Genomic DNA, 288,358 nt, shown 5'->3' on the forward strand with positions numbered 1-288,358 from the left:
CGGCGATAAGTTGAAACCCCACACCTGTTCTCCAAAGCGTTGCGTACATTGCAAAGAGGTCTTGCCAGATGATGGCAGCCACGAGTGCTATATTCAACCTCTTAAGCCTGAAACACATGACAAAAAATACATTTATTACGATTTTGAAACTATGTTTGAAAATGGCAGGCATACAGCTAATTATGTATGTGCAATGACACACGACGGCGAGACGTTTGAAGCAGGTGGTACAGAATGTGTAGAGCTTCTGGTTAAACACTTTAGACGTACGAAATACGCAGGCTTTACATTCATAGGACATAATTCATCGGGCTTTGACAATTTTATACTGGCGGAACACCTTGCAAAGGAGGGGTTAACACCAAAAATTATTATGCAAGGATGTCGTATATTATACATGTACGATACTGTGTTTAGACAACGTTTTGTCGATTCTTTCCAGTTTATCCCAATGTCTCTGGGAAAATTACCCTCGGCGTTAAACCTGGGTGTGTGTGTTAAGGGTTTTTTCCCCCACCACTTCAATAGATTGGAGAATGCAAATTACGTGGGGCCCTATCCGGCAAAAGAGTTTTACGGTTATGACACTCTCAGTCAAACCGAGCGCTCTAGATTTGATCAATGGTACACAGGTGTATCAGGGGTCTTTGACTTCAAAAAGGAGCTCGCTTTTTACTGTCGGAATGACGTGATTATTTTACGCCTAGCGTGTATAAAATATCGTGAAGAATTCATCGAATGTACAAACATTGATCCGTTTAAATCAGTGACACTTGCTGGAACGTGTATGAAGGTGTTCAAAACTAATTTCCTTGCGCGTGACACCCTGGCTCTCACACACAGTCACGCATACATTAATCAGTATAAAGCTTTCTCAAACGCGTCTATACAATGGCTGGAGTTTTACGCGAAGAAACAGAACGTGGATGTCCAACACGCATTGAACAGCGGCGAAGCCAGCTTCGGACCCTATCATGTTGACGGGTATTACGTGAGTGAAGAGGGTGTCAAGACAGCTTTAGAGTATTTAGGGTGCTTTTTTCATGGGCATTGTTGCAGATTTAAGGATGAAGAAATTAATCCCTTATCAAGAGTGTCTTTCGGGGCACTCAGGAGACAATCGGATGATAAACTAGAAGCCCTTCGTAAAGTGTATTCCTTGCGCGTTATTTCTATGTGGGGGTGTGAGTGGGAGGCTGCGAAACAAACAGATCCGACAGTGATACAATTTATGAAATCTTACGAAGCGCCCGAGAGAATGACGCCTCGTGAAGCACTTTATGGAGGACGTACAAATACGTACAAACTATACCACGAAACAGCCGAGGATGAGAGGGTGGATTATTATGATTTTACATCCTTGTATCCGTACGTACAATCATGTAAAACTTATCCTATTGGCCACCCTAAAATAATTTTTAAGGTTGTCGAACCTATAGAGAATTATTTTGGGCTTGTCAAAGCCACTGTCCTCCCCCCTCGCAAGCTCTATCACCCTGTTCTGCCTTACAGAAGCGGTGGTAAGCTATTATTTCCTTTGTGTAGGACTTGTGCTGAGAGCCGGATTCAGACCCCTCAATGCTGTCACGCGGATGAGGACAGGTGTATGACAGGCTCGTGGGTTTCCATCGAATTACAGCGAGCTATTCAACACGGATATGAGGTGTTGAAAATAGATGAAATCTGGCATTTTGAACAAACATCTGACAGCTTGTTCAGTGATTATGTTAATACATTTCTAAAATTCAAGCAGGAAGCCTCTGGCTTTCCCTCACACGTGGTGACAGACGCAGATAAGCAGTCTTATGTCGACGATTATCTTGAAAACCAAGGGGTTCAACTGGACATTTCTAATATTTCACACAATCCGGCAAAAAGATCCATAACGAAGCTAATCATGAATACTCTTTGGGGTCGCTTCTCTCTTCGCAGCCATCTCCCCAGCGCCGAGCTTCTGACAGAACCTGAAGAGTTCACACAGCGTCTTTTTAGCAATGCGTATGTGATAAAACATTTCTCTTTTGTATCTGACTCCGTGGCTTTAATCCAATGGTCTTACGCGCAACAAGACCCCTCTCCGACTCGTGATGTTAACGTGTTTATTGGGGCATTCACCACTGCTTACGCGCGACTCGAGCTCTATAATCTTTTGGATAAATTAGATAAGAGAGTCCTTTATGCCGATACAGATTCTGTTATCTTTGTATCGAAAAACGGCGATTGGATTCCTGAGACAGGACCTTATCTCGGTCAGCTCACGAGCGAATTAGAACCGTCAGACTATCTGGTTTTATTTTCAGCATCAGGGCCTAAATCTTATGGTTTTGCCACTAAAAATGGGCATACGTGTCTCAAAGCTAAAGGGATAACGCTTCACGCTAAGAACGCACAAATAGTCACGCTGCAGAGTCTGATAGGTCTTGTGCGCTCATATGTTGAGACAGGTGTCAGTACGCACCTGCTCGCTAGCACGGACACCATCACACGCAATAAGTCGCGCTTCACGCTGCATAATAAAACAGTTGTGAAGACGTTCAGAATCGTGTATGACAAGCGTGTCCTTCTACCTGACTACACAACATTACCTTACGGGTTTTAACAATATCTGTGAATATGTGTGAAACAGATGTTTTTGACTATAGACTCAGACATCCTTTTTCCGGGGTTGTTAGCGGTCCAAGCAATAGCGGGAAGACTTTTTTTGTGAAGACTCTAATGTATAACTCAGACAGAATGTGTTCTGTGAAGTTTGATAATTTTGTTTACATATATACATCCTGGCAACCTTTATACGACGAACTGTTGCATGCTTTTGATATTAAATTCATTGAAAATATCCCCAAGAAACTGGATGATGAATCTTTATTTCCTCGCGATAAAAGATCCCTTTTAATTTTAGATGATGTCATGTCTCAAGCAGCATGCAGTTCTGAAGTCGAGAGGGTTTTTACACAGTACACCCATCACAATGGGATTAGTTGCTTATTATTGGTGCAGAATCTTTTTTTCCAGGGTAAATCTACCAGAACTATAGGGCTTAACGCAAATTATTTAATAATATTTAAAAAACCCCGAGATAAGCAACAGATAGGTGTTTTGGGTCGTCAGATGTTTCCTGGTAATACAAAATTTTTCATCGAAGCGTACCAGGATGCAACCGAGAGGCCTTACAGCTATTTACTGATAGATTATAAACCGCAAACACCTGAAAGATTTCGTCTCAGAACAGATTTACTGTCAGACTATCCGGCGGTCTACGTCCAGAAAGGGTGTTTAACATGAGTTCGAGACTTTCCAGAAATCTGTACCTTTTGAAGTTATTATACAAGAGCTCACCCAGACAACGAAACGCTATTCTCCATTCAGCACCTGACGAGCTTATACTGGCTCTCTGCGAAGTCGCACTCAATATTCTTCATGGTAAGATCCCTCTAACAGCGAAACAACACGGATCTTTAAAAAGGAGAAAGACTGAAATAAAGTACGTCGCTAATAAAAAGATCAACATAACCAGAAAGAGGCGCATGATTAATCAAAAAGGAGGGTTTATCTTGCCTTTATTATCAGTAGCTCTGCCTTTCATATCTAGTCTGATAACTAGAAGCTAAATCTGAAGAGAATGGATCATACTGATAAAATGTATCTAGTGCCAAAGCATCAATTGGACAGACTAAGGTCTGCACAAACACCTCGCGAAAACATACACACTTTTGTGGAGGACCATCTGGATTCAGCTATTAGAGAGATATTGCAGAAACATGATTTGAACACGTACGAGAAGGCAAAACTTTACACCAATGCTTTACAGCGATATCTTAGTGTGGTGAAACACAACGATATGGAAAGTAGCACACTGACCTTCACACACCCACCCGTTGAGACCGAGACCAGTGAGATCGCTCATGCATCAGATAGATCTGAGGAAGCCCCTGATGATGTAATCGTATCTGAAGTATTAAACAATGTACCACAGAGAAGTTTAAAAAATGTGAAATATATTATGGATAAAATGTCCAAAGCCAAACACTTGTCTTCATGGACAGATAACGGGGAATTTGTTTATAAAGGGGCAATCATCCCCGGATCCCATGTGTTTGATCTGGTGAAAAGTGTGACGTCACCACAGATGATACGCGATAACAGGCGTCCAGTGGGGTGGCATGCGTTTCTGGAGGCTTTTGCCAATCTGCACATACCTTATTCGACTGTAGCCAACCATCATGTTAGGCACATGATCGAATCGCTTAAAAGAAAAACAACAGATGATAGCTTTGGAGATGTACCGTCGAAATCAATGAAAAAACGAGGACATCGTAAAACACCACCGCACACCCCTGATGCAGCTGTATTTAATTCTTCTAAATTAGACAGTAAACAATGGTTGGATTTTTAACAAATGATTTTATCTATTTTACCCAATGTGTGTGACTTATCCTATTTCATAAGTCTATGAATTTCATATTTTTTATTTTAAAAGATGTATATTGTGTTGTTGCTTTTGTGATGTCAAATAAAAGGGGAGAAACACATCATTCGTTTACGTGTCATTTTATTCGATACATATGCACATACACCATGAGTTAATACGTCTGATATGTTTTACCAGTCTGTACACACTGTATACACTTGAATGATTTCCTATCACAGACACGGGGTTTCAATTTTTTTACAAAAAGAGATACCATAGAGTCATTTTTTAACAGATTATCATTATGGTAAAATTTCATTATATTCTCATACTCAAAACCTCGAGAAATATGATACAGAAAAAAAACACAATGCTGTCCACAGGTAACAGAAGTATAATCTTGCACTTGTCTGGTAGAATAATGAACTTGTGTAGAATTATTTTTTAGAAAATCTTGAATAGACCTAGGAAAACAGTCTGCATTCGGAGGGTTGCCGAAGCTGTCAAAGAAACACGCGACACCATTTCGACCTACGTGCATCGCCACCCAATGTTGCCCCGGATCACCCGATGCGTCTGTATTAGAGATTAACAGGGCCGGTGTATCTACCAATGGTGCTTTGGGGAGGTAATCGCTAGGAAACACACCTAGAAAATTGATGTCACAGAAGTTATCCATGATTTCCGTCAACTGTACAGTATTCATTTCAAGCCCCCACGTCAGTGGTGTTCAGCGAGCACCTGTCTCCGGTTTGATATTTCGAGAAGAGAATCGTAGGTTGCATAAATTAAAAGATTGACGGTGTGTTCAAGCGGCTCTCTAAAACGCACTTCTAATCTAATATTTCCCGATCTAATTAGTGACATGTGTTGCCCACATTCGTCATCGGGCGTGAGATTGAAAGCGTAGAGTGTGTATCCATTTAGAAAATCCTCCCTGTCTATGGCCAGCGGCTGATTCTTCAAATGTCTACCGGTCGCAGACACCAGCTGGTAAAATTCCCTAACGGCGTTACCTAAATTATATTGGGGTTGAAGAGGCCTATTAGGATTCGAGACTCCATCTGCGGTGAGATTGAGATACTCTAAATTAAAGTGCTTAAAAGCAAAAGGGTTTTTGTCATAAGCCCCTGTGAACGCCGAGTTATCAGTCATAGCTAAAATGATAGATTTTGGAAGAGTGCCGAGGAAGAGATTCTCGTGGTTTGAGACGCGCGCCCCTGCTGGTATGGAGAAATTTTTCACACAGACACGGTCTATGGGGTATTTGGCTGTCGCCGAGAGAAGCGCTTGTGCGTGCCCCAAACGCACAGCCGGTGACACGCTCACTCTCTTGACAAAGAGTGAAGCTGAGAGAATTTTTAGCTTGTAATCGATGGCGTCGCCACTCATCAAGCAGAATGCGTCTTTTGCTCTGGTTAGGCGAATACGGATATCAACCCCGTTCAATAATAGTTTCGGTTGAAAGAACATATCACAGTGTATCGGTGCTAATAACTCCACCACATTACTGGCATTGGTGAACGCGGCTCTTTTTGTCAAACCTTCGTTGCCGGCTCCAGGGATAGTCGAATCCATACTCCCGGCCGTATCCTTAAAAAAAAGACCTGCTGAAAAGTTGCTTTCTAACGTGTCTCTCCCATAATTAATGAGCGTTTCGATAATACATCTATAAGGGTAAGTGCTGGACGGTTGTGAAACTAGACGGTCCCCCAAAGACACATCAACCTGTGAGAAGATTGTCGCCGCCGGGTAATTGAGAACCGTCACTGGAGCTCCCTCAGGACAATCGGACCCGTCCGGCATAGTTATTTTGACACGGGTAAATAATAATGTGTTATTCAAATCTGTGTAATCTTCACCCGTCCCCGCTATGAAGAATTCAATCGGAGATAAATCAGAAATAGCCGAAATCGGTGGGTATTCGATGTAGGTGTTCTTCTCAATAGCTGTTTGTGTCAAAGGGACGGTAAACAGATCCAGCTCGGATTTAACACATTCGTCAGACATGCAATGTAGCAGAGACATGTTTTTTATTTTTATTTTTTAGAATATAGTATTGACTCGTCTTTTTAATTTTGTGGTTCTTTTCACACGCTTCACACGAGTTCTTCTTTTGATTTTTGCGACTGAGCGTTTTTTGGTGACGCTCCTGCTTTTCTTTATGCCATGACCACGCCCCTTTCTCATACGGGCCCCAGGCGGCTTTAATCGTCTACGCCCCATCACCATCAGACCATGCCCGCTCTGACCGTCATCGTTGTTATATGACTTTGCTAGGGCTGTGCTAACGACGTCACTCACTATATTTTTTGCTGCGGTTTTCATGTGTGGTTTTGCTATACTGAACCCTCTCCTAATAAGCTCCTAACAATCTATACAACCCTCTAAACAAACCACCGATACCTGATAAAAAACCCCCACCGTACATAACACCGCCGCCGGTGTATCCGGGGATACCATTTCCGGTTTGCGCTTGGTAGTACGAGACGTAACGCTCGGGATCCGGCTGGTATGGTGCTAGATAAGCCATTTTTTAAAACAGGTGTTGCTTCACGGGTCTAAAGTGTAGTTTAGATACAACCTTCCCGTAGGTGAATGGGACGTCTCTGTTTAAGTCGTCTTTAATCTCTATAGTAATCTCGTTAATACTGTTTTTATTAAGGCGCACGTAGTGTGACTTGTCGTACCTGACACTGACAACTTTGTTAGTCTCACCTTCGATGTGTACTGTGCCTAGTAAAGGTACATGGACATCTCCAACTGTCTGGCACTCGATTATATCAGTGTATACATACAATGTGTAAAAACCCCCACTTATATCAGCCTGGAACGGAGCATATGCGATGTGTGTGTCTCGATGTTCATCCGAACTGTTTACAGTTTCTATAGAAACCCCTGGTTTTAAACCCAGGATGATAGCCAGCTTGCCATAAAATGTCAGCGACGTCCCGTGAGGTGCTTTCAGAAATACCTTATTCTTTATACGGTCGTAGACGAGTCGTACCGCCGGGGGGAGAGAGATGTTTATATCCCTGAGTAAGATGGGTACATCCTCAAAATACCCACATTTCAACGTATACCGATTTGTTGATAATTTTAGAGGTTTCTGAAACGCATCACCCCTAACAGGGAGCTCGTGGTTATCCTGCAGCAGACATTGATCACAAACAATAACAAAAAATGCGTCATCCTCATTAAATGCATACCACGTCAACGGGTATTCAAATTCGACCAATGCCACCTCCCACAGGCCTTTTAAAATTATACTTCTGGCCAGTCTAGTTCTGTAATTGGATATACAATTCTCAGGATAGATGCCACTCGAGGCATTGCACGGGAGCGTGACATAGAACCCCTCCTCAGACATAATTCACATAAATGACACCTGTCACGAATTCACTACGGCTTTAAGACGGTTTGTAGATCCATCACCTGCTTTTCGGGGACCCAGCTGTTGAATTTTGTAGGCCAGCCAAGCCACTTGACGAGAACGTACTTGACTTTTCCACGACGTTGCTTGTCCAGTATTTTTTCAACTTTGAAAGCCGAATTATTACTAACTATAATCCTCTGTAATTCTTGTTCATAAAAACAACCTTCAATCAAGTCCCCGTCATAGTCCTGTATCCGATACACGACCGGATTTCGGGGTATACACGCCGTTATGGTGAAGTATTCTTCAGTATAATTCTGTTCGTACCCCTTTGCGAAAATATTACGGGTTTTAGATACTCGTACAACGTCTCCAATCGAGAATTTAAACTTGGGTGTCTCTTTACGTTTTTCCCCATATAAATTATTAAACACCACATTTTCATTTTCCTTATCCACATCCACTGGTCTCATTTTAATTGACTTGTGGTAGCTTGAATTATACCCATCTGTCAGGTCTTGCAATATGTCACAGTAGCGTTTGGAATTTATAGCTGTCAAATAACGCCACATTCGTCCTTTTAAAGTTCTATTAAATCTTTCGACCACACTCGCTTTTAAATCGCTGGCTGTTGCAAAATGATGTATGTTATATTTTTTCATCAATTGCTGAAAATGTTTATTGAAAAATTCTGTACCCTTATCTGTCTGTAACTTGACAGGTATCTGCCCCTCTCTCAAAATAGACGTAAAAGCTTTAACCACTTCCGGTCCGGTCTTATTTTGCAAAGGTCTGGTCCAACCGTATTTACTGAAAACATCTATAACCGTAATTATATATTTAATACCCTGATTGTGTTTAGAACTAAATAATGAATAATGAGTCAGATGGCGAAAGTTGTCAAGATTTTTTTTTTTTTTTTTTTTTTGCAATCACACGTATATATCATCAAACAACAAAGGCTTTTTTTTTTCTTTTCTTTTTTTTCGTGTACATTTATTTATTTCAGGAATATCAATTAATTTTTTACAAAAACACACTTTTTTTTTTTTTTTTTTTTTTCAGGATTTACAAGCATACATAATGAATTAAATGTCAATCATCCAAACAGTAAAATAAACCTCACACACATTTCAAAATTTCTCTCCAGAATGTGTTCAAGTAACAGGTCAATAATTTGGGGGACATCCGACCCCCTCTTTCTTAACAATCTGCAGACATCAGTTACATATGTACAAAGACATACAATGTTTCCTATTCTAAGAGAGTTCTGACATTCAGGCATTAGTTCGAGGATGTTTTTGACAGTCGTGTACGCATCGGAGTTATGGCTGACGGATATGTTCACCATGTTATTCCAGTCGCTCGATGACTCGCGTGCAGTGTTCATATGACTCATTAACTTCGCTAGACCTGTATCATCCATAGTCGCGTGGGTATTTGTTGCATGATTATCATCGATAATCTTGTAGAGCAGACTTGATACCCCGTGTTTAACATGCGATTTAAAGAAATACTTGGTGATCCAGAATGTGCAGAGATTCCACATTTTCACACAGCGGTAGACTCAGGTTTTTCGACTGCGACGAGTTTCCACTTATCGACAGCAGAGTAGATAATCTCCTCGCAACTTTCATCCACAAGTTTCTGTCTGATAGATCCTAGGTGTTCCACGATGTACATCTCATCCCGGAGTTCGAACAAAATCGTCTCGATAGACCCCTGGATTCTTTGCAGGTGCGGAGTAGTTCCATACAGAGTCAGAGCATGCGCCAGGATATTTTTTAACCCATGGCTGAGGACCTCCTGTCTGATCTCGTCAAAACATCCATAGAAGTAATAGGGACACGGCTCAAATAAACAGGAATGTCTTGTCTGGGACGGACGATCCACAGTGCAACCGTCGCATGTTTGCTTCATCCGCTTGTCTATTAAAAATTCCAATATGATGGCTACAACCGCCTTAATAATCCTATGACCGGCATCCCCTATACACGCATCCGGTTCGTCACCGGTCGTGACGCCAGGGCTCTCGTAGACTGCTGGGGGTGGAGCCGCAGAGGATGCACCAGAACCATGACTTGTGAGGAATGCAAGGTTGTGGTATCCAAAATCTGTACAAAATTTATTCAGCCAGTCGATGTTTCTCTGTGTACATCCATTCGATGCATCTGACACCCCCAAAACCGGTGATAATCCTATTGGTGGGTATCCATCAATAGTTCCAAGAGGTGAGTAAGATGAGGTGACATCTTCCTGAGACATTGTTGTGAGTGTGAGCCAGACTGTCAGTATGGGGAGGTATTTAATGTTTGTAGAGTGTGGGAGGAGCTATATGAACACCCCTCCTGCTGGGCGTGCACCATTCAGGGTGAAACAGTTTGACTTTGATGTTTTTGTACCTCTCATAAGCATCGGACCATTGAAAAAGCTTATGTATTTTAGAAAAAATGTCTTCCAGTACGGGTAAATCCTTCCATTGAAACATAAATTTTAAATCGTAGTATTCTAAATGTTCACTCTCGGTAATGGGCCATGAACACACGGATGCATCCTTTCCGAAATCACTGCAGAGTATGTATATGTAATCCTCTGCATATTTGTGGACATGATCAGCGAGTAGTCTGTATCGTGTCCCCATTGTTAACCCGCTCCACTCAGCAATGAAAAGAGGCTCGTCTCCTCCGTCTTTCAAGTCTCTCCAGACTTTTGTATAAAATAAAATCCAATCTCGCTCCGTGAACATCAAATCGGGGTCTTCCGTCATATTCGTTGTAAACTTCTCATCACCGTCCACGTTGCTCAGTCTAACTTCTCGATTGTTTTTATCAAAATTGTACATGCACGCACGGCCACCTGACAGGTGGAATACATATTCCACACGCTCCGCTGGCTCGTGGAGAAACCTCGTTAATGAAGGACCGTGTTTTTTCCGTGGTGCCAAAGTCAGATCCTCCATAACCTCATCAATCCTTCTTTCAGGAGTCTTGGGGGCTGCAGTGGCCATAGTTTTCTACTTGAATAAAAAAAATCACAAGTATTACGCTCTGAGCTCGCGCTCGTTTTTAAATCTCTTGTGACATCACACCATGAGGGTGTGGTTTGTGTATGACGCTAGGGTCCTCCCTGTGCGGTGTTTTCCCACACACGTCACGTGTGGGTGTGCCGTGGGAGGAGTCAGGGTGTGGGGTGGTGTACAGACTTTGCTGTCATCATTGCTGTCAGACCTCCTGTACGATCAGATGTGTTTTTTATCGTGCATCCCGGAGATTACACTCTGTGCTCTTTCACACATGTTTAAACACAAAACTGGTTAAACTTATCTTCCTCTTTCAACGTTTTGCACAAACGATTATTTGTCTGATGACATTTTAACACTAACACTTATAAGAAATACAATTTATACTTTTAACATTTATACACTGTTTTAAAACTGGTTTTGAATGTACAACAGACTTTGATAAAACACTGAACTTACCTCGTCAACCTTACGGTCAACCTTCTTAAAAATAAATAAAAAAAATAAAATAAAAAAAAGATTTGAAAACACATTGTTTTAATGTTTTTCAACATTGTTTTAATGTTTTTCAACATTTTTTAACGTTTTACATTTTTAAATCATAAAACTCTCACTGACACACTTCAAATCCTCACAACCCTGAGGGGAGGGGTGGCCGGAGGGGGTGAGGGAGGTGGAAAGAGGAGGGGGGGCCGTGGGAAAATTCCCACGGTCCAGGTGTTCAGACCGGAAGTGGGTGGGTGGGGTAGAAGGGGGCGTGGCTTGAGCGTGGGAACCATTTTATTGGGCAATAAATCACTCAAAGTGATGGCTTGTGCCCTTATACCTCTCTCTAGTGTCACTAAGGGAAGCAGAAAGTGTCCGACTTCACATCTCCGTTTTCAGCTCCACCCCGCCTGCATGCGGCAACTCTCGCCGATCGGTTACATTCAGCCGAAGCCAATGTCGAACACACCTTATGGCTGTTTCCGAAAGCTTAGGCAGCTGAATTGTTGCCTCGCTGCCTTATCAGGCATGACTTTGCAGGCAGCGAGGTATTGAATGTACCCCATGAAGCTGATTTCATGTCTTTAAAGTAAGTGTAAAGCAATATTAAATATGTGTTCTGAGTTGTGTGTTGTCACACCACGGAAAAATGTGTTATTAACCACCCACACAAGTTTAAATGATTAAAAAAACAGCAAGTAAATGAAATAAGTTGTCAAAATCTTGAAAAAAATAAGCAATATAGAGGGGTGCATTTATGACGTAGGCCAACCGGCAGTTAGCATCACACTTGTTCCCTCGAAAAAACCTAATAAGAATTTTCCATAAGCTTTTGGATTATCGCTAAAAACAACCTCTGTGATTAACAAAAGTTTGTTATACTTGCACGTTTTGTCCACCAAGATAATTATCACAGATGAACACAACTTCTATGAATTTTGAAGCCTAAATGCAGTCGCCAGAAGTAGAAAGCTAAAAGTAGGCTATAAAAGAACTACACCACTTTCCCATGAATTCTACGGAGCCCCTAAAGGGACGTGGTGGTGGAAAAAATGGAGGATGGGAGAATTTTTTTTTCCAAATCTTTTGCGTTCCCTCGCAAAACTTTTGCGTTCCCCCGAGAAACTTTGCGTTCCCTCGCAAAACTTTTGCGTTCCCTCGCAAAGATATTTGCGTTCCCACGCAAAAGTTTTGCGTTCCCTCGCAAAGTTATTTGCGTTCCCACGCAAAACTTTAGCGTTCCCACGCAAAACCTGTTGTGATCTCGGACAGACACTTCCTGTTTAATGTCCCGCTGGCAGTGCTTCAGAGCTCCGTACGTTAATGGAGCGTTTCATAGTGTTTGAACTTGGACTCAAATTAATATAAAGAAATGCGGTCCGTGCTTAACTCAAGGAGTTCAGTGAAGTTGGCAATATATTCAAATAGGCTATTCGAACTTCCCGGATCTATATTCTTGAGCTAAACGTTGTTAAAACACAAACGACACCTACAATCACAGTTAACCATAGACACAGCCCAATTCTCCTCAAAACGAGCTTTATAATATAAATTTATCTCTAAACAACAGCCGATTGAGACAAGTCCAAATAAGGGGCCGTCTGCAAAGTGCAAATCCCCAAACCCTTCTGCACATTTTATATTATTAAACATATTCTATAGCTTCACTATGACACACTGTAGCTACTGTCACCAAATTCAGTTCACACATCACCGCTCTCCTGCTGGTTATACTACACGTAGTTTGTTAAAAAAATTCATAATTGTTATGATGTTTTATTATGAAATAAAATCAGTAACTTCACAGTTATACCGTGTAATGCTATCGAAATTCAGTAAGCAAATATAATGCAAAAGCTATGGTTGTGACTATTATGTTAGCTGTGCATAGTACCAATATAATTTGTGTAAATAATAGGCCTACTTATTTTTTATGTGCTATTACTTCCCATACTATCTTTCTTGTAGCTCAAACAGTAGAGCATTGGTGCTTGCAATGCCAATGTCATGGGTTCGATTCCCAGGGAAAAGCAAGAACTGATAAGAATGTAAATGTGTACCTTTGGATAAAAGCGTCTTCCAAATGCATAAATGCAATTAAGTGTTCTATAACCAATATTAGAGCAGTGATGTGTGAACTAAATTTGGTGTGTTACAGTGAAGTTATTGAATATTTTGCATAATATAAAATGTGCAAAAGCAGTGTAGTATGACCAGTGGGTTTTGAATATGAGTTGATGCTGTAGTCGTTTTTTGGGTTATATTGCACTTTGCAGATGGTCCCTTGACTTGTCTCTCAGCCGCTTGCACATAAAGATCCATTTAGCCTATATTATAAAGCTCGTTTTGAGGGGAATTGGGTTGTAGCTCGTTGTCTAGGTTACTGTGGTTGTAAATAGGTGTCGTTTGTGTTTTAACAACGTTTAGCTCAAGAATATTGATCCGAGAAGTTCGAATAGCCTATTTGAATATTGCCAACTTCACTGAACTCCTTGAGTTAAGCACGGACCGCATTTCTTTATATTTGAGTCCAAGTTCAAACACTATGAAACGCTCCATTAACGTACGGAGCTCTGAAGCACTGCCAGCGCAACATTAAACAGGAAGTGTCTGTCCGAGCTCACAACAGGTTTTGCGTGGGAACGCAAATATCTTTGCGAGGGAACGCAAATAACTTTGCGAGGGAACGCAAATATCTTTGCGAGGGAACGCAAAGTTTCTCGGGGGAACGCAAAAGTTTTGCGAGGGAACGCAAAATATTTGAAAAAAAAAATTCTCCCATCCTAATTTTTTTTCCACCACCACCTCCCTTTAGGGGCTCCGTAGAATTCAACGTCAATATCATGAAGCTTCCTACAACTCATTAAGTTTTATATAAAAACTTTTTCCCAGGACGTTAGAATAGTTTGTAAGAGCACAATTATAACCATAACGATGGTGTAAAAGTGGACTGAGCTTATCCGTTCAGCGTGATGACGTTTACAGTAATCTCCTCGACAGCCTCTGTAGTCCCATTTAGCCACTTGTTAGCAACCACTTTTTTCAAGACACGTAACAGCTTCAAAAAATCACGAGTGGGGTAATGCTGATGTATTTTATGTCATAGAATAAAATGTGAAAGTGTCTTGAGCTTGTGTTCACCACAGACCTTATTTCAGCCATTTCACCAAAACCCCATTCAAAAAACCTATTGACTTCGGCAAAGTAGAACTGGAAGTGCTAAAATGCTAACCCCACTTCCGCGTTTTGGTCTACAAAGTGATGTCATACCTGCACCACTCTATTGCGCACGGCTACGTCATGCACGTTCTCGACCCCGCGGTCACGGTACGAAAATACTATTAAAGCTTAATTTTGGAAAAAAACTTTGTATTACAAATCTTTATATTACTTGGCTTTTTATTAATGCAATACAGTGAATGACAGCCGTCTGAAGTCTCCCAGTGGCTTACATTATTGTGTCAGTTTAGTGTTAGTGATTAATTTACAGCAAAACAAAAGACAACATCTATGCTTTCAAGTCCGAAAACGTAGTCGGTTACTAACGTAACCTCGGTTCCCTGAGAGTAGGGAACGAGTATTGCGTAGCTATACGCAGTGGGGAAACTCCTTTTCCTCGAAATTCTGAAGCTTAAAATGTAAAACGCATTATGCAGCTGCACAGCTAGCACATTGAGTGACTGATCACTCATTGGCTGTGCTGCAGCAACTGCACATCCAATGGAGCGGGCGGCTATCATTACGTCATACATGTCAGAGCCCGCCACAAGGGGCGTGGCCAGAGCCCATAAAAGCCCCTGAAATAGCCATTATAGCAGGTTACATCGACTGAAGCGACATACTACCATGCTACTCAGTGAGGCCGGCTACGCAATACTCGTTCCCTTCTCTCAGGGAACCGAGGTTACGTTAGTAACCGAGTACATTCCCTTTCGAGAACAGTCACTTCGTATTGCTTAGCTATACGCAGTGGGGACGCCATGCAAAACTCCGCACTGAGTAGCTGGTTGAAACCGCAGCTCGAGAACTCTGAGCCCACAGAACCAGCCATAACCAGTATATAGTAAGAGACCGCACACCGTCGGGCCTCAAAATATACCCAATATAATGTAATGTCCAAACATCCATGTTTAACCCAATAACTTGGGGTCTTTAAATAAAGGGATAAGATAACCGGCCGGAGGCGGGTTTTATAATGAATGAATGTGTGCTTATGACATTGACATATCATGTGGATAAGACCGGACACCAGTCGGGTCTAAATCATACAGAAAGGACCCCTGCCTGCAGGGAGGGTACCTCCATGTTATAGAACTTCACGAATGTAGAAGGCGAGGACCAACCGGCCGCCGCACAGATATCATGAATAGGAAAACCAGAAGACCAAGCCCAAGACGAGGCCATGCCTCTGGTCGAATGAGCTCTAGTCCCAATAGGGCAAACCTGACCCACTGAAGTGTATGCCAAAGAAATAGCATCAATTATCCATCTGGATATCCTCTGCCCTAAGGACCATGGAGAGGTCCCAAGACGGAACAGACGGAGGCCTGGGTAGAAGGGGCCCTGCCTTCATTGATCGTGCTTAGGACGTTTTCAGGAAGGTCCCCGGTAGGGGTGTAACAATACATCGATATGGATCGATACATCGATCAAAAGTCTAACGATACGATGCATCGATGCCACACATAAAATATCGATTATACGGTACCTTTATTTTGACACTCTCCACATCCTCACGTAATTTTTCTCAGCTGAAATAGACGCCTGACAAGATTGACTGAACCCTTTGTCACAAAAGCCGGTATTTTCCACTGTCAAGGCATGGCGAGTTCATCTTTTACAGCAGAAACGACAAGCACCCTTGTTTGTGAAACAGTGCGCAGTATTCAGGTCAGGTGACAAGCCTGCTAGTCACTTTGAAAAGACGCGCTAGCTGAGAGGAGTTTCGTCAAAGCTGATTAAAAGTGATCGAGGATGGATTTCAACGAACTTGATGAACCTGTGATATCTTCTTCGGGGCATAAAAGGATATAAGATCTGAAACTTTTTCACGGAATCTTGCTAAAACAGCAGGTTAGTGGTGAGGGAAAAGCTCTCTGTATCGCGTGTACGTTATTCACAACAACAAAGTTTGACAGGCGTCTAGATGTCAGCTGAGGAGATTAACATTACAAAGATTAAGTGTTTTATTAAGTATCGTAGCAATTACTAGGCTTTGTTTAACTCTGAAACATGAAATGTGGAGTTATCTGCTTTTGCCACACACAAAAAATATATAGCTATAGCCTATATATAAAAAAAAATACTTTCAATGCACTTTAATTTAATAATTTACCTGTATTTTTTTTTTTGTTATTATTACTTAATCAAAACAACCTCTTCTGTTAGTTCATTTGCAAAAACAGATAACTCTGTTTTTACTTGTAACTTGTAACAAACAACTTGTAAATGTCCCAATTGGGAGAGGGTGTGCAATTTTCAAAGAGTTTAATTAAACTTTCATATATTTTTAGATGCATTTGTGAGTTAATAAACGTAACTGGTTGTGTAAACTTGGCACATAATATCTAAATATCGATAAATCGATTGATAACCCTGAATCGAATCGAATCGTAATCGTATCGCGGAATTTTTTGAGGTATCGGCAATAATCGTATCGCTGGCTGAGAGAATCGATATCGTATCGTATCGTGATGAACTGTCCGATTTACACCCCTAGTCCCCGGGTACCCGTTGAGGGGCCACACATGGAGAGCCCATAAATCGGGTCGTGGATGCCATACCGTCCCTTCAGCCTGCGTGAGGAGATCTTTCCTCAACTGGACAGGCCAAGGGACTCTTTCCACCATCTGAACCAGCTCCGGAAACCCACGGTCTGGATTTCCAGAGCGGGACTACCAGAAGGACTGGGCATCCGCTCTCCCTGACCCGTTCGATAACCTGGGGTATCATTGAGACGAGGGAAATGCATAGAGGGGGAGGTTGGGCCAATGATGGGCCAACGCATGCCTTTACTTTGAGAAGAACACTGCGCAATGAGTGTTGTTCCTCGATGCGAAGAGGTCGATTTCGGCCTCGCCAAACACTTCCCATATCAGGCGATCCGTTTGAGGATTCAGGGACCACTCGCCTAGGGGAGTGTTGTCCCGTGACAGCATATCCGCACCCGTGTTGAGGATGCCTGGGATATGTGCTGCTCTCAGAGAGCTCAGATTGGCTTGTGCCCAAATAAGGAGGTCTCTTGCCAGGGCATACAGGCTGCCTGACCTGACGCCGCCCTGGCGATTTATGTAAGACACCACAGATGTATTTTTCGTCCGGACTAACATCTGATGTCCCATGATGTTTGGCAGAAACGCTTTTAGGGCAAGACAAACTGCTTTCATTTCCAGGCAGTTGATGTGTAAGCTCTGCTCCGTGCTCGACCAGAGGCCGGAGACAGGCTCGCCCTCATGCAGCGCTCCCCAACCTTGGTTGGAAGTGTCTGTGAAACCACCTTCCAAGTGGAAATCACACCCAGGCTCACACCCTCGAGATACCAGTCTTGAGCCTGCCAGGGAATCAGGGCCCGAAGACCACCGTGATTCACCGTGACATATAGGCTGCCTGACCGCCATGCGGGAGCTGGCACACGGCGCTTGAGCCAGTGTTTATAGTGGGCGCATGCGCAGTAGTCCCAAATGAAGTACTGATGATGCGGCTGCCATGAGACCAAGAAGTCTCTGAAACTTCTTAGCAAAATAGTAGTAAAATCTTCAGCCGCCTGAGCTAAACAGGGAGCTGTGAGAAGTGTACTGGGCCTTCTGAAGGGTGGTTCGGCTAGCGCGAGACACGAGCCCTTCCTTTTCCCCCCCGATGCTAGGAGGTTGCCGGAGGCCCGTGCGTGCAGAGTAGGGCGCACGCCAGGTCTTCGACAGTTGGTGGACCTCGGGAAAGAACGGAGCAGGCCTATGACGAGGGGCCTGCTGGCGCCCCGGCAGAAACCAGCTGTCCAGCCGCCTTCGAGCCGCTGTCCGCGATGGCCTTTGTCAGGATCAAGCATCTCAGCGTCGGAGTTAGTCCCGGTAGCTGCGGCGCTCGCGCCCGACTGAGAAGCGATGGCGAGGTCAACTGAGCCCGACCAATCCTCCTCAGAAGCAGCAATGGAGAGGCTGTCGTTGCGGCCGTCGATCGATCCGCCGAAAGAAACCAGGCCCACATGCTGGTCTCCCTCAAACAGGACCGGAGACGGTGTCTGGGTAGGGGAAGACGAAGCACGCGGGGACGTGGCCGGCGTGGGTTCGTTAACCTCCATACCCTCAGGTTGACGCTGGCTGCAGAGCTTCTTTTCCGGGGCCGGAGAAGGGCGGGGAAAGTAAGCGCAGGTGAAGTGGCGTCGCCATCTTGGACGACCGCAGCGTCAAGACGGGCATGCCCTCGCAGACCGAGCATCCACCGGCAGAGAGTGCAGCTTGAGCATGGGCGGGACCCAGGCAGCCGACGCACTTGGCATGTCTGTCCGCCTCGTGCAGGAGAAAGCCGCACGTGGTGCATGTCGAGCGAGGCATTTTAAACAACGCTCGCGTTCCTAAAAAGCAAGAGCAAAGGATATTGTGTTGATCGCCGGATAGCGACAGCATAGAGGCGACAGGGGAAGACGGCTTCTCAGTTGAAGGCGAAGTCCGCTGCAGAGATGCACACTTTAACCGTAGGGCCTGATTCGACGGCAAAGCTTTCAGAGGACTCAGAGACGTGAGGTGTGTCGCTGAAGGAGATGAAATCTGCTATAATGGCTATTAGGGGGCTTTTATGGGCTCTGGCCACGCCCCTTGTGGCTCTGACGTGTATGACGTAATGATAGCTCATTGGCGCACACGTTGGAGCCGCCCACGCCATTAGATGTGCAGTTGCTGCAGCACAGCCAATGAGTGAGTCAGTCACTCAATGTGCTAGCTGTGCAGCTGCAAAATGCGTTTTACATTTTAAGCTTCAGAATTTCGAGGAAAAGGAGTTTCCCCACTGCGTATAGCTACGCAATACGAAGTAAGTGACCGTTCTCGAAAGGGAACATTATTTTTGGCTTACATTTCATAATAAACTCTATTTGAGTGAATTTGAATATGTGCAAAGGTCTGTTGGTGATTTAAGGCCGCGAAGTATACATCCGATGCACCCTTCAAACCGGGCGGAATGAAGGACACGAAACGAAGGCTGCCTTCCAAGGATCCTTCAAATTGAGATGGCCTTCAGCGACGTTTGATGACGTCTCAGCCAAAATAGGCAGCCTTCGGATGCAGCCTTATAATAATAATAATAATTATAATAATAATTCATCACATTTATATAGCGCTTTTCTGGACACTCAAAGCGCTTCACATAGAAGGGGGAATCTCCTCAACCACCACCAATGTGCAGCATCCACCTGGATGATGCGACGGCAGCCATATTGCGCCAGAACGCCCACCACACACCAGCTTACTGGTGGAGAGGAGACAGAGTGATGAAGCCAATTGGTATATATATACATGGGGATGATTAGGAGGCCATGATGGACAGAGGCCACTGGGCAAATTTGGCCAGGATGCCGGGGTTACACCCCTACTCTTTCGAAATACATCCTGGGATTTTTTGTGACCACAGAGTCAGGACCTCGGTTTAACGTCTCATCCGAAGGACGGTGCTCTTTGACAGTATAGTGTCCCCATTACTATACTGGGGCGTTAGGACCCACACAGGCCCCCTGCTGGCCTCACTAACACCTCTTCCAGCAGCAACCTGGTTTTCTCAGAAGGTCTCCCATCCAGGTACTAACCAGGCTCAGCCCTGCTTAGCTTTAGTGGGCAACCAGTCTTGGGCTACAGGGTGATATGGCTGCTGGCCCAGATCTTCTCTGTAAAGAAAAATCGCTAAATTTGTTAAAGAGGGGGTTAGAGGGGGTGAACTCATTTGTGCTGTGTACTATGTTTACAATTTTAAACACTGAATTATTAATATCATATCACGATTTGTGATGTGTTAATTTAGTTTGAGGTGTAAATGAGTTTTAGTCCTCTATGCTGCAATTGATACATGAATTCAGTAATAAGCACTGTATTTTTACAGCATATTACAGTATACTTAAATAGGCCTACCTCTGCCAGATATTTCTTCAATCACCTCTCTGCAGAAATCCTCCAGTTTCTGTCTCAGTAGAGAAACAGATTTTCCTACTGTACATCATTATAACTGACAGTGATTCAAACAGCCTTCCGTTTGAGAAACACCCATATTGTATATTCCTAATTATTATTACATGGCTCTGTGGAATCCTTGATTCTGATTGGTCAATTGCGCCATCCAGCGGTATGTTATTCCCAGATAACAACTGCTGAAAACAGATAACACAGGCTCATCCGGGTTACTGAAGTCAGTTGCGCTATACGCTTGCTAGGAATGTTTTTTCTTTATGGATGTTTTGCATTTGGTGAGCTAATAAAATATTAAAACACAGTCAAATAAATGTTATGTACAGTTAATTATGTTATCCAGTATCATGGACTCGCTCTCTCTTGTTTGCTCATACAAACGCAGCTGTTACCATTTAGTGACTATTGTTCTGTACACTGTTGGATAATAAGATCCAAACAGGTACAATTTTAAAACTGTTTAATCTGAAATCAATATCTCTTATCTCCATAATTATTTATGTGGAAAAATGCTGTGTAATAAGTGGTATGACTGTACCGTATCTCTTAAATGTCTGTCTAGTTTGAACTTGCCGCCCTATCAACTGCTCTCTCAGCGGAAGCTTTGCGTTTAAAGAACTAATAAAATATTTCAACTCAGATCAATATTTTGTGTCTAATCATGTCTATGCAAGTAGCCGTGTAATAAGCGGGATTATGTACAACCAGACGGTTGTTATCTGAGAATAAATCCCCTTCAGGCTGATGCAAGGCTGATCATCACCCTGTCGGGGGTTTATTCTCAGATAACCGGCTGGATGTACATGATCCCTTACTTAATACTGAGCAGGGCCGGATTAAGAGTTCAGAGGCCCCTGGGCACAATGTCTTGTAGGCCTTAAAATTTATGAACTTTACTCCAGCATAGTACAACAAAGTTCCTTTTAAGTCAGTAAAACTGTTAATGCCATATTAAAATGTCCTTGGACAAAATATACATTTGGCCTGCCTAAGGGGGGCTTAGGCAGGCCAAATGTATATTTTGTCCAAGGACATTTTAATATGGCATTAACAGTTTTACTGACTTAAAAGGAACTTTGTTGTACTATGCTGGAGTAAAGTTCATAAATGGTAGTTCTTTCCCATAGGAATTTGTAAAACTATGTTGGGTGGACCTCTGTGTCTCTAGGGGGGTTCGGGGGAAGAACATTTTGTACATTTTAAGGTTAAATGCATCAATCTGGTGCTCTTTGAGAGATAAAAATTAAGAGCTTCAACCCATGAACTGCTCGTTGAACAAAGAAAAAGCATTGATTTGTACCAGGACAATAAAGAGGGCTCAAACATCTTTTTAGTTATGAGAGTCTCAGTCTACATTACATTATCAATGGTGTTTTAGGATGCCAAACAATTATTATAATAATGTAATAATGATTTATATAATTATTCCTATGACATAAAATCCATTTAGCCTATAAATGTACTATAAATGAAAATGAATATTTCAAAAGTATATTTTAGTCTACATTACACTATAATACAGGAAAATTAAAATACTTTTGTCCTAATTTCTTCACTTGCAAGAAATAAACCCTTGAGCTTTTATTTAGGAGAAAACACCAGATAACCATGCTGATCGCGTGAGCAAAGTGCACACTTTTCTTTAAATCACCCAGCACAAACAGGATGCCTATTCTTAAAGTATTGTGCTGTTTTATAATGGCACAAAGCCATATCATAGTTTCGATTTTATTTCGTTGGCAAAATATAACGCTAGAGACCTTTATGTTAGGTTATACATTTTACATCTCATATGTGTTGGGAAAAGGGAGAAGAGAGAGTTCGGCAAAAGGCGAATTCGAACTCGGGTCGAGCTGAAAACTCGGGAAAAAACTGCTTTCATGCACTTGACGCGCTAGGACCTACGCCACTGTAGCTATTCAGTGACGGGCGTCTTTTTACTTAAAAGACAGGCACTTAGTGCAAATATACGCTCCGTTATCTAAAATATTTTTTTTCCTTCCCCTCGCTTCCCCAGTGTTGGTGCTCTGTGTTTTATCAAGGGCAGGGTCAATGCAGCTAGCTATCAGGAGATTTTGGAGCACTTCATGCTTCCATCTGCTGAAAAGCTTTATGGAGATGAAGATTTCATTTTTCAGCACGACCTGGCACCTGCTCACAGTGCCAAAACCACTGGTAAATGGTTTACTGACCATGGTATTACTGTGCTCAATTGGCCTGCCAGCTCTCCTGACCTGAACCCCATAGAGAATCTGTGGGATATTGTGAAGAGAAAGTTGAGAGACACAAGACCCAACACTCTGGATGAGCTTAAGGCCGCTATCGAAGCATCCTGGGCCTCCATAACACCTCAGCAGTGCCACAGGCTGATTGCCTCCATGCCACGCCGCATTGAAGCAGTCATTTCTGCAAAAGGATTTCCGACCAAGTATTGACTATTGAGTGCATAACTGAACATAATTATTTGAAGGTTGACTTTTTTCTTTGTATTAAAAACACTTCTTTTATTGGTCGGATGAAATATGCTAATTTTTTTCGACAGGAATTTTGGGTTTTCATGAGCTGTATGCCAAAATCATCAGTATTAAAGGAGAACTCCGGCGCAAAATGAACCTCGGGTGTAATAACACATTGGTACAGACTAAATCGTTCCCTGAGATTTGTTTTCATGATAATCGAATGTAAAGAGTTTTATCTCTAAAAACAGTTTAGCTTATAACGCTAGTATATTGGGCATAGCGTAAGCAAAAAGAGATCGCTAGTTAATACCACCAACAAGGCTCAAATTAGCCCCACACTAACACGGCAGCATAATGAGGGTCCTTACATGCAAACCGAAGCATTGAGAACTTTGTAAATGTATAGACAGTTTAATAAGAAGATACTTTACACAGACAGTACAGTTAGCGCATACAGACAGGAGCCATCTTGGAAAACAGTCTCGATCAGTCAAACCACGAACACGGTGATACGTGAGCTGAACTGTGACTTGGAATCTCATATGGTCCGTTGTTTCCGGAAGAAAGCACTGAGCGCATAAGAGAAGCACTTAACGCAACAGAGAAAATAAAAAAAATAAATATAATTTATCTTATCTTCAATATCTACACGTACTGTTCGCTCACCCTCGTGGTTCGATTGGTCGAGACTGTTTTCCAAGATGGCTCCTGTCTGTATGCGCTAACTGTACTGTCTGTGTAAAGTATCTTCTTATTAAACTGTCTATACACTTACAAAGTTCTCAATGCTTCGGTTTGCATGTAAGGACACTCATTATGCTAACGTGTTAGTGTGGGGCTAATTTGAGCCTTGTTAGTGGTATTAACTAGTGATCTATTTTTGCTTACTCTATGCCAATATACTAGCGTTATAAGCTAAACTGTTTTTTAGAGATAAAACTCTTTACATTCGATTATCATGAAAACAAATCTCAGGGAACGATTTAGTCTGTAGGCCTACCAATGTGTTATTACACCCGAGGTTCATTTTGCACCGGAGTTCTCCTTTAAAACAATAAAAGACCTGAAATATTTCAGTTGGTGTGCAATGAATCTAAAATATATGAAAGTTTAATTTGTATCATTACATTATGGAAAACAATGAACTTTATCACAATATGCTAATTTTTTGAGAAGGACCTGTATATATATATACACTCACCTAAAGGATTATTGGGAACACCTGTTCAATTTCTCATTAATGCAATTATCTAATCAACCAATCACATGGCAGTTGCTTCAATGCATTTAGGGGTGGGGTCCTGGTCAAGACAATCTTGGTCACAAAAACATGAGTGAAACTGAAAGTACAAAATGTTTTTGAGTAAATTTTGCATTTGTTTTAATCTAAGAGAACTGAAAATAATGCCAGTGTGCAGTGTCTTTAAGTCCTTACCTGTTTCTCAGTTCTCTCTGCTGCAGTTGATGCAGTGTCATGATTTTTGTGTTCATCCACCATACACAGAATACAGATACACTGCTGTTCAGTATGGCAGTAAATTTCCAGAAGTTTTTCATGTTTACGGCAAATTCTTCTGAAGCTCTCCAGGGGCGTCCATCAAGTTGTGTCTCTTTCCATTGAAGAGATTATCATGTTGTTCAAGGTGGTTTTGACAGTAAGAGTTCAGACACACCAGACAGAACTTGACGGCTTTGTGTTTTCTTCCAGTGCAGACGTCACACTCCACATCTCCAGCTCCAGCTCCAGCAGGAACATCAGCATGGAGTTTAATTTTCTTCAGTTGCTCCACCACTTCAGCCAGCATGGTGTTTTTAGCTAAAGCAGGTCTTGGACTAAAGGTCTTTCTGCACTGAGGGCAGCTGTAGGCTTTTCACTGATCTTCTATTGCAGTAGTCCATAATGCAGCTCACAGTAGGCCTAACTGTGTCCACAGGGAATGGCCACTGGATCCTTCAGTAGATCCAGACACACATAGACTGCTGAACTGGTCCTGAGAAAACCTGGCTTCAGCCATTTCACTATACGCACACAGACAGCACAAACGTTTCGTTTTCCTTGAACTGGAGAGCTGATGTATTTCCCTGCTCCGGTGTTAGAGAGATACAGAATGAGCAAAACATTCATAATACAAAGGTCCACTAGATGGCAGTCTTGTAAAGAAATAGATATGCTGCGTGAGCGTGAGTTTGAGAGAAATGGAGTTTGTGAAAAATGTGAACCATGGACTAATTTGACAAAGGATATTTATGGCTGTGTTGTGTAATATGCCCTTTTTGACAAAGGTAAAGGAAACACTCACATTTTTATTATCCACATTTAAGTGGAAATTCTGTGGATACTTAGAAATGAAGGGATATACTAGTGTTTACGTGTGGTCTAGACAGACCAATTTGGTAGCAAAAAGTGTCTTAATATTTTGGTTTACCAAAATAAATAATTCATAAAATGTAATCTTATTTAATCTACATTTCTAAATAAAAAAGAACCCTTTTATTTACCCTTCTTATATTGAAGTCTATTTCAAAATATTGAGCTGAACATGTCGATATTTAAGATTCAAGAATTTTATCTATTTAACATGTATATAATATATCAAAACATGTCTTGTTTTGTTAAATGTGGTAAAATTGCATAATTTTTGGTAAGTCGTTCATTCGGCACCTCGGTTGTATGGTTAATAGTGGCAGCAGTAACTCCGCTAGTGCAGTAGGTGGCAGTAATCCGCTCTCAGATGATTTTCATCTCCAATAAAGCAGCGAGCAACGATTTCGAGTAAAAAAACATGGCACCAGTAGAGTTAAAAATTTCTGCTGAAGTTTGACTAATCGCCTATATGCTGTTTCCTTTAGTGAATTGTGTGAGATATTTTCTTGGTGGCGTCAAGCAGTAGTTTTACTAGAAGATGTTCGTGGCGAAGAGCATCGCAGCGGATCATAAAGATCTGATTCACGATGTTTCTTATGACTTTCATGGTCGCAGGATGGCGACCTGCTCCAGTGATCAGAGCGTCAAGGCAAGAAAACACTCTTTTGTGTAATCTGTTTAACTGCACAGGACTTTATAGAGACTTTGTCCAAACTTATATTTAGCTGCCTACCTAGAAAGTAAATCCTGCACGCGCCCGTGACACCCAAAAATGCGGTCTAGGCGGACAGCTCACCAGGTTTTGAGACATAGCCAGATATTACATTTAACAGAAACTTTATACGTGATTGAATGGACTTTCCTGCAGCTGTAACTTACCTTAGTTTGGGAATACTTTCCCTTAAGAAACGGTGTTATGTATGTAAATAATAATAATGTTTTATTTATATAGCGCCTTTCCCTTTCTGTTAAATGTGATCGTATTAACCATCAGGTTATTGTTATGGCTATATATTTTTTTTTTATCTCCATATACTTTATGAGAGGGTATAGGTAGATTCTATGAAATTAGAGGTTTGGTGTATAAATAATTGATTGATAGATTTGTATTGGAGACGAATATGTGTCTGTTAATCTCCATCACGTTATATGTAATTCAGTAGTAAAATATGTTTCCAAAAATGGTAAAGTTGGTTTCTTGACCATTTTTTTTGTTTTGCTTTTTTTTTGAGTGATTATCTCTGTTTTGGTGATGTCAACCACTGTTTTTTTTTTAAGATCGGTTAAAAGTCACAATGAAATCAAAATTGAAAATTCTTATCTTTATGGGATATTGTAGTATTTACTATAATTGATTTATCTTTGCACGTTATTAATTATTATTTAATTTGTGTGCCCTCATAATCTTAAATCAAAATATCGTCCCCTTCCTCTTGCATCATCTAATCTCTTATGACAGTGTTTACTGGTGTGGGGGTGGGACGGGACAACCCGGCAATCACAGCAATAGCAAACCACATCAACCCAATCAATTCCAATTGACAAAATCAAGTCCCGCCCTACATTATTTCTTGTTCAAGAATCAGTTTCACTCTGATATAGTTGTAAATGAAATTATTCAACCCCCATTGCAAACAAGTATCATTGGCAAACTTTACAGACTTTCAGCTGTTCGCAATGAGCAAATCAAACAAAAGTAATTGAAATAGCTCAACACAATAAATGTTTCAAGTGGTTTCTGCAAATTCAACTGAAAATGCATCTTTTAATGACTTCTGCAGTCTCAAAATTATTCAACCCCTTGAATAGAATCCCTCACAACAGCACAAATCTGCGAAACGTGTTATCTCTCAAGCACACCTGATGCAACTAATCAAGGGCTTCGTTAGTTGCACCAGGTGTGCTTGAGCTAGAACACATGACATATCTGAACTGGCTAGTTTTATTGAGTGTCACGTTTGACTGCATGTTAGAAATATGGCTCGAAAGAATGGTTAAAAAAGTTAAGATATTATAGCCCTTTACAAACAAGGAACAGGATACAAAAAGATAGCGAAGGCACTAAATGTTCCTAGAGACACTGTTGAAGCATAATTCGCAAGTTCAAAGTTAAACGAACAGTGGTTACACTACCTGGACAGGGGAGAAAAAGGAAGCTATCAACAACAGAAACCAGATTTCTGATAAGGCAGGTTCAGAAAACCCCCCGAGTGACTGCAAAAGACCTGGGGCCTCATTTATAACCGTTGCGTACGCACAAAACAGGCCCTGAAAGAGGCGTACGCCACTTCAGACGCATAAATTGTAATTTATAAAAACAAACTTGACGGGAAAATTTGCGCACCTGCACGCAAACTCTGACCCATGCGTACGAACGTTTTGGAGATGGAGCAGTTTGGCGACACCGATGGTGAGCTGGAGTTAAATGTCTTTTTGGTCACTTTTAGACCTAAAATCTAAAAAAAAATTTATACATCGCCTATACAGAGAGATAGCCTACAAATATAATTTCACTCACCAAGCCTATTACTTGAAACCAATATCTGTCCCTTTTTAAAGGTCTGTGCCAGCGAGCGCGTTGGGCCGTTTAGTGAAACTGACGCACATAGGCCTATCTAACGGCAGATTAAGTAAATCTTCAGTAGGCTATGAGTCCTAATCATAAATACAGTGCATGTTCACAATAACAGTTTAAATAAATAAAAGAATGATTTAAACTATGTTTTACTTCTGATATAAACATTTAGATTAAATATGCCATTCTCATTAATGGAGTTAAACACTTAAACTACATGAAATCATTACTGAGAAGTTACAACATTTTTTTATATTCAATAAATATAAATATTTGTTGTGGATGCAATGCTTTTGAACACTTTCCCTCTGGCATGCTGTGTTTTAATGTTTTAACTACAGAGATAATTGCTTATGATAATAGCAGATTGTCTGAGAAAATAGTTTTGTGCAAATAATGCACAACCATGTCTATCTGTTTCCATTAAAAATATAAATAAATTATAAATACTATTTGGCCAGTGGAAAAGATTGAGAAAAACTTTCTCTGAAATGTATTTTACACTATTTGATTTATTTATTCAAAAACAAGGGAAGGATATAGGCTACAAAAAATATATCTATATATATTAATGTAATGTGACGGCACATCCGTATTTCATATTTTCCTAACGTCTTGTACCTTTAAACATGGTATCACATGGATGAATAATCATATGCAAATGATATGCAGATGAGGATATGCATATTAAAACTAGGCGTTGTAAGCTCCATATATGGTTATTTCGGGGAGGGGACGCATGTGTGCACATTCTTCCGCTGACTGGGATTTATAAAGTGAATTCTGCGCAGGTTCTGGCATACGAACGGTTTTATAAGTCTGAATATTTTTTTGCGCACGCCATTTTTGGCTTTCGGGCGCACGTACACTTTTAGTAAGGATCTTACGCACAGTTTTATAAATGAGGCCCCTGCAGCAAGACTTGGTGGCAACAGGCACTGAGGTTTCAGCTTGCACAGTAAACGCATACGGTTTCCATGGCAGAACTCCAAGACATACACCACTACTGGCCCAAAAGCACAAGAAAAGTCTGCTCCAATTTGCTCAAAATCATATATATATATATATAAGCCACAGAGTTTTTGGGGTTCTGTTCTGTGGATTAATTAAATAAAACTGTAACTTTTCGGCCCTATATGGATCAGCGTCAACCTATGTCTTGAGGAAGAATAATGAAGCATATGCTGAAAAGAACACTGTCTACATTTAAGCATGGTGGTGCTCTGTGATGCTCTGGGGCTGCTTTCCATCCTCTGGCACTGGAAACCTGCAGCGTGTGGAAGGCAAGATGGATTCATTGAAGTCCTGGAAGATTCTACAGTGCCATCACAGTCACCTGACTTGAACCCCATTAGAAATGTCTAGTGGGATTTGAAGAAGGTGGATGCAGCACGCAAACCAAAGAATATTACTGAACTGGAGGCCATTGCTCATAAAGAATGGGCTAAGATTCCTCAGAAACGCTGCCAGAAGCTGGTGTCTGGTTATATCTCGTTTGCAGCAGGTCATAACAGGAAATGAGTGTTCTACTAAGTACTAAAGATGCTTGCTATGAAGGGGTTGAATAATTTTGAGACTACAGAAAAGTTGCTTTTTCAGTAGAATTTTGGGAAACCACATAAAACATTTGTTGTGTGGAGCAGCTATTTCAATTATTTTGATTTGTTCATTGCAAACAGCTGAAAGTCTGTAAATTTTGCCTATTAACCTGATTTGCAATGGGGGTTTAATAATTTACATTATAACTGTATATCACAATAGGGAATAAAACAACTTTTGCAACTTCCATTTCAGACTTTAACCTTGACAGCCATCTTTGTGTCATGGCCCACAACAAATTTTGGTTATACAGAACTTTACGGAAACCTCAATAATATCTCAGCTTGGGATGGTCTAAACTGCTTGAAACAAAACTGAGAGCAAATTTCAAGGTATTGAAACAAATTCTTGTTCCTTAAAATTTGACTTCAAATGTAATGATCAAGAACTCTCAAAGTTTAGGGTTAAATAAAGTGAAAAGAAAAAGAAAAAAGAAGTGGATGGTGTTTTGCGATACATGGGTAAACCAAAATTTGGAAAACCAAAAATGATCAAGCAGCCTCTATTCATTGCATCGCATGAGATGGATTTACAGATTTGGAGCTTGGGGATTCAATTGATAGCAGCTTCAGATAGGAGCTGAGGTTAAGGCTGTGGTTCTTTAGCTTATTTGCACACTTGTTATTCATATTGTTGACAAACGTTTGGCTGTTTTGAATTGTTCTAGGTCTGGGACAAAGGTGATGATGGAGAATGGCACTGCACTGCTAGTTGGAAGGTATGATTATTTTTTTTTTTTTTTTTTTTACTTTTTTGTGCTTTGGGGTCAATCTTCATGTAACCCTAAACTGCATAACTGACTTTAGTTTCCACCCTCATTCATACGTTGGTTAAAAAGGTGGGATACAAGTAGATGCATATTCATTATAGCACTTTGCCAAACAAAAATATTACAGTTAAAGGACTGGCTTCACAGACACGGCTTAGATTAAGCCAGGATTTGGCCTTAGTTCAATAAGGACATCTAAGTAGCTTTTATAAACATACGTGCCTTAGAAAAAAAAAAAAACATTACTGGTGTGCATCTTGAGTCAAAACAAATTAAAATATTCTCAAACATGCATTTTAATCTAGGACTAGGCTTAAACGTTGTCTCTGAAACCGGGGGGAAAGTTTGTATACCTAAAATTTGTATACCTAAAAAAGTAGCACACTTAATGTAAAAATAATTAAATTGATCAAAGACACCTTAAATTTGAAGAATTCCTAAAACGTTTTTAAACCGCATTCTTCTGTCTCTGTCTGTCTGTTTTAGACCCATAGTGGTTCTGTTTGGAGGGTGACATGGGCGCATCCTGAGTTTGGTCAAGTGTTGGCATCTTGTTCGTTTGACCGCACTGCGGCTGTATGGGAGGAGATAGTCGGTGAATCCAATGATAAACAGCGTGGTCAGAGTCACTGGGTATGTAAAATTCACTTTTTCTATGTTATTCACAGCCCTATAAAATCAGGGGTTTTTTTTGTGCCAAATTCTGTGTTTATTAAAGTTTTAACAATAATAGTGCCCTATTAAATGTTTTATCTTTTCAGAAATGTTGTGTTGTCTGTTTTCTGGATTCTGTGTTTTATGATTTAATACAAATGTATTATAAAAATGATGGTAATCAAATGAATGCATACAACTTCAACAAATAAATTAGCCTTTTAAAATGTAATCAAATGATTTCATAATGTTAAATTCCTGTTTTGCAAACAAGGTGCTGCATAATAGAGGTTTACTGTTTAAATTAAAACATGGACAATTTTCTTTTTGACTGGATTTTGCAATTTTCCATGTCATAGGCCCTTACTACTTGCTTTTCCTGTTGCTCAAATAGTAGAGCAACAGGAAAAGCAAGATGGTAATCCATTAAGGCAAATGTTCTTGTGGTCCATTAAAAACAGTGCAGCATCCAGGCCAAGACCTTCTACTCTTTGTAAGATTGTTTTGGCCATCATTCTCCACACCATGGTGCTAGCAATGGGTTTGATTCCCAGGGAATCAAATGAAGTGTATGAAGTGAAAAGTATGGTATAATTCAAGAGTATACATTGATTTCAGAGTTGCTTTGGATAAAGTTTCTGCCAGAAGGTCCAAATGTAAAATTGTAATTTTGAGGGTAAACTTATGAATTTTCTAAAAACAAGTTGGTAACCAATCATGTTTTGTGCAAATCTGAAGCAATGTCATAGATCTTCTATTAATTTCTTCTGTGCTTCTCCAGATTAAGAGAACCACACTTGTGGACAGTCGGACATCAGTGACCGATGTGAAGTTTGCACCAAAGTACATGGGCCTGATGTTGACCACTTGCTCTGCAGACGGTGTGGTGCGCATCTACGAGGCCCCTGATGTGATGAACCTCAGCCAGTGGTCACTGCAGCATGAGATCTCCTGCAAGCTCTCATGCTCCTGCATCTCATGGAACCCCTCCAGGTCTGAACGCCATCTACACACACACACAATAACATATGAATATGAAAGAAGTATTCTTGATTGTCACAACTGTTTGTTCTGCCTTTTAGTTCTCGAGCACATCCTCCAATGATAGCTGTGGGCAGTGACGACAGCAATGTCACATACAGTGGCAAAGTGCAAATCTATGAGTATAATGAAAATACAAGGTATGAGTTTCGCTTCATGGAATTTCACTTCTTAGTGGAAAGAGTAGCTCCTAGTGACACAATTTTTAGAATTTTTTTTAGAAATGTGGGCATTTCCTCAAAGTTAAAGAAAATATCCTAGTAAAGAGAAAAGTAATTCAGAAAGCATCTTAACCCTTAAAATAGGTCTTAAGGTCCAAAATTGTTAGGAGTACAGACGAGGACTTTTAAGAGTTTCTTTAGCAGCGGAGAAAATGGGCGAAACGTGAGGAGGGAGAATAAATGTGTTGGACACAATGCATGTCAGTGAGTAAATAAGACGCTACACATTAGGTCGTGCAGGGATCATGTTTGTGACTGATCTTATTAGAGACACGCTAACATCTCCGACACAGCGCAGAAATGCCATAGCGCCAGAAATGTAAGTAGAAACAACTTTATTACATCACTTCAATTCATCAAAAAGTTAACACCACAAAATATCAAAACACTACTCTCCCTCCTCCACTGTACAGATAGCATCATTATAACACCACTGCTGTACAAAAGTTCCCACATCATTCATTGCTCTATAATACCTAAAATCTATTGTGATTCTAGACTTTACAAAAGCTTTGAAAACAGGCAAAAGCTCCTGACCATGTGTATTCTCAATTGTATTTCTCCTTGTAATAAGTATGGCAAGTTTTGCTTGACCTACCAAAAAAATTATCAACTGCCATTTTATCTTTTGATTCTGCCTATAGCCCGCTCCCAAAATAAAAGTACATATATACCTCTACATATATAAAAAAAACTGGCTTAATATATCAAACAATGGCATCAATCTTTCACATTCTGAATAGCAATGAAATACAGTCTCTCTATGTCCACAAAAAATACACTTATCATCAACATTAGGATTGATAACAGATATAAAAGCATTTACTGCCACAACACCATGTAAAATTCTCCACTGTAAATCACCAACACGTTTTATCAATGGTGGTTTATACAGCACCTTCCACACTGGTTTTACTTCATCTATTGCAAGTTTACTTCACACTGTGTCAGTTCTTTTGTCTAACATTGTTTTGTTATACACTTTCACAAAACATTTGTACATCAAATTACCCCCCAACATGGTCAAGTCCAAATCCATTAAAACTTTCAAATCCAATAAAGGTCCTGTTGCATCTTTAAAATCTGGTGTAAGACCAAGTTTTGGAAAGGAATCTGTCTTATCCAAACTTACAGACCCATCTTCAAATCCTTTTAACAACTTTAAATCATCATCTGTAAATTTTTTCTTCCAAAGTTCAATTATTTTTTGCAGTTTGGGGAGTTGATCTCTGCCCCAGCAAAGTAGCCACTGCATTAATATCATTCAGTTCAGGCCCGGCCACATCAACTATATGCTTCAATTGAACATTTTTCGAGGTGCACAGTATCTGGGTGAGACCCATCATGCTCTCGCCTGTTACATCAAGCCTAGCTCCTTTAACCAGGGGTTCTTCAAGAAACCAGAACAAAGAGTCTGTTTTCTCCAGTCTATAAATGACAAAAAGTCTCCAAACTTTAAAAAGTCCATGATAGAAAGATGGTAATCCATTAAGGCAAATGTTCTTGTGGTCCATTAAAAACAGTGCAGCATCCAGGCCAAGACCTTCTACTCTTTGTAAGATTGTTTTGGCCATCATTCTCCACACCAGGGGTCTCATTTATAAAGCGTGCGTACTGCGTACGCACAAAACGGTGCTGGAAACATACGTACGCCAGTTTCCACGCAAAGGTTGTGATCTATAAAAAACAAACTTGACGGGAGAATGTGCGCACCTTTAAGCAAACTTTGAGCCGTGCGTACGCACGTTTTGGAGACGGAGCAGTTTGGCGACACCGATGGTGAGCTGGAGCTAAATGTCTTTTTGGTCACTTTTAGACCGACATTCTAAAGAAAATTATACATACAGTATACAGAAAGATAATACAAATATAATTTCACTCACCAAGCCTATCACATGAGGCAAACATCCATCCCTTTTTAAATGTCCATCCCTTTGTTCTTTAGTGAAACTGACGCAGCCTATCTAAAACCGTAAATCTTCATTATAATCATATACAGTGTTCTGTGAAATATGTTCACAATAACAGTTTAAATAAATAAAACTGTTTTAGTTCTAATATAAACATTTAGATTAAAATGCCATTCTGATTAATGGAGTTAGACACTTAAATTACATGAAATCATTACTGAGAAGTTACAACATTTTATTATATTCAATAAATAGAAATATTTGTTGTGGATGCAATGCTTTCAAACACTTTTCCTCTGGCATACTGTGTTTTAACTACAGAGATAATTGCTTATCATTCATGATAATAGCAGATTGTCTGAGAAAATAGTTTCGTGCAAATAATGCACTACAAGGTCTATCTGTTTCCATTAAAAATTTAAATCAATTAAAAATACTCTTTGGCCAGTGGAAAAGATTGAGAAAAACTTTCTCTGAAATGTTTTTTACACTATTTGATTTATTTATTCAAAAACAAGGCAAGGATATAGGCTACTAAATTATTTTTTATTAATGTAACGGCACATCCGTATTTCATATTTTCCAAATGTCTTGTAGGCCTACCGTTAAACATGTTATCACGTGGATGAATAATCATATGCAAATGATATGCAGATGAGAATATGCATAGTAAAACTAGGCGTTATAATCTCCATATACGGTTATTTCGGGGTGGAGACGCATGTGCGCACAATCTTCCGCTGACTGGGATTTATAAAGTGAATTCTGCGCAGGTTCTGGCGTACGCACGGTTTTATAAGCCTGAATATTTTTTTGCGTACAACATTTTTGGTTTTCGGGTGCACGTACACTTTTAGTAAGGATTCTACACACAGTTTTATAAATGAGATCCGCAGATCCGCAGACCCCTTCAAAAATGTTTGTACAAATTGTAAGGGGAATGTCGCTAGCCTACTTTGCAGGTGTACCAGGCCCTGCCCACCCTCCTCTCTGGGCAAATAGAGCACACTTTGAGGAATCCAGTGTAGTTTGTCCCAGAAAATGTTTACCAAAATTGTCTGTAATTTTGGCAGAAGGCCAACGGGTGGGTCTACACAGGACAACTTATGCCACAATGTTGAGGCTACTGAATTATTAATTACTAGCACTCTTCCTAGAAAAGACATTTGTGGATGGATCCATTTCCATTTTTTAAGTCTACCCTCTATCTTTTCCACAATTCCCTCCCAATTTTTCTGTTGTGCAACTTCATCACCAAGGTATACTCCCAAATATTTGAACCCCCCCTCTTTTCCATATCATCTCACCAGGTAACTTTGGTAAACCCTCCTCCCATTTTCCAATTGCCAGAGCATTACTCTTCTCCCAATTTACTCTAGCAGATGATATTAAACCAAAGTCCTTTACCACAGACACAAAATTTTCAATATCCTTTTGGCTATTAACTATTATTATAACATAGTCAGCATATGCTGACACCTGATGCTGTAACTCTGTGCAATGCAATGATAAACCCACAATTTTGGTTCTTAACTTAATTAACAAAGGTTCAATGGCTAGGGAGTATAACATTCCTGATCCCCTTAACAAGCGCACACCCTTGTCTTATACCCCTACTGATATTAAACGGGGCGCTTAAACCACCATTGACTTTCAGCATGCTTTCAATGCTCTGGAATCACTTTAACAAATTTTAATCCAAAACCAAAAGACTCAAGTCTTCCACAGATATTGATGTTCAATTCTGTCAAAAGCTTTTTCCTGGTCAAGCGAGAAGTCCTAAATCCACCCCCAAGAAACCAGAAACATGCAAAACATCTCATTAGATGAACATTGTCTAAAATTGATCTACCTGGCACACAATACGTCTGATCCAAATGAACAACTTGGTCCATTACTTCTCTCAGTCTGTTAGGCAAGGCCTTAGATAGAATCTTCATATCAGAACATAACATAAGCTTATAGGACGCCCGTTCTTAATCTCCTTTAAATTGCCCTTCTTAGGAAGCATTGTTATAACAGCTCTTCTGCAACTCAAAGGCAATGAGCCTCCTGTCAGACTCTGTTACGTCCTCTGATGGCATAGAGGTATGAGGAAGACGTACATAATAAAATTGAAACACACTCCTATAGTTTTAGTCTCTGGGGAGTACTGTGGGTGAATGACGCCAAGACAACAAATTACTGCAAGCAGGTGGTTCGCTTTATTTACAATACGAACATTATAATTTACATAAATGAAAACAAACAAATAAACTTAATTACAGCTATATACACACAACTTAAAAGAATTGAAAAATGATAATTGAAATAAGCCACAGAGAGAAAGAAGATGAGCGGTGTTAAACAAACAAAATAACAAAACAAAAGCACACACACTAACTAATCCCCCACTCTCTAAACTAACTGAAAACAAAAACAGAAAACAAATAATTCTTCAGCGTGTTCTTAACACGCCATAACTAAAACTTCACTAACTAACCAAACAAAAATTACACAGTTGCACATGCTCCTTCCCTAGTGTCTCTAACAATGGTAACCCTACGTGCATGTAAGATGTAGGTCACGTGACGTACTTTCCTTTTCTCTTCTCTCCGGGCTGTTGCGGGCAAGAAGTCCTCTAGTAAGCAAACACAATCAAATAAGCACGTAAGCGAACCACCACAAAGTCAGTATTTCTCAACAACAGTAGCACAAGCCAACAAACACTCCAAAAAACTCCTCTTCCGTTCTTCAGAGTGCCTTATATCCTGAACCACAGCCGATGATTGGTGGTCTCCGACCAATAGCAGCACCTACAAACTTAAAGATAGCAGAGAGCGGGAAAACAGAAAGAAACCAACAGCAGAGGGGAGAAATGCAGCAACCAATAAGAAAAGGGGAGGGAACAAAAATGCTAGCACATAACACTCTCATTAAGAACACTTAATAGGTCCTCACCAAGCACAGACCAGAACTCTTTATAGAACTCCACAGGGAGTCCATCAATACCAGGAGACTTCCCACCCTCCATATCTTTTAAGGGCATTCAAAAGTTCCTGATTGGATTAGGGTCTTTCCAGATGTGCCTTTGAGTCTTCAGCAACACTGGGCAATCCTTCAAGGAAACCGGCAGACAACTGAACATTCTCTTTATATTCACTCTTGAACAGTTCATTGTAGAACCTTACAGTCCTCTGTCTTATATCATTTGCTTCAATTAACTCCTGGCCACTTTCTGAACGTAAAGAGTGAATATATCTGCATTGTCCATTCTTTTTCTCCAAACTGAAGAAAAATTTAGTTGGGGCGTCCATTTCAGTTCCGTTCTGATGCCTTGACCTTATCAGAGCTCCTTGTGCCTTTATACCAAGCATATTCTCCAAAAGAGACCTTTTGGACTTTAATGTCTCAGCTTGTCTTGGTTCTCTTTTAACATCAGCCAACGCTTGTAAGTTAACAATTTCAGATTCCAATTGTCTCATGTCTTGAGTGATGTATCGAGAAACATTGAAAGCATACTGTTGACAGAGCATTTTTATTTAATTTTTTCCATAGTCCCACCATTGTCTCAAATCATTAAAACCTTGCTTTCTTAATTTAAATTGACTCTAAAAGAAACAAAAAACTTCTTTAAAACTCAAATCGCTCAACAAAGAAGTATTAAAATGCAAATACGCACTTTTAACCTTAACATTTGGAATACACACCTGACATGAAACCAAAAAATGATCAGTAAAACCAACTGGCACAATTTCACATTTTTTCACAACATTTACATGGTGTTTAAAACAATAAAATCGATTCTTGCCATGGAAAGAAAATTCTCTCTTGTATGGAACCACGTGTACTGTTTCACATTACTATTAAATTCTCTCCATAAATCACATAAACTGTGTCTCTATCAATTCACAAAGTTTTCCTCTATTTTTACTGCCAGTTGCCTCATCTGAATCATCCACTGTGCTGTGTTCACTATCATCATGTTTAACATCACTGTCACTAAAATGACTGGCTCTTTCCATCTTTGTCTTAGCCCTTTTCCTCTTGATAGTAGGAGTTTTGAAAATGTATTCTTCATTGACTGATTCACTGTCCACTCCTCCTCCCTCTAGAACAGCCTCTGCAGCCTCAACCACATGACGACATTAAACAAGCACTTCCCCATCTGTCCCTTCTATCTCCATGTCATTCACCTGTTCACTCACATTCTCTTTTGTTTTCTCACCATCCATCACATTATCCTGTACCTGCTCTTCCACTACACCTCCACCGCCATCCTCAGCAGTGACAACATTAGCAGCATCAGTCTTCTCTGGACATGCACGTCTTATGTTGCCCTCTTGTCCGCATCCAAAACATTTCATTGTTTCAGATGAAACAAAAACGATGTAATCAAATCCATCAATCTTAAACTTAAAAGCCACACTAAGTTCATCTATTTCACTTTTCAAAATCATGTGAACCTGACGTCTAAAACATGTTTTAATAACGGCGATTTACAGCCTAAAGGAATCTTTTTCATTTGAGAGACTACCTTTCTGTGCTTTGATAATTCTGCCAATAATATATCATCCTTTATGAAGGGGGGAACATTTGACAGTGTGACTGTCCTTGCTGGCTGAACCAAAGGTATTACCGGGGTATAAGTATTAGGGGTGGAACGGTACATGTATTCGTATTGAACCGAAACGGTACGGGCGTCACGGTTCGGTGCACGAATTTACACGGAGAATACACGGTATAAAAATAAATAATACTCGCGTGCAAATTAATTCATGTAATGCGGAACTACTGTTAGATACGCGGGTTCTTTAGGGACACATAATCTGTACCATTGGCTTAGCTCTGAACCCGCGTTCACTTCAAACGTTGGCTTTATACGCGTGTCCTATTGACTAGCGTCGAACTAGACGCGATAGACGCGAATTTGACGCTCTATTCGCGTTTGGTGTGACCGCATAATGAACAGGCTGCGATGTCAAGATTGAAATGCTGGAGTGTGTGTGTTTGCGCCAGAGAGAGAGAGAGAGAGAGAGAGGCGCGGGCGCGATAGAGGCGCGCGATCGAACAGTGGAAACATAAAAAACATTCTTGGTCATTTTGTTCAAACAGATCATTAAACCTGCAAAGTGTTTACTTATATTTGTGTACACTCGCAATAAAACACAACATTGTGCTTTTGTCACACTGTAAACTCTTGCCAAACTGTAACCTACAACTGTCACCCAACCAAAATCACACACACACACACTGTTTTAAAAGCAAAACATATTTATCCAACTCCATTTCAAAACAGTCTGTGGGTGACATCTTTTTCATCATATTGCATTGGTTTTCATTTCTTGTCCTCGGAGCACTAATCTTACACATTCTACATTGATTAAAAAAGAAAATCGAATGTGTTTTTAATGGTAGTATTATTTTAAACAGAAATCAATTATTTACAATTGAGATGAGAATAATGTTGCATTGTTAATTAATAATGTTAATTAAAATTAAGGAAAACAAATATATTGATCTGAAATCTAGCAAATTAATTTTAAATTAATTCAGGTACAATTACCAAACATATCGCAAGGTCTTTTTGTCTTTTTATTAATTTAATTAATAAACTAATTATATAAAACTATTGTCAGTGCACTACAAATAAACTGGTTCTATGCCTTTAGTAATAAAACTTATTTTAAAAATACAATGCCTTCTGCCCTTTTGTTTTGCTTTTTCCCTCCATTGTACCGAAATCGTACCGAACCGTGATGTCTGAACCGAGGTATGAACCGAACCGTGACTTCTGTGTACCGTTCCACCCCTAATAAGTATCTTTTATTACCACCCCACTTTGAACCACACTAGTCACTTTCTCTAGACTGTCGAGAAAAATAACGACAGCACTACTCATTCGTGACGCTGACATGATACTCTCATACCCGACGGCCTTTCCAACCGCGAGACTACACTCTTCAACCGAGCAATTCATCACCGGCACGGTGATTCCGTGCCTGTGTGAGATTCTGTCAAACGCCACTCGATCTAAAGCCGACGGCGCCACCATTGCCAGTGCTCAATGCGCCTGGCCAGCTAACGCTGGCAGGCGGTGTTCTCAGCTTATAACCTCGCACAAAGACTTTCTTTCCTACACAACAACTCGAACTTTAAACTCCTTCCAAACAAAAACTTTGTACTCAAACACAGCGAGAGAAAAAAGGACAGAAAAGGGACAGAAAAAACTCACTCATTTCGCACCACACTCTCACGCAGCCTCCCCCCACACTCACTCCCAACATCCGCTCAGAGAGAGAGAGAGAGAGAGAGAGAAATCACTCTTTTTTTTTTTTTTTTCTCCCTTCATGGACAACCAACCAATCACAGTCTTCAAAAGACTGTGTCATACATACCTAACGACGGGGTCAGCCCCGCCTCCTCACGAAGATAAAAGTTTTTGTCTTTTCCTCGCTCAGAGTTGTTCTCAGATTGGTCCTGAATCGCTCTTAAGCTAAGACTCCTATGTAGAAATGTTTAAGATAAATTAGGAACTTTCTGGTAGGATTTTTAGAAGCTTTAAGAATATGGGCCCAGGTCTTTAATTTCTATTTTTCTGTTATAATCATGTTTTTAATGGGTTTATGTTGACTTGACTTTCAGGAAGTATGCCAAAGCAGAGACATTGATGACTGTGACTGACCCAGTACATGACATCGCCTTTGCTCCTAATCTTGGGAGATCCTTCCATGTGCTGGCGATAGCGACCAAAGACGTCCGTATTTTCAAACTCATACCATTGAGGTAAATATGATATCACTCTCGGTAGTAAGAAAGCTAAGCAGTCAAATTGGTCATCTTAATTGTTCACCCAAAAAGTAAATTCTGAAATAAATGTCGTTTCAAACATGTATCACTCTTGATCTTCTGTGCAACATAACAGAAGAGATTTAGTCTAAAACAACATTGAAAAAACAAATTCTAAGGAGGGGCCCATGCTATTTATTGGGACTCGAGGGTGGGATATTTTGACTTGGGCTGGTAAACACTTGGGCTACGTGATATATTGACATAAAATGGAATTGCAGTAAGGCTTGGTGTGATTTTCAAATCATGAAGTCTGCAATTTAATTCAATAAATGTGCTGCCGGTTTCAGAGTGAAATCCTGCACTGTTCTCATTTATATGCATACAGCTCATAATGCGTCTTTTGTTTCAATGTTAAAGCTTAATGGTTTTATTTCAAAATAAAGAAATGAAAGAAAACAAAGAAACTTAAATATTAGTTATGTAATTTTACAGTTAGACTAAATCCAGAAGAACTGCGGGAACGTCTCCAAGGCGCTTGAAGAAACCTACCTCCAAAGCTACAGTTTTAGCCACTTGTGTAAAAATGCTATAAAGTGAGGATGCTTTCAAAAATAATGTCATAAATAGATTTTATTTATCAATTAACTTCTATTAACTAAATCAAATCAATATTTGGTGTGACCACCCATTGCTTTTAAATCGGATTTTGTCATAGGTACATATGCACAGTCTTCAGTTAGCTTTGGAGGTAGGTTTCTTCAAGTGTCTTAAAAATGTTGCTGCAGTTCTTCTGGATTTAGTCAAGTTTTTTCATGTAATCCCAAATGTACTTGATGACGGTGAGATCAGATCTCTGTGTGTAGCATATCGGCTGTTGTCAGACTCCTTGTGGATACAAATATTTCACTGGATTATAACAATTAATGGCAAAAGGAATGTTTGGAAATATAAACTGATAATCCCTACTGGCACACTACAGCTTAAAACCATTTTTTTGTGTGTGAAATCTTCGCTTTGTTTAGTAAACAGCTCAGGGAAAGGGGGTTTCATAGATCTGTGAAATTTTCCCGCACGTTAATTCTGACCAATCGAAGTGCAGTTATGGAAATACGCTTAAAGGAGAACTCCGGCGCAAAATGAACCTTTGGTCTAATAAAACATTGGTACCTAGTCAACCGTTCTCTGAGATTTGTTTTCATGATAATTGAATGTAAAGAGTTTTATCTCTAAAAACTGTTTAGTGTATAACGCTAGTAATGGGGGCATATAATAAGTAAAAAGAAATCGCTAGTTTATACCACTAACAAGGCTCAAAATAGCCCCACACTAACACAGTAACATAATGAGGGTCTCTACATGCAAAATGAAGCATTGAGAACTTTGTAAGTGTACAGACCGTTTAATAAGAAGATAAAGATAAAGACAGTCCACTTCGTGTATACAGACAGGAGCCATCTTTGGAAAACAGTCTCGACTAATCAAACCACGAACGATGTGCTAGGTGAGCTGAACTGTATGAAGTTCAGTGAACTTCTGAACTGTATGAATAGCGTTCGTGGTTTGATTAGTTGAGACTGTTTTCCAAAGATGGCTCCTGTCTGTATACACGAAGTGGACTGTCTTTATCTTTATCTTCTTATTATGCGGTCTGTACACTTACAAAGTTCTCAATGCTTCGTTTTGCATGTAGAGACCCTCATTATGTTACTGTGTTAGTGTGGGGCTATTTTGAGCCTTGTTAGTGGTATAAACTAGCGATTTCTTTTTACTTATTATATGCCCCCATTACTAGCGTTATACGCTAAACAGTTTTTAGAGATAAAACTCTTTACATTCGATTATCATGAAAACAAATCTCAGAGAACGGTTGACTAGGTACCAATGTTTTATTAGACCAAAGGTTCATTTTGTGCCGGAGTTCTCCTTTAACCCTTTGATGCGCAAGCTATGGATACCCCCTCTAATGCACAACATGGGTCTAAAAAGACCCGTATTCATTTCCTATGTTATTTCATGCATGGCTTGGCATTTTTTTTTTTTTTACCTTTTGAAATCACTTTATTTAAGCATTTAATATTTCATGATCTATAAATTTCATGATTTATGAATATTCTAAATATCTTCTTTTCAATTATCACAAAATTATATTTTAATATTTCCTAGGTTTTGTGTTAATACATCAAGTTTACACATATGGGTCTAAAATTACCCATCTATGCAAGCGTGATAAAACAAAAGAATAAAGAAAGCTTTTTGTTAAAATAACCAATGTCACAGTTGTTTAGATCAACACATTTACTGTAACACTTGAAATAAGTTTATTGGCCACTTTGTCACACATAACACACATATAACCGATAACACTGAAATTAAACTGTAGTGTAGTGCAACTGTAGGGATCTCCCCGCCACCATTGATCTCCCCACCACCAATGTGCAGCATCCACCCGGATGATGCGACAGCAGCCATAGTGCACCTGAACGCCACCACGCGACGGCTTATGTGACCGATAGCATTGATTTATGACCACAAATAAAAATGAATATGGAGGTACAAGGTTTCTGCCCAACAGCGACAATATATACTTGTGTATATATAACTTTCTATTGCAACTTTTATTTTGTTGACCTAGCTATTAGATAAAATAGAATATGTCGACCGCAAGCTAGCTAATAGTATTGGACATTTTTTTCTTTTGCACTAGTAATGGATTTCAAGGTCAAGGTAACCTTAGCCTAAACGTTCAAATATTAGGTCATTTCTAGATGTCTTTCACAAAATATCAAATATTTTCTCTGTGACAAAAAATTTATTAAATAAAACTTACATGCATGAAATATACAAAAGCAGCCCTGTTGAATTGTGAAATGTGTGGCAGATGAATAGTTTTCTGCAGTAAATATATTTATACTATTTATAAATTTCAAAGGTTCCTATATGGGTAATTTTTTACCCATGTGTGTAAAATTGATGTAGAAATACAAAAACCGTGTTTGTTTATAAAGTAAGAAAGGAAAAATAAACATAATGATTTGTGGAAATCAAAAACAAGATATTTAATGAATACCTGGATTAATAAATGATAAAATACATTTCTTTCAAATATTCAGCAAAGAAACATGAACACGGGTCTTTTTAGACCCATGTTGCGCATTAGAAGGGTAGTGATACAAAAACGATTTTTATTCGAAAAGTAAGAAAGAAAAAATTTAAATAAGGATTTGTAATGATCTAAAACAAGTTAATTGAGGAATACCTGGAATACTGAATGATGAAATGAATTTTTTGCAAAGATATAGAAAATGAAAACTCAGTCGGGTCTATTTAGACCCATGTTGTGCATCAAAGGGTTAAGACACATCTGGCCAATGAGTGATGTGGATGTTGTCACGTGACTGCATTTTGGTTCGTTTCATCAACTGATTCGGACCAGAGCAATCAGTGTGTTGTGAAAAGGAACCAAAACGCCTGAAAAATGCTACAAAGTATCATTTTTCGCCCTTGGTCCGGACCAAATGAACCGAACTACAGATGTAAAAGCACCCTCAGAATCTTTTTGGAATAGTTGATTCATGTTATGTGTCTGACAGGAGAGAGAGCGCCAACAGCTCTGGTCCCACTAAGTTTGAGGTGCAAGTGATGGCTCAGTTTGACAGTCATAACTCTCAGGTGTGGCGCGTGAGTTGGAACATCACCAGTACTCTCCTGGCCTCCTCTGGAGATGATGGCTGTGTGCGACTCTGGAAAGGTCAGCTGTCAACTCAATCTACTTCCTGCTGAGTGAATCTTTTGAAAACATTTCTCAATAATATCTCTTTATCATTGCTTTAGATATTCTCTTTACAGTCCAACTTTTTTAATGTTTTTTTATTTTTTTATTATAAATGGCAGTGTTACTTTTCATTTATTATGAAAATTGCAATATAATATTACAAATAGGTTTTAGCTTTCATCAAAATGTATTAACTTTAAAGTAGAGCTACACGATTCTGGATAAATTGAGAATCACTCGCTCATAAATACTTCACTTGTTTCATTTACTGGATGAATCAGTATTTTTGAACAAATCTCTTAAATGAATGATTCAATGACAAATACATTTTTTAACAGTTAAAAGTGATGTAATTGATACCATTGTTATTTGAAAGCGCCAAGTTACTTTCAAAAGGTGATTCGCTCTATTTTGATCGCTACCTTAGACATCAGTGTTTATATAAACTTTTAAAAAAACTCAGAAATAATGATACTGTGAGGTTGAAAAGATTGTTTGTGAAACTGTTCTCTCTGGGTCAGAGGCAGTGATCTGAATGTTTTGCTGTGATTTTTTTTTTTTAATCAAATGTTTAAGACATAGCCGAATCGTTGTCATTTAGAAGATCGCCTGCGTGTTTTGAATCAATTTTTTTTTAAACCTCCACTTTAAAGTCAGCATAAAATTAAAATTCACCTCAATTTTCTACATACATGTTATATGATGTATCTTTTTGTGAATGATTTATACATGCATGTTATTAAAAAAAAAAAAAAGACCTTATTATCATAACCTAATCTTACGATAAAAATGCCAGATTTCATAAACCCAGCCCTTTTAAACTTTAACCTCTAAAACTACTTTTAATTTCTGCTGACAATAAGGCTGCTCAGGCGGGGTAAAATTATATGGACTAATAATATCCCAGCCTAACATGTTTAATGATATATATCACATATTGTAAATTATGCTGTGAATTCTGGTTCATCTTGTCTGCAGCCAATTATATGGACAATTGGAAGTGCACAGGGATCCTGAGAGGAGACGGGAGCCCAGTGAACGGCTCCTCTGGACACACTGCTGCTCTGAGCACTGTGGGCGTCCCTGGAGCTGCTCAGATGGTTGTTGGGGCGGCTTCTGCTGGCAGGTATGTGGCGGTGCTGTGATGTAGAGTATGACCCTCGATAGTTATTTTTGCTTAAAACGGTTAAAATATTTAATTACAATATGAAAGTTGATAGAATTTAGATAAGTATTCATCACAAATGAATAGGTCTGGTCTGGCATATTCATTAGATTTTTTTTTTTTTTTTTTTTTAGGTACAAAAACTGCTGCTTCACATTACTTAACTCTTTCCCCATCAGCGTTTTTGAAAAAAGTTACCAGCCAATGCCAGCATTTGATCATTTTCACAAAAGTTTCATGGCCCCCAGAATATTTTGCTGTATGAATATGTGAATATATATCAAAACAAAGAACAGACCCTCAGCTTTAAAAAACAAAACAAAAAAAGTTTTATTCTGGCTTCATGCATTCTTTTATCAAAACTTGAATGTGGGTACGATTCATTAAAAAAGCAACATTTTGAGCGAAAATCTGAAAAAATCGCGTTTTTGTCAAAGACTACGTCTGGATCTGATTTAGAATGATGATCAAAACATGGGGTTGATTGAGTCCATCAACTAAACTAAGCTGCATAGTCCTATAGCTCTTCCTGGGTGATATTTCATTCGGTAAAATTAGTCAGTTTGGATTTATATTCTGTTTAATGATGATCGCGTTATTTTACATATCCATTTGCTTACATATGATATCACTTATTTCTGCTACTCCTTCGCCTGTGTTTTGATCAAGAGATTCATTACTAGCGTAAGATGCGTAATAGCGCCCCCTACCATATAACAGTGAAAACAGGGAAACCCCGAAATTTCCGTCAATGGCGGGGAAAGTGTTAAAGAGTTCTGACTTTTTAAAGGCATTTTAATCTTATTATATATGCATTTGAATGCATTTGAATTTTTTCAAGTTTGTGGTTTATTCATAATTAAATGTCTTAATTTTAACAGAAAAAAAGCTCAGCTGATGCCAGGCTAACGGCATAACATGGTGATTGGCTGCTTGCTGCATGCACATGCACAGGATTGGACAGAGACCTCATTGACCCCTCCTCTGCACGGTGTGACACCTGCACACTCTCCTAGCTACTAATCTGACAGAAGCGTGTGCTGACGGCGCAATCTGTTGTATGGCTGTTAAAGGAAATGTGCTTTGTGTGTTCTCTTCAGTGGCACTCACCTGACATTAGAGCATTTTTTGTATTGTTGTAGAAATTACACTAAACATGATTCTAATATTGACATTCTTATTAATTGTTGTGATGTGATGCAGTATTAATTATTTATTTAGGTCATTTTGAAGTTTCAAAGCATAGTTGTCTGCACCCGTTTCCATTGACTTACTGTTATAGTTGCTTTTAAAGGAACAGATAACTCAAAATTCATTGTTTATTTGCCTTCATGTTGTTCCAGAACTTTTACTGCTGATGCACAAAAGAAAACGTTCTAAAAACCTTATTTTAAAAAATGAAATAAAATAATTTGCTCTTGGAACAGCATGAAGGTGAGTGAATCGACTTCAGGCTTTCAAAAAAACATTACACACGTTTGCGCTGTTAGTTTGAAGCTGATCACCATGTATTCTGTGGTGTGGACAGCAGAGGGAAACATTGTATCATTCAGCCCAGTTCTGCTCAAATTTTGTTCTGTCTCCAAATATGCCTTTGGAATTACTAGCACATTACGTTTAATTTGTCAATCTAACTGTATTATAGCATTTCAGTAACTATTTCAGGGTGTAGGCACATATTGTTTGTGCTGAAACAAGCAACCTTTTGCATCTCTAAAGCCTAGTATTCAATGATGAAACATTTGCACTGCTAAATAATATCTATTTCCGTTAATAAACCATCACCAAAAGTTTTCAATTCACAATTTTGGTGCATGAATAAATGAAGAGCTGGCATCTGATATTTAACTCTGTATATTGGCAATATCCATCCATGACATTCTTTGTAGTGCTGCCTCAATTAGGAATTCAAAAAGAGAAAATTGAAACCATTCTAGAGATTAATGCAACTGTCTTTTTTTTGTAAAATAAAGTTTGTTTTTTCGGTTCTGATTTATGCAATAAAAACCTTTCTGAGGTTTCTCTGATTTGTGTGCTCCTCATTTAAAGAGACCTTATAAGAGGAAGAAGTTGGTCTGAAAAGACATTTAAAAGAAATAAAATATTATCTTAAAGAGATGAAAATTACCCCATGATTTACTCACCCTCAAGTCATCCTGGTGTATATGACTTTCTTCTTTCAGACGGATACAATCGGAGATACTGTATATTAAAAAAATGTCCTGGCTCTTCTAAGCTTTATAATGGCAGTGAATGGAGGATGAAATTTTGAAGGCCAAAAAAATGCATCCATTCATCATAAAAGTGCTCCACATGGCTCCGGGGGGTTAATAAAGGCCTTCTGAAGCGAAGCGATGCATTAGTGTAAGAAAAAAATCCATATTTATAACTTTATAAGCCAAAATAACTAGCTTCTGACAGATGGCCGTACGCATTGTTATACGCGAAAGAGTAACCCCTAACCTGACGCATGACATATTGGAAGAACGTGAAAACGCAGAAGATGGAGCAAAACAAAACACCGATCACCAATAAGAAGTCTAAAACGAGAATTTTTAAAGAGAAATGTTGGAGGATTTTTGGTATTAGAGAAGAGGAGCTTGAGTTTGGTGGCCAGCACTTTTTTGGACTTCAAAATCAGCACCGCCATTCACTCCCATTATAAAGCTTGGAAGAGCAATTATATTTTTTAAAATATAAGTCCGATTGTGTTCGTCTGAAAGAAGAAAGTCATATACACCTAGGATGGCTTGAGGGTGAGTAAATTATTAGATAATTTTCATTTTTTGGAACTATCCCTTTAATAAAAAAATTCTGAACTGTCACTATGAACAAAATCCTGATTCAGTCCCAGTCAGATGACGTGACCCCTATACATTTAAAGCACAGACTAATGTTTTACACAAAGCACTGTTGACTGCAGGCTCGAACATTCAATCCTGCAGTTTTTCTATTAAAAGTTACTGAACAAGTCATTTCTTCTTTATTGTCTAGTTAAGCAGTAGCTGAAATTTTTTTATTCCCTTTTATTAACATTTATTCCCAAACTAGGTAGTCATATACTGAGAGGCAACTTAATTTAGGCTAAATATTTATTAAATGATTTTTAATTTTTATTAATTTAGTCTTTTTAATTAAAATATTTAATAGTGGAAAATGACAAAATCACAGAAAACTAGTTTGTAGACTAGTAATTGCAAATTTTGGTGGATGCAAATAATCTCCCAATTTTTGATTAATGAAATTATGAAAACGATAAACCCTATAAAATCATTTGGACTAAAATTGCTCTTATAGTTAACAGTCCCCCATAGGCTTCCATTGTAAAAGCATGTCGATAAACATGATTGTGGTTTTTACAAACTGAAGGATGAACTTTTTGAACTTTTGTGGTCATTTATTAACATCATGTCTCAGATTCTGCAGATAAACCTTCATTCCATTGAAACTGGAACATTTCTTTAACTCCTCCTGAGAGTGCTATCTTGTGTGATGCGTACCTATTCCGGCTTCATTCATCATCATTCACCTTTGTTTCTTTGTTTTTCCTCAATGTCCCTTTTTCTGTTGTGCTTGTGTGTCTGTGTTGTGGGCGTTTCTCGTTTCTGTTGCTTGTTGGGCTTCATTCCCATTCTGTTCCTACAGGTACTTCTTCCCTCATTTGGACTCCCCCAGAGCTGGATCTCGACTGGGCCACCTCCTGCCTCCTCCCTCTCTCATCGAGCAAATGAATGAGCCTGATCCCAACCATGCACCTCAGCTACGTCATCGACACATGGTGAACTCCGCCAGTCAACCCACTGACATTTTCCTTTTAAATGATCAGTAATGTCTTTATGTCCACATCATTTTCACCCCATCCCCCAAGAAAAAGATTCAACAACTGAGACATAAACGTAACAAATTTCACAGACATTTGATGAAGGAGGTCAAAAGTAGCAGTCAGTATCTGGTGCCTTATCGGCTGCCTTAAGTACTATAGTGCATCTCATCCTTATGGACTGCAGCAGATTTGCCAGTTCTTGCTGTGAGATTTTTCTCCACTCTTCCACCAAGACACTTGCAAGTTCTCGAACACGTCTGGGGGTTTGGCACTGCTAAGACAATCAGCTATCCTTCCTGTCTCCCTGTAGCACTGTCTTGGGCATCTTACATTACGAACTCTGTCCACATCTGCAGTCCTCCTGCAAGAAGGAATATGGCATGTTGTTCACACAGGTGATCAGGGCATCTTCTGGTGTATTTCAGAGTCAGTATAAGGGTCTTTTTAGTGTTCAAAGTTATTGTAACTGTGACCTTAATTGTCTACTGCCTGTAAACCGTTAGTGTCTTATGGACTCTTCAGGTGCATGTGCAATAATTAGTTATGGTTCACTGAACAAGCATGAAAAACATTGTTTAAACCATATATAATAATATTTATATCAGATTTTTTTTTACATTCTTAGTGTAATGTAATACCTTACTGTAATATTTTTGAGTTTGGGTTACAGTAAAAAAATGCAGTTATTAAAAGTTTTTTATTCAAACAATTTTTCAAGGGCAGTAAAACAGACGCTACTGTGATGTACTGCACATATTGCATACATAATTTCAACTATAACAAATATTTTTTTGTATTTCAGTATTAAAATATTTTTATCTTCTAGTAATAAGAATTAGTTTTTTGCGTTGTAGTATTAGAGAATTGTCCTTTTTTTATGAAAATGGAACAATGCAAATAAAAAAATCATAGTTCTAAAATGGGCATTGTTTTAGGAAAGTAAATTTGGAGGAATGTCCTTGAAATTAATCCTCACATATGATCCAAATGTTTGTCTCATAATAATAATAATAATAATAATAAAAACACTGTCAAAGAAATAATTTTGTACTGTGCATTTTGTGAGGTTAAAACAGATTTATATATGAATTTGCTATTTTATTGTAGTTACAAATCGAATAGTGTCTATATATCAGATTGTGATTTTGTTTTTTAAGCCCTGCTTTGGCCATCCAGTACTGAGCCGGATCAAACAATTTGGGTCATAGTAGTTCTGGGTTTATTTTTTTTTCCTCTTCTGTCTGTGGCAGATGTAACTGGTCAGGGCTTTGGTCCTCAGGCTGCTGAGAGTGTGTTAATCAAGAGAACATAGTATTGTGGCCTGATTGCACACCTGCCAACCCTGTGGCCATGCATGTCTGCATTGGGTTGGCAAGGACTCTCTCATTCACAACACAACCATACAGTAATGGAAAACACACTTGTTAAATCCCTGCCAGGGGGTTCAGTCATGTTTTGGTAAATTAGTTTTTAAGAGGATAAATGACACAACACCTCTGCAAAATTAGCACCTCCCTTTCCCCTTCCTAATGCTGTCTCATCCCTCCAGACAGACTTAAAGACACACACACACACACACACACACACACACACACACACACACACACACACACACACACACACACACACACACACACACACACACACACACACACACACACACACACACACACACACACACACACACACACACACACACACACACACACACACACACACACACACACACACACACACACACACGACTCATGCAGTTAAACTCACTCCAGGTGGTGATGTCTGGCCTTCCGTCTTCACACACAGGCAGACATTGCTGTACTGGTTGCTGAATAAATACCTTCTTTTTCATCCTCATTATTGTCTGTTATACACATATACACTCTATTAGTCCGTCCGTCCGTCCATCCATCTAATCTATCCATCATCTATCCAAACTGTAAAAAATTATCATCACAATTTTTTTATCTTTTGTCAAATCAACTTAAATAATTTATGTGGTTCAGATAACATAATATTTTGAGTTTCTATTTATTAAACTCAAATTTTTAATTTCAATGAACTCAATTTTTGTATCTATCTATCTATCTATCTATCTATCTATCTATCTATCTATCTATCTATCTATCTATCTATCTATCTATCTATCTATCTATCTATCTATCTATCTATCTATCTATCTATCTATCTATCTATCTATCTATCTATCTATCTATCTATCTATCTATCTATCTATCTATCTATCTATCTATCTATCTATCTATCTATCCTAGGACACATTGTTAATGACGTTCGTGTGCGCTCATTGGTACTCCTGTCCTGCAGATGTCGCTCTAGTGTGTTGTAAATTACTCATAGAGCGAGACAGAGGGCTGGACTGACTGGAACACAACGGGAGTTTGTGCTCTGCTGAGTTTTGGCTATGAGAGTGAGACAGTCAGTCTAGACGCTCTTGACAGCCTCGTCTGGAGGAGAGACACTTCCCTCTGCGGCTCGGTCCCCATCACGACGACACATTTACAAACGTAAGCCATTTCTATCTATCATATGGAGTTATTTGATGATGGCCCGGAGTGGTTCGAGGGAGTAAATGTGCTGCATTTCTGCAAGGAAAAAGCAATTGAAGTTGTTGCAGACAGTCGCAATGGAAAAGACGCGTTCACGTTCTTAAAGGGACCGTCGCTTATTAATGCTGCATAAATGTTCAGGATTCCACCTCGCACGACTGCGGTGTTCTTAGGTTAAATACGCGGTAAATAACGGGGCTGTGCCATTCTAAACTTTCTGGTCTAATATCAAGTTTTCATTTTTATTTGCTGCAAAGTCAGGACTTTAGTATCCTCGTCTAATTAAAAGTTTCTGTAGAGAAGGTAAACACAGTATGAACTTAGAAATATAAGTTATCTGTGACAGTTTAACGTCAGTTTGTATTATGCAATAGAAATATCAGGATGCTGTCTCTGACTGCATTATCTTTTTTATAGATTTGTTGTAAGAGGGGCAATAAGGCTTTGTAGTATTCACTTTTATGCAATGTTTCATGTTATGCGACAAAAAAAAAAAAAAACACACACACACAAACACACAAACAGACAGCAAAATAAGATAAATCATGAAGCTTTGCTTTCAAAATGTTTATTTTTTTTATTGCAGGGTTGTGTCTTTTTGACATGTAATGGCGCTCTTCCACTGTTATTCCCTTATAGGCGTATATAACATCCTCAGGGGCCAGTTTGAAGACTCATAATTCATCATGTCTGAGAGAGAGGTGAATCAGAGACCATGGCTGCAATCTCTTTCAGTCTCACAAAGATGCATAATTCAGCCCATACTGTCTGGTACCTTAAAATGTGGCTAGACAGTAATTCTTGGAAAAACTTCCTCTGTCTCTTTCCTGGGGTCATTTTGCATGTTTGAAGTAACATAAAGTGGCATTATGTGGAGCCCCAGGCCCCAGATTTCCTCATTTGTTCCTAGTGATGCACACAGTCCAGCGCCATAACACGGATGTGGCTTTGTTCCGAAAACTAGAGAGCTGCCTGAGTAGGCACTATTTTAAAGCATCATGGGAACACTGCTGGTACAAAAAGTGATGCTCCATTTCAGATGCTGCCTTAGAAGGCAGTTGCCTTTGTAGGCAGTAGACAGCAAGACAGCTCAATAGGTTTTGGAACATAGCCTGTGCTTTTCTTTTAAGCTGCCAAATTAAGTGATACTCCTCCACACTGACCCCTCTACTTTCTGTCTCACTCAATGTCCATTTCATTCCACCTCTGTTAAACACCCAGCAAAACAAAAGTACATCATGGAAACTCTTGGTCTTGTTTAGTCCTGTAGAGCAGTGGTTCCTAAACTCGGGTACGTGAGGTGACAGAGGGGGTACGTGAACAAAATGAGTTTTGCCGTTCATTTCATTTTACCCCACCTAAAACAACATTAAAGTGTTAGTTCACCCAAAACTGAAAATGCTGTCATTAATCGCTCATACTAATGTCATTCCAAACCTGCAAGACTTTCATTAATCTTTGGAACACAAATTAAGGTATTTTTGATGAAATCTGAGAGCTTTCTGTCCCTCCATTGACAGCTACGCAACTACCAATTCGACGCTTCAAAAAGTTCAAAACTAAAAGTAAAACTAAATCATATGAATTGAGCGGTTTAGTCCAAATTTTCTGAAGAGACTTGATCGCTTTATATTATTAACAGATTGAATTTAGGCTTTTATTCACATTTAAATATTGATCAGCGAACATAAACAGAAGCTCAACCGAACTGATTACTCACGAGAACAAACCTCATTGGTTCTTGCGGAAGCTCAAATGTAACACACGGGAATGAATCTCATTGTTTCTTGGATGTCAAGCGATCATGCTTCCGTTTACTAGAACTGATGTGTGAGTTGATGAATGTTTATATGTGAATAAAAGCCATCATGTAAAGCAATCGTGTCTCTTCAGAAAATTTGGAAAGCTTTGGTCAAAAATTGGTCAGAAAGATCTTGATTTGTGTTCCGAAGTTGAACGAAGGAATTAGTGGTTTGGAACGACATGAGGGTAAGTAATTAATGACAAAAAATCATTTTTAACAGAAAATATTCATTTATTCATTTATTGAATATTTTGAATAATTGGATAACACTCTCAGCTATAAATAAGAATCAGTTTAAAACATTTCCTCCCGCTTTCATAGACAAGGCTTAAGCCTAGTCCCAGACTAAAATGCATGTTTGTACATATCTTAAGACATGTCAGTGCCGTTGTTTTGTCTCAAGGTGCACACCAGTAATGTTTTTTTTAAGGCACGTTTATAAAAGCTACTTAAATGTCGAATTGAACTAAGGCCTAATTCTGGCTTAATCTAAGCCATGTTTGTGAAACCACGCCTCAAACACACTACACTTTTCAATCCATTGCCTTCTATTAAAACATATGCAAACCAAGACACTGAAAATGTAAGCTTATACAAAGAAGTTGTGCGTTTCGCTGCGTTCCAAAGTTCGAGTTTGGTGAACTTTTACCTGCGAATTTGTGTCACGTGAAGATGTGTGTGACCAATAGATAAATGATACGTCACAGTGTGACCTCTTGGAAAGTGGTTGGAGAGTAGTTTACACTTATAACAAATATTTTGTACTGTTTTTATTATTTATGTCAAATGTGTGTTTTTAAAAAGGTGTCATTCTCATTCTTTGCAGTGTCCAGTTAGCCTGGGAAAACCCAGACAACTTCTGGCAAATTTAGATTTGCTCTGAAAGTTAGTCTGGCAAAGAGCTCATTCAAGCCCATTTCCAATCCGTCGAAATCGAGGCACCAATCAGAAACGTTGGGGCGGGCTTTACACGATGACGACAGCGCTGGGATTTTCAAGCAGATTTTGTACCCTACATTACAAAGATGGATGCCGCCGTCGAACATCACTCGTTCGAATCAGCTATCGCGTCTGTTTTAAGCGATTTGAACGTTTCCTTTTTGTTAAAAACCGAGCAAAGAACAACACTCGGAGATGTTTCTCCGCCGCTCTGCATACGTCATCTCCTTCATCGCTCTGATTGGTTTTAGGTCTCTCCGAGACGTCCGTTGGTGACGCCCCTCTGGAAATGATTTGTCTATGACGCTTTGCCAGACCATAACTCAGTTACAACTGAGAATGGTCTGGTTTTAACCAGGCTAGTGTCCAGTGAATTTGCGTGCTCAAAGTCTAGTGTGATCATATTCATGGCTTAATTACGCAGTTTTTCACTCAAAATTGGGGAATAAATTCCTGAAATTCCATCTGAGCCTGTGCATGAGCAAAGCCTGGATAACTTCCTGCAGCTAATGTTGCTCTAAAGAGAGTCTTCTGCCCTGATATGACTATAAAGATAGTGCTGAGAGGATATGAAAAATAAAGTTGTCCTCCCTGAAGGTTTGTTTTTTGTTGACCTGTCTGAAGTTGGCCCAGCTGTTTATGCTGGGTGCTGCAGTTTTTGTTGTTCTCTTTTGCATGAGTTTGTTTTTACATCACAGTATTTTGCCAGTGACCTTATATCGTTGCCATTGTCCACTGAAAAACAGCTGATAAAAATGCAGTCCAGTTTGGAGCAAACATACACAGTAATCTTTTGAATCCTACCACAAATATGTTGATAGCATGACTCACTCCTTCAGTGTATTTATGGAGTCCATTCATGCTTATGTACTGATACAGATATATGGCTGTTGGTTTATTTATAGCAGGATTTTGTCTTTAATTTCATGTTGAAGATGCTATGAAATGGTTTGCAAATTAAATTTTCTTTCTACAGTTGATGTGTTTTATATATGAAAAACAGAAAAATCTGTTTTTTAGACAATAGCCTTCATTTTACGCCACTGGCTGGCAAATGAAATGCAATGTGTGTGAATTGAATGGTCTTCTATTTTTTGTGTGTGATATGAGTGATTACAGCTGTCATTTTTAACATTTCTTTTGTTTTGACTTGTCCATTATTTGGACTGCCAAAAGCTACAAAATGTATACACAAAATTAATTAAAAACTGTAAGATAATCATTTTTAATTTCAAGATAACTACTTGTAGCATACTACTGTTTGAAATGCTCATGATAGGTTAATGCCCACTGTTTTACTTGCTATTTTTAAAGAATAGTATTCAGTATGCTGTGGATATGGTACAGTATTCAGTAAATAGCAAGCTAGTGTTTCACTTTGTTGAACAGCCCATAATTTGCTATTTCTAGTCAGAGAGAGGGGGTATCTCATTTTAGAGAGCATTTCAACAGATAAAAAATTGCATATGCCTGTGAAAAGATGATGATGATGATGATTTGTTTAATTTCAGAAGGGAAAGACTGTAGGTATTGTAAAAATGTGTAGGCCTATATGCCAAATGCCTATACCAGACTTATACTAAAACCTACAAAGCTTCACTTTTGATTTCATGGGGTGTAATAATGTTTCGAGCAGAGCCAGCAAACAGTGCTTATTGTGACTCATTCACATGCCTTCCATCAACAATCACTACATCATAATAGATGTGGTACATAAATCTACACTCCTGTGGTGCTGGAGCATTAGGGAGCAAGCCTGTTAGCAACAAGCCATCTATGTACTTGTTCCTAAGCTTGGGAGACTGATTAGGGACTAACAGGCCGCTGTTTTTCCTCTTCTTCCTTCTCGATCTTTATTTTTAGCCATCTTAGGCACCCTTCCCAGTCCACCCAGGGAGTCTCTCTGTTCTAGCTCAGGCTAAGACTCCAAATTCACCAGGTTTTATCTACGGCTGTGGCGAGGAAGAGAAAAAGGGCTTTTCTCTCTTTCTGCAGGTTTCTCTTAGCTGCCTTTGAAGAAGCTCAGTTTTATTCATGTATGCCCCATAAATATTGATCAGAGTCCTGGTTCAACGCATCTTTTTGCTTTGAAGGCTTATTGATGGATTAGTTTCATGCAGGAATAATTCATTGGGCAGGAAGAGGGAGTGTTAGGGACAGAGCTTGATTTCGAAAGTCTTTATTCAAGGCCTGACTCAAGCCTGTGAGGATGCACAGCACTGGAAAGAATGCCAAGGTCTTTCGTTTTTAATCTTAATATTTTTTGAAAAATAATTCAAGACTTTTAACTGAACGGATTTGCACCAGCAGCACAGTTTACTGCGGTTATAATATTATTCTTTGATCTACTTATTGTAGATTTTACTTTGGGAGCCAGTAAACAAAACAAAAATGACCCAATGTCAATCACACATCCAAAATGCAGAGCGAGTGAAAGATCAGAATGAAATATTATATGTTGAGAGAGTGTTGATGCATATCTAGCCTTTGCTGGCCAACATATTTATTCATGGAGATTAAATCCGAGAACGCCCTCCTGCTTTCTCTTGTGTCCATTGAAGTGTAGTCTGTCCTCAACCGTGTCTCTGATGCCTTCCAGCTGAATGGGTCTTAAACCAGAATTATTAAATTCGTAAACGTCCCATTGCCACTCTTCAGTTCCTCAGTGGAGAGGACCTGGAAATTTCGGATGTCACAATTCACATTCTAATACGATGCAATTAGTGTAGCATGAAGCACATACAAAAAATAGTGTCTTTATGCCACTGACCCCTTTGCGAACTTTTCAGCCTCTAGCTTAATCCATTAGCATTAAATACATAAAAAAATCAACTGAAAGATGTTCATTTTAAGAACATTTTCCTTTTCATTGCTCATGCAAATGTGGTTAATATTAGCCAAAAAAAGCATGCATTATTGGACACTGAAAATTCCCAAGAAATAGCACAGCATTCAGGCCGGCACCTTTGGAGATATTTTCAACATGCAACAATTTGTAACACAAAAACATTTATTAGGGATGGGTCAGGATTGTCAGCTAGTCATCCAACAAGTGTATGGTTGACTAGGGAGTACACTTTTTTTTTTTGTATGGAAGAACTTTAAAGGTAAAGTGTGTAATGTCTGTGCCACTAGCATCACTCCATGCTAGCATGCTAAAACCCACTCTGAGACGTTATGTGTGCCTAAATGAATCTCTTTAAAAGCTCCAACGCTCCAGCGAATAAGCCTGAAGGCCTGTTCACAGCAATGCAAATGTTCTGACAGTAGGTGGTGCTTATGCAAAAGCAGAAATACAGCAGTATACAAGGGCCAAATATTTTTGGTTGACTAGAGTTCTTTGCTGTGCGATTTAAAAAAAAAAAGGTTAAAAAACTGTATTGATGGTATATGCAAATGTTTGTGTAGGTCTGAACAGACACATTAAACACTATTCATTCAAATTCAAATGTTTGTTGCACACAATTTTTGCACAGAATATTTGTCATTTGTAAACAAGCCCTAAGACTGGGCAATGGCCATTACATTGCATCTTTCATCATGACTTTTGCGTTTTAAAAATGGTTTGTCTGGTTAAAAATCTTTAGACTTTTAAAAACATGTAGTTTTGCACATTCATACTTGCAAACTTCAGTACTTTGGACAGGTAATTTACCATTGGGGCACGCACCACTGATGTTCCGCGTCGCATTGTCGCAGCTAAAAAATTGCATGTACATTAGTTCGATCCCCCACACAAACAAATAGAATAAAAACATTCCCAACCCTGTCTCATGTCTGGTGAGCGAGTGAGCCAGACTAGGCCTGTAATTTGATCGCTGTGGTGTGATGAGCCTAGATGACTTTGGTGATCCATGCAGACATCATTCAGCCAGCTATGGTGGTGCAGCATAGGCCTACATCAGCTGACCTGAGACATGGCTATGGCTAGGACAAAGATTGGGGTCAGGGATCCTGATTACAGTTCATGGAATGAGATGAGACTTGTACTTTAACTCTGACTGCTTGATGGCCAAACCTGGCAACAGATGCCACAAAACTGCATTGTGACATCAACAGTCATCGTGATCGGCTCCTTCCACCAGCTTCAGACTCATGTATGGTCATTTGTGCTGCTGCCACCTAACATGCCCATAAGTGGCGAGGCAGACTGCTCCTCGCCTGTAGCCTGCCCACGTCTCTCTCTCCCTCTCTCGCACGGCCTCCCTCCCCCTCTTCTCTTCCTGGCTCGAGGAGAGAAAGCCGATAGAAGCCTGCATTCCTACAGCATAGCAGGAAAGCTTCCTGACACAGGCGGGGAATGTGTGACGTCCCTCTCCGGCTGTGCGGTCAAACTGTTCTCGGGACAGCACTCGCGCCATGGCTTGTGTTCAGCCAAACTCGGTTGGCCTGAAGGGGAAAGGTCTCACAGTATAGGGCACGACACACACTACTGAGACAGACTATTCTTCTACCCTTTGATCAACCAACCTTTTTAATGGTTGTAATGATACCAACATTTTAGATGCTGGTGAAATTTAATTTTTTGTTATCATTTAGATATCACAGCAAAAATTACTAGGCTAACTAATGTGAGTAAAAAGTCCTTGAACAAATATTGAAGACAAAACAGTCAGGACGTTAAGTTTGTGCTTTTAGGGTGGGACAAGCTGTAAAGGAAAGGGGTGCACTGGATTTATAATACAACACAAAATGAGAGCATCATTGCAAAACAGAATGCTGTATCATAAAAGATTTCTCGCAAAATCGTCTTTGATTACTTGGTGTGATTGGCGGTTGTTTCATTTCCTTTGTGATGAATATCACACCGGCCTTATCAGACCGTAGGGTGTCCCATTTGTCATTTTAGGTTTCAGAAGGGTGCTCGCGAGCGGCCCCTTTGCGGTCGATATGCACTTTTGCCGAGGCTGCACTGATGCGAGCTCCACAGCAGACTACTTCCTGACAGTCAAAGTGGCGTTACGTCACGAAAGTGCAGACTTGTAGGAAGACCGCCAGTGCTTAGGGTGCCATTTGGGACAGGGCTACCGCATCCTTGTCCTAGCCAAGTGTGCCAAATGCGCCCTGAAAAGTGAAGCCAAAACATTTTGATCGTTCCCTAGTGGCTGGGTGAAGTATAGGTCATAAACGCCTCTCCATGTAATCGAATGGGACCGAGCCTAACAAAAAATCGAATTACTCTTCAAATACGTTTTTTCCAAAGATGGTTTCAGACATTTTAGGTAGTTCTTTTTATGGTATGTAGATGTTAAAGGGTAACTAAACACTAAACCAACTTTTTTTAGTTAATGATCTGTAAGACTGGGGCTTTATTAGTGCTGTTCATTGATTCGAGTAACTTTTTCGACATTTGGGTATAAAGTGTTTTAATTCTACAATATATGGTGTAAAAACGTCTGAGTGCTGCCCTCTTCAGGTTGAACGGTGACTACTGCACTTGAATTTTCCTATTGGATGTTTGCGGTAGTTTGTGACGGTAGCGGTGAGAGCTGACGTAAGCAGGTTTCAGCTTACCACGCCCTTGGTACGAGCTACCATGCCCATGGCAGTATAAAAACCATCTTGTTTCGTCAAAACCACTGTAGCGAGTCAGGAGTTGGAATTGCGAGTATTGAAAACGATCAGGATAGAGTATCCGTTCATCCCCTCTATCTCCGCTGGGCTCCGCCCACTTTTCCAGCATTTTTCAAATATTGCCAGTGGGTGGAGTCAGGCTCTGACCAGGGGTTTAGTTACCCTTTAATCGTTTTTTTTTTTTTTTTTTTTTTAAATATGGTTTTAGTTATATATTTGATACTATAAAAACAGGGCGTAATGTCACGATTGACAGCTGTGCTTGTGATTGAGTCTGCATGAGCGGGAGTATGTGCAGGACCTTGATACCGTGGCTCAACCTCAGGCTCCGAATGACGTAATCAGCAATGACCATTACTCTGATTTTTTGGCTTCATTTTTCTCCAGTGAAAGGAAGTGGAGACGCGCTGCCCATCTTTTTTTACAGTCTTTGCTCCTATTGGTTCTCAACTCTGGCTCTCGAGATCCTTTTTCCTGCCGAATTTAGCTCTGACCCTAATCAAACACACCAGAACAAGCTAATCAAGGTCTTCAGGATTACTAGAATGTTACAGGCAGGTGAGTTTGATTGAGGTTGGAGCTGAACTCTGCAGGAGAGTGGACCTTGAGGGCCAGAGTTGAGAAGCCCTGTTCTATCAAGAAGTGATGAAGCAACATGTGATAAAAGGTATCTCCTCCATGCTAATCAGAGTTTTGTACTTATCAGCAGTAATTGCAAAATTACTGTAGTTGATTTCTGCGATGTCACTCCAGGGAGCCCTGCTCTGGAAGTAGCGCTCATCATGTAGGTCCTATATTAAAAGTTTAGTTCACCCAAAAATTTTCCATCATCAATTACGCACCCTTATGTTGGTTCAAACCTGTATGAGTTTCTTTCATCTGTTGAACAAAAAAAAAAGATATTTTGATAAGAATGTTGGTAATCAAACAGTTGACGGTAGCCATTGACTTCCATAGAAAAATAAACTCTAATACTGTGAAATATTACCACCATCAGCATTAACAAGTGTATGTAACATTAAAGTTTGCTAAACAAATCTTGCTCCATCCTTTATCTTTACTCAAAGTAGTAAGAACATTAATAGACACAGTTTTAGGTAATAGTGGTCCACAGCTGATTAGCAGAAGTATTTCAAGTAAGACAGTAATAATGTGAGTAAGCCAGAAACTTACACAATATAAAACACAAAACTATGTATTTTGAGCACCCGGTAGAAAATATATACATCAATAATTATTCATACTTACAGGTTGTGATTCTGAGGAGCAAGCTGGTCCAAATGAACTGGGTACTACTGACCCATCTTTCAGTTTCAAGAGCAAGCATTTTGTGAAACCCGAGTTGAACTTCAAGATTTGAGAACAGATTACAGACGACTCCTTTAGTCGATTCTTTCTTTTGAGAGACAATAACTTTATTTATCGTGCACTTTGGACTTTACAACTTTGCAGAATGTTTACATTCACAAACAGCTAGGCCTATATTACGCACTGCATGAAAGGGAATATTCGAAAAACCATAATACGGGCAGTTTAAAATGTATTCAAATAGAAAAGAAAACGGTTTCTTTTAAATTGTGATCATATTTCACAAAATACTGTTTTTACTGTATTTTTGGATAAAATAATTGCAGCATTGATAATCATAAGAGACTTCTTTCAAAAAAGTAGTGTCAATGGGGTCAAATTTAAATTTATGATTCACCCATAAAAATGAATCTTTTATTTTGAAGCACAGCATAGCTCTACATGCTTTCAGTATTTCTAGCTATACCCCTCAGTACAGACCATCTTTGTGTCTCATACCACAAATTAAGCCTTTGTCTTTTCGTAGCGTTGTCTGTCTTCTGCCAGTGCTGCTAAGATCTGGCTAGCTCTTGCGGAACATATTGCATGGACGTGCCCCAAGTTAGCGCCTGTGGGACATGATTTCTGATAGAAAGTCCAGATGGAGACGCTTCAGGCCTGCATAGTGTTTTTTTTTAATCCCCTCCCGGGGCAAAGCCTATGACCCAGGCCATACCCCTCTGGTGCGCCTTCTCAGAGGACAGAATTATATGTTGAGCCAATGTGGTGGCGTTAGTTGGTATGAACCGCACAAGGCTGCTTGGCAGACTTGTGCTGATCTTACGTTTGCAGCAAATTAGACACTTTCTTTTTCTGCCTTATTTGAGTGAGAGGGGTGACCTCTAAACCATGTGCTAGTTGACTTATTACAGCGGCGTTTAGGTGAAAATTGTTGCAAAGTCTTTAAATAGCAATGCCTAAATGCTAACACACATTAATGCTCCCCGTGTCTCTCTCTTGCACACACACACACACACACACAAACCTCACCTTTCCTGTGTGAAAACTGTGCTATAAATGTTCGCTGGTGCTGTGGCAGACTCTGTCTGCAGTTGGCATGGTTTCAGTTGAGATCTGTGTGTGTGTGTGTCTGCGAACGGAACGGAACGGAACAGAACAGCACTGTACAAGCCCTCATTCTTTAGATTGTACTGCACGTACAGCTGTGGCTTGTGTCTCTCGTCATCTGTTAACACAGGGCGTCTTTAGAAAGAGGCTGCATGCTCCGGAACATTGCGAATACAATCAGATGCATTCAGGAACGGAGAGACAGAACAGGCGAATCTTAAAGGAGAACTCCGGCGCAAAATGAACCTTTGGTCTAATTACACATTGTTACCTAGTCAACCGTTATCTGAGATTTGTTTTCATGATTATCGAATGTAAATAGTTTTATCTCTAAAAACAGTTTAGCCTATAAAGCTAGTATAACGCTAGTATATTGGGCATCGAGTAATGACAAATAAAAATCGCTTGTTAATACCACTAACAAGGCTCAAAATAGCCCCACACTAACACGGTAGCATAATGAGGGTCCCTACCTTCAAACCGAAGCATTGAGAACTTTGTCAGTGTCCAGACAGTTTAATAAGAAGATATTTTAAACATACAGTCAACTTCGCGTATACAGGCAGGAGCCATCTTTGAAAAGCAGTCTCTACCAGTTGATCTACGAACGCCGATCCAAGTGCGCTGGTGAGATGTGAACGAGCTATAAGTTTTGATAAGGTGAGCGCGAACAGCAGGCTTGGATTGGCGTTCGTAGATCGACGGGTAGAGACTGCTTTTCAAAGATGGCTTCTGCCTGTATACGCGAAGTTGACTGTATGCATTAAATATCTTCTTATTAAACTGTCTGGACACTGACAAAGTTCTCAATGCTTCGGTTTGAAGGTAGGGACCCTCATTATGCTACCGTGCTAGTGTGGGGCTATTTTGAGCCTTGTTAGTGGTATTAACAAGCGATTTTTATTTGTCATTACTCGATGCCCAATATACTAGCATTATACTAGCTTTATAGGCTAAACTGTTTTTAGAGATAAAACTATTTACATTCGATATTCATGAAAACAAATCTCAGATAACGGTTGACTAGGTAACAATGTGTAATTAGACCAAAGGTTCATTTTGCGCCGGAGTTCTCCTTTAAAAACACTTTAGCTAAAAGAACGGCAGAGTTTTAAATGTCAAAACTCACCATGTTTAAGCAGATGGGGCTTTTTGACAAAATAAATAAATAAAACAATCTGTTTTGTATTCTATGCTTTTAAGAGAAATTGTATGACGTTTGCTTGACCTAATGGGATGTAGGACAGTACATGCTGTCCTTTTTTCTTCCCCTATACGAATGAAGTGATGAGAGAGGTCCATTGAAGGATGGATGGATGTTATGATGTCATGATCCATGTCATAAGCCCATGTGAAACAAGAATGTTTTATGTTTATAGCTACCTGAATAGGTTTAACGACAGACATTTGAAGTTAACTCTATTACTCCCTTGAGCACTGAGGTTTGTAACATCACAGTAACGCAACAGTGCACGTTAAGTATGTACAACAGGAATTTTAGGAACTGAAATTGCTCTTACAATGCTTGAACCAAGCAATGAAGGATGTGTTGGTGAACTTTTGTAAAGTTATGTCAGATGTGACTTTGTAATGTCAGGCCCACCCATCTTTGTGTCTAAACTTGGGCCTTTTAGGACACACGTTTAGAATTTAGTTTCGTTTTTCTAGTGTACTCATACATCAGACGCTCAGACAGAACAGACATGCTTTAATTCACCACATGGCCTTTGAAGTCAAATGTTTAGTCTGCCAACAGATTGTGTGTGTGTCGAGGTATGTGGAGACGAGATAGCAATCTCCCCCCACATGCACGGTCAATGTAATGCCTTGTCTGTCCTGCTGGAGAGCGCGTGCCCTGCGTGCGACCTCTGTACTGAGACAAACACACACACACACACACAGTTCTGAAGAGCAGTCAATGACCCTGTCGTCTAGACGCTGTTAGTGCTACCGTAAGAACCATTGATTGGGTGGAAGCTGACACTTCCAGCATTGCTGAGAGAGAGTGTTACCAGCAGAGTGTTTGGACCCCCCCTCACCCCGGCATTAATGTCATGGCCTTTTTGCTGTCCACACCTCCATGAACACGCACACACCGTAGGGACCTGCCAGGGTGTTTTTCCCCAGTCCCCTATAGAGTGCTGTGGTACTAAAGCCCAAAGAGTACCTTTTGTTTTTTACTCTAGCGTATGTGTACAGTCGAACATGCTGTAATATGCCTTTCAAAGTATCCTCCATTTGTTAGCGTGCACGAATGCAGGCAGTCGACGCTTGCGCTCTAGAAATGTTCATCTTTGTCCGAAGCCCTCGCTATCTTTCTCAAGAAGTTATGACCGATAAAATGAAAAGTTTTAAAGAAAAGTTCCGGCTATCTCATAACCCCCTCTCTCAAGTGCTTGTCAATGTTGGCGTCTGTTGTTGTTGTTGCAGTCTTTGGTATTTTGTTGTTGTTCTTCCGTCTCTTTAGTTTCGTCTCTTTAGTGCGACCTGCAAAAGTCAAGCGGCATGTGTACTATTCTGGTGACAATTTGCATCACGTGCACTGTACACGCCCAAAGGATATTACTTTACCTTTAAATGTAGATTAAGTATGATCATTTAAATATGTGAATATTTATGTGTAATACGTTATGACTTGCCATGACTTGGCATACATGTAACATGCCCATGTATCCTGTATACCAATGATATATTTGCAGTATGCATACTGTGCGCAGTATACATTTTATTTCAGTATGCACAGAATACCTGGATTACATGCTATATTTATCAGAATGTTGAGTATTCAGGCGAAGCACACCACGTGGAATACTGTATCCCACAATGCACTTTTCCACAATGCACAATATGACCTTCAATTTCAGTTTGATGAATAAATTGGAAGTAATATTAATTAATTTATTTATTTATTTAGTAATGGTTATTTATTTTTATTATGACCTTCAATAATCACACACTATACATGTGCAGTATGTTTATTGTGCACAGTATGCACATTTTCAGTTTGCAGTATGCATAGAATACCTGAATTATACTTTTTTTTTACACATTTCTTGTAAATTTGTAAAATATGTCCTTAAATACTTACATTTGCTATATGTATTAAGCACAGTATGCATATTTTTTATTTAAATTCAGTATGCACTAAATACCTGGGTTACATGCTGCTACATTTGTCAAAATGTTCACTATTCAACCGAAACACACTGGAATACTGTATCCTACAATGCAATCTTCCACAAAGCACAATGTGAACTATTCCAGTTTGAAGAATGAATCTGAAGGCTGTCAAACAATGGGCATTTTTTACACAATTTCTTTAAAAATGTAAAATTAAGTATTAAATATGATGTGGCAGCAAGTATACATGTTTGAAACATACAGTATCATTGGATATTGCATATTATTTCACATGCTAGTTTTGAATATTAGAGTTATAACAGAGTATAGTTAGTACAATACAGTAAGCAATATGCTAGTATTCTGAACATAGTTGAAAATACTACTCAAACTAGTTTTGGAGTATGCAGCATGTATTGTGTGCATAGTATAGAAAACCGGATGACCTTCTAGAGTACATTTGGCAAAATACTCTGCAGTATACATCTAGGCGCACTGGATACTGGACAATGCGCTCAACCTTCTTTTTCCAGTGTGACCAATGAACCAAAAGCAACATCATATTTGTTTGCTTTTTGATTCATTATTTGATAGAACTGCCATTTCTATTCAACTTTAAATTCATGAAAAGTTTATTGCTGCTTACTGCATTCTGTTTCACTCACTGTTTTTAAAATAGTAGGCAGCACACAGTATATAGAGTGCAGTATGAAGAAAGCGCATACTAGTATTCCATTCCCAAGATTCTTTGACTTTATCAGGGTTTATCGTGTCCCTTTGTGTCTCTCCAAGCGCTTGGCATCCTCACACCTCTTTTTCTCTCATTTTTTTAATATCGCCTCCTTTATTCATTATAGTCTGGCACCCTCGGTACCAAACGAGACGATAATGTGCTTGTGCCCTTTCCATGCACTCTCTCTGGCTCTGTCTTGTCTTCTCGCTGCCCCAAAAGACGGGCTCTCAGCTGACACCTGAGGGGGCATAGGATGGTCACAGACACCTCATGTCTTCATGCACTAGACAAACACACATCCTGTCATTTTCTGTCTAGACTATTATTTTAGTACATATCTCACCTGCTATTGTTTTGTATTCATCTCTGAGATGGATTTAAGGGGTAGTTCACCCGAACATGAATATTCTGTCATCATTTACTCACCTCCATGTCATTCCAAACCTGAATTATGTTCTTTTTTTTTATTAACTTTTTTTGGTACACAAAATTGTTATTTTCCATACAATGAAGATATATTTGGGCTGTTAAACTCCATAAAGGGGGAGAAAAACAACAACAACCATAAAACAACCACAAAACGTCTCCTCGTGTTCCACAGAAAATAAATAAATAAATAAATATATAGGGCTTGAACCAGAATTGTTATATTTGGAGGGACTATTCCTTTAAGACAGAAACTGATAAAATAACCCCATCAGCAAGAATAGAAGGTCAATTAGAAAGGATGAAATGCAGCCCAGGTCTGCACTTCTCCAGCCAATAACGTCAACCAATGATCTGTGAAAGTTTCTGCTGCAGATATATAAGATTGTGTTGTCTGGCTGAACCAGACGCAGTTTAAAAAAAAAAAACCTGTCCTTTAGAAACAAGTACATTCTGATACAATCTTTAAACGAGGGATCAAGCTGAAACGGCTGCATTACTGTAGCATTTATCTGATATGTAATTCATCTCCTTATATACTGATCTGACTCTCATCGTCTTGAGCTTAAAGTCCTCTGGAGTCATAATAAGCTACCTTTTAGCATTGTGTCTATTTTCTTTATTGCAATATGGGAGAGATTTAGACCCCCATTGCAAATCTGGTTTATTGGCAACTTACAGACCTTCAGCTGTTTGCAATCAACAAATCAAACAAACCTAATTGAAATAGCTCAACACAACAAATGTTTTAAGTGGTTTCCCCAAATTTAACTGAAAATGCAACTTTTAATGACTTCTGCAGTCTCAAAATTATTCAACCCCTTCACGGCAAGCATCTTTAGTACTTAATAGAATACTCATTTGCTGTTATGACCTGCTGCAAACGAGATATAACCAGACGCCAGCTTCTGGCAGCGTTTCTGAGGAATCTTAGCCCATTCTTCATGAGCAATGGCCTCCAGTTCAGTAATATTCTTGGGTTTGCGTTCTGCAACCACCTTCTTCAAATCCCACTAGACATTTTCCATGGGGTTCAAGCCAGGTGACTGTGATGGCACTGTAGAATCTTTCAGGACGACTTCTGCAAACAAGCCTTGGTGAAATTTGAGGTATGCTTTGGATCATTGTCCTGTTGGAAGGTCCAATGACGCCAAAGCTTCAGCTTCCTCATTGATGGCATGACGTTTTCTCCTAGGATTTCCTGATACTTCAATGAATGCATCTTGCCTTCCATACACTCCAGGTTTCCAGTGCCATGTGCGAGGATGGAAAGCAGCCCCAGAGCATCACAGAGCACCACCATGCTTAAATGTAGACAGAGTGTTCTTTTCAACATATGCCTCATTCTTCTTTCTCCAGACATACCGCTGATCCATAGGACCAAAAAGTTCCAAATTTGTTTCATCGCTCCACAGAATCCCAAAACCTCTGTAGCTTATTTATATGATTTTGAGCAAATTGGAGCAGACTTTTCTTGTGCTTTTGGTTCAGAAGTGGTGTATGTCTTGGAGTTCTGGCATGCGTTTAGTATGCGCCTTACTGTGCAAGCTGAAACCTCAGTACCTGTTGCCACCAAATCTTGCTGCAGGTCTTTTGCAGTCACTCAAGGGTTTTTCTGAACATGCCATCTCAGAAATCTGGTTGTAGCTGTTGATAGCTTCCTTTTTCTGCCCCTTCAGGTAGTGGAACAACTTGTGAACTATGCTTCCAACAGTGTCTCTAGGAACATTCAGTGCCTTCTCTATCTTTTTGTATCCTGTTCCTTGTTTGTGAAGGGCGATGAAATCTTCTCTTAACTTTTTGGACCATTCTCTTGACTTAGCCATATTTCTAACATGCAGTCAAACGTGACACTCAACAAACCTAGCCAGTTCAGATATTTTGTGTGTTCTAGCTCAAGCACACCTGGTGCAACTAATATTGCCCTTGATTAGTTGTAGGGGTGTGCACGAATATTCGAATTTTCGAATATTCGATCTGAAATTATTATTCGAAAAATAAAATACTATTCGAATTTTACTACGTTGCTTTGCTGGCCGTAAATGCAGTGAATCCATGATAAATCCCAAGCACTAACTCGCAGTTATAATTAAATGCACTGGGTGGCGCTGTGGAGTGTGTTAACAAGATGTGTGTATTTGATCACATAATGTTGTCGTCTGCCTCGCGAAGTTTGGAATTACTTACTATCTTACTAAATGATCTTACAAAATGGAATTACTTTTGATCAAATTAATTAATTAATCTGAGTTATAATATCATCACCACAATGAGAAATTACATGAAATCCAAACAGTCGAATGAGGAAAGACAGCTGACCATCACTGCATCACGACTGCAGGTAAGCGCAGCTGGACCCCGCGTGATCCGAGATGATAACTTATCTAATAGCAAAATGATTTTGAGACATATACTTCCTTTAAGTTTCTTTGAGGGAGACCGGTTTAAGAACAGAAAACGCAAAGTTCTGTTAGAAACTTAGAACACCGTTATCTTTGTGTCTCTGAAGCCTGGAACACACCAAGCCGACGGTCGGCCGTCGGGCAGTTTTTGTGCGTCGGCCGACTGAGTTTCCTCGGTGTGTTCCGCACGGTGCCGTGCCGTCGGCTGAAATTGGTCCTCGTCGGCTTTGTTTCGGCCGATTCGACATGTTGAATCGGCGTCGGGCCGTCGGTGAAAGAGGGAACTCTGATTGGCTGTTCAGCTTAGTGATAGAGTCAATCCATGAGAATAATAGCAAAACAGCGAGCAAAGAAGTCAAAACTCTACAGATAGAAGGCTGTTCTTATGTTACCATCTTACCTGGGTGTTCCTTGGCGAATATTTCAATATTAACTAGGGGTGGGAATCTCTAGGCACCTCACGATTCGATTCGATTACGATTCAGAGGGCTGCGATTCGATGCTAAATCGATTATCAGAATCTTTTTTTTTTTTTGTGTGTGACTATAAATACTTTGCTTTAAAAGTAGAAAGTAATGACCCATAAAGAATTAACGTACAATATATTTTATTAACATTGCAAAGAACCAACAGGAAAATACATGTGTGTCTGAACTAGCAGCAGCATATTTGTAGTAAATTAATAATTTAACAACGACCGGTAACGTTACAGCCGAGTGTTTTTCCTCCTCTGGCTGGAAACGTGTCATATGGCTTCTCATATGTGTCTTGTTTCCGAAATATTTTAGTTTTACTCTACAAAGCTTACAACTAGTGTGGCTCTTGTCCAGCTCCTTTCCCCCTTCAACGTCAGAAGCCAAACATATTTCCACACGTCAGCTTTTAACGAGGAGGGTGTTTGGATTTGGCGCTCAGCCATCGCGTCCGCGTCTGTTACGTGCACGCCACAGACGGTCCGGCCACTGCACTTCCGCGCTTCAGAGTTCCGTCTTTCGCGTTCCGTCAATATTACGTTATTATAAATATATATCTAAATTTTTTTTTTTTTTTTTGAAAATCGATTTTTGACAATTGTGAATCGATTCAGAATCGTCCACGTCCGCATCGCGATGCATCTAAGAATCGATTTTTTCCCCCACCCCTAATATTAACACGAGCGGAGTGGAATAAAGAAAGTGTTTAGCAGGATTGATATTTAAAACGGTAAGCACGCACTGCTTTGTTTATGGTTTGTGTATCTGTAGCCGACAGCGTCGGTTTCCCCTTTTTGAATGACGAATATAGAGAATATATCTGCAGAAATAGACAGTTGTCTCATTTACACGCAGGCGCAGAACGCGCATTCTAGCTGCCAGTCGGCTGTAGTTCTCTAGGTGTGTTCAAGTGCAGCTTTTTACCCCGACGAGAGGCGACGAGAGGCGACAACACAGTCGGCTTTCATCGGCGCTAGTTCGTCGGCGTCGGCTTGGTGTGTTCCAGGCTTGAAGCGTCTGTCAGCGCAGGGTCTTTTCTCACTCGAGCACAAATTGCTGGCGGCGCCCCTGCATGTGGATATTATTGTTTTTCTCAACATGAACGTCAAACAATATAAACACAATAATCAAATGCTGACTCGAGTGTGTGTACGTTCTGTACGATATCTGGCGCAATCTGCTTTATTAGGTGTTTTTTTTCGTTCGCGCTGAGTGAGCATGCTTTTATTAAAGTCGGCATGAAACGGAAGTTGAGATTGTAATTTTTTCCTTGTTGTGACGTATATCCGAGTGAAACGGCTTCTGAAATTAGAAAAAAATGTAGGGTGGGGCTTGATTTCGTCCTTCGGGAATTGATTGGATCGTTGGAGGTTGGGCGTTGCAAACAAAATGGAGGCAGATTTGAATGTATCTTCTCTGAGAGGCGTTGCACCGATAGCCGCACCCTCATCGGCTCTGGCCGCACCCTTTCACCATTGCACGTGACCGAAAGAGAAGAGAGGTCGTTTCGAGGGGGGAGGGAGGGGTAATGTATTTGATTAAAGATTATAAGGGTACATGAATTTAAAAAAAATAATGAAGTGCACAGATAAATCATTTATAATAAACACTACAACATTACATATAAAAAGAAGATTTGTCAAATTTGATTTCATGCCGACTTTAATGCTTTTGTTTTTAATTGTTTTTGTTTACACATAGGCCTACTGTTTAATGTTTTCAACTAAAAGAAAACTTTAACATATATTGTAAGCTTGTTGTGTATATTGCCTAATCGTAAACTTGTTCAGAAATGGTGACAAAAATGTAAAAAAAAAATCATCTGTCTTTTTAGTTAAACGTCATTTAAATAAACGAATATTCGAATATTCGATTTTTATGAGCCCGAATATTCGAATGCAATATTTTTGAAAAATGCCCATGCCTAATTAGTTGCATCAGGTGTGCTTGAGAACACCTTTTTTGCAGATTTGTGCTGTTGTGAGGGTTTCTATTCAGGGGGTTGAATAATTTTGAGACTAATTTTGAAGTTGCATTTTCAGTTGAATTTGAGGAAACCACTTGAAACATTTGTTGTGTTGAGCTATTCCAATTACTATTGTTTACTATTTGTTCATTGCAAATGTCTGTAAATTTTGCCAATAAACATGATTTGCAATGGGGGTTGAATAATTTCTATTACAACTGTAACTAAATAAAAAAAAAGTACCATCATGGTGTATAACCATGTTTTTTTTTTTTAAACATGTATATCATGGTACTTTCATGGTGTTTTTTTAAGTATTTAGTAGTTTTTAATAAAAGTATTTTTTTATTGTAATTTCCTTTTGTCCAACATCAGTGTTTTGACAATGCTGGGTGAAGAAAATGTACAGCTAATTTGTTTTTATCTGACATAAAATGTTAGTTTAAAGTGTTTTAGATTATTTTTATTTAAAATGTAATAAATTATATAATATAATTTTTAAACATTGTTGTCCTTTGGGATTATTTTGCTATTTTCATTCGAAAAATAGCAATGTTGTGATTATTTTTCATTTTTGTGTTGGAACTGTGCTGGTTTGTTGAGTCACTCGTAGCATCATACAAAATAAGTCTCTCACCTGTCACAAATTGTGAAGACTTTCTCAGTACATTTTTGTGTTTTAATAAAAGGAATATATCAGGAAGGGAAAAATGTGGGGAAAAAAGTCCTGGAGAAAAAACAAACAAATTGAATGATGTTAATTTTTTTCAAAGTCAGTCTCTACATACGTTTTGTTTGATAGACTGTTTGTACTCCTTGAATCGTTCTTGTTTCTTACATCACTGAGGGTAAGGGAATATTTTTCTTCAGTTCAACTTAAATCACAAATTTTTTCAGTTCCCAATAAAGTTAGCGGCCAACATGGCCAACTTATTTAATCACCTAAGCCAAATTTTACTTGCATTTGGCACTTGGGCAATGTTTACTTTGGACCCAGCTAATATAGATAATCTGATATAATACACATGAAATGAAATCAACACTTATTTTATGCAATATTTACTCAAAACTCATGAAAAACATAAAAAAAACTAGAAAATGTTTATTAGTTGTTGACAAGGCTGTCATTAGATTTTGGAGAGAGTGCTTTCACTCCTGTTAATCAGCCAAACGGACAAAATATTTTCTGATGCTGATAATGTCCAATGCAGTTGTGTAAAAATTTGATACCATGGTAGCCTATAAATCAAAATACCATGCCCGTTACTTTCCTATATCATAACTGTACTATAGTACCTCTACAGTACTTTGTTTGTAAAAGAAAAAAGCCCCCCTCATAACTCAACCCACACTGCAACTCTTCTCTCCTCTGCTTTTTCATTCCTATTTTTTGTTATTTTTTTCTTGTCAGGAACAGGGTAGAGATTAAAAATGTTCTGCTGGCTTTTCTTTTCCCCGTGAGCTCTCAGTCTCGCCAGCCGATTGAAAACGACGCAGACGGATAATGGAAGTTTTTGTGCAGGGAGGGGGAGACTCATCCACCCACATTTTTTATTTCCATATTTTATCCTGTCGTAAATGAAATAAAAGAGAAAATTATGCTGTTTACATCCGACATGCTCTGCTACCATCAAGTGTTATGATTCCCCTCTGTGCCAGCCGCCCCCCACCCCATCGGCCCACGCCCTGCATGAGTGTGTGAGACGGTGTCTAGCTCTGGCTGCAAAGCACTTGTCTGAGAGGAAAATGTGATTGTGATGGGGGTGGGGTTGTTTTGGGGACTTTGTGTTTTTTAAAGAGAGACAGAAAGATGGTGTGAGGGGGGTGTTGCCTCGTTCTCTATGTCTTGATAAATCAATCTTGGGGCTGGGAGATGAGGCAGGCACCACTGAGACACTCTTAGACTGGCACCATTCAGCCCTGAACCCCAGTGCACGCACACACCCAGACAATAATGAGACCTCGGCACACAAATTCCAAATGTGAGATGCAAATACAGACAGTACACAACAGTTCTAGACCTGTCAATCTTTTCCATGTTTTATGTTTCGCAATGCATTCCCATGGAACATCCTCTAATGCAGGGGTGCCCAATCCTGCTCCTGCCGATCGAATATCCTGCACAGTTCATCTCCAACCCTAATCAAACACACCTGCCTTTAATTTTCAAGTGATCCTGAAGACCTTAATTGGTTGCTTCAGGTGTGTTTGATTAGGGTTGGAGATGAACTGTGCAGGACAGTCAATGGGTGGGAGGAGCAGGATTGGGAAACCCCTGCTCTAATGTATATTGGCCATATAAATGTCAAGCACTTGGTATAATCTGAAGATGCTTTCTGAATGGCTGGCAAAGTAAATTCATGGGGTCAGAGGGCTCAGGTTAATTACTTGGAATAAAATGTTTACTTGGTACTGGGCTGCTACAATGAGTGTTTTTGGATGAATTATATTTCATTGTGGTGGGGCTACCCAGTGTGACACCACATAATTAGAAACTAAAGGCTCTGATATACTTCAAGCGAAATGAAATAACTGACTGGTGTAGAGAATGTAATTCTTATTGAAAGCAACACTGGCACTGTTTTTTTATGTTTAATACTGTAAACGGCTTGTTTTAAAAGAAATCTTTTGTATATAATGTTAAATAAATGTGACTTGACTGGAGTGCCAAATAGCAGAGTTTATGCAAACATATCCATATCTCTATGATCAGATGCTTTCTTAACTGCTGTTTTCTCACCAATGTCATTTTTGTTGTGCGTTTACTTTGTTATTGAGAGAAAAGCGTGCAGCATATATTTACATATTCAATTAAATGGCACTCTCAGCAGCAAGATGTTTGCTAACAGTGTACCGCTGTTGAGGTATTTCAAACGTTGTTTTACCCTTAAGCGAAGAACAAAAAAAAAACAACAACTAATTTTGCTGTAAGTATACTGGGGCCTTGAGCAACCGATAAAGTTGCTTGTTGCAGTGGTGGCTGATTAGAAACTGATTTACATTTACTGCTTGTTGCTTTGTCACATCATGCCTGGTTAGGGATAAGCTGCGAAGTTGATGGCTGCACTGAGATTTGGATCACAATGGAAATCTCGCGGGAGTGGGCAGTTTTACCTTTGCTGCGGGTTGGAGTGGGCGGTCAAAAAATACAGAGCAGGTCCCGCAGTTTGAAGTTCACCGCATTCGATCAGTAACATTCTCTTCATCCATAGCAGGCTAGGCCACGTGATTCATTATTTAATTCAATCCTTAAATACAAATTTTTTTTTTTTAATTATTTATTTTCTTTTTGCTATTTTAATTAGCTAGACATAAACATCAGATATCTGTGAGGTTTTTATTTCCTGTTTTTTATTTAATTTGTTTTATATTTAATTTAATATTTATTTATTTCATAAGTAATTCAATTAAAGATTGTGCCTTGTTAGGTTAACATAATTTAACTGTTATGGTTAGGTGTGTGTTGTTACGCATACGTTTAAATATGTTTTTATTTTTTTATGTTTTAGTTGTGGTTTTGTTTTAATAAAAAGCTGGCCAAATGTGTGTTATTTGTGGTGCTAGCATTACTTTATCTTGTCAGTTTAATTGATCACAATATTTTATCTCTGTTATTCTAAACATTAAGCATAGCCCTAATATTTGTGTAATTTTTTTCACAATTTCTACAAGCTGTAACAATGTTTGCAGGTGCGGGTGGGAGTGGATACAAGCATCCCATCCCCTCCTGCTGAATTTCTGACCATGAGCGTGTGGTAATGGTCAGAAATTCAGCAGGAGGGGGCGGGAGCGAGATTAAGAAAACAGTCCCGCACAAGGCTCAAAGTAGGCCTGACTTTATGGCCATAATTAAAAGTCTGAAAGAGATGTTTGCCTGAGGCCAGGTCTGCTACAGCCAGTGCCACCCCCCTGAGCGCCCAGTCTGCTAAAAGTGTGTGTGTCTGCCAGGGGAGGTTTAATTGAGCTGTGACTCATCTAATGGAGAAGGCAAAAGGCTTGTGTCACACTTGGGTGCATGGCAGGACTGTAATGAATCAGTGGTTGCGGAGGACAACAGGTGTATATGAGTGAAAAAAAATAGTTAAAAATGATAGTTTGAGAGTAGGTGGATGTTCTATAAATGGGGTACTGCAGGTTATCTGCAGGTTTGTGTATGTGTATCAGTGTGTGTTTGAGCAATGTTTAGGTGGCAGAATATGCCTGAGAGGATGAAATCTAAGCTTGGCACATCCGGGCTGATTCACAGCTCCTTATAATAAAGAACAACAGAGAATAAGAAGGAAATCCTTCATTGGAGAGCAGATAGGGAGACGATGATGGGTTTTGGGACCTTACGTAAGATAAAATATTCATCAAATATTCTTGCTGGGTTATTACGTGGGCACTCCTACACCAGAAGCAGGAACTATGCCAAATAATGGCTGAACAGCTTGAGTGCTTAGCGGTCTATATTCTTTTTGATTCTAATAACATTTACTTAAAAGATCTTGATCTGGGCACGAATTTGACAGACCCTACTTAATGCTTGAACTCTACAAAGGTGGTGTAAACAAAATTCTAAACATTTATTACATTATATTACTCAAGGAAATGTTTTAAGAGTGTGTTTCTGTAACCACAAAAGTTAGGTTACGATGTATTCAGAAGGTGAATATTCACCTGGTGCCAAATAAGGGATCTCCCTCTTTAAAAATTGCGTCTTGGTAGTCCTGGGGACACGAGATGGTGACCCCCATTGTAGTTGCAGATTGTTGTTCCTTAACTCTCTAGATTATTTATATATGACAAGCAAACACAAAAAGTGTTTATTTAAAAAGTCTTCAAGATTGCCCAAAAGGCAACTTGGTTTGTTTGAGACTTGTGAATCCTCAATAGATTGTATCCTGAAATTTAGCTTTTAAAAATATATATGTTTTTTTTTAACTCTCCTGGATGTCATTGTGTACTTCGCACACTGGCTGTTAAGTATGCACGGTTACATAAGACAGCTGGTTACATAAAATGTTGGGAGCGTGAGTGAGGAGGTTATCCTAAGTGTGGCCAGAGGCAAATCTAAGATTAAGATTAGGGTCGGGAATTAGGGTTAGGGATTCTCAATCGGTTTGGGTCATGGGGGGACGCAGTGAAACTGAAACTAAATGATCATTTGTAGGAAACTAATTCTCTGTAAATTCTGGCAAATTCCTTCCTACCTACTGACAGTGAAGGGTCCTATCAACAGCACACTAGCCTTGCAGTAGTGGATAGAGGGAACTCCTCTGTTCTTTCTTGAGTCTGAAGAGAGTGAAACCAGAGTTTAATTTGGTAAACAAAGTTAGGCTGACTCCCCGCTCTCAGTTCATCAGCTACCTGCTGAGGTGTGTACAGAAGGCTGCTAGTGAAGTGCTCATAAGGTGTCTATGTAATAACATACAATTGCAATGAGAGTGACGTGGGGTTTTGGTGAAGGTCTTGGGTACATGTAACTTCTGTAATTTGTTGTTAAAGAGTGTGCAGGTGCAGGCGGCCATTGGTGTAAAGTTGGCCCGTCTTTTACGCTGTCTTCCATGACATGTCTTGACCTGCATATTTCATGTTTATAGTTTTTGGTTGGTATTGGTTCCCTTTGTTTGTCTCCTCAGCATTGGGGTACCACAGGGTTCGGTACTTGGCCCATTCTTTTCTCCATTTGCACTCAAAACTGTAATGCATTCATTGCTTCTCTTAAAGTATTTTGCTTATCTCAGCACATCTCATTTCCTCCTCTCTGCCTCTCCACCTATGATCTTTCAGTTGATCTCATCATGCCTTTCTAACATATCAAACTGGATGCAGACTCACTCAATTTGATAATAATCTTGATTCTCAAGCCTGATCTGCTCTTCTTCTGAGCCTAGTACTCCCCTTAATACATCTCTGTCAAAGGTCATACAGTCATCTCTACCAGTTCCCTAAAACAGTAGGAGTCACGCTAGACTTTGCTGACCTCTTTATGGAAACTGGCCATTTGCAATGATATATGGTCTGGAATTCTGCCTTTTCTTGGCTCAAACTTTATTAAGCTGCTCATTTAGGCAGTAGTTATTTGATGGCTAGGCTAATACAACTCACTTCTTGCTGACCTACTTGCGTCTTTCAAAAGCCCCCCAGAAAACTGGAACTTGACCTGTGTTTAACCTCCATAAATTCTCTTATGTCAAGCCTCTGCTCGGGTCTGTACTTCAGCTCTCATTAATTGCAAGAATTACATTAAAGTATCTGACCTGCAATGCTAATGTCTAATTTACTATTTTGTCATTTAGATTATTCTTCTATCCAAGGGGATTTAAAATACACCTGTAGCAACTTGGGAAGGGATTGCACAAATGTGGTAGTTCATGATTCAACACTTCGGGAGTTTTAACCTACAATGTTTTTGTTACAAACCAAGCTCTTTAAATACTAGGCTACATCATCCCAGTGGCGCAAATAACTTGCAGCCCTACAACCTTCAAACACTCTATCATCCATCTCTCCCCACAAAGGGTTTCTGCTTGTCCAGGTCTAGAATTCTTTAAAGTCATTACTCAAAGTACAAGTTTTACATGTCACATGATCAGTTGAAATAGCACTGAAATGTTTTCACACATTTGCGTTGGGTCTCCACAATATGGGTGTACGTGGAACGACAATAGTGTGTGGGTGAAGGTTTCACCTTCACTGTACAGTATGTGTGTTTGTGTGTGTGCTTTTGTTTGCCCCTCAGCCAAACTGCCTTTATCTGGCATGGTGGGAAGTTGTTAGATCGTTAATCAATGTCAGAAGAGCAACATGCCCAATGGCGTTTCTCATCTCAAAGGAGAGTGCTGCCATGTGGCTGTGTCATAATGGAAATGTATGGGCAGCCATTGATGGGCGAATGCAAGGATTAGTCAGTATATTATGTTAAAGCTGAGCCTCAAGATTCCTGTCTCATAGAACCTTTTGTTTATCATTCAGTCATGACCAGAAAGCATTTATATATCTCCTGGATAGCCTCAACTTCAGATGTGCTTTCTTGGCCTAGTTTCGAGGAACAAGATGTGGCCTGTAGAACAGATCTATGGTCAGATGTACTGATATGAATGAATTGTGTGCTGCAAAGAGACACACCTGGGGTTTCTGTACAAAGATTCCTGGATGGTGTCAGCTTCTCAAAAAGTTTAAGACGTTTTAGAAAGTATCAGGGACACTTAAAACAGTACAGAAATGAGTACAGAAATGATGCAGATCAGTCCTTCACATTACTCTATATCTGCTGCAGTTGTTGCACTGAGGCCCTATCTTCCATTTTCTGTTCGTCACAGCGTGCCGTGGCGCTCTGGCCGATCTCCAGAGAGAGATATTCGTCGCATAGAATGCTGACACAAGGAGGAACTGTCCTCAAGAAGGAGGAGAGGAGCGAGAGAGAGTCTTGGCTTGTGTGTGCTGGCTGATATCGGAGCTGTCAGTCAAACAATGAACAAACTCTATCCTGGGGACAAAAAGAAAACTTCACTCACGCTCCTTCCTAACTTCCTCCACATCCTTATCGCTATAAATCAACTCCACTGTTTTTCAAATTAGACATTTTCATCCTTGAGTTAAACACACTGTCCGTGCCAATCTGCATCCACATATTAGTAGTCTTTATCCTAAACAGGTCTTCCTATGTGAAAACCTAAATATTTTCTAAATTGACTAGCTGGTTGTCTGAACCCTGAGTTTTGTGTAATTTTGCAGACTCGGGGTCATAGACAGACTTGACAGCGAGCAGACATGTTTCTTAATGAGTGTTGACATAGTTCTTCTGTTTGAAAACATTTGGACTGAATGCAGCAGAATTCAACTGAATGCAGAAGTCTCAAGATAAAATCATTCAAATTTGGACTATTGGAATACGGTGTTAAAATTTTACAGCACTGATTTGGTCGGTCAGGTCACAAGGGCTTTTTTACGAGCTGGTTTAAACCCTTTCACATTACTTTTATTATTGTTACAACCCTACGCATTCAGATTTTTGTCCATTGTCCATCAGTATTTGTCCATTGCATTGCTTCGTGTGCTGTTTTTTGTGCATCCATAAGAGTTCAGGTTAAAAAGAATTCCTCTTACATTCTTCCAATCTTCCATAACTTCACTTACATTCAAAAACAGCTGGATGGAGCACAGCAGAATGTAAGAATGTGCCTTATATAAGCACCCATATAAAACCATGTCCAGTCAGGGTGGAGTGAACTTAAAAACAGCCTAATTATACAGAGCTTTCTTAAAGGAGCTGTATGTAAGATTGTGGCCAAAACTGGTACTGCAATCACTTTCAAATTACTGTAGAGCTGTGTATCCCCTCGCCCTCCTCCCTGACTCGAGGTTGCCAGATAGGCTGCAGGATCCAGCAGGAATTTATCCGGCACGTTTGTAGCTGCAGCTGTGGTAACTAGAGCAGAGCTGGCAACCCGGATGCCGCAACACTACTGACTTCGTGATTGGTAGATAGGTGGAGGGTGGCGCATCAGACCAAAACACAACATGACAACATCAACATCAGTTGAGGGCTGCAACTTCACTTTTTAAATGACAATATGCTGGCCGGACAACTGTTGTCAGTGATATAAGTATTTGAAATGAACATGATTTCTTTAATGTCTAGTGACATATCAGGGCCATTTTATGATGAATTGAAATCAATTTCTCACATACGGCTCCTTTAAGAATAATTAGTCAACTAGTCGTTAAGGCATCCGATTTTGAAAATATACACATTCCTAGAGTTTAGGGTCAATATAACGCCCATGCAGACCTCTATCATAGATGGCTATAGAGTCTCTGGTTCCTAATGACTTGACTGTTACATGGTGCTTTGATAGATAAGAGCAGTCAAAACCAGACTGCTGTGCCCATAGCTGCCCTACACATATCCATATTCTTTGCTTTGTATTTTTTTCTACACATTTGTACTTTTTGCTAACAATGTTTCATTTGCCTTTTCTTGTTGAGCGGGCTTCTCTTCTCCCTGTAGTGTTTGAAGTGGAGATGATTTTACTTTCAGAGGTGTGCACGCCACCCCCAGTTATATTTATCTCCAGACTTCAAAGTGCCACCCTGCTGTGTTTTTGCATCTGAACAAATAAAGAAGGTTGTTTCTCCAGTGTAGTCTTCCATATGGCTCTCTTCCGAAATGAACCAGCCAAGGGGAACAGGAATCACTTGTTCAAATAGAATCATGTTAACCAGTTTTCTCTCTTTCTTTTTTCTCTTTTTTCTCTACAGTTTCTCCTAAAAAGAAACTCCAGAACTCCTGAGGAAGGATGACACCCATGGCACATTGGATAGGACAGTGCCTATGGGCATCTGTGTCACTCACATGCCAAGCTTGAAAAGTGGAAAGAAAGACAGTTTTAGCAGACACGTTGAACACTTCCAAGCTTTAGAGTGAAACTTTGCACAGTTGGCCATGGCTGCATATCCATGGCTTGGAGGATAGGGTCCCTTGTTTAGCAAGCATTTTCACCACAGTGAGTTTTGTAACTGGTCATTTAGCAAATCCACCACTTCCTCTGGCCAGGAGGACTTTAAAGAACAACTGCCATACATGAGCTGAACCAGAGGATCCAAAATGGAGGTCACACAGCAACACTCTTTCTACTGGACTGGTTAAAGCAGCAGATAAAAGCATTACTGCAAGGGCAGTATGCAGGCAGCTGACTACCCAGCCACATATAATAACACAGGTAAGAATCACTTTACCCCTTGATGGGTGCACTAAGTAAATGAAGTTTCTCCTTAAAGTTTTACACATAAATAAATTAATATTATATATGAAATATTCAAATTGATGTACAATTGCATCTGATTAAGACTCCACATCATTTATCACTTTTATTCTATATAAGGTGAGTCCTTGTAGTTGCTGCCATGATCACATAATCAGTCAGTTACTTCCCAGTTCAACTTCCCGGTTTTTTATCTACAACAACATTGATAAATAGGAAATCTCCTATTCATGTGTGTAAATTAGGTCCAATTGAGTTACACCAAATCATGTTTTAAACTGAAAATCATCTAATCTCACTTGAAATTAAGAATTTCCATGCAATACCAGCAAAATAGCTTCAAAATAACAAAAAAAAGTGGTCTAAATATTAAAACATGTACATATACTGTATGTCCTCTGTGGAAGTCTCAGGACCAAAACATTTTCATCCAATCATTGCATTCGGTCCGAATGATATGATGTCTGACCTGCCTGTCAACGTATGCATTTCCATACCTCTGCAGTGCGCACACCCTGCTCTCGCAGACCTCACACGTCATCAGCACATTTCATGAGGCTATGCATAGTTTTAGACAGACAGTCACTGAGCGCCACAAACAAACAGCAGCCACCTTTTACAGTTCCTCCTGAACCAAAAGACAAGCTTATGGTACGTAACCGTAATTACAAGATGGATTGACGTTCTACTCTGAGCTTTTCACGTCCTCATACACAGCTTTTTGCGTTTCTATGTCAACTCTATCAATGCCGAAATGAATCTGCAGCAGTCAGGTGGTACAAGTAAGAGCTCTTTAAGTTGTTTACGTTCATTATTATTGTAATGTTATGTGCTTTGAGCCATGAGGTCATTTAACGGCATCTTTTGTAATGCTTTGCTGACTTCTGCTATGCGCGTTCATGTGTTTTGGAGGAGGCGTGACTTTAGTGAGCGCTCTGAAGGGAGGGTAGGATCTAATGCTTTCAAAGCTAGCTTGCTATTGCTAGCCTCTCCGAAATTGCACATCACATCTTTTTAAACTGCAAGGAGTCACTATCATGTTAGGAGGTTGTGTTTCACAAAAATCAAAAAAGAGAATGTTTTCAGAAAATGAAACTTCTGTCTTTGTCCGGGGCCAGCCAAGTGCTGACACTGAAAATACTCCAGGATCCAGTTTTTAATATCAGATGTGGAATTTGAACTTGGAGTGGAATTTGGACCCATACATCCAAAAATTCCTGAGAGACCTGAGGTAGAGGATATTGTTTTAACAACTGGATGGCCCCCAAGCTGAGCCGGGGTCACACTGTTCTGCTCTTTATTCATCATGGAGAGAAATGAAAAACCAGAACATTCTGTTCAAAAGCATGTGATGGGCTCTCCAGCTGAGGGGGAAGAGCGCCGGCCCACGGTCTTAAGCAACCTGTCAGTCAAAGAAGTCACAACAGAATGAAACGTTTAAACTAGCAAAACCAAACAAACATTACAAAGCTGGTTTAAAATTGAACACAAACAAAGTTTGCACTAAAATCAGAATCAGAAACAGCTTTATTGTCAAGTGTGCTTGCACACACAAGAAATTTACCTTGATATTGAAGCTTCCAGTATACACATATAATTATAACAATGGCGCATACTAACATTTTAGAATGAAATAAAAAAGTATAAAGACATAGATGGGTGTAGTCAGAATAAACATATTCAGATATAAACATATTGACATAAACATAAATATATTGACATTCTGTCATAAATTTCTCACCTTCATGTCGTTCTAAACCTGTATGAGTTATGTGGAGCTCAGAAAGAAATTCTGCAAAATGTCAGACCTGCTCTTGAAAAGTAGTTTGCATTACTTGTGTGCTGTATTCATTTTTACGCTAAATTCAAACATGGCATTAACCCACATCACCTATAGAAAAGCTTCAGTTTTCCATATTTGAATAAACTGGAAAAAAAAGATTAATTTTAATTTTAGGGAACAACTTTTGTTGCATGGAAAAGAGCAGCTTGAACCAAATATCTTCTCTTGTGTTCCATGCATAAAGGAAATTTAGGTTTGAAGGACATAGGGGTGAGTAAATGTCAGAATTAATTTTTTGTGAACTATTCTTTAACATAAGTTTAACTAAAATACAGAAATGACAATATTTTATTGCTTTAAAATATTCGATGGAGACAAGCATAGTAACGAGACTAGCATTGAAGCTTAGTAAATCTTTTTATACAAATACTACCCATCACAATCCAAGTATCATGTAGTTAGATATACGTCACTGGCATTGTTCAGTCAAGTCACTTTTCTTTTAATATCTGTTAAAGGTCATTTGATCCTAATCAAAGAAATGTATGCTGCCACTGTTTTTGTGTCAATATGATTTGATTTAATTTGCTCATGATTTTGCCTAGCAACAGAGACTGAAACTACTGATGCCTGTGCTTGCTCTCCCTCACACACACACACACACACACACACACATGCGCGCGCACACACACACACACACACACACACACACACACACACACACACACACACACACACACACACACACACACACACACACACACACACACATTCTTCATGAAGAAGGAATTGTGTTGGTGTTTCATGGCAGAGGCGTTTTGAGTGTGGACAGCTTCCAAATCGATTCCCGTCATTCTGTGAGCCCACAGCACACAGGCTTGCGTAGGGAGATTCAGATAGGTTGGGGGAGTTTACCGTGGGCTAAATGCCGGGGAATACGGCGATACTAAACAAACAGGGTGGGGGAGATTGGTCACACTTTATATTAGGTGTCCTTAAATAAAAAAATTAGTACAATGTAGTTATTGTGTTGATGTTGTATTGCAAAACACTTTTGCTGCTATTGAGGTGGGATATGGGTTAGGGACAGGTTTGCGTAGGTTTACGGGTCGGTTAAGGGGTAAGGGAAGGGTCAACAGAGTAATTGCAGATGTAATTGCAGAGATTAATTACAGCTGTGATTACATGCAGGTATTTTAAAATAATAATATAAGTAGGCTACATTGTATAAACATATGCGTACACGAGTGCATCGTATCAAAATATTAATTTAAATGTTAGTACATATAGTTAAAGACAACTAATAATTCTGGGACCACAAAAACAATTGATACTTGCAAGGTTAAACTCCAGTTAGCAGTGCTTGTTTTTATAGGTTTTGAGCCATTGCGATGGACTGACCTATTTAAACGCCCCTACTAATTACATGCACTTTAAATCTAAAGTTAAAGGTGTCAGAGTCTGACAAAATTAGCTTAATAGTTTTCAACTTTAAAAACAGACCATCACACCAGCTATATGTAGTACAGCGTCTAGCCCTTGTCTGTTTTACATTTAACTGAAATGTTAATAAAGTGAGAACATATTGCGACGGCTGCTCTGTCTCGCACTTTTTGACTGGGTTCTGCTATGCACGCACACTTAATTATCCAAGCTCAGCCGGCGGAGGTCATTCTCTTCTCACCACGACACACACTGCTCCCCCTCAATGTGCTGGGGAATTTGGCGCAGAAAATTTTCGCAGGCTTCCTCGCTCTTATTTTCTTTTCTTAATAAAGGAGCCAAGACCTGGAGGCGGCGACAGACACAGACTGAGGGAGAAAGACAGGGAGGGGAGTGTTGAAAGTGACAAAAGATATAGCGTGATGTGTGGGAGACAAGGTCCAAATAAGATTAAAGGTATTAAGAACAAAACTCATTTCGCAGCCTTGGAGGAGAAATCCAGCGGAGAGGTACACAAGACTTATGTAATGCAGCAAGACATCTTATCCAAAACTAGACGGGAAAGTAGCCTATCAAAATACATAATATCTAATTCTGGCTAATTATGTTTTTTTTTTTTTTTTTAAAGGTAGTGTGTGTAATTCCTTTTGACTTTCTCCTATCCCAGTTTAACACGCAGAGATAATTATCAGTAAAGCCGTTTGTAGGCGGATTTGTAAATACAGAGGCACTGTGGCTCAAAACACTACTCTGTTTGTTTGAGGATCCTACATAGCTTTACATAGAAACTTGGTGTGATTTGGGGGCGGGACCAGGGTTGCCAGTTCTGCAAAACAGAACTAGTCCAATAGCCAATCAAAAATAGCCCAAAACTCAAAATATATCACTCCCATACCTAAAATACATATTTTACAATCACTGTTGTGCGTTATGCACAATTTCAACTTGAAAATCACTATATAGTTGTGATCATAAGCATGGTAGGTCATAAGCTCAAATGCTTCCTACCATTGTCCCTCCATCGCAAAACAGCTAATTGCCTATTGGTTAACACATTAACCAATAGGCAATTAGCTGTTTAGACATTGTCTATGTTTACATGCAACCAAATTTTCCGTCAGTAATCGGATTGACGGCACAATCGGACTAAAAAGCCTACATGTAAACACCTTAAACGATCGGATTGAGCTCGATCCGAATGAAATTTCGATCGGATTGAAAGGGGTGGTTTATTCCTTATCTTATCTGATCGAGAGAACATGTAAACCAGGGGTGCCCAACCCTGCTCCTGCCGATCGACTGTCCTGCACAGTTCATCTCCAACCCTAATCAAACACACCTGCCTTTAATTTTCAAGTGATCCTGAAGACCTTAATTGGTTGCTTCAGGTGTGTTTGATTAGGGTTGGAGATAAACTGTGCAGGACAGTTGATCGGCAGGAGCAGGGTTACGCACCCTGATGTAAACACTTGATCGGATTGAAAACCAAAACTGAAAGGACTGCGCATGTGCAATGCCGTTGAACAGGGCTGGACTGGGACAAAAAATCGGCCCGGGCATTTTGGCCCAGACTGGCCCACTATATAACACAACCGAACTTTGCACGCCCTTGAATATGTATACCAACTCCTATTAAAACCACTAATGCCATAAGTGAATAGGAGTGAGTAAGGGCCGTTACATAGTCAACGCGAGCAACGCGAGCAAGCAACGCGAGCGACGCGAGCTACGCGCTCCTTTTCATAGTACACAAGCGTCACCGGCGATGCGTGAAATGCAATACACCGATCGCGCAGCAGGGGGTAGTAGAGTCTAGAGTCGGGTCACGTAATATTCAGATCAAAATGGCAACTGAAGAGGAGTGCATATTGCTGATTTTACATCGGCGGCAACAAAGGATGTATACGAACAAGCTCGCATAACTTTTCCTCTTCGCCCGCCATTGTATTCAAATCTTCTTCTTCTGTAAACATAATAATATACCTTTTTATGTACATTACTTGCAATGTCGCCCCCACCGACAACGCATAGTATTGCGTGTATCGGCGCGTCGCGTTTCAAAAACTAGGATGACACATTTGGCTACGCATCGACGCATAATGGCGGCCGAAGCGTAGCGATGTGTAGCCTTGCGCACGCGTATGCGTACCGATGCGTTGACTATGTAAGGGCCCTAAAGGCCAATTTATACTTCTGCGTCGGGTGCGCGCAGTAGGTACGGCGTAGCATACGCACAGACGCGTACCATACGCCGTACCCTTCGCCGTAACCTGACGCGCACCTCCTCAAAAATGTAACTACACGTCGCGACGACGCGGACCGCAAGATCTGTGATTGGTCGGCTTGGTAGCATCGCGTTTCCTCCTATGCATTTCCGGCGTGTTCTTCTGCACCGCCCGCCATTTTTAAATTCTAAGTACAGCGAAACTGTTAAAAAAACTAAAAATTTACCTTTTCCACCTCGATAAGCTCCAACTCCAACATGATCTGCTCTCTTTCAGTCGCCATTGCTTGTAGTAACCTAAACTCAAAACAGCCGCGAGGAATCTTCTTCTTCTTGCCGCGAGGAATCTAAACACAGTGGAACATTAAAACCCTCCGCCGCCAACTAGCGTTTCGGCGCTGTACTGCAGAGCAACGCAGACCTAAACGCAGAAGTATAAATGCTCATGACGCCATCGCCTACGTGCGTAGCCTACGCCGTACATTACGGCGTACACTCGACGCAGAAGTATAAATTGGCCTTAAGAGTTAACCGATGAAATAACTACTAAGTTGAACTATACTCCACACAGTGATGTATCTAAAGAAAGCTATAAGCTGGGATAGCAATACCGTTTTTTCCCACAGGTTTTTGTGAAATCTGTGGTGAGTGCACCTCTGTCCCTCTAGGGGGGTTCGGGGGCATGCTCCCCCGTAAGAAAATTTTGTGCTTTTTAATGTTAAATTCATCAATCTGGTGCACTTTGAGAGTTAAAAATAAAGAGCTCCAACCCATATTCAGTGTGCAAATTGAACAAAGAAAAACTCAAAACTCTTTTAGTTGTGATATAGTGTCTGTCTACATTACACTACTACATAATAATAGTTATAATATTAATCCCATGACAGTAATAGCCATATGTTGTAAAACAAATGCACTGAAAAAAAACTTTCATAAATAGTTTCGTACTAATTTCTATACAGAGATAAGCACATGATCTTTTATTTTGACGGAAACGGCATCGAGCTTTTATTTTGAAGAATAATATGGTTTACAAACTCATTACTCATTATTGTCTCATTACAATTCTAATCAAATGCGTAATCGTCAAATTTGCAGATGTGTAAATAATGCGTAACTGGGTAGTGGGTTCCTACATAGCCTAATGGTGTGTTCACACCGAACGCGAATTTAATTATTTGGGCGAGTAGATTACATACAAAGTCAATGCAAAGACGCGAATAGACGCATCATTTGCGCCGGGCGTTGCGAATGACGCGAATTGTGCGACGCGTTTGCCGCGAATGTCTTCCGCGCAAGTTGAAAAATGTGAACTCGAGCGAATGTTCAAGCGTCTAACTAAACGCGATAGACGCGTATTTGACGCTCTATTCGCGTTCGGTGTGAACACACCATAAGTGTTGTGACAGTATAGCCTAGTTCTGCTTACCACAGTTCTCTGCACTCACTCATCTCTCTCCTTATCCTCCTCAGACACTTGAAGGGCCTTTGAAGTTTCTTTTTTCACGCTATTTCTCTGCACATTCCTTGCGTTTCTTCTCCATCGCTCTGACTATTTTGACAGATACACACTGACACTGCTCGCTCACTCAGAGCTCAAAGGGGGAGGAGTTTAAAGATGTGATTGGACCAGCCCAGTGTCAATCAAGAAAATAACCAAATGGGCTGCTGATTTACGCGTTTCATCATGCGCCGGTCTGTGAGAAAAAGAAAAACCTACGCTGACTTTTTTGTCCAATGCATTACACCGGCACAAAGATCCCAGAGCCGCCATGCAATTAAACAAAACTAAACGCAATGGGCCGCCGATGTACGAGTTTTATGGGCCGTTCCAAAAAAAAAAAAAAAAAAAAAAAAATTAAGTATGAGATGTATCGGCCCACAAAGCACGTCGGCCCACCGGGCAAATGCCCGGTATGCCCGATGGCCAGTCCAGCCCTGCCGTTGAAATAGCATAATGACGTATGACGCTCGGAACAAGCTGTTCTTCCGGTTCAATTAAGTGTCATATAAATGAGTGTCCCGTCATTCTAAAATTCTCTTTTCACTCAGCGTCTGTGAAGTGGAGCAGGACAACATCCTACCAGTCCTTGTTTCGGATTCTCATCCACAGACGACATTTTTACTGCGTGATAAATATAAACAGCACGGTACAACGGTTCATATGTTCAATGTCTCCAAATTATGACCAGAAATGGATCGATATTAAGTATTAAGTAAAACAAACAAAGAACCAATGTAGGAGAGTAGTTAAAATGCGCAAACAGCAGGAAACTCTGTATATTCGTGCAGTGTGCGCATGTCAAAAAATCTATTTCGATTTGAAGCTTGTGACATATAAACGCGCACATCAACCCAATCACGTTTCGCGCTCATGTAAACACTATGTTCGGATTCATGCACAACTTTTGTTTCAATCGGACTGAATCGGACAATCCGGTTGTGCATGGCTAGTGTTGTAGGCGTTTGCAGCCTTTATGATGTCTTGACAATAGTTGACTAAGGTGATAATGATAAATGATAATGTTATGAAGTTTACTGCAATAATAGCGAATCATTTGGAAAATAAGTATTACCATTTTGGTACTTGCCGTCAAAACGTCTTAAAGGGGTCATATAATGCCATTTTCATACAAGTTAATTTGATTCTTTAGGGTCTAAATGAAAAGTTTGTAATATACTTTAATTAAAAATTCTTGTTAGTATTGTAAGAAAACATAAATTTTACCTGGTCAAAAACAGATGTTTTCAGCACGCCGTTTCAGTGCATGCATATGCCTTTAAATGATAATGAGCTTCGCTCACTCCGCCCCTCTGTTCTGCGGCGTTTAGACACAATGCACGTGGAGTGTTGCCTTGACAACAGTTGAGGGTATATTTTGGAGAAAGAATGGCAGCGGGAGTTTCTGAGGACACATCTGTGCAACCGTATCAATTTGAACCGGAGTCGCACCCGGAACAAGATGACGGCCGCAAAGAAGTTCGACAATTAAGGCTCGAACAGGACGTTTCTGAATGGTTGGTTAACATAATGTCACTTTGATCTATCTTTGTGTACTGGCAGGGTAGAGTAACTTAGCGAGATGTACGAAAGCTATGTGTTTACTGATGTATACGTACTCAGTTTGTAATAACACAATAACCATAACGCGTTGTTCATTATAAACGTGGGATTATGAATTATATTGAGAACGTCGTACATAGAAAACATGCCGTAATGTAACTTACCCTGTGTGTAAACCTTAGCCGCATTCATCGTGAAGCGTGGAAGCGATTTGCAAAGATTAATATAAAGGTTAATACAATTTTACACTCACTTCTTCTGGAGGTGCAGCAGGGACATGAATAGTTGGTACCGATTCTTTTTTCAGGAGCAGCTTCTTAGCAAAACCAGCTTTATACTGAGTCTGACCCTCGTTTATAAAGCAGTCTGGTGAGAAATGATTCGTGAATCGCGCAAACATGAACACATTGACGTTGATCGTGGGGAATATTCCCTTCGAAAACAAAACTCAGCCACTGCATCTTCAGCGGTTCGGATTTAGGAACATCAAAATGACTGCTGTGTTCGTTATTACACCCAAGAACAGAACACCACAATCGCTTAGACGCCATTCTGCTCCAGCGTATCAACAATGACGGACTATGATGACATCTCGCTCAGGGCGAGGATGTGTTGAAATGCTGCTGTCAATCAACAATCGTGGGAGGGGCGTCCGATTTAGTGATGTCACAAAATCGAACTGCTCAATTTGAGGCAGGGGAAAACATATAAGGAGATTAAAACAAAAACACTGGATAGATTTTTATCATTATGGTTGTGTACAGGCACTGCCAACACACATTTCAGTACAATCAACTTGAGAAAGTGCATGTACCATTATATGACCCCTTTAAAAGTAAGTGTTGTAAGTGTTGCCCCCCCACCCACCCCCCCCCCCCCCCGAATATCCGTTTTCAGTTCATGGCTACATTGTAGAAATAAAGTGGGTTGCGAATGCTATTTCATGATGTCAAATGGAAAATTAAGACAAAAAAGACACCAAACCGCAGACATGAACAGCTGACACACTTGGCCTGAACTTACTGGCGGACTCCAAATCCCAGGTGCAGGGTAAATTTAGGCACTGAGGCTTCTCTCACACCCATCCATCCCATGATCTCCATCGCCACACACAGATGGCCTTGTCTGACTGCTTCAGGGGAGTGGAGGGCAGGTGACATCAACAGCCGGGCCAGGGAAGAGAACCCAGACACGCAGGGTGGTTTGAGGTCTTATCAGGGTCGGATGAGTCATGAGAATGGCAGGCAATTGTGCGATGGGCAGACGATGACACGGAGAGCGGTCAGAGAGCATCAGTTTGACTGAGCAGACAGGGGAAAGCAGGCGAGAGAAAGTGTCCTGCTCAACTGCAGGACAAAAACACTGCTGCATCAGACACTGGCAATGTACCAAATGACAGTCTAAAGGCACGGTTACATTTACTCTTGATCTGCGAAATTTTGCATTTGAAATTCATTTCAATTGGAATCTGCGCAATCTGGAGTTTAGAGTGAAGGCGACACATTAGGTTCAAGTTGGTCATGCAAGTTTGCCACACTGAACAACAGAAATTTTGTTTGAAATTGAGTTCTGTGTAAGCTGTGTTACATACATCACTACACTATTGACAATCAATAATGGTCCATTTTTGCTCATGAAATTTCGCCAAAATTTCAGTAATATGACCACACCTCAAAGCAAAAAAAAAAAAAATCAAAGTGTTCTTATGGGTTTGTGAAGTAGACAAACTATTTAACTGAAGTATTAAACTTTGGTGTGTTGTTCGCCCTTCACTGTTTTTGATACCTCAAATAATACAGTTTTTTGAGTAAAGATATGCTGTTTTCTAAAAGATTAGACTAAAGCTTTAATTTAGTTTTAGTGATTAGACTTACATTTAACTTGGAAAAATAGCTCAGCATTGTAAATAAATGCTTCCAATCTTACCTGGATACATACAATATACTTAATTAAGCGGTACTCTATAGCAAATCTCAACTGCTCGATTGTTATATTGTCAAAAAATATAAACTGTATTATCGCACAGCTCTTTATATAAAATTGGATATAAAATTATATTTTTTTCTGTATCACTTGCATAAATTGATGTACTATATCACAACTGCCTTTTTTATTTTTTTATTGCAAAATGTAACTATAAATGCCCAGCTCTTTTCATAAAGGTAGACATATTCATGTACATACAGTATTCACATAAAGCGATACATACTGTATAGCATATCTCAACTGCTTGATTGCTTGTTTATCGTCAAAACAATTAAACAATTTTATCGCCCAGCTGATCTAATCTGCTAAATGCTACAATGATTGAATGTCTTAAGATATTATAAGACTTACATTTTATTTTTGTAAAGCTGCTTGGAAACAATGAATACTGTGAAAAGCGATATACAAGTAAACTTGACGATGTTTTTAACCTGCAATGTTTTTAGCGTCTGACCGTATTGTAAAGCAACTAACCACAAGTTGTTTTTATTTTACTTTTTGGTGAAGTTAAATATGAAATATGAAATTGGACTGGCGAGAAAAAAATATTGTGAGGGTGTCTTCATTAACGTTTGTGCAAAAAAACTGTACACAATTAAAAGATATAGAGAACATAAAGAAATGTTGTGATATGCAGATCGGTTTGTTCTACTAAGTGACTGCAAAGTGATTTGAAAGCCACAAACCTAAACACCCTAGCATTATGGCAGCGAGTTTTGCACACAACAAGCACCACTCACATTTTGTTCAGAAATGGTACAAATCTATTGCAATGCACAGAGATAATAGCAGCAATGTCAGCATGGCTCAGACTTTGGTCTACATTTCTAGATCATCCTGAAATTGAGTGACACGCCTGGCTGTCTGCTCAGGACAGATAGATGGTTGTCTGTCCTCAACCAGACATTCAAATGTGTTTGAGTTTGTTTGGCCATTGTGTAGAGACTGGCGTCTTAAACATGGTGTCTCATTTCCCTTGCTGGTGATCAAATCTGCGATTAACGCCACAGACGAGACAGTGGCCAGCTAACAGCCTGATACAAGCTTGCAGAAATCCCGCCTGCTATAATGGCTCTGAAGTGAATGTTTTATGGTAGATGTTATGTCATCCGGTGCGGCGTCAGGTCACGCATCATGAGTCTGGGTAGATTAGAGACATGTAAAACTCTATCACAGCATCCCTGCCCTCTTTTATTCCGAGCAGCCTGCTGAGCAACTACCTCGTATGTTCTCTTCCTTGGGATCTTTTAAATGCACCTGTACAAAAGATTAACAAAGGCTCTTTTTTTTATTGGAGGGAGAAATTATGATGACCTTTACAATGAAAGAACATTTTTATAATTATTTTATCGTACATGTTATCTTTTCAGTGGTGTTGGTCTTATCCTTAAAGGGTTAGTTCACCCAAAAATGAAAATTATGTCATTAATGACTCACCCTCATGTCGTTCCAAGCCCGTAAGACCTCCGTTCATCTTCGGAACACAGTTTAAGATATTTTAGATTTAGTCCGAGAGCTTTCTGTCCCTCCTTTGAAAATGTATGTATGGTATACTGTCCTTGTCCAGAAAGGAAACCCAGGCTGTAGGACAAAGCAGAAAGTATACTTCGTTTTTTTTACGCACAGTCAAACGCACAGCTTTGCAAAGTATACTTTATTTGACTTGTACGCGTACAATCTGTCGCCACGAGTTATAACCCATGTAAATATCTTTGTATTCTTTCATGCTACAAATGATCGTACTTTCTAACTTCTTCGCACTATATCTCATCTAGGCCTCCATTGCCGCTGTAGCTTGCATGCGTTCCAGTCTGTTCTGTTTGTGCAGTTTTTCTTCAACTACCTTGTGAATCGAAACCCCCAGGGCACGGTTGGAACCTTGTGGATAAACTAATTACTGCAAAAAAAATGTAATGCGCATGTGCGTCCTGCACGTAAAAATCCGTCGGTGCGCTTATAGTATGCGCGTACTCTTCTTATGATGAAATTTGTCACGCTGACCCTCGTGTTCGTGTAAAAAAATACTTTGGCCTCAACTGTGCACAGCGGGAAATATGGATTTAAAGCGAGTAAATGTAAAAGAACTACGTCAAATAGCACAATAGCCACATCCATGAGATATTTCAAATTTAGATGAAAGGTCACTTTCAAACGAGTGTGAAGTTATCATTTTCAGCTCAAATGTTTTCTGTTTTAAAGTTTTTAAGTATTTATCATAAGTTTTTTAAAAAAATGTTTTTATTACCTTATTATTAAACAAATTATATAAAACTATGTTGTCAGTGCACTACCAATAAACTGGTTCTATGCCTTTATTTTGTCATTAAAACTGATAGAAACAGATCCTAAGTCAGGGATAGGCAACATCGGTCCTGAAGCGCCGCTGTCTTGCAGAGTTTAGCTAATCAATGTCTTCAGGATTACTAAGGCTACAGGCAGGGTTTATTTTTTTTGAGTTTATTTGAGTTTATTTTTCCCAGGGTTTTTTTTTTTCAATTGCCAGCCTCTCCAAAAATGACCTAACTTACCTTTTAAATGAAAAGCTATTTCAAAACCTTAATAAATACAATATTGGTATATAAATAGTACTAAAATAACTCTGGCCAGTTACTCACATAAAGCAGGTAATAGGTTTATGTAAACATTTTTAATGTTTTTAAATATTTCCATTGCTACCGAATTATCAATCACATAATTTACAACATTTATTTTAATGTATATTTTATTTTGTGCTATTGTGCTGACACTAGAATATATAAAATAATGAATATATTCAATAATATTTCATAATTATTTGTTATCAGTCAAAGGTGTTGTCACTTATTGAAACCATGGCCTAGCAGTTAGATCAGCATAAAACCTGTGCACTCTGAATCCCATAAATTGTTTAGAAACCAGCCAGTCAGATTGGAGCTTACTGTTTTAGCCAGCTCATACCATTTTTGTGTGCAGTATTCATCAGACAGTCCGTGAATGGTCTATGGGCGTACCGTCTGAGGTTTAGACTAGTCAAAGAAAGAGCAACCGGGTCGAAACGTTTCACATGCGCTATAAAGTTTTGAAATATCTCTTTTATCTTAGCACTCCACCCAAAGCCAAATTATAATTGTTATTTTCCTCCATGTGGTGCATTGCATCAACCTGCATATACTTAATTATTCAGTCTGTCTGGTATGTGATGCCTTCAGTTGTATAATAGTGCCGCATTGTGTTATAACAATCCTAACCATCCACCCTTGAAGGCACATTTTTCTCTTTGTCTTACTGCAGAGTGCAAGTTCCACTGCACCAATGGCAGATGTCTGAAACTTCTCTCGCTGATTTGTAATCATCTGAATGAATGTGGAGACAACAGTGATGAGGAACATTGTCCTGCTGCTGTACCTCCACCCCCAGACACCATCCAGTGTAAGTCCATCCACCCACTTCTGTCTCAACACCACATCTGCATCTCTGGCAGGTGATATTGCATCAGTGTTAAGGAAGCTACTGTAGAAAACTTCTCAGAATTAATGCTCGGCTAACTGTTAACATTTTAGAAAAGACGGCAGTAAACTATCCAAAAGTAATTACATTGAAGCGAGTTAAATTAAAGGGGTCATGACATGAGATATCAAATTTGCCTTAATCTTTTGATTAAAACATCCTGCAAGTTTCAAAGCTTAAAAAGTCATCCTCATTATTAACAAAGCATTTATTTAATCAATGTTTTAATACACATATTATTTACACTAAACAAATAAAAATTACCCTAATTTATACACCCGAGTTGACAACATAGTACTAAACAGTAGTATTTAAATATTTATTTCACTACAAAAAAAGATTTGTTGAATATATTTTTCTTTGAACCAGTATATTATGATAGTCCAAACTAAGCAACTGAATCAGACTTCTCAATGCTATCGGAGAGCGACAGACTACCAGAATGTTTGATTACTGTCACAATTGGTTGCAAAGCTGAGTGTGTAATCTAATGTGACATAAAAACAGCAATATAACACTACTTGTTGGAAAAAAAAATAGCTTGTTACTGGAAAAGCTGCACTATTATGAAAACAGCTGAACTGCTGTTATACTGAAAAAATGTAGTTAGGTTTCTACTGTCGCCCTGATCTCTTTGCTGTGTGTTCCCTACTGCTGTCTTTGCTGGTCCATCTTGCTTTATTGATATTTAGTACAACAATATGCCAAGAGAGGTGTGTGGTACATTTGATTAAGTACAGTTAAGGTCCTTGTCCGAAATTCGAAAATATTTGCACGTTAAAAAGTAAATACGACCTCATGTTGTGTCAATCACGTTTACACACTGCCTGTGAAACTTTCGTCCGTCATAATTTTTTTTGGATCGGGTTCGATTTTCTGTGTTTTTTGAGAGGTGTTTTGACAATTCAGAGCCACCGAATGACGAATACAAAAAACCGCGTGTGAAAATTTCGGACTCAGTGTGCAAGGACCTTTAGGCTATAAACGTGGTATACTGTATATAGAGTGGATATACTGAGAACGTATGTTAAAGAAAGTGGTTTATCCAATCAGATTTGACATTTGAACTATTTATTGGAACTGCGAATCATAAATTACTTTATGATTTAATCAAATAATGCCCTTAAATTTGATCAGTGTTCTCTTTCAAACATTGTTCAAGATTGCAGTCTATGTATACTATACATTATGTGCAAAATGTTTTAAAATATAGGCTAAAGGTTGCAATATTATGTGAAAGGAACATTCTAAATAACCAAAATTACCCAACCACAATTTAAGTGTTTACAAGTCAGAAGTAAAAATGTGCTGGAACACACACACATTCCCACCTCTGAACATGTCAACATTCAGTCATTTAAAGCACTGCTCAATATTTTTCTGTAATTCAATTAAAGTTAATATTCATGTAAAACATATATAGGATTTTTTAACTACAGGCAATTTAAAACCCAAATGTGATGTTTAAAAACTAATTATTGACAAATTATTGATGTTTAGAAAAAATATTATTTGATGATTGCACTCCCTTTCTGTTGTAGAAAGTATTGAATTATAACAAAGACAGCAACATTTAATCATTCGCTTGATGTGATGTGTTAACTGGAAATTATTACATTTTAAGAATATGACCCCCCCCCCCCCCCCCCCCTCCCCCCAACGTTTTTAAAAGAAGTCTCGGTTACACTTTATTTCAAGGTCATGTAGTTACATTGTGCTTACTCAAATAAGTACTGAGTAATATTAACTAACTACATGTACTTACTATAGAGTTACGGTTAGGGTTTGGTTTAGGGTTAGCTACTTGTAATTATGCATAATTTACTGTTATTACTATAGTAAGTACATGTGTAACAGTCATCTTAAAATAAAGTGTTACCAATGTCTCTTATGCCATTAAGACTGCATTTATTTGATCAAAAAATACAGTCAAAACTGTAATATTATTTTCTATTTTAATATATTTTGAAATATTATCTATTCATGTGATGGTAAAGCTGAATTTTCAGCATCATTATGCTGGTGTTCAGTGTCACAAGATCATTCAGAAATTATTCTAATATGCTGATTTTCTGCTCAAGGAACACTTCTTATTATTATCAATGTTAAAAATAGTTGTGCTGCTTAATATTTTTTTGGAAACAGAATTTTCAGTATTATTTGATGAATAGAAGGAGAAAAAGAAAACAGCATTTATTTGAAATGGAAACCATAACCATGTAAAAGTCTTTACTGACACTTTTGATCAATTGAATGCATCCTTGCTAAATAAAAATATGAGCAAGTATTAGTGATTTCATCAAATTGATAAGATATTGCATTTTGGAATAGTGTTTGGTACTAAACAGGTGTTATGTTAACGGTTTTCTTCTTTCCTCTTGGAAGTTGAATGCATCTCTATATTTTGACTGCATCAGTGTTGCACTGGTTGTTGTTGAAGGTTGATTATTTTTTTTTATCCTTTGCTAGCAGACTGCGTTTGTGTGTTTGTTTAACAGGGGCTTTTACTGAATCGGTTTGTATAGTTGTTTGTATGACCTTCCCCTTACATCCTGTGCATGAATGCGTTGCTTATAGGTGTCTGAATCTGTGTTTGAATGTGGATGGACGCTATTTGTTGATGAATGTATGTGCTTTAGTTCTCTGTTTTACTCGCATACACACTCTCTTTTTCTTGCATGATGTCACTCACTCAAGGCCAGACAGGCGGTTAACTCTAAAACTTCAACAAATGTGCTCAAGGTTAATTTTTTTTAACTGAATGTATATAAGTGGGTTTAGTTGGTTTTATTCAGCAATGCTATCCACTCTGTATTCTATGGAAGCTTGTTTTATAAAATAAAAAAGGTAATTGCAACCTTTTTATCGCACAATTTTGAATTTCTGACTTTATTTCTCAGAATTGCGAGTTTATATCTCACAATTCTGACTTTTATAAGATGCAATTGCGAGTTCAGACTTTGTCAGAATTGAGAGAAAAAAGTCATAGTTTTTGTTAATGATAACAAACCTGCCATGTGCATGGCTACAAAAGCTGATAATGGATACTAATTTCATTGAATTTCCATATGCATCCACATGATTGTTTAGCTAATATTACCCACAATTCCTCGCGTTTTAAAGGTTTGTGACTGTTTTCTTTCAACTTTATCAGTTGGGAAAATGAAAAGGAATACATGGCAAGGGCTCTGCACAGGGTTTTTGGTATGAAGACATAATTTTATAACTTGTATGTAAATGTATTTTAGTTTCGATTCTTTTAAAATTATGGTTTTATTTTATTTCAGGTAATGAAAATGTTTTCGTATTCGTTTTAGTTTTAGTTTTCGTTGTACATTTTGTTGATGATTATAACTCTGCCATTAACTGACTAAGATGTGATGTTATCAAAATATTTAACAAAATTCATAAAAGTGAATTCACACATATGATATTTGTAAATTAAATCAATTCAGATGGACGAGGGAAATTAAAAATGGCTCTGGCATTTGTTTTTACAGTTTTCTATAACCAACAGAATTTTTTATTTTTTTTTACTGCTCAGCTTTTATTGGCTGTGTCCATTTCCTCCCTCTTTCTCCTTCCCCAGCATCCATCTCCTCATTAGCACTCCCCACGTTGGGATCGCTTGGTTTTGTGTGCTTTTTTTAAACATGCTTTTTTTCTATTTTTTCCCTTGCTGTCTGTAGGACAAGGGCCACTCTTTACCGATGGAACAAGTCCAACTGCTGCACTTAAAATATTTAGCAGTCTGGGCCGCATGTTAATGAAAGCGTCTGCGGCTGGCTGCTATTTTAGAGACACCTGTGTGCGCTGTGATTGAATTTTCAGAGGCTGAGGACTGCTGATTTTCACGTCGAGAAAGAGACAGCAAGCGAGAGAGACGCAGAGGAGGCAAAACGCGAGATGAACAGACAGGGGTGGGGGGTGGGGTTGGGGACTGAAAAATTATTTCAATTCTAATGGCTACGGCGGTAGTGTAGCGTTCAGTCAGACAGATGGATCATGAATATGGTCTAGACACTTGGTGTCTGGGTGAGTCAGGGGGGGCCCTGTGCGAGAGGGGTCTTCACACTACCCCACCCCCACATACACACACACACACACACTCTGTGAGTTGAGAAAATGAAAGCGTTTTCAGGCAAAAAATAAATGTTTGTTATCAAACGCTCATCAGACAGACAGGAGAAGGATGTGACTTTCAATATCACAGGGGGTTTGGATTCACTGAAGAGCCACATGGTGGAAACAAACAATGTAAAATGATTGTTAAACAACATTGTTAAACATAATCCCTATTTTAAATTCTATCATCATTTACTCTCTATCAACATCACCCTCATGCCGTTCCAAACTTTCTTCTGTAGAACAGAATGATCAAGTCATGTCACAATACACATTGTTACAAAGCAGCTTGACAAAATCATGATGCTAATGTTTATAATATCTTAATATCTTCATGCCTTATAGTTGTATTTAGCAAATTAGAGCTGTGTGATATAGTTTACATTTTGCAATGACACAAGCAATCAAGCAGTTGAGATTTACTATATAGTATATAATGCTTTACGTAAGAATACTGTATAATATATATAATGTATGTGTGGATAAAGTTGTATATACTATCCAACTAAGAGCTAGGCAAAAATATAGTTACTTTTTGTGATAATATAAACATACAAACAATTACGATATAGTGTATATCACCCTATGCGAGTATCCTGTATGTATATTGAAAAGGTTTTATATACTTATTTATTATTTATTTATCTTTATATAAAGAGATGTACAATAATATAGCTATATTACATTAGCAATTCTGCAATGTTGGTGACAAATTTTGATAACCATTGCCTTTTATTGTATGAAAAAAAAAACCTTAAAATATCATTAATATCAATTATCAAATTTCTCAAAATATCATATTTTATGTTCCACAGAAGAACAAAATTCATACAGATTTGAATGTCATTAAAGGTGAATAAATGATGAGATAATATACATTTTTGGGAGAACTATCCTTTTAAGGCAAATACAATACAAATAAAAATGTCAAATAAAAACAGAAAGACGGTCAGTGAGTACATATACTCCACAAAAATTACGTAAATGCTAATTATTGACTGACGAGGGAATTGGGATGGAGATACAGTTGCAATCAAAATTATTCAACCCCCTCAACCTGCAAGACATTTTGCTACCGAGAACAACATTTTATGAAAACAATTCAACAAAGGCATCAGTAAACTATTATAGAAAGTTTATTAATAAACATTTGAGTGATTCTGAGAACGTAACATTGATGAAAACAACAAACAAAAACAAATGGGCTCTAAACAGTAACGTACAAAAGGACTCAATCCCCAAAAGTCAAATTTTGTGCAGAGTCTCGTATTCTTTATAACCTCCAATAAACGCTGCCTGCAAGTGCTTAGAAGCTTCTGTCACCTCTTTACTGCAATCTTGGCCCATTGTTCCTCGTTTGAAAAAGCATCCAGATCACTGATAATCTTTTGTTTTCTCGTTACCACTGCTTTCTTCAAATTCCATATTTTCAATGTGATTGAAATCTGATACTTCAAAGAATTCATGATGTTCTTCATACAGTCAAGATCTCAACTTCCTGCAACAGCAAAGCACCTCCATAACATGTTTGTCCATGGAGATGGTGTTCTTCTGCTCATAAGCTTTGCCTTTTTTGCTCCAGACATAATACTGATCCATGAGTCCAAAAATTCCAGTTTGGTCACATCATTCCATAAAACATTCTTCCAGGACTCTACAGGTCTATCCAAATGAATTTTAGCATATTCGAGTCAGCCTTTTATGTACTTCTTGGTCAAGAGTGGCATTTTGCCAGATGTCCCAACATGAAGGCCATTAAACTTATGAATACAGCTGCCAGCTGTGTCTCTAGGAACTCTGGGAAATCTTCTTGTAGCCATAGACTATACTGATGCTATAAAACATTTTGTTCTCTATAGCTTTTAATGCCATAATTGCTACTCAACTTTAGCACATGCATGGTCTAAATGTATGCATGTATACCAGCACAAGCTAATTCTGTTTTGATATAGATTTTTGCAAAGGATTAATTGGGGTTTAACACAATTTTGTCCCATGACATACAAATAAGTGACAACAGCGTTGAATAGGGGTTGAATAATTATGATATAGCTGTATTACAAAAAAGTCCTATAACATAGAAGCATTACATTATGTATTGACATTATCACTTTTAATTTGCCACTAAACTGTTATAGATGCCATTTTGAATCATTTTGATTGCAAGCGTATATGTGCGCTTGTCTCTGTGAGAGGGGATGATAGGTGCTGACGCCCTCTGAGGTGGAAAATCTGCAGTGACTCAGTCCAGGTTTTTTTCCTGCTCAACATGACCTTCCCACAGAACTATGTGTGGGATATCGACCTAATCGTTACACTCGACCAGTTTATCTGTGGTTGGATTCCAGCGGTGATATATGTTTGAGGTCAAGAGGTCACTGTCACAGTAGCTATATTCCAATTCTTGTACACTTTAAATATGAAATGTGTCGCAATACAGAAGAAAATATCTGTCTCTACTTCTGACTTTGAGGCTGCCACAGTTAATGTGTTAACTAATGACATTTAAGTGTGTTTACTTTTAGTTGTAAATGTTTCTCAACCAAAATGACCAAAATGGCAGCACAAAAAGTTTTACATAAACAGATCACAAACATATAAAAACCAGAAATATATGAAAAAACAGTCTCTCTCATGCAGCAATCATATGAAAAATTACATAAAACATACAAGTTTCCTTCAGGTATGACTCAGGTAGGAGGTTTCTAAAAATATTTAAAGATGGGAGTGCTTCTAACATCATAATGCTCTGCATTTCATAGGAACATAAGAGGAAAAGGCAGTTTTTCCAAACTCAGAATATACTCTAGGAACAATTAAAAGTATTTTAGAAGAAGATGTAGTCCTATAATTACAAGTATAATATGATAAGAGACTACAAATATAAGTTGGCAATTTACCTAATAATGCCTTGGCAATAAACAGCAGCATATGCATTTTTCTCCTTTGGCACAAGGAGGACCAACCAACCAATTCATACAAAGTACATTGATGGGTACGTGAATATGCATTCGTCACAAATTGTATTGCAGAATGATATATACAGTCCAACTTCTTTAGTAAAGACATGTTTGCATGCATACTGTATAAATCACATCACCATAATCCAACACTGAGAGGAAACAACTTTGGATAATTCTCTATTTTGCTTCAAAGGGAAAACATGTCTTTATAAGTAAGAGCAAACCCAATTTAGGTCTAAGCTTTTTTAAAAGATTTTCAATATGTATATTAAATTCCAGCCTTTCATCAAGCCCCATGAACTCTTTCTATACAGTCCGCTTCCAAGGTTAAAATAGGTGGAACAGATATTTTAGTGCGACAGCAGGTAAAGAGTATATTTTTAGTTATTTATTTTGTATTTGAAACCAATTTTAAATTTACCAATGGAAATTGCAATGACGGAAAGAGTCTTGTAATAGCTCTATGCCTTGATTCATGGACTGTGCTGCTAGATACATAATTGTGTCATCAGCATATTAATGTATGTTAGCTGTGTTTATCTCATGACCTATGTCATTTATATAAATTGAAAATAAAATTGGTGCTAAATAGATCCATGTGGATTATTATTATTATGTATTTATTTTTAATTAGTTTTGATTCATTGTAATATTTTTTTAGTTGAGTTTCAGTTTTTTTTAATTATGGTTTTATTTTTATTTCAGTTAACAAAACTTTTTTTTTTAATGATAACAACCCTGCCATAAACACGGCTATAAAAGCTGCAAATGGATACTATTTCCAGTGGATTTTCAAAGTATGCATCCACATGCTTGTTTAGCAAAAATGATCCCTTGTGTTTCAGGAGTTTGTGATTGTTTTCTTTCAACTTTATCATTTGAGAAACAGAGAAGAATACATGACCAGCACTCAGCAAAGCAAGTACTGTAATAGTTCAGCATGTAGTCAAAGCTTGTGAATAGTAGCCTACTAAACTAACATAATTTTATAATTATAGTTTTAACTGGTTTGTGTTATTTGAGATCACATTTAAAGTAAATATATAATTTAAATATACTCATTTGCAAATTCATTTGCAAATATGTAATTACAAATATATTTAAATAAAGTTTCAATAGAAGTGACATTTAAAGTAGTTTACCATAAATGATTGTCAGTACATTTGATTATACATTTATATCATATTTCAAAGACAATAGTAACTACCTAAAGAAAATATGAAATTACAGTAGTGCCCAAAAGTGTTGTCCGGCCTAGAAAAATCTTTGGCCTTTATTCAAATATTCATAATAATTTGTTAAAGATTTTGTAAGCATAGTCTTACGTAGTTAACACAATGAAACGAGTCAAATTGTGCGGAAATAATGTTTGGTTAATGGTCAGGCTATCATACAAAGAAATTATGAACACATGCAAAAACAACCAGCGAAATATTAATAATTGATTATGTTGAAGTCAATGTATGCTTTTTTTGTGAGCTTTTTGTTTTTCAACACAGTCTTTTTTTGTATAGTAAAATAAAACCTTTTATAAATATACTAATTGTATAACAATGTACTTAAGTCCAGCTGCTTAAGTGGGTCAAAAAAGCACTTAAGTTCATCTAACTGCATTTAATATAAATTTAAACTGTACTACATTTTCATTTTCAGAGCTGTTTTAACTTGCATTAACTCCCATTAACAGCCTGCTGGTTGATAACACTTGGCAAGGTGTCTTAATGTGGCACTCATGTCGCAAGATGCTGAAAAAACAGTGCAGTGAATAAAGACGTTCGTCTACCGCATGTGTAAGTAGACTAAAAATCGAAAAGTAGTGCCGATAGAACACAAGAACGTGCCCTGTGTGAGCTGAGGAGAACATCTGTTGCCAATTTCCCACAATGTATGTTCAGTCTTTACCATAATTATCCTATAGTGAACTTTGGGAGGTGGAAATATCCTGACATTGTGGCACAAAAGGAATCAGAGCATTGAGTCTGTCTGTGGGATTTAATTGGAGTGAATTGAAAAGCACTGTCGCTGTGTTCTGTCTGTCTATCTGCTCCACACAAACAAACACTCATATCCTGACAAGTGCAGCCTGCAAATAGGAAGAGGATTTGTATGCTCTAGAAAGAATAACCCAAAATTATAAGACAATATAAGACACACAGAACACAAGGGAAGCTAAAACTGCATTATCAGATAAAATCATTGTCTCTTTTGCATTTGCTGTCTGTCTTTGTCTCTTTTAATGTAGGGAGAGGTTCAGAAAAATATTGTGATATGATAACGTTTCATTGTGCTTATGTCACTGGCGTTCAAGATGTCTGCCTGTTGTTTGTCAGTCCGGTAGAGTTGGCCCTTAAATATTTTTCTGCTCCCTCCCTCTGGCAGTTGTGCGCAGAGTGTGTTCATGTGTTTGGGGAAGGAAATGAGTGTGTCGATGGTGAAGTGCACACTAGCTCCCTCTCTCTCTCTCTCTCTGCAGCAAACCCCCAAACAGTCAGAGACACCGCATCAGCAACAGGAGGGACGGCAGACTGCAGATACTTGATTTTAAAGCTAGAGTCTGCCTCGAAACTGCTGATTTTAGATTAAGCATGTGACTGTTTGGAAGTTATCTAATCTCACATGGGATGAATAAAACCGCATGCTTTCATAGATTGAATAAAGTTTATAAAGAGCGAGTGGAACATGACAGTTTATGTGCAATCAGGAGTGACGAGAGAAAACAAGTTGCTGGTACGCTATTCGTTCTGTGATGAAGGAAGAGAGAGACTGTTTTTCCTGGGGTAGAAATGAGAATGTTTCTGCAGCTGTCAGCTGATCTCTAGGTGTGGTCTGTCATCCACAAATCAGACATCTCCCATAAGCACTGTTCGGTTGGGATTAGTCTTCTAAATGACGTTTGAGTTACAGTTAGGATGTCTGTGATTTCTTGCAGTGATGAAAAAGGGATTGGGATCTCCATAGCTATTGCTAAGGTGGAAGTGTCTGTTTTCTGAATGTAGCCATTGTAGGTGGTCCTGTGCTTTGGATGCATGCATATATATATGTGATTCATTTTAAAATCAGTCTATAAAATCAGATGCACTTTTATTTAAAGATATAGTTTATGATTGCTTTCAGTACACAATCAATAAAATTATCCGATGCATGGTTCCAGTTAGATAAATTAATCTAAAGAAATTAAAACTTTTATTCAGCAAGGACACATGACACATTGAATTGATTACAAAAGATTTATATTACAAATAAATGCTGTTCTTTTCAACTTTGTATTCATCAAAGAATCCTGGAAAAACATCATGTATCACGGTTTCCACAAAAATGTCAAGCAGCATAACATTGTCAAGTCAAGTCACCTTCATTTATATAGCGCTTTTAACAATATAGGTAGTTTCAAAGCAGCTTTACAGTTATAATAGGAAATTAAAGTAACAGCGATTGTTTTGGCTTTACAGCATCTCTAGAATAAAGTTATTATCCAGCTAAAGTTAGTTTTGATTGATTCACTTCCGTTGCAAAGATCATTAGTTATTTACTTAGTGGGCACTTACACGACACCGCTCTAACAGAAAACCCTTAATGCGCTCCGGCCTGCTCACAACAGTGCCTGGTGGCTCGAGAACGCAAACCTTGAATTTTTTTTTAAAACGTTATCATCTCCGCATATACTTCAAAAACGCGAATCTGTGAAAACGCTGACGGTTTGCACATGCACACCAGTTCAGTCTATAGGTATGCGCGTTTGAATATGTGCGCAGGCGTGTAGTCTTTCTTTACAAATTTTGTCGCTTCCGCGTATCCATGTGAACTGGAATCATTTTGACAACGTTTTATCTGTACAGAGGTGAAGGGACGGAAGGAGCCCTTCACAGGGGAGAGACTAGTTGACACTTCAGGGCTGCATTGTCGTCGTGTCCAGGCGCAGGTCCTTCATCGGATCTGGATACGACCTATTTTAATATCTATTAAAATACTGATATTCTGGTCTATAACTCCTCCTCCTCCTCCCTGTATCTTGCTCTCTAATTGGCTGTCGGTCATCGCCGATGTAGTTTTCAGTCAGAACACATTCACACAGCAGGATTGTGAATCGCCGACAGGTCCAGATATTTAGCATGCCAAATATCTCACGGGCGTCGGCGACTCGTCGGCGATTCTCTCAGATCGCGTCTTTGCTCATTCACACTGCGTGATTGTCACTCGCGTGAACGAGCACCGATTTGCCTGTGATTTCGGGCATTTGTCGGCGATTTCTCAAAACCTGTCGGCGAGCCAAAATCGGGGCTAATATCGTGCAGTCTGAACTCGGCATAACAGTCCAACCAGGCAAACACAATTAAAACCGTAATCCAAGAGACAATATCCAGTAAACAGGCACAATAGTCATAACAATAGTCGGCTACCCATGATCTCTCCTCTGGTCCGTAGCTCTCCCAGTCCACCAGGTACTGCATCTCGCCCCCTCTATGCCTAGAGTCTAGGATCTCTTTCACCATGTAGGCTGGTGCTCCATCAATCTCCAATGGGTCTCCAGCGGTTCAGAATCCGTGGTACCAGGGCCCTACAATAGGACCTGAGGTATCTGCCGATTTCCTAGTTAAGTCTCTCCACCTGTCCGTTAGCCTGTGGATGATACCCTGAAGTGAGACTGATGTTAATATCAAGTTGTTTGCAGAAGGCCTGCCAGACTCTGGTAGGGTCCTCTATCAGAGACAAAGTCTTCTGGCAGGCCGTACACCCTGAAAACTTGGTGAAACAAAACAGTCTCCATTGCAGTGGGTAAACCTTTCATAGGTATCAACCTGCATGACTTAGAGAATCTAGCAATGATTACCAGTATTGTGGTGAACCTGTTGGAGTTGGGCAGATCATTGATGAAGTCTACGGACAGGTGGGAGCATGATCTTTAGGGAATGGGGAATGGTTGCAGCAAGCTGGCTGGTGGCTCCTTGGGGGTCTTGGATCATGCACTGCACACACTTGGCATGACTTTACATAAGCAGTTACATCATGAGTCATTGATGGGCACCAGAATAAGTTAAGTACCAGTAAGATTGTCCTGTAAATACCTGTGTGTCCAGTGCTGAGAGAGGTGTGTATCCACTGAATGGTTCTCTGACGTAGTGCTTGAGGTACATAGTGTTTTTCTGTGGGCATTCTGGTGGTGCAGGGTCCGTCTGTTGTGTTCTCTGGATTTCTTTCATAATGTCCCGGCTGATGGGGCCAATGATGACAGATGGTTGTAGAATGGAATCATTATGTGGTTGTGCATGAGGTGGATCATACCTTCTAGAGAGAGTGTCGGCTTTTCTGTTCTTGCTGCCAGGGCGGCAAGTAACGGTAAATTGGAAGCATGTAAAAAACAATGGCTAGCATGCCTTACTTGAAATGGATGAACAGCTCCCTCTAGCCAGTGGTGCCACTCCTCTAAAGCTGCCTTCACGGAGAGTAACTCCTTATTACCGACGTTGTAGTTTCATTCGGCTGCATTCAGTTTTTTAGAAAAGAAATCTGCAATGAGACTTTAATTTTGGATACACCTCTGGTAGAAATTGGCAAAGCCCAGACTTGGGCCACTCAGTCACGGCCTGGATTTTTTGACACATCCATCTCCTTGGTGACTGATGTTATAGTCAATAAATGTAGTCTGGGTGGTGTGAAACACGTTTCTTAGCTTTCACATACAGTTGATGCTGTTGGAGGCATGAGAGGCCTGTCTTGATGTGCTTGATATGCTCAGCTTTGCTCTGTGAATATATAAGGATATCGTCAGTATAAGCAATGACACATTGGTTAAGTAGGTCTCTGAAGATCTCATTTATGAATAATTGAAACACTACTGGTGCATTGGAAAGACCATAGGACATTACCTGGTATTCGTAGTGCCCCCTAATGGTGATAAATGCAGTTTTCTACTCATCCCCTTCTCTGATCCTAATGAGGTTATAAGCACTCTGTGCAAAAGGCCATGGTCCTGTTATATTTATGTTCTTACTATAGTATAATATAGTTGTACAGTGTTCTTTTGAAGTGCTGCGTCTGCTGAGTAGGCGGAGTTTGAATCGGAAGGCTCGCGAGTTCTGTGAGAATGACGCGAGATCACATATACGCGGCAATAGAGGAAAGAAAGAAGAGATGTGGTGCGCGACAAGTTGTATTGTGAGTAAATGCAGCAAGGTGCATAAATAAGGCCATAAAGTTATAGATCGACAATATAGCTGGTGAGCAGTTTGGTATTTCATATGTGATGGGCGGCTGATGTTGTGTGATCGCTTCTGAGGTTGTTGGATTTCTGTGGTGAATACTCGCGTGCGCGTCATTGCAGACTGTAAGTGCTTATCTTACATTTATTTTGTCTAATAATCATTGTTTGATATTCTGTTTAATGCATCAATAAGATATTTATTCAGTCATAAAAGAACAGCTGCTATATTATACCAGTACCACAAGTTTGTGATGTCTTTCACGTTCAATCACGTGAAGTGATAATGACGCAGCATTTTTATCGTAAGAGTTGTAACAGAAACTAATTAAGTTTGTTTGTTTTATTATAGAACCACACACGTTTATCTACATTTGTCCAGCTGACCATATCACATAAACTAGAGCCCTGCACGGGCCTCAAATCTAGGCCCGAGACGCTCAGGCCCTAGCCCGGCCCGTGTCCGACAGCTCATCAGAATGATCAGCCCGAGTCCGACCCGAGCCCGTAAAAAAAAAAAAAAAAAAAAATTCACAGCCTGCCCTATGTTGCAGTCAGTAAAACAGATATTTTTTGTTCTCAATGGCAAAGTATTTACCAGTAAGTTTATTTTCATTTCTTTATAAAGTTAATTTAGAAAAATGTTTTTTTTTTTTATGACGACCAAGCAGCCGACAGTGAGTTAAACATGTTTGATCCATTTATAGCCTCTCAAATCAACACTTTACTTGGCTACAATACAATCCATATATATAAAACAACTTAAGCATATCACACAGACAGTTAACGTTTGTTTAAACGTTTATTCATAGATGCCATCTACGTCACTACCAATAGAACGTCGCCATATTTACGACCGATCTCGCCCGGTATGGCCGCCCAAACTGCCTATTTGAATAAGAGAGAGAGACAGAGATACCTTGAGAAATTTTTAATTTTAGGCTCCGATCCTTATTTGTTACCCCCAGTTTTCTTTTGCCCATTATTATCTGCCCCAGACTTGCCCTCCATGATATATATATATATCTTGTGCATAACCCCTCCCCATACAGTGGAGATCGCTTGAAGGCTGTCAAAAGTACCGATGCATATCAATATGCTGTAGCTGGATGGGTAAAAGACGTAAAAGTGCGGCGCTGGCCACCAAGGATTTATATTTAATCATGGGAAATGTAGGTATTATAAAAAAAAATTAAAATGTATGATTTTGGTGGTATTTTGCTATGAATAGCGAGTTGTTAGCTAGGTAAGTGACTGTAAGTGAGGTAAGTGATTATAAATCAATTAATCACACGGAAAAAAAAATGTGCGCGATAATTTCCATTTGCATGCTTGTTTGTTTTCCTCGTCTCTCTCTCTCTCTACCAAAGAGACTGGATGACAACTCTGTTTAAGACATAACCGACATATTTTACGTGAATACTCTCCAAAACAGACATTTAAACATAATGTTGTGTGTATTTGTCCATTCAGACACGAAACAGAGCTCAATTCATTACTCGCGCGCTGTATAGGGGTCTATGGCCGCACGCGTCGGGTCGTGTGTGTGCGCACAGAAAGATGAGACATGATGATACAATATGAGACATGCAGCGATGATCTCTTCGAATGACAGCTAACCACTTCTTTCTTCTATCCTTTTCTTTTGTTTTATAATAAAATACCAGTTCGGGGTTCCTCTTTCGGCTGTTTTTGCAGCCAACTGCAGAACATATTGCAGGCATTACTGAGACCGTCGGTCGTAAAGATGGCGGCGCAAAGCTACAGTGACGTCATGTGACCCGAACGAATTGTCATTTTTGAAAAGCTGAGGCAAACAGATGCTGCTCAGTCGCAACAGCGCTCGCAAACTAAATGAGTTTACAATACAATACAGAGAATGCAATCTAAACAAATCAAATAAATTACATTAAAAACAAACATGCAGGTTATCTTACCTCAAAAATCAAGTCTTCACTACAGAACATGGCCATTCTTATTTCCAATAGTTTTCAACAGACTCATGAAAATAAAGTCCAATCAAACAAAAAACAACCTCCTAACATGGCTAAGAACAGTCTCAGAGCATCGTGAAGAAAAAGCACAGCATCCACAGTGGAAGGTTTTAATCCAGTCGTCGTACTTTTTCCAGCTGCGCTGAAGTCACGCTCGCCACCGGGACACTAAACACAGAACGAGCCGGTCGCACGAATCTCAGATCGCGCCGCCGGGAAACCTGTGCGTGTGCGTGAGCAGACTGTCATGTGTCAGTCATGTCAGTGTGATAGGTTATAAAACGTCTTTCTGTGTTTGCTTTTCAATCGTCATCTTCTCATATTTTATTTTAATTAATGTCTAAAATAGGCTATAAAAAAAGATAAGCCTAAAACAGGCCCGAGGCCCGGCCCGCGTGTGAACTATGACGTGAAAATTGGCCCGAAGCCCGGCCCTAGAAGCGTAAATAAGTCGGGGCCCGTCGGGCTCGGGCTGAAATGCAGGCCTCTAACATAAACCCATCATACTAACACACACTGAACATCACAGCACACGAAGCTACAGGCCCTTTTGAACATCATCATATTAACCCTATCAGGACCAGACGGCATCGCGTCTGAGGACCGACGTTTCTGCACCCTTCTTCATTAAGTGGACTTCCTCTGGAATACTTGGGACTTCTTAAAACTGAGTACACTTACTTATTACCACCACTTCGTTGACCTCTCTTGATATAGTTGTATCTTTTGAATATAACCATTGTTTTTATTGTTTGCTTATTTTACGTAGGCCTACGCTGATTATTGTGATATTTACATTTTGTTGACATTGTGAGAAAATTTATCAATCAATACAGTGAGTGAATTTGATCTTTGGCTCTGGTTTTTACTCCTCTCCTAGTTACTGGACATTAATTGTGTATTAATACTCTAAGGTGATTTAGAACTGTAATAGCAATCAGTGCATTCTACAGCCTTCAATACACACTCCTTAAGTCTAACTTTGTGTAAATTTGTGCCTCATGAAGTTGTTCCACTGCTGAGGGGACAAGTGGAAGAGGTACCTGTATTTAACTGTTCAAACCTCTATAGTCGATGCATGGATGGAGTCCCTCATCTTTTTTCCACGAATACAAGCCTGCTGCTGCTGGTAAGGTTTAGGGCCCGGATGAACCCAGATGTTAGGGCCTCTTCAATGTAGCTCTCCGTGGCTAGGCTTTCAAGACGTAAGAGAGGGTATACTCTGCTCTTAGGTGGGGCTGCATTGGTTAACAGTTCAATGGCGCAGTCTCATGGACGATGAGGTAGTAACTGGGTTGCCTTGGCTCAATACCTCTGCAAATTATCTGTACTCACTGGGAAACTTGATTTCTTTCGAGACCTCTGGCCTCTCAATGCTAGTAGTGAGACGTGGCATGGAAACGGTGACATGAAGACAATTGGCTTGACAGTAATCTGACCATTGTGTGAGTTCACCCTGGTTCAAGGATATGGATGGATCATTAACAGCTAGCCATGGATGGCCCAGGATGAATACTTGCTTGAGAGTGTCAATGACAAACAGTGAAATGACTGCAGGGTAACTGGAACAGTTTGATGGGTTATTCCAGTGCCAATGGGTTCTTTATTAACAGCGATGATGTTGATAGCATCCCCACTGCTCCATGTGTCCCTGCTGAGTTCTTTAACCAGATCTGCATGAATCAAATTAACAGCTGCTCCTGAATCCACTAGCACTGTAATACATTTGGAAGCCTCATTGAAGGAGATATCAACAGGCAGAGAAAAACTATGGTGAATAGGAGAGGGGAAATTTGTAGTACTTGTAAACTTGATGCCTTAGTGTTGGGCATTTGGTATTCTGGTGACCGGGTTTACCACAGTGGTAGCACTTTTCATCATGGCCTTCTGAAGATTTGGGACATGCTTGAATAGAGACTGTGGCTTGGGAAACGGGGTGTACTTTGGATCGTGATGAGTTACGAATCAAGTTATCAACCTTGATAGCCATGTTTATGAATTCAGACAGTAGTGTAAGAAAAACTTATGTGGACGATCTCAAAAATGAAGTTTATTACAGCATAGCAGTGGCAAAGTACACAAATCACCTTGGGTTCACCGGTGTCAGAATGAACCCAGAAGATCCAAACCTTAAACCTTTTATCCTGTTACAGTTTACCACTCTTAATGTAAATGAGGTTTCTCTTGTTGTAACAGCTGTGGTCTGTATGTTAATGAAGTTGAGACACCCCATTGTCTGAGATGGTTATCTGTGTCCCACACCCATTCCCATTCTACAATTGATGATGACCATTAGAAACAATATAACTTCACTTGCTTCATCTCTTTGATAATTAAGCCATTTTGGGGATGAGCTCATTCTAAAATATATTTTGGAGTGGAATCTGGGTCGAGGCAGACTACAATTTCTTACAGTAGCATTCTTACCTTTGCATGCAAGCTCGACATGTAGCTCGTGGTTAAGCCCCTCTCGGAAAACAGTTTTGAAGGCCACGTTGTTTCATCTGCTCTGAACCGCTGAATGTGATGGCATACTCAGCTGTTGATCGATGGCCCTGGCATGAGTGAAGCGGCTGAACAGAAACATCTTTAGCCCCAGCTGGATATTCGAACACCTCTTTTTCTTGTTGCACAAAGTAATCAAAGGATGTTTAAAACTGTGAATCTTTCTCCCAAACGGATGTGGCCAAGTCTAGCTTCTAGCCAAGCTTTTCTGGTGAGTAGGGACATCATGAGTGCACACTTCTTAGATTCTTAAACAAATGACTCAGGTTGAGTAGAGAAATAAAATTCTACACTGGCGTAGATACTCCCTGCATTTCGCAGCAGAGCCATCAAATTTTTCAGGAAATCTTACCTGTTGAGCTTAAATACTGTAGATGGGAAAGAGCAGACATAGTGAATGAGGTGTTCGTTGGTGGCTCGTAGATAGTTGCTCCTTATCTCTTGAGCAGTTCTCTCTGGTAAGCGAATGCAGCCTGGAGTTGAGAAACTTCCGCTGAATTCATGGCTGGCGAAGTATTCTGTGACAGACTCGACATGGAGGCAGTTTATTGAAAATAAAGAGCAGACTAACACAAATCGTGAGACAATGAGATGTGTTTTGATATTTGGCCTGCCCTTACATATAAAGTCCAACCAGCTAAACAATGAAAACAGTAATCCAAGAGATGATATCCAGTAAACAGGCACAATAGTCATAACAAGCAACATTAACAGCAGGCAATGGTAAACGCTCAGTAGTGCAGTGAAACTGGCAATACTTCGCAAAGCAAAGTATCCTTGGAAATGAGCAGTGTAGAACAGGCCATGACTAGTACTCAGGAAAGGGCTTCCTCTGGTGGCTGGCTGAATGGTATTTAGCCTCAGCCATAAAAAAAACAGTATTTTAAATTGCAATAATATTTCACAATATTACTGTGTTTACTGCGTTTTTGATCAAGTAGCCTAAATGCAACCAGGAGAATTTTTTTTAAAAAACTTTTTTGTATAGTTTAATACACTTTTGTTAATCCATCCATAGTCTAACCAAATTGAAAGCCCCCCAAACTAATTTAAGTATAGTAATATGTAACGAAGTGCTGCACTCCAGCACTATCAGCATTTGAATAATCCTATAAATGCACAGAATCTAATTATTAATCAAAAACCCTTGAATTGTGAATCGAATGATAGCGATTCACTGTCTACCCAAAGATTCACTCCCCTAGGGTCCACAAATATACTTTATTTGTTTTGTATTCTAGTTTCTCTTAGAAAAATTTAAATTTAAATAAAAATGTATTGAAATGTATCCATCCATGAAAAAAGATGGAAATGGCTAACAATGAGCTTCATAGAAAGTCTTTTTCTGTCCCACTCTTTAGAGCAGAAGAAATGACAAACAAGGAGATGTGTCCTGATCTGAGGTCACAGTCGTGTAGCAGAGACTCTAAAGGTTGCTAAAAGCCAGGCGAGACAGTCAGTGAGGACAAACATTAGGCATATGTTTCCCCTGGTGGATTGTGTGCGGTTTTTTATGAGTAGTTTTACTTACCATGAGTGTCCTGTGAGGAACGAGAAAAAGCAGGAGAACGCTGCAGCCGTTTGGACTGAGAATTATTCTAAAACCGTGTCAAAGTATGGAAGAAGTTAGTGAAATGTTTAGGGTTGCCCCCAACTAACAATTAACTCTAGATAGGGGCATTTTTCTAAATATATGCACCATATTACATATTCATTGTATATTTTTTACGGTTCTTCAATATTTAATGTATGTTTGAATAAATCAGTCAGGTTTTTATGACAGCCACCATTTAAATGTTTATATAAAAAAATAAAAAAAACGAATTGGAGTAGAAACATAATTAGGCCTATGTAATTATTTAGTTAGTAGTATTATAATTGTATTATTTTATTATTATTATAACATGATAAATGCATTAAGGGAGTTTGAGAGGCAATTGTCATTAGATTAGATTTTGCATCTTTGCCTTGGCTCGGACCATAGACTGTTAAAAAAAAAGATGGACGATTCACCTTTACTCTCCATTGTAGAAAAGTGAAGCCGCCAATGTCTTAATATGGCGCTGATATCTTGGAGCCCGAGTCTGTGCAGTAGTGAGCGTGAAGTGGAGCCGCGGTATCAAGGCCCCGCCCACACTCCTGCAGAATCGGTTAATACAGTTTACTGCAGAACAACTCATTATGTCAGTGTGAAACAAAATTATATAATTATATAAAAAGTAAAGTTAAAGCTCCTCAGTGCTCCTAAAGCTCCTTAAAGTGCCTCAGTGACTACTTCTCTCACAGCTCTCAATCATGACGTCAGAATGACAGAAACCATCTTTGGAAATAATTTTGATATTTTTTAGTGTCTCACGTCCCATTAGATTACACGGAGAGGGCGGGGTTTATGATCTGTACTGCATCCAGCCACCTGGGTTGATCGAAACGTTTTGGCTTCACTTTTCAGGACTTGTGTGGCACACATGGCTCGGACAGACGACTTCTCATGGGCATGATTTTTTTCCCCCCCAAACCAGTTCAGAGAAGTCCCGCCCTGCAGCTAATTTCATTGGTTAATGTTACAGTGACTGCAAGGTGCAGGGATCAGTGTTTGGTGTAGGCAATCAGTACAGTGATTGACATGACCAATTACATTTTTCGAATCGGCTGCAGTGTGGGATTTCACTCGCCACCAACTGGACAGGAGTGGGAATTACTGTAACAAATTACAATAGATCACCCTCAGTGTAATCTGCCAAAATTACAGACGGCCTTCTGCTAAAAAATTCGGTTAAAAAAGATTTGGTTAACGCGACCTCTGATAGATAGATAGATAGATAGATAGATAGGTAGATAGATCCTGTTTCACTATAAAGTACATACGATTATGGAAGTAAAAACGTTTGTAAACGTCATTTCACGTTGGCAGTGAGTTTTTCCACGAGCATTTCAACATATTTTCCTCGTAACATGTAAAAATGTTGTCTCCCCTTTTTTTCTTATTGCTCATGCATCAAAGACTCCCTAGAGCTGCAGTTTAGGTATGGTCTGTAAGGTCTGTAAATGAATAAAATGAGGTGCTGTGGAGCTCTAAGTGGAAACAGAGCTCAATAACAAAAGTCCATGTTCAAGAGCAGCTACTCAAACAGAAGTTGTGGAAAGTGTGTTAAAGGTAAAAGTGTGTGTGTGTGAGAGAGAGAGAGAGAAAGAGAGGTTCAGTCTAGAGCGAGAAGTCAATAGTCTGAGTCTGTAAGTCTGGTTAATGAATACCGCCCCCTCAGGGTGATCCCTTCATGTAAACACTTCATCACACCAGCAGTGAGAGACTGCATAGCTCCCAGGGGAACGGCCACTCAACGCCCATGACTTTGCAGCCTATCAATATCTCCCATCCTCAGGTAAACGCACACACTCAAACTTGGCAGTCTTGATGCAAACTGACAAGTACCTGTACTTGTATTGGTTTGTTCCCGTCTGATTTATCCGTGTCTGGCATTTCTTCCTCTCTACTCTTTAGTAGCACATTTTGGGGTATTACCATAGTTAATAGTCTAGTCAGAGAGAGAGAACTAATGAGGATTACATTAGTTAATGCTGACTGCAGCTATTATAATCACTTCTAATCAATACTGTTGCCTATTGTAGTACTTCAGTGTGTGTAGTTTGTTTATTCAGTGTTTATTCAACAAAGTTGTCTCAGAAATTTATAGTTAAATCTGACAAAACCTCCCTTTAGGGGCAACCCCAAAGCAAGTTTTTTATTATTATTATCATTATTATTCTAAAAATACAAAAACAAAAAAAACTTGGGTATGGGTTTTATTGAGTCAAATTATGTCAATCAGCTGTCAAATGGACCAGATATTGTTTTTAATTACATCTAAAAATGTAATTTGAACTGAAAAAATAATGTAAAAATGCTACTGTTAAAAATGTTAAGTGTTTAATTATTTAACCTATTAAGTGTCACCGGCCCACCGGTGGGCCCAAATCCATTACATTTTTAAAACCGTAATATCCTATACTAAACCTAAACTAATCTTGACAAACTATATATCATTTGAAAGCTTACAATCTCTAGTTTCCATATTTGGTGATTGATTTTCAAAATAAATTACAGAGGAGCCGTAATTTATCAATTTGCAACAAGAATATTTTCATACTCCTAAGGCGTGTTTAGACCTTTATTTTGAAATAGTGATGAACATGAAAAATCATGAAAGAAGGGTAGAAACCTCAGTTTGTTTTCATGCCAAGAGTTCAAAAGATAGCATCCATTCAATTATTTTAGAAAAAAAGGTCTGAATTTTTTTAAATATAAAGAAAAAAAATGATAGATTCACCATTGATTTTTTTGCAGTTTTAGAGTCGCCCAGGTTTTGAAAATATATATTTTATATAAAATATGAAGAATTAAATTTTTTACATTGTACATTTTCATAAACTCAAACTTCTATAACTTTTTTTCTGTTTCACTTTCTTAATGTATTTCACTTCTACAAAAATCTGCCAAATGTCTTCTTTAAAACGAGACCAATCTTACGTCTATATTCCAAAGCATTCTTGAATTACAACCATTTAAGTTCGAAATGTGCATTTTCATGTATATTCAAAAAAAGGGTGACACTTAACAGTTGATTTATAAGTAAAAGTTGTTTAATAAATTCTGTGAAATATCTTACTGTAGAATTAATGGATCCTACACCAAGCTACTGAAGTCCCAAAACCATAAATTTGACAGTATTTTACAGTAAAATAACATAATGCGATTTTAAAGCATTTACGGTATAAGATAACTTACAGTTAACCAATTGACATACTGTAGCGTTTAAAAAAAAAAAAGTTCTTACAGTGACCGATATAAAATGAAATATATTATGAACTGTATTCTGTGTTGTATTATAATCAGTATAACATAATATAAAAACCGTTAGTGGTCAATGAAAGGTTCTCACTAGTGTATCCGTACAAGTTTGTGTGTTTGTAGAAATGATCCTGCTGTGAGGAAGTGATCCTGGTTCAGTTAGTTTAATTTTTATTATTCCCATCTTATAGTGTCCAAATACATAGTGCAATATATCAGTCTAAGTTCCTGTCTACTTCCATGAATATAAGGCACATTTACTTGGCTAGACTTGGTCTAACTGTGATGTTGATCTCTGCTGATGTGATGGCTGGCGGCAGTGTGATTTAGACTTCCACCTGAGCAATCACAGGTGGTGTGACGGAGGCAGACTGATGTGTCTGTGTCTCAGCTGTAAGAAGCTTGGTCTCCAGCAATAGACGCTGTGAGTCATCCCTAAAGACACTGACAAGCATTGAAAGGAGTCGTCTGTGGCGTGAGGTGATATTGTAAGAAAGGTTGATTAATATTGGGTAACTATAAAATGATTCATTATATATTTTCAGTTTTCATTTGAACTTTTTAAATATGTTAATGTTTATACACACACACACACACACACACACATATATATATAGTTAATTTTAATAAATTAACTGTTATTTCAGTAAGTTGCCAAAGCAACTAAATGTTTTTGTTCGTTTCATCGAATATTTATATTTTATTATTATTCCAATTAAAGATTTAATTTTAATTCTATAACAACACTGATACATCATCATTGTATATCTTGTACTGCCTATATACTGATTTAAATATTTCAAAATTATATTAGATATTTATTATGACAGTTAAAAATGACTTACAGTAATGATAATCGCTATTGAAAATAATGAGGAATTCAAAAATTCTTAATATGCTACAGATGCTACATTATTTGAAGGGGGAAACTTTATTTTCTTTCCTGTCAGTTGTCATGAGCTGTGTTTACTAAGGCATTACTATTGCTCATACTTGAGGTTAGGGGTTTGCACAATTACTAATCATTGGCGTGTAATTGTCTGTGCTATGGTCATTAATGATACCATAAATCATTTGTCTTATCAGACTTATTTTTGCCTGGCTGACAAAGTCATGCAAAACAGTATAAAGTGTAAGTGTTTTAAGACTCATAGTTATAACATTGAAATGGTACCCCAGTAAAATCAGAGGTTGTCATAAACTCTTCTTATCTGTCTGACCTTACTGTGACCGGCTCATAGTCGCACGGGGAAAGCTCGTCTCACCACAGATTGTCTTATCGTTGTAAATATCCTCACAGGCACACACTCACATATCTGTTACCGCAACTCAGCCTGGAACACTTCAAACCATCACACCGTTAGTGAGAGGTCACAGGAGAAAGTAGGCCACAAACACCGGTCACTCTTCCCACATTTAAAGTAATGCAGTGGTGCCATGACCCCAGATGCCGCCAGAGGGGGCTAAAGCAAAACCTGCATCTCTTTCAACTTCAGTCATAACAAGGCCAATTTTAGCTCTCAAGTCTGACAAACAGTCCCTAAAAACGACAACAGTTAAATGGTGGAAACGTTTCATCTTTGTAAACACAATTGAATGAAGCGGCATGTCCTTTGTTTTTGAGACGTAAACATTTCTTTGTTTTGTCTATTCACAGCTAGTATGTGTTCGTTTACTTTATTTAGAGTTAGAACATTGGCCAGAGTGTCACAACAACATGTCCAGGTCACATTTCACATCAAAGTCAAGAAGAAGATGCAAAGATTTTTCAAATAATCTTCTACACATTTTCTAAATAATGTCTTCACATTTATCTTTGGAATGTTTGCATTCCCCATCATTTTTAATAGTGATTATCATTACTGCAATAGTAATTTTTGACTGTCTGCCACAATATTTTTTTGTATATAACTGTTAAATATTTAAATCAGTATATATAGACAGTGAGAGAAATACTATGATATATGAATAACAGTGTTGTTATTGTTAACTGAACTTGTTATTGTTAACTGAAATTTTTGTTAATTGAAATAAGGTCAAATTAAATAGACGAAACTTAAAAAAATAGAAATGAAACTAAAATAAAGCTAAATAGAAATATTAAGAAATTAAATTAAAATGAAAACTAATTTAGTATTTATGAATGCTTTTTTATATATATTTAGTTTAACTAAATATATATAAAAAAGCATTCATAAATACTATACTATTATATAAATAATACTAAAATAACACTGATAAATAGTGTTAATAATATATAATAATTTTCACATTACAGTAATGAGAATTTCCGTGGAGTACCCGAATGCTATAAATACTGTATGTCACATAAATTATTTAAAACTGAATGTTTTTAAAACTGGCTTCTTTTTCTCTAAAGAAAAAAGAAATTCATATTTCTTTCTTTTGATTTTGGAATGAAATATATGCATGACAACTGAGATTCACCTATTAAGAGTTACACATACAGTGGCCCAAAAATATTATATTTTTGTTTTAATATCAAGGCAAATATTTATCATTATATAACAATATATCATTATAAACTAAGATTTTCAAGAAATGATCTAAGGTTTGGAATTAAAGTCAGCATGAAACAGAAGTTGCAATAGTCTTTTCTTCCCTATTGTGACGTACAGTATATCCGAGTAAAATGTCTTCTCAAAAAGAAAATAGGACGGAACTTGATTTTGTCCATCAGGAATCCATTGGATTGTTGGATGTTGCTGTAATTTCATGTAATGCGACAGATTGTCCTACCCAGAGTCCTGAACGTGGACAGGTACCCAACGGGTAAACCTCTATTTAAAAGTAACGGGTGGAATAATATTTATGTTGTCATTTCTTGTGGTGCGGGTTGGGAATCAATAGACTCAATTTTGTACCCACTGGGCAAATGCTTTCAAATGGTCTCGTGCTTATTTGTCTGTAGTCTGAAAACCGTCAAGGTTTCTAATTACAGCGCGATTTGCAGCGTTGAGTAGTAGCCTATATAGCCAGTCGTGCTGTTGGGCTGCGTGTCTATTTTCTTAAAAGCATTAACTCAGAATGCCTAATGGGAGTTTGATTGGTTGTGTTACATGAGAAAATAAATCATCTTTGTCAATCTATTTGTAGATTTAATGTGGGTGCAGTTCGGGTCACGGTCTTTGTCAAACGGGTCAGGCATGGAATTAAATTAGTGCTGCTAAAATAAAAAGTGTGAATAATAACAAAAAAAAAGTTGTGCTGCTAACGATCTCTCAGTAGCAGACGGTGCCTGTGCTTCTCCGCATCAAATATTGGGGTTGACGGGAAAAAATGTATTTGGGAATCGCCCACTCAATTTTAGCAAATCAGGTAAAGAGGTGGGAAAACGCCTATTTCAGTTTGAAGACGCCCAAAAATCGGGAAACACCCTTTTTTGTTCCGCGGAACAGAGACCTCATACTCATCTCCCTAATATAAGACCATCTCTGGGGTTTGGACCTGCCTTTGCTTCAGTAAACACATCATCAGATAAGAGAAGAGATGTCGCTGCAAGAGGGAGGGGAAGTTATTTTGATGAAAGATTAGGACACATGACAAAAAAATGATGTGCACGCATTAGGGGTGCGCAATATATTGTCTACGAATATATTGAAATTGTTGTTTTAACAATGTGCGATCTGACATTATCGAGCTTGTCCCTCACTTTAGAAATACACACTCAGAGAGTGCACGCATACACTACACAATGCAGTCTTGTAGGTTAGACTAGTGCGTGTGCACATTCACTGCGTGATTTAGTCTATAAAAATGCATTTAGAATGCCCACAAAATTCAAGATAAGGAGACAAAATGCTCCTGAATGTCTTTTATATTTCTATAAATTAATATAGTTAATCAATGTCACAAAAAGTTTCTCCAAATATAAGCATGATTACAAATGTGACATACATTTTTATACAACAGATCAATAAACAAGAAGTTAATATTTAAGTGACTTGCATTTTAGACGCAATATGCCTGTTTTAGCACTGTTTTGCGTCTGAGCAACACACGGTGGTGTTTTGTTAGTGAATGAATCAGTTTTTTTAACGAATTGGTTGAATGAATGATTCAATGACTCACTCATTAATACAGTCAAGTGCTTCGTTCCTGAATGAATCAGCCGTTTGAATGAATCGGTTGAATCTCAATGACTCACTCATTAACAGTGACTTGCTGCTACCTACTGGCGGATTTCACATTTAAAGTATCTTTTAATTTTTTTAATGGTTTCAAATATCAGTATTTAATGTTTTGTGTTTAAAACATCACAACTTTATTTATGCATTCGTAACTGCAGGTTAAATGCATTCGTGTCCCCTATGAGCTGCATGAAATGATCTAATATAATGCATTAAAAATATCTAATTATTATTATCAATAAAATCCCAGAAAATATCGAGATATACATTTTTGTCAATATGCACACCCCTAGCACCGCTAAATAATTTATAATAGACACTGAAGTATGTGCATGACAAGTGAAATTCAACAATTAAGAGTTAGACATGCAGTGGCCCAAAAACATTATGAATTTTAAATATCAAAGCAAATGGCATTCTTTTTAAACTAAGATTTTCAAGCAAAATATTTTACAAAAAAGACAAACTTTGTGAATTTCACAAATTACTTCTGGGAGACCTGACCTCATACATCCACTTAAAAGCACAGCGACATCAGTGATGTGATAAGTTTTGATAAAAGCTCTAGAATGGTGTTTGATGACACACTTGGTTTGATATTCACAAATTAAAGTGACTTGAGAGTCCAAATACTTTGGTGGTGTTAGTGTTACTTCACTTTTGCCCACTCAGCCGGACATTCCCCACACCAAAACCACCCCGGATATTTATAGACCGCAGACAGTTTGGGAAAGAAGGGGGGTGTCTGACACATCTGCTGAATATCTGCTAGACTGCGGGGTCAGCCCAAGGTTAAAGCCTCTTCAATGCCTGCCTTGATTGGTCGTGGCTGGCACTAATGAGTGTGTGTGTGTGTGTGTGTAATTCTAACCGCCTCTACACACACACACACACAGTCACATTGAGGGTAGAGCAACCTCTCTCTCTCTCTCTCTCTCTCTCTCTCTCTCTCTCTCTCTCTCTCTCTCTCTCTCTCTCTCTCTCTCTCTCTCTCTCTCTCTCTCTCTCTCTCACCACCGCCATTGTCAGCGCCAGTCTCCCCTCCCACCGCTCCTGTCTGTCTGTCTGGAGCTGCTCCCCTCTCGGAGGAGGGAGGCGCAGGAGGAGGTGGGCTGTGAGCCTGAGACCGTCACAGAAAGCCATTCTACTGAATGAAAGCAGAGGAAAAGGCCGTCAAGATGCGGGGAAGGTATTTACCGTAGTCTAGAAGCAGAAAATGCGTCGGAGAGAGTCGTGAGAATGGCATGAGACGCGCGTGCACCGAGACCGCAGGCTGCTGCTGTGGAAGTGTTCCTCAGTTCATGTGAGGGCCGCGGCCGGCGGCTCTCTTTCCCCCGTCCCGTCACTTCCCCGAGCCCCCATGCGAAACATCACGGTCCCGGACAGCAGCTCCAGCAACAACAACAACAACGCCGCCAACTCCAATGACACATGCTCCTGCAACTGCACCCTATCCCAGCCACAGGGAATGGATATATGTAAGTAGGGCGGATTTTTCTGAGCCGTTTTCGAATGCGGAGGGAACACAAACTGTTACATTTTATCAATTTTCGGACGTGTACCGAATGAAAACAGAATGTTTTTTTAACCTACCGTACTCGACTCACCCTGGTGGCAATGTAACGTTAACAGTTTTAAATTCAATAATTTAATTCGGTCTGCATTAGAAAATGAATCAAATGTAACTGTGGCAGTTTCGAATCCATTATGCAAGGTGTGCGAATGTCAAACGCGAACGTATTGAAGATTTATCTGAGTGTAAATGTCATTCTCAGGTCTAATTATTACAGTATTTGGCCGTTATTTGTCACTATCTGACTTGTACACCCATTGAATTTGTCTGTGGCGTATTAAACTATTCGTTCAGCCCCCCCAAAATGCGACGTGTTTGTCAAAAACGACTTTTTGATAAGCCCCTGTTGTATTTTAAACAGCTTGACCAATTAAATCTAATAATACAAGTGAGTGTTGCTGATGACTCGGGCGTCTGGGAGTGTTTGGCACTGGAACACAACTCAATGCATCAGTTGGATATTGCTGGTATTGCTGTGGGGGCTGCGCACAATATGGCAAGCCGTTAAACATTTATCCCCGAAAACGAACTGGTGTCTGTTTTATGTTAGAAGTGCTTATTTCTTAATTACGAGTAGGTAATGCAATAGTGATTAGTATAATTTTCAATTTGTCACAAGTAGCTACTTAGATAGCTACTAGCACGGATTTATGAGAACAACAATTGTGACTAGTAGATTTTCTTATCTTGTTAGTTACAGGTTTTTTTTTTTATTTGTATTTTTTTTTTTTTATACTTGTGCCAGGTGTTCTCACTAGTCAGAATGGATACTTTGCATTTCAGATGAAATCTTACTTTTTATTGTAAAACATTTTCTAGTAACAATTGGAATACACTAGCATCTAATAAAGGTAGGCTACTAGCGTCTATTTAATTCACACCAGGCAAACTGGAGTAGATTTTCTATGTTGAATTCTATATAGTAACTTTGAATAGATACTAAGTACTATTAGAACAAGTATTAGTACATAATGATAGTTACTAGTAAATTTGAAGAAAAGAAGGTAATATTTAAAAAATAATTTTATGGACAATGTTAAACTAGCTTGCCATAGTGCACACATTCTTTAACTATATCCCTTCTGTCGGGTTCCCAGACAAACACAACTCTAGTTGTCCAAATGTATTTATTCCCTCCATTAATGTATTACTTAATCTATTAGCATTTATGCAATACATGTGAACTGCATGTACTTGTGATATAATGTAATATTACTTTGTAGAACCTCTTGTAATTGCCTCTTGTTGTTTAACATGGAAGCTGTAGGGTAAGATGTTGCTGAAAATCTTAAAGCTGTGTGTAGGTCCGCTGGCGTTATTGCTGGGAATTGGTTCACTGCGGTCTGGAGCGGGCAGCCAGTCAGTCAACCCTTCCCCCACTTCAGCCCAGACTGGCTGAGACTCTGGGCTGTCTGAATCCACAGAGGACAAAAGGGCCTGTCATAATCAGTACTCGCACTGGCTATTTCTGCCGCAAATGGGATGAATTATTAAAAGTAAACCTTCATATGAAAGAATTGTCCCTCTTCTCAAAGCCCCCTGGTAGATGGCACTGATGTCTTGCCCCAGAAACTTTTCATTTGCTCATGAACTTGAATGGATTTCTGTTCTGTAAGATGTATGATGCATATGCAGTTTCCCTCAGCTATGAGGACTACATAAGACAGAGAAAAAAATAAATTATATTTTGTGTAAAGAATATTATTAAGCATAATTTAGGAGTTTGCATTGTTTATCGGCCAGTTTGAATCTTTGCATTATTTTCATGACAGTTTTTTTATGACAATCCCCCATCACATTTTGCTTTACCGCAAATCCGAAAAGATGTTTACTTTTGAGGTTTTTCTTGTTGTTGTTGTAAAAATAGTGTACATTTATAACACTATGCTTTGTGTTATATTACCTTGGGATTAAATTACAGAAAACTAGTTAACGCTGCTGTGTGAGTGTTCTAATACAGTGGCTAAGGGGGTGATGGCAAATTTGATATCTCTTCTTACCAACGTAATCAATCTCTCAATATTTTTTTCCCTCTTTTGTAAAGACGTCATAGAAACACAATCATGATTTTTTTGCAAAGATTATATTTGTTGTAGTGTTTACACTATAGAAGTTTACACTACTATGATGACTTTGAAATGTGTAAAGGGTCTCTGGTAATTCTCAATGTCATAACACAATGAAATAAATTATTGTAATACAATGACTGTTAAATTAAAATCAGCATAAATTAAAGTTTTTTTTTTTTTTTTTTTTTACCTTAAGACAATTAACACAGTTTGCTTTCTGAAAATGTCACAATGCAATAAATAAATAAATAAATAATAAAATAAATTTCGGTCTAAAATAAACTTGATTTTGATTTTGAGATGAAATATGACCTGTACTCATTCTTGACAGGTTTAAGTAGATGCACTTTGATTTTATTCTTTTATTAATTTGCCTACTCATGCTTGCTGAGTGATTTTGGCACAAATTATGTGTATGGTATTTGTTCCTGTTCTTGATTGATAAGGCATACCGACTCTATGTGTGTCGGCACATGAATGTGAGAGCGCATTTGTGGTTTCCGTGTCTGTGCTGTGGTGTTCAGGACGGGCCATGCAGACAGTGGAATGCTTGGTGACTTGGCGCTTAGATTCTACTGCAGTGCTGGCTGCATTCAGGGCCGGAGATCCAGTGAGGCTGGAAAACTGGGGGAGCCACTGTGACACAGCAGACACACACAAAACGCAAAAAAGGACACACCTTTCAGGGCTCAGCATGCAAAATTTGCCAGTATAATCAGTGTCGTATTAGCCTTAGCATTCAGCACACATCAAACGAGTGGAATAGATTGCATTTTCTTCTGTGTGTGTATTGGATTCTAGGAGTTTCCTTCCCTGTTGTCTTTTCCTGGTCCGGCCCCATATTGTTTTGTCTGCTGTTTTAGGCACAGTCTACATCTGAGGTTTTGCGAGCTAAAGGCTGCTTATCTTATCTGACAAAGGCCTTACACCATACGGCTATTTCAAGTGAAAACAGAACACAGCTATTAATAGACCGCCGTGTATAACGGCACTGTTGCATAGCTAGTCGTGCTGCATGGAAAAAGAAATGCGTCTTTCTTTCTAGCTGTCTTGCTCTAACTAACAAATGGCTGCACACACAGGGTTAGTGTAGTCCATTTCCAGTGGGGCAGTGGCCAAAGTCAAGCTCCAGAATGGAGAAACAGGATATTGGACTGGCATTCGTCTCACTAGTGGCTGCAGCTCGTATGTAAGGAATATGCAGGGGACAAAAACACCATCCTCGTCAATATCTGATCTCTGCATCAATTTGGCACCTTTTTTATTTTCCACTGGCGGGCCGAAGCTTGGCCCAGACTAGAGGGTGAGGCCTGAGACGGTACACAAGAGTCGAGTGTTTATTGTCAGAGGCCAGAGGTTCTGTCTGTGTTGTTAACTATTTATTACAGATGCTGGCTTTAGAAAAATGGTAGTAAAAGTTTAGCGTGGGAGGATGTTGTGTTTTTAGGTTAATTTAACATGTTTTAAAATGTCATTAAAGTTAATACAGTCAGCTTATGTTCATAAGATTATATCTTGGAATCGAAAAACATCGAGTTTTTAGACATACTTTTTCATAATGTAAGACAATTTTTGCATGAATAGCCAAATTCGGCCAATATCAATCATTTTCCACTTATTTTGTTATAACTGATAAAATTGGCTGTTATATTATAAATTAGGGATGTAACGGTTCTCTGTAAAAAAATCAAACCGTACCGTTTTCAGCCTATAGTTCGGCACGCACCTAATAATCTAAAATCTAACGAGGCATCTATAATAACGCATAAAACAGACATTCAGCTAATGAATTTTTCTGTCGATGGATGCGCTCTGCATGCATTTCACGAGAGTAGCGGAGCGGTCCAATCAACTAGTATGTAAATCTATTGCTGACATCACAGTTCCTCACACGTTGGTGTGTTGTAGTTCAGCATGGCAAGCGAAGGAGACGAGTCGCTTGTCATATAAATATCCTGTCTGGAAACATTCTGGCTTCCCAATGCGTTACATCAGGGGGGGGGGGGGGAAGAAAAATAAACGTGGAATAAACAGTCACTCTTTGTGAACTTTGTTCGATGCGAGTGCCATATGCTCTAATATGAACACTCATATATGCTGTCATTACTCAGGTGTTGATAGTGCGCGAGCGCAGGTGAGACCAAAACAGCACACATTGCCTTCTGTTTAAACAGGCACTCAGTGCTAATTTGGACAGGCACAAAACAATAACGAAAGCGCTGGGCAGGGCTTGACAATAAGGACTACCTGATAGCCTGGGGCCAGCGTGAAAGACGCTTGGGACAGTTGTCGAAAGAGTCACTGTCCTGATTGGGCCAGTGCTACGTACATTGTCACAGCAGTTTATCATTTCCGCGTGTTCTTGCATCAATTTAAACATGCAAGTGCAAGAAGAAAAACTTGCATGCGCTGTGAGAGAAGATTTGTGTCCTCACACATCCGAAGCGCGTACATGGAAAGCCACATCTCAGACAGCACTGAATACTAAATGAAGTATTAATGAGTCTTATTGCGCTTGAACAGACAAATTCACACAAAAATTATGTCAAATGCCCATATTAGTGAGTATCCTAGCAAACCTAGTCAGTTATGTCTTAAGTGAGCGTAAATAGTCGAGAAAGACAACGCATGTGTATCAGTATCAGTATGTTGGATCCGTGCATTATGTCTTAAAGTGACAGCAGCCTAATATTCCTGCTGCTGTCTGTTTTTAATGTTAACCAAACAACAAAAGACAAAGAAATCACTCACTGCTCTTGATTGAATAACTTTTGTAAGTTTAACTTTATTTCTATTAATCTTTATTTAATTTATACATTGTAGATTATATGCAGTGTTATTTTAGATTTGATTACTTTTGTTTAATTTCTGTACCTGAAAACTAATGTTAGACCTACCTGAAAAACCTGAAAAGCATTGTTTATTTTATTTGTATCTTTGCTCTATTGTATTTATTTGTTTTTTCTTATTGTCTTTATTTCTATTTGACAATAGTCTTTTTTTCCTGAACATAGCACATACCGAACCTTACCGAAACCGTGACCCTAAAACCGTGATACAAACAAACCAAACCGTGAGTAATTTTACACCCTTATTATAAATATATACTGTTTTGACTTAAATTTTTTTAAATAAAACACTCTTGCTAGTGAAGCTGATGCTTCACATCATAGAGACCAATGGCATTGATTCAATGCATTGACCAGCGCTGACGCCATTGCTACGATGCTACGACAAAGATTTTGCTTTCCTCTTCGGACATGGCAAACCTTTTTTTTACGAATCTATGACTTGACCTGAAGAAGGATAGACGCAGGTAATCGCACACATTCAGTCGATATCTCTCTCTGACTGGCTGTCTGTTTAAGCTTGTTTAGTGCAAATCTACGGAGCCTCTGTATAAATCACAATTGTACATGGAGTCTTCAGTAAAAAAAAAGCCAGTTGGCTGAAAAAATTGCATTCTTCACTCTTGTTCTTGTTAATAATAATAATTAATAATTCGCTCCATTTATGTAGCGCTTTTGTGGGTACTCAAAGCACTTTACATAAAAGGGGGGGGGGGGGGGGATCTCCTCAACCACCACCAATGTGCAGCATCCACCTGGATGATGCAACGGCAGCCATATTGTGTCAGAACGCCCACCACACACCAGCTTATTGGTGGAGAGGAGACGGAGTGATAGAGCCAATCAGTATATGAGGATGATTAGGACAGGAGGCCATGATGGACAGAGGTCAATGGGCAAATTATTTTCTGTATATTCACCAAATTTTTGCCTAATCAGACAACAATAATTCACTGATATTGTCCAGTATGATCACCAATATTTTGTGCAACAACATTTTAGTCACAATTATTATTACTACCAGCTTTTGACTAAGTGAAGTTGCCGAGAATGTGGTAGTGATTCACATTGTGTGTGTAAGTGTTTGTGAGCAAAGCAGTTGTGTGAAGTGTGCGAACACATCGGTGAGATCAGTAATTGCCTTGTTAGAGAGGTGTCAGTCAAGCGACCCCATGGGCCCTAGCACTCTATCCAATACAATATGCATACTCTTCCTCTTCAGCATAGCTCCAGGGTAGAATCAAGGTCACACCCCTGCCCCAGTAACCCCGGGCAGGGCAATCAAAACCGGACTTTACAGGCCCATCTTGGCCATAACAGCGCTCCATCCAATAATCTAATGCACCTAATGCATGAGCTCAGAGGGGTGTGTGCGTGCACGTCTGTGAGCAAGTGTGATGAGGTCACAGCGGAGGTCAGCTGTCAACCCCTCCTGCTAATCATTGTATGGCCTGTACGCGCTTCTAGGAGGGTGTGTGCGCACTCTGTGTCATGTCAAAAGGGTTTTAAGGCACACAGGGGGTGGGTCAGCCTGCTGAGGGGTAACTAGATTCATTTTACAACACTACTAAAATGCACCATTCAATTTCCTTCAGATCATTAAACGTAGTGAAGATCCACTCCACCAAGATAACAGTGCTGTGCTAACGAAATGTGTAACCGCAACTTAAAAAACGTGCGTCTTTGTGACTGGCAGGAAGCTACTTTGAAACAGTAGCTTCCTAAGCTACAACCTACTTAGAACGACAGACAAGCTTCTTTTTTGAAAATGTAATTAGCTGTTGGTTACTACAATCTACTAATAAAAATGAGGTCACTACATTAAAGCTTTCTATAAAGAAAATGTATTTTCAACAGTATAACTATGCAAAAGAATAATTTAACAACTTATTTTCTGGCACATAACAATGAGGATTTGTAAACGAAGCAACTTTTAAACTCAAATTTAAACTAAATACAACAACACACAAAAAACTAGATTACACTGTAATTTATATAACTAAATTGAAAAAAGAAACATAATGAAGTAGGTAGCACTTAACTAAATACTTGAAAAAAAAGACCTGTAATTTTTTTATCTGTTCATTTACATTGACCACTTCAACAAATTGATTCAATAGAATGAATCAGACTTTTCAATGCATTTCTTCTCAAGACTTTTCCATTTCAACATCTCTTGGCAATTCGTAACTTTTACGTTTTGGTGAATTTGCGGCAAAATTAGTATCAATTTATACAATCTTGTTTATACGGTTTTTCGTACAATCTGCTTACACCCCACTGACCCCGTAAAATAGTTAAGTTTTGTCATGACATCTTGTTGGACATTTTAAGAGAACACATTTGATTACTGATTATAGCCCTTTATTACTTGTTGGAAAAAGTAATGGAAACATTCATGAAAAAGCTTCGGAAAACATTTGAGCTTCTGTCAAATTACTTAAACATGTATTTAAGTCAGCATCACTATTTTAGATAGTTACCCCTTGGTGACTCAATAGTCTCAAATCCAACATTTGTTTGTTTGTTTATGTGAGTGCTGTTGGGTCATTTTACCATCGTATACCGGGTGTCTTTGGAAGACAAAAAGGGGGCAGCTTTAGGGTGTCACCCTCCACTCTTGCCCTCTGACAGCAGCAGCTGAGCCTCACCCTGCAGCAGTCAGCCAGCCTTGACATTGGCCATGGTCCCCTTCTTTGTGTCTGGCCCTGCACCCACCCTCTGGGATTCTCCATGGGCCTCAGGGGACTCGTCTCAGAGGAGATTGGTAGTCATGCTGGGGTTTGACGAGCCCTGCAGGGAGGCATGTTGTGTGTTTTGTACGGGTCTGGCAGAGTCGTATCTGGACAGACCCATGCCATGTATGTATTCATGCTGTCTGATGGGGGTGTGCTGATAATGGATAGAGTTTAAGAGTTGCACGTCTCTCGCCTGTGTTTGGCTTTTGTGTAACCAGAGGACCAGACTTGTGTCTGATGTCAGCCTTTTTATTTGGAGGTCGTTTCCTTTAGGCAGTCACACAAACACAGTGGCACAGTTGTGTCTTGTTCAGCATATTATTATTATTTTAATGAAAAAGTATAGTGGATATTAAGCCAATTTCTGAACTCTCTTAAGGTTCTAGTGGTCAACTGATACAGGTTTTAAAAATAGGCAATACAGCATCAAGAATATGATGAGTGATTAATAAAGTGATGTACTGTATAAGTTATTTTTAACTATTCTATTTTAAACAAATTTTCTTAAAAAAATCACTAAATGTACACGACAGTTAAAATGACTAGGTTCGTGAAATTCTTTTTATTAGTTTCCACCAAAAAATTAAGCACCACAATCTTTTTCAACATTGATAATATAATATTGATAAAATAATCATGTGACACTGAAGACTGGAGTAATGATGCTGAAAATTCAGCTTTGCATCACATGAATAAATTACATTTTAAAATAAATTACAATAGAAAACAGTTATTTTAAATTGTAATACTGTTTCACAATATTACTGATTTTACTGTATTTTTGATTTAATAAATGCAGCTTTAGTGATTATAACTTTTCAACTGTAGTGTATATTTTAATTTGAGCAGAAAATATGTAATCCAAGGAAGTTGCTAGATTTTAAAACTAATTTTGGTAATCACAAGTTTTCGATCTAAATGGCCAAATATTATCAGATTTAGTGGCCTGGTCAATATTGATCTATCACAAGTTCTATAATAAGTTTTGCTGGGTTAAATACAATGAGCACCATTCTGCAATTTCTTTGAGGCAGCTTTCAGTAAAAAGAAAAAAAAAAGAAGCTAAATTAAAGCATCAAGCACATGCAGGACTATTTTTCATATGGTTAGCTGTAAATCGAAAGCCTTTTATTGTCTGAGGAGCGCAAAAGCAGAATATTTAAGCGACAGCATAATTTGTTTTACAGTGAAGTTTATAGAAGAAAAACATTTTTGTAATGCAGACATAGACCTTGCATTTAAAAAAAAATCCTGAGTGTGGTTTTCAAAACGGTCATGGCACAACGCAGACCTATCTAAAGAAGCTTCCCTGTTTAGTTTTTACCCAGGAATGTAAACGATTTGTCCGCATAACACACACAGCATCTGGCCTCCCTTCCGCTGCCTTTTTTTTGTTGTTGTTGTAAAATGGTGCATTGGTGCTCCGGGCAAGAGAGACAGCCGAGCAGACAGCAGACGCAACAGAATCAGATCAGACGTGATGTTATCAGACTGCGTGTCTCACACCCATCCCCTCTCATCAGGCATGCTTGCACTGGGTCCTGCTCTCAGACATCACTCCTCCAACCCCCTGCTCTCAGAGTTGAAAGGTCAGAAGGTCTCTTCGGTAACTCTTAGCTTCTTATTCATCGGGCTCGTCCTCGTGGAGTTCAGGCTGCCTGATTTAAATATGAAAACAATCTTTTCTGCATCAGGAATTACCAGAAAAGAACCCTGCGTAAACATAAAGGATTATTTTAGCAATCATTTGCATATTTTAGGTTTATTTCACACAATTAACTTGATTGGATTTGTGGAGTTTTCTGCAATTCATGGAATCTTTTCCATAGATTTTCACTAAATGAACTCAATGAAAAATTATATATATGCACCAATGTAATGATACACAGTAATAGTTACTTATGTAAATGTTTTAATACATTTCATTACATGAATAATATCACAACAGTGACTTCCAGTTTAATTCAGAGAGGGAAATGTAATGGCCTAATAAAATGTGCATTTCAATCATTGAAATAATTGTGCTTATTTCGCACATGAAACAGAACAATTGTGTATTGCATTGCAGTATTTACTGTGTATTATTTTATTTTCACATGATATTTTAGAGTTTATCATATATTTTACATATCTTATAGCAACATTAACCCTTCATCACATTAAAGCTTTGTTGTCGTGTGGCTGGTATTTTGGATGAGGGATGTGTCCAGACCCCCATTTGAAAGTCAGTCGGGGATCTGATTATGTCGGTCACCCCTTTCGGCGCCTGACCCCAAACTAAAAGAATGGGGGAGCATAATTTTATTAAGATCAAGTCAGCAGTTGGTCTGTCTGGGAAAAATTACCTCTTGAATTTCACCTTTCATTTCTATTATCTAATAATATTTACATTTTATTTAAAGGGGACCTATTATGCAAAATTCACTTTTACATGATGTTTGAACATAAATGTGTGTTGGCAGTGAGTGTACTGTACACAACCACCCTATAATGATAAAAATCCTCCCGCTCCATTTTTTTAATTCCCATAAATCGTAAGCACTGTCTCAGAACAAGTCGTTCGCGGATTCTACCTTTTATGACGTTACAAAATACGTATACTGCAAAATACTGCTGACAGACTGGCGTATTAGCATAGACCCCACCCTCAGACCGTCGTTTTCTCCATTTGTTTACTTTAAGTGTTTTGTGTAATTCGCTGTGTATGTTGATGATAATGCAAGGGAGAGAGACAGTTTATGGATAAGACTTTAATGCGCAATTCTTGTACTGTGTTTTATTCAGCTCTTATGGTGATTTTCTTGAGTGCAAACGGACGCTTCATCTTTAGTGTGATGTACAATTAACTTCATAAAACTCATCAGTAAAGTTTTGGCCATCATTCGGACGGGGTCCGCTACAACAGGCTTGTACTAATAGTGGATAAAAGCAAGACACCATAAGTTATAACCGCGCAATTAAACTATATCTGTTATATTTTCATGCAGCATGTTTTCGAACTGAACACCGGTACTGACATTTTCAGTGCGTGAGATTGTCCTGTTGTTGCCGGTATGAGCTCTGGAAGCTCCGCCCTCTTCTTGAAAGGGGGCCGTGAGCAGCAGCTTATTTGCATTTAAAGGGACACACAAAAACGGCACGTTTTTGCTCACCCCGCAAAAATGGCAATTTTGACATGCTATAAAAACTGATCTGTGTGGTATTTTGAGCTAAAACTTCACAAACACACACTCTGGGGACATCAGATCATTTAGGTCCCCTTTAAACAAATTGTCTTGCTTATCACATTTCAAGAATCTCAATCACACAAGACTGTTAGATATATATGATGCTGCCTATGTTATATTAAATGTTATGTTACATATAAACAGGGTCCAAAAAGCACTCACCAACTGCCAAATGCAGGTTAAAATTTGACCTTTTTATTTCCCTTCAGAACTCCATGTGGTGACATGTATATAGAATATTCCTCAAATTAAGCCGCTACATTTTAAATATGAGTAACAAATTCACTGTGTCTGTCCTCATGTTTTTGTGACAGGTGCAGTTTTACTGAGAGAGTACTGACTGTTTGATGAAAAGGAATAAACTGCTAACAGCTGTCTATATTTCTGTTGAAAAAAATGCAGAACACAGTTTCATGGACGCTAAGATCTTGCAAATGTTCTCTAATCACCTACAATTGGCAGGTAGCAAGAAGTAAATTGTTTTTAGTACTTTCCTTGACCCAACATGTCACACAATACTGTTCACAAAGTATCCTGCAAATGGCTTGTAAAATGCAGTTATAGAATCTAATATGGATTTCTACACTGGGCCATAAGTGAATGACCAGACAATTAGTGTTGTTTTTACCTGTCAATATTTTTTGTCCTCATGGATACTTAACCAAAAGGGTACGAGAGGATACCAATATAGTCACAGCTAAAGAGCATTTTAAGGACTGGTGGTCCATGTAGAAGGCATTTTTGCTGTTAAAAACACGAGTTGCAAGTCAGTGGAATGGAAAAATGTGCAAGGTCCAGAGACGAGTTAAAAAAACAACACGAGCAACTTGAGCGCCGCGTTTTTAGAATGCCGTGGCCTGCACGAGATGCAGCAAAAGACGCAAGGCGCAATGATTAAAGACATCCATCTAGCGCATTTAGATTGAAAAACAATGTAAAAGTAGCGCAGTGGAATGGAAAAATGTTCTCTGGGTCAATGGCTCCTTGGCGTGATGAGCTGTAACTGCAACCCCTAAACTGCAACCTGCAACAAGTTTGAGTGTCGTATTGCTTTTATAAAGTAAAAAGCAAATTCATGAAGTGATATTTTTCTGTTAGAAGATATAGTCTTTTACATGAAAATATGAAAACGAAGGTTGATAGAGCTGCGCAATGAACTGGTGTTTCACGTCATAGATGTTACTATATGAGATATTTTAGCACGACTGGAATTCTGTATTGACCAGTCAGCATCCAAGATAAGAATTATATCCATTCTGTGATCAAGAAGGGCATGTTTAGGATGTTTTAGTCTGCCTTGGATTTTATTGCCAGGTCTTGTTTTTTTTTTGTTTTTTTTTGGCCCTGTTCGTCAACCACTCATTCTCTCTGCGTTTATGGCCGTGCAGCTGCGTAGGAGATGATGCACTGGATGTAATGTGTTCCTCAGGGAGCGCATGGAGGCCGAGGGGTTGTATGTGTGTTAATCTAGTGAGTCAGTGTTCAGATAAGTTGGGCTCTTACCTTCACATCTCATATTACAGCAGTCAGTGAAGTCACATGCTGAACCCAGTCATAATCATCATGTTGTTGACTTGATGTTTGCAGTTATTCTCTGAGTCTCAGCGCTATGTTTAGAAGACGTTTCCCTGCCAAAGGACCAAAGCTAGCAAGGTTTAGCGTTCTTTCTTTATGGTTTCCCTCTGTGATAATTTCCATTATTTCTTTGGAAAAGTAGAGTTTGTCTGGGGTTTGGCAGTGTGACACATGCATATTTGAGAGCAATTTGCACTGTGTCACTTGTGTCTGTTGTAAGAGCCACAGAGCCATTTGCTCTCCAATCATTTATGTTGTTCGGTTCATGCAGAGAAGATAAACAAAATGGAGGAAAATGGAGCTTTTAAATGGGTAACTATGGCAATTTAATCTTTTGATCCAAATATGAGGGATTGGCTTATTATTATCAGTGCAGTTCAGAATATACAAATGTCTTTGTGTTGTTTCTGCTATTGAGTTGTGTTGTTTCTTTCTCTGCAGCATGTTAACAAATTTAAAATCCAAATAAAATAAAAATTTCCTTTCCTTTCTTAATACATGTTCCTGGTATTGTTGTGCAGTCCGTCAGTGCTTTATTTGCACAGGAACCAAATGTTTCTTTTAGAGCTGCACTATTCTTGACTAGTTGAGAATCATGACTTTTGTTGTTGTTGCTGTTGTTTAAATTAGAGATTTTGAATAGACAACGAAACAAAATAACATGTAATTTACTAGAGGTTCTGACAAAATGTTAACTGCTGCAGACTATTAAAAAACGATTTACGACTTCACTTGTTTCATTACTGGATAAATCAGCATTTATGAACGAATCTATTGAATAAATGATTTAATGACTTGATTCAAAGTTAAACCCACCTATTAGTATAACGATGTAATTGATAAAACCCTTGTTTGAAGCGTCAAGTTACTTTTAAAAGGTGAGTTCCTCTATTTTGATCGCTACCGTAGTGTTTATCCGAACTATAGACTTTTATCACAGTACTTCTGTGATCAATGATACTGTGTGGTTCAAAATACTGTTTGTGAAGCTGATTCATACCTTAACATGACACATGCTCGCTCTGGGTCAGCAGCAGTGCCAAAGCAGATTTGAATGTTCCAGTGTGATCGTACTTGTCAAAGGTTTCATAGACATCCGAATGGTCATTTAGGAGTAAGATCGTGTAGGTGTTTGAATTGAGATCACAATTGTTTAACGATTAATCGTGAAGCTCTAGTTTCTATAGGACAATGTATATTGTATGCAGCATTTGTCTGTTGTGAGTACACATGCTGTTGCATCGTAGAGTGCTTGAAGAGCTCTGTCATGCCGTCAGAACTACCAAAAGAACATCGTGTACCAAACACTATTTGATGAAGAACTAAACCCAGAGCTGGGTCCAGTTTCAAGGGGATATGACTCAATCTGCCTGGGCGAACGGTAGTGAGAGGTGGAGGAGGAAGAGAAGGGGGTGTCGAATGGAAGAAGAGGAGGAGAGGGGCGTAAAACAATATTTGTGGTAAGTCGGCGTCACCGGTGGGAAGAGATGAGCTGCAGGTTGGGGGTGGGTGTAGGGGGACTCTGTAGCAGGTGGCGTCTGGGCCCAGGCAGAGCTTATCTTGTACAGTCTTACGAGGAGGTTAAATAATTAAAGAAAAGTGGGTGTTATGGCATGGGGAGTCTAGACGTGTCTGGCGCCCTAATGGGGCGTCTCTTTAATACGAGAGCTTTATCTCAGATTAGAGAGCGAGGTCAGTGGCTTGCGCCCTGCTTAGGTGACAGTGCCGCTTTGCTAGCGAGGCACAGATGAACAGCTCCTGCCACTGGCACGATTAAATCACCCTAGTTCTCCATCACACTTCCTGCTATCTAGAGCTGTCACGATATCTACTTTTTGTTGTGCGATATATTGCACCAAAATTAATTGCGATAAACGATATTATTGTAATTTTCAGACCATTTTAGGCCACTGATTACATAATGACAATATAATAGCATAATAATGCAAATACACTGTTTCAAAGAACATTTTATTCTTAATCTATTCAATATTTAGACATTGTGAAATGTGAAAAAATATATCCCAAATAAATAAAACAAGTAAATAAATACACTTTCGTTAACAAAAAAGTGCAAGGTATAAAGAACTAGATCAAAACAAAGTAATATGTCAATTTAAACTTTTAAAGTGTCTCACACAAAGGCACAGATGCATCAACAGGACATTTCTGCTGTCAGATTCGTTTTTTAATTGTTAGGCAGATTCCGAGAAAGGAACACCAACATGTTTACCTTGTGGGGCTTAAAGGAGAACTCCGGTCAATTTTAACATTGAGCTCATTTTTTTGGTAAATTTGGAGTGCTGTCAGTACAGAGAACAACGACAAAAATCGGTGTTTCCTACACCGTGTTATCCTCTTTTTAAAATGTGCACACTGTTGACTTAAACGGGGCTAGTTTTAAACCTGTTAACATCCTTGATGTGTCATTTTAAGTGAACAGCCATGTGAGTGATGTTATTCATAGTGAACACGGTGAAAGATATGAATAAAGATGTGAAAGATATGAATAAAAATGATGTTTATTCAGCCAGCTCACATACCCGTATTTACTTCCTGTTTTCGGTCGAAGTCCACAGTAGTCGATTGTCGAGTTCGCGCGCACGATCATTGGTAACTAAGATAACTAATGATCGCGCCCGCGAACTCGACAATTGACTACTGTGGACTTCGACCGAAAAAAGGAAGTAAATACAGGTATGTGAGCTGGCTGAATAAACATCATTTTTATTCATATCTTTCACATCTAACGTTACTGCAGTCAGATTCACCGTGTTCACTCTGAATAAAATCACTCACATGGCTCAATTCCATGTTGGACTCGTTATTCCTAACTGGCTCGCTGTAGATGTCGCAGAACACTTTAAAATGCAGTTGGTTCACGCCTTCTCTTTACCTGACGGTGTCTCTATCTCTGTGTGTGTGTGTGTGTGTGGGGAAACGCTGCCTGAGCCCCGCCTCCGACACAGAGTGCAGACAAGATGACAGAGGCAGCGCGATCAACTAAAATGTTGATGACATTCATTGTAATGTAAAAATAAATCTAATTATTATTTTTAATAATAAAACAAATTATCAGTTGCAATATATCGCGGCACCAAAAATGATCGCGCTCATTTCCATATATCGTGCGATAAGTCGATATATTGACTATCGCGACAGCTCTACTGCTATCTCTCCCACTGTGAAAGACCATGCATTAGATAGCGGCGTTCATTTTTAACTCATTGATTGATTATGGTGTGCCTCAAGTTCGTAGTCTTTGTTTTTTTGGGTGGCTCTTTGAGTTGTTCTCTGATCTCATTTGTTCCATGAGACTCAGTTTATTGAAGTGTCCTTACTTTCTCTCTTTTCTTTCCTCTGTCTCCCACATTCTCTCAGTCTCTCTTGCACTCCGTCTCTTGCGTTTTTTATTCACCTTGTGTGTGAATGGAAAATGTCTGTCACACAAGAAAAGGGCTGCTCTGGTGAAAGACTTCACAAGCTCTCCCTCCCCTTTCTCTCAGTTTCCCCAAAACAGAAAAACGGGAAAATTCCACAATGCTTAATGCCTCTTTCTTTCTTTTCTGGATAGAATAAGCCCCACACACTGTTGAAGCCTGCAAATATTTACTGAAACAGCAATACTTTGGTCTATCGTCCTTCCACAGACATTTCTTTTCTGGCTTTCTTTCGTTATTTTGCCCCTTCCACAGCCTCTCATAAAATGACTCATAGTATGTTGCTAGGGAATGTTCCAGAAAGGGGCATTTACTGCACCAGGTTCAGGCTTCCCTTATGATTGTGTTTCTGGGTGAAACCTGCCGTCTCACAAGTCTCCATCCCACATGGGCGTCTGGCATGTGCCCTTTCCTTTTGTCTGGCATTCTGATGGGACAACTCAGATAACACAGGAGGAGGGGGAAATGCGTCCCCTCTCAAGTTCACATAATGCCTTTGTTGTCTGGTGCATGCTGTGACGTGGGTGAATGGATGGTTAACTACATTAAGGCTTGTGCTTGATGAAGCAGTGCTATTATGACTGGCTATGTCCATCTCAGTTTTTCTCCTGTTACCGGTACAACCAGCAGTCATAAGTGCCCAAATGGGTGGCTGATGGCTTTATGCATGTCCAGTTTGTGCATGGGATCTACTGGGGATGCTCACTTTTAGTGGTGTTTGTACTCACTGCACCACAAGCTGGCCCAAACTAGAGAGGACGCAAGGAAACTTTCAATGTTTTTCTCTCATCTTCGCTGTCTTGCCATGTCGATGAAGTCACTTGGAAATTAGTCGTTCACCGCGCACACACAATCTTTCCCGTGGAAATCTGTTGTGTAATGTGTGCTTTGGTAGGAATTCAAAGCCCAGTCTAAGAACTTTCCCTCACTGCTGTGAGTTCAACTGTTGGATCACTCATGACATGATCTCCACATACTGTGCCCGACTCCATGAGAATAGTACTGTACCGGGGAGACATTTGGAGACGGAGCACAGATGGCTGGCAGTGAGTAGCAGTCCCCATTCTCCAGCCTCCCTCTCCCCCTCCTCCTCCACCCTCTCCATTTCTTTACTCCCAGATCGTGAGAGCACAGCTGTTTTCCTTCTGTTATGAAACTGCGGAGAGGAGGAAACAGGAAATGGCTTCATGAAATATAGATCTGGAGGCCAGACTTGGTTGTCTTTGCAGCTTGTGAGCACAGTATAAAAAAGAGAGCGAGAAAGGGGGAAAAAGTTTCAGATAGGCTTATGTAATGCCTCCTCCATTTCCTTCAGCTCAGAAATGGAATGGCCTCCACAGAACAGAGCAGTCTCACAGCTTCTAGCACACTTCTGTGCAGCCAGGTCTTTTTCCGACCTTAGAGACGAGGTGACGACTGTTCCAGTTTACCTAAGAGTCTGTTAGAGGCTCTGTGACAGGTGTTAGTGCATATCTCCTCTTAGCTATAACAACACAATGGAGCAGCATACGTAGTGGTAAGAGGATTGAGCCGTCTAATCTCAGAGAGTCCACATAAGGCTAACCCGAATTAGCCCAGCTGCCTCTCTCCCTCGCTCTAAGGCTTGCTGTTGTGCAGTTGTTGCCACATTATCACAGCCTGTTTACATTTCTGGCCTGTCGCAAACAGGCTGACGACGGTTTGTTGTGTCTGCTCTGTCTGAGGTTTGTGTCTGTAATCATAACACATTAACAGATCTTACGGGATGCCGTCACGTCTGACTTAGACTCTCTCCGATTAGCACAGGGAAGGTTAAATGAAGCTCAAGCAATATGATTTTATGTGGATTACAAGTTTACGTAACTTGCACTCTTGGCAAAGAGATACAAAATAAACTATGCTGATGACTCACATTGAAGTCACATTAAATTTAGTTGCATTGTTATCTGAGTAGTAGCTAATTTGGCTACAACCAATAAGGACCCGACACACTCATTACACACCTGCTTTTAATGGACCCTAGTAGGGCTGTCAACGAATATTCTAAATTCGAATATATATTTGAATAGTTTTAAAAAACAGAAATTCGAAGGTGAAAACTAATATTCGAATCATGTGGAAAAATACGCCCGCGGTAGCAAAGGCGCGGCTGTCTACTTTGCGAGTGGCAAAATTCTGAAGCTTAAAATGTAAAACGCATTTTCCAGCTGCACAGATAGCACAGTGAGTGTCTGGCTCACTCATTGGCTGTGCTGCGGCAACTGCACATCCAATGGCGCGGGCGCCTCCAACGTGTGCGCCAATGAGCTAGCATTACATCATACATGTCAGAGCCCGCCAAGGGGGCGTGGCCAGAGCCCTCGAAATAGCCATTATAGCAGCAGTTTACCACAGCACAGCTCGCTCGGAGCGTTCAATGTCGGTTCAATATACTGTAAAACTTCAATTAATGTTAATAATATTTGTTTCAATCACTGAATGAAGCCTGCTTTATTTAGGACAAGAGTTGCGACCTTAAATTGCTTGCACAAAACTCTTGATCAGCACTCAACATTCGTTTATTGTTGTTCATTTAAACCGTTATGCGCAGAGAGCGTGAGGGAGAGAGAGAGAGCGAGAGAGAAAGAGTGCCTGCGAGTGCGAGCAAGAGTAAGGTCTGCGGTCTTGGCCATTAGTTGATTAACTTGTTTTTGTGTAAGTTAATACGTTGCCAAATATGTTTAAACTTAAATAAACTACCTATACAAGTAGTTGTGTCTCTTTGTATTAATTTGTCCTGTTATTGACGTAATGCGCGTCATTGACAAAATGCGCAACCAGATATTCGAATAGTTCGAATATATGTTTTTTTTAGAGGGAATATTCGAACGTCATTTTTGAGCAATTTTGACAGCCCTAGACCCTAGTAAGGTTAGACCATGTTTAATTTGACAAATTAAAGCAGGACTGTGAGGGATGTACAGTTTACACAGGTGTCTATTGTTTAGCTGGCAAAACATTGAAAAAGGTATCTTTGCAAAACAAATTTGAGTGAGCAAAAAATTTCAGTTCTGAAAATTAGACATGACCAAAGGACATACAACCTATTGACTGGACTGTACATCTGTACTTACAGCATTGTTTTCAAAACATAGTGTCCACCCTGACTACAGTCGATTTTGACCATATTAGATGCCATCATCTGTTGTTTGCACATTGGGTTGTTTGGGTCCGAACAGGCCACTCTGATGAGATTAGCCTGTCAATTTAGAGAAAACTGTTACATTGTGTTACAGCAGCAGCGGGAGGTCCTGGATGGGGGAATGGTGCTAGAGCTGTGCCTGGTACTGTAGGTTGGCAGAGATTACAAACTTAATATCTCAGAGGTGTGTCAGTTACAACATGTTTGCCCCACCCCCAATCTACCACCAGTTGTCTGTCTCTTGGATCTGGTCCAGGCCGTAATCCGGTTATGGGCAGCAGATTTGGGCCGTTTTATCTCCTATGTTGGGTTAACTCCTGGGATGTGTCTGGTCTCTGGTTCTCTCCTCCAAGCCCTCAACAGATGGGGTCTTGTCTTGCAAGCACTCTCTCCAGAGGAGTCATGGCAAAGAGCCAGCGCCAATGCAGCTTATTTAACAATGCCACTACATGGCCCAACTGCATCCTGGGAACGGCCTTTCTGCTAGAGAGAAAGTGGTCATGATGGAAATGTTAGTAACTCAATTTTGAAACAGCTCACCTATAGAAACTATTAGCTGGACATCTCAGGATGGATGACTAGTCGTCCAACAACTGACAAGTAGTTTATTGAGATTGATTTAATTTAATTTATTTTCTTTATTTTCTTTTAAATCGCAATGAAAGAAGCAGATATTTTCTTCCACGTTATTTTCTGTTACATTTGAATGCATGTAATGGATTATCAAAAGAGAAAAAAATGTAGGGCAGGGACTTGGTTTTATGCATTGGTTGTTGACTGGATTTTGAGATGTGGACATTGCAATCAAAAGTGGAGGCAGATGAACGTGAGCTTGCAGAGGCGGGTTTAAGCAAACTAAATTATTGGAGAAGTCCTGCATATGTCACCACGAGAAGTCTGATGTTTTCACCGGAAGATCCAGCTGTGACATTTGGATTAAACATTAAATATATGTGGACAAATTGTTCACAATAAGATCTATAAAAGGCGTTTGAAAAATAGATAAGGTGAGTTTTCATTGCATGCTAACTTTAAATTTGAGTTTGTAGCTTCTTGGAGAGAGCCATCAAAGCACCCATTTCATTCAGATCTTCTTTCCTGCGTAAACCAAAGTCCACTGTGCGGTGCTGATGTCATAGTCGTAGGTTTGAAAATGATTACCCTAAACATCAGTGTAGATTGTGTTAGACAGCTAATGCTGTTTGTGTAAGGGTTTACTTCAGTACCGCAGCTTTGCAGCAGTTTTTCCATTGTCTAAAAACATAAACCTTAATGTGTCAGAGTGAATTGTGGGAGTTCCTCAGTGGGCAGTAGGGATAACAAGATTTCTCTGAATATACGTGTGGCACATTTCTACATGATTTTCATGTGACTGGAGAACAAGTCTGTATTGACTGGGCCCATCTGTGTGTGAAATGTGTGTCGGCAGGGTGGGCTGTGTTCAAGGGGTCAGCAGGAGGTTGAAAGAGAGGTCTACCCTGTTTGTAACAATATTTCTGCTCCCTTTTTTACACTAGTGCAATTTGCTGGAGAAGTCTAAAACAGGATGTTAAGAGGAGACTGTCATTTTCATTCAGGCATTCCTTTCAAAGGATTCCCAATACATGCACCTCTGTGAAGAGGAAGTATGACGAGAAACATAAAATACTAATTCTGTCCTTTGACTGTGTGAGGTCTACCCATGACATAATCATCAGTTCATAAAATTAGAGCTTTGGCCTAGCAGTAAGTGCACATGCTCTGACATATTGAGCTGTGTTGCTCATGTGGGCAGTGCAAATTAAAATCTACCGTAGCTCACATCATATCCCCATCATATCCTCTGAACTGTCCTATAAATAATAAAAATGACCCAAAAATCTCTTTCTCTTTTTCTCCCTTCTTGACTTGATGTAGGTCATAAAAGCCATTTGAAATGTCATGTTATCACATTTTTGTGGATTGGTCTGTTGCGTCACTTTTTGAGTCGGTTCCCCACACCCAATCTCAATACTCTCAGAAGTGTTAATTTTATTGCCCCCTGGTGGTAAGAATGAAGAACATGTTGTGCTTGCCGTGTCATTACTTGTATCCATCCATCCATATTCAACTGTCTATCTTTACGCTGCCTCTCGGATGTTCCTGAAAGCTTATAAATCATTAAGAGTCATCATTAATACTATTTTGAATGAACTATAACCCCTAAAGTGTAATGCCTAATTTGTCTTGCACAGTTTGAATAATATCTCCTGCCATTTTTGAGGTTTTGTGCATTTCTTTTTTTTTAAGCAGACAATTACGATCTTAGCAACTGCATAGCATTGTCCTGGCAACCACCCACGACACCCTAGCAGGGAGTTTTGCGCAGGAAAACACCACTCATTTTCTATTGAAAATGTAAAAATCTTTTCTTTTTTAATTGTGTGAAATATGCAAATAATTTTCTCTCTGTTTTCTTGTCTTGCAGCTGAACTGGAGTTTGTTCAGATAATAATCATAATTGTGGTGATGACTGTAATGGTAGTTGTGATCATCTGTTTGCTGAACCACTATCGGCTGTCGGCCTGGGCCTTCCTCACACGCCACAGCCAGGCCAGAAGACGAGAGGAGGGCATGCAGCCGGTAAGTGTGCGTGTGACTTTCATTCTGAGTGGGTGTTCGTTTGATTCTCCAGTCGCCATGTGTGTCCTGTCTGTGTGAGCTCTGAGTGGGTGTAGAGTTCCTGTTCTTTTGTTTGATCACCATGTGTGTGACTTTGTGACCGTGTTCATATGGGACTCGGCAATGTGCGTGCCAGCTTCAGGGTCTTTGTGTCGGTACACCTGCACAAATGCATAACGCAGTTCCTAGTGATGGGTCATGATGGTCGACTGGCTCCATTAGTCAGTTGACTGGTGCGTTTAATATTTTTTTACTGTGCATTATAATCCACAGGCCTGTTTTCTGTGAGGAAAAAGTTGCAGTTATCCATATTTCTTACAGTGGACACAATGCTAAACCAACCCATTTATATAGGGTTTCTATTAGTCTAACTAGTCGTTCAGGCAACCCACAGACTAGTCGATTTTGGAATTACGTAGTTCTGCACATCCCTGGTTGTTCTTTATGTTGATTTACGTCTTGTAGTTGAGAACACCAAGACAAGCTCGTCTAGAGACGGCAGTCCATTTCACCTCCTAGCATGAGAGAGAGTCGTAAAAAGATAGGAAGAAGGTGAAGATGTGATTTAGCAACAGATGCATTGCAGAGCATGAAAGGAACCGAGCTCTTAAATTTAGAAACAAGCTCATAAATTTAGAGAACAGCCCATTTTCTACAGCTGCATTCTTAGAGGCCACACAATTTACCAGCAGCCCTGAATTAATAATACATGATATATTAATGTATTCTCATATTTACTGTATGTGCATTTAGATCAAGTATTCTGATGCCTGGAGCAAATTTGGTTTTCTACCCAAACTCAAAACTCTAATGCATCAATTGAAGTTGTTTTTAATGTTTTGTCTTTAATGCATGACTCACACCGGTCCTCTCTCTTCTGCATCATACTAGGACGGCTGTGCATGGCCAACAGACAGTTTGGTGACGCAACAAGGAGCCACTGAGGTTAGTCAGCTGACCTATTATTCATCCTGTCTGCATAATGTTATTTATTACTCTAATGTTTAATTGTCATGTTTAGGGCTGGGCAACATAGCTAAGAGCCAATAGCTCAAAAAGCTCAATATTGTTAACCCTTTCAAAGACAGTTGATCTATTTCAATATTTATCTATTTGCTTTAAAATTACTATATTTTCCACTAAATAAACACATTAGTATTCTTTTATTTATATACAAGAGTATAACACTGCATAATAATAAAGATCTGTTTTTACCTACAAGATTTTTTTTTTATATAACTAAATATACACTACTGATCAAAAGTTTGGGGGTCAGTAAGGTTTTTAAAAATAAATTAATACTTTAATTCAGCAAGGATGCGTTAAATTAATTAAAAGTGACAGTAAAGACATATTACAAAAGATTTCCATTTCAAATAAATGCTGTTCTTTTGAACTTTCCGTTCATTAAAGAATCCTGAAAAAAAAAAAAAAAATCTATCAATATTAAGCAGCACAACTGTTTTTAGCATTCATGATAATAAGACATGGTTCTTGAGCACCAAATCAGTGTATTAGAATGATTTCCGAAGGATCATGTGACACTGGAGACAGAATGGCAGCTGAAAATTCAGCTTTGCCATCACAGGAATAAATTACATTTTAAAACATATTAAAATAGAAAAGAAACATTTTAAGTAGTAATCATATTTCATAATATTACTGTTTTTACTGTATTTTTTATCAAATAAATTAAGCATTGGTGAGCAAAAGAGACTTCTTTAAAAAAAAAATATCATACAAACCCTTTTGACAAGTATAGTATATTGATTGTATAGTTAATTTTTTGTGTAATTATTCTGGCTGCATGTTTACAAAAATGTTTTACTTTTTTTTATTCTTAGGTTAAATTCTAAAGGTTTAATGAATATTCTTATCTGTGTTCAGGTGATGTATGGGCCACGGAGCGGAGAGCGCTTCAACCCACCTTCATTTATGCAAAGGGACCGATTCAGCCGCTTCCAGCCCACCTACCCATACCTGCAGCAGGACATCCACTTGCCGCCCACCATCTGCCTGTCAGATGGCGAGGAGCTGCCACCCTACAAGGGCCCCTGTACCCTGCAGCTCAGAGACCCCGAGCAGCAGCTCGAGCTCAGCCGTGCATCCGTTCGCGCGCCCCCCAACCGGACCATTTTCGACAGCGACCTGATAGACGTTTATGTGCACGGAGGCGGGCCACGGCCCCCAAGCAGCAACTCTGGCAAAAGTGCCTCGAACTCGCACGTGGAGGGGCCGCCGCCCACCTATAGCGAGGTGATGGGTCAGACGTGCCCAGGCTCCGCCTCCTTTCTGCACCAGCACAGCAATAATGCACCACCCTCCAACCAGAGGACAGCCAGTCGCTCCCCCCAGCCTGGCGCAAGCACAACCCTGTTTGTCAAGGTTAAGGATAGCCGGCGAGACAAACCCGTGTGACTAGGAGGCATGGAGAGTGCCGTAGAGAGTGCGTGCCATCATCTGTGCTCTCTGGTACTTCCTCCTGGACCTAAAGGGGAGTGGCTTCACTGTTAGACCACTCCCCTTGCACAATTTGAATTGAATATTGCGGAACCAAGCTTACAAAGTTTATTTTTTTGTATTTTTTTTGTTTAGTTTTTGCTAGAACTTCGGGGCCTTGTATGGATGTTTGGGCTCCTTGGCTAAATCTCTTTTTTTTGTTCGGTTTTGTATGCTTTCATGTATTTAAAGAACACGCGTGTTGGCACAGATTGTTTGCGTGAGAGACCACATAGGTCATAGGATTGAGAAATGTTATATTCGTTTGTGTGCATTTCCAGGACTTGTGCACAAAAACTGTTCATAATCAATCAAAATCCAAATTGAGTGCCATGATAAAATCTTAAATCTTGGGGATGTGACTTACAACAACAACAACAACTAAAGTCTTTGTGTTGCACTTATTCTCTAAAGAGTAGAAACAGCAACCCTTAGTTAGTTTTTATATGTCAATCTGTCACAGGCCTTTGATTGTTCCTGGGAATTATTTCCTTCCTTTTTATGTTTTTCGTTTTCCTGAAATGGAGATGTAGAACTCTGATCCAGCCTAAAATCTCTACAAATGAACTGCATCATGGCACTTATTTAAAGAAAAAGGGTTGTTCAAATTCCAGTTCACTTTTTCCACTGACCAAGTGAGAGATATTGGCATGGATATCTGCAGATGGAAGTCACGACACATACGCCACTTTCATTCTGTCGAGTAGCACTTTAAACTTACGTCACTTCAGCATTGTCATGGGGTCCAATGGAAGGGAATCATGGGAACTGTAGTCTTATGCACATCCTGTCCCTTTCTGAATGAGTGTGTCATACTGTTTGTTTTCCACTATAAAAAGCATGCGTATAGTTTTTTTTTTTCAGTTATCCATACTATACTTTAGTTCACAATCATATATGGATCTCATATTTTATCCCTTATTTTCATCTCCTGGAATGCCGTTTTATTCCAAGGCAGCACGGGAACACACTTTGTCTGTTTATTCAACACCAGTATTTATTCTTTTATCTGTTCTGAGATTTTCATCCAAACAAAAAGTGTACCAATCATGACGAGGTACATCCCGCTTCTTTCTTTCTTTATTTGAAGTTGTATTCAATCATCACCACATGGCACACATTTGGAATGCTTTCAGACATGTTGATTGTGTTTTTGATCACATCTGAGCTTTGTAAACCATCAGTCTTTGGCCTTCCCTTAAAAAAGTACCATAGATAACCTATTTATTAACTAGCTATTTATTAAAGTGACCAGTTTGAAATGATATTTAGTCAAAGTCAAAAATAGGCTTTTATACAACCTTCTTACCCCTTAAATAGCAAGATTCTACTATCACCCATCCGCTTTGGCTCCGAAACGGCCTCCTGTCATAGGCTCTGCTTCTGTCACTCATTCTGACCACGCAGTTTGAGTTCGTACTGTATTGCTGCTGCTGCTATGCGCTGCTACTGCTACTGCTGCTGTTGTTCGTTCGGTATGTAGGCCTATGTCCGCTTCCCCATTACTTTATATTTGCTTACCAACCAAGACATAGATGTTTGTGCTCCTTTTTTGTTTTCTTCGTTAACATTAGTGCATTTCCGCTGTCATAGTCGTGCTAGGAAAACAAATCCAAATGTATTTTTTACATTTGCAGCCGAGAGGTTTGCATGTTACTATGTACATGAGCAAATTCGGTGCCTAACAGTCATGTTTAAGCAGACATAGAAACCCACTTGCACTCAAAAGTCCCCACCTTTGTTGTGCCTCACTTCCTATGGTGCTTCTTTCAGTAGTCGGACTCTGTTTATTTGTACGGTGCTGTATATAACTTGAATATATTATGCACATATCCTACCCAATGGGTAGAAAACCACAAGAAAGCATTGTTAATACTGTAATATAATGTATAGATAATATTAAAAAGAAAACTTTAACACGGTGGCATCAAGTTTTGTGAATGCCTTCAATTGTGCTTTGTCTTTTTTGTAAAACAGAGTAATGTTTGCAAAGAGAAATGCTACAGTGTGGTCACATAAATACAAAAAGACTTCTTATATTTTTTTCCTATACAGTAAATGCAAATCTGTTATGTGATTAAAATATTCTGAGGCAGTTATATAAAGGATAACTAGCTGCTGCTTTTGTAACTTCCAGAGAAAGAATTATAAATGCCAGCGCTTGTCATTTTATTTATTGAAATTTATTTTGTGACTGCTATAGCTGTTTGGACGTGTATTAACCACGCTCGACCGATCGCAGAAAATAACTCGGCATGACGTAATTGTACCGTAGTTATCGAAACGAACGGAACCGACTGCCGACTTTTGGGCTCCCACGAGGCCTTTTCTCCAGCCCGAGAGATGGTTTAGTGGTTCATATCAAATAGAAGCTCAGGGTGAGGCTTTATTGGATCGGTGACACATCCGTGGGAAACGGTTAACATTTTGTTCTTTTTTTTAAATGCACATAATCGAGTTGTGTGGTATATAAAAGAGCATCAAATCAATGCATACATGAGAATCCAGCCCATAGCTGATTGTTACTGCATGTTCATGTTGTCATTTTCCTCGGCATAGCAGTCTCGCTCCGCACCAAAAGGATCCGCCTCTCCAGAACACTCGGTAATTATTCCCTGTACCCGCTTGAATGAACGAATAAACGAGTGAATGACTGACTGACGACTTTGACGCGTGGCTGTCTGGCTGACTTCAGCATCTCGTTCCATGGATCTGGAACTCCGACGAATCCACAGCACTGTTCATCATTGGCCTTGAGCGAGATCACAGGACTATGAAATTTTGGACTACAAACTTTTTTCCTTTTTTTTTTTTTTAACAGGAAAACAGTTCAGTGAGCGAGGCACTGCTGTCCTTACGCTTTTTTATTTTTATTGTTCTATTTAATTGTGATGTCAGCGGTTTTCAGTTTGAGGTCTGGTAATTGCAATACTTTTACAGGAAAAAGGTGACTAAAAATGATTGAAAAAAATTCATAAAAAATAAACACGGGGAAAAAAACAAAACAATGAAATTATTGCTCAAAGATACTGTTGTAGTCCCTCATGAAACGATTCCACGCTTGTTCTTTCGCTGTCATCAAATGGCTAGAGAGAGCAATTAAAGTTGAGGAAAAGAACCAGAATGAGTCTCTTTTGTGTTTTGTGTCATTCTGTTATGCTCCTGAAGGCGATGTGAAACTTTCCTTTAAAGGTGAAAAAAGACACTTTCCCCAATAAAAATGATTCAGCAAGCAAACACATTATTTTAAACTCAAGTTTAAACACTCAAGCTACCCTAGTTTGCAAAAAATTTTTTGCCAAAGTTTGCAGTTTACGTTTAAACTTATCTACGTTTAAATAGCCTATATCATATCAGATTTGTTTCACAATATACTTAAAAGATTACCTTTTTTTGTGGTTAATTTGGTGAAACAATTTTACACTTAATTTTTTTTTTTTTTTTGTGAATTTACCAGTTTCACATACATTTTCTAAATTTAAGAATTTAAAAAAAAAGTTAGTTGGTCCAACCAATGCTGCCTTCACGTGCTGTCGGAAAATTCCTACTTCCCACTTCTTTAGTCGTGATTACGAGTTCATCGCATTCGCATTTGACGAGGGCGTTCATGTCCTAGGAACTGTAGGCCTATAGGGTTTACGATCATTTCGATACCATGTGAAGGCAGCACAAGTCAAAAGAAATGAACTGTAGGCCTTCTTCTGACAAAAAAAAAAAAACCCAACATGCTGAGATGACGACTAGCCTAGAAAAAATGTGCTTCCTCCTCATGGGGTCCATCTTCTTGAGATCCCATGACCAGTTGTGCCTTAATACTTGGTAATTAACTAAGTATTCACGCTGAAAACTGTCAGTATATATATATATATACAATACTGCACCTTTATATTTTAATTTCACTGGTGATCATGAATCATCATGAGTCATAAATGTTCTTTGAAGTGATGTGTTCAATGTGCATGTAAAAAAAAAAAATAACTCAATGTTTAATACACACATCAAAACACTATTGTTTATTGTTACTGTTGACAGCCAGGTGGGACATCATTCAACAGACAAAAAGGCCTCAACGTCCCATCAAACAATCCAAATGCTTCACCAGCAGAGACATTTGCTGTGGAATAATCAGTTCAATTATCAACCTTCATTTAAAACAAAACCAGGGCTTTGAAAAATATGTGACTTTACCAACTGGAAATTAGGTTGCATAAATTAAACATGAATATGGCAGGAATACTGAATTTGAAACAGGACGTAAAGGCTGTTGATGATTTGCAGAATGACTGTCAGGACAATTTATGATTTTTTCCCCCTGCATTATAAGCAACGGTACAAGTTGTGTTACATCTTAATGTACATTTACAACTTTCTGACAAACACTACTTTGCATAATAACTAAAGTTACAATCAATTTTCAAGATTTTACAACATGACCATTTCATTCTCAGTAACTTGTGTGACACGTCAGTACTCTTTTCAATCCATAATTTAAACATTATTTAACATATGCGAGAATTGAAAGAGGCAGTGCTATTTGTAAGGGAACAAAGGAATAAATATATAATATTGGGCACATTACACCTGCTGTTCTCTTTAGAAAACACACTCTCATCTGTTAAAAGGTATTTCAAGTTAAGTCCAATGCCTTTCAGTAGACTTTTGTGCTGTAATATTTTATATTTAAAATCTATGGTCAATTTATGAATTATAATACCACATTTTTTGTTATAGTTTAGGCTATTACGTGAACAGTGAGTGTAGAGCATACAACCTACATTATATTTTAAAAATACTAAAGACAGGTTGCTTTCCTTAAAGTGTATTATTGTTAAATAACGTGAATCTTCGTGGCATTATGGGAAGATAAAGTCACTTCATGACCTTTCGTAAATGTATATAAACCTATTCCTTTTTCTTTCGGAAAGACACTTTGTCTTTGGTTTCTTGAAGTTTTTCAGTGAACTTGTCTTTCGTTTCCTCCATTCTCTCGGATAAACGATCCTTGGTCTCTTCCATTTTCCCAGAGATCCTCTCTTTGGTCTCCTCCATCTTCTCCTGGAGGTATTCCTTCACGGGCGGAGGAGTGGACATGTAGCCGTGCTTCCTCAGGTACTTCACGGACAGTGACGTTCCTCCTAGAGTCGCAGTGTACCTCGCAGGTGTGGTGATCTTCAGGAGATCAAGAAAATTAAACCAGCGTCACATTAACTTGAACTGAAAAGAAGTTTGTTCATGTAGTGAGTGACTCTCACAAGGTTTGAAGTCAATGACATTCTAATTCATTCAATTCAGATGAGCTGTCGTGTAGGTGAAAAGATTCTGTCTGAAAATGCATTTTATTTATTCAATTTTATGAGATACAAATTGTCCAGGAAAACTGAACCTAAATTGTCTTAATTTTGCTTGCATCTCAGTAATATTAATCACTCTTGAAGTTCTATAGCTGAAGGTAAAGTTTGCAACACATTTATTTTATTCTAATTTGTAAATCAGAAAAATCAACAATTAAATTATTAGTAAATCATTTTATTAAAAACAATTTATTTATAAAAAAAATAACTTATCCCACCTTGTACATGGCATATGCCGTCAGTGCATAGCCACTCTGAGAGTTCTCCAGGAGTTTCACAAGCTTGTCAGGAAACCCAACATACTCAAGAAATGGTACCAAATTCACTCCTCTAAACAAACAAACAAAGAGAGAAAGCAAGCATATTATTCTTTCTTTTTTTTTTAAATCAAGTCTTAATTTTCTTAAAAGGACAATTCACCCAAAAATGTATATTCTGTTATTCATCCACCCTTATGTCCTTCCAAACTTGTATGACTTTCTTCTGTGGAACATTGCTGACCATTGACTTCCATTGTATGGAGAAAAAAAAAAAAAAACAATAACAAAAAAGACATTTCTAAAAAGAAAATTCTTGTATGTTTCACGGAAAAAAAGTACGTTTTACAGGCATGAATGACACAAGGGCGAGTGAATTATGACACTTTTCATTTCTGGGTGAAATATCTTTTTAAGACCATCATTAGGAAACGAAAAGAAAAAATTCTTAAAGGGATAGTTCACCCAAAAATTCTGTCATCATTTACTTGTCCTTGTGTCATTCATACCTTTAAAACTTACTTTTTTTAGTGGAACATATTTCTTCATAATATTCATATTCAATGAATTTATTTCTTCTGCTATGGGTATATGGAAGTCAATGGGGACCATCAACTATTTGGTTACCGACTTTCTTTTGTGTTCAGCAGAAGAGAGAAATTCATACAGGTTTGGAACAACTTGAGGAGTAAATTATGACAATTTTAATTTTGGGGTGAACTATTCCTTTAAAACCTGTCGTGAAACACAATAGTGAAACAGCTTCAAAAAGCACATCAATTTAAAGCTGCAGTCCGGCGTTTTTCCTCTTTGTCGCCATCTCTGTTCTGCCTGAAGAAGGTTGCAAGACCGAAAGCTTGCTAATAAATTGATCTTGCACAGTGTTTGAGTGTGCGGCTGCTGTATTTTTACAATTTTCCATGATGATTTAAAGTAGCAGCACCTCTCTACAATACTTTTTTGACGGATGAGCGGTGGTTCTTTTCTATTTTTCTCTGTTCGAAATCTGCAATTGCAGTTATTCGTGGAATTATCAACTTTACGTGAGTTGTGCTTCAACACCCTTGACACGGCACAGCGCGGATGAACACAATGTTTGAGGAGACTGTGCAGCTGTCAGTCACCGCGCCGGTGTGGATACTGTCATTCGGAATAACAGATTATTCTTTTTGGAAGTATGACCAACATAAGAATTTTCACCGGAAAATGTCATCTGAACTAGTAAGAAACATCCACCTTTGTTCTGGTTCTGACATTGCAGTAAATCGCGCTGATTAAATCTAACAATCGCTTATAAGTTATCATATCACGCAAAACCGTGCAAATTATACTTTGTTCTCAAATTGTTAATGTTAACAACATCATTATTGCGTGACTACATGTAATGTCCTTCCGATATGTGTTCTTGTTTTCGCATGGGTCCGGTTGCAGTCTCTTTTTTTTTCTGTAGCCACTCCGAAGTCCGAACGAAGTCTTTTGCATTTTACAGCGGGTGAATCTGTTGCCACTGGTGATTGTCGTTTGAACCTTTCTGGATCCGCCATCAAATTGATAAGTTTAATTATATCAAGTGCTGTGAGAAAAGGCTATAAATCTCCACCTACAACATCCTCACACGCAATATAGTCTTCTAGCCGAGACTCCTTCTTTATGTGTACAGATGTGATGTAATGACGCAAAGACATGCTCGAATCTCCCGCGGAAATCCACCAGTACCACTGGAATTAAAAACATTATTACAAGCTTACCGCTTTGAATCGAGCTAAGGCAAGCAGATAGTTTTGAACACTGGCTGGTTATGTATTTTCTCAAATATGTATTTTGGATCATTTTTAACCCCAAAAAAACTACTGACTGCAGCTTTAATAAGTGGTCTTTTTTTTGTCTTTTGATGATATTTGGTAACTGAGATGAAGAATATGTATTTACAGAATGAAGTATTTAGAGCAAACAACAATTGTTTTTTTTTTAAGTATTAAAAAAAAGATATTTAAGTACTTGATATAAACTTAATACAATACTTAACATAAGAATCAAATGTTTAAACAGCTAAAATATGCAAGTGTGAAGATTAGTGGGGAACATATGACAAGGCAAACTGATAACTCAGAGCTTCTCTGCAGAGTGAGGTCATAGTGAATGAAATAGCCCATATTCAAGCATCCATTACCACCTCCCACATTTCTGAAATGTCTAGACAGTGGTGACCCACATTCAGCCAGATGTATTGCAGAGTAAACATTCCACTGTGCCATTTACCTCAATCCAGCATACGCCATATACAGACAGAATGACCAGGCAAAAAGAAAATTACCTGGTCAACAGATTACCGCCTGAGAACCAACACCTCACTGACTTTTACAATGTATGAGGAAATCTGACAGACATTCCTTATTTAACTTTATGTTGTGCTTCTTTGTGGGATACTGGTCATATTTCTTCAATATTTCTTTGACTTTAATAAACTAGTATGAAATATCACCAACAACACACCGATATATCTGGCAGGCCGATATATTAATATAGAATATATTTATATTTAAATATGTATACATATTTAAATCATAGTACATGGATTTTTTCGTGAAAGTATTTTTAATTAAAATATTATAAATTTGATCATACAATTTTTGTATAACTGGTCATTAGCCCCCATCCTCTCTACATATTAGGGCTGCACGGTTAATCGAAATAAAACCGAAATCACGATATGGCTTAGTGTGTTTCTCAAAGAGATTTAAATAAATATATGCATTGTGTAATTCAGAGTGAAGCGCTGCACTGTGTACATTTACAAGTGAACAGCTCATGATCCACTTTCGCAAGCGCCTCGGTTCTCAATAAATGCTGCTTCACACGAACTCCATCTCTGCTCTGCTTTTCAGTCGCTTTAACGTGCATTTAGGCACGCACCATGTGCCAACCATATTCCCATACTTGTAATGAGAAGTCCTTATCAACAACAAAAAAGAAACATTAAGCTCCATGCGGTTTTCTGTCAAAATAAAAGTTTGATGCTTTAACGTTTGAAAATAAAGAAATGAAGACAGCCATAAATATAAGAATTGTAATTTTACAGTTGTAATGTAAAATACAATTACTGTTATTATATAACTTAATGTTACAATAGTAATATTTATTATTTTGTTTTTATTATTTAGGTTTTTTGGGGTAATTTTTAAAATCGTTATTATTACAATACTTATTTAATAGTTATTATAATAATAATAATAGTTAGTGGATTTGACTAACAGGTTATTATTGTGGGGTAACTCTGATACACCATCTTAGCCTCTAACCTAAATGAACATAACTGTGATCCATCATTTACTTACTTCATTGCAGCATAATAAAATGTACCGAACCACACTGTAGACGTCAACAGGTGCACGGGGATCATGACTTTGCCATACTGCTTAAAGGTTTTCTTGAATCTCTGAATGAGGCCGCTGGATTTGTCCTGCAGAGGGTCTGGATCCTCCTGCACTGGAGCTGAGTTTACCAGATGATCACTGCTGGTGTTCTTCTGAGAAGCCGGAGAGCAGAGCGCACTGGAGCTGCTGAGCCATCGTGGGTATTTCCAGCACTGCTGGGTCGGGGGGTCCAGTCTCTGTGCGGTCCGGCTACAGGACGGAGGACAGATCTGTAGCAGGACAGCAGTCTGCCTGAAGACACTAGCACACACAAACCGCTGCATCGCAAAACAAGCTTCTTCTCCCAAGGGTCTGTCAGCATAAAAACAAGAAGACAGTCTGACAGGGGCCTGACTGTGGGCGCAAGACAATGGATAAATACATCTCACAAAAAAAATCCAAAAAGGATTCTAGACAGATAAAACAGATTGACAAAGGATCCTTTATAATATAAATAGATGGCCAGTAGTACTAAATATGCTCAATATACAGTAGGGTGCAAAAGCTTGAGACCACATAGCATTATAATTATTTTATTTAAATCCTGAAATATGTTTTAAGGATTAAAAAAAAAAGAAACATGAAATAAATTGTACATTTTTACTAAAATTATAAAAAAAATATATAATTAAAGACATCTGTGACACTACTCATCAATGTGATTTAAAATAGAGGCGTTTGAACTAGTTTTTTCAGACTTTCGGACGCCACTGCATCTGTGAGCATCTCAGTATCTACCATAATTTACCTTTATTTATTTATTTTGGTGTAACACTGATATTGGAAGCATATATTTACATGCATAATGTGCATTAATACTAATAAACATTTGTCCATATTTTCTACTGCACATTAAAATGTGTTGACGACTGAATTCAATTGAAGCATGAGATTTATTTTTTGGATGAAAACAGGCAAACCCTGTACATTAATAAAAAAAATATCGGGTATCATATCAGTTTGACGTGGATTACTTTCTCTACCTTCAATATCCCATCGAGAATGAGGTCACTGGTGCTGGAACTGCTGAAAACATTAAAGAAAACATAATCTGCAGATGCTCAATCACATTCAGAAATAATCACAGACTAACCTCCTAAAAATCGTATTTAAAACTCAGACATTTTAGTATAACTTCACATGTGTGAAGTAACCTACGATAGGCACCAAACGTGAATCAGCTAGCATCGCTAAGGGATGTCTAATGTCTAATCTACTAAACTAATCAAAGTTTCACTCGTCCTCCTGTCTAAACATACAGAAACGGTACTCTAGAAATATGCACAGTTACATACATGAGTGACTAGATCCGGCATGATGTGATTTTCCCACCACAAACACTTTAATGTCCCTTCTGTCATTCACAACTCCCCACAAGACGCAGCAACATTACACATAGTGACTGTGCTCGCACGCACTGTGTTTGTTGTGGGACATGTAGTACAGTCGTGCTGTGGAGCTGTTCTCCCTGAAGCAATGTCTCTCTCTGGAACTACATTTCCCAGAATGCACGAGATGGTCCTCACTGCAGAACATGAAATCCACGGGGAGGAGTCGGATCCAGATCCAACTCCTCCCACCTTACATATACCTAAACCTACCCATCTCCGCCCCCTGATCCCTAAACACACCCCTAATCCCTAAACCCACCCCTAATCCTACCCATCTCCACCCCTCGGATCTTGATCCGACTCCTCCCTGTGGATCTTATGTACTGCATTGAGGTGCTACTGGAATGCACGGCAACGTCGCGAATGATTAGTCTTTACAAGTGCTTATGGACGTGTTTTAATACAAAATAAACGAAAATACGTTAAAATGCGGTGATATGTATGTGTATGTGGGGACCAAGTTTTCGTAATTTATTTAAAGAGAAAAAAACTATTTCCTCCTGTTATAAATGTATACATACGTACCATGTATGTACTCTATCTGTCTATGTCTATTTATAATGATGTTACACTTAAGTTATGTTTAGAATAACATGCTTCCATTAACTAGTACTAAAAAAGTATTCCAAGTTGGCAGTATGCAGTGCTGCCGCTGCGCAGTGCGCAGAAGTAAGTACCTACTTGAAGCATTTCGACTGCTATGCTGTTGTTTACGCCAGTCCTATAGGCGGCGCTGCGCTGGTTTTCTCATATAATACTGCAGTGAAGATCGGGAAGTGCGCTGTTTGTTGGATACATGATGGCGCAAAACTCAAGTGAGTGCAGCAACATTGTTTCAGTCTTCATTGATCTGTGTGTTACACAATCATGGCGTTGAACACACAAACTCTTAATATGATTTATAATGTTTGTCTAATTTTAAATTCAACTAGTCTTTGCAGATGAAACACGTGCCGAGACGGACGCTTGACATGAGCTGTTGTAATGAACTCAACTCTGACGCACTACAATTTTACGTTTAAATTAGTCTATCTACGTAAACTTCATATATACCCATTGCTTTCAATTTAAATAATTTAAATAATTGAAATCATGACTTTTGTTTGTTCTCCCTGTGGTCCGTTACTATTTTTAAAAGGCGAATGCAAATTTCATAACATAAATACCAATGCACTGCTTTTCTATGAACAGGATTGTTTGAGGCGGACAGTAAATATGCTGATCCAAAGGACGATCAGGACAGCATAAGATCTTTAGATGGTTCCCAGACTTCATCATCATCATCCTCACTGAAGAGACACAGGGACGGTGATGAGGGATATGAAGATCACTCTCCCAGGAAGAAGCTGGTAAGCTCGCAGCCTCGCACCATCATAATTGATATGTAATGTTCCGAATCCATAGACATGTATATTTTCTCCTGGGAATTTTCTCTGGATATTTATTGTTTATTAAAATTGAGTTTGTAGTGCTCAGTAAGGATATATATTTTTGACAGAAATAAAAACGAGCCAGGAACTAAAGTACAATATGTTTCAATAGATTGTACTGTTGTTTAACAATTTGCAAGTCCTTCAGTTGTTTCCTAATAAAACTAAACTAGACAAGAACTCCATAAAACAGTTGTAAGTTTTGAAATTTAAGAGGCTTTGTTTAAAAACATAAAAGAAATTGTAATGTTTCCTAAGTCTTGACAGGTACTGTTAATCACAGACTAATTAATCTTCATAAAATTCAATATGCGCACCCTGACTAAGTTTAATTATTATTATTATTATTATTATTTCCACAACATATATGTATTCAAAATGCATGAAATGTATAAAATGTTAAATGGACCCTTTCCAAATCTCCTCAGAAGCGGAAGTCATCATAGTTCGGTAAACTTTAATGGCTGTGAACGGAAATTACAACAATTACCATTGTTGCACTCCCATTTGCTCCAATAATGAAAGAAAAAAAATCCACAATAGCGTTTTTATGATTTTACAAAAGAGGGAAAAATATCGAGCGATTGATTACATCAGAAGAAGATGTCATTTGCCGTCACTCCCTCAGCCATTGTATTTGAAACGCTCAAACAGCAGCGTTAACTAGTTTTCTGTCATTTAATGGCAAGGCAAAATAACATAAAGTATAGTGTGACAAACATCAACAATAAAAAATGTAACACGCAAAATATCAAACCATTGTTTGATGGGAAAAAATATTCATTTATTTGATAGGGACAGGGCTCATCAATGAACAGTCAGTCAGGCACTGTAAATACGCCTGAGTTTACCCAACAGGCTCATTTTCATCTGTTGTCCATTGCCAGATTTTAAAGTGGCAGCCTAAAATTAGAAATAAACAATATTGCAATAAAACCAAGTATTCAAATGAAGAAAAGAAAACAAGCATTTTTTGCAACTGGTCATTCAACTCTGAATCTAGTTACTGAGAAAAAGTGCTAGTAGTAATGATAACGTCTCAGTGTGCCAACTGATCTCCCCTGCTCAGTTCAATACATGCTTTATTTTTGCAGGTCACAGAGGAATCATTACACAGTCAAAAAGTGGCCACACATTACAACAAACTTCAGGAGTGTGGCCTGACAGAGCGTAATAAAAGCAGGATAGTCCACATGCGCAACTTCAACAACTGGTTGAAGAGCGTTCTTATTGGTGAGTAGAGCACAGGCTTACTTTTATCTCTCAAACGAGCATGTTTCATGCCACCGTATTGGTGCCATATAGTGGCATGTTTGTTTGTGGTTGGGTTAGTCAGGCATGACAATTATTAACTGTTCTGAGGTCTGTGTGTTGGTCTTCTCAGGGGAGTTCTTGGATAAGGTGAGGCAAAGACGGAGAGATATAACCGTGCTGGATCTGGGCTGTGGCAAAGGTGGGGATCTTCTCAAATGGAAAAAAGGACGCATTGATAAACTGGTCTGTGCAGGTAACTACACAATCCTCTTCATACTTTCCGGTGTCTGTAAAGTTATATGGTCCTGTTTACACCATTATTAAGATTTCTCAGTGAGCCATAAAATAAAACCTTTTTTTTGCTTTTCGAAATGGTAAAGCCGTACCTAACCAACAAAGTTTAAAGGCCTTTTATCACAATTATTGCATGTTAGTGGTTTGCTAAAAGTAAATAACACGTTGCAATGACATTTCAGTCCCTCCAGAATTCCACGATTCTGTGCAATATTTAATGCAAAATCAAGCAAACTCCGCAAAATTTGGAGAAGCTTGCAATTTTTCTAAATGTGGATAATTTAAAAAAATGCTAAATATCGCCCAATATATTGATCGACCACTAATCAAGAGCATTCACACTATTATTTAGCTCTATCCACTTGTGATCAGACCATCCAACAGTAGCTGCGTTTACATGGACACTTATAATCGGATTGACGGCTCAATCGGACTAAAAAACCTTCATGTAAACACCTTAATCGATCCGATTGAAATTTCGATCGGATTGAAAGGGGTGGTTTACTCCTTTTGTAATCCGATCGAGAGAACATGTAAACACTTGATCGGATTGAAAACCGAAACTAAAAGGACTGCGCATGTGCAATGACGTTGAAATAGCGTAATGACGTATGACGCACGGAACGAGCTGTTCTTCCTGTTGAATAAAGTGAATATAAATGAGTGTTCCGTTATTAAAAAATTCTCATTTCACTCAGCGTCTGTGAAGTGAAGCAGGACAACGTCCCACCAGTGCTTGTTTCAGACTCTCATCCATGGACGATTGGTTTTGGGCGCGGGGTTTTACTGCGTGATCAATATAAGCAGCACGGCAAAACGGTTCATGCTCTTAGTCTCCAAATCATGATTAGAGACGGATAAATATTAAGTCTGCTGTTTAAAAAAAAAAGAACCAATAGAGGAGAATAGTTATGAGCGAACAGCGGCATATTCGTGCAGTGTGCGCATGTCAAAAAATCAATTCCGATTTGAATCTTGTGACATATAAACGCGCACATCAACCCGATTACTTTATTTATCGTTCATGTAAACACCGTGTTCGGATTCATCAATCGGATTGATTTCATACCGATTGAACCATATAAACGCAGCTACTGATGTTAACAGCAGGTGTAAATGGCCTAACTTGCTTGTAAATGTATAAACTGCATCCTTTTTTAAAATTTGTCTTCATATTGGGAATCACACTTACTTCTGTATTTATGTTTGCACGTCACAGATATCGCTGCTGTGTCCATTGAGCAGTGTCAGCAGCGCTATAATGACATCAGACGGAGGGGTCACCCAAACGACCGCACGTACTCTGCCGAGTTCATCACCGCAGACTGCAGCAGGGTACGAGCCAGTGTTTTTTTTTTTTAGCAGTGCAAAAAAATCACACCATGTTTCATTTGTTAGAGGGACTCTGTTCATTGTCAAAAAAGAGAAACATGAAAGTCATTATTCAGTACCTGATGGTACAGGGTCACATACTCTTGTCTTTCTCAGGAGCTGCTGTCGGAGAAGTTGCGAGACCCTGAGCTGCAGTTCGACTTGTGCAGCTGTCAGTTTGTGTATCATTATTCCTTTGAGACCGAGCAGCAGGCTGACACCATGCTGAGAAACGCCTGTGAGAGACTCCGGCCTGGAGGATTCTTCATCGGAACAACTCCAGATGCATATGAGCTGGTGTAAGCTCTCACACACACTCTTAATATGATATTTATATCTATTACGGTTTAAATGCACAATGTGTTGTAGGGCTGGGCTAATTGTGATGTGTATATTTAGTTGTGAATTTAAACACTGTGTTGCAGCGCGTTGTTTACGGAAGGAGCGCATCCACAACGGGAGTTGCACATTCTGACTAGCACATGACTTAGTTTAAGTTCACTTGTGCATTCCCGTCATTTTGTGCAGGAATTAGTTGTAATATTATGTTTATGTTGTATAAATACCTGATTAATCTCATATAGGATGTACAGTATTTCGTTGAGGGAATTAGCCCGCTAACAAAGCGCTTCAGTTTACGTGTTCCTTCAGCTCTTTAGCTTCAGCGCATGCAGCTCCAACAGCAGTGCTGTTATTTGAAACAAGTAATATTAATTTGAGATGTTTAGTGTGTAAAATTAATTTTTAAATTGGCACTGGTTCAAACTAGGCTACGACTGCATAAGTTTGATTTGTTTAAGTGCTTGGGACATGGATTTTAATGGTGATTCTTTTGTTTTTTAAATCGAGCTCTCAAAAAATTATATAAAAAATTTGGATTTAGATTTATCAGCCAATATATCTATTATCTAGCCTGGGAAAACCCAGACAACTTCCGGCAAATTTAGATTTGCTCTGAAAGTTAGTCTGGCAAAGAGCTCATTCAAGCCCATTTCCAATCCGTCGAAATCGAGGCACCAATCAGAAACGTTGGGGCGGGCTTTACACGATGACGACAGCGCTGGGATTTTCAAGCAGATTTTGTAGCCTACATTACAAAGATGGATCCCGCCGTCGAACATCACTCGTTCGAATCAGCTATCGCGTCTGTTTTAAGCGATTTGAACGTTTCCTTTTTGTTAAAAACCGAGCAAAGAACAACACTCGGAGATGTTTCTCCGCCGCTCTGCATACGTCATCTCCTTCATCGCTCTGATTGGTTTTAGGTCTATCCGCGACGTCCGTTGGTGACGCCTAGGGCTGCACGATTTGGGGAAAATGTCATATTGCGATTATTGAGGTCAATATTGCGATATGCGATTGCAATATAATAAACAAATGGTTTCATGAGTCAACTTGCTTGGTTCTAAAGGAAAATGCACACACAGATTAGTGATAATTCTGAAATGTGTATTTCTCAACACAAACTAGCAACAACAACTAAATGATTGATAACACCTATAATGATCAATAAGCCATTGATGTCTGGATAAAAATTTATTTAATTTTAATTTAAGTGAACTTCAAACAATCCTCACATAAACCCATAATAAATGTCATACTTACCTGTGCTCTTCCTGTCTACAGGTAGGACATATACAGAAATTGAATAAAGTTATCAAACTGTCTGCGCTGCATAAATTATAACTTATATGGACTAAAATCCTATTTAACCCGTTTAATCCCAAATTTTTTCTTGCAACTTGAGTACATGCATTTTACTCCTTAGACCTCCCTAACACTCAAACATTATGCCTTTTTTGATTTTATGTTGGTTAAGTTAGTGAAATGTTAGGTTTTATACTCGGTCACAATAGTGACCGGTGGGAAACAACATAGTCAGAATTCATTCAAATTCTTCAATTAGACCTATTGACACAATTCATTCCAAGACATCCAATACCTCGTTTTGGCATTTCGTGAAGAAGGCTTAGTGAGGTGAAAAGGTTGTCATGTACAAAGTTACACCCTGGAGGAACTTCTGCTTGTTCGGCTAGACCCGTATGGGCTAGACCATGACTACACTTGGGCCCTGTCCTAGGCCAGTTTCAGGGAGATGTGTGTTGTGTTCACTCATTCAGTGCACTGAAGATGGGCCGTACGTTGTAGAAAGGGTTGTTTGTGGTCATGTGTGGGGCACACCAATTGGTTCTCATGAACATCTGCCCAATCCTCCATAATTCACCTCTGCATCGCCATTCAATAGTCTACTTGGCAAATGGGGTGTTTCACCCTGGTACTCCCTATCTGAGCCATCACTATCACAGTCACTTTCAATTTGGGGGGGTGGGGGGAAGGGGGTCACATACGTCAAGAAGGTCCAACACATTGACCGTTTCTGGGACACTCATCACTACACTGAACAAAATTATAAACGCAATACTTTTGTTTTTGCCCCCATTTTTCATGAGCTGAACTCAAAGATCTAAGACCTTTTCTATGTACACAAAAGGCCTATTTCTCTCAAATATTCTTCACAAATCTGTCTAAATCTGTTTTAGTGAGCAATTCTCTTTTGCCAAGATCATCCATCCCCCTCACAGGTATGGCATGTTCAGTGTAGGATTGCCAAAACCTGCCAATACCAGCCAATACCTCTGTTTTCTATTGAAGCACTGTGTTATACTACCGGTCACAATTGTGACCGTAAACAAATTTACAAGTCTTACGAGCAAAATATATATGCTGGAGTATAATTCTCAAAATATATCAGTAGTAGACCCTTAAAGAATATATGTACAAAATATGATAGTTCTATATGTAAATTAAGATGTTTTATATACTACTTTTTGTAGTAGTCTGAGGAAGACATCTTCTTCTAGATGTGCAAGCAGGAAGTGAACTGATCTGGTCATGTGACCTTTCACACTAGTCACATGACATTAATTGATTTTAATCAAGACAATCTATTTTGTCATTTAAAAGTTGAATTTCTTGCCCAAAGTCAATAAAAACATTTTTAGAGCTTCCAGAAATAAGAAAAAAGCTGCGGTCACAATTGTGACCGGTGGTATTAAACGGGTTAAAGCTACACAAGATCTTTGGTCAAGAGCAGTGAGTGTTTTTCTCTGTTTCCTTTGTTCTTTGATTAACTTTACTGACAGAAAGCATTATTGGATACTGGCCCTTTAAGAGTTGCTGACAGAGACGCGGATCTCACACGCGCCTTATTCTCACAACTCTTTACGACCATCATAAGACTGCTCTTATGTTATGAAGACACTCGACAAATTATATTTTGGCATAATTGTGTGTGTTATTGTTCGTTCACTTCAAGCGGAAAGAGAACTGTATTCTGGCGCGCGGTCTGTGCATGCGCATGCGCATGCGCATGATACTGGCGCGCGTCTTTCAGTCAGGACATTCACAGGCAGCGCGCTCTCTTTTGACTAGCTGAATGGTTAAAGCATTCGCGTGAATAAGAGCAGGATCATGTAACACTAGCCAAAGGATGACAAAAAATAACAGATGCTGCGTTAACAGCCCTAATTTGTTTATTTCATATAAAATCGCAGTATTTTGCGTCATATAATCGCATAGGCTTGACATCGCGATTGCGATATGATTAATCGTGCAGCACTAGTGACACACCCCTCTGGAAATGATTAGTCTATGACGCTTTGCCAGACCATAACTCAGTTACAACTGAGAATGGTCTGGTTTTAACCAGGCTATCTATTATCGGCTTTCCCAATAAAGAGTAATCGGTAATTAGTATCGACCAAAATTTTATTGTCGGTGCATCCCTAGTATCTGCTTCAATATTTACACTACTGCTGAAACATTTTAGGTTGGTAAGATTTAAAAAATAAAATAAATGAAAAATTGTCAAGGCTGCATTTATTTGAACAAAAATACTGTAAAATTGTGAAAAATTATTATAATTTAAAATAACTCTTTTCTGTTTTAATATATTTTAAATTCATTTATATTCATTTAGCATCATTACTGAAAATATCAGAAATTATTTTAATATGCTGATTTGCTGCTCAAGAAACATTTCTTATTATTAGCAATGTTGAAAACGGTTGTGTTTCTGCTTAATGTTTTTGTAGAAATGGTGAGAAATCTTTTTAACATTATAAATGTCTTTAATGCATCCTTGCTGAATAAAAGTATTATTTAAAAATAAATAATAATAATCTTTACTGACCCCAAACTTTTGAACAGTAAGTCTAATTGTACACGAAGTAGGAAATACAGTTAGCAAAAAATTATATTAAATATTTATAATTTATTAATATTTAATTATTTATTTCTATACAGCAACATGACAATCCTTAGTATTATTGACCTACCGGTACATATATTCTTTACTCAAATGTTCTAAAGCCTACAGAACTTTAATTTTAGCATTTTGATGCAAACAAATCATTCAATCTGTTTTAAACTGATTCATTGAAATGGATGGCTTGACAATCTTTCCAACACAATCTGCATTTTTGCTACTGATGTTTAAATCAGAGATGTGTGCAAAATATCTTTGTCATTATGGTCAAATTAAAAAACAAAATCATTGCAATATAAACAATTGTGTGATTCACAATTCGCAACGCCAACCACATAACTGATATTGCAATGTATTAAATTATTAAACCTCACACATGTTAGCTATCTTCTAAAGCAGAACAAAACAGTAATTTATTCATGTTAACCAAAACTTTCAAACTGATTGATTTTAAATAGGAAGCGCTTGGAGGAGTCAGACACCAACAGCTTTGGAAATGAAGTGTTCAGTGTGACCTTCCAGAAGAAAGGGGAATACCCTCTGTTCGGCTGTCAGTATGACTTCAACCTGGAGGGGGTTGTCAATGTCCCAGAGTTCCTGGTGTATTTCCCCCTGTTTGAGGAGTAAGTGTCTCATCTCATCTCAAAACACATCGCGTCATCATGATTGTTACTTTCCTGATGTGCCAGCAGAGGGTGCAACAGCTTCATAAATATGTGCCGTAGTGTCAGAGATAGTCTTGATTTTTAAGTGTATTTCTGCTTCTAGAAAATTCATATACAAACATATTATTCAACTGTAATGTTTGTGTATTGGAAGAAATATCATCAATGATGATAGTCTTTTTAATAATTTACAATCTTTTTATTTTTATTATTTTACTTATTTTTTCTGTCCAGAATGGCAAAAAAGTACAACATGCGCCTGGTTTACAAGAAAACCTTCAATGAATTCTTTGAGGAGAAAGTTAAAGATGAGAAGAACAAGGTTCTGATGCAGTGGATGCAGGCGCTGGAGGTATGTGTGTCGGACTGTCACTGGCTTTTTTGTAATTGATGAATTTGTTGGTAGATTATTTTATCTATTCATTCTTTAGTCTCTTAACAATTTGCTCTGATGTTTTTATTGATTATTGCAAAACATCGTAACTACACATTTTGAGTGCTGAGTAGTCCCTCTAAAACGGAGTGTACCGCTGGCGGGCGTGGCTATTTCTATTTTTTTATTTTTTTCCGTTCTACGAAAAAATTTATAATCATATTTTTGAAAGCTTAGAGTCTAAACTTTACAATTAATGTAGCCAATTTGATTAACTCCCAAGTAGTGCTGAGTTATTTGCTGCCCATATGTAAATAATATACAGATTTATGTCACATTTTCGCTCGTAAGTTAATAAAACATGCTCCAATTGTGGAAAACAATGGCACATCATTATTTGCAGCAGATTCTCACAATTAAATTGAGTCCAAACCTAATCCATTACGTCGCTCACAAGATATTCCTTACAGAGCTACGACGCATAAAAATCCACAGGCTGACTGAAAACATAGATTTCACGTGGCCTTTCGCTCCTAACTTCATGAAATATGCACAAGATTGTAGAAAATGGCACATCATTACATACAGTGAATGCTCCCTATTGAAAGGAGTCCAAAATCCACATAATCCATTGCATCATTCACAAGATATTCCTCATAGAGGAACAATTTTAAAAATGCCCATTAGGGGGTGTCAAGGTTTAAACAAAAAGCTACCGTTGTTCCAAATGCTGTCCAGATGCAACTCTCATGTAGGGGAACTTCACCAAAAAAGAATTTTCCTCCTACCTTATTTCTTTCCTGAGTTATTGCGTGTCAAATAAGAAAGATATGTACAATTATAATATTTTTTTTTAAACTTTTCTCAGCAGTTTCTCAGCATGAGAATGTCCAAATAGAACACTTTTTAAATTTTAGAAAAATTATAAATTTGCATTATATCTTATGATACCTATCTTTTGACTCTCCTTGCTATAGTTTTGTAGTTGTCTTTACTTTTATGTATGTCACTCAGAAAAAACAACTCTAAGGCAGCATGTCCCCCAAAACCAGCTGAAAACGCTAGGCGCTCTGCTGAAAACTCCTAGCTGTGGGCGCTTGAGAGCGTTTTGGCAGCACAGCGGGGTTTTTTTCAGTTGAGAATGAGATGCTTTGCTTGCTATGATACGGAATATCCGCTGAAGTGTTTGTAGTATTTAATTTAACAGATACAATATCTCACAAAAGTGAGTACACCCTTCACATTTCAGCAACCATTTTAGTATATCTTCTCAAGGGACAATACAATAGAAACTAAACTTGTATATATTTTAGAGTAGTCAATGTGCTGCTTGTATAGCAGTATACATTTACTGTCCTCTGAAAATAACTCAACATATAGCCATTATTGTCAAAATACCTGGCAACAAAAGGGAGTACACCCTAAGTGATAATAGCTGTACGTCGTTTAACCATGCAAAGCCACATGTCCTATTCATCATGTTCATGTTTTTGTCTGCTTGACAGGACCATACAAATGTCTGTATCTTGTATTAGAGCAGTTAAAATTTGTGCTTTGAATACAATTCTCTCATACTGACCACTGCATGTTCAACATGGCACCTCATGGCAAAGAACTCTCTAAGGATTTGAGAATTAGAATTGTTGCTCTCCACAAAGATGGCCTAGTTAGGCTATATGAAGATTGGTAACACTAACTGAACATAATAATTCATTACATTTATATAGCGCTTTTCTCAGCACTCAAAGCGCTTTACATAGAAGGGGGAATCTCCTCGACCACTACCAACGACGGCAGCCATATTGCGCCAGAACACCCACCACACACCAGCTTACTGGTGGAGAGGAGACAGTGATGAAGCCAATTGGTGTATATATATAAATACGGGGATGATTAGGAGGCCATGATGGACGGAGGCCATGATGGACAGAGGCCACTGGGCAAATTTGGGATTTTTTGACCACAGAGAGTCAGTGCCTCGGTTTAACGTCTCATTCGAAGGACGGTGCTCTTTGACAGTATAGTGTCCCCATTACTATACTGGGGCGTTAGGACCCACACAGACCACAGGGTGAGCGCCCTCTGCTGGCCTCACTAACACCTCTTCCAGCAGCAACCTGGTTTTCTCAGAAGATCTCCCATCCAGGTACTAACCAGGCTCAACCCTGCTTAGCTTCAGTGGGCAACCAGTCTTGGGCTACAGGGTGATATGGCTGCTGGCCAAACATGAGGTAAAGTACAGTGCCAGGGTCATACAGAGGTTTTCCAAGATGGGTTCCACTCGTAACAGGCCTCACAAGGGTCAATCAAAGAAGTTGAGTCCTCGTGCTGTGCGTCAGGTGCAGAAGCTGGCTTCAAAAAACAGACGTATGAGTGCTGCCAGCATTGCTTTAGAGGTTGCAGAAGCGGAAGGTCAGCTTGTCAGTGCTCAGATCATTTGTGCACACTGCAACAAGTCAGTTTGTATGGCCGTCGTCCAAGAAGGAAGCTTCTTCTGAAGCTGGCTCACAAGAAAGCCCGCAAACAGTTTGGTCTGATGAGACTAAGATGAACTTGTTTGGCTAAGATGGTGTCCAGCGTGTGTGGCGATGCCCTGGTGAGGAGTACCAAGAAAATTGTGTTTTGCCTACAGTCGCGCATGGTAGCATCATGGTCTGGGGCTGCATGAGTGCTGCTAGTACTGGGGAGCTGCGCTTCATTGAGGGAAACATGGATTCCAACATGTACTGTGAATTTCTGAAGCAGAACATGATGCCCTCCCTTCAGAAACTGGGCCGAACGGCATAATGACTCCAAACACACCGCCAAGATGACAACTGCCTTGCTGAGGAAGCTGAAGGTGAAGGTGATGGAGTGGCCAAGTATGTCTCCAGACCTGAACCCTATTGAGCACCTGTAGGGCATCCTCAAGCGGAAGGTGGAGAAGCGCCATGTGTCTAACATCCAGCAGCTCCGTGATGTCATAACGGAGGAGTGGAAGAGGATCCCAGCAACAACCTGTGCAGCTGAATCCCATTACCAGGAGGATTAAGGCAGTGCTAGATAACAATGGTGCTCATACAAAATATGATACTTTAGACGTGTTTATGACAGTTTTGACATGTTCACTTAGGGTGTACTCACTTTTGTTGCCAGCTATTTTGACAATAATGGCTGTATGTTGATTTATTTTCAGAGGACAGTAAATATATACTGCTGTACAAGCAGCACATTGACTATTCTAAAATATATCCAAGTTTAATTTCTATAGTATTGTCCCTTGAGAAGAAATACTAAAATGGTTGCTGAAATGTAAGGGGTGTACTCACTTTGGTGAGATATTGTGGTTTGTTTCTGTATTGTTTCTATATTAAACTGTATTTTCAATGTAGAGTATTTGCTCTGGCTCTTGTTTTAAATTCTTTTGTTTCGTTATTATGCTTGTCATCTGTTGACGTTGTGCAAGCAGTATGTGGTATTTGTCCCGCCCCCCCCTCCACTGTGATTGGACGGCTGGGTATACAGTGACAGTGATGAGCTGCTTTGATGTCTCTTGATATTTGGTTTTACCCAAAGTTGAACATTCTTCAACTCTCGCCGAGCGCTCAAGCGTTTCAGTGTAAAATAGATGCTCAGCGCCTCGTTACGCTCATGGCGTTTAAAAACGCGGCTCTCCCATTGAAAACAATTTTAGCCGCAGGAAAAAACACTTTGGTGGACATACGGCCTAAAATGCCTTCAGGGCTTAAGGGGTTAAATGTAGCTGTTTTTAACTTATTTAGTTTGGAATGTGTTCTCTTTTTTTATTTGTTAGTTGTATTTAGTGTCATTTTATTATTTATTATTTAGTATTAATTTAACTTCTGGTTTTGATGACATACTTTTTCATGACTCTGAAGTGATGTCGTTATTAAAATAACTATTAATATGGCATACATTTGTTTTATTAATTGTTTGTGTGTCCATGCATTTTCCTGTGTATGATTGATGTCTTCAGTAAGTTTGACTGCATCCACACAAGCGCACATCCTCAATCAAATGCAGTTGTAATAACTGCACATTAGCACAAATTGAGCATATTTAACACACTTCAAAACTCTTTTCCCTGTGAGAAATCTCTCACACAATCAGCTGTAATCCCATTAGCATGCCAGTGGCAATGTGAATATATCTGCTCCATGGTTCCGTTCTTTGTACCTCGCTTAATACATCTGTGATAATTTAACAGATTCCATATCTTCTAATTGTGATGATTGATCTCTGGCTAATTTGGTTCTTTAAACAAATTTGCAGATTTGATTAAAATATCTGGATTAAGTTTGATATTACTGCGTGTTCTTGTGTCCATTGAGAGGGCAGATATATCGATCCTCAAAGCTATGATCAGCAATGCAGTGATTGGCTGGTATCAAGACATCAACATAATGACATCAAATAATTAAAAAAGAAAACAGCCAAGCAGGAAAAATTACATAAGTTTTATTTATAAATGAAATGTGTAAATGTTTGTTACACTATTCCCGATTATTTAAATTCACATTTCTAGTATATGTTTCAGTGTCAAGAGTAGCGTATTTTAAATTAGCAATTCATCTAATTTTACTCGTGGAGTAGATTATGCTTCATAAGGGTCAATAACATTTCTAATGGCACATCAGGCAGCATTTTGTTGGTTGTGCACTGCATCAGGTCACCCATATAATAGCTGTTACCATTCAAATTAATGCACAGTTCATACTAACTGTATGTAATGTGTGTAAGGCTCCAATAAAATGATGAGATTATTATTACCTCACAAATAAATCTCTCAATGAGTAAAATTGGCTATGTCTGTTGTTATAAATTAGACTACACAACATCATTATTTTCAAATTCATTTTAAAAATAAAATATGTAAATACAAATGTATAAAAAACAGGCTTTATGTATTATGCGTTAAAGTATTTTAATGCATTAAGTATGCATTGTATGCATCTTATAATGCAGTGTATGGTCTCATGAATAATTGTAACCACAGTTATAATACATAATACATAATAATAATACATCTTTAAAAAAAGTATATTCTATATTGCATTAAAATGTGACATACAATCAATTTCAGATGTGACAATGAATCTGTGAATATTATAATGCATTTTAACTTTGGATATAGTTATTTATAAAAAGATATAATGCACTATGATGTACATTATGAATACCTTTGTAATGCATTATAGATAAAGGCTTTAAGTAAAGTTACCAACATAGTTCTTGTAAGAAAGTAGCAATGGCTGAGACAGACTTTCACCTTTAAATACAGTCAAATCTCATTTATGTGATATACGTCTGATCCTGAGCAGGTTTGAGCTGACAGACTTGTGGCTATGACAGGAATTCCAAGATGAGCTTCAAAGAACCTAACAATCCTAGATCATGTCAAATCATCAACAGTAAAATCCAGATAACTGAGTAATCCACATAAGGAGAATGGGCCCTTGAACTGGCTTAGAAAAAGAAACTGGTTTGATTTTTACCCTTTTCACTGTCTTCCTTTTCTTTTCTTCTGTAAAAATTATGGCATATTACGCACATTTTGTCATGTATAAGGTATCAAATTGTCTGGCTTGAATATTGCTATTACTGTTCTAAATGACGAGACATACAATTTTCGCTGGTGGACTATAAATTGGGTGAGAAATCCTATAGATTTAACACCGACAAAGAATATAGAATCTTGTAGAGATTTGGGGTTTGGCTCATTTGACTTTTTGCGTCACTACTTATTGGCTGGTTGCTAGTCTTAGCCGTGCCCTAGCAACAATTTACAGTGCCCTAGCAACAGTATAGTAAAATGAACTGGCATATCTCAGCACCATAACATTATATAGGGATATATTGAGGTGGGCTGTTTTGACTTGACAGGCAAGCAGTTGTACATATTACTCTTTGAACTGTATATCCTAGCAACTGTACACCAACGTGAATATGCCAGATCTCAGCTCCACAAGATCATAGAGACATATAAGTTGGCTCTTTTGATATCATGGACAGGCGACTGAAAATATCACCATGGTAAAGGTGTACAGACGTACAGCACCCTAGCAAATGTATAGCAGCACGCACAAGACACATCTATGTACCAGAATATTATGTAGACTTTGGAGTTGCCTCTCTTGCAGTCACCAAGAACAGTAGAAACTGCCTTGTAAGAGTTTTATTTAGTGCTATCTGTAGTGATGCCTATAAAACCATATCACCTTATCTTTCAAACAGTTTGTCTTATCTTTCAATCTTGTTGTCATAGCAATACCCTCCGGATGAGAGGGGCCGACTGGCGTCCGACAGTCCAGGGGAATATGACCATGCCAAGAGAATAGCTGCGAATCCTGCTGTTAGACATCCACTGGTGAGCCTTAATGTGTTTTTTCTTTTCTTTAAAAACACAAAGAAAAAAATCTTTGTGTTAATTGTGTTCTGATAATTTGCTCTTTCTCCACAGGGAACCTTGAGCAAGTCTGAGTGGGAGGCTACAAGTACGTGGTGATGTTCTTCCTGTTAAACACTGGTGTCTTTTGATATTGAAAGATGCTTTAACTTTCTGAAACATCTAAGATGTTTTCTCTAAGGTTTTTCTGATTTCACAAAACATGACAAAAAGATGTAAGATATTAATACAAATTCATGATTGGCTTGTTTGATCTTCGTATTCATAAGTGAGTATGACATGCTTGAAGTCTCATTTGTATTGAAAGCTCTGCCCGCATACAAGCCAATTAATTGTGAAAACTGTTCTTCTATAGATAGTTAATTTTTTCCTCCTACTGAAGTACAGCATATGGTTTGGCAATCAAAGAAAAAAATGATTACGGTAACTTTGAAGAGCTTACTTGCATCTTCACTAACAGAAAAGTAATGTCATGCTAGTACCTTCCTTGAAGCACCACGTATAAGATGGATATGAATGTGGTTTGCATTCAGTACTATATATCAAAATAAATTTGTTTATAATATTTCATGACAGACACACTCCTAACGGTCCTCTCTCTCTTTCTTTGTACACTTAACATTAAAAAGTTTGAAAAAAACGGAATACTTTTTTATAAGCTAGGAATTAATGAAAAGTGACAGTTAATACATTTACACAAAATATTTTTTTCATCAACTAATCCTGATTTTTTTTTATCACAGTTTCTAAAAATAAAAATAAAATAAAGCAGCACAACTGTATTTAATATCGATAATTAGAAACGTTTCTTGAGCAGCAAATCAGCATATTAGAATGATTTCTGAAGGATCAAGTGACACTGAAGACTGGATGAATGATGATGAAAAAAAAATCATTTTACAATACATTTTAAAATATATTAACATAGAAAACAGTCATTTACAATTTGAATAACATTTCACAATATGACTGTTTTTACTGTGTTTTTTTATATCAAATAAATGCAGCCTTTGTGAGCAGAAGAGACTTTTCAAAAGCATTAAAATATTTTCGACCCTAAACTTTTGAATGGTAGTGTAGCTTTGAAAAGTTTGATTTATTTTATTAAATATATAACAGATTAAAAAAAATATATTTATTTCAAGTTTGTGTGCATCATGTGTTGTTATTTATGGAGACATAGTTAAATGCTTGGGTATATGTATTTAAAATAGTTTTATTTAGTGTAAATATTAGTTTACTTGGAGTAAAATTGAGATTTATTTATTCACAATTAAAGGTAACTCTGGTTTACACCTGGTATCAACATTAATTTTGGGTGATCCATTTGAAATGAGATGTATTATATATATATATATATATATATATACACTCACCGGCCACTTTATTAGGTACCCCATGCTAGTAACGGGTTGGACCCCCTTTTGCCTTCAGAACTGCCTCAATTCTTCGTGGCATAGATTCAACAAGGTGCTGGAAGCATTCCTCAGGGAGTTTGGTCCATATTGACATGATGGCATCACACAGTTGCCGCAGATTTGTCGGCTGCACATCCATGATGCGAATCTCCCGTTCCACCACATCCCAAAGATGCTCTATTGGGTTGAGATCTGGTGACTGTGGAGGCCATTTTAGTACAGTGAACTCATTGTCATGTTCAAGAAACCAATTTGAAATGATTAGAGCTTTGTGACATGGTGGAAGTAGCCATCAGAGGATGGGTACATGGTGGCCATAAAGGGATGGACATGGTCAGAAACAATGCTCAGGTAGGCCGTGGCATTTAAACGATGCCCAATTGGCACTAAGGGGCCTAAAGTGTGCCAGGAAAACATCCCCCACACCATTACACCACCACCACCAGCCTGCACAGTGGTAACAAGGCATGATGGTTCCATGTTCTCATTCTGTTTACGCCAAATTCTGACTCTAACATCTGAATGTCTCAACAGAAATCGAGACTCATCAGACCAGGCAACATTTTTCCAGTCTTCAACTGTTCAATTTTGGTGAGCTCTTGCAAATTGTAGCCTCTTTTTCCTATTTGTAGTGGAGATGAGTGGTACCCGGTGGAGTCTTCTGCTGTTGTAGCCCATCCGCCTCAAGGTTGTGCGTGTTGTGGCTTCACAAATGCTTTGCTGCATACCTCGGTTGTAACGAATGGTTATTTCAGTCACTGTTGCCCTTCTATCAGCTCGAACCAGTCTGGCCATTCTCCTCTGACCTCTGGCATCAACAAGGCATTTCCGCCCACAGAACTGCCGCTCACTGGATGTTTTTTCTTTTTCGGACCATTCTCTGTAAACCCTAGAGATGGTTGTGCGTGAAAATCCCAGTAGATTAGCAGTTTCTGAAATACTCAGACCAGCCCTTCAGGCACCAACAATCATGCCACGTTCAAAGTCACTCAAATCAACTTTCTTCCCCATACTGATGCTCGGTTTGAACTGCAGGAGATTGTCTTGACCATGTCTACATGCCTAAATGCACTGAGTTGCCGCCATGTGATTGGCTGCTTAGAAATTAAGTGTTAACGAGCAGTTGGACAGGTGTACCTAATAAAGTGGCCGGTGAGTGTATATATATATATATATATATATATATATATATATATATTATACTATAAGATTCATCCATGTAAGCCGCCTAACAAGGGTTTTTGAAAGTGAACGTGTAGTTGAGGCGTGGAAAAAAAAAGGAGGCGTAGGTCTCCACAAAATCTGAACGCAAGTGGTCCGTGTTAAATAATAGGCGATCTGGTGCTGGAATGTGAAACGCATCATAATAGGTGGAACCAGGCTTTCTTGCTCACTCGATTTCCGGGAAATTGTATATAATTTGTGGGCGTCAGGGAGCCGCTATCAATATGCGGGAGGCTCCCGGGCCTTTCAGGAGATGTGGGATGTGTGCATGGTTTTATGATAGTCCACAATGAAGTATCATCAGCATTCACTTTCACATTTGTGTACTTCCATAGAGTATATTTCTGGTCTTGATTTATTTCAAAAAGTGATATTTTAGCATAGTTTATTTTAGTACATTTTGCATGCGATTACCATGATGTCTCGTCCTTAACCTTGACCAACAACTCTCCTTCCTCTTTCTTTTTTTTAGGCATATACCTGGTGTATGTTTTTGAGAAAATGTCATGAGTCTGAGGGATTCACCATCGAGCTGATGTATCTGGATGAGTGACCCACAGTTGTGGAATCTCATTGTCATTCATTCGGTTTCCAAAAGCCTGCTGAGCGTGTCCATTCTGCAAACCATCAAATATTTTTATACAAACGGAGCTTTTCTTTCGTGAGTGTTTGTGTGTTCAAGTGTGTTTTGAGCTTGTGTAAGGAAGTGAATACAATGCAAATGATCAATATTCTGTCTGATACTGTATTTCTGTTTGTCTGTAACCTTTTCACCCGCCACCCTTTCTCTTCAAGTCAAGCAATGTACTAACCCTGTAGATCTTAGTCATGCAGTCCATTTGGGTTTTACTTTGATTGTGATCTACCCTTCCCCTCAAGCTTGATTGAACTCTGTTTTGAGTAGGGTTTTTTGTTTTTACCAAACAAAAAAAGCTCTGTCCATTTGTCAAGAATATTGTGTGAAGTTAAAACTGTAAAGTTTTATTTGATATGTTTAATGTATGACTGGGCTGTTTTCTGAGGGAGAAGTGTGTCCAACTTAAGACAGAACTTCAACTTTAATCCATAAAATCTTTTTTTTTTCTTTTTTTTACTTGTCATTTATTTAGTAATGATGGCACAATGTGTTTCTCTCCAAATGTATTTGAATACCAGAAAAGAAGTTTATTTCTGTCTTTACCCTTCTGATTTCAGTATGTAGAGTGTTGTTAGTCCTGCAGTTTGTCAGGGAATGAAAACCTGGTTTAGGAATATTAAACCTTGAATTACATAAATTGTATCCCTGTGTCTTTAAAGTTTATTTTCAAGGTACAATACACTTGCTGTATACACTCTTACATTACAAAAATCTAATGGTCATTGCAGGAAATGATATTATCATTAAACAATATTATTAGAGCTTCAATTTCAAAGTTTTCTGAATTTTTTAAATATATTACAAAATATTAAAACATTACAATTTGAATACACTTTAAAATAATGTATTCAATCACACTGCATTTTTCTTCTTTAACCAACTGCCAAACTCTATGAACAGGATGTTATTATAGGTTATCATATCAATGCAGCCTTTAAAAATCAACCAGGCACTGTAGAAGAGGATATAACACAAATATTAGATTTGGATGTTTTTTGATGCCTTCCTACCTCCAGATATAATCCGAGAATGCAGCATTTAGGACGCAGTCAGTAATTATACACATCTTATAGAATCTGTAATTATGTGAGACGCACACATCAGACAATCTTGAAGCTGACTCACTGCTCCACAGGAGCGTCCTTTGCTGCTGTAAATCGATGTCCTTATCCTGGCGCTAATTGTTTGTTGAGGTGAATGGGGAAAAACTGCTAGTTTGTGTCCTTTAAGCTGTTTAGGTTCAGTCGATTTGTTTGGCAAACAGTGAGGGTGCAAAGTGATTAGTTAGCCGTGGTTATTGACAGTTCACATATAGTCTCCTCAACCAAAGTAAAATCGATTCTTGTCACTTCCAGACTGAAATAACCTACAATAAATCAATAAGTAAGATGGAGTGTACTTGTCTGTGCCATTAGGCAGACTGAGACAAAATGGCAATGTTACAGGGTCATCTGTAACATTCCTTAAAAATTCTTTGCTTTTATTATTTGATTGATCAAATAATGACTGATTATGTTGTAGTCAGTGTATGCTTTTTCCTGTGATCTTTTAATTTTTCTATGAATTCTTTTAGATAGTAAAATAAAACCTGTCGCTTTAGTTTGCCTTTTTTTGTTATATAACTACCTTAACAAAGTTTAGTGTTTTGTTCTATTCTCATATTTAAAATATTTAAAGAAGTATCAAATATTTTCCTCATATTTGAATGGTTTAATTAAACTTATACAGTCATTAAAACAAATATCCCCTCCTGACATCACTTTTGGCCACTACTGTATGTTTTAATGAATAGCAAAGATGTCTGAAATGTTTATTTATAGCACCTATTTGAAAATTTGCTCAGACATTTTCAGAGTTGTGAGGTCCGGAAGATGTACCCCGCAGAGAACAGCCATGTCTCGGCTAATCCTTCTGACATTTCCCGCCGGCTTTGATGTCTTTGGTGTTTGATGGTTAAACATGATATAATTTGTTTTGGCTATATCTGACGGGCAATTTTTGGTCTTGTGAATCTATTATTTATTTCCAGGCAAATCGTTTTGGCTGAGGGCTGTCACAGCAGTCCACTGAAGGCGAGATGACCTTGAATGTGCAGTTTATTGAAAATAATCCAAAGTGAGCAAAACAAAGACTGGACCTGGACCTGGACCTGGACCTGGACCTGGACCTGGACCTGGACCTGGACATGGACATGGACATGGACACAGACAACACAAGGTAACTAGGCAAAAAAGAGGGCTTAAATACACAAGGACTAATGACTAAAGACACACCTGAAAGCAATCAAAACAATGAACCAATGAGAAAACAACTGAGAAACACCTCACGCCTCATGCATGACCAAAACAGCCAATCAGAACATGACTAATGTGTTTTTCAAACTTTTTTCAAACCGTCTCACAAGGGAAGCACATGACATGATCACATGAGGACAAGGGAAACACATGAAAAAAAAACAGGAACTGTGGCTGAATCTGAAATCACCCCCTAAACCAGTGTTTCTCAACCTCTCCTGCAGGGACCCCCTGACAGGCCATGTTTCTGTTTTAACCCTGAAATGGCACACCTGATTCAAGTCATTAAAGGCTTAATGAGTAGTTGACTAATTGATTAATTGAACTATTCCTACTCTAATTACTCATTAAGCCTTTAATTACTTGAATCAGGTGTGCCATTTCAGAGTTAAAACAAAAACATGGCCTGTCAGGGGGTCCCTGCAGGAGAGGTTGAGAAACACTGCCCTAAACCCTCATCCCTACGTTAGTCCACTAATCAGTCCAATTGAAGGAGTGAATGAAAACGAGTGAGCGAATTCGGACAGCCGTTGAGCGTACATCGGCTGTACACTCGTTATTGCGGTGCAATGTGGGATAGAATGAGTGCACTTGATAACGTCCACTATGGTTTCGGACACCACTACTGTACAAATGGATGTCCCCTCAAATAATGCCCTATTTAAGGGTATAGGGGGCGATTTCGGATTCAGCCAGTGACTAAGAAAATGACAAAATAGAACACATGAAAACAAAACCATTGTACAAAACCAAACGGGACAAGAGCAAAGTTAGGTTTCATAACTTTTTATATATTTATTTGACTTTAATGATATACTTGAGCGCTGCCTTTAGTTTTGACTGAATTGTTTGCTTGTCTATTTCTTGTTGTGAAAACTTCTAATGCTTGTATGGCTTTGTACATCATTATTGTTCAGTAAAATGTTTTAATATAAATTTATTTAAAAATGTATTTGTGTTAGTGGTGAGGATTTTTCAGGTCTTATTTTCTAAATAAAAACAAATTTTACTCCACAAATCACAAAACATGAATGTGTTCACAAATCATTCACAAATAGACACAAGCACCTTAATATGCAACATGATACTGTCACAAATCAGCATTTTCTAGTGGCACAAAATTAGATAAATTAACTTCAAAACTGTTTTGCCTGACTAAATCTTATTAATTTTGATACTCTGATAAAACGACAACGTTAAGAATGTTTTGAAATTAGATTTTGTACCATCTTTAGTCTTACCCCTGTTGTACCATAATGGATCCTTTTCACATTTTTTAAATGTTGTAATTTACTAGCGTTATAAATGTATATTCATTAAAAAAAAATATGAAAACCTAGATTTGCGATGTTGATAACTGTAGAAATGCGCTACCATAGTCTGTGAAAAGGGTCCAAGCTTGTTAGGGCGGAAATTTAAAAAACTGCAGCCAAGAAAAGCTTCGTTGTAGTAGTGTGTGATTTATGCACTCTTTGTTTTTCAGACTTGCAGGTGGTTGCCGAAATTGGAAAGTCTTGAACCCCAATGATCCCACAATCCCATTACGGTTGCTGTGACATTTTACCTGACCTGTCTTTGCTTGTAGGGTATCAGAGGAAACGTTGGTGACATCTCAATTATTTTCTCTACCCTGGAGAAACGTTGATTCCACAATGATGACACTTTTTTCCTTTTCAATCAATGTTTGCAAGTTGGAGATGTGCCTCCTTGACGGGTCTGGTTTGATTCTTGAGCACATTGTCTAAATATTAGACTTGCTTGTGCTCAGATTTTGTATTCAGATTGGAGGTTTATTTTTAAGCTCTACTTCTGGTATATCAATGATTATTCATGTTCCTTCCTCATATGCTAATGTCAGTAATTAGCATCTAATTCTATGCCCTGAGCAGGTGTTCACTCTTGGCTTGGAGATCAATATATAGTCCACACCAGAGCTCCACAGCATGGCTGTATGGCCTTAATACTGTTGTATGTTTTCTGTGTTTATCTACCGATTCATTAGAGTCAACATGAAATCAACATGGACCTTAATAAAAAAAATTCTTAGTGAACTTTCATGGGCTGCGTTTCCAGTTAACGTTGGATCTTTGCACTTAAGAGCGTTTTCTACGAGCAATTCTAAGAACGTTCATGTTAATTTCACGTGTGTTTCACAAAAATGCACTTAACACGATCGAACGCAGCGGTGCTTTAAGTGCTGAAATGTCATCTTATAGAATGGCTCATAATTGTAGCACACACTTGTATTTTGAAATATTTAGCCTAATTATCATTTGCTATGATGCCAAAAATCTATATAAGCACTTAGGGTGGAGACACCAGCAAAAATGGCTGAACGAAAAAACAAAGAAAATAAATTTTTCAAAAAGAGGAAATTAATGTTATTTTAGAGGAGGTCGAGCTAAACAAATTTATTTTTAACAGGTTTAAGGGCAGTCCTACAAATAAACAAAAACAAAAAATCTAGGAGGATATTGCTACAAAACTAACTGCAACCAGGGGCATTAAAAAAGATCAAGGAGGTCAGGAAGAAGTGGGAGGACTTTGCAAGCCTCAAGGGCACTGCAGATGTCAACAATTAATAAAACAGGTGGTGGGCCCAATGACTCCCCCTTCTTACACCGGAAAGGCACTGTCAATACTCGGCCTCAGATGGGATTTGTGGTGGTATTGACATCCATGGAGAAATAAGGATGCCTTAACCTGAGCCTGAGTCAGGTCCATCATGCTCATAGGAGCAATCAGGTTCACCTCCCATTTGCAGACACCTACCATCTCCCAGTCCTCCCAACAGCCCACCCATGCCCAGCCTCCATCTTCAATTGTTCAGACTACAGCCACAACACCTCAGCGGTTTGAGAATGTCTGTGCTTGTAGTCAGGACTTAGTGCAGCTGGAGAAGGAGAAACTAGATGTCCTAAAAGACATTAGACAATGTCTTAAAGAGGCCAGTGAGAGGGACAACAACATTTAAGCAGCAGCTCATTGACCTCAAGAGGCCCAAGCTGGCTTTAGGCCACATTTACACATAGCCAGGTATTTAGAGAAACGAATATTCCCCCCCCCTCCGTTTTCAATAATAACATCGTACACTGGGCACTCACATGACGTTAAGCATTTTCTGGCGCATAATGTGACGTTTGAGAACCTAAAACCCCGTTTTCTCCCAGTTGACAGGGCAACACATAACCGGCGTTATCAGAAATCTCCACTTTGGCCGGAGTTTTTAGAAATAATCGTTTTCTGTGATGAAAACGGGGTTTTCGTGTAAACGGGGCATTAGAAGAGAAAAGATTGGCACAGGAGGAGATGAGGTTTGCACTTTGCAAGGCCCTCCGTTGAGGCATTGCAAACCTCAAGCCTACGACTGTAAAATACTACAGTAGAAGTATTCTTATAAGTGTTTCAAATTGAAATGGCTATTTGTAGTACTTTTTAAAAATAAGCATACAATCCATATAAATGTCCATATACAACAGTGTACTTTTTCATTCCTTAAAGGTGGGGTAAGCGTTATTTGATAAACTTTGTTTGGAAGTTAGTCTGAACGTGTGTAGCCAATCAGCATTGTGACGGTGGAGGAGAGAGAACTAGCAAGAGGGAGATTTGAAGAAAGACTGCAGAAATAGGGATGATACACAATACAAAAGAGAAAAGCACATAAGAATATCACTGGAAAATGAAGGGTTATGATCAGGAAAGAGATTTAGGACCCGCGTTAATATCAGAAAAGCTTTCCAGCGCTGGAGAGAGCTAAGCAGTAAGGCCTGGAAACAGACACGGACGTTGGTTTGATTCCGCTCTACACGTGAGTAACACTGGGTTTGAGTGTCATGGTTTGTCTGGAGCTGCTGTGCTGTTGGCAACTAACAACGAACTCTTGTTTGTAATTACTATTGTGTACTGTACGTTTATTTTTTGTGCTTTCTTGTCATTCATTCATCATCTGCACTTTATTTTTGAAGCATTATTTTGTTGCACTTCTACTATGACAAACAGACATCCATTCTTGGATTGTGTGCGTAACGGAGGCCAGCTAGTGAGAGTTGCGCTGACGACGGCTGGGGAATGCGGTGTTTAGCGTCATTTTTAGTGCACTCGCCTCTCGCATGCTGGGGGATCAGGGGATCGGGGTTTTAGACCGACTCAGAGCAAGAGTGTTAGGATTTGAGGCTGAGTTTTGGAGGCGGAGCATTGAAGAGAGGGGTGTGTTTGTTTGGGTTGATTTCAAATATCAACAATGTCCGACAGCGTTTTTGAAATATAGCTTACCCCACCTTTAATTTATTTGTGTTCAGTCATGTAATTCATTATTTCTTTATTGAATTATATTTAAGCAAACAAAAAACGCCTTGGTTACTGATGTAACCCTCGTTCCCTGAAGGAGGGAACGGGAGATGTGACGTCGATGTGACGACGTAATTGGGATCACTTCAGGGAGCCCTATCGACTTCGAGTATCTACAGAACGAGCCAATGAACGTTGGCGTGCGTGAGAAGCGTCACGCGCCCCGCCCCGCAGCGCGAGTATAAACAGGAAGCGGGCGCACGCACTCATTGTTTTTCGCTGAGGAGCCGAGATAGTGACGGCCGTACAGCGATGGTCAGCAACTGTGGCGGCGGGACGTCACGTCTCCCGTTCCCTCCTTCAGGGAACGAGGGTTACATCAGTAACCGAGACGTTCCCTTTCAGTCGCTCACGTTCGACGTGACGTCGACGACGTAATTGGGATCCCATGGATCACCACATATGGAACCCAGCCTAGCACAAGTTACACAAGCATACGAGCACTAGGCCTGGCGTCGGACGCTCCGCAACGTCCGACTGCCGAAGGGGTGCAGACGAACTCACAGGGTTCGCCTGAGTGGGAAACACGACTGGAGCAAAAAAGCGCACGAATCCGCTCCGTGGAGGGGAGTGGCGCAGCAAGCCGACACTAGAGCGGGAACTTCGGTGTTACCGGCTGGTTGAAGCGAGGACACAGGAAGAAACCGTCTCAACACGTAGGCTATAAAACCTAGCGAACGTGTTAGGTGTCGCCCAGCCCGCAGCTCTACAGATATCTGTCAGCGAGGCGCCGTGTGCCAGCGCCCAAGAAGAAGCGACACTCCTAGTGGAGTGGGCTCTCAACCCGGGCGGGCAAGGCACCGTGGGCCATCCTCTGCTTGGAGACAGCCTTTCCCTTCTGCTGGCCTCCGTAACAGACGAAGAGCTGATCTGAGGTCCTGAGGCTTTGCGTTCTGTCCACATACAGGCGCAGAGCGCGGACGGGACAGAGAAAAGCCAGAGCTGGGTCTGCCTCCTCCGAAGGCAGCGCTTGCAGGTTCACCACCTGGTCCCGGAAGGGAGTGGTAGGAACCTTGGGCACGTATCCGGGCCGGGGTCTCAGGATCACGTGAGAGTTAGCCGGGCCGAATTCTAGGCACGATTCATCGACCGAAAATGCATGCAGATACCCTACCCTCTTGATGGAGGCCAATGCAACCAGGAGTACTGTTTTACAGGACAGAATTTTTAACTCAGCTGACTGCAAAGGCTCAAAGGGTGGTCTCTGAAGAGCCGAAAGGACCAGAGACAAATCCCAAGAGGGTATAGAGAGCGGGCGAGGAGGATTTAGTCTCCTCGCCCCCCTCAGGAATCTGACGATCAGGTCGTGCTTTCCCAACGACTTACCTTCAACTGCATCGTGATGTGCGGCAATAGCGGCAACATACACTTTAAGGGTGGAGGGAGACAGCCTTCGCTCCAACCCATCTTGCAGGAAGGAAAGCACGGCTCTGATCGAGCAAGTTCGGGGGTTCTCCTCGTGAGAAGAACACCAATCAACGAATAGGTTCCACTTCAATGCATAGAGGCGCCTCGTAGAGGGGGCTCTAGCGGAAGTGATGGTGTCAACTACCGCTGGGGGTAAGTCACCTAGAACCTCCGCGTCCCGTCCAGGGACCAGACATGGAGTTTCCAGAGGTCTGGACGCGGGTGCCATAGGGTGCCCCGTCTCTGAGAGAGCAGGTCCTCTCTCAGAGGAATGGGCCAAGGAGGGGCTGTCGCGAGGAGCACTAGTTCGGGGAATCAGGTCTGGTTGGGCCAATACGGCGCAACTAACAAGACCTGCTCCTCGTCCTCCCTGACCTTGCACAAGGTCTGTGCAAGAAGGCTCACTGGGGGAAACGCATATTTGCGTAGGCCCGGGGGCCAGCTGTGTGCCAGGGCATCCGTGCCGAGGGTCCCCTCAGTCAGGGAATAGAACAACTGGCAGTGAGACGTGTCCGGGGCGGCAAACAGATCTATCTGTGCGGTCCCGAAGCGCCTGAAAATCAGCTGGACCACCTGGGGATGGAGTCGCCATTCTCCCGGTAGCACCTGCTGGCGTGAGAGCTCGTCGGCTGCACGGTTGAGCAGGCCAGGAATATAAATGGCACGAAGCGACTTCAGATGCTTCTGACTCCAAAGGAGGAGATGGCGGGTGAGTTGTGACATGCGGCGGGAGCGTAGACCACCCTGACGGTTGATGTACGCAACGGTCGCAGTGCTGTCCGCACGGACCAGTACATGCTTGCCTTGTAGCGGCGTTTTGAAGCGGCCCAACGCAAGATGTACTGCTAACAACTCGAGGCAGTTGATGTGCCAATGCAGTTGAGGCCCCGTCCACAGACCTGAAGCTGCATGCCCGTTGTACGTGGCCCCCCAGCCGGTGGCAGAGGCATCCGTGGTGACCACAGAGTGCCTGGACACCTGTTCTAGGGGAACACCTGCCCGTAGGAACGAAGGTCCGACCACAAGCTGAGAGTTTGGCGACAGTGCGGGGTTATTTGGACCAGGCACGAGCCGCTCTGCCACGCCCATCTCGGGACTCGATCGTGGAGCCAGTGTTGGAGCGGTCTCATATGAAGCAATCCGAGCGGCGTTACCACGGCTGCAGATGCCATATGCCCCAGGAGCCTCTGAAATAGTTTCAGTGGTGCCGCTGTTCTGCGTCTGAGCGTGCTCACGCAGTTCAACACTGACTGGACGCGGGCCTCGGTGAGGCGAGCTGTCATGTTGATCGAGTCCAACTCCATACCGAGAAAAGAGATCCTCTGCCCGGGGGTGAGTTTGCTCTTTTCCCAGTTGACCCGAAGCCCTAGGTGGCTGAGGTGACTGAGCACCATGTCCCTGTGTTCGCACAACTGCTCTCTCGACTGGGCGAGAATAAGCCAGTCGTCGAGGTAGTTGAGAATGCGAACACCACGCTCGCACATGGGAGCAATGGCCGCCTCCGCGACTTTCGTGAAGACACGGGGCGACAGGGCCAGCCCGAAGGGTAAGACTTTGAACTGATATGCCCGTCCCTCGAACGCAAAGCAAAGAAACGGTCTGTGTCGAGGGAGAATCGAGACATGAAAGTACGCGTCCTTCAGGTCGATCGCTGCAAACCAATATTGGGGACGGATGCATTTGAAAATGCGTCTCTGCATAAGCATCTTGAACGGCAGCCTGTGAAGGGACCGGTTCAGGACACGCAAGTCCAAGATTGGCCGTAACCCACCGCCTTTCTTGGGTACAATGAAGTACGGGCTGTAGAAGCCGGTCTTCATATCAGCTGGAGGGACCGGCTCGATCGCGTCCTTCGCCAGTAGGACTGCGATCTCTGCCCTGAGCACAAGGGGACTGTCCGCCAGAACACGGGTGAACAGAATGCCCTTGAACACAGGGGGACGCCGGGCGAACTGAATCGCATAGCCGAGTCTGACAGTACGGATGAGCACGCGAGACGGGCTGGGAAGCGCTAGCCAGGCTCCCAGACACCGCGCAAGCGGGACCAACGGCACCACAGACATACCCGGGGTGGGGCATCGCGGCGGAATACAGGGAGCCGACTCGGACGGCATAGCGGCCCGGAGAGGGGTCTGAGTGTGTGGTGCAACACGTACCTGCTTCCGTCGAAGGGCAGAGTGAGTGTGCGGAGGCGTCAGTGCGTCCGGAACACAGCCACTGCTGCTCACTGGCGATGAAAGAGGGGCTTGAGGGTGACAAGGCATAGCGTCGTCGACCGCCAAGCACGCCCTCTTGGGACCCAGAGGTTTCAGAAATTGCTCTTTTGTTGAAAATGTGGGTACCACTGGCCCGTGGGTCAGTGGCGGAACAGAAAGAAAAGGAAACAAAAGATTCTCCGCCCGGCCCTCCACAGGGGGAAGGAGTGGTGCCTTCACCACCTCCTGAAGAGCAACTTGGTCCACCTCTGGGTCGCCCGTCTCAGGGTCGTTTGCACCTGCGCTTGCCTCCAGGTTTGGCAGCGGCCTGGACGGGCGTAGTCGACTTCTTGCGGCCTGCTCCACACTGAGGCCTGGATGGTGGCTGCTGCTGCTGAGGCTTAGCGGGAGCGGAGGACGCCGCAGGAGGTCGACCTCGGCGGCCGGCGGACGGGTGGGAGCAGCAGCGGTCCGCCAGGGCAGGATGTGTCGGATGGCCTCCGTCTGCTTCTGGGCGGCCGAGAACTGTTGGGCAAAGCTCTCGACCGCGTCGCCGAATAACCCAACCTGGGAGAGAGGGGCATCCAGGAACCGATATTTATCAGTGTCCCTCATGTCCGCCAGATTGAGCCAAAGGTGGCGCTCCTGGACCACCAAGGTGGACATCGCCTGACCGACTGAATGTGCGGTTTCTTTCATCGCTCGGAGAGCGAGGTCAGTTGCCACACGGAGCTCCCGGAGGAGCTCTGGGTCAGAACCACCCTCGTTCATGTCCATGAGCGCCTGGGCCTGGTGGACCTGCAGAAGCGCCATGGCATGGAGGGCGGAAGCAGCCTGTCCACAGGCTCTGTAAGCCTTCGCCGTGAGACCGGACAAAAACTTACACGCCTTGGACGGGAGGCGTGGATTGCCCCGCCAGGAGGAAGCGGACGCCGGACACAGTTGCATCGCGACGGCACGCTTCACCGGCGGAACATCCACATACCCCTTAGCTGCTCCGCCGTCGAGGGTGGTGAGGGGGGAGGAGCCACTAGGACGGCTTCTGGCACTATACGGCGCCGTCCACATCCTAGTAAGCTCCTCATGCACTTCTCGGAAAGAATGGTAACGGGGCGGCGCGCTGAGAACCAGCACGGCCCGCCCCGAGAAACCAATCGTCCAACCAAGAAGGTTCGGGACGTGGTGGAGGGTTCCACACAAGCCCGACCTTCTCGGCGGCCCGGGAAAGCATAGCCGCCCATTCTGGATCAGACTCGGGAAACGCTACACTCCCCGAAGGGGGCAACGCAGCCGAATCTTCATCTCCAGAGGACTGAAGCTCCCCCTCCGATGCTGCGATAGACATCTGGTCATCAGGTGGAGCTCCAAAGGACACGGCTGGTCGTCCATGAGAAGGACCAGCGAGTTCCTTTGGAGGCTCCAACGGCGGCAGCGCTTGTGAGGCGTGAGGGACCCACGGAGATTGCCTCGGCAGGGAAGCCCTCACGGTAATCCTCAGATCACCCTGACCATGCACAGAAGTAGGTCTATTCTGAGGTCCAGAATAGACGCTAGATCAGGGATCCACAATGGGAACATGAACTATTCACAAAAGCTGCCTCAGCGTGCTGAATGCCCAAACACGAGAGGCAACTATTGTGGCCGTCTGCTGGCGCCAGGGAATGACCGCATCCAGAAACGCACAAGCGGAATGACATCCTGAAAAGGACGCAGGTTCACACTTGTGTTGCTCTTTTAGTTGAAAACAAAAAATATAAAAAAGAAAAAATAACTCTCTCAGTGCTGAAGCACCCAGGGATAGCCGTGGTGGAATCGGGGTACACACTCACGAGAGGAACGCCCACCGAGACCGACACACACAGACACACACACACACACACAAGCAATGCTGTGAAAACAGCAGTTGTGAGCTGTAATGCTCGCAGCCACCGCTAATCACGCCTTCACACCAGCACTGGAACAGAGTATTCTCTTTTCGAAGTCTCCAATGATGCAGCAGTCTGCAGAAACTCAGAGTCAAAACGAATCTCGGCTCCGAAGTGAAAGACAATGAGTGCGTGTGCCCGCTTCCTGTTTATACCTGCGCTGCGGGGCGGGGCGCGTGACGCTTCTCACGCACGCCAATGTTGATTAGCTCGTTCTGTAGATACTCGAAGTTGATAGGGCTCCCTGAAGTGATCCCAATTACGTCGTCACGTCGACGTCACGTCGAACGTGAGCGACTGAAAGGGAACAAGTACAAAAAAAAAACTAATAAAGAAATACATAAAAACAATATTCAAGTCACATTGGACAGGAATAAAGTTCAGCAATTTGCTGGTTGTCCTGCAGGTGACACTTAAGGTGCACTTAAGGATTTACGATGACTTCAGAGCACTCGTAGTTCTACAAAGATTTTCAAGTACTAGTTACAATGGTTTTGGAAAACGGCCCGTAAATCAAAGAAGATTCGTTCAATCGTTTTTACGATCTTCTTATGCTTACGATGCTTTTGGGAAACGCAGCCCTGGTCTTAATGTGAGCAATTCGTTGATGCATGTCAAATAGTCAAATAGCTATATACTGTATCTATTGTTTTAGCAAACTTGCATTCAGTTATGGCTCCATTCTGCTTATGAAGTCTTCAAATCCTGATGGATAAATTCAAGTCCAATTTCTCACCAAATGTCCTGTTTACCTCAGCAGGGCTCCTGCTAAAGTTAAAACTACAATGTTTGCCAATGCAACAAAAAATTAAACATTTACAACCTGTCATGAGATTGTGGCAATAGCAAGCCACAACGATCCAATCAAGTCCCGATGGACAAAAATCAAATCCCATCCTACATTTTTTTTCTTGTTTGAGAAGCTTGGATATACATCACAATAGGAAATAAAAACTTCCAATTCTTGTAGACGTGATATTTTAAACTTTTTTTACAGTGTGGTGGAAACGCTCTTCCATAGATTGTTGTTTAGCATAGCTGGTAGGCTATCACTTTAGTTAGGATCACATTACTGTGCTATCATCAAATTTGAACACAAATCGATTCTAAAACACAAGTCTCTATTACCTACTAATACAAAACAAACAAACTTCTGTGGAACCATGACCCTAAGTAAGTAAGTATTTATTTATTTAACTTGATGGGAGCTTGAAGGCCAGAAAGGCTTGAAGTGCTGTGTTTTGGTAATTTATCATCCTCGTGATAAACTGAGTTGTTTACATTTATGAAAATGACAATTGCAGCACTGTATTTGTTGGCTGCTGTGACTGAGCTGTCCTCTGACAGTCATGTGCTGAAGCAGGCGCGCTGTATATGTGCACAGTTGGCCTAATGTAACGAAGCCTGTATGCTAATGAGGGTCAGAGTCATCAGCCTCTAAAAATCACAAGATAACAGATAAGGAATGCTACAGTATTATATAATAGGTTGCACTGATATCACGACGAAAGCCGCCACTGGGAGCTTCAAGCAGAATGCTTGTTTGAGACAGAGTAATGTGTTGTGTTATGTAACGTGTCACTCGCTGTCAGCAAGAGGGGAGCGACAAATGAGGCGCAAGACTGAGGGATGTCATTATCTGAAGGTCTCTGAGGGAAAAACTAACGGGCTCCTCTGAACTGAAGCTCTGCTGGAGGAGACAGACAGGGAGCGCTTCTGTAGCGAAAATATCATAACCTCATTTCCACTCTCAAAGCCATTAAGAATGAAGCTCTCATAAAGCCAGTAAGCTAAAGCGGATGAATTTTACTCGTCCCACACTGTTTATGCTACAGATCATTCAGCTGTTCAACCAGCTGAATGTGACCAGAGGTGTGCTATTACATTTCTAGGCAATTGGACTTAAGATTTTAATTTTGCAGACAATAAATTGGGTGAAAAATATTAGACTTACAGTTGTGGTCAGAATTATTGGCACCCCTGGTAAATATGATCAAAAATGGCTGTAAAAAATACATCTGCATTGTTTATCCTTTTGATCTTTCATTAAAAAATTTGTAAAAAATCTAACCTTTCATTGAAGTAAAAGAATTGAAAGTGAGGGGGAAATCACATTATGAAATAAATGTTTTTCTCCAAAACACGCTGGCCATAATTATTGGCTCCCTGTTATTAAAGGGGTCATATAACGCCATTTTTGTACAAGTTAATATGAATGTTTAGGGTCTAAATGAAAACTTTGTAATATACTTTTATTAAAAATTATCATTAGTATTTTAAGAAAACACTAATTTTACCTGGTCTGTAACAGCTCTGTTTTCAGCACGCCGTTTCATTGCATATGCCTTTAAATGATAATGAGCTTCGCTCACTCGGCCCCTCTGTTCTGTGGGGCGTTTAGACACAACGCACGTGGAGTGTTGCCTTGACAACAGTTGAGGGTATATTTTGGAGAGAGAACGGCAGCGGGAGTCTCTGAGGACACATCTGTGCAATCGTATCAGTTTGAACCCGAGTCGGACCGGAACAAGATGATGGCCGTAAAGAAGTTCGACAATTAAGGCTCGAACAGGACGTTTCTGAATGGTTGTTTAACGTAATGTCACTTTGATCTATTTTTGAATGCACTGGCAGGGTAGAGTAGTGAGATACGAACGATATGTGTTTACTGATGTATACGTTAGTTCATTGACAGATTGACATTACAACTAATGGTCATGAAAATCCTTTTTCCGCGATTTGCAAAGATTAATATAAAGGTTAATAAAACTTTACACTTACTTCTTCTGGAGGTGCAGAGGGAACATAAATAGTTGGTACCGATTCTTTTTTCAGAAGCAGCTTCTTAGCAAAACCAGCTTTATACTGATCCTCGTTTATAAAGAAGTCTGGTGAGAAATGATTCACGCAAACATGAACGCATTGACGTTAATCGTGGGGAATATTCCCTTCGAAAACAAAACACAGCCACTGCGTCTTCAGCGGTTCGGATTTAGGAACATCAAAATGACTGCTGTGTGGTGTTCTGTTCTTGGGTGTAATAACGAACAATCGCTTAGACGCCATTCTGCTCCAGCATATCAACAATGACGGATTATGATGACAGCTCGCTCAGGGCGGGTCTGTGTTGAAACGCTGCTGTCAATCAACAATCGTGGGAGGGGCGTCCGACCGTGTGACGTCACACGGTCGAACGCTCGATTTGAGACAGGGGAAAACATATAAGGAGATTAAAACAAAAACACTGGATGGATTTTTATCATTATATGATGGTTGTGTACAGGCACTGCCAACACACATTTCAGTACAATCAACTTGTAAAAGTGCATGTACCATTATATGACCCCTTTAAGTAATTTTTACAACCTCCGTTTGCCAAGATAACAGCTCTGAGTTTTCTTCTATAATGCCTGATGAGTTTGGAGAACAACTGACAAGAGATCAGAGACCATTCCTCCATACAGAATATCTCCAGATCCTTCAGATTCACAAGTTCATGTTGGTACTTCTTCTCTTCAGTTCAGCCCACTCATTTTCTATTGGGTTCAGTTTAGGGGACTGGGACGGTCATGGCAGAAGCTTCATTTTGTGCTCAGTTACCCATTTTTGATTTTGATGTTTGTTTTGGACCGTTGTCCTGATGGAAGATCCAACCACAGCCCATTCTAAGATTTCTAGCAGAGGCAGTCAGGTTTAGATTTTTTATTTGTTGGTATTTGCTAGAATCCATAATATCATGTATCTGAACAAGATGTCCAGGACCTCCAGCAAAAAAATAGGCCCACAACATATAAGATCCAGCAGTATATTTAACCGTAGGCATAGGGTACTTTTTATCCCTGTTTGCACCAAGCGTGCCGCACAAGCCCTGAAAAGTGAAGCCAAAACATCTCGATCGCCCCCCGGTGGCTGGTCCTTGTATAGGTCATAAACCCCGCCTCCCCATGTTATTCAATGGCAAGTGAGACCAATTAAACAATTAAATTACACTTCAAATATCGTTTTTCCAAATATGGTTTCTGTCAATTACTGTAGTTTTTATCACGCTGATGTAATTTCAAGTGTTTGTTTTTAAAATAAGTTTGTTTTTAGTAAGTTATTTGATGCGGTGGTGGTGATGTCATGATTGACAGGTGTGATTGACAGGTTCTCTGAGCGAAGTAGTCACTGAAGCACCAACAGATTTTTTTCGGGATCTTCGGAGGACTGAGGAGATTGGAGCTTTAAATTTAATATCTAAATTTCTATAATTAATTAAAAAAAAGTGCAGGAGCGTGTTCTTGCGATTGATTCTGCGAGAGTGAGGGCGGGGCCTTGATTTCGCGGCTTTACTTCCTGCTCACTACTGCGCATGTCTGGTCCCAAAATCGCTTCTGCGCAGACTCAAGTCCTAAGATGTCAGCCCCATATCGGGATACTGGCGGCTTCACTTCTGACCAATGGAAGAGAGCGAAGGGGCGTCGTCCATCTTCTTTTACAGTCTATGGTTTGCACCAAACACATCTGGTGGGTTTGCTGCCAAAAGCCCTTTTTTTGTTTAATCTGACCATAGAATCTGGTCCCTTTTGAAATTCCAGTCATGTTTGACAACTAAATATGTTGGAGTTTATTTTTGGAGGAGCGAGGAGGATTTTTCTTGAAACCACCCCAAACAACATGTGGTGATGTAGGGGTTGTTTGATATATTTTTTTAGGCTTTCTGACCCCAAATACTCATGTAATCTCTGAAATTCTCCATCTGTGATCCTTGGAGAGTCTTTGGCCACTCAAACTCTCCTCCTCACCGTGCATTAAGACAATATAGACACACATCCTCTTCCTGGCAGATTCTTAACATCTTTGGAATGTTAAGTTGATTGGAACTTTATTATTGCCCTGATGGTCAAAATGGGGATTTTCAATTCTTTAGCTATTTTCTTACAGCCACTTTCTATTTTGTGATGCTCAACAATCTTTTGCTGCACATAAGAACTTTATTCTTTGGCTTTACTCATTGTGATGGATGATTGAGGGAATTTGGCCTTTGTGTTTGGCCACATTTTTTGAATGACAGATTAAAAGGCTAAACAATGCAGATTTATTTTTTACAGCCAATAATGGGGTACCAATAATTCATTTTTTTCTTTTTTCTTTTTTTATTGAAAGGAGTAAGGCAACATACAGCAAAACCATGACAGTAACATTTTCATTCCTTCTATTTTTACTATAACAACCCCCCTCACCCCCGAAACATCCCTTCCCTGGGCATCTTAAATACAACAGAATAACATAGTGTCTGGTTACAAAGGCAAAATATAACAATTATGTCATTACACCTTTCCAAGGCATGTACCCATGCATACCAAAACATAAGTACTGATCATAAAAGTATCAATATTACAGTATAAATGCATACATAAAAGAGAGAGAAAAAAAAGACAAAACAATTTTGCCATTCTGTGAGACAGACTACACTAAGGTCAAAACAGCAAATACAGCGTCACAAAAAGGTGAGAGAGATACATGGAAAATAGGTTAACAACTGGGCAACAATTCTTTCAGATTTTTAAAATATGACAAAATAGGTTCCCATTTCGAATAAAATCTGTCCACAGATCCCCTTAATGTAAATTTTATCTTTTCTGATTTTAAAAAGAACATCACATCTTCTAGCCAAACTGTTGCAGAAGGAGGGGTAGGGGACTTCCAACTTAACAAAATTCTTCTGCGGGCCAATAAAGAAGTATAAGCAATGATGTCCCTCTGGGTTGCAGTTAAGGTAATGGTTATAGTGTCACTGGGAGTTCCAAAAATAGCTATTGAAGAACAAGGCCGCAGTGTCACCCCAAGGGCTTCACTGATAGTTTTAAAAACCAATGCCCAGTAATTATTTAGAGAGGAGCAAGACCAAAATGTATGTGTCAGACTGGCTGGGGAGAAAAAGCATCTATCACAGGCTGCATCTAACCCGGTATATATTCTCGCTAACCATTCCTTGCTCAAGTAAGCCCTGTGAAGCACTTTAAATTGTATGAGCCCTAACCTAACAGAGGATGATGATGAGTGGACCTTTTTAAGCGCCTCCCTCCAAAAAGCCTCAGACAACTTTATGCCCAGTTCATTTTCACATCTGGATGTCATTTTATCCAGATTGTACCCTTTCAAAGACATGAGCTTGGAATATAATATGGAAATCAATCCTTTATAATAAAAATTGAGAGTAAGACTATCTAAGGGCCAGGTAGGAGGAAAATCAGGGAAGGGTGGAAATTTGTTCTTAAAGCTGCAGTCCGCAGTTCCCTTTCGTTGTCACTCCGAGTTCCGTCGGAGGACGACGAATGGGGGTTTCGCTTAGGAAGCCTATCGACTTCGAGTACTACAAAACGAGCCAATGGCAAAGAAATGCCATGGGTCTGCGGAATTTGCATGGCGCAACTCGGCCCCACCTCGTGGGTATAAAAGGAGGAAGCCCGGCAGAATGCAGACATGTTTTCGCTTCGGAGCCAAGAGCATCTCTTCACTCCACAGCCATTTCTGACTTCACTCTACGAGACGAGCCACTCTCTCCGGTGTTGGTGTGACGGCGATCTGCAGCGAGTTCACATTGCCTGCTGATCTGTGCAGTGATCTGCCAATGAGTGTGTTTCTCCCTGCTCGCTTCAACATCGCGGAGTTTTTTTCTCCTCTCACAAAAGAGCTCGCACGCGGCACGTCTTTTTAAAGACGGCTCGCCCGTGCATTTCTGGTTGCGGTCGACTCATTTCCGATTTTGATGGGCACATTCTCTGCTCTGCGTGCTTGGGCTTGATCACGCTAGAGCAGCGTTTGTGGATGACTCACGTTCTCCCCGCGGGAACGTGACCATCGCGTCATTACGGTCGAGACTCAATGATCTCGTTAGAGAGAGAGTCCCCTCATCCACACCCCGATCTAACACTCTCCACGTGAGGTGCTACTTTGGCTGGTGGCCAGGGTGACCTGAGGGTGTGAGTGTGGAACAAATCCGCCGACTGTTTGTCCGTGGACCACGCCCCCCTCTTCAGTGACGCAACCCGTGAGTGTTCAGGGGATTCCCCGGGTCTATTTTCGGATGCCCCGCGGGTTTCCCTTGACGCTCCAGAATCGGATCTGTTGTCCATCGCAGCATCACAGGGCGGGCTAGAATCTTCAGGAAGTGAAGATTCGACAGTGCTGCCACTTTCGGGTGTGCATATGGCATTTGTCGAGTCAGATCCTGAGATGACAGCCATGCTTTCCCGGGCCGCTGCGAGCATCGGACTAGAGTGGAACCTTTCACCCTGTCCGAGCGCTCGCTGCTGGGCGATTGGCTTTGGGTGTGGCCGCTGACTCCTGTCGGCGTCCACTCCAATGCCTTTCTTCCCGGATGTGCATCAGGAGATCTTGAAATCCTCGAAGACCCCCATGTCTTCCAGCGATCTCTCGTTGATCTCCTCCGCCCTTCCTTCCCTCGACGGGGCCGCTGCCCATGGGTACACTGGGGTCCCCCCGGTTGAACGCTCTGTTGCGATGCTACTGTGTCCTCAGAGTGCTTCCTCTCGGCGCGATCCTAAGCACCCTTCCGAAGCCTGTAGTTTTTCGTCTACACTTGTGGCGAATTCCTATAGTGTTATTGGACAGGCAGCCGCCTCACTGCATGCCATGGCCATTCTGCTGGTCTACCAGACCCAGATGCTCACGGACATGCACGAGGGCGGGACTGACCCAGGGCTCTTCAATGAGCTGCGCGCCGCCACTGACCTTGCTCTCCGAGCGACGAAAGTGGCCGTACGCTCCCTGGGTCAGGTGATGTCCACCATTCTGCGGCTGAACCTGTCTGATGTGCAGGATGTCGGGCGGACCCATCTGCTTGACACCCCCATATCCCAGGTCGGCCTCTTCGGCGGTGCGGTTGAGGGCTTTGCCCAACAGTTCTCAACCGCCCACGAGCAGACTGAGGCTTATTCTGCCCCGACGGCCCCGCCGTCCGAGCAGATCCCTCAGTCTGCCCACCGCCGAAGGCGCCCTCCTGCGGCTCCCACCCCACCCGTTCACCCGGGCTGGCTCTGGAAGCCGCAGGGGGACGCCACAGCCCTCTCCAGCCCCGCCCCCCGCTATACGCCGGGTTAAGCGGCACTCTTGAGATGGGCTGCTCAGAGATGGGACTCAGGTCTTTCCAGGAGCTGGTAGCAGGGCCACTCCTTTCCCTGGTGGAGGGCCGGGGAAGAATCCTTATTCCCAGAAAGAACTGACTCTCCCGTCTCTGAGCACACAGAGTTCTCGGACGACACGGTGCGCCGCCCCCGGGCCGTGCACCCCTCGTCCTCCTCTGTCCCAGAGCCGGATGACAGTGCGCGCCGTTCCCGGACCGTGCCGCTCTCATCCTCCTCTGTCGCCAGACCCCTGGCAGAGCAGACCCCCGTGGAACGTTCGTCCTTCCCTGGTCTCCTCTGTCAGGACGCGGTCTATGACTGTGCCCCCACACCTGGCCGCTATGCCGTCCACGTCCAGGCCAGTCATACCGCCTCGCTGCCCCACCGACGGGAAGTCTGTGGTTCGCGTGACCCCGCTGGTACAGTTCTTGGGAGCCTGGCTAGAGCTTCCCAACCTGTCCCGCTGGGTCGCACGAATGATCAGGCTTGGCTACGCGATTCAGTTCGCGCGGTCTCCTCCCCGCTTCAGGGGAGTCCGCTCCACTATGGTCGGTGGCAATGCCCCTATCATGAGAGCGGAGGTTGCTACCCTGCTGGCAAAGGGTGCAATCGCCGAAATGAGGTCCGGCTTCTTCAGCCCGTACTTCATTGTCCCGAAGAAAACCGGTGGGTTACGGCCAATCCTGGACCTGCGCGTGCTGAACCGCTCCCTTCACAGGATGCCGTTCAAGTGCGGCTCACTGCCAAACGCATTTTCGAATGTGTGAGGCCCCAGGATTGGTTTGCAGCGATCGACCTGAAAGACGCCTACTTTCATGTCTCCTTTCTCCCTCGACACAGACCGTCCCTACGGTTTGCTTCGAGGGGCAGGCATATCAGTACGCGGCTCTCCCATTCGGGCTAGCCCTGTCTCCTCGTGTCTTCACGAAGGTCGTCGAGGCAGCCCTTGTTCCCCTTCGGGAACACGGGGTTCGCATCCTAAACTATCTCGACGACTGGCTGATCCTAGCTCACTCTCGAGACCAGGTTTGCGAACACAGGGACTTAGTGCTCCGGCACTTAGCCCGTCTGGGCCTTCGGGTCAACTGGGACTTTGCCCCGTGTAGAGGATCTCTTTTCTCGGTATGGACATCGACTCAGTCGCCATGTCCGCGCAGCTTACGAGCGAGCGCGCGCAGTCACTGCTGACTTGTCTGAGACAGTTTGAGGGCAAGAGTGCGGTTCCACTGAAACTTTTTCAGAGGCTCCTGGGGCATATGGCATCTGCAGCGGCGGCGACGCCGCTCGGATTGCTTCATATGAGACCGCTTCAGCTTTGGCTCCGCGACCGAGTTCCGAGGTGGGCATGGCAACACGGCATTCTCCGAGTACTAGTTACTCCGACCTGCCGTCAGACCTTCCCCCCGTGGTCGAACCTCAGTTTCTACGGGCCGGAGTGCCCCTGGAACGAGCTTCCCGGCATGTTGTTGTAACAACAGATGCCTCTGCCACGGGCTGGGGCGCCATGTGCAATGGATGTGCTGCCGCGGGCTCCTGGACAGGACCCCACCGCCTATGGCACGTCAATTGCCTCGAGTTGCTGGCTGTACAGCTCGCCCTGCGCCGCTTCCGAGCCATGCTCAGGGGCCAGCATGTACTAGTCCGATCAGACAATACCGCGACTGTAGCGTACATCAACCGTCAAGGTGGTCTGCGCTCCCGCCGTATGTCGCAACTCGCCCGCCACCTCTTATGGAGTCAGAAGCATCTGAGGTCGCTTCGTGCCGTTATATTCCTGGAGCCCTGAACTGTGCAGACGAGATCTCACGGTTTCAGCCCCTCCCTGGAGAATGGCGACTCCATCCCCAGTCGGTTCAGCTGATTTGGGACCAGTTCGGGGACGCACAGATAGATCTGTTTGCCTCTCACGACTCGACCCATTGCGCCCTGTATTATTCCCTGACCGAGGGCACGCTCGGCACGGATGCACTTGCGCACAGCTGGCCGCGGGGCCGCAAATATGCGTTTCCCCCAGTGAGCCTTCTTGCGCAGACCCTGCGCAAGGTCAGGGAGGACGAGGAGCAGGTCTTGCTGGTCGCGCCGTATTGGCCCACCCAAACCTGGTTCTCCGAACTCATTCTCCTCGCGACAGCACCTCCTTGGCCCATACCTCTGAGGAAGGACCTACTTTCTCAGGGACGGGGCACCCTGTGGCACCCTCGTCCCGATCTCTGGAGCCTCCACGTGTGGCTCCTGGATGGGACGAGGCAGGTTTGAGTACCCTACTACCAGCGGTGGTGGCTACCATCACTTCGGCTAGAGCGTCGTCCACGAGACACGTCTACGCGTTGAAGTGGAACCTCTTCGTCAACTGGTGCTCTTCTCACCGAGTAGACCCCCGGAGATGTTCGATCAGCGTCGTGCTTTCCTTCCTTCAAGATGGGTTGGAGCGAAGGCTGTCTCCCTCCACCCTCAAGGTCTATGTCGCCGCTATTGCCGCACAGCATGATCTTATAGAAGGTAAGTCGGTGGGGAAGCACGACCTGATCGTCAGGTTCCTGAGAGGAGCGAGGAGACTGAATCCTCCTCGCCCTCCTCTCGTACCCTCTTGGGACCTCGCAGTGGTTCTACCTGCCCTGCGGAGTGCTCCCTTTGAGCCTTTGCAGTCAGTCGAGCTTAACTTCCTGTCTATGAAGACAGCGCCTCTGACTGCATTGGCCTCCATCAAGAGGGTAGGGGACCTGCCTCAGGATCAGGATCTGGATCAGGATCAGGATCAGGCCCAAATTCCAGGCACGCTTCGTCAACGGAGAATGCGTTTCTCCGTTGATGAAGCGTGCCTGGAATTTGGGCCGGCTTACTCTCACGTGATCCTGAGACCCCGGCCTGGATATGTGCCCAAGGTTCCTACCTCTCCCTTCCGGGACCAGGTGCTGAACCTGCAAGCGCTGCCCCCAGAGGAGGCAGACCCAGCCTTGGCACTGCTCTGTCCAGTACGTGCTCTCCGCATCTATGTAGACAGAACGCAGTGTTTCAGGACCTCAGACCAGCTCTTTGTCTGTTATGGTGGGAAGCTGAAGGGAAAGGCTCTCTCCAAGCAAAGGTTGTCTCACTGGATAGTGGACGCCATTGCTTTGGCATACCAGCAGCAAGGTCGACCGTGCCCCCTTGGTGTGACCGCCCACTCCATCCGGAGTGTGGCGTCCTCTTGGGCTCTAGCGCATGGCGCCTCGCTAACAGACATCTGCCCAGCTGCAGGCTGGGCGACACCCAACACATTCGCCAGATTCTACACTCTCCGAGTGGAGCCAGTGTCCTCTCATGTACTCGCTTCAACCAGCTAGTACCGGACCCGCTCAGGTGTCTTCGCTTGCTCGCCATTCCACTCCACGGACTGGATACGTGCGATATTTCCTCAGGTGAGCTTCCCGAAAGCCCTGAGTTCCTCCAGCACTCCTGACGCTGGCACCAGTGTCTTTTGCCTGCGCGTCGGCTAGGTGCCTCCCGTGTGCATGGTCCCTCCTCTGAGCGACCCCCACATGTGTATTTCCACTGTAAGCCTCTCTCAGCAGGTGTCTTTCCCTTGGCAAGCCACCTTGCCACCCCTGGGGTTGAAATATTCCACCTGCGGCTGGACACCCCAGTGATTCCCCATATGCATCCCTCGGGTCATATGTGTATTCTCTAAGTCCCCCCCTCTGGGTTGGCAGTAATTGCATAATCCCCCAAAAATCTTGGGATATGCTCCCCAGTGTACCTTGGTATTCCTGTGCTAAATTGGAGTCCTTCGTCCGTGCCAGTTCACGACAGGGATCTCAGATTTACGCAGGGCACTGGAAGACAGCTGAAAAGGTGGCGTGATTGGACTGGTATCCCCATTCCTCATCCTCCGACGGAACTCAGAGTGACAACGAAAGGGAACGTCTCGGTTACGGATGTAACCCTCGTTCCCTGAGTAGGGAGCGGAGACGTTCCGTCTTCTTGCCACTTCCGCTGTACCGCGGGGATCGCCTGAGCTCAGTCTTGGCTCCTCAGCGAAGAAACATGTCTGCATTCTGCCGGGCTTCCTCCTTTTATACCCACGAGGTGGGGCGGAGTTGCGCCATGCAAATTCCGCAGACCCATGGCATTTCTTTGCCATTGGCTCGTTTTGTAGTACTCGAAGTCGATAGGCTTCCTAAGCGAAACCCCCATTCGTCGTCCTCCGACGGAACGTTTCCGTTCCCTACTCAGGGAACGAGGGTTACATCCGTAACCGAGACGTTTTTCCTCTTTGTCGCCATCTCTGTTCGAAATCTGCAATTGCAGTTATTCGTGGAATTATCAACTTTACGTGAGTTGTACTTCGACACCCTCGACACGGCACAGCGCGGATGAACACAATGTTTGAGTTGAGTGTGCAGCTGTCAGTCACCGCGCCGATGTGGATACTGGCATTCAGAATCACAGATTATTCTTTTTGGAAGTATGGCCAACATAATAATTTTCACTGGAAAATGTCCTCTGAAGTAACATCCACTTTTGTTCTGATTCTGACATTGCAGTAAATCGCGCTGATTTAAATCTAAAAATCGCTTATCATATCACGCAAAACCGTGCAAATAATACTTTGTTCTCAAATTGTTAATGTTAACAATGTCAGGATTGCTTGACTACATGTAATGTCCTTCCGCTATGTGTCCTTGTTTTCGCATGGGATCAGTTGCAGTCTCTTTTTTTTCTGTAGCCACTCCGAAGTCCGAACGAAGTCTTTTGCATTTTACAACGAGTGAATCTTCAGTTGTCACTGGTGATTGTCGTTTGAACCTTTCTGGATCCACCATCAAATTGATAAGTTTAATTATATCAAGTGCTGTGAGAAAAGGCCATAAATCTCCACCTCCAGCATCCTCACATGCAATATAGCCTACTAGCCGAGACTCCTTCTTTATGTGTACAGATGTGACGTAATGACGCAAAGACATGCTCGAATTTCCTGCGGAAATCCACCAGTACCACTGGAATTAAAAAACATTATTACAAGCTTAAAGTTTTGAATCGAGCTAAGGCAAGCAGATAGTTTTAAACACTGGCTGGTTATGTATTTTCTCAAATATGTATTTTGGATAATTTTTGATCCAAAAAAAGCTACGGACTGCAGCTTTAACAAAATTACGAATCTGAAGATATCTAAAAAAAAAGGCTTTGTCAAACAATCTGCAGAGGTTCTCGAAACTGTTAAATAAACCTTCAGTATGTAAATCTTTGATGCATATTAACCTGGACGTTACCCACTGTTTAAATGATGAGTCTAGTGTAGAGGGAGGTGTAACGACTGAGACAAATCAGACACAAGTATTTGTTATAGTTAACAAATAATATTTAAAATTCACTCTGGGATCTGTGGTCCCATCCCCCCAAAAGGGCAAGACAGTCTTAGTTACCATGACTGCGATCAGATAAGTTGGTTTTATTGCTGTTAAAAATGTGGTCAGGGCCCCTGCCATTAGAACCTACAGACATTAAGACAGACTTTCCGGCATTCATTTATCGGCGAACTGATCTATAAATGAGCATACATACCAGAACATTTTGTGAATGATTTACTGTCTTGTGTTATGTCTTTTAATACTATTATTTTGTGGATGCTGTGTATTTTACAATAGAATCAATAGTCCCCTATACCATGTTTGGTCTCTATAAATTGGTACTTTGAAGATCGAAATGATTGTGTATATGATATGTTGATAGCAACATTTGTATTACAAGAATCTTCATAGTTTCTTCATCAGCAACCAATCCAACTGTCAATGCAAAGGAGCACGCTTAAAACAAAGAGTCATAAATCCTACCAACAGAGGAAACTCCCACTTGGAAATTCCCCCTTTCTGAGTGGTTGAGCCAACCCCGGAAGGTGTGACCTTTGTCAAGCTTTAAATGGCCTACCCACAAGCCCTTCCCGCTCTTGGCCTTCTCTCCTACGTTCGGGTTGCTGTCCTGCGGGGCCGCACCAGGCCCCAGACTCCAGGGCAGCAGGCTTTGACTCTCAACCAGCCATGTGCTCATTCAGGAGAGAGAGGACTCTCTCAACCACAACAGAACCAAGGATAACCTCAGGAGTTTGGCACAATGTCTTTCTTCAATGCAGAAGAAGTCCATCGCAACTCCCACCATTTGCTCTGCGTGTCCTCTCCGGCCCAGGGCCAGCAGGCCACAATCTGCATGTGCTCAGCCATGTGCTCATGAAGAGAGAGAAAACCTTCATCCAGAACAGAGTCGAACTACCCATGCAAGTTCATCATATCTTCTTCATCCAATGGAGAAGAAAACGATTGCAACTTCAATGTTTGACACTCAAAGGAAACATCAACATCCTTTTCCAAGAATTTCAAGAAATGTGTCCGCTGCAAATGCCATGCAAGTATATACATTTATGAGGTACTCTGAAAATGATAAGCTGATGGTTCTTTTCATTGTTAAATGGATGACCACCTGCATCACGGGTCCTCTGAAGAATATGTTTGTTAACTCTGGGGATCTTATTTTCCCAAATGAAAGAGGATATAGTTTGATTAATTGAACGGAAAAAGGATTTGGGCAAAAAAAAAAAAAAAAAAAAAAAAAAAAACGGTAGGGACTGAAACAAATAAAGGAACTTGGGAAGAATTGTCATTTTCACTGAATGTATTCTTCCAGCTAAAGTAAGGGGAAAACTACGCCACCTTTCTAACTCTGCCTTTACTTCTTTGAACTGAGCTTTATAATTGGCTTCAAACAAAGAAGAAAAGGAGTGCGTCATATGACTTCCAAGATATTTAAAGCCATTTGGAGAAAAACAAAAGGGTAATTATTCTTGTTGAATTTGTAATGCCAAATCATTAATGGGGAAACATTAAATTTTTTTGGAAATTTAATTTGTATCCCGAAAAGGTACCAAACCGACCTAATAATGATATAATTAAAGGACAACTAGATATGGGGTCACTGATGTAAAGCAAAAGGTCATCGGCGTATAAAGACACACGATGCTCAATACCCCCCCTCTAACCCCCTGGAACGCTGTGGCTGTTTTCAAAGCTATTGAAAGAGGCTCAATCACAATGTCAAAAAGGAGTGGGGACAGTGGGCATCCCTGACAAGTCCCTCGTGTTAATGGGAAAAAGTCTGATCGAGAATTATTAGTCCAAATTGATGCCGAAGGGGAATGATATATTAATTTGATCCAAGACATAAAAATATTACCAAAACCAAACTTTTTTAAGACCGTAAACAAATATGGCCATTCAATTCGATCAAACGCCTTCTCCACATCCAAAGAGATAACTACCTCCGGGTGTGGAGAAGTATCAGAAAGATACATTATGCTAGCGAGTCTACGAATATTAGAGAAAGTTTGGCGACCTTTAATAAATCCTGTTTGATCGTCTGAGATTATCGAGGGGAGGACACTTTCTAAAAGAAATGCCAACACTTTAGCTAAAATTTTAATGTCAGTGTTTAAAAGAGATATAGGACAATACGATTCACACTGAACCTGCCTCCAAAGATTCTTTAAAAACCTCAAAAAGAATTGGTGCAAGTTTCTCCTTAAATTTATTATAAAAATCAATAGGATACCCATCAGGGCCTGGGGATTTACCACTCTTCATTGCCATAATGGCCCTACTAATTTCTTCAATCTCGAGGTCGCGTTCTAAATCTACTGCCTTATCTGATTGCAAAGTAGGAATATCTAAATTGTTTAAGAAATTTTCCATATCTGTTGGATCTGAAGGGAATTCAGAAGTATATAATGAAGAGTAAAAGGTTTTGAAAATTGTACTTTTGGGTTACTAACTAAAGTTTGATTAAAGTATTTTATCTGAGAAATAAAAGATTCTTTTCTGCCACTAAAGATTGCTTCTGCCACTAAAGATTGCTTTATCAATTATCTTCCTAATCAGTTTCATCATCTCAGCATCCCGGATAGCTTAGAAGAACTTGATATTGCAACAGAAACGTTTAACTCTCTCTTTTCCAGCACTTTAGACGCAGTTGCTCCATTGCGCTTAAAGAAGATTAAAGAAAATAGTCCAACGCCGTGGTACAGCGAGCACACTCAGGCCCTTACGAGAGCAGCCAGAAAAATGGAGCGCAACTGGAAGAAAACTAAACTAGAGGTATTTCGGATTTCGTGGAAAGAGAGCTCGATTGCTTACAGAGAGGCTTTAAAAGCTGCTAGATCTGCTTATTTTTCAAACCTATTAGAAGAAAATAAACATAATCCTAGGTATTTATTTGAAACAGTGGCTAAACTAACGAAAAATAAAGCTTCAAGCTCAGAAGTGTCAAAGCAACACGGCAGTGATGACTTTATGAACTTCTTCACTTATAAGATTGATAATATCAGGGACAAAATTATAACTATGCAACCGTCTACCACAGTATCGCATCAGGAAGTGCATTGTAGTCTCCCTGAGGAAAAATTTGATTTATTTGTTGCTATAGGAGAGGAAGAATTCTGCAAACTCGTTAATTCATCTAAATCGACAACTTGTATGTTAGATCCTATACCGACTAAGCTACTGAAAGAGATGTTTCCAGAGGTCATATATCCTCTTCTTAATATCATTAATTCATCTTTGTCTCTAGGATACGTACCAAAAACCTTTAAACTGGCTATGATAAAACCGCTTGTTAAAAAACCACAACTTGATCCTACAGAATTAGTCAATTACAGGCCGATCTCGAATCTGCCTTTTCTGTCAAAGATATTAGAAAAAGCAGTATCTTCACAACTATGTTCCTTTCTAGAAAGAAATGATATCTGCGAGGATTTTCAGTCCGGATTTAGACCGTACCATAGTACCGAGACAGCTCTCATTAGAGTCACAAATGATTTGCTCTTATCATCCGATCGTGGTTGTATCTCTCTATTAGTGTTACTCGATCTTAGTGCTGCATTTGACACCATTGACCACAACATTCTTTTAAATAGACTAGAAAACTATGTTGGCATTAGTGGAATTGCATTAGCATGGTTTAAATCATACTTAACTGACCGTTATCAGTTTGTAGCAGTAAATGAAGAGATGTCTTATCGATCACAAGTTCAGTATGGCGTACCACAAGGCTCAGTACTAGGACCGCTGCTGTTCACTCTGTACATGCTACCATTAGGAGATATCATTAGGAAACATGGAGTTAGCTTTCACTGTTATGCCGATGATACTCAGCTGTATATTTCTTCAAAACCCAACGAAACTTACCAATTCACAAAATTAACGGAATGCATAGCTGATATAAAAAATTGGATGACTAGTAATTTCCTACTACTAAATTCTGAAAAGACAGAGATTCTAATTATTGGACAAAAAACTTCCACACGTAATAACCCAGAGTACTGTCTAACACTTAATGGCTGCTCTGTCAAGTCTTCGTCGTCGGTTAGGAACCTGGGTGTGCTATTTGATACCAACCTTCCTTTTGATAGCCACGTGTCTAGTATCTGTAAAACTGCATTTTTCCATCTTAAAAATATATCTAAAATACGCCATATGCTCTCATTGGGAAATGCAGAACAATTAGTCCATGCATTCATGACCTCAAGGCTAGATTATTGTAATGCTCTACTGGGTGGTTGCCCTGCACGCTTAATAAACAAACTACAGCTAGTTCAAAACGCCGCAGCTCGAGTTCTTACCAGAACCAGGAAATATGACCATATTAGCCCGGTTCTGTCAACACTGCATTGGCTCCCTATTAAACATCGTATAAATTTTAAAATATTGTTGATTACCTACAAAGCACTAAATGGTTTAGCTCCGCAGTACTTGAGCGAGCTCTTAACGCATTATAGTCCTTCACGTCTATTGCGATCTCAAAATTCCGGCCAGTTGATAATACCTAGAATATCAAAATCGACTGCAGGCGGTAGATCCTTTTCCTATTTAGCACCAAAACTCTGGAATAGTCTTCCTACCATTGTCAGGGAAGCAGACACACTCTGTCAGTTCAAAGCTAGACTAAAAACACATCTCTTTGACCTAGCATACACATAACACATTATAGACTTCTATAAATTCAATGTTAGGCTGCATAGATTAGGTCAGCCGGAACTGGGAACACTTCCCTTAAATCTTGATGTACTCGCTACATCATAAGAAGAATGGCATCTACGCTAATATTAGTGTCTTTGTTTATCCCGAGGTTTTCCCGCAGCCTGCCGGATCCGGGCCGTGTCCAGATCTGACGAGGGAGCTTTGCCTGGACCCGATGACAATGCAGTGCTGAAGTATCCACTATCCTCTCCCTATGGAGGATCCCTTTCCCACTCTACAGATAAAGCGTTGGGAATTCCGGCTCGCGTACCCCGAAGTGATAAAATCAAACAAAATTCTGTATCAAAATTTATAGGCAAGAAAAGTAGTTTGTTTAGGCTGGGTTGTATGAATTACAAACCTGCGCACATATTTTAAAAAGCACATAACTATAGAATTCTGAATGAGCATGTGAACGCCGTCAGCGTTAATCACAGGTTCGCGTTTAAAGTCTGATCATTTCGACGGAGGTGAATCAATCAAAGTTAACTTTAGCTGGAAGTAACATTATTCAAGAACCGCTATAACGCCAAAACAATCTGTTACCTTAAATTATATGTTTATCTCTGTAAAGCTGCTTTGAAACAATCCATTGTTAAAAGCGCTATATAAATGAAGATGACTTGACTTGACTTGAAATAAGACGGGAGGCGGTTTGACGTTTCAGCTGATGAGCCAAGAGCCGACTTGATTTGTCTCCATGTTCATAGTAAAGACCACGCGTCCTCATTATTAATTGGTCTGTATAAGAAGTGGATAAAAAAATTAAACTTTGTCTGCAAGTCAACTATTTTTTAATGTAATTTAGCTGTGGGCGATTCACAATATTGTCTGTCTAAATCTAATATTGATTGTGAGAGTGCTTGCAGTTCCTTCTTACGTTCTTTATTAGCATATGATGTATAAGATAATATTTGACCCCTCAAGTAAGCCTTTAAAGTCTCCCAGAGTAATGAGTAAGACACTGTATCCATTTTATTGTATTCCAGAAAATTATCTATACTAGTTGAGACAAAGTTACAGAACTTATCATTGGATAGCAGTAATGGATTAAATGCCCAGGGGTGCGTTTCCCAAAAGCATCGTTAGCCAACTATGGTCGCAAGTTCCGTCGTTACCAATAGAGTTCAATGGGATTTGCGACCAACTTGCGACCATAGTTGACTAACGATGCTTTCGGGAAACGCACCCCAGATTGGTCGTTCTCTGATGTTCAAAGGGAAGTGCAGGTCCAGCACCACAGGTGTATGATCGGATACAACTATAGCTGAGTAGTCAACTTTCTTAACCATTGATATAAACAAGTTGTCTACAAAAAAATAATCTAGTCTAGAAAAGGAATGATGGACATAATAAAAGGAGAATTGTCTAGTCAACGGGTTTAAGAATCTCCAAGGATCCACACAGCCGTTCTGTTGCATAAATAGAGAAAAGACCATTGATATATCAGAAACATTACTACTAGTGCTGGATCTATCCAGCTGAGGATTGAAAACACAATTTAAATCACCAGCGAATAACAAATGATGTGTATTAAGCTTGGGAATTAATGATATTAGGCTATTTGCAAACTAAACATCATCCCAATTGGGAGCGTATACGTTAACTAAAACCACTGGGACTTGAAAAAGAGACCCAGAGACAATAATATAACGACTATTAGGGTCACAGATTGTGTCAGAAGTATAAACTGTACTCTCTTTTTAATTAAAATTGCCACACCTCTTGATCTGCTATTAAATTTGGAATGAAACACTTGACTAACCTATATCTTACGAATTCTATTGTGATCATCCAGTCTTAAATGTGTTTCTTGTAAAAACAATATATCTGGTTTGAAAGATTGAAGATGGGAGAAAACTTTAGCTCTTTTAACAGGACCATTTAATCCCCTGACATACCATGACATAAGCCTCACAGGATGACCTCTATCTTCATCACCTTTATTAACTGTATGATACAGAAATTAGAAGCATGCATGGATTTTGATCTAAAACAAATTGTAGCCATGAATTGTAAATGACAAAAATAAGATACAAGAAACCAGAGGTAAACAATGCTGCCAACCGCCCCTCCCAATCCCCAACCAAAAAAAAAAAAAAAAGAACATTAAAATTCCTAGATCTAATTCCCCAACTGAGGATGATTGCAAATAAAACACAAAGAAAAACTTCCAATGAATGCAAACCAACAAATGAAGTCATATACAATGTAGGTGCAGCCCCTTATAAAATAAGGTTCAAAACAATGTCAAAAATTGTATGTTATCCAGCCGAAAAAAAAAGAAAAGAAAAGGAGTGTACGATTTTATAACCATAAGTCCAGCGCAACCTCGGGTTTGCACATAGTTACGGTATGAAGGTTTTTTAATTACAGTCTATGTATGAAACCGAATGAAAGTTAATAAAGTTATGTTTTTTTCATAACCGAGGGGGCAAAAGGAACGTCTTTGCACATTATTCTTCACCCCAATTAGAATAGTAGAACTTGTTGGCTTCTTCTGGCGTGCAGAACAAGTGCATTTTCCATTCGTGAGTAACCCGGAGCCTTGCACGGTAAGAGACCAAATCTGGCTCCCTTTTTGTAGAGCCGAGACAAAATTGCAAAGTTTTGTCCTGCTCTCGTTAGAACATCTTTGGATTTGAGCGAGACAAACCACAGAACTGAGAGTGTGTGTTCATATTAATTCCAATCCTGCCTTTAATAAACTGCAGACGTGGTCCACCGAAAAACCTGGTGTCAGTGGTTAATTTGTGGTGCTAGGTGAAATCTGCTACAAATTTGGTGCCGTGACCCGGATCTCAAAAGATCAGCCATTGCAGATCACTGGAAGAAACCTTTGCTGTAGTAGTGGGAAGTTCGGATCATTTTACTGACTCGGATCTATGAGTCTCGTTCAGCAAAATTAACAAATCTTTTTTCGAGTCATTTCGTTCATTTCAGCATAATATAATTAAAATGGCATGTTAAATATCCCAAAACATCTAGTACTTACGAAAATGTTGATTACATTTGTAAAAAGAATAAAAATAAACAATAGGGTAATGCAGCCAAAGCCAAATGATAAGAAACCGAAATGTTTTATTAATTGATTAGTTGTTGGGTCTTAAGTTTAGGCTATTGCAGTCTGATTCTGTTAGTTCACCTCACCTCCTGATCCGAGACGTTATTTCCTTTGCAACTTCATATTTATCAGGTTTGTTCTCCTCCTCTCGTGTCTCGAGATGTCAGTTGTCGACTCGTCAGTGTCTGACTCTGATCTGTCTGCTGGGCCGTGCCGTGTGTGATACAGCAGGGCCGGAAAGAGAAATGATTAGTTCATCTTTCGAGTCTCGAGTTCGGCCGGGTCCGAGTCTCGAGTTCTTCCTGTCAGTCCCATAGAGGCTATGCTGTCAGTACCGGAAAGAGAAATGATTAGTTCATTTTCTTCGAGTCTTCGGGTTTTTAGTCCTTTGTTCTTTTGTCACGTGACCCCTGGTATCTCGCATCAAATACAACATTATATTCGTATTATTGACTGCGTCTGAATGTATATTGTTTTATATTTAGGAATTAAAATACAAAATATGTGCAATAAACATTATCTGAAAAATAAAAGTTCCATCTTATTATTGTCCCTGTCCGTCTCTTTTCTAAATGTTTCTTGTTCATCTGTGGTGTGTTTTCTTATATATTATACATTAACTACGTGCTTATTTGTAAAAAGGTTGTGAATTAGTAGGCTATTCAATACGGTGACAAGTCAAGTGACAAAAGAATGAAGGACTCAAACCCGAAGACTCGAAGAAAATGAACTAATCATTTCTCTTTCCGGTACTGACAGCATAGCCTCTATGGGACTGACAGGAAGAACGAAAGACTCGGACCCGGCCGAACCCGAACTCGAGACTTGAAAGATGAACTAATCATTTCACTTTCCGGTACTGACAGCATAGTCTCTATGGGACTGACAGGAAGAACGAAAGACTCGGACCCGTCCCGAACCCGAAGACTCGAGAGAGATGAACTAATCATTTCTGTTTCCAGTACAGATTCAGAACCCATATGTTGCGCAATGCGCATGCGCGGTCAACACAAAATGAACGAATCACTCTCTGAGACAACTCGGTAGTCCCGAGTCATATTAAAGATTCGTTCAAAATGAACGAATCGTTCATGAACGACACATCACTACTTTGCTGAGATCACCTTCAAGGAGAACGTTGGGGAGCAGATAAGCAGTGAAATTTAGACAAGGACTGTAACGGCTTTGACTGATGCGTACAAACTCCATGAACACAGATGTAAGATGCAAAACAGTGTCTTTCTTTACTGTGTCGCAATTCATAAACATTGCTTCCAATTAGCTTCCTGTGTTGTCTCACTCTTTCAAGTTCACAGCATACAAATATGAAGTCCATACCTTGCAGAAATAGCGCACACATTGCCCATAGTCCATATTGTTCCGCTCAGTCCAACACATTACAGTCCATTAAGCACAGTGTAGGGTATCTGGACTGTGTCAGTTGGGACTCATTCAATTCTACAATGTAAAAAGCTTTTCACACATTCACTAGGGGGCGCCAGAAAGTCTGTTCCTAATGGCGTTCCTTGACACCTTTATGGCAGGCAAATGTGTACACCACACACACACACACCCATACACGGATGGTCTATGAAACTTCCCCCACAACTGAAGTCAACACTGGCAGAACGGGGTGTTCTGTTACAAGACTGATGAATTTTATTACCCAATGGAATTTCCAGAGAGGGTGACTCTTTCTTAATTCTTGCTGAGAAGAAGAAATGAACCTTTTTTAATTCTATGTATTCTAGATATATAGAACCATGCGATAACTGTATTAACATGTATCTAATGTCCCATCTCATGATTTTCCTGTATGTTGTTTGGTCTATGTTTCTTGTAAACTCTAATGGGTTAATGTTCCAGACTTTGCATACTATGGTTAACCAGAATCGTATGTGTGGCATATTTGGTCTCTATAACCTGATAGATTGAGAGATGTAAATGTTGATCATGTGAATGTTACCCCTCTGAATGTTGTTCGAAGTTCATCAAGGGTTCAACCGGGTTAGGGCGGGGGCTTTGTTGAATAGTATACTAGAGCATGACATGATTACTACCCCAGTAGACTCTCCACCATCAAGAACACAAGTCAGTCAGGTGTAAGATGTGACTCACCAGCCTTTCATAGTGAAAGACATGACTCTGTAGGAGGTAACCAAGCGAACTAGTGGCAAACCTAATGAAACAGTTAGGTAGTGAAATAGGTAACCAGATTGATGCCAGCTTGTCATCAGCAGAGCAAAATGCCCAGAGAGATAATCTAAATGCCCAACAGTCCTCAGTTCAGCCACCTGACTGGTAAAATCTCGACCTAGTTATCAGACATCAGGATATCAAAGAACCTCCGACATTTAGAGGGGAAAAAAAATAGACAGGTGCCCCATTGGTTAATGGGAGAAGTTAATACAAATATATCTGAACAGGAAGGGATTCAGGGCCAGATGTACGTACATTTGTGTACGCAGCGTTAATAGCGCCATGGCTAAGACGCAGAAAGCGCTTGATGTGAAACCGCAGTGTGCGTGTTATGTACCAAACCTGCAGTTCATCAGGTAATCAGCGCCTGTCCCCACCCACTATACCGTAAATTACGCAAATTTAAACGTGCAATTGAATGGGCCTCTTCCTCTTCTCTGCTGATGCTATGACTGTTTGAGATGATCCTGATGCCAATAATTGTAATGTAGCGAGGAGTTTAACAACTGCTGGAATGGAATCTGAACGCTGAGTCGGAGATTCAATGTCATCTTTGATTTCTTCCAGTAACTGTAATATGTAGCTGCTTAATCTGTAACGCTTAATGCTTTCATTTTTACTCAACTGAAAAAGTGTGATTCTTGTGGCAAAAATATTTTCAGCTCGTCTCCTTAGCCTATGTCTTCGTCTTGCTCGGATTACTGCTGCCATTTCACCAGGAGGCATATGCAAGGAAACCCGCTTCCTAAGTTACACCTGCTTTTAAGTGGCGGAGAATTTTCAGCGCAAAATAGAGGCGCGCTTTCACCGGCTTTTTCTGTACATAACGCGGAATACATAATTAGGCGCAGTTTACGCTTCCCCTCCCATCTCTTTATGTGACACTCCCACTTTCCCCTTGACCATCCCATGAATGCATATGCATGACACAAAAAGCGCATTTTGCCATTTTCAGTTCTCGCGACAGACAGTCTGTGCTTTCATCTCGGTGCGTCCCGTTCGTACATACCTCGCCATGGTTTTATGCGCACTTTTCGAAACAGATACGCCTGAAGTGGGCTCAAAAGCGTTAGTACATCTAGCCCTCAGTGTGTTAGAACAAAGCCAGGAGATTCTTGATAGGCTGATGGGCCATGCTAAATCCGTCCTTCGGATGAGACATTAAAACCGAGGTCCTGACTCTCTGTGGTCATTAAAAATCCCAGGATGTTCTTCGAAAAAGAGTAGGGGTGTAACCCCAGCATCCTGGCCAAATTTGCCCCTTGGCCTCTGTCCATCATGGCCTCCTAATCATCCCTATATACTAATTGGCTTCATCACTCTGTCTCCTCTCCACCAATAAGCTGGTGTGTGGTGGGCGTTCTGGCGCAATATGGCTAATTTCACATCATCCAGGTGGATGCTGCACATTGGTGGTGGTTGAGGAGATTCCCCCCTTCCATATGTGAAGTGCTTTGAGGTCCCAGAAAAAGCGCTATATAAATGTAACAAATGGAATTTCAATCCTCTGTATGTCCTGTACATATAGTAGAGTTGACAATAACAAGGTTCCGACTGCCTTAAAAAAGGGTTCTGCCGGCTCACTACCTCAAGTTGAGAGAGACCCTGGATGAAATGCAGGCATGTGTTGCATGTCGAAATGAATGAATTCCAAGACGTGCATAATTTGATGGGTTCGTTTAATCTTTTTCACTCCTTACATTACCACGGCATTTTCTCACAGTACACAATAAACTCTGCGTGCGTTTACAACACTCCAAAACACCGTTCTTCTGTTTCTACTTCACCTGTCGTCCGTGGGCGCCCTCTCCTGTATGATCGCTATAACAACATGCCTGCTTGAGCATCACTCACCATAAATTAAGCAGGGTCTTATACATTTGCACCAACATTGATTTAAACACATTTCCTGCATTAACCCCATCATGATTTCCAGTACACGAGAGTAGATGTTAAAACTTCATGCTGATTTGTACCCGGCTTTCGCCAAGATAAGCAACACTTAGACGTAGCTTTACAGTAAACTGTGCTTCTCCATCCATTTACGCTTCTTTCCATATGGTGGTGTGACTCCCCTTCTGTCTGCCGTTAACGGCTGCAGTGTACTTGGCGCGTCAGCACACACGACGGCTGCAACTACAGTGTGGTCTCCCTAGTGGACTAGCACGACAACCGTCTGGATTGAGCCGAGTAGGGGACATCTCTAGGGTCTTCAAGTGGGCACCTTCCGTCCTCAGTGTTTCGTCGACTAGCCCACGACACCTCAAGAGGGCTCGACAGTGACTCTGGCGTCCCAGAGTTACCCCCCTCCGTCCCCCACTCAACTCAGCCCAGCTTACTGACCTCTACATCCCTCCTGCTGCTGAGACCTAACCACAATCTCACAATCTCTCCGCAACCCAACCATACGCGCCAACCCGTTTGACTAAGGCTGTCGAGCCCCACTGGTGCGTTAATGCAGTTTCAGTGGCTACGGTTCCGTATGGCATACCACCTACCGCAAAACACAATATCTGCCCAACCACCCGTCATTCACGCAATATACACAGGAACGTAATGAATGTAAATACTATACAACCTATACAAATAAACCAACAGACTCTTCAAGTTTTTCAAGAATTCTACGAAACCGCAACGTGGCGGCCTGTACACAGCCAGCTAGAATCTTTCCGTCTCAACCACAGCCAGTTGCTGCTCCTTTCTGCTGCTTCAGATAAGTTCTTTACTGTGCGACGCAACTCTTGGCCACTGAATCCGACGTCTCTGAGGAACCGGGTTGTAGAATGTGCCACAAAACCTCGACAACCCACTTCCACTGGATGAACCTGGACTCTCCATCCTCGCTGTTCTGCTTCAGTGGCCAGATGAGCATACCGCAGTTTCTTCCTCTCATATGCCTCATCTACCGCATCCTCCCATGGCACTGTTAACTCTATCAGTTGAACAATGCGTGCTGATCCAGACCACAAAACAATATCTGGTCGTAGGTTAGTGGTGGCAATCTCAGGTGGAAAAATAAGCCGTTGATCAAGATCAGCCAGCATCTTCCAGTCCCTAGCAGCTTCCAGTTGTCCTGGGCGAGAATAGGTTTTAACACCTTTTCTTGGTGGTTGCTCGCCTGGGCGAAGGAATATTGTCTTCTGCGTGTAACGTTTTGCTAGAACAGGCGGCAACTTATTGGTCATACTACGCTTGCCTTCCAATGCTAAAGCCAAACATCGCAGTACTGGGTCATGGCGCCAAGTAAACCGACCTTGGCTAAGAGCCACCTTACATCCTGTCAAAATGTGCCTTAATGTGGCAGGTGATGAACACAAAGGACAAGAGGGATCCTCTCCTACCCAGAGGTTTAGGTTCTGTGGTGATGGGAGAACATCATATGTTGACCTAATAAGGAAACTGATCCTACTCTCTTCCATTGACCAAAGGTCTTGCCAGCCCATCTTGCGTTGTTCCACACTCTCCCATCTCATCCACTCTCCCTGCTTGGCCTGGGAAATGGCCTTTATACACCTCATCCTCTCCTCCTGCTTTCGCACCTCGTTGACTAACAGCTTCCTCCTTTGAGCTGGGCCTGCCTTGTGCCATTTAGGAGGAGCTATACTGAGCCCAAAACCCCCTCTTCCATGCTGTACCTGTCCCACGATATCCCCAATTTGAAGGTCAGCCTTTGCCTCTACTACAGATTTCTCTGCTGACAACTTTCTACCAGTTTTTAACACAGGGGCTGCCTCCCTTACACATTTGTCGCGTGACTCTACTAAGGTAATTTCCAGTCTGACCTTGGCACACTTAAACTCCTTGGTTAAAGCAGAGACTGGCAGCTGCAATATTCCTTTACTATAAAGTCCCACTCTGCTGAGGCAGCGTGGAACTCCCAACCATTTCCTGATGTATGAACTTATTAACACTTCCAGCTTATCCACTGTTGTCAAAGAAACCTCGAACACAGTCAGTGGCCACAGCAACCTCGGCAGTAGACCAAACTGAAAGCACCAGAGTTTTAGTTTGCCTGGTAGAGCACAGCTGTTTATGCTCTTCAACCCTTCCACTGCTTGTCGTCTAACTTCTCCCACTCGAACTGTGTCCTTCAGATCCCCATCGTACCATCTCCCAAAACTCTTCACTGGCTTCTCAGAAACTGTTCGTATTGCCTCACCATTAATGAAGAATGTTTTATCTACTACCTTTCCTTTAACTATCGAGATGCTCCTTGATTTAGAGGGCTTAAATTGCATTCGTGCCCATTCAATATTATCTGTTAACTTCCCCAATAACCGATTAGTGCAGGCTACTGTTGTAGTCATGGTTGTCATGTCATCCATGTATGCTCTGATTGGTGGTAGTCGCATCCCAGAAGCCAAGCGCTCTCCTCCTACTACCCATCTTGATGCCCTAATGATTACTTCCATTGCCATGATAAAAGCCAGTGGAGAAATGGTGCATCCTGCCATTATTCCAACCTCTAAGCATTGCCATGCAGTGCTGAATTTTGGAGTTGAGAAACTAAATTGCAAATCTCCAAAATAGGCTTTCACTAAATTTGTTATTGACATTGCTACTCTGAAAAAAATCAAATGCTGCCCAAAGAAGCTCATGTGGCACTGAACCACATGCATTAGCCAAATCCAGGAATGTCACATGGAGCTCCTTCCTCTCCTTCTTAGCTGACTGAATTCGTTGCCAGATAACATTTATGTGTTCTAAGCATCCTGAGAACCCTGGAATGCCCGCTTTTTGAACTGAAGTGTCAATGAAGCCATTCTTTAATAGGTAGGTGGACAATCTCTGGGCAATAATGCTGAAGAAAATCTTACCTTCAATGTTTAATAGTGAAATAGGACGAAACTGACTGATGCTTGTAGCATCTTTTTCTTTAGGTATAAAGACTCCATCTGCTCTGTGCCATGCTCTAGGTACAACCTGTTTTTCCCATGCCACTTTTATCAATTTCCACAGAATTCGCAGAACTCCTGAAGCACTCTTGTACACTCTGTACGGAACTCCATTAGGCCCTGGAGATGATGAAGCCCTTGCCTTTCTCACAGCCTGCTCTACCTCTTTCCACTTAGGTGCACAGACCTCCATTTGGTATTCTGGTGGGTTGATAGGTGGTATGTCTGATGGAATTGACATAGGCTCATGCCTTTTTGCAATTTAGAATACATAAAAACTAAGTGAACAATAAAAATAAAATAAAGAAATATGGGGGTACTCTCTCTCTAAACATTAACATTAACATTACAGGGAATGTTATTATGAGCCCCACACTCTCCCCTCCAAAAATGAATGCTGTCTCAGCATTCCATAGTTCCCAGAGTCTCTGTTCTCAACACTAGACCAAAGTAGTACATAAGGGAGTCAGTCTCTATACTTGATGCTAATTAGTCTTGAAACTGTCTTTGCATTACATATATCTCCCATTTCATGGCATCTGCTGAAGTAGACACCACTGGCCACATGATGTCTGAAACATTGCTCCGTCATGGGGCGGGCTACGCATCAAGTGCTGAAAGGTCGCAACCGTAAACATACTCTATGCTCTATACACTGACACATACAGTATATATGCTGTTTTGACTGTATCATCATATTTTAGCAATCTATATGCCAATGTCTGTTTACTGGTACTTTATGCGTATTAAATAAAACATAATCCCATTAACTTTTTCTTCATTATGAACTTTTGAACTGTGTTTTTCCTACCTCACATAGTAACTATGAAATCAAATGACTTTATGTGTAATAGAGGGTGTGCCTAATGTATCGTATGTCAGTGTTGTAGGTGGGTGCCTTTGTCTGAAAGGATACTTTCTTTGTGGCAGGTGAGTTGCTGCTGGGCTGATGTTGTCTGCCTCATCGGATGATATCTCTTGTCCCCCTTCTGCCATTTCATTTTCATCTTCCAATTCATCTGCAGACTTCTCTGAGCTTCTGTCCTCTTCATCACACATTTCCATGGGCAGTACCTGCTCGCATTCTGGCTCTTGGTCCAGTTCTCCTTCCATTGCCCTTAACCGGGACTCATCCTCCTCAGCTCTTGGTCGGCTTTTTCTCTCTGCACGTTGCTTTAACGGCAATGTCGTCAAGCCTCTCCAGGCATCTTCGTTCTCGGAATCCTCTTCCGTCTCAGCATCCACTTGATGTGTGTCCTTTTACCCCGTTGTCACTGTGGCTTTCCCCCTTGATCGTGTTTTACTCCTGTTCTGCTGGACATTGTCTACAGGTAAGAAGATGCAAGGCAGAAAAAGTTTCGGTGCAGGGCCCTCGCTTCCCCTGGGCCACGTTCTGGCTTAACCACATACACTGGGCCTTCTTCATACTTCCTTTCTGTCACAACATGCACTCGATCCTCCCAGTATGACCGGAGTTTCCCCGGACCACCTCTTTCTCCACGATTTCTCACCAAAACTCTGTTTCCTGGCTGGAGATCTGCTCCATATATCTTCTTGTCCCAGCCTTGTTTTGCTCTCCTCTGCCCTTTCTGAACTGTCCTTGACTTTCATGCGTTTTCTCCACTTGGCAGCATAATCACTATGCGACACTCCACTCTCCCTTGGCTTCAGGCCAAACATTACATCAATGGGCAGCCTTGGGTGTCTGCCATACAGAAGGTAGTACGGGGCATAACCTGTCACTTCACTTCGCGTACAGTTATACGCATGGACGACCTTGTTTAGAGAGCTCTTCCAATCAGCCTTGGCTTGACTCGGCAGACATCTCAGCATTGACAGCAATGTTCTGTTAAATCTCTTTACCTATCCGTTTCCAGCAGGCTGGTATGGAGTCGTGCGGGAGTGTTGGATATCACAGATTTCCTCCATGTGCTCAAACAACTTGTTTTCGAATTCCCTTCCTTGATCGTGGTGGAGTTTAGTGGGGAATCCGTATCCGAGAACAAAGTCGCCAAAGATCTTTTCTGCTGCTGTCTTTGCAGACTTATTCTTACAAGCGTATGCTTGGGCAAAGCGTGTAAAGTGGTCCATTACTACCAGGATGTATTTGTAGCCACCCTTGCAGCCCTCCAGATGCAGAAAATCCACTGATACCAGTTCAAAAGGGTAAGTTGTCACTATATTGACCAATGGTGCTCTCGTCGCTCTATTTGGACGCTTGCTTTTCAGACAACTACACACCTTGGTGACATAATGTTCCACATTAGCCTGCATGTGAGGCCAATAGAACCTGTCGCGGATGAGGCTGAGTGTGCGCTCAACTCCCTGGTGACCCATCTCCTCATGAAGCTCCTTAAACACCAACTGGCGGTATTTTCTGGGCAGCACTGTCTGGGTGCGTCCTGCTGATTGTCGACACAGTACTCCTTCCTCATCCAAATACAACCTGTGTCTCTGCCTATACAGAGCAGTCAACTCATTATGACAGTCTCGGCCCACCAACCTCGGCCAGCGTTCTGCTAACACGTACTCCCGCACCTTTCCAAGCACTGGATCTTCTTCTTGTGCTCCTCTCAGTTCCTCCGGGGTCACTTTGGTCTCTTGTGTTGTCCGTATAGACCACAAAGGAGGTTGCGTGATACAGGTATTCACGGAATCGTTCACAAATGGCCCATTTCATCGCCAAGAATTCCAGTTTCCCCGAGTGCAAATGGTAATTCTTCTCTGGGGCTGTTTGGGTCTGTGACCCAAAGCCAATGACCACTAGTTTCCCTTTCTGCCTCTGATATAGTACGGCCCCCAGTCCGTCTTGTGATGCATCACAATGTAAGATGAAGGGCTGTTCAAAATCAGGGTAGCCTATGATCGGAGGGTGAAGCAAGAACTCAAGTAGCTGGTTGAGGACATTCTGATGTTGTTCTGTCCAAGCTATAGACCGACTGGAATGAAGTTGAGCAGGTTTTCTCCCTTTACCCTGACCCTTCTTACCGTGTTCATCCTTACTGTTTGCCCCTTTTCCTGAAGGATTCCCAGTTGACAAAAGTTCATAGAGGGGTCTAGCAATTTGGGAAAAACTGGGAATGTAAGTGCGATAATATGACAGGAACCCCAGCAGTTGTCTCAGGTCTCCGACCGTCTTAGGCTTAGGGTCTCTTAGTGCTTGCAGAGGTGCAATTTCCTTGGGGTCCATAGTGTAGCCCCCTTTAGATACTTTTCCCCCCAGGAACTTTACCTCAGCCCTAAACAATTCACACTTCTTAGCTGTAAGCTTCACTCCATGACCTTGGTAGCGGCGTAATACTTCCCTAACATCACAGAGATGCTCCTCAAATGTCTTACTATGGATGAGGTTATCATCTAAGTATGGAAGGCAGGTGTCATCCCTGAGTCCCACTAAACACTTCTCCATACTGCGCTGGAACTCGGCAGGGGCAGAGGACAGCCCAAAGGGGATCCTGACCCATTCATAAAGGCCCCACGGTGTTATGAAAGCTGTGTATGGTCGACTGCCCTCCTCAACAAACCCCTGATGATACGCCTTCCCCTGATCCAGGACCGAGAACCATGCACTTCCACATAAACTGTTTAGCATGTCCTGTACTCGTGGAATAGGGTGACGGTCGGGTATGGATTTGCGGTTGAGCTCCCGGTAATCTATACAGAGATAGATTAAACTACCATCTTTCTTCCGTACACAGACGATCGGAGATGCATAGGAGGAGCGAGACGTCTGAATCCATCCTTTATTCAAAAGTTCTTCCACATATTCTTTCACCTCTTTGTGTAGTGGTTTTGGTACGGAGACTGCGCTTCACTGGTGTCGTGTCACTCAATCTAATTTTCATTTGGAGTGACGGGATGCACCCCACATCATTCTCATCCTTTGAGAATTCTGCACACTCCTCCCTCAGCAGCTGCTTAACTTTTCTCTGTTGCTCCAGGGTGAGATGATCAATTGATACTGGTGGGTCCCACAGTTTTCTATTAGCGTCCTGTCCTGTGTTGTCAAACTCGTTCAGATCTTTCACATCACGGCTTGTCACATCCTTACTTTCAGTGACCACTACTCCTGCCACCACATCCTCTACAATGTCATTCCAGTCTGACTTCACAGTATCGGGTTTGGTGTCTGCTGGATAAATGGACCTGACTTGCTGTACTCGTCCTAGTATAGTGCGGGGAGCAACCATAATGTCCACATTGCTGATGTTGGTAACTGGGATGTGAACTTTTGTCATGTTTCCCTTCTGAAGACTGATTACTATCTTAGTTACATCAAGTCCCTCAGGCCACTGTGGAATAACTTCTGGTTCAAACAGGACTTCCTGCTTTGAAACAAGAGGACCAGCCCTTACTCTAGATTTCACAGTTTTTGTCTGTCCGGCAGCAACTACTGTAGTAATCCGTCCAATTTTCACTAATCCTTCTTTTCCAACTTGGTCCTCGCTCTGCATCATTCTGATCAATACAACATCTTTTTTGAAGTCACATGAGAAAGCTTATTTTACCACTTCTGGAATGATATCAGGGTGCTGCTCCATTCCCTTTTTCACCAGCTGCTGAATAACATTATAGCCAATGATTGGAGGCTGCCCCACGCCTTGCTCACTGGAGAGAAGCACAGGCACCAGGAGTTCTGCCTGGGCCCCTCTTTTCGTCCCAAGTTGAAATTTCAACTCCACCCATCCAGAGAAGGGTATATCGGTTTGGTTTGCTGCTCGGCCAATGAGGGTTTCACCTTCGTCCAGCAGCTCACTTAGGCTGTGTGTCGCGATGTGGGGAAAGCAAATATTTTTCCATTCCTCATTGATGATGGTCACCTGCGATCCCGTGTCCCAGAGCGCCTGCACAGGCACGCATTCAAAGAAACAGTCAACCATACATCTAGGACCTATGAGGTTCTCCAATCTTGGGTGTCGTCGTAAAGGTATGTGGTTGGTGTAGGTGGTAGTTCTAGCATGCTCTGTTTTTCCTCTTTGTTCTAACTCCACCTCCAGCTGTTTAATCCTTTGTCGCAGGAGCTCTTGAGTTTTCTCTTGTGGGTCGCAGTAACTCAGAATGGAGGTTGAGCTGTCTGGTCTCATGGAATGAACAGATATTTTTACATCGTTTCTGCCCTCTGCTGGATTCTTTTGTGCTCTACAGCCCCATGACCCACAACTCCACATCTGAAGCAGTGCTCGCATCGATCCTCTTCACCTTTCTCCTGACAAGCTCTGCATCCCTTTCTGTAGCTGGATTTTCCCTTGACTATACGCTCAGGAGGGTTGTTTTGTCCTTTTCGGAGTTCCGCAACTTCCTCTCTCAGGAGTTTAACCATCTCATTTAACTCTCTGCCCCTCCGCTGCTGGTGTCTCTCTGCATTTCTGCCTGACAATATCACTTGACTGTTCCTGAACCAACACTTTAGCGTTCATTTCATCCTGCCTGCTAGCCTGGTAATACCAGACTCTGCTACTTCACTTTGCTTCGTAGACAGAGTCTGGAATGGCATAATAGAGAAGTGTTTTCTCTCTCGCTAGGGGGCGCTTGTCTGAAGTTTAAAATCATTGGTTACCCTTAAGCCAATCAGATAAGTTTATATATGACGTATGTTATGTGCCAACACAGCCGCATCGAACCACAGACATCATGCATCGAACTCAAATCTATGATCGAACTTCCACTGTAAACCTGCTGTAAACACTTGATGATGCGAGCGAAATACCGGAGTGAACATGGCTGTAAACGACTATTGCAGATTATGTGAAGTTAATCTACGCATCCACGGTACAATCAGGGCCTCTAAACTGATATTTGACAGTAGAGAGAAACAAAAAAATATTTGCAGCCAACTGTCAAAGTTAGGATTAGTTCTGTTAAACACAGCTCTTTGTTCATCTCGAGTCTGTCGGAAATGCTGCAACTTAATTGCAAGATTACAGCATGTCATGGCAATATTTAAGACCTGGAAAAGAAAGAAGACACTGACCTGTCAAAAGGCTCCCCAGTTTCTCGCTGACGATCGGTAATAGTTGATAAATTAAACTTTTCCCAAAGGGAGTAGGGCCACAACATCACCTCCATTCAAAATGTTTAATACACACTCTTCTTGTTTGGGCTTCAGTTTGCTAATGTCGGGAATATTCTCCGCATTCCGGGGTGACTAGAGTAATGCAGCGTGGTGCAGAGGATGGTTTATAAGGATACGGTAGGCCTCAGTTAGGCCTCCGTGGTATATAAATCCTTTTGAGCAGGGTTAGGCCGTCTTTCGCTTCACGAAGAAGACTGAGTCTCCTGCCCGACCCTGCCGTGCAGAACTGGCCTACGGATTTAGGCCGCCAGTATGGGCTTCACTTACCTCGCTGAGCTACTGCTCGAGCGCCTGGGTGTAGGTGGGTGGCTTTCATTCAAGCCCCACTCCCCTAGGTTGGGCACAGATACATTTCTGTCACCCCTAGAGCCGCTGGCAGGCCCGCCCCCTGGTAACCTCAGGGTGAGGTGTGAGTATTCCCCTGTGATTCAGGGTAGGTCTGAGTACTTCACTCCCAGTTCTGTTTATCCTACCTCGCACCACTATGGCTCGGGTCGAGTATGAGGTAAGCCTTCACTTCTTCTTTGGTCGAAGTATGCTCCCCTGTAGCCAGAGCATTGCCCTGAGCTGACGCCCATGCATAGATGGTAGCCCCTGACTAACTGGGGCCTCCGTTGAGGCAGAGTGGCGTATGTTGTACTCCCCTTGTTTTTAAGCTCTCTTGCTGAGCTCTCTTGCTGAGTACACTGCCGTGGGCAATGTGATTAGGCACCAGGATGCTGTAGGCGCTGTGTAAACAGCTTATCTGCCAACGAAGGCTGCGCCATCAGGTAGTAGGCCTCAGCAGGCCTCCTTGTATGGGCAGCCCCCAATAGGGCGCTGTAGGCCACTTCTCGAGAGAAATAGTTGGCCTTGGTGGTTCGGGCAGTTGACTCACCGGTGGGTAGTAGGCCTTAAACAGCCCTCCTCGGAGGTGAGTCCCAACGTTGTGGGACATACTTTATAGCTGCTGCAGGTAGCTAGCCGTACTAGGCCTCCTGTGGGTGGGCCCAATAGTTACGTTGGTGTAGTATGGTTCCCAAATGTGTTCCTTTGTAGGAATTGACTTGCTATTAGCTGGTAGGCCCAACCGGGCCTCCCTGATAGGCGAGTCCCCAGCTGGTTGGCCTTAACAGGCCGCCTTGGAACTGTCACCCGAACTCAGCTACCAGTTGCTATCAGGTAGTAGGCCACTCAGGCCTCCCTGAAGGTGATTTCCCATTTAAGATGGTTATCAGGTAGTAGGCCTCACCCGGCCTCCCTGAAGGCGAATCCTCACCTACATTGGCTATCAGGTAGTAGGCCTCACCCGGCCTCCCTGAAGGTGAATTCCCATTTGAGATGGTTATCAGGTAGTAGGCCTCACCAGGCCTCCCTGGAGACAAGCCCAAGGTCAGATAACTGAACAGCTAGCCTGACTTTCTATCGGGTAGCAGAAAATGCTCCCAGATATTATGGCTGTCAGGTAGTAGGCCTCACCAGGCCTCCCTGAGGGTGAGTTCCCACATGCTGTGATTATCAGGTAGTAGGCTCCTCCAGGCCTCCTTGAATGAGAACGGTCAGGTAGTAGGCCTCACCAGGCCTCCCTGAGGGTCCCCACATACTGTGGTTATCAGGTTGTAGGCCTCCCCAGGCCTCCCTGTGAGTGGTTTCCTAGCGGTGCTGGGTTCAGGAAGCTAGTGGCCTCTTGCTATCATTTCAGCTGGCCTTATCAGGCAGCTGCTGAAGGCGAGCTTGCGCCCTGGCTCGACTAAAGTGTTCATTCTCTGATACTGGTTCCCTCTCGGAACCTCTTTCCTGCCTACAGCCTGGTTTTGCCTACCAGGGGGACCATATGCTCCCCTCATTGAGGGTCACTGTGAGCACGCGGACTCCTGAGTCTGGTCAGACGGTCGTAAGCCTCTCGTGAGGCCTCCCAGTTAGATCAGCCCTTAGGCCTTCACAGGCCTCCTCAGTGTTTGTAACACAAGCACTGGGTAGATCCATGGATCGAGTAGAGAAACTCCCCTCGCTGGTAAGGGTTGGAAAGCACTTGCTGAGTCATACTCTCCGGGATATCCCGTCTCTGAGATCCGAGTGGCCAGCTTCGCAGTCCCTCGGGTTGGATGCCTTACTTAAGGCAAGTGTCCAGAGGCTCTGTCTTCGGACAGACAGGAAGTGGCCAGACTAAGTGTCTATGCTCTGACGCCAGGTCAGGCCGTCCTGGTGGCACTTCGGGGTGAGTACGTTCCCCTGAATAGTGACTGGCTGGGGTTCCTTCGGGTTCCCTAGCCACATTCCCTAGAAGGGACCCCTTCTAATTGAAGTTGTGGTCCTAGGCCTTTGAGCAGGCCCAGGTAGGCCTTTTCATTTAACCATGTTTATGGAGGTTTTCCTGTGAGGCTTATAGCTTAGGCTATGACCGTAGGGAATGCTGTCACTGACAGCCTAGTGTGACCTGACGGTGAGTGGTTCTAGCGTTTCATTTGAAATTGCTGGTTCTGACAGTTGTCACTGCCTTTGGGCATGCACTCCCCTCAGCATGGCGGAGTGGGTATTTCGTTCCCCATAACGTCGATGACGTATTGTTGAGTTCCCTTCGAAAGGGAACGTCTCAGGTTACGAATGTAACCTCTGTTCCCTGAGAACAGGGAACGAGACAATACGTCTCCCTGCCATGCCTCGGGGCTTGCCTGCCGTACAGTCCCTTCAGACGATAAGGTGATTTGTCATGTTTGCAAGGCGCCCTTACTTCCAGGTTGCACGTTAATCATTCACGCTAATGATTCACGGGCTGTCGCCGGTCAATGTGATTGACGTGATTTGATAGTGATTTCAGACACCTGTCACGCCTGAGGCGTTCCCCATAACGTCGATGACGTATTGTCTCGTTCCATGTTCTCAGGGAACAGAGGTTACATTCGTAACCTGAGACGTTTTTCAAGATGGCGGAACTACATGGAAGCCTCCGTGGACCTACCCGTCCCATGTATATAAAGATAATAAATTCTTCGTTTACGAGGATAAGTCAGACAGTTGGCAGAGGTATTTGTACACCATTGAGGACATATTTATGAATAAAAATATTGATTTTAAATAATAAAATACATAAAAAAGTACACATTGTCCCTTTAAGATAAAATGAAACCGTTTTTTGATGCATGTAAACCTGTTGTAGGAGACCTCCAAAACAAAATTAGGAGACTTTAAAATAGCATAATAGGGGCACTTTTAATATACTTTTTAGATTTGAAGTACACACCAAAAGCAAATTCAATACAATTAAGCACACTGTAACACTTTATTTTATTATTTAGTAACTATAGTAATAACAATAAATTATGCACAATTACATGCAACTAACCCTAAACCAAACCAACATGTACAGTAGTTACTTAATATTACTCAGTATTGAAATGTTTAATTATAGTGCAACAAAGTCACCTTAAAATAAAGTGTAACCAAGCACACTTTTTCACAAGCATCTGCAGTTCAGAAGCATGGCAAAATAGCAACACATGTCATGGGTTTGATTCCCAGTAAATGCATGCCCTGAAAACATGTTCACCTTCAATGTTTGCATTTCTTGAGTTTCAGAAAAACAATTATGGCAGCACAGTTTTTCTACTTGCATACCATTAACAAACCTTTTCATTAACTCAACTACATTACTTAAATCATAAAGATTTAAATGTCTGGGCAAAATAGCGGTAAAGCAATTGCTTTTATATATTCCCTGTTTGTGTTTGTGGACTTTTTTGTTTCTTCCTGTCTTTAGTGCCATGTAGCAGTTCTTTGTAGCGTTTCCCCTTGATTAGTTTACCGTAGTTTAACGAAGTTTACCTCGTTATCTTGTTAAGCTTGTTTCCCCATATCATGTGTATATATAGCCTTTGTATTTCTCTTGTGCTTTGTCAGTTGTTTTTTGGTGTTTCTTATGTTGGTTCCCAGTATTTCTCTGTTTTTGAATGTACATCTGTTTGTTTATTAAACGTACTCCATGCACTTAGATCCTCACCTCTGCCTACTCACTCCCAATATGACAATTGCTTTCTCAGTAAGAAATTCAAGGCAAGAAACTGCAGGCAAAAATTATGTTCCCTTTCAAGGGAACTTCGAGCTGCGTCAAACGCTGTGGGAACGCCCCTGCGTTGTGCGTCATGAAGCACGTATGGAATCAGCCCAATGGAGAGACGGAACGTCATAGGCGGGTGACGTCATCGACCAGGAAACTATAAAGCACCCCAAAAACACAAGCGCATCAGCTTCTGTGCCTTCAGTCGCGCTATATGTGAATCTGTCTGAGTGTAAACACTGTGTCTGTCTTTAGTATTTGCTAGGCAGGAGTTATCACATTTACACCACACAAACAATTTTGTATGAGAGACTAAGTGTGTTCCTCCCTGCTCGCGCTATCTAACGGGCGGGGATACACACGTTCTTTGTGTTGTTTGTTTGGGAGTGCAGCATGCCCAGTCAGCTCTCGAGGGGGCTGGCTGCGAGCATTGCGAGCGTCTGCCTTTATGGACGCTCTGCTCCCGCCGGGCGCTCTTTGAGGAGAGTGCTCGGTGCACGCTCCCCGCGGTTCGAGTCCCGCTTCTGCCGAGGCTGAGCGGCGACGCTTATCGCTGGGATCGCAAATGGATCTTTCAGCGGGGTTAGAGACGGGCTCTGCCTTATCTCTGCCTTTACCTGTTAGATCCAGTGTCTCAGCCCGGTTTGGAAGCACGCTCTGCGGTTTCTTCCGCCCGGGCTGAGGCACCAGTACTGCAACTGTCTAATGTTAGTTATAAAAACTAGGAGATAAAAATAGCAGTATTGACGAGGGAGATGTGGAGGACTCGCCACCTAACACTCCCGAAAGCGAAGAGCTCATGGAGGTTCTTACTCGAGCTGTATCAAAACTAAGCATTGAGCGGCCAGTGGCTAGGCAGGAGTCTGTTATTAAATCTAAGTAAGATGAAAAATTTCTCCCTTCCCGTGTGCAACCTCCATTGGGCTTGCCGTTTTTTTCATGATCTCCATACTGAGGTGTCGAGATTATGGAAGAAGCAGGCTTCTGATATAATTTAGCCCCCAATCATTCACATATTCAGATTTAGCGGGGGCTAGGTTTTTGAAAAGAAAAGACGGCGCTTTGCCGCGGGTAGAAGAGACGCTTGCGAGCTATCTCTCTTCCGAGGCTGCATTGTCATTTAAAGCACCGGCATTACCTTCCAAGCCATTATGAAATATTTCGGCTTTGTAAAGTGTATTTGGCGGCAGGTCAGGCTGCGTCGTGTCTGCATACAATGTCTATATTGCAGGCATACCAGGCTGATTTGCTAAAGGACGTGAGCGTGAGTGAGGAGGCAGTACTGACGTGGTTCGAGAACTGCGTCAGGCTGCCGATTTGTGCTAAAATGATTTTTTCCAACATGAAACAGAAAGAGAAAGCTTTCTTTTAGATGATCCTTTCTCCCCTGCGGGGTTATTCAGTGACTTAGTTAATACTGTCATTGATAATTTGAGGAAGAAAAGAAGCAGGCAGCAGTTTTTAAAAGGTTTCTTCCATTAAAAGTTCACGTCCATGGGGCTGCTGGGCGGGAGCAGCCCCGGCCGTCCACGAGCTCATCGCATAGGCGCAGCAAAGCAGAGTATCGCGTCTCGCGCTCCCCCTGCTGGACAGTGGGACCAGACGCGGCACTCTCAGCCAAAGCTTTTTGAAAAATAAATATAATATAATATATATATATAAAAAAAAAAAAGCAATAGAACTGTTTTGAGGAAAGTTATATTGGCTATGCTGAGGGCGGTCCCCACCGAGGGAGAAAGGTGTTCACCTCTTTTTACGGTGCCCATTCTTCCTCGGTGCCCTCAGGGGCCCGTTCTGCCAACTCCGCCTTCATGCCGGGGCGCAGACGGTCCCGGCGAGCGCTTTCCCGAGGGACGCTCGCCTCCTCTGACACTGAGGGTGGTCCCCATCGAGGGAGAAAGGTGTTCACCTCTTTTTACGGTGCCCATTCTTCCTCGGTGCCCTCAGGGGCCCGTTCTGCCAACCCCGCCTTCATGCCGGGGCGCAGACGGTCCCGGCGAGCGCTTTCCCGAGGGACGCTCGCCGCCTCTGACACTGAGGGTGGTCCCCATCGAGGGAGAAAGGTGTTCACCTCTTTTTACGGTGCCCATTCTTCCTAGGTGCCCATGCCGGGGCGTAGACGGTCCCGGCGAGTGCTTTCCCGAGGGACGCTCGCTCCCTCTGAGGAGGGTCTCAGAGCGGTCAAACCAGTTGTTCCCTGCCGGTGCGCCGTTACAGGGCGCTGTGTTTGCTGCTCAAATTACACCAGAGACCAGTCTCGAGAGACTGGTACCCTTAGTAGAATTTGTTTGGCAGAGTGGAAAAGCCTTCCAAGAATATCTCAGTGGGTCCTGCAGACAGTAGTAAGAGGTTATGCGATCCAATTTAGGTGTCGTCCACCGAAACTCAGAGGGGTTCTGCCCATAGTGTGGGCCCCGAGCAGGCTCTGGTAATGGAACAAGAGGTGAAAACGCTCCTTCAAAAGGGGGCTATAGAACGGGTTCCTCCTCCCAGTTTGGAGCTAGGTTATTACAGCCGATATTTCATCGTTCCAAAGTAGGATGGGGGGTTGCGTCCAATTTTAGATTTGCGCCTATAAAATCGCTCGGTAGGGAAGCTCAATTCAAGATGCTCACTATCAAGCAGGTCGTGTCACAAATCAGGTCTGGATCTGTGCGCGTATGTTTTGAGACAATGGTGGTGGTTCCATGGCGACGGCGTTGGACGGAACAGGCATCGGTGTTGCTGTGAAGAGAGAATGCTGTGATTTAGGTTGCATGAGAGAGCTGGGAAGGGTCTAAGCCGGGGCTGCGAATGTCGGCGGCAGCCTCACGCTTGGATTACCCTGTGTGGCTTGGAAAGGAAAATTAGTTGGAGGATAGGAAGGAAAGGAAGGATAATTCTTTGTCCAATATTAGAATCTCAGTTTTTTCAGAGTAAGGTAGTAGGAAATTTCTAGTCATTACAGTTTTTTATATCAGCTGTGTATTCCGTTAATTTTGTGAATTGGTAAGTTTCGTCAGGGCATGAAGAAATATAGAGCTGAGTATCATCAGCATAACAGTGAAAACTAATGCCATGCTTCCTAATGATATCTCCCAAGGGTAGCATGTACAGAGCGAACAGTAATGGTCCTAATACTGAGACTTGTGGTACTCCGTACTGAACTTGTGATTGATAAGACATCTCTTAATTTACTGCTACAAACTGATAAAGGTCAGATAAGTATGATTTAAACCATGCTAATGCAATTCAACTAATGCCAACATCATTTTCTAGTCTATTTAAAATAATGTTGTGGTTAATAGTATCAAATGCAGCACTGAAATCAATTAACACTAATAGAGAGACACAAACACGATCGGATGATAAGAGCAAATCGTTTGTGACTCTAATGAGAGCAGTCGCAGTACTATGGTATGGTCTAAATCCTGACTGGAATTCCTTGCAGATACCATTTCTTTCTAAAAAGGAACATAGTTGTGAGGATACTGCCTTTTCTAGTATCTTTGACAGAAAAAGTAGATTTGAGATGTAATTCGCCTGTCAATTGACCAATTCTGTAGGATCAAGTTGCGTTTTTTTAACAAGTAGTTTAATCATAGCCAGCTTAAAAGTTGTTGGTACATATCCTAATGACAAAGATGAATTAATGATATTAAGAAGAGGATCTATGACCTCTGGAAGCATCTCTTTCAATAGCTTAGTCGGTATAGGGTCTAATATACATGTTGTCGATTTAGATGATTTAACGAGTTTAGAAAATTCTTCCTCTCCTATAGCAATGAATGAATCGAAGTTCCCTTTCGAAAGGGAACTCGCACTGCGTCGATGACGCTTTGGGGAACGCCTCAGGTGTGACAGGTGTCTGAAATCACAATAAAATCACGGCAATCACATTGACCAGCGACAGCCCGTGAATCATTAGCGTGAATGATTAACGTGCGACCTGGTAGTATAAAAGGGCGCCTTGCAAACATGACAAATCATCTTTTCGTCTTCAGGGACTGTCTGTGTGAAACGCAACTCAAAAAAAAGGTGATAAATGAAATGTGCAGCAAAGGCTGATTGTTTTCAGAAGTGTGCAGACCCGTGCCCAAGATTTTTGACGCCGGGTGACACACACGAGCTGTGCGTTTTCTGCCTGGGAGAAGAGCATGCACGGGAGGTTCTCGAGGGAGCCTGCTGAGCAAACTGTCAGCGTTTTTCTGTGAAAACGCTCCGCTCTCGTCTGGCCCTCTTCTCGAGTGAAGAGGGCTCAGCATCTGGACCTCGTGGTTCAGGTCCCACTCGTGCCGAGGCAGAGCGGCGGCTTGCATCATGGGGCTCCCAGATGGAGCTCGTCGATCACCTTGAGAGGGCTATAAACCTCTCAGATGACCCGACGACTGACGAGAGCGAGCTGCAGGTTGAGGATGAAGATTTTTCACCGACTCTTCCCGCAGCTGATGCTCTTCAGGATGCGCAGGAGATGGCTGAGGAGGTGTATGATCCTGAACCCCCTCAGCCACCCTGCCTAGTGTATGCAGAGCTGGTGGATGTAATGGAGCGCGCCGCTGGCAGGCTGCAGCTGTATTGGCGACGCGCTAGATGAGAGATCGCTCGCGGCAGGCTCGACGATCGGTTTCTCCTCGGCCATAGACCACCAGCTCAGGTGAGCCTTCCATTTCTTCCTGACCTTCACACTGAGGTCAAGAAGGCATAGAAGAACCCATACTCTGCCCGTATCCACCGACATCAGCAAGCTAGTTTTGCTGATGTTGAGGGGATCGAGGAGCATGGGTACATGTTGATGCCGCCCATTGACGAGACGTTCGCGAACTATCTCATGTCTGGGCGGGCGTCGACACTGAGAGCTCCAACCCTGCCATCCAAGCCGCTGAAAACAACGGCGCGTCTAAATGGCAGAGCATACACGGCAGCGGGTCAGGCCGGTGCTGCCCTGCACACCATGGCGGTGCTGCAGGCGTACCAGGCCGACCTGCTGGGGGATCTCGACCAGGGGGCAGGAATGTCCCCAGAGGTGGTGGCGGAGCTGCGCCGCACCACAGATCTTGCTCTCCAGGCCACCAAGCAAACCGCTGCCGCGATCGGTCAGTCGATGGCGGCGATGGTGGCTACGGAGAGACATCTGTGGCTAAATCTAGCCGACATCGGGGAGAAAGAGAAGGCCTTTCTCCTCGATTCACCGGTTTCGCCCTCTGAACTCTTCGGCACCTCCGTAGAGGTGGTGGTGGGGAAGTTCAGGGAGGCGAAGACACGCTCAGCTGCATTTAAAACATGTATACCTCTGAGATCCATATCCACGCCCAGGCAGGCGGGAGGACCTGGCCCTTCACGGTCTGAGGACCATAGCCAGGGCCAGCGAGCCAGCGTCACCTCTCGTGCGCCCCCTCCTTGGAGGAGCAGGGCGCAGAAGCGGCGTGACTCCCGCAACAGGAGAGATTTGAGGGAGGTTATCCAGCACAAACGCACAAAGCGTCGGTGATGGATAACCTCCCCGGAGGCTCATGAAATTTGCCCTCTCCTCTCTCCGACTCCCCAGCGTTCATCACATCAGGCCTGGGGATGGGCCTATGATGAGAACGATGTTCTGATGGCCCGCCTAGGCTTGGGTAGTGAGAACGCCTCTTTCAGGCATGTAAAGTGGTGGACCACAGGTTCGTATTGAACTTTCTGGCGAGTCTTCACGCCGCAGGTGAGCTGTCTGGTCTTTTTAAGAGTCTTTTTCTGTGAATTAAAATTCTGAAATGTATCTCTCTACAGACCTCGTTCCCTGTATAGAGCTATGGGGTCATGTCAAGGTAATAAGGTAAGAGATATTTCCTGGATTATTAGGGCCCTGAAGTTCCCCGTTAGGTGGCCAGAATGATAACTATGTTAGCCTTCGGGCTCTTAGCCACCTCAGGGTAGAGTAGTTGGTAGTGTTGCTTTCGTCAACGAAAATTATGACTAAATATCGTCGTCAACGAACCTTTATCACGTGACGAAAACGAGACGAGACGCAACGTAAATGCTGGTCAAGTGACGATGACTATAATTAAATGTATAATGCAATATCGTTGACGAATAAAAACGAGACTAAATGTGGTTTACAAAATAAAAACTATGCTAAAATGTCTCTTCATTTTGTTGACCAAAATGAGACGAGACGAAGTGTTATTTAACGTTATTTCGTCTCGTTTACTTGCATTATTATTAGGCCTATTATGCAGCATTTCTGTTTCCTGTGTCACTTCAGGGGCTGCATCAGATCGCACTGCGCAGACGCAGGCGACTTTACATCCTCAAGCCCCACTCGCGGCATTATTCAGAAGATGCAGCTGTGTGAGTTAGTTACGGCTGTTTCACACATACTCCGTGTGTAGTGCGTATGCGGTGCGTGTTGCGGTATAGGAGCAGCACGCGCTATTGTGCTTTCACATGTGCTCCGTTTGCAGTGCGCAACTGATCTACGGCTGTACCACAATCACAACATTTATTCTCTATTTTTTTTATTTCAAATCAATATTTTTAGCCTACATCCATTATGTCGCGTTGTTGAGGTGTGTAGATCTCTGCTCTGCTGTTATGCACGCAACGCTCCTGGAGCGCATTGCCGGACCGCATCCGCGTGCAGTGTGAGTGCTCTAACTATAGGCTCTATTAACATGGGTGCGGGAAAAAATACGCACCACATACGCACTGCAAACGGAGTATGTGTGAAACAGGCGCAGTGGTGTAAAGTAACGAATTACAAATACTCTCGTTACTGTAATTGAGTAGTTTTTTTTTAGGAATTGTACTTTTTTAAGTAGTTTAAAAACAGTGTACTTTTACTTTTACTTGAGTACATTTTAAGTGCTGTATCGGTACTTTTACTGCGCTATTTTCCCTGAACCTGCCGTCGCTACATTTATATTAATATTTATTTATTTTTATAATAAGTCATGTGACTCCATGCGTGATTCCCGTCAAATCAAATTGCGCGCGGAAAACTTTGCATCAAACCAGCATCAACAGACTTCGAGACACCTGGCGCCAATTTATTTTAATCATGGAGGAAGAGCCGGAGGGAGGAAGAGTGGTGGTGGATGCGTCAGCCTGCGACAGCTCAAATTCAGCACTTCAGCATCCTTGGCCATACCTAAAAGAGCTGTTTAAAGTGAAGACGAAGAAGGGCAATTGTATGATTATGTCATGCCAACTTTGCTTGCCTAAGCTAGTTGAAATCTCGGCATTCAAGAGTTCTACATCCAATTTGAAAAAACACATTGAGGTAAGTTTCGAATATCTGTTAAGTATAATTTTTTTTGATAAAAATCATCATAATGCGCATGTTTGTTCATGTATGGGTTTATTATGAGTGTGAATGTTTGACAACCAAAATTATTCTGCCAAAAAAAGCACTGTGATAGACACAGATCGAATAAATTTTACCTGACAATGCATGGTGTTTTTGATGACGCGATAGCAACCATGATAGCAACCAGCCTAGAGTAAAGGCACGCACGCTTTATAATTGTTGCTGGTTACTGTATGATGACAGAAATCACGAACTTGCCTAAACAATTACTAAAAATAAACTGCAGAATGTTACATTTTCTAATACACACACAAATGGTATGTATTCTGTTAGCACTGCACGAGCTTGCGATGCCATCTACTCGAAAAACTTAATTTAGTTTGTTTACCGGGCTTCAAAGTGCATTAGGCATTAACCCATCATCATCATCACTGCTAGATTTTTGTCTCTTACATCAATTTCGTTTAGCATAAACGCATTACCCTCCTTTCTGTTGACTTATTGAAGTGGATATTATTTTAACATGTTCTCAAATGGCGATTTACTCACTTTCATAAAACATTAGATTTATGTTTAAATCAAGTTTATTTTTTTAATTGCACGCAAAAATGATCAGTGGTGAAAATTGTGAGTTACTCAATTCTGTATTCTTTTTACAGAGAAAACATCCAATGAAATTAAAGCAGTACAATGAATGCATCTTGAAAAGAAAGAACTCAGAAGAACAGAGGTGTGATTCAGCTGTGAAACAGATGAAGATTAAAGACTTCTCTGTGTCCTGCAGGCAGGTTACTCAGTCCAAAGTTGACAGGCTTGTAGTTGATTTTGTCTGTGAAAGCCTTCAGCCCTTTACCATAGTTGAACTTCCTACATTGAAAAATCTAATCTGTACAATGCAACCTAGCTGTACAGTTATGTCCAGACCAACTGTGAAGCTGAGAATTGAGGAAGCAGCTGCAAAGATAAAGAAAAACATCATTGCTGAGATGGCAAAAGTCAACTATATAGGTACCACTACTGACTGTTGGACAGCACGACAACGCAGTTACATTGGTGTAACAGCACACTGGATTGATGAACCTACTCTGGAAAGAAGGTCTGCTTCCATTGCCTTCAGACGCTTGAAAGGTTCACATACATTTGATTTGCTCGCAGGGACCTTGGTTGACATCCACTCGGAATATGGCATCTCAGAAAAAATTGTCAGAACGACAACTGATAGTGGATCAAATTTTATCAAAGCCTTTAGAGTGTATGGTGAACAGAGTCAGCAAGAGTTAATTGATGCTGAGGCTGACTCTGCTGAGGCAGTGACACTGGATGATGAGAATGATGCAGAAGGATTTGAAGTTCAGGACACCAGTTCCATTTTCAACGCTAACAGTGGGTTGGAGTATCATCTACCCAAGCATCAGCGTTGCGCGTGTCATCTCCTTAATTTGGTGGCTACTGTGGATGCTTCCAAGGCAGAGGACAGCAGTGAGGTATTTAAGAAGCTTTCCCGTTCAACATTTGCGAAATGCCAGGCATTATACAATAAAACCAGCCGGTCTGCCATCAGTGCTGAGATTGTGCAAGAAGAATGTAAGCTGCAGTTCATTCAGCCCAACCACACACGATGGAATTCAGTGTACAATGCTGCAGAGAGGGTAATGCGGATCCTAAAGGAGCAGGGAGAAGCATCCCTTCGGAATGTATGTGCAGCATTCAAAATTAAAATGTAAGTCTGTTTGCTCAATCTCACTTTGTTCTAATTGGAATATTAAAGGAATTGTTCACTTAACTGAAAACTGTCACTCACACTCCCTCAAGTTGTTTCAAACCTGTATGAATGTCTATCTTCTGTTGAACATAAAATAAGATATTTTGAAGAATATCGGTATTCAGTAACCAAAAAGTTTATGGACCCTATTGACTTCCATTGGTAGGAAAAAAACAAACAATAATAATGTCAATGGGGTCCATCAACTGTGGTTACCAAAATTCTTCAAAATATCTTCCTTTGTGTTCAGCAGAAGAAAAAACTTCATACAGGTTTGAAACAACTTGAGAGTGTGTAAATGACTATTTTAATTCTTAAGTGAACTATTCTTTTAAGATGTTTGTTTTGATTTTGACTTATTTATTAAATAGGCTAAATCCTGCTGAAGTTTCTTACCTCTCCGAATACTGCATTGTGATGAAGCCTGTATCCATGGCCTTGAACATCCTTCAGTCCGAAACAAACACTCAGATGGGGTGGCTGCTTCCCACAATCTACCTTCTTGATTCAAAGCTCAAAAAGATGGAGGCTTCAGTCAAGGTATGTCTTTCCCTTATTCATGCTCTGCAGCGGGGTCTACAAAAGCGCTTTGGGGAGTTCATGGAAGATCCGGAACTCATCAGTGCTGCAATTCTTCTTCCCAAATTCAAAACGTCATGGACGGACAAGGCCCACATCATAGGAGCAGGTAAGATATTTTGTATAGGAGTACAGATTACTTGATGAATTTGATATTATGCCAATATCTGTTAAAGCGTGAAAACATGCAGCTTTTTGTTTTTTAATATCAGGCCGGACTCATGGGTACATTTCGCTTAAAATCCCACGTGTTCCTGTTCCACTACTGCGTATGGAAAACGTTTGTGTGGAGTTAAACTATCGGTTCAATGTTTATTTACTTGCCTAATCTAGCACAGTCAGACTGTGAAACGATGTTAGAAAAGGCAAGGGTATAGGGTTAAATGCAGCAGTGCTTATGTAGCAAGTTGAATGGCTTTATTTAATTTCTAAATTATCCATGACAACCCCAATACTTGGTCCATACCACATAGTTTGTCTATCAGCATTACCCACAATTATCGCTAATTTCTGTATTATATGTATATCATAGGTATGGATTACATCCTGCATCGTCTTGATGCCATGAAGGACACCCAGGAAAACGAATCACAGCATGTCTCTGACGAGGATGACTTCTTTTCTTCCATTAAGACTGTTTCATCCACAAGAGCATCTGAATTGGATGGATACTTGGCTTGTGCCTCAGAAGAGATGGAACTGCTTCACTCATTTCCTTTGGTGAAAAAGCTAAGCCTTAAACTGAACACACCCTTGCCTGCCTCTGCAGCATGTGAGCGCCTTTTTAGTTGTGCTGGGCAGCTGTTTACACCTAGACGAGCAAGGCTGGACAGTACAAATTTTGAGAATCAGCTCATTGTAAAACTGAACAACAAATTCAAAATGTAAGCTCGTTGTTGACCCCTACATTAAAATCGCTGCAAGTCTGTGTTCATGTTGAGAGACTTTGTCAGTTATTGCATGTTATATTCACTTTATTAATCCAATTTGTGCTACCGGCTCACCTTTTATGTAAAATTGTTAATGTACAACGCTTTGCAACCTTTTTCAATTAACCTGCAAGAAAACCTCTACAGAATGGTTGTCATAAACGTTACCAGATTATTGGTTGCTTTCTCAAATATTACATGGCTGTATTTTTAGTGCTAGCAGTCAAAAATAAAACCGTTGGAGAAATATTGAAATACTGTTTCTTTTTTCTTTTTCTATGATTCTGTGATAAAAGGGTAAGCTACATTTTCAATTTGCAGGGTATAAGGTGGACTAACATTCATAGCATAATACTCACTACTCAGTACTCTTGAGTACTTTTAAAAGGGCTACTTTTTACTCCTACTTTGAGTAGTATTTAGGACAGGTACTTTTACTCTACTCTCACTACATTTTTTTGACAAGTAACAGTACTTTTACTTGAGTATGCTTTTTCAGTACTCTTTCCACCACTGAACAGGCGTTAGCATAAACGACATCAAACAAGTCTGACACAGAGAAAGGGATTCGTCTTTGGGAGAAAAAGAAGAAATGACATTTGGAAAAACTTTCATTTCATCATATGTGTAGGCTACTTCTAACATGTTTGGTTGGTAAAATAAATATGTTGTAAATTCAAATCAGAGCGTTTTCCGTGTCTGGAATGGATGCATTCTTGAGTCTATAAGGTAACAAATATAATAAGATAACCATAAGAAGATAAGATTGTTTGAAATGGGTTTTGGCTAAAAGAGAATTTTCGTCTATACTACTAGCACTAGATACTTATACTATATTGACTGGGTTAAATAGAAGTGCATTACTAAAAAGAGACTAAAATACAATTTTCAATGACTAAAACAAGACTATTTCTTTCGTCGACTAAAACTAGACTAAAATGTCATCAGTTTTCATCGACTAAGACTAAAATGTCATCAGTTTTTGTCGACTAAAACTAGACTAGACTAAAAAGAGTATGAACGTGACTAAAACTAATAAAAACTAAAATGACAGCTTTACACAAAGACTAGACTAAAACTAAAATTAAAACAGGCCGCCAAAAACAACACTAGTAGTTGGTCTCTCTCTCATAGATTTTTTTACTTGGAGTGTTGACTGACGCTAGAGCTTCAGATAGATCTATGTCCGGCCCACTGGGCCGTCTGACTTCTTCCTGAGTATTTCGCCCCTTGAGCTCTTTTGGGCTTTCAGTAGGCTGAGCGATTCTGCAGCCCCTTGTATAGAATAATACAGACTATATTTTTTAGTAAGGCTGTGGCTCCTCCGAGCCCTCAGGTAGATCTATGCTTGCAGGTTGGCCCTCACCAGGGCCACCTCTGTAGCTGGCCTAGGCTGTGCCAGGGATAATGGAGACGCTCTGCTAAAAATAGCATTTCTGCCTCTGACCCTTCACTTTGTGAATGTAGGTTACTAGCATCCCTGTATAACAGCCTCCTCCAATGGGAGTCGTTAGGCCAAGGCCCGCCCCCTTCTCTGCATTCTGGGGCAACAAGAGTAATGCAGCGTGGTGCAGAGGATGGTTTATAAGAACATGGTTAGGCCTCAAATAGGCCGCCATGGTAAATATGTCTTTATTGAGCAGGGTTAGGCCATCTTTCGCTTCACGAAGAGGACTGGTTCTGTCTGCCCGACCCTGCCGTGCAGAACTGGCATACGTATCTAGGCCGCCAGTAGAGGCTTCACTCGCCTCACTGAGCTACTGCTCGAGCGCTGAGTTGTAGGTGGGTGGGCTCTCAAGACTAGCCCCACTCCCCTAGGTTGGGCACAGATACATTTCTGTCACCCCTAGAGCCGCTGGCAGGCCCGCATCCTGTTAACCCCAGGGTGAGGTGTGAGTATTCCCCTGTGATACAGAGTAGGTCTGAGCACTTCACTTCCAGTTCTGTATTATTCTACCTCGCACCACTATGGCTCAGGTCGAGTGGAAAGTTTAGCCTTCACTTCTTTTTGGTCGAAGTACGCTCCCCTGAAGCCAGATCATTGCCCTGAGCTGACACCCATGCGTATAGATGGTAGGCCCATGACTCCGAGGCCTCCGTTGAGGCAGAGTGGCGTATGTTGTACTCCCCTTGTTTTAAGGGTGCTAGCTCTCTTGCTGAGTACACTGCCAAGGGCAATGTGATTAGGCACCAGGATGCTGTAGGCGCTGTGCAAACAGCTTATCTGCCAACGAAGGCTGCGCCGTCAGGTAGTAGGCCTCAGCAGGCCTCCTTGAATGGGCAGCCCCCAAGAGGGCGCTGTAGGCCAGCTTACTTCTCGTGGTTGGCCTTGGTGGTTCGGGTAGTTGACTCACCGATGGGTAGTAGGCCTTAAATAGGCCAACATTGTGGGACATACTTTATAGCCGCTACCAGGTAGCTAGCCGTATTAGGCCTCCTGTGGGTGGGCCCAATAGTTATGTTGGTGTAGTATGGTTCCCAACAGTGTTCATTTCTAGCAGAATTGACTTGCTATCAGCTAGTAGGCCCAAGCAGGCCTCCCTGATAGGCGAGTCCCCAGCTGGCAGGCCTTAGGAGGCCGCCTTGGAACCATCACCCGGACTCAGCTACCAGTTGCTATCAGGTAGTAGGCCCCTCAGGCCTCCCTGAAGGTGAATTCCCACTTAAGATGGTTATCAGGTAGTAGGCCTCACCCGGCCTCCCTGGAGACAAGCCCCAAGGACAGACAACTGGACAGCTAGCCTGACTTACTATCGGGTAGTAGAAAAAGCTCCCAGATATTATGGTTGTCAGGTAGTAGGCCTCACCAGGCCTCCCTGAAGATGAGTTCCCACATGCTGTGATTATCAGGCAGTAGGCCCCACCAGGCTTCCCTGAAGATGAGTTCCCACATGCTGTGATTATCAGGTAGTAGGCCCCACCAGGCCTCCCTGAAGGTGAGTTCCCACAGACTGTGGTTTTCAGGCAGTAGGCCTCACCAGGCCTCCCTAAGGGTAAGTTCCCAACGTACTATCGTTATCAGGTAGTAGGCCTCACTAGGCCTCCCAGTAGGTGACCACATACTGTTGCTATCAGGTAGTAGGCCTCACCAGGCCTCCTTGCGAGTGATTCCCTAGCGGTGCTGGGTTCAGGAAGCTAGTGGCCTCTTGCTATCAGTTCAGCTGGTCTTAGCAGGCAGCTGCTGAAGGCGAGCTTGCGCCCTGGCTCGACTAAAGTGTTCATTCTCTGCAACTGGTTCACTCCCGGAACCTCTTTCCTGCCTACAGCCTGGTTTTGCCTACCAGGCGGACCATGTGCTCCCCTCATCGAGGGTCACTATGAGCACGTGTTCATTCTCTGCAACTGGTTCACTCCCGGAACCTCTTTCCTGCCTACAGCCTGGTTTTGCCTACCAGGCAGACCATGTGCTCCCCTCATCGAGGGTCACTATGAGCACGCGGACTCCTGAGTCTGGTCAGACGGTCGTAGGCCTCTCGTGAGGCCTCCCAGTTAGATCAGTCCTTAGGCCTTCACAGGCCTCCTCAGTGTTTTGAAACATAAACACTGGGTAGATCCGTGGATCGAGTAGAGAAACTCCCCTCACTGGCGAGGGTTGGGAAGCACTATGCTGAGTCATACTCTCCGGGATATCCCGTCTCTGAGATCCGGCCGAGTGGTTCACTGCCAGCTTCGCAGTCCCTCGGGTTGGATGCCTTACCGAAGGCAAGTGTCCAGAGGCTCTGTCTTCGGACAGACAGGAAGTGGCCAGACTAAGTGTCTATGTATCTGATGCCGGGTCAGGCCGTCCTGGTGGCATTTCGGGGTGAGTACGTTCCCCTGAATAGTGACTGGCTGGGGTTCCTTCGGGTTCCCTAGCCACATTCCCTAGAAGGGACCCCTTCTAATTGGAAGCTGTGGTTCCAGGCCCTGAGCAGGTCCAGGTAGGCCTTCATTTAACCATGTGTATGGAGGTTTTCCTGTGAGGCTTAGCTTGGGCTATGACCGTAGGGAATGCTGTCACTGACAGCCCAGTGTGACCTGAGGGTGAGTGGTTCTAGCGTTTCATTTGAATTTGCTGGTTCTGACAGTTGTCACTGCCACCTGGCATGCACTCCCCTTAGCATGGTGGCGTTGGTATATCGTTCCCCAAAGCGCCATCGACGCAGTGCGAGTTCCCTTTCGAAAGGGAACGTCTAGGTTACGACTGTAACCTCTGTTCCCTGAGAACAGGGAACGAGACACTGCGTCTCCTTGCCATGCCTCGGGGCTTGCCTACCGAACAGTCCTTTCAGACGATAAGGTGATTTGTCACGTTTGCAAGGCGCCCTTTTATACTACCAGGTCGCACGTTAATCATTCACGCTAATGATTCACGGGCTGTCGCCGGTCAATGTGATTGCCGTGATTTGATTGTGATTTCAGACACCTGTCACGCCTGAGGCGTTCCCCAAAGCGCCATTGACGCAGTGTCTCGTTCCCTGTTCTCAGGGAACAGAGGTTACAGTCGTAACCTAGACGTTTTCCTCAGGGAGACTACAATGCACTGTCTGATGCGATACTGTAGTAGACGGTTGCATAGTTATAATTTTCTCCCTGATATTTTCAATCTTGTAAGTAAAGAAGTTCATAAAGTCATTACTGCTGTGCTGCTTGGAAATGTCTGCGGTTGAAGCTTTATTTTTTGTTAATTTAGCCACTGTTTCAAATAAATGCCTAGGGTTTTGTTTATTTTCTTCTAATAGGGTTGAAAAATAAGCAGATCTAGCAGTTTTTAAGGCTTCTCTGTGCGCAATCGTGCTCTCTTTCCATGAAATAAGAAAAAATCTGTTTTATTCCAGTTGCGCTCCATTTTTCTGGCTTCTCTCTTAAGGGCCTGAGTGTGCTCGTTGTACCATGGCGTTGGACTATTTTCTTTAAGCGCCAAGGAGTAACTGTGTCTAAAGTGCTGGAAAAGAGAGAGTCAAAAGTTTCTGTCGCAATATCGAGTTCTTCTAAGCTATCTGGGATGCTGAGGAGATGAAACTGATCAGGAATGTTATTAATAAAGCAATCTTTAGTAGCAGAAGTGATAGGTCTAACATATTTGTAACACGGAGTTGGGCTTTGAAGCCTTGGCTAAATGAAGTATACACGAGACTAGATAATGATCTGAGATGTCATCACTCTGCTGCAGAATTTCAACGGTATCAATATTGATTCCATGTGATAATATTAGATCTAGAGTATGATTACGACAATGACTAGGTCCTGACACGTGTTGTCTAACTCAGAATCAGTTCAGAATGTCTTTAAATGCCAATCCCAATGCATCTTTTTCGTTATCTACATGTTTATTAAAGTCACCAACAATTAGGACTTTATCTGCAGCCAGTACTAACTCTGATAGAAAATTAGCAAATTCTTTGATAAAGTCTGTATGGTGCCCTGGTGGCCTGTATACAGTAGCCAGCACAAATCTCAAACGTGATTTATCATTTACATTAGATAGTTACATTAAAGGAGAACTCCGGCGCAAAATGAACCTTTGGTCTAATAAAACATTGGTACCTAGTCAATCGTTCTCTGAGATTTGTTTTCATGATAATCGAATGTAAAGAGTTTTATCTCTAAAAACTGTTTAGCGTATAACGCTAGTAATGGGGGCATATAATAAGTAAAAAGAAATCGCTAGTTTATACCACTAACAAGGCTCAAAATAGCCCCACACGAACGCAGTAACATAATGAGGGTCCCTACATGCAAAACGAAGCATTGAGAACTTTGTAAGTGTACAGACCGTTTAATAAGAGGATAAAGATAAAGACAGTCCACTTCGTGTATACAGACAGGAGCCATCTTTGGAAAACAGTCTCGACTAATCAAACCACGAACGCCATTCATACAGTTCAGAAGTTCACTGAACTTCATACAGTTCAGCTCACTTAGCACTTCGTTCGTGGTTAAATTTGCTTTGATGTCAGGCGCTCTGGCTCGCGGCAAACATGTGACTATGGTGGCTGGTGTCTCTATTTTCACGTTCCGTGTAATAGAATCGCCAATAACTAGGGCACTTTCAACAGGATTCTCAGTGGATGTTTCACTGAGTGGGGAGAATCTATTTGTTATGGTAATCGGAACGGAAGAGCGGTGTTTTGTCCCGTGACTACAGCGTCTCACGGTCACCCAGTTGCCCTGCTGCATGGGTTCTACAGCCGGAACCAAACAATGTACAGAGTTCCAGTGTTGTGTGTAACGCGTTACAGTAACGTAACTACTTTTTCGGGTAAAAAGTAGTGTAACGCGCTACTACTGAAAATTTGGTAACGAAACGTAGTTCCTTTTTCAATTCGGCGCAACGTTACTTTCCCCAGGGACAGATTATCTGTCCCTGGGATTTGACAGCGATCTCCGTCATTTGATAGATTTGACCGCGATCGCCATCTCCGTAGTGAACGCCCCAGAGAGAAATGCACATAATGGATTACATAATCAGAGAGTAGGCTAGCCTATTTCTTTTCGTTTTGAATTATTTCGTTTAAAGACATTTCAAGCTTAAATTCTATACGTTGAGTTTCGGTTAATTTATGATGCTCCAGTTCACGTGCAATGCAAGTGACCACGCCGGCGCTTCCATGATTATATTGTCCCCTTTATTCACTTCTTATTTATTAAATCCAGGCATTTGGTTGATAAAAAATTGATTAAAATTAGGATACAATTTATACAAAACGAAATTCGCCTTAAAGAAAGGCTTTCTTCAAAACAAAACTTAATGAAGTGGTCAAAATCATGTCTGATTGACTCAATGTCTTCCGATATATTGCGCATCCATCTTACTCGCGCTGTTCACTTTTCATAATCAGCATAGATGGAAAAAAAATAACATTATAATATTTTAACAAATATGAAACTAAATGCGCTTATTTAATGGCTACAACACGTAGGCTATAGTAGGCCTACAGACTCTCTATTTGTATATTGCTGCACATTCATTTAATTCTGAATTTTGCACACATAAGTTGAAAGGCATTTGTTTACGTGCATAGTAAAACATATCTGCAACATTTATCAAGTTCACGGATAATTGTGCGTGCATTTATTAATCATTATGATACTAAAATCATAATAAAGTAGGCTATACTATGTACAAAAAATCTGATGAGCCCAGAATATGAACGCAACGTGTTTACTTACACGTTAAGCATTTTCCTCCCATAGAAAACCATTATAAGAACGCTTAATTTGGCTTAAAGGGGTCATATAATGGTACATGCACTTTTACAAGTTGATTATACTGAAATGTGTGTTGGCAGTGTCTGTACACAACCATCATATAATGATAAAAATCCATCCAGTGGTTTTGTTTTAATCTCCTTATATGTTTTCCCCTGTCTTAAATTGAGCCGTTCGTTTTTGTGACGTAAATAAAACGGACGCCCCTCCCACGATTGTTGATTGACAGCCGCGACAGCCGCGTTTCAACACAGACCCGCCCTCGCTAGCTGTCAATCATAATCCGCGCGGACCGGCGCGGTCATTGTTGATATGCTGGAGCACTGTCTATGAGCAGAATGGCGTCTAAGCGATTGTGGTGTTCTGTTCTCGGGTGTAATAACGAACACAGTCATTTTAATGTTCCTAAATCTGAACCGCTGAAGACGCAGTGGCTGAGTTTGTTTTCGAAGGGAATATTCCCCACGAGCAACGTCAATGCTCATGTTTGCGCGAATCATTTCACACACCAGACTGCTTATAAACGAGGAGGGTCAGTATAAAGCTGGTTTTGCTAAGAAGCAGCTCCTGAAGAAAGGATCGGTAGCAGATATTCGTGTTCCTGCTGAACCTCCAAAAGAACTGAAGTGAGTGTAACGTTTTATTAAACTTTATATTACTATTTATATTAATCCTTGTAAATCGCTAGCTGCACGCTTCACAATGAATGCGTCTAAGGTTTACACTCAGGGTACATTACGGCATGTTTTCTATGTATGACGTTCTCAATATAATGCATAATCCCACGTTTATACCGAACAACGCGTTATGGTTATTGTGTTACAAACGGTGTACGCCAGAGCCGGCTCTGGTGACGCATAGAACAGAGAGGTGGAGTCAGCAAAGCTCATGATCATTTAAAGTCATATACACTGAAACGGCGTGCTGACAACAGAGCTGTTTTTGACCAGGTAAAATAAGTGTTTTCTTGCAATACTAATGAGAATTTTTAATTAAAGTATATTACAAACTTTTAATTTAGACCCTAAAGAATCATATTAGCTTGTACAAAAATGGCATTATATGACCCCTTTAATGCAGATTAGAATGTCCCCTTATTATGTCTAAATAACAAGATAAATGTTCTTTTTTTCTTCTTCACCATGCGGTTCAGGACTTCCATAGAATACAGCCTGAATATAATTACTTCCAGAAATGATTTTTGGGGGTGCTAACGGGGTGCTTTGGTCTTTCTTGGGGGCTTTCTTTCTAGCCCCTCCCTAGCGCCGCCCATGCATATGCCTATCCATTAACCGGCATTTCTTCATAAATATAAATTTTTTTGATAAGTGCATTATGCATTTATGGCATTATGCATAGTATAACTTTATGTAGGCCTACACATTTAGGAACAGATATTGGGTTCTGCCCAAAGTCAAGCAACATAAAAGTAACGTAAAAGTAACGAGTAACGTAAAAAGTTACTTTCTATATGGGGTAACTAAGTAAAGTAACGGATTACTTTTTTAAAGAAGTAACGAGTAACGTGTTACACTACTTTTTAAAAGTAACTTCCCCAACACTGCAGAGTTCACGAAGCTACTCGCATCCAAAGCAGTATCTAAAGCCATTGCATTCTTACTATCCTCGATTAAAGTTTGGATGCGTTTCTCTAGTTCTGAAATTTTCTCTGTCAGCCTGACTATCTCCCTGCATTTATCACATGAAAAGCCCTCTGTGCTGACAGAGAAGGCTATGCTATACATGTGACACGAAGTGCAAGTGACAATAACAGGAGAAGACATTACTCACCGTGTTTGTTGACTGATCCTACTTACCACAGTTGTTTGATAGACTCATAGCGCAAGAAAAGAAAAAAAAGAAAAAACAGACGGCAAGCACAGATGGCAGGTTAACAGGCTAGCGAGATACTAGCGTGTTGTGCTAGCGATAGCGACTTAGATAAAAGCTAGCAATGTCAGATTAATGTGATAGGCAATATTAGACTATATCTAATATATGTTGATGAGTAAGTTATATTTAGAAATATAAACAAAAAGGAATGAGAGTAAATAGAGATTCAAAACAGAAAGCAATACGGAGTTTAGAGACGCAAACCAGCAGCAAGGCAGACAGGAGAAATCGATCAGCAGCAAGGCCACAGCTTAAATACACAGAGAAATAAGGGACAATTAACTGCAGGTGTGTTAATTGACAGTAACTATTGGAAGAAAAAAAACAACACAGAGAAAAGGACACCAAACACAGGAAGTGAGTCTAGAAGCAATGGTGTAACAATGGTGGCAAAGACAAGGTGAGGCAAAGATATACATGCAGCAAAAGTTTATTAAAGAAAAAACATAAACAAAGATAATCCAACCAAGGAGTTGGAACATAATACTGACTAGGAACAAGAATGTGAAATGCAGGCACCGACTCCCAAAGACAGACTAAAACACAGGGCTAAATATACACACACAGGGAAACTAACAAGATGACAAGGAAACAAGAAACACCTGAGGAACTATTAAGACCTAATCATTGTTGCTATGGTAACAAACAAGGGAGCTAACACAAAACAAGGGAACCAGAGGGGCCGCTTAGAAAAGCAGGGATTAAAGTCCAACACCTGATTTGATTGAACCTAACAAATAAATTGGGGCTAAAGCGGTTTCATAAAAGGTAATTGAAGTTCGCTCAATCGCACTAATTTGATCCAGGTTTATCTAGTCTGGATAATTGCGTGTGCACGAGTTTCTTAAGCAGCCCTAGAGGTCGATCGTGGATCAAATCGATCCATCAAACAGCATATATTTTGCATATATTCATAGTTTGAGACATGGTGTTTTCCTCAGTGCAAAACTTAAATTTCACAGGTATATTCTCCATCCGTAAATGTTAGAAAGTCATGAAAATATTTCCGTTTTGCTGCTAAATTTCACATTAAACGAGCGCTGCTGTGCGCATGCGGGCCAAATAGGAGCGCAATAATTCTGACTAAAATATACATTTTGCTTGGAAAATTAATATACGATATTTTATAACACCAGAAATATCTTCTAACTATAATAATTTATATTTAGGATGTTGGATAAGTTGTGGTGAACTTATAGCTCATTGCACTTTTTATATTATACTATTTTATATTTGTAAAATAATCATACAAAATTGAACAGAAGTAATTCAGGGAAGAAACCAAATATAATAGAGATACAAAATATAGTTTTGGGTATAGGACCTACGCTATTTAATAAAGATGAGTTATACTTATTTTGAATGCTGAGCATTACAGCTTTAACAGTAAAATTTTTTTTTTTTTTTTTTTTTTTTTTTTTTTTGAGAAAGCAAGAATGCCCAGTTTTAAATGATTGGTTAGATTTACTTTATAAAGTACACCATGGAGAGGATAACATGAAATTAAGAGCAAAAGTATACATTTTGAAAAGATATGGGCAACTCTAAAATCAAAGAATATTCTATAAAATAAAGGAATACATATTTCATGAATTACCTTTTTAATATATCCCTCACTCCCTTTTAATTCTAGTTATATGTTATATTATTTATGTACTTATTTAATATGTTTTTAATTTTAATTTTAAATTTTCTTAAATTTTTAATATGTTTATTAATACATATTTAATGTTATTATTTGATATTTAAATAATATTACTTGAATAACTTATTAGAAATTATGTGTCCTTATAAGAATTTGATATAAATAAGTGAATGTTTAAGGTTTATTAATAGTTATTTATATTTGTTTGTCTTTTTTTCCTTTTTTCCTATGTCAAAGTGTCTAACCATGTACTTATTGGTTATTGTTCTAATTTGGTGGGTATTATCACCAAAGGAAAAAAAGAAAGGAAAAAAGTAGAAGGAATAATTATTGGGGGAAAATATGTCTTTAAAGGAACTGTCCATTGGTATAATTATGTTAAATGTGTTTGCATTGAAAGACATAATAAAGTACATAAAATAATTTGTTGTTGGACATTCCTTATTAGACATGCCTTATTTAGAACTTTAAACCTTCAAGTAAGTGCATTTTTATGATAGCAATAACTATAACGGGACTATTGTAATGGGGTAAATAAAATGTAGGCTAATAGACTGTATCTTACCAGTTAAAATGTATACTGTGCTTGTAATGTAATTGTAATGTTCTAATGTTCTTCTAATGACCATAAAAATGTACTACAGCTTCCAAACAATACCAGAGAGATATCTATTCATAAATCTTTAAAACAATCTAATTAAATCTTGGACACAAAATATTCAGCCAGTAAGAAAAGAAAACCTGTAGGATATATATATATATATATACACAGTATATATATATAACAACTTTAACATAAACATTTTATGTACAATATAATTGATCACGTTTGTAGGTCTATATTGTCTCATTTATCATTGTAGCCTTATTTAAGTAGATTTCCTGCATACTGTATATTTATTTTTGGACGGATAGTGGTTAATAAAGTAATAAAGTAATAAAATAATGGTATGAGAGAGTGTCAGTGGTAATATCATTGTGTTCCTGATGGTCAGTGTTAGAGGAACGGGTGTAACTCAGGCTTAGCCTGACAGTTAGCCTGCCCTGGACCAGGTTAGTTTCCCAGTTGTCAGAGTAACTGAGTTTTAACTATTTTAAGTTTGCTTAATGAAACAGAATCAACCGACAATAAGTCTGACTAACCAAAATAAGCCTGGCTTGTATAATCTTGTTTTATGGAACAACCCTCTGGAACTAAACACAAGAGGAGAACACAGAAACAATAGAAATAGAAAACACTTCCACTTAAAAGTCCTTACAAAAGCACAACACCGGGAACGTGACAAATGGTAACTGAGAACACATTTCATCATAAGAGTCCAAAACATAACACAAAACCAGGATTGTGACATGATGTTTTCCCCTTTAAAACAGTTTCCCTTTCGTCCTGGGAACTCCAACGTGTCGTCGGGGAGTTCCCTGACGAATTGGGATCACGCTAGGGAGCCTAATTACCTCTGATAGAATTAAAAACGAGCCAATAAAAATTGGCATGCAATCTTTGCATTCCGCGAGCCGCCTACAAACGCGGATATAAAAGCGGAAGTAAAGCATTGCATAGACGCTTTTTTCTTCGGAGCCTCTCAGTAGTGTCTTGGTGCTGCTGTTCCTTACCTTTGGAAGAGAAACAAGCTGGTGGAAGAAGACTTCTGACGGCTGCTGGTGTGACGGCGCTTGTGTGATCAACGCGACTGAGTGCAGCACGAGGGCTTGCAGTTTCACCCGGAAGTGTCTGCTGCGCTGATCCCTCGGTGCTTCGGCGCTTCAGAGTGCTTCTTCTTATTTATTTTTTATTTTTATTTTCCTTCTAAAAGAGCTCCACGGTGTGTTCGCGTCCTTTTCAGGATGTCGTCACACTCGTGTGTTTCTGGATGCGGTCGACTTCTCCCTCAGGCTGATGGCCACAAACACTGCCTCACGTGTCTGGGCTTAGCGCACGCTGAGGCAGCGTTGGTGGACGAGTCATGTTCTCATTGCGGGAATATGACTCTGGCGATGCTACGTTCGAGACTGAGATCCCTGAAACACGGGGGAGTCCCTTCAGAGAATCTCCGGTCTAGTTCGTCTGCTGGTTCAGTTCAGCAGACGGCTACTTCGGTGATTCCTGTTGGTGAGCGAATGAGGATTACTGTGAGAAACGCGACAGATGAAAGATCCTGTCGGGCGCCTCACACCTCTAGTTGCACGCTGCCATCGGCGCTTCCGGTGGAGCGGCCGGAGCCCCCTCGGGCGGTTCCGGTTGTCTCCTTCGGGGCGCCACCTGTGGATCAGATGTCGATCGCGGCATCGGAGGAAGAGCGGTCATCTTCTGGTGATGACTCGGCGGGACTGCCCCCTTCGGGTGTGGTGGTTCAGGCTGAGCCAGATCCGGAAATGGCCGCTATGCTCGAACGGGCGGCCGCGAATGTCGGGCTCGCGTGGAACCCTCCGCCGGGTCCCGAGCATTCGCGGTTGGACGATTGGTGTCTTGTAGCGGGCCGTGCTGTTGCCCCACGACCCGCTCCGGTCCCTTTCTTCCCGGAAGTGCATGAGGAGTTGAGGAAGTCTTGGTCGGCGCCTCTGGCGTACAGGCGGAGACAACCTTGCTCCTCCTTCCTTACCACTCTGGACAGCGGAGCGGCGCACGGGTACGAGGGAATCCCCCCAGTGGAGCGGTCTATCGCGATGCAGCTGTGTCCGAGGGCCGCTTCCTCCTGGCGGGGTGCCCCTTCACTCCCCTCCCGCGCCTGTAGGTTTTCCTCTGGTCTGACCGGGGATACCTACATGGCGTGTGGAGACGCCGCTTCCGCCCTGCATGCCATGGCGTTGCTCCAAGTCCATCAGGCTGGAGCGCTCCATGACTTGCAGGCGGGTGGTTCCGACCCAGCTTTGCTGCAGGAGCTGCGTGCGGCGACGGACTTCGCCCTCCGGGCGACGAAAGTCGCCGCACATTCGCTGGGTCGGGCGATGTCCGCTTTGGTGGTCCAGGAGCGCCACCTGTGGCTGACCCTGGCAGATATGAGGGAAGCGGAGAAGAACAAACTTCTCAACTTCCCTGTATCCCAGGGTGGCCTCTTCGGCGACGCAGTGGAAAACTTGGCCCAGGAGTTCTCCCCCGCCCAGAAGCAGTCGGAGGCTGTGCGGCATGTCCTGCATAGGAGGCGGCCTGCTGCGGGTCCGTCTCCTGTGGCTGTACAAGCTCCGGCTGCTTCCCGTCGCCGAGGTCGCCCTCAAGCGCCAGCTCCTCCTCCAGCGCAGCCTACCACCCCTGGAGTGAGGAAGTCTGGTCGCAAGAGGGCGGCCCAGCCCGCTCACACGCCCCGGGCCCATTCCCGTAAAGGAAGGGAGGGAAGCGTTCCTAAGACGGGCGACATGGTAGAGGACTCCGGAGCTGCTCAGGAGGGTGCCCCTGCACACCTCCTTCACCCGGGGGAGGGCCGGCGGGAGAATATTTTGTTTCGTTCTGTTCTGTTCTGTTCTTACCCAAAGAAGAAGAGCAGTTTCCTCTTCCTCCTCCATGTCATCCTCGGTCGAGACTGACGGGCACTCAGTCTCCTCCACCCAAGAGGGTCCGAACGACGGTGGATGCTGTCTCCGAGCAGCATCGCTCTCGTTCCCATCTTCCCAGTCTGCGGATAGCAGCGACGCTACCCCGGTTGCGTCGCTCCGGTCGGCGGCTGGGCCCAGAGGGGCAGAGACCAGCTCACGAGGAGGCAGGGCCTCGTACCTCGTCTCTTCCCCTCCCCTCGCCACGGGGCAGCCCGCAGCAGAAAGCCTACGAGCTCTCTCTGCCGTCTGCCCCACGGTGGACCGCCCAGACCCCGCTGTGTAGCCACTGGAGCCGGATCCCGGCCTTCCACCTCGCTGCCCCTCCGCGGGTACGCCGGTGGTTCGGGTGGGCTTATTGGGTCGGTACCTGGAAGCCTGGCTAGCGCTTTCGGGTCCGTCCCGATGGCTCATCCGCACCATTCGGTTCGGCTATGCAATTCAGTTTGCACGCCGGCCTCCCAGGTTCAGGGGCATCCACTTCACCCGTGTGCGGTCAGTGGATGCCCCTGTCCTGCGGAAAGAGATCGATGTCCTGCTGGCGAAGGACGCGATCGAGCCGGTCCCTCCTGCCGAGATGAGGTCTGGGTTTTACAGCCCCTACTTCTTTGTACCCAAGAAAGGCGGTGGGTTACGGCCAATCCTGGATCTGCGAGTTTTGATTCGGGCCCTGCACAAACTCCCGTTCAAAATGCTCACGCAGAAGCGCATTTTCGAGTGCATCCGTCCCCAGGATTGGTTTGCAGCGATCGACCTGAAGGACGCGTACTTTCACGTCTCGATTCTTCCTCGTCACAGACCGTTTCTACGGTTTGCTTTCGAGGGTCGAGCGTATCAGTACAAGGTCCTACCCTTCGGGCTGGCCCTGTCGCCCCGTGTCTTCACAAAAGTCGCGGAGGCGGCCATTGTTCCCATGAGAGAACAAGGCGTTCGCATTCTCAACTATCTCGACGACTGGCGATCACAGGGACATGGTGCTACAGCACCTCAGCCGGTTGGGGCTTCAGGTCAACTGGGACAAGAGCAAACTCTGCCCCGTGCAGAGGATCTCTTATCTCGGTATGGAGTTGGACTCGGTCGCCCAGACTGCTCGCCTCACGGAGGAGCGCGTCCAGTCAGTGCTCACCTGCCTCAGGTCTTTTCGAGGCAGGACAGCGTTTCCACTGAAACAATTTCAGAGGCTCCTGGGGCATATGGCAGCCGCAGCCGCAGTAACGCCGCTCGGCCTGTTACATATGAGACCGCTCCAGCACTGGCTTCACGATCGAGTCCCGAGGTGGGCGTGGCAGAGCGGCGCGTTCCGGGTCAAAGTAACCCCGCACTGTCGCCAAACCTTCTCCCCGTGGTCGGATCCTGCGTTTCTACGGGCCGGAGTGCCCCTAGTCCAGGTTTCCAGGCATGCTGTGGTTTTCACAGATGCCTCTTCCATGGGGTGGGGGGCCACGTACAAAGGGCATACAGTCTCGGGTCTGTGGACGGGGCCCCAGCTGCATTGGCATATCAACTGCCTAGAGTTGCAAGCAGTACGCTTGGCTTTGTGCCGCCTCAAGGGGCTTCTCAAAGACAAGCACGTACTGGTCCGTACGGACAGCACTGCGACCGTTGCGTACATCAACCGACAAGGTGGTCTACGCTACCGCCGCATGTCGCGACTCGCCTCCCACCTCCTCCTATGGAGTCAGAAGCATCTGAGGTCGCTTCGCGCCACTCATGTTCCAGGGGAGCTCAACCGTGTGGCAGACGAGCTTTCACGGTTGCCTCCCCTGCCAGGAGAATGGCGACTCCATCCCCAGGCGGTACAGCTGATCTGGCGTGTTTTCGGAGTCGCACAGGTAGACCTGTTTGCCTCTCCGGACACGACCCATTGCCAGTGGTTTTACTCCCTGTCCGAGGGGACCCTCGGCACGGACGCCCTGGCTCACAGCTGGCCCCGGGGCCTGCGCAAGTATGCGTTTCCCCCAGTGAGCCTTCTTGCACAGACACTGTGCAAGGTCAGGGAGGACGAGGAGCAGGTCCTGTTAGTGGCGCCGTATTGGCCCACCAGGACTTGGTTCACGGAACTCATGCTCCTCACGACAGCCCCTCCTTGGCCGATTCCTCTGAGGAAGGACCTCCTTTCTCAGAGACGGGGCACTCTATGGCACCCGCGTCCAGACCTCTGGAAACTCCATGTCTGGTCCCTGGACGGGACGCGGAGGTTCTAGGTGATCTACCACAGGCAGTGGTAAACACCATCACTTCTGCTAGAGCCCCCTCTACGAGGCGCCTCTATGCGTTGAAGTGGAACCTATTCGTCGAGTGGTGTTCCTCCCACCAGGAGGACCCCCGAACTTGCCCGATCAGAGTCGTGCTTTCCTTCCTACAAGATGGGTTGGAGCGAAGGCTGTCTCCCTCCACCCTCAAAGTGTATGTTGCCGCAATAGCCGCACATCACGATGTAGTAGAAGGTAAGTCCGTGGGGAAGCACGACCTGATCATCAGATTCCTCAAGGGTGCTAGGAGGTTAAATCCACCTTGTGTTTTGCACTCTGTACTCTCTTGGGACCTAGCTCTGGTACTGAGAGCTCTTCAAAGTCCTCCCTTTGAGCCCTTGCTGACAGTGGAGCTGAATATTCTGTCCATTAAGACAGCGCTCCTGTTGGCATTGGCCTCTTTTAAGAGGGTCGGGGATCTGCAGGCTTTTTCGGTCGACGAATCGTGCCTAGAGTTCGGGCCGGACTTTTCTCGTGTGATATTGAGACCCCGGCTCGGATATGTGCCCAAGGTTCCTACCACTCCCTTCGTGGATCAGGTAGTGAACCTGCAAGCGCTGCCCCAGGAGGAGGCAGACCCAGCCCTAGCTTTTCTCTGTCCAGTCCGCGCCCTGCGGGTTTACATTGACAGAACGCAAAGCTTCAGGACCTCAGATCAGCTCTTTGTCTGTTACGGAGGCCAGCAGAAGGGGAAGGCCGTCTCCAAGCAGAGGTTAGCTCACTGGTTAGTGGATGCTATCAACCTAGTGTATGAAGCTACGGGTGAGCCTTGTCCTCCCAGGTTGCGTGCTCACTCTACGAGAGGTGTTGCCGCCTCCTGGGCGTTGGCTCAAGGCGCCTCGCTGACAGACATTTGTAGAGCTGCGGGCTGGGCGACACCGAACACGTTCGCTAGATTCTTTAGCCTACGTCTGGAACCTGTTTCCACCCGAGTACTCGCTACGGCCAGTGGTGCGAGGGAATAGGTTGTGTCGGCTTGCTACGCCACTCCGTGCCTCAACCGGATACGTGCGTCTTTCGCTCCGTTGGCGCCCTACGTTGGTTAGCCTCGTGAGTTCCTCCATCACCCCTCCGGTGCCAGGCGTGGCGGACTGCCGGCGCCAGGTCTACTACTAAGGGAGTTGTTGTGTAGACTGGGTGTTATGTCCAGTGGTCTCTTTGGTGACCCATAATGCCACGTGCAGTCCAGCCGTGTCTTCACCTTGACAGACTCGTTCTGTCGTCCCTGTTGAGTACGCTCCCACTCCCCTTGGAGGGGACTACCTCAGGGACTGCCATATGTTTCACTATCCACCTGGGGTAGTACATATGTGTATTCCAGGCCTTCTTCAGACTTCTGGCTTCCGCAGCGTTCCCTTCCCCTTTTTACGGGTTGCGCACGCTTTCCCAGTGTTATCCAATGTCCACTGAGTGGGTCTTGCGGAACAGCAGTGTGACTTCCTAGCTAGCTCCCACAATTTGTGAAACTGCTTGGGTAGCTTAGCTGGGCGCTGGAAGGGGCCAGCACCATGGCGTTTTGTTAGGGATCCCAATTCGTCAGGGAACTCCCCGACGACACGTTGGAGTTCCCAGGACGAAAGGGAACGTCTCGGTTACGTATGTAACCCTCGTTCCCTGAGTACAGGGAATGGAGACGTGTCGTCCCTTCGCCATGTTGCTGTACCTTCGCGGAGGGCTGGACTCTGTTCGGCTCCTCAGCGAAAAGCGTCTATGCTCGCGGAATGCAAAGATTGCATGCCAATTTTTATTGGCTCGTTTTTTATTCTATCAGAGGTAATTAGGCTCCCTAGCGTGATCCCAATTCGTCAGGGAACTCCCCGACGACACGTCTCCGTTCCCTGTACTCAGGTTACATACGTAACCGAGACGTTACTCTACATGCTTGTATATTTCATGTACAATTTATTTTTATTGTTTTGTAAATACATTGTAAATCTGATCTATTAAACTGATCATTGCAGAGCTTTTTCATTCACTGACACAATTATAACATCCCTTCCATAAAATTACTAGGTCTGGGTGTTATGAAAGTAACAGGCTTTCGTTAATCTTCTATTTTTATTGAATCTATTATAATCTGAATGAATACATTTAAATTACATGGGCAATGGCTGCTGACGTCAAAGTTTTTTGAGGCAAAATGTCAATGCTTTAGGCTAAGCATTTTCTGAATAACTGAAAAAAGTGCAAGTACAAGTGACAATTGCACAACAACAGAACTACTGTTCTTTCAATACCATTTGCTTAATTGTGATGTCAGCCATTTTTAAAAACAAGGACGGGAAGTTCTCATGACCAAACTATTGGTATCTAATATACAGTACCAAAACATCTGGTATCTTTGACCAGGAGTCCGGGAGTCCAGGAATCTCCTTGTATGGACTCCACAAACACATGTCCTCTACAAAGGACTAACATGAATTTCTTGGAGGTCCGCATATACAGCAGATAATCCTCAATCATTTTTCACAACAAAGAAAAGAAGGTCTCCATTTCCCCTCCTCCTCCTTCTCCTCATCTTCAGTCAGCTGACAGGAGTTACACTGGCTCAGTTATGAGTCACCTTCACAGTCTGGATTTTGCCTGCAGGCTTTATCAATGTGAGTTACGTGGTGGAAGACTGAGATACTCTCTCATGGGGGTTTGATGAGGCCACTGGAGACCTTGGGAACACATGAAAGCTTAAGTCCTGAGAAAACGGCCACAAGCAAATTACAGTGAAATCGATCACAGGGAACAATTTCACCCAGTTCCCTTCCATTTATTATGCTTCAGAATATGATTATCAGATCATGCATATCTAAACTATTTGCATACTCTGAATATCTAACTATGAAGTTGTTTTGTCACACTTAAATAAAAGAAGATATTTTGAGAAATGTCTCAGTTTGTTTTTATGTTCATAAAAGGGAAGTCTGTTTGGTTTCCAAAATTCTTCAAAATATCATCTTTTGTTTTCCACAGAAGAAAGAAAGTCATACAGTTTTTAAATGAGATGAGAGTGCATACATTTTGACGGAAGTTTAATTTTTTGTTGAACTATCCCTATTGTAAAAGAAACTGTTTTTGACAGCATCTTTCATAGCCTGATGCATGTTATTCTACAAGAAACAACTCTTCTAAAACTCTTCTCATGGTTGTCATATGATGAAAAAAATATGAAGTACCAAGCAGTACAACCCATTTAATTGAATGTTATGGAAGGATTTTCTGCTTATTACACATACATCCAGACATTCAGCTTTGTGAAGGGCTTCAAAGGTACCTCTTGTTGTCTCTTTGAGAGAAAACTTCACAGAAAATTGTCTTCAGAAAACAGAAGAAAGGGAAATAGCATTCTCTCCTGCAGATATAAATAAAAAAGCTCTTATAAAAGCAGCAATTATTATAATCCTTCGTCAGCATTCATGCATTCCTGTCAAGCTTCTAATAAGCGGTCAGCCAGGCAACTAATTAATTATACTGATAATTTTCTGCTGTGCTAACGCTCTTGTAATATGATGAAGTGATTCCATCAACTTCCTTTGGGATCCTTTGCGTGTGAAGCCAATTACTCATATTGTGCACTCATATTGTGCACTAATTTTCAAACAAATGATTCTGCACATGGATCACAGTCACTACATTATCTTCTGTCATCATTAAATGTAATTAATTTAGTTATATGTAGGATATTAACTAAATAATTTCATTTAGAAAAGTGAGGGTCATTATCTTTTAAACACTCACTCAGGGTAACATCTAAAGTTAGTTCAAAATTGTAATGTGCAATTGACTTTTGTTGTGTTTAAGGGCATATGGCACTGGGGAAACAGCAAACACTTAATGGAGAGAGAGAAAAAAGGAAAGTGGTTAAATTAGAAACAATAACAGAATGTGTTTCTGTTCAAAATAATTCTAAAGTGCACTAGTTCGTTGTGTGAACCCAGCTAACAAACATATTGTGCAATTTGTTCTTAGAATGTTTTGCTAACATTCCCATTAAGTTATGAAAATGTTATTTCTGAATGTTTTTTAAACGTTCAAAATGTCTTTGAACTGTGGTAGAAACTGGAGTCTTCTTCATCCTAGCTTGTTTTTTTTACAAGTGGAGTCTTGGCATGGATTGGTCTTTGGATCTTGGCATGCCATTTTGAACAGTTCGTTGTAATTTGGTGGTCCTCAAATCTGCTTCAATTATATCTTGCCATCTTTGCTTTGGTCGTCCATTTGGCTGCTTCCCATCAACCATGATGTGGTAAGCACGCCGGCGCCTGCTCATAGGACGTGCCCATACCACTGAAAAAACCTTTGACGCATTTTCTCCGTAATTGGCGCAACGCCCATTTACCGCCGGATTGTATCATTACAGCAGTGTTTAAGAAACTGAGTACCTGGAGGAAACCCACACTGACACACAGAGAACCTGCTAACTCCTAGTTCAGCCGGGACTCAAACCGGGGACCTCTTACAAAGGGTCATAAAAGATAAGCTTGCAACATTGCGCAGAGCTGGGCACCTACGGAAACACTACAAAAAGGAGCTTGCGAGAGCTAATTTCTATAAAGACCCATTCAAATTTGTAAATAAGTTATTCACCAGTGAGAAGAATGGCACATTAAAAGCATAAGTTTGAGCTGGAGAGATATTTGGAGGAAACACATACAGATGCAAAAAGGCATGAGCCTATGTCAATTCCGTCAGACATCCCATCTATCAATCCATCAGAATACCAAATGGAGGACTGTGCACCTAAGTGGAAAGAGGTCGGGCAGGCTGTGAGAAAGGCAAGGGCTTCATCGTCTCCAGGGCCTAATGGAGTGCAAGAGTACAAGAGTGCCTCAGGAGTTCTACGAATTCTGTGGAAATTGATGAAAGTGGCATGGGAAAAACAGGTTGTACCTAGAGCATGGCGCCGAGCAGGTGGAGTCTTTATACCTAAAGAAAAAGATGCTACAAGCATCAGTCAGTTTCATCCTATTTCACTATTAAACGTTGAAGGCGAGATTTTCTTCAGTATTATTGGTCAGAGATTGTCAACCTACCTATTAAAGAACTGATTCATTGACACTTCAATACAAAAAGCGGGCATTCCAGGTTTCCCAGGATGCTTAGAACACATCAATGTGATCTGGCAACAAATTCAATCAGCTAAAAAGAAGAGGAAGGAGCTCCATGTGACATTCCTGGATTTTGCTAATGCATATGGTTCAGTGCCACATGAGCTTCTTTGGGCAGCATTTTATTTTTTCAGTGTACCGATGACAATAACAAATTTAGTGAAAGCCTACTTTGAAGATTTTCAATTTAGTTTCTCAACTTCAGAATTCAGCACTACATGGCAATGCCTAGAGATTGGAATAATGGCAGGATGCACCATTACTCCACTGGCTTTTACCATGGGAATGGAAGTAATCATTAGGGCATCAAAATGGGTAGCAGGAGGAGAGCGCTTGGCTTCTGGGATGCGACTACTACCAATCAGAGCATACATGGATGACATGACAAACATGACTACATAGCCTGCACTGATCGGTTATTGGGTAAATTAACCAATAACATTGAATAAGCAAAAATGCAATTTAAGCCCTCTAAATCAAGCAGCATTTCTATAATTAAAGGCAAAGTAGTAGATAAAACATTCTTCATTAATGGTGAGGCAATACCAACAGTGTCTGAGAAGCCAGTGAAGAGTCTTGGGAGATGGTACAATGGGGATCTAAAGGACACAGTTCGAGTGGGAGAAGTTAGACGACAAGCAGTGGAAGGGTTGAAGAGCATAAACAGCTGCTCTCTACCAGGCAAACTAAAACTCTGGTGCTTTCAGTTTGGTCTACTGCCGAGGTTGCTGTGGCCACTGACTGTGTATGAGGTTTCTTTGACAAGAGAAGCTGGAAGCTTTAATAAGTTCATACATCAGGAAATGGTTGGGAGTTCCACCCTGCCTCAGCAGAGTGGGACTTTATAGTAAAGGAATATTGCAGTTACCAGTCTCCGCTTTAACCGAGGAGTTTAAGTGCGCCAAGGTCAGACTGGAAATGACATTAGTAGAGTCACGCGACATATGTGAAAGGGAGGCAGCACCTGTGTTAAAAACTGGAAGAAAGTGGTCAGCAAAGAAAGCTGTGGAAGATGCAAAGGCTGCCCTTTAAATTGGTGGTATTGTGGGGCAAGTACAGCATGGAAGAGGGGGTTTTGGGCTCAGTTTAGCTCCTCCTAAATGGCACAAGGCAGCCCCAGCTCAAAGGAGGAAGCTGGTAGTCAATGAGGTGCGAAAGCAGGAGGAGAGAATGAGGTGTATAAAGGCCATTGCCCCAGGCCAGGCAGGGAGAATGGATAAGATGGGAGAGTGTGGAACAACACAAGATGGGCTGGCAAGACCTATGGTCAATGGAACAGAGTAGGATCAGTTTCCTTATCAGGTCAACATATGATGTTCTCCCATCACCACAGAACCTAAACCTCTGGGTAGGAGAGGACCTCTGCTCCCTCATGTCCTTTGTGTTCATCACCTGCCACATTAAGGCACATTTTGACAGGATGTAAGGTGGCTCTTAGCCAAGGACGGTTTACTTTGCGCCATGACCAGGTACTGCGATGTTTGGCTTTAGCATTGGAAGACAAGCGTAACATGACCAATAAGTTGCCACCTGTTCTAGCAAAACATTACACACAGAAGACAATATTCCTCCGCCCAGGAGAGCAACCACCAAGAAAAGGTGTTAAAACCAATTCTCGCCCAGGACAACTAGAAGCTGCTAGAGACGGGAAAATGCTGGCAGATGTTGATCAACGGCTTATTTTTCCACCTGAGATTGCCACCACTAACCTTCGACCAGATTGTCTTGTGGTCTGGATCAGTACGTCTTGTTCACCTGATAGAGTTAACAGTGCCATGGGAGGATGCTGTAGATGAGGCGTATGAGAGAAAGAAACTGCGGTATGCTCATCTAGCCACTGAAGCAGAACAGCGAGGATGGAGAGTCCAGGTTTATCCAGTGGAAGTGGGTTGTTGAGGATTTGTGGCACACTCTACAACCCGGTTTCTCAAAGACGTCGCATTCAGTGGCCAAGAGTTGAGTCGCACAGTGAAGAACTTATCTGTAGCAGCAGAGAGGAGCAGCAACTGGCTGTGGTTGAGACGGAAAGATTCTAGCTGGCTGTGTACAGGCCGCCACACTACGGTTTCGAAGAATTCTTGAAAAACTTGAAGAGTCTGTTGGATTATTTGTATAGTTTGCATAGTTATCATAGTTATTACAATCCCATGTACTGTATTGTGCATGAATGATGATTTGTGTTGGACAGATATTGTTGTGTTTTGCGGTGGTAGTATGCCATACGGAACCATTGCAACTGAACCTGCATTAACGACGACAGTGTGGCTTCGACAGCCTTAGTCAAACGGGTTGGCGTGTATGGTCAGGTTGTGGTGAGATTGTGGTGTTAGAGATTGTGGTTAGGAGATTGCGGTTAGGTCACATCAAGGGCTTATGCCACTGAACTACGAGGAAGGAAGCAACCTCAGCAGCAGGAGGGATCTCAAGCACAATAGAAAGAAAGAAACGCTGATATACAGGTAAGTAAGCTGGGCTGAGTTGAGTCGGGGACGGAGGGGGGTGACTCTGGGATGCCATAATCACTGTCGAGCCCTCTTGAGGTGTCGTGGGCTAGTCGACGAAACACTGAGGACGGAAGGTGCCCACTTGAAGACCCCAGAGATGTACCCTACTCAGCTCAATCCAGACGGTTGTCATGCTGATCCGCACTGTGGTTGATCCCCGGAGCCAGCATCGCAGCCGTTGTGTGTGCTGACACGCCAGGAAATATACTTCAGCCATTAACACCAGACAGAAGGATATTCACATCACCATATGGAAGGAAGCGTAAATGGATGGAGACGCATAGGTTACTGTAAAGCTACGTCTTAGTTGGTGCTTATCTTGGCGAATGCCGAGAGCAAATTAGCATGAAGTTTTAACATCTACTCTCGTGTAATGGAAATCAAGGTTGCAGTCTTGTTTTATTTCTTTTTGTTTGCAAGGTCCAGTTATTTATTTCTAGAATTGTTATTTCTTTTGTTTATTTTTTTTCTTTGCTAACTCTAGTTATTTAGTTTTTAATAACTAAATAGTTATAGTATAAATATAATAGTTTATTATTATTATTTTGCATAGCTGTCAGTTTTATTTTGCTTTTGTTATCTTTTGTTTGTCTCTCCTATTGTCTTGTTTTGTTGAGTCTTGTCGTGTGTGTGTGTGTGTCTCGAATTAAATCAAATCAAATCACTTTTATTGTCACATCACTAACAGCACGTGCCGTGGTGAGTGAAATTCTTAAGAGCGTGCTCCAGACAGTTCAGAATACAATTACATACTTACAGACATACAGATGACAATGCTCAAAATACAATTAGAATACTCAATATACATAGTATACAGTTGACATACTTAACAGTTAATAGTACATATTATACACAATACAATATACACAATAAATATACTAAATTACAGATTTTACAACATACCCTTAATACACATATGCAGTATGATGTGCATTGGATGGTAATTCGGTGATAAAGATTATTGTATTAAAGAAGACCCTAGAGATTGAAGACCCTAGAGATGTCCCCTACTCGGCTCAATCCAGACGGTTTGTCGTGCTGGTCCTGTAGTTGCAGCCGTCGCGTGTGCTGACGTGCCAAGTACACTGCAGCCGTTAACGCCGGACAGAAGGGGAGTCACACCACCATATGGAAAGAAGCGTAAATGGGTGAAGCATAGTTTACTGTAAAGCTACGTCTTAGTTTTGCTTATCTTGGCGAAAGCCGAGTACAAATCAGCATGAAGTTTTAACATCTACTCTCGTGTAATGGAAATCGTGCTACAGAGTGTGTAGGGCATGGCATGGCATATAATATAGTGGGGTGTGCTGTGTAAGATGTATTAGTTTTGCCTGTTCAGTAGCCTGAAAGCCTGGGGGAAAAATCTGTCTCTCAGTCGGCTTGTGCAGGATCTGATGCTGCGGAGACGTCTGCCTGAGTGCAGCAGAGAGAGCAGTCTGTGGGACGGGTGGCTTGAGTCACTGATGATCCTCCGGGCTTTCCTCATACATCACCTGGTGTAGTTGTCCTGGAGGGAGGAGCTCCTCTAGCTTGTCGATGTTGAGTGAGAGGTGATTCTCCTGACACCATTTTATCAGAGTGCGCACCTCCTCACTGTTGGCTGTTTCATCATTGTCAGTGATCAGGCCTACCACCGTTGTGTCATCAGCGAATTTGACGATGAAGTTGGAGCTGTGTGTAGCTGCACAGTCGTGTGTGTAGGGAGTACAGGAGTGGGTTAAGACCAGGGAAGACACTACTTCCTGTGTCTTCCCTGGTCGCTGACTCTCCTGAGCTGGTAGCCAGTCTGGTGCTTCTGCAGCTGCTTCACCAAGTGTCGAGCCTCTGGTTCCCTGAGTCGCTGCCTTGTCTCCATCGTTGCCATAGCGTCTGGAGCTACCTCATCCCCGACCAGCCTGTTCTCCTGTTGTGTGCCCTGTCCTTTTGTTTGGACTGTGTTTCCGCCTCACCTATCTTGTACTGTGCCTTGACTTACTTCATTAAAATTGTTCTCACAAAATTGTTTCACGCAAACGGTTTCTTTCAAAATAATGAAAATGTATACTAACTATTAATAACATTTTAAGAACGTTCCATAAACATTATTTTAAAAATGATTTGTCATAACATTTACATAACTTTTAAAGAACGTTAGTGAAAGTTATGGGGGAACGTTCCCTGTTAGCTGGGAAAGTGTTCTAAACGTTGGCTCAGTACCATGGTCATTTTGCAAGGATTGCAAAGTACATCAGTAGCTTGGAAATATTGAATACATTTTATTTAATCATAAATATTAAATAAAAAATAACAGATTTCTTTTGATCCATGTGTATATCCAAACATAATGACACTTTAACTTTCAATGTGGGGCTTTTTGAACATTCTGGAAAACAACAAGGCTGTTATAAGGAGATCAAACAGAAACAGCACTTGACTGCTGTGATCTTCAGATAGACTAGTTCACTACAGTTCATCTTAATCATCATTAAGCAGAAGTAGTGGTATGGTGGTGTGGGTTGCAGGGTGAGGTATGCGGTTACTAAGGTGTTTTGAGTGTTTTTGCAGTGTTGATATATAGTTGCCAGAGTGTACTGGGTGGTTACTAGGGCATTGCTTGGTGGCAGGGCTCAGTAATAAGGATGACCTGCTGGCCTGGGGCCAGTGTGAGAGAGTTCTGGGCAGTTAACAGACCTGTTACTTGCTTTTTGGTCCAATGCTGCGGTGCACTAAACATTTTCATTCAATATTTTTGTACATTCATTTTGGAGAAAAACAACAACAACAAGAACTGTTTTTCTGTGCCCTTGTGAAAAAGAAGCACACTTTTGTATGTATGTAAAGAACATGTACATTTTTGCACGCAACTGCATTGAATGTGCAATTAGTGTAAATAATTATATATAATAAATAATAACATTTAATGAAAGAAAAGGCCATTTAAGTGTACTTAAAGAGAGTTGTTTCATGGTTGTTTCTTAAAACATTTAAAAAGTGCACTTTGTGATCATGTAAAATTAAAAGTTTTAAAACTTAAAAGTACATTTTAAATCATTATGTCTTAATAATCATTTGTAGTGCTTTAAAGTACTTATTTTCATGTGTTATACTTTTATTATACAGTATTTTACATAGTCTATAAATTTAATGTTTTAAAAAGCCTATACTAAATTTCAGCTTCATCCCTACTACAAATGTGTAATTACAAGACATACAAGTTTCAGTAGAAATTACATTAAAGTATATTTAAATTTACCATAGATACTTGACAGTATATTCAGCAGTACACTTTAACCATATTTCAACGACAATAAAAGTTATATTGAAATTACATATAAAGATCCTACTATAGTTAGCTAACCATAATACTTTTTCATTTAATTACAATTAACATGTTATTAAGTGACTGAAAATATTACATTCAGTTCATACTTATGTATATTCATTTGAAATGTATTACTTCTATAATTTATATAAAAAACTGCTAAAGTAAAACAAAATGCAAACCAATCATTAAACTTTTGTATCATATTACATCATTACCCAGCAAAAGTGTGTTTGTGAAGTAATGTTATTACATTATAGCTGTACATTTCCAGGTGTCTTTATTAAAAAGTATAATAATAATAATAATTTTGTTAACAAATATATGAATATGTCTAGCAAATATAAAAAAAATGGTTTAAAAAAATGTTTGTGGTGAGGATAGTAAAAATATTGGTAGGGCAGGTAAATAACTCTTAGCCCTTTATAGGGCACTCATTGAAATACTTGGAAATTCTAAATTTCAACCATAGAGTGTTATTGGAGGATATTATAAGACTTCTAAACATTTGTGAGTTTTTAAAAATATATTTTTTTAGGTTGGAAATCAAGGGCAATGAAGTTACCATATATGGTTCCTCGCCAGTCTAGGGTAATTTTTTTTCCCTTAAAAAGTGTATATATAAAAATATAATAAAAACACATAAACTTGTTACAAACATAAAAATATTTATTTAGGAACATTTTAAATTATTATTAGGAACATTTTAAATTAAATTACACCTCTTGGCAGAGGGGCCTATATCACTCTGGCCTGGAGTGTCTAGGTTGTGGGTGGGTGGGAGGAAGTCAGGGTCTGCCTCATCATCATCTTCCTCCTCAGAGCCCTCATCATCACTGATGCTGGGGTGGGCTGGCACAACTGTCTCCCTCTTGCCGTAAAAGATTCGCGTAGATAGCTGCAAAGAACAGAGAGTACATTTTTGAGTCAATATCAAGCCCAGTTTGAGTTATTTGTTGAGTAACAGTGAAGTGCAGATCTACTGAAATATAAATAATAAGAAAAATAAGTGAGTAACATTGGACTGGTCTGTCATAATATATGTAAATATATAATAAGAAGTGCAAAATATCATTATAAGTATTAAAAACTGTTATAAAGGTCATAAAACTGACCAAAACCACACATATTTCAATATCTAATATGGCTTGAAAATGTCTATAAATGTGTTACGTTTCCCACTGGATCACTTTATAATGCTATTCAAACCTGTGATAACATCCAATGCACTAGTAAATACTATTGTCCTACATTATAATCATAGACTCTGGTTATAATGCATTATTTGTAGAAAAAATACCCTAGTACGTCTTTTCTATACGCATAGGGCGTATGTCTAAATATGGTCTTCCTATCACTTGCGCTAATCTTACGTGAACAGGGCGTATGATCAAATATGGTCTCACCATTTTTCATGCCACAAATGTCGCTACTTTCAAGAAATCTATGCAAGCAACACCTATCTCAACATGTTGCACAACTATTCAACCATAGAATGTGTGAGTTTCATCAACTTACCATTTTTTGTTTTGAAGTTATTAGCGCTGATGTGGGAGTAGGTAGTAGCGCATAACCTCACTTTCCAATATCCAGAACGACACTGAAGTTTGAAATGCTCCGCGCAACTTCTGATTGGTCAGATGCCATGGTGTGACTATCAGTGACGTAGCCTGATCTTCGCTGATTGGCTAGAAGAAATATATGCGCTCATACGACAACGCAAACAGGCAGGGGAGAGTCAGTTTGAATGCGCGATTAAGTTACCAAATATGGTTCCTCGCCCGATAAAGGGCTTGTTGTACTCTTCCAGCATTTTCAGAAACATCCTATTAAAAAGAAGACCATTTGGTTTTATTTTCCATGAATTTGCAGGTAACAGCTTTATGAACCAAAAGACACTGTTAGTGTGTCTGGCAAATTAAATCTAACAACCTGTTTTGCATACACCCTAAGTACTTAATTAGAGCTGTTGTTTTTGATTAAGAACACATCACAACACATCACACATCTAAGCTCTGTGTGCCATTAAGCACTAATAAGCACTATCCATGATACAGACAGCTGCCACAGGTTGTGTGGGAGAGCTATACAGGCTTTAATTCCAACAAAGTAAATTCAACAAGGTACATCCAAAACATAACTACACTGAGACGAGACCCGACAAACACTCACAAACTGAACTGAACTTAAATAGGGGAGATAACGAGACACACACACCTGAACATAATGATGAAATCAAAATGAATAACCATGACAACTGACAAGGAGCGGGACACAGACAAAGTCCATGCGGTGTGACAACAGCAGCTTTGCTTCATTTATTTTATGTTCAGAAAACTTCATCAACACAGCAGTGCATGTTTAATGATCTAGTGCCTAATGCCACATTTATAATGATTCCTTTGAGTCTAGTTCCTTTGTCATACTGATGATCAGAGACATGCACAATGATAAGGTCATATACAAGCAGTAGCCACTGGAACAAAAGCTTTTAGATTTTCTCCAGCATACAGGAGCTTTTAAGGTACAGATGAAAAAACCCCCGTCTCCGGTTACTTTCGTAACCTCGGTTCCCTGAAAGGCAAGGAACGAGACATTACAGATGTCGTATACGGGAACTCCTCCCCTTCTTCACTTCTGCTGAAATCTTATAGGCTAACGCCTATTAACGGCTGGCCAATTGACGCAAAATATGCAAATACTGAAACACCGTTGCAGTATAAATGCAGATGCAACGTCAATTTCCCCAGAATCGAACACACGCTAAAATAATAGCGAACACGGCGGCAGGCGTAATGTCTCGTTCCTTGCCTTTCAGGGAACCGAGGTTACGAAAGTAACCGGAGACGTTCCCTATCAAGGCTACGGAACTTCGACATTACGGATGTCGTATGTGGGAACTGTATCAAATCCCGCCGTGGCAGCAAAACACACCACTGGCGAAAGAACCCAATACCAAGTCCCCCCCAGCAAGCAAGCATCTGATAGGCTGAGGTTGACCAATGGCGAACCACTAAGCTTCTGATAGGTCAAAAGAGACCAATCGCATGCTCACCAACACTGCCCAAACTTGCATATCCCGAGCAGTATAACCGGGGGAAGTTTGCACTGTCGAGCATACAGGGCAACAACAGTAAGAGAAGGCCAACGCATAGCGGTGACAACAGTAAAAACATACACCAATCAGCACATAGAACGACTCATGAGCCAAGCGCAGAGTAGCTCACTAAATGCTATGTAATGACACAATCAGCTCACCGAAAGCACCCGAGACGCCACCGAGGGTAGATCTAACTTGTAAAATCTGGCAAACGTGTTCTGAGAAGACCAGCCAGCCGCAAGACATAAATCCTGAATAGACATACCATTAGTCCAAGCCCACGAAGAGGAGATCGCCCTCGTTGAATGGGCCTTGATGTTAAGGGGGCATTCCCGCCCCAGGCAATCATACGCCAAAACAATAGCGTCCACAATCCAGTAAGCAAGCCTCTGCTTAGAGACCCCCCGTCCCCTGTTGCATCCACCAAAGCACACAAACAGCTGGTCCGATTGTTGAAAAGCGGCCGAGCGAAATATATATTCCCGGAGCGCTCTGACCGGGCAAACGGCACTCTGAGCATCCGGAACCTGAGAAGTTGATGGTTCGGCAGACAGGGCAGGCAGAGAAACAATCTGCGCTTTAAACGGGGTATTGAGCGACTTAGGGATATAACCCGGCCTTGGCCTGAGAGTCACATTACAGTTTCCTGGTCCAAAGCGAATACAATCTTCACTTACAGAGAAAGCCTGTAAATCCCCAACCCGCTTAGCCGATGCAAGCGCGAGAAGCAGAGCCGTTTTTACCGAAAGCTCCTTAATGGCGATCGAAGCCAAGGGCTCGAAAGGCGGTCGTGACAAAGCCTCCAAAACCAGAGCCAAATCCCACGGTGGTACCGAAGGCAGCCGTGCGGGGCATAACCTCCTGGCTCCCTTGAGGAACCCAATTACCGACGCATGTCTGCCAATTGACTGCCCGTCAACAGGGGGATGAAACGCGGCGATAGCAGCCACATACACTTTCAGAGTGGATGGAAGGCTTCCCTTTATGGAAGGCATATAGGCGCCTGGTGGACGGGGCTCGCGCTTCCACGATGGTGCTCAATGCTCGCGAGTGCAGCACGTCCAGCTCGCTCAGCGACCCTGCAACGGCCACACATGGAGGCTCCACAGCCCGGGGCTGGGATGCCAGATTGATCCGCTCGCCTGAGACAGCAGGTCCATCCTGAGCGGGATCTCCCATGGCCGCCCTGACAGTAACTCCACTAAGTCCGCAAACCATGGCTGGTTCGGCCAGTTCGGGGCTACCAGAGTCACCGCCGCACTCTCCTCCCAGATTTTGCACAACACCATGGGCAGAATTTTCACCGGAGGAAAAGCATAGAGGCAAACTTTCGGCCATCGCGCTGCCAGGGCGTCCTCCTCCCGGGCAGAGCGAGACAGTGAGAAGAACGCCTGACAATGCGTGTTCTCGCTCGTTGCGAAGAGATCGACCTCCGCTCTGCCGAAACGCTTCCATATCAGCTGAACCGTTCCCAGGTGAAGCCTCCATTATCCTGGAGGAATCCCATTCCTCGAGAGCATGTCCGCCCCGCGATTCAAAACGCCGCTCTCACCGAGAGGAAAAACCTGTCCGCCCACAACAGAAGAGATTCTGCCTGCTTGAATAGGGCTCTGGAATGTACGCCGCGCTGGCGATTTATGTACGAGACCACGGATGTGTTGTCGGTCCGAATCAACACATGCCGCTGCTCCAGCTGAGACCGGAAGGCTTCGAGAGCTAGGGAGACCGCCTTTAGTTCTAAACGATTTATGTACCACTCTGCCTGCTTCTCTGACCACCGACCTGAAGCGGGCTTGCCCAGGCAGACCGCCCCCCATCCGGTGGTCGATGCGTCCGTCAGGACCTCCACACGCCGCGTCACGATGCCCAGAGGGACACACCACAGCTCTGGGTTCTTCCACGGAGCCAGAGCGCGTACGCAGCCGCGAGTGACCATAATGCGCTTGTAGCCGGAATACCACGCACTTGAAGGGACGCGCGCTTTCAGCCAGTGTTGAAGCAGCCTCATATGCAGCAGCCCCTGGTGACACACCGACGACGACGCTGCCATCTGTCCCAATAGCCTCTGAAATTCCTTCAGTGGGACGAGCTTGCCAGGTCTGAAGAGACCGAGAGAAGTGCTCAGAGCCTCTGCTCGCTCGGGCGAGAGGCGCGCTCTCATTCTCACCGAATCCAAGTGCACTCCCAAGAATGTGGTGGTCTGGCTCGGTAAGAGCACACTTTTCTGAACGTTCACCCTCAAACCGAGCGTCTCCAAGTGACGAAGGAGGGCTTCCACATGGCTGATCAGCATTTCTTTCGATTGGGCGAGAACCAGCCAGTCGTCCAGATAGTTCAAGATGCGCATCCCGCTCGACCTGAGGGGTGAAAGCGCCGCGTCCACACATTTCGAAAAAGTTCGGTGCGCGAGGGCTAGACTGAACGGAAGCACTGTGTATTGGTACACCGAATTCTCGAACGCGAACCTCAGGAATCGCCTGTGACGCTTTACAATCTGGATATGAAAGTACGCGTCCTTTAAATCCACTGAAGCGAACCAATCCCCGGGGCGAATTTGCGCCAGGATTTGTTTTAAAGTAGTCATCCTGAAGGGCCGCTTGTGGAGCGCTCTGTTGACAGGTCTCAGATCCAGTATGGGGTGGAGACCTCCTCCTTTCTTCGGCACTACAAAGTAGCGGCTGTAAAACCCGCTCTCCCGCTCGCTCGGGGGAACCGATTCTATCGCTTTTTTCTCTAGCAAGTTGCACACTTTCTGCCTCAGAATATGAGCGTTTTGGGGCAAAGTTAATGACTGGATTACGCCGCGGAAGCAGGGTGGTCTGCGTTTGAACTGAAGTGTGTACCCGTGCCGAATTACATTTAACACCCACGGCGAAATGCCCGGAATAGCTTCCCACGCTGTCTGAAAGTGACTCAGTGTTGGCTGATCTAAACCTGCGGTCATCGCCGCTGTGTGTGGGTTGTGAATGAACACCTCGCATCCGCGAGGTGCCCTTACAGTTAACAACCGTGACTCTGCGCTGCTCGAAGGCAGGGCGGGTAACACGGTGTGTGGTGCAAGAGGGGAAAAAAACTCTGTTTGTGAAAAGGTAGTTTGCTTTATTGAACACACACATGAAACAACATTCACAATACAATCGCAGTAGAGCGCGACGCTTGGGAGCAGGGCCAGCCTGGCGCTCTCTTCCCCTCTTGCCCGGGCGGTCAGGACGATTTCTTGGGTCTCGCTGGAGACGCAATGACCTTCCTGCGCGGGCTTCTCTGAGCCGTCTGCTTCTTCCCCGCACCCTGCCACTGGTTGCTTCGCCCTCTGCGAGCATCCGGCTCCTGGCGAGGTGCTGACTGCCGTCTGGCCACAGCTTTAGGTTGGCAGCCCGAGGCGGATGACGAGCGAGAGCGAGGCTGCGGTGGAGGCGGCGGCGCCCTTCGAGGGATGATGTGACTCATCGCCTTAGCCTTCTTCTGGGTCTTGGAGTATCGCTCGGTGACCTTTTCGACGGCGTCTCCGAACAGGCCTGCTGGGGAGATCGGTGCGTTCAGCAGCGTCTTCCTGTCTGCCTCCTGCACGTCGGAAAGGGTGAGCCACAGGTGTCTGTGGAGGACCACCATGAACCCCATCGAACGGCCTACCACCTGGGCCGAGCGCTTCGTGGCCAAGAGCGCGAGGTCCGTGGCTGAACGAAGGTCCCGGATGGCGTCAGCGTTGACAGAGGCGGTGCTATCCAGAGACTTCAACAGTTTTGCCTGCATCACCTGAAGCACGGCCATGGCGTGCAGCGCAGACACCGCCTCCACCGCCGCTCCATAGGCCTTGTTCGCCTGGTGGGCCGTGAATCTGCAGGCTCTGGATGGCAGGCTGCGGTCCGAGCCCAGGTCGGGAGCCGATGGGCAGAGGTGCGCGGCTACAGTCTCCTCGACGGGGGGGATTCGGAGGTAGCCGTTGTCCCCCGCCTCGTCCACGGGGGCAAACATGGCCTGGGTGGAAGTGAGGGTGCGCGCCGATTGCGGGGGCGCCCACGACTTCAAGACGTGTTCGTGCACGTCAGGAAAAAACGGGGTTCCTCTCTTCGAAGCGGCCTGGCGGCGGCTCGACTGAAGGATCTGCGTGTCGAGCTTGCTCTTGGACGGTTCATCCGGGGCCTTCCAAGAGAGGTCCAGCTCCTCGACGGCCTTAGAGAGGATGCGAAAGAGCTCATCCTGCAGGTCCGCCGGGGTGTCTTGCTCCGAAGCTGCCAGGTCCGGGGCGGTCTGCTCCGTGCCCCAGTCGATCTCGGAGGCAGACAGTGACATGGAGTCCTCTTCCTCACTCACCCCGAATAGACACGAAGTCTGCGACCTCGCGAGGGGGGTGAAAGGTGGCGTCGGGGAAACTCACCGGGGGCCGTATCTCGACTCCGTGGTTGGGGGGGCCCACCAGTGGCTCAGTGGCCCGATCCCCACTGCTGCACGAGCTTCATCCCACCTGGCCTTGAGAGCTCGTAGGGACATTTCCGCGCAGTCCTCGCAAGACCCGTCATCCTTGTAGGCCGACTCGGCATGGGCCAGCCCCATGCACGCGATACAAAAACAGGTGCGTGTCCGGGGGCACGATGGGGCCCGAGCACAAGTTAAAGATAGTCGCCATCGGATGCAGAAGACAGTTCAGCGCATCTTCGGCGCACCTTCGACGACGGCGAGAAAAATCCTTGAGTAGTAGAAGATAGTAGTATCAGCTTTCTAGCACACGATTTGAGCGTGAAGAGAGAGATTCTGGGGAAATCGACGTTGCATCTGCATTTATACTGCAACGGTGTTTCAGTATTTGCATATTTTGCGTCAATTGGCCAGCCCCGCTGGCGTTAGCCTATAAGATTTCAGCAGAAGTGAAGAAGGGGAGGAGTTCCCGTATACGACATCCGTAATGTCGAAGTTCCGTAGCCTTGATAGGGAACCTTTTTTTATATATGTATGTGAATAATAAAAAAATGTTAAATAACAATATTCCTAAAAAAGATTTTTGCTTCTCTAGAGTAAGCACCATTTAAAAATGTCTTGAATAACACATTTTGTAGAGCTTATTGTGTATATCAAACATAATATGAGCCTATAATAACATAATAATAAGCCTTTCCTGTCTAAATGCGTCCAATTCGCACTCTTCACAGCATGCACCATAACATGAATAATTAATATGGTTACATTGTTTGACAATTCACTAGTTTAATTTACACAGTTGATGATTTTGTTGTTGTTGTCAGTTTGTTGATTATAACTCTTGTTATCTTTCATGTAACAAGTTTTTAGGTGTGAACAAACAGTACACAAAAATTGTTAACTATACTGTATATATATTTGTGAAAACCACACACACACACACACTCACACACACACACACACACACACACACACACACACACACACACACACACACACACACACACACACACACACACACACACACACACACACACACACACACACACACACAAATTTACAGTTGAAAGTTTGTGAACCCCTTGCAGATAGCTTGAATAACTTTAACAAAATAAGAGGGATCATACAAAATGCATGTTATTTTTTATTTAGTACTTTCCTAAATAAGATATTTTACATAAAATATGTTTACATGCACAAGACAAAAAATAGCTGAATTTATAAAAATGACCCCATTCAAAAGTTTATGTACCCTTGATTCTTAATTCTGTGTCAATACCTGGATGATCCACAACTGTTTTTGTTTTGTGATGTTTGTTCTTGAGTCCCTTGTTTGTCCTGAGCATTAAAACTCAGGACAAACTAACAAGTTACAGACCGGTATCTCTTCTTCCATTTGTCGCGAAAACACTTGAACGAGTCGTTTTCAACCAGATCTCCTCCTTTCTTACACAGAACAACCTCCTGGACGACAATCAGTCTGGTTTCAAAAGTGGACACTCAACTGAGACTGCCCTGCTCTCAGTAATTGAAGCTCTGAGACTGGCAAGAGCAGCTTCCAAATCCTCAGTCCTCATCCTACTGGATCTGTCTGCTGCTTTTGACACAGTTAACCACCAGATCCTCCTGTCAATCCTAAAGATGAAGGGCATCTCGGGAACTGCACTCCAATGGTTCGAGTCTTACCTCTCAGGTAGGTCCTTTAGGGTGTCGTGGAGAGGTGTGGCATCTAAGACCCAACATCTAGCTACTGGGGTGCCCCAGGGCTCAGTGCTTGGACCACTCCTCTTCTCCATCTACATGACATCACTAGGATCTGTGATTCAGAAACATGGCTTTTCCTATCATTGCTACGCTGATGACACGCAACTCTACCTCTCATTCCAGCCTGACGATCCGACGGTAGCTGCTCGTATCTCAGCCTGCCTGACAGACATTTCTGGTTGGATGAAGGACCACCACCTTCAACTAAACCTTGCGAAGACAGAGCTACTTGTGGTCCCGGCCAACCCAACACTTCATCACAACTTCTCCATTCAGCTAGGCTCGTCATCCATAACTCCATCAAGGTCAGCTAAGAACCTTGGGGTTGTAATTGATGATCAGTTGAAATTCACAGACCACATTGCTAGAACTGCCCGGTCCTGCAGATTTGCCTTGCACAACATTAGGAGGATCAGGCCCTTCCTTACAGAGCATGCCACACAACTCCTTGTCCAAGCACTTGTTTTATCCAGACTGGACTACTGTAATGCTCTCCTGGCTGGTCTTCCAGCTTGCTCTGTTAAACCTCTACAACTGATCCAGAATGCTGCAGCCAGAGTAGTCTTCAATGAGCCGAAGAGAACACACGTCACTCCTCTCCTCACACAATTGCACTGGTTGCCAGTTGCCGCTCGCATTAAATTCAAGGCACTGACGTTTGCCTACAGAACAACCACTGGCACTGCTCCATCTTACCTAAACTCATTACTTCAGACTTATGTGCCATCCAGAAACCTGCGCTCTGCTAGCGAATGTCGTCTTGTGGTACCATCTCAAAGAGGCACAAAATCTCTTTCTCGGACCTTTACCATGGCTGTTCCCTGTTGGTGGAATGATCTGCCTAACTCAACCAGAGCTTCTGAGTCAGTAGCCACTTTCAAGAAACTGCTGAAGACATATCTTTTTCGGCAGCACTTGATTCAGTAGAATTAACACTTTCTCTTCTCTTCTATTCCAAAAAAAAAAAAAAAAAAAAAAAAAAAAAAAAAAACTGCACTAAAATTGAACTGAGAGGGGTTATAGCACTTACGTATTGTTGTCCTACTGTTAGTTTAACTGCTTCTATTGTTCTCATTTGTAAGTCGCTTTGGATAAAAGCGTCTGCTAAATGAATAAATGTAAATGTAAATGTAAAACTGCCCAATGTTCTTCAGAAAAATCCTCCAGGTCCCGAGAATTCTTCGGTTTTCCAGCATCTTTAGGATATTTGAACCCTTTCCAGCAGTGACTATGATTTTGAGATCCATTTTTTCACACTGAGGAAAATTGAGGGACTCAAACTTTCAAAAAAGGTTTAAACATTCACTGATGCTCCAGAAGGAAACACGATGCATTAAGAGCCGGGGGGTGGAAACTTTTTGAATTTGAAGACCAAAGTACTTAATTTGTCTTTTGGAAAACATGTAGATATCATCTGTTGCTGAAGGGCAGTACCAAATTAAAAATATATATATATTTAAACAAAATAAGATTTTTTTTTTCATAAATTCAGCTATTTTTTTATCTTGTAGACTAAACATCTTTTATGCAAAAATATCTTATTCAGTACTAAATAAAAAAATAACATGCATTTTTTATGATCCCTTATTCACAATTTCACAGATTCTGCAAAGGGGTTCACAAACTTTCAAGCACCACTGTATATATTAATGCATGCGCTCTTTCCTCCCTCAACTCAATGGGAACGCCCCTCGGTCGGTGCTGATTGTCTGAACCCGTATAGAATCACGCCAATTTATTGGCTTATTGCGTGGGCACCACCTCAGTAGCGCTACGTCATAGTAAATATAGTAAAAGCACCACCTGCTCCTCAGATTTTCTACCGAAGAAGCCCCCTCGGCAGCGAGAGGAGCTTGGCAGCGAACCCTCGTTCCCTATTCAGAGATCATGGTTAGGCCTCCGTGGAGGCAAAGGGAGGAGGACAGAAAGAATGAAGCACGGCCACTTGGACCATGGGCTGTGGTGAGAGTTAGGATGCCAGACTTTCTATGTGGCTGCCAGAGAGAGTTGGTGGGCACAGAGCTAAAATTACTGGTGGAAGGCCTAAGGCATCATCTGGCAATGACTGACCCATGAGGGCTGATGAAGAGGTTTTCCTCTTTTTGGAGCATCCGAAGCAGGGAGAAAGCCTGATGTATCTCCCGTCGCGAGTGAAGCAGCTTGAGCGAGAAGAGGTATTGAGGGGACATAGCCTGAAGCATCTCCAACCTTCAATACAGGAAGATTGTGTTGGTAGCTTAACTCTGTATCCCAAAATGATCATGGCAGTGGGTATAACAGATTTAGACTCTGAGATTATCTCAAGGGGGAGCAGATACGCTTTAGCGGTCCAACCCTAACTCTTGAGATGGGGGAGGCTCTCCATTTCCTGACCTAAAGATCAAGAGCGACGCTGAGGCAACGGTTTTATCTGACTTCTTCAGGTCAACGGGCTTATGAGGGCGCTGGTGATACATGGGAGGGGCACGAGCTCCCCAAACCGTGCAAGGTGGGGGATGTCTCGGCAGCAAAGTGGCATATATCATCACTCTCCTCACCAGGAAGGTGCTGGACTGGGCTACGGTCCTGTGGAAACAACGTTCCCCACTTATGGTGCCCTATCCCCTGAACTGACAGATGAACTGGCCTTTCGAGACCCAGCTCCTGACCTAGAGTACCTTATTAATATTCCCATTAGGGTGGACAACTGCATTCGAAACTGCAGACAGGAACACTGCAGAGAGTTTGGGCTGCCTGAGCCCCACACTTCTAACAGTGCCATTGATTCATCCAAGAACAGGGGGGCTGGGGCGAAAGTAATCTTTCCCCAACCAGCGGCTTCTGGGGTTTCACTGGATTGAGGCAATCAACATCACAAGCTTCTGGTTTTGGAGGCTGCCAGGAATTTTATGGACCTTGCATTGGCTAGACACCTGAGAGTTCAGCCCGTCACTCTCCAAGAACCTCTGACCATAACTGCATTGGATGGGAGACCCCTGGGCTCTGGTCTGGTTAGCCAGTGCACTACATTGCTCCATCTCCAAATTGGTTGTCATAAGGAGAAGATAAAGTTTCTTGATCCATTCACCAGAGTTCCCTTTAATTCTTGGCTTCCCATTGTCATCCCTCCACAATTCACATATAGACCACTAAGGTAGTGACTCGTTGGGAAACTAATTGTGGTATTTCAGGTCTGTCACTCTGTTACTTTTCCTAGTTGTGACAACAACCTCTGAGCTGTTGCCCATTCCGCTCAAGCCACCAGCCCAATCCACAGAGGTGTTAACTATTCCAAAGCTTAAAGGGGTCATGAACTGCATAAGACCCTGATTTTAGCCCTCTGATTTGACAGCTCTGTTAGCAGGGTGCTGTGAGACTTGAACGTAAATACCCACTGCTATGATTAATCTTTGCATATGAAATACGTATTACATGTGGAACTCTCTCAAAATCTTTTACTATGTTTTTACTATTACAGCTTTCGAGATTACCTAATCGTGAAAAGTATTGATATAGCATTATGAGGAGCTCTTTTCCAAAACGCTATAAATCCATTTCAATAGTTTTCAGGAAAATTGCATTTTTTACCTAGACCCACACATTTTGTGAATATTCAATTTATCCTGTTAAAATGTTTTTTTTTTTTGCTCAGTCTGAACATGTTGAACAATGATTATTAAATCAAACATTTTTTTTCAAAAATGGATGGTTTGTCTTTTAAAAAAAAACAACAAAAAAAAAAAAAACAACAACAAGAGAACATGCAATATAATCAGGGACTCATATTATAAATTAATATAAATTAAATAAGTGCAAATGCATGAAATAAATAAAAGCCAAACAAAATAAATAGTAAAATAAACTAAATAGTAAAAATACAATAAATATTTCCAATGTCATGTTCCAACATTGTCCACCACATAAAACAAATAATTTAAAGATAACACACATACAAATATACCAGTCCTTAAATACAACAATGTTAAAAATGCATTCAAATCATTTAGTAACACATTTAGGCTAATAGTCATTCGGTGCTGAACCTGAAAAAAGTAATGATAGTAATGATAACAATATTCAGGTGTTGTAGCCATTAAATAAGTGCATTTAGTTTCATATTTGTTAAAATATTATAATGTTATTTTTTCCCCCATCTATGTTGATTATGAAAAGTGAACAGCATGAGTAAGATAGGATGCGCAATATATCGAGAGACATGGTCAGCCATGATTTTGGCCACTTAATTAAGTTTTGTTTTGTAGAAAGCTTTTCTTTAAAGTGAATTTAGTTTTGAATAAATTGTATCTTAATTGTAATATTTTTTTTCATCAACCAATTGCCTGGATTTAATCAATAAGAAGCAAATATTTACTATATAATCATAACATGGAGGCGCGGGCGCGGTCACTTGCATTGCACGTGAACTGGAGCGCATCTCATCATAAATTAAACGAAACTCAGGGTATGCCTCTCATACATGAGAAATATATCTATATAGAAAGCTTGAAATGTCTTTAAACGAAACAATTAAAAACGAAAATAAATAGGATACTCTCTGATTATGTAATCCATTACATGCATTTCTCTCTATAGGCGGGTTCACAGAGACATGTTGGATTGCGTAGAACGCTCACCGAATTCTGATTTCTCGAGATATGTATCGCGTTTTGGCTAAAAATAGGTTCGGCGCTTATGCGGTTTGGAAAGGAACTGCATCTTGCAGTACATTTTAAACAAGGAAATATAGTGATTTGGCATGAAACGTTGATGGAACAGTGAATAGGTTCAGTACACAGCAAAATGACATGACAAACTCTTTTTTTTTTTTTAAATGGCGTTTATCGCGTTTTGGAAAAGAGCTCTTAATTTAGATCCACTCCCATTGCATGAAATGTTGCAGTGATGAGTATTGTAGCCGATGAGAGATATGTCTGTTGAGTGCATGAATGCAGTGATCTAGTCAGTGCAACTCTGAACTCTCATGAATGCTTTCATCATAACTAACAGTTCAAACACAATGTAAATAAGAGATTCATTGTGCAGTGTAAACAGTGTCATTAGCCGCGTTTCCACTGCCGGGCCAGGGCCGAGCCGTGCTAGTGCGTGCCAGAGCCAGTCGCGTTTCCACTGTCACTTCCGGGGCTTGATCGGGGCTTACTCGGGGCCAACGGCCAGGATTTCTGGCCCGTCGAGTACCTTGGGCCAAAGCGGGCCAGCTCGGGCTAGAGACGTGGTCAAGGTAAAAGGTGGAGTTTATCGGTGTTATGGAACGTTATGATCTGAAGCAAGATGCACATTTCACTTTTTTATATCGCGCAAAATAATCGCTGCTCGAAATGGTGAATCGCCTGTACTGGTCTGTCAAAGATACCAAAGCTCTTCTGAGCATTTGGGCAGAAGAAAGGGTACAACGTCAATTTGACGGCGTGTGAAGAACGAAGACGTTATAAAATACATCGATGCTGAACTTTCTAAGCTAAGCATTCAGCGAGCAACGCTTCAAGTTCAGGAAGAAAAAAAGTTTCGGCCGCAGTATTGTACAAGGCGATTCAAACGCACAATGGACAAAGCGGAGCTCAGAGAAGGAACTTTCCAAATTCCATGGTTCGACTTGATGGACAGTGTGCTGGGTCACCGTCCCTCTGTTAGTAGCGACTATTGCAGGCTGCAGCCACGGCCGGTGAGTTAATATACATGCTATCTTCCTAACTTAAAAAATAAATAAATTCATAATACCCGCTGAAATGGGTTGGGTTGTATGACGTTTGATCCAGAAAGGCGTGTTAGGGGCGGGGTTTAGGGCAGCGCTGCGGGGCTACTGGCCCGGCAGTGGAAACGCAAGCCCGGTGCTTGAGGCCCGAGGCCACTGGCTCGGCTCGGCTGGCTGTTAGCCCTGGCCCGCCAGTTGAAACGTGGCTATTAACAGAGGTGTAAAGTCCAGGGGTCAGAAAGTAAAAGTCCTGCCATATGTATATTCCACCCATGAACTCAGCCAGCTGATTCTCCTGGCTGAAGAACTGCTATTTAGCAAATCCAGGTGATTGGAACAAAATATTGTGACTTTTACTTTCTGATCCTAGACTTTACACCTCTGGTCATTAATTATAACAGGAGTTTTGGCGAGAGTCCAGAACTCAGTCACTGATTTTAAAGCTCCAGCGATTATAACGGGAGCATTCTTCAGTCGCTTTGTATAAATGATTTAATCACAATTTAAATAACAGTTTATGTTCATGCTTACTAAGAGAAACAATGTGAAGTTAATCGTTTAGTCACTGACTTGTATTTACTGACGCCTAAACAGCACTAAATGATTTTGAGACAAAGAACATCTGACTGAACATGAATCATTAACAGTGAAATCAATGGTCACAAATTAGGCATTAGAATTTAACACGGTTACTTACATGTTGTGGCATTACTGCCGGGTCCATATCTTGCAGTAAAAGTCTGTTTACAAACCCTGCGCCGAAATGGGACTGATTTACCAAAGAATTAGAAGTAGCCTGGTTAAAACCAGACCATTCTCAGTTGTAACTGAGTTATGGTCTGGCAAAGCGTCATAGACAAATAATTTCCAGAGGGGCGTCACCAACGGACGTCGCGGATAGACCTAAAACCAATCAGAGCTATGAAGGAGATGACGTATGCAGAGCGGCGGAGAAACATCTCCGAGTGTTGTTCTTTGCTCGGTTTTTAACAAAGTGTAAGGAAACCACAGCAAATCAGTGAGTAAACAAAACATAAAGCACGTGTCACACCAAATAAAGAGAATATCAAAAGAAAACAAATACACTCCCCCTTCTGTTAAGTTTCAATATCACAGTTCTAGCCACCAGCGGATAGAACTGGCAAATGGATTTAACACAACAACAACAGAAAAGAAAATAATTACAACACTCAGTCACAGTAACATCATATTTCACTTCTCAATTAAGACTGATGTTAATATTGTTTGCGCTGCTTTACATGGACCAGGCTACCAGCATATCAGTGTACTATAACTTAATAGCTCATCGAAAATACATTAGGCTACGTCAGTCTTTCAACACATTTCTTACGAACAGCTCGTTAAAGGGCTCGATCGTTAGCGGTTCACAACCGCAATATCCGCAGCCGTCAGTTGTAGCCTACTAAGACCATAAAACAGTGACAAAATAAATATAATAATAAAAAAACAGCACAAAACAGCAGCTAGCGCTCTGGGCCGCACCTGCAATAAGAATACAATAAAAGCACAAAGTGCATCAATTTCAAAATATTTCCCCCCTCAAAGAATGAGAAAACCCACAATAAAGTTTCTTACCTCATAGGTGAAATTTAGACTACAGTGAGCTTTATGCTACCTGCGCTCGCCATTTCACGCACACGTTCCTGATGACAAACACATATTTACATCGTGATCTACTACGGCTAAAATAAAAAGAAATAAATCGACTGACTCACCAGGGAAAGCCACTGGAAATAGGAACGGGTAACCCGTTACAACACAGAACGGAGAAGACTGACAATGCTACACTTACAGGCTTTTTATCACGCCACTAAAAACATGACGCACCTCCATGATTGAGCCACAGGTGTGCTCAATATCAAGCCGTGGTTCAACACCAGTGGGCGGGTCTTCTCAATTAAAATACACAGAACCATTAAAAATGGAAAACTATTTCTGATAAGGCAAGAAAAGTAATTAAAAATACTCAACCTGTCACACTTACTTTTCACGTCAACTTTCCCCAGCCAAGAGGAATGATGATATTGGTAACTGGGAGCGGTTGGAGGTAAAGTTGGTACATGTGGAGTGGAGACATTGGCTGGAGGGTGCCAAGCACCCATTCCTCATCTGGACAGACCACAGGAACCTCACCTACATCCAAGAGGCCAAGAGATTGAACTCACGCTAGGCTCGTTGGTCCCTCTTCTTTAACCGCTGTTGTGAACTTATTTCTTCTAAAGTGTAGGAACTTAGAAGAGCAGACCAGGAGACGGAGAGGTATCTTTTAAAGCAGATGTTCTTTATTAGGTCGCTGTAGCATCTCAATCTCGTCCAACTGAGGGAAATGTTCCCTTGCAATTTATATATTTAGAGGGGGAGGAGTTTACATTGGGGTGACAAAGCATGCAAATGAAGTAGGAACACACCCTACTCTGAGGGCATTACCAATCTAATTGAATCAGCATAACTATTCAAATGCTGATAGTGGCCAGGAACTCTGGTTCCTAAGAGCCATCCCAGAGCCATTAAAGACAAAAGGTGGAAATCTCCCCTATAGCTAATCCAATCAATCTAGGCTGAGAGGTGAGAATCTCAGTGATCTGAAAACAGGACTGGCAGGAAAGGAGACTCTTGCTGGAGACTCAATAATCATCTAAAATCCGTCTACTATACCATTGGAGTGGAAACCTAAATTAAACATTTGACAAATTTGTATTCCTTAAATTCCCCCTTTGGGAGTTCTAAATAACTCCCACAATATATACAAATTTAAACAATTAAAAATTCATTCTTGCAACTTGTGATAGTTACAGGCACATAAGGCATGTTCTGTGTTTGTTTTTCTGTAATTGCATGTTGACACAGAAACAAAACATGCAATTAGGGTCCGTGAGTCTTTTCTGGTTGGAACTGTGATTTTCTCGTGATCAATCAAGTTTCTGAACCATGAAGAATTATCTTCAGTCATCTTGGTGTAATTTTGCTGAAAGATCCAGAATGTCTTATTGGACCACCATGTTTGTGCACAAGTGAGTCCTGGAATGCAGCCATCTTCGGAGGTGACATGCAAACGTTCTTTCCAGCAAATAAGGCGTTTTTGACATATTCATCAGCTCTAAGAATATGTTGTTTCTGGAGTCCGGACTTTGTGCGATCTTCATGATGTGTCAATCTTGAGCATGTCGATGGATGACTGAAGGTTTCGTAGTCTCTGCGTTGTGTATTTTTTTTCTTCTTTTCTTTATCCTTTTGTGATAGTTGGCTTGGAAGTGGGTCTAGTTGTTTTCTGGAAGTGGTGTCTTCATATGCAGATGAGGAGGTCGGTGCGTATGGTTCTCAGGATAGCCATCACGTGGTACCTGCACAGAGGAAGAGAGAAAACAAAAGACAGGAGAGCAGTATTTGTTCAAACCCTAGGGTTGTAAACTTTTCCGAGTCTGCTATCGTTGTTCCTTCTTTCCCTATTTCTTAATTTGTTTGACACCTAAATAGAAGCAGTGAGGTAGGGGTGGACTATGGAGGGGGAAGGCCTATGAGGTAGTCTTCACCGCAGGGGTTGGCCCCCGATGCCTGTTGCAATCGGTTCTTCCCTGGGCTCCTCACTGTTGTGTGTCCTGTCATTTCCCTGTGGGAGGGGGAACAACTTTTACAGTGTGACACAATGAGTCCAGGTTTATCCTGACACAATACTGCCGCTACTTTAATTTACATCACTTGATGTGGTCCAGACACTTCCTTGACTACCTGTCCTGTGAAGTGTGTAGCTTTATCTGCGTAACACAATCGTGAGTCATTTCTCCTTCATCCTCTAACAAAACTTCAGTCATTGTAGACATCATATATGAGAATGGTGACAAAAATGACTTTTGCTTAATTCATTATTGCGGTCACTACATTGAGGGCATTTTAAGTTTACAGCCTGACCCAGCTCATTACTAATGAAGGGCCTGTGCTGTAGACAACATTTAAGGCTGTGAGTCTACTTAACCATTGTCCCCACAAAGGAAAGCGGAGACAGTCACTTTCTTTTTTGTTCTATTAAACAAAAATAAGTATTTTATCTCTGTTGTAAGTTACTGGGGAGAATTAAGCACTCACAGCACAAATGATTAGCACCTCAACATGTTGCCCCACCCGTTTAATGACGTGGGGAGGGGCTGCTTCAAATTAGCAAGCAGATTGAGTAGTAGCTGAGCAACATTATTAACCTCAATAAAGTTATTTTTGCTTTTCCTACACTCTTTTCTCCATTGTCCAGGCTTACCACAGTAATTACAACTGCCCTCTCTCTTAGGACATTTACGTTTCTGTTGGTTCTCTGTGTTGACCTTGTAGCGACAACGAGAATGAAACCCACACAAGTGAAGCTGTCATACATAATCTTAACTAAAGGAAGGACGTTGTCAATGTTTTATAATTTGGCAAGAACAGATCTGTTCAGAAATGGTGAAACAAGAGGCCCTAACAAGAAGTCACCTGACCCCTGCGACTAAACAGACTGAACCATTCAGCGTCCCGAGCTAGTTTTCCCCTCATCAATTATTAAATCTCCTTAAGGCTGAAAAAGTGGACTTGCATACAAAAATACCCTTTGTCTTGAAGACAACCATTTGCGAAACTAAACCCTCACGTGGTACACACCACGGATGCACAAATGCTGACCATAAGGACACCCACACACACACACACACACACACATAAGGACTTTCCTCCAATTCTCCAATACCAATAAAACTCATCCCAGAACAATTCTTGACTGACCCATAATCCAAATCATGTAACATAACATAATTATATATTGTGTTTACAACCCCTGTATGTGTCTATTCTGCTTAGATCACATCTAAGTCATGTAATTGTTTTAAATATTAGAGATACTGGAATGAAAGTGTCGTGTTTCCTATCATTATGCTCGTATGTGTTTAATTCAAAAGATGGCTTGATTGAAATCTGTGTAAAAATGTTTATGTTCTTAAAATGGAAATTATGTCTAAACTGAATCCTATGTTCAAGCTGATGAGTAAGCAGACCACAGAGAACACATGATTCGCGATGAGAGAAGGGAGGGGGGGGGGGGGGGATAGAAAAGACCCCCCTCTCAAATAACCATATAGTATCTTATTGTCCGAATTCCAAATTCCTCCAGGAGGCGGGACAAACATTTTGAGTTTAAAATCTTAGACCCGAACACAGAACCGCGGCTTCTGGCGGCTCCCTTGTGATGCGCTCTTGCTCTGGCCCTCGGCTCTTGTGATCCGCTCTCTTGTGATGCTCTTGCCCTCTGCTCTCTTGTGATGCTCTCTCTCTCTCGGCAGAACAAGCCGGGTGGAGCCAACAATGGTTATAGTAACCATGTAGACGCAGAGACAAATGACCCAAATCAAGATATGGGTTAAAACAGATTTAATTCAAGCCATCTCGTCACTTTTCTTTCTTTTCTTAGTTTGTTTTCTTTTCCGTTAAAAGTCTCGGTTCTAAGTTAAGTGTTGCTGCAGAGTTTCGTTTTAACGTTTCAACTGCAAAACCAGCTTTCAACTTCAAAGACTTTCATTCATCCGCGCCAACACACCACGTGACTGGCTGTCCAAGATCTATCCAGGCACACGATAAGATCAGCCAAGCAACGGACCGGGGAACCCCCTTCACGACAAAAGGGAACCCCAAAGCAAGGACAAGCAAGTACCTCCAGACTTTTAACTGAACTGGTGATTTTAATATCAAATTGAATTACCCGCCTAAGAAACGATAAAAGGGTGAAATTAATTATTGATGGTTCGTTCAGGTCATGTCTTTTAAGTGCATATAGAAACTTGGGATCTCACCATCTAACTCCTAAAACTCATTCTTCCTCACTCTCTGTCTTTCTTCAACTTGTATGAATGCGTGTGCGTGTGTTTGTGTTATATTAGTTTTATGTGTGTTAGTCATAGGCTTATAATCAATAAAGTATTGTTTGTATTTGAAAAGAGAAGCATTACTTGTGTTATGTGCTTACCGATTTATTGTCTTGAACTTCGATCTAAGTTACCTATGCTTTGACCCTTGATTTATTTCTTAATTTAGCTGTTAGCTGGGAATTAGTCTTTCTTGGCCAAGAAGATATTATATTTCCTAGAATTAATGATTGTTTATGCTTTCCGTTCATTGGATGAACTGATAAACTGATCATACTATTGATTTTGCTACAGTAAATTCTGAAAATAATTCAATTATTAATTATTGATCATAATCCGTTATGAATAATAATTAATTATATTTATACGTGCGTATAAACGCTACAACCTTAAAGGATGCTGCTGCAATGTTTACTCTCTCTTTAACATCAGAATCTCTTTCCCAAGTAGCTAACCTGTCTAGGTTACTTTGCAGGGTACTGGTAGCCCATGTGACGTCTAAGAAAGGCAATGCATTTCTATGCTCTGACAAAAGACCATCATACCATGTGCGAACTAATGGCCCATTGTCATTTAACACCTTCTCTGAAGTGTCTGCTATTCCACTATAAGTTACAGCTGACTGACAAAAAATTTCTGTGTACTGACTAACAGTTTCATGCTTCTTCTGTACACAACTAGTGATTTTTGACCAGTCCACTTTTGGTCCAACAATGTTCTTTAACACTCTCAGAACTCCTTCTCTCAATTCATCTTTTCTGGCATGTTGTAGTTCAGAATTGTTTACAGCATTTTTAAAATCATGGAATTCTGACTCAGTCAAGATCTGTGATATTAGCTGGTTGACTTCAGCTAGAGACATATCGTAGAGCCGCATCTTTTTTGACAATTCTCTCCTAAACTCAAAAGATGGCAAACTTTCAG

At 41.3% G+C, this 288,358-nt stretch overlaps 5 protein-coding genes across 9 annotated transcripts; 4 read left to right on the forward strand and 1 right to left on the reverse strand.

The window, feature by feature from the left end:
* Window positions 1-25,674: 25,674 nt before the first annotated feature.
* Window positions 25,675-49,638, forward strand: seh1l (SEH1-like (S. cerevisiae)). Of its 2 annotated transcripts, none has more exons than XM_056254624.1 (9): window positions 25,675-25,926; window positions 30,119-30,169; window positions 30,707-30,853; window positions 31,656-31,867; window positions 31,957-32,055; window positions 40,671-40,811; window positions 44,408-44,565; window positions 45,568-45,715; window positions 49,400-49,638. In XM_056254624.1, the coding sequence occupies exons 1-9, from the start codon at window positions 25,816-25,818 to the stop codon at window positions 49,581-49,583; spliced, it is 1,251 nt and encodes a 416-aa protein (XP_056110599.1). In that variant the 5' UTR covers window positions 25,675-25,815; the 3' UTR covers window positions 49,584-49,638. The 2 variants fall into 2 exon arrangements, with proteins under 2 accessions (XP_056110599.1, XP_056110601.1); XM_056254626.1 differs by lacking the exon at window positions 49,400-49,638 and adding an exon at window positions 46,636-46,922.
* A 2,326-nt stretch (window positions 49,639-51,964) lies between these two features.
* Window positions 51,965-150,300, forward strand: ldlrad4a (low density lipoprotein receptor class A domain containing 4a). Of its 2 annotated transcripts, XM_056254631.1 has the most exons (6): window positions 51,965-52,099; window positions 81,240-81,700; window positions 95,513-95,650; window positions 145,586-145,740; window positions 146,671-146,724; window positions 147,667-150,300. In XM_056254631.1, the coding sequence occupies exons 2-6, from the start codon at window positions 81,661-81,663 to the stop codon at window positions 148,195-148,197; spliced, it is 918 nt and encodes a 305-aa protein (XP_056110606.1). In that variant the 5' UTR covers window positions 51,965-52,099; window positions 81,240-81,660; the 3' UTR covers window positions 148,198-150,300. The 2 variants fall into 2 exon arrangements, with proteins under 2 accessions (XP_056110606.1, XP_056110607.1); XM_056254632.1 differs by lacking the exons at window positions 51,965-52,099; window positions 81,240-81,700; window positions 95,513-95,650 and adding an exon at window positions 123,538-123,986.
* Window positions 150,301-152,263: 1,963 nt separating this feature from the next.
* Window positions 152,264-158,713, reverse strand: fam210aa (family with sequence similarity 210 member Aa). 3 transcript variants are annotated; one of them, XM_056254635.1, is made up of 5 exons: window positions 158,595-158,713; window positions 158,283-158,325; window positions 157,222-157,611; window positions 153,848-153,959; window positions 152,264-153,447 (listed from the first exon to the last, which is right to left on the reverse strand). In XM_056254635.1, the coding sequence occupies exons 3-5, from the start codon at window positions 157,581-157,583 to the stop codon at window positions 153,181-153,183; spliced, it is 741 nt and encodes a 246-aa protein (XP_056110610.1). In that variant the 5' UTR covers window positions 157,584-157,611; window positions 158,283-158,325; window positions 158,595-158,713; the 3' UTR covers window positions 152,264-153,180. The 3 variants fall into 3 exon arrangements, with proteins under 3 accessions (XP_056110610.1, XP_056110608.1, XP_056110611.1); XM_056254633.1 differs by having other exon boundaries at window positions 158,283-158,322; window positions 158,595-158,707; XM_056254636.1 differs by lacking the exon at window positions 158,283-158,325 and having other exon boundaries at window positions 158,595-158,707.
* Window positions 158,714-159,429: 716 nt separating this feature from the next.
* rnmt (RNA (guanine-7-) methyltransferase) lies at window positions 159,430-178,671 on the forward strand. Its single transcript, XM_056254629.1, has 11 exons — window positions 159,430-159,505; window positions 159,882-160,039; window positions 161,215-161,353; window positions 161,505-161,627; window positions 162,888-163,003; window positions 163,157-163,338; window positions 167,765-167,929; window positions 168,206-168,323; window positions 174,610-174,711; window positions 174,805-174,838; window positions 177,865-178,671. Exons 1-11 carry the CDS (start codon window positions 159,487-159,489, stop codon window positions 177,900-177,902), a joined length of 1,194 nt encoding a protein of 397 aa, XP_056110604.1. The 5' UTR covers window positions 159,430-159,486; the 3' UTR covers window positions 177,903-178,671.
* Window positions 178,672-236,853: 58,182 nt separating this feature from the next.
* LOC130088018 (uncharacterized) lies at window positions 236,854-239,167 on the forward strand. The gene is made up of 3 exons (XM_056254623.1): window positions 236,854-237,611; window positions 238,025-238,341; window positions 238,765-239,167. The coding sequence occupies exons 1-3, from the start codon at window positions 236,878-236,880 to the stop codon at window positions 239,118-239,120; spliced, it is 1,407 nt and encodes a 468-aa protein (XP_056110598.1). The 5' UTR covers window positions 236,854-236,877; the 3' UTR covers window positions 239,121-239,167.
* Window positions 239,168-288,358: the final 49,191 nt, after the last annotated feature.

Source organism: Rhinichthys klamathensis, unplaced genomic scaffold (genome assembly GCF_029890125.1).
Source record: "Rhinichthys klamathensis goyatoka isolate OS25496 unplaced genomic scaffold, OSU_Roscu_1.1 h1tg000111l_1, whole genome shotgun sequence".
NCBI lineage: Eukaryota > Metazoa > Chordata > Actinopteri > Cypriniformes > Leuciscidae > Rhinichthys > Rhinichthys klamathensis.

What these genes read in the sequence shown, in the direction of transcription:
- seh1l (XM_056254624.1), top strand. Translation starts at nt 25,816, where the DNA reads ATGTTCGTGGCGAAGAGCATCGCAGCGGATCATAAAGATCTGATTCAC. An exon ending in ATCTCATGGAACCCCTCCAG is followed by an intron (nt 31,868 to 31,956) that starts GTCTGAACGCCA and finishes TCTGCCTTTTAG; the next exon opens with TTCTCGAGCACATCCTCCAA. An exon ending in GGGGCGGCTTCTGCTGGCAG is followed by an intron (nt 45,716 to 49,399) that starts GTATGTGGCGGT and finishes CTGTTCCTACAG; the next exon opens with GTACTTCTTCCCTCATTTGG.
- ldlrad4a (XM_056254631.1), top strand. Translation starts at nt 81,661, where the DNA reads ATGCAGGCAGCTGACTACCCAGCCACATATAATAACACAG. An exon ending in GAGAGGAGGGCATGCAGCCG is followed by an intron (nt 145,741 to 146,670) that starts GTAAGTGTGCGT and finishes GCATCATACTAG; the next exon opens with GACGGCTGTGCATGGCCAAC. An exon ending in CGCAACAAGGAGCCACTGAG is followed by an intron (nt 146,725 to 147,666) that starts GTTAGTCAGCTG and finishes ATCTGTGTTCAG; the next exon opens with GTGATGTATGGGCCACGGAG.
- rnmt (XM_056254629.1), top strand. An exon ending in TGATAAACTGGTCTGTGCAG is followed by an intron (nt 161,628 to 162,887) that starts GTAACTACACAA and finishes TGCACGTCACAG; the next exon opens with ATATCGCTGCTGTGTCCATT. An exon ending in TCACCGCAGACTGCAGCAGG is followed by an intron (nt 163,004 to 163,156) that starts GTACGAGCCAGT and finishes TGTCTTTCTCAG; the next exon opens with GAGCTGCTGTCGGAGAAGTT.
- fam210aa (XM_056254635.1), bottom strand. Translation starts at nt 157,583, where the DNA reads ATGCAGCGGTTTGTGTGTGCTAGTGTCTTCAGGCAGACTGCTGTCCTG. An exon ending in TTTTATTATGCTGCAATGAA is followed by an intron (nt 153,960 to 157,221) that starts GTAAGTAAATGA and finishes TTGTTTGTTTAG; the next exon opens with AGGAGTGAATTTGGTACCAT. An exon ending in CGGCATATGCCATGTACAAG is followed by an intron (nt 153,448 to 153,847) that starts GTGGGATAAGTT and finishes GATCTCCTGAAG; the next exon opens with ATCACCACACCTGCGAGGTA.
- LOC130088018 (XM_056254623.1), top strand. Translation starts at nt 236,878, where the DNA reads ATGGCAAAAGTCAACTATATAGGTACCACTACTGACTGTTGGACAGCA. An exon ending in GCAGCATTCAAAATTAAAAT is followed by an intron (nt 237,612 to 238,024) that starts GTAAGTCTGTTT and finishes TTTATTAAATAG; the next exon opens with GCTAAATCCTGCTGAAGTTT. An exon ending in GGCCCACATCATAGGAGCAG is followed by an intron (nt 238,342 to 238,764) that starts GTAAGATATTTT and finishes TGTATATCATAG; the next exon opens with GTATGGATTACATCCTGCAT.